Source organism: Peromyscus maniculatus, chromosome 9 (genome assembly GCF_049852395.1).
Source record: "Peromyscus maniculatus bairdii isolate BWxNUB_F1_BW_parent chromosome 9, HU_Pman_BW_mat_3.1, whole genome shotgun sequence".
NCBI lineage: Eukaryota > Metazoa > Chordata > Mammalia > Rodentia > Cricetidae > Peromyscus > Peromyscus maniculatus.
This window is the reverse complement of record NC_134860.1, coordinates 5,083,636-5,328,198: the sequence shown is the minus strand read 5'-3', so window position 1 is coordinate 5,328,198 and position 244,563 is coordinate 5,083,636. Positions and strand designations below refer to the sequence as shown.

General features: G+C 49.6%; 8 protein-coding genes across 13 annotated transcripts in view; 5 read left to right on the top strand and 3 right to left on the bottom strand.

The window, feature by feature from the left end:
• Positions 1-37,931: 37,931 nt before the first annotated feature.
• On the top strand, positions 37,932-44,565 carry LOC102915375 (disks large homolog 5-like). The gene is made up of 6 exons (XM_016000024.3): positions 37,932-38,103; positions 39,081-39,240; positions 40,459-40,602; positions 41,268-41,451; positions 42,589-42,704; positions 43,843-44,565. Exons 1-6 carry the CDS (start codon positions 37,971-37,973, stop codon positions 44,000-44,002), a joined length of 897 nt encoding a protein of 298 aa, XP_015855510.3. The 5' UTR covers positions 37,932-37,970; the 3' UTR covers positions 44,003-44,565.
• Positions 44,566-48,990: 4,425 nt separating this feature from the next.
• Positions 48,991-120,069, top strand: Dnah1 (dynein axonemal heavy chain 1). Its single transcript, XM_042284560.2, has 79 exons — positions 48,991-49,105; positions 52,046-52,142; positions 52,713-53,040; positions 53,742-53,814; positions 55,544-55,718; positions 56,017-56,173; positions 57,018-57,150; positions 60,375-60,536; positions 61,097-61,349; positions 63,231-63,388; positions 64,261-64,472; positions 65,027-65,325; positions 66,158-66,308; positions 67,064-67,257; positions 67,655-67,880; positions 68,421-68,540; positions 68,993-69,075; positions 70,411-70,552; positions 71,045-71,200; positions 71,611-71,809; positions 71,992-72,245; positions 72,851-73,063; positions 74,158-74,322; positions 74,776-74,897; positions 75,037-75,142; positions 75,604-75,783; positions 76,039-76,179; positions 76,652-76,815; positions 77,437-77,550; positions 77,886-78,074; positions 78,294-78,399; positions 78,957-79,070; positions 79,577-79,726; positions 80,054-80,140; positions 80,249-80,435; positions 82,350-82,441; positions 82,616-82,770; positions 84,821-84,998; positions 85,739-85,933; positions 86,014-86,133; positions 86,372-86,530; positions 86,627-86,734; positions 87,800-87,940; positions 88,081-88,241; positions 88,700-88,857; positions 89,438-89,611; positions 90,370-90,408; positions 101,445-101,623; positions 102,657-102,887; positions 103,934-104,130; positions 104,615-104,750; positions 105,586-105,794; positions 105,964-106,135; positions 106,670-106,861; positions 107,412-107,522; positions 108,212-108,397; positions 108,687-108,878; positions 109,764-109,931; positions 110,013-110,204; positions 110,398-110,529; positions 110,977-111,102; positions 111,873-111,992; positions 112,106-112,255; positions 112,357-112,517; positions 113,062-113,287; positions 113,425-113,620; positions 113,932-114,083; positions 114,692-114,888; positions 115,118-115,262; positions 115,491-115,649; positions 115,728-115,859; positions 116,455-116,625; positions 116,920-117,099; positions 117,173-117,349; positions 117,834-118,004; positions 118,143-118,273; positions 118,608-118,959; positions 119,194-119,428; positions 119,907-120,069. The coding sequence occupies exons 3-79, from the start codon at positions 52,747-52,749 to the stop codon at positions 120,026-120,028; spliced, it is 12,759 nt and encodes a 4,252-aa protein (XP_042140494.1). The 5' UTR covers positions 48,991-49,105; positions 52,046-52,142; positions 52,713-52,746; the 3' UTR covers positions 120,029-120,069.
• A 471-nt stretch (positions 120,070-120,540) lies between these two features.
• Positions 120,541-129,980, bottom strand: Bap1 (BRCA1 associated deubiquitinase 1). 2 transcript variants are annotated; one of them, XM_006981525.4, is made up of 17 exons: positions 129,766-129,980; positions 129,642-129,671; positions 129,024-129,078; positions 127,741-127,873; positions 127,230-127,349; positions 126,441-126,502; positions 126,226-126,368; positions 125,934-126,012; positions 125,440-125,563; positions 125,013-125,160; positions 124,565-124,746; positions 123,935-124,065; positions 122,923-123,401; positions 122,647-122,807; positions 122,155-122,247; positions 121,983-122,055; positions 120,541-121,828 (listed from the first exon to the last, which is right to left on the bottom strand). In XM_006981525.4, the coding sequence occupies exons 1-17, from the start codon at positions 129,800-129,802 to the stop codon at positions 121,695-121,697; spliced, it is 2,184 nt and encodes a 727-aa protein (XP_006981587.1). In that variant the 5' UTR covers positions 129,803-129,980; the 3' UTR covers positions 120,541-121,694. The 2 variants fall into 2 exon arrangements, with proteins under 2 accessions (XP_006981587.1, XP_076400334.1); XM_076544219.1 differs by lacking the exons at positions 129,024-129,078; positions 129,642-129,671; positions 129,766-129,980 and adding an exon at positions 128,573-128,591.
• A 145-nt stretch (positions 129,981-130,125) lies between these two features.
• Phf7 (PHD finger protein 7) lies at positions 130,126-145,762 on the top strand. Of its 2 annotated transcripts, XM_006981524.4 has the most exons (11): positions 130,126-130,879; positions 131,827-131,936; positions 132,529-132,581; positions 133,348-133,439; positions 141,523-141,624; positions 142,003-142,127; positions 142,580-142,739; positions 143,273-143,379; positions 143,821-143,937; positions 144,756-144,877; positions 145,250-145,762. In XM_006981524.4, the coding sequence occupies exons 2-11, from the start codon at positions 131,896-131,898 to the stop codon at positions 145,282-145,284; spliced, it is 954 nt and encodes a 317-aa protein (XP_006981586.2). In that variant the 5' UTR covers positions 130,126-130,879; positions 131,827-131,895; the 3' UTR covers positions 145,285-145,762. The 2 variants fall into 2 exon arrangements, with proteins under 2 accessions (XP_006981586.2, XP_076400333.1); XM_076544218.1 differs by lacking the exon at positions 131,827-131,936 and having other exon boundaries at positions 130,136-130,879.
• Positions 145,763-156,102: 10,340 nt separating this feature from the next.
• On the bottom strand, positions 156,103-168,530 carry Sema3g (semaphorin 3G). Of its 2 annotated transcripts, none has more exons than XM_042284559.2 (16): positions 168,354-168,530; positions 166,117-166,277; positions 165,948-166,010; positions 165,579-165,698; positions 165,205-165,295; positions 164,976-165,092; positions 164,665-164,810; positions 164,403-164,517; positions 164,228-164,297; positions 163,867-164,014; positions 163,403-163,634; positions 163,221-163,312; positions 162,262-162,303; positions 160,634-160,868; positions 160,227-160,360; positions 156,103-158,976 (listed from the first exon to the last, which is right to left on the bottom strand). In XM_042284559.2, the coding sequence occupies exons 1-16, from the start codon at positions 168,469-168,471 to the stop codon at positions 158,509-158,511; spliced, it is 2,352 nt and encodes a 783-aa protein (XP_042140493.1). In that variant the 5' UTR covers positions 168,472-168,530; the 3' UTR covers positions 156,103-158,508. The 2 variants fall into 2 exon arrangements, with proteins under 2 accessions (XP_042140493.1, XP_006981585.1); XM_006981523.4 differs by having other exon boundaries at positions 163,867-164,011.
• A 7,664-nt stretch (positions 168,531-176,194) lies between these two features.
• Tnnc1 (troponin C1, slow skeletal and cardiac type) lies at positions 176,195-179,602 on the bottom strand. Its single transcript, XM_006981522.4, has 6 exons — positions 179,473-179,602; positions 177,988-178,018; positions 177,617-177,763; positions 177,198-177,312; positions 176,495-176,631; positions 176,195-176,411 (listed from the first exon to the last, which is right to left on the bottom strand). The coding sequence occupies exons 1-6, from the start codon at positions 179,494-179,496 to the stop codon at positions 176,380-176,382; spliced, it is 486 nt and encodes a 161-aa protein (XP_006981584.1). The 5' UTR covers positions 179,497-179,602; the 3' UTR covers positions 176,195-176,379.
• Positions 179,603-181,186: 1,584 nt separating this feature from the next.
• Positions 181,187-217,539, top strand: Nisch (nischarin). 3 transcript variants are annotated; one of them, XM_042284556.2, is made up of 21 exons: positions 181,187-181,337; positions 183,375-183,458; positions 184,469-184,651; positions 195,340-195,388; positions 196,429-196,592; positions 196,888-196,983; positions 198,239-198,334; positions 199,264-199,416; positions 200,041-200,109; positions 200,522-200,707; positions 201,105-201,233; positions 203,153-203,266; positions 203,553-203,664; positions 207,791-207,915; positions 208,812-208,861; positions 210,509-211,915; positions 213,757-214,255; positions 214,760-214,916; positions 215,265-215,393; positions 215,865-216,026; positions 216,290-217,539. In XM_042284556.2, the coding sequence occupies exons 1-21, from the start codon at positions 181,236-181,238 to the stop codon at positions 216,898-216,900; spliced, it is 4,677 nt and encodes a 1,558-aa protein (XP_042140490.1). In that variant the 5' UTR covers positions 181,187-181,235; the 3' UTR covers positions 216,901-217,539. The 3 variants fall into 3 exon arrangements, with proteins under 3 accessions (XP_042140490.1, XP_042140489.1, XP_015855607.1); XM_042284555.2 differs by having other exon boundaries at positions 213,751-214,255; XM_016000121.3 differs by lacking the exons at positions 207,791-207,915; positions 208,812-208,861; positions 210,509-211,915; ... (3 more) ...; positions 215,865-216,026; positions 216,290-217,539 and adding an exon at positions 204,231-205,306 and having other exon boundaries at positions 181,188-181,337.
• A 7,504-nt stretch (positions 217,540-225,043) lies between these two features.
• Positions 225,044-244,563, top strand: part of Stab1 (stabilin 1) — a 33,584-nt gene continuing 14,064 nt past the window's right edge. The window contains exons 1-24 of the mRNA XM_006981519.4: positions 225,044-225,226; positions 230,179-230,315; positions 230,560-230,675; positions 230,878-230,963; positions 231,029-231,119; positions 231,746-231,942; positions 232,152-232,282; positions 232,533-232,660; positions 232,921-233,018; positions 233,200-233,334; positions 233,461-233,601; positions 233,738-233,800; positions 234,035-234,148; positions 234,246-234,299; positions 234,480-234,560; positions 234,784-234,942; positions 235,285-235,347; positions 235,563-235,658; positions 236,027-236,113; positions 240,845-240,956; positions 241,568-241,754; positions 241,858-241,951; positions 242,075-242,233; positions 244,306-244,401. Coding sequence (XP_006981581.1) covers positions 225,146-225,226; positions 230,179-230,315; positions 230,560-230,675; positions 230,878-230,963; positions 231,029-231,119; positions 231,746-231,942; positions 232,152-232,282; positions 232,533-232,660; positions 232,921-233,018; positions 233,200-233,334; positions 233,461-233,601; positions 233,738-233,800; positions 234,035-234,148; positions 234,246-234,299; positions 234,480-234,560; positions 234,784-234,942; positions 235,285-235,347; positions 235,563-235,658; positions 236,027-236,113; positions 240,845-240,956; positions 241,568-241,754; positions 241,858-241,951; positions 242,075-242,233; positions 244,306-244,401 — 2,706 coding nt within the window. The 5' untranslated portion in view covers positions 225,044-225,145. The remainder of the gene's footprint in view (positions 225,227-230,178; positions 230,316-230,559; positions 230,676-230,877; positions 230,964-231,028; positions 231,120-231,745; positions 231,943-232,151; positions 232,283-232,532; positions 232,661-232,920; positions 233,019-233,199; positions 233,335-233,460; positions 233,602-233,737; positions 233,801-234,034; positions 234,149-234,245; positions 234,300-234,479; positions 234,561-234,783; positions 234,943-235,284; positions 235,348-235,562; positions 235,659-236,026; positions 236,114-240,844; positions 240,957-241,567; positions 241,755-241,857; positions 241,952-242,074; positions 242,234-244,305; positions 244,402-244,563) is intronic.

The window sequence follows — 244,563 nt, the reverse complement described above, 5'->3', positions numbered from 1 at the left end:
TACATTGGGCTAACAAAGACACAAAGATAAGAAAGGGAAGTGAGCCTCTACTGAATGGGCCTCCTCATGGGAGGCCCAGCCATCTTGTGGAAGGGAATGGGTTGGGAGGGGGAGGCTGGGGGGACGGTGGAGGGAAGAGGGGGATCTTTGATTGGTGTGGAAAATGAATGAAAAAATCTTAATTAAAAAGAAAGAAAGAAGTGATGTAGCAGGAGACGGGTGTGGTGTGTGTGTGTGTGTATGTGTAGGGGAGAAAGTTGGAAGGGGAGAAAAGGAAATATATATGATTATATTTTAATTGTATACATACTTGTATGCAATTCTCAAAGATTAAAAAAGAAATAAAGGGAAAGGCAAAACAAACAGTAAGACTAAAGTAATATTTACATAAATTGCAAAAATAATTCATGATGCAAGATCTACAGGTAGATACTCCTCACTTCTCATGGGTGCTTTTGTAAAACCCCTGGATATTTGGCAGAAGCTGAGTCTGATCTGCCTTGAATCTTTGGTAACAAAAGTATTAGTTATAACTGAAATTGTCAAAATATTCTTTTGAACTGTTGAACTGCAGGACATGGCTTTTAGAAAAACTATGTCGGAGCCAAATCACACAACATAATTTAACTTTCCGGATTGATGTGGAGTTGACCTGTACAGCAATGTCAGTGCTCACAGGACCCAAGTCTGTCTATTCAGAAGGGTAAAAGATATCCTATAGAGCTAGGGTTAATTACAAAGTCCTGGGCCAATGATGCGCTTGGAATGACAGTTGCCTAATTCATTCTAAAAAGGTTATAAAGCATAGATATTTTGAAATCTGATGAGGATTATAAAACCCAGAAAGAATTAAATGCACAATGCTGCTGTGAGGACCAGCCTTCAGCAGCTTAGGAATCGAGGGGATCCACAGAGTAGGTAGACTAATTTCTCAATTGACTTTTCTTTCTGAGGGAGTAAAACTTAATTCTCTCAGGCCAGCAAAAAAGGGAAACACACACACACACACACACACACACACACACACACACACACCTCCAACACAGCAGGATCTGACCCCGGGTGATGATGAATGGCAAGCCTTCAGCAGGCCAGAGAAACTCAAGAGGAGATGCAGGGTAGATGAACTACTGGAGAGACAAACAGACACACAAGGATTTTTCTGAGGGTCAAAGCTTAGTGCTTCATTTTATTATTCTTCCTGTTGCTTGTTCTACTCCACTCTTCTTCTGTTCTTTTCTTCTCCTTTGATGTTTCCCCTCTTACCCTTTCCTGATGACTTCCTTCTACACTACTTCCTGATGTCTTCTTTCTCTGTGTCTTTATTTTTTTCCCTTATAACTTATATAACCCAGCAAAATCTTTCAAGCAATATAAAAATTACATTATGGTTACATTCTATTTTTAAGTGAATGATTACAATGTAAAAAACAGGTTTCCCATTTCCTGTACATAATTAAACATTTTACATATTACAGGTAAAAAAAACAAATTATTCCCAAAAATTATGTCCAAGCAACTTGTTATAGATTAACAGGGCATAAGCAAGCAAGGCATTTTTCTCAGCCAGTTCTTTTACTTGCAGACTGCATTTTGTGGTTACAAAGAAAGGACTGCGGGGCGGCGGCGGCGGCAGCGCCAGGCCTTTAATCCCAGCACTCGGGAGGCAGAGCCAGGCAGAACTCTGTGAGTTCAAGGTCAGCCTGGGCTACAGAGTGAGTTCCAGGAAAGGCTCCAAAGCTACACAGAGAAACCCTGTCTCAAAAAAAAAAAAAAAAGGTTCATTTTATTATTTATCTCAAAAGGTAAACTTATAAAATCATAAAGGACTCACAAATCTCAACTTTTATATATGAAAAACAATCACTTAGCTCTACTTTAAATTCTCAGGATACATAACTACTCATCAAAATCTTTTAATGTCAGGAAGCTGAGGCCAGAAATGAGTACAAGGAATTAGTCATCACCTTTGAACACCAACCCATCCTAGCAAGAAAGGTATGTCAGCCGGAAATAGCCGGGCTGCCATTGTTTTTGTTCCCTGACCTCAATGAGTCTTTCAATCAACTATTAAAACTGTGACTTTCTAAACATTAAATTGTTTCCCAAGATTTTCTACCTCAAATCCACTAACAAAAACATAAAAAACCTAACCTGAAGTCATTATTTAAAGCTTTGTTTTAGCTTTGATGGACACCGTGAACACATGACCCATTATTAAGATGAAAAGAATTTGAGCTAGCCTAGTTTCTGGGACTCAGTTTTCCTTAATCATTAACCTAAGCCACAGTCTATACGGTTCCTTGAGAGAAACTCAAAAGTCCCAGCTGTGTGACACTGCCTTGTTCCCATTTTCTACCCTTTGCAGGCACTGCTTTATCAGGGGCAAGGGTAACAACACTATATCCTACCTTTACCTAACACTAATTTTCCCACTAAACAAACCTCTGTCATAATCCCTTACTATGTTTGTTAAAAACCCTTAATCATCAAAATTCTATTTAAACTAACACTATTATTGTATAAAATCATCACTTCAATTAAACAAGGCAGCTTAAGAGGAAATCATCTTCTACAGGTAAAAATAATTCACAGGTAAAAATGCCCATTAGAAGGGGATATTTCCATGAGATAATCACACTACCTTAAAGGCAGTGAGGATCGCCCCAGCACCCATTCACACCATACCAGATACTAGAGAAAAATGGCAGCAGCAAACAGGCAAAGGCACAGCAGTAACAAGAGACATTCTGGAGCCAAAGCCCTAGGGGCCTTGCCTATCCCAGATTCGCCCACTTGCTGGTGGGCTGATCTCCTGAAGCTCAACTGCCCCCTGCTGCTCCTCTGGCATGGTCACTGGCAGCACAATATACGGTGACTATCTCAGTGTTAGTTTTTATCTTTCCAGTTCTCATTACTTCCTGTGTTTTTAAAATATGATTTATTTATTTTTATTTTATGTGCATTATTGTTTGACCTGCCTGTATGTCTGTATGAGGATGATAGATCCTGTGTAACTGGAGTTACAGACAGTTATGAGCTGCCACATGAGTGTTGGGAATTGAACCCAGGTCCTCTGGAGGAGCAGCCAATGTTCTTAACCACTGAACCATCTCTCCAGTACCTACTTACTGTGTTTTAACATCTGTAAAATCTTACCTGGGCAAAGACTTCTGTTCTGTATTGCCATCCATTTCTAAACACAAAGGCAAAATAAGTTGTATAGCAACCATATAGTATACTAATGTGACAAGAGTGATGGTTTTGTTAAATGTATTTCTTGGAGACCATCCTGCAGAGTATTCTGAAATGAATATTCATTTATAGGCTGTTAATAATTGAGAATTCTTATTATATTTCACTTTATATTTGAAATGCAAGGAGAAGAAAGGCATTTATCAAAAGTTAATACCTAAGTGAAACTCTGTGAACAATGACCATGATCCTAACTGAACACTACCAGACTGCCAAAACTGGGATCATGAACTGGCAGTGCTAGGGTGAATTCTAAGAGAATTACTTATTTTGTTAAGAAGGTAAGAATTTTCTACATCAGCTCAGTTGAAACTACTCAGTTTAGGATGAAAACCCCTGACACAAGGGAGCTAGATCTGATTCTGATTGTCCTTTGCATCATGCCCAAACACAGGAGACAAAAACAGACCTGGACCAAGACCTGTGTAGAGAATTTCAATCTGCAAGTGCAACAGAACTCAAGAGAGGGCAGTGTGCATCCTCTCTCTAATCCCCCAATAATAACAACGTCCTCAGTTGTAGCTCTGCCCCAACCTTATGTGCAGCATAAAGGATGCTCAGGACCAGTTTCCCTTGCCTCCCATGACAAGAACTGTCAGGGACAAGGACAGAATCTCTAGTTAGTGGAAAAATACAGGACCCCCCCCCCATAAGACAGGGAACCAGATCATCTTACAGTCAGGTTGCCTAGCAACAGGACATTGAGTCAGAGCCCTTGACTCTTTCATCCTGTAAACATCCTATACAAACATCCTGTTAGCTTGCCCCACCCTATGCAGATAACAGCTTCTTGCTCCCCATACCCTGCAGGAACTATATAAACCCTCATGGAGAAAAATAAAGTTGCACCTTGATCAGAATCTTGTCTTGGTGTATTTCCTTTGTGTCTCCTGTCCCTATCATTCCGTCCTTAGAGTGGTCAAGAACCGGCTGAAGACCTGCTGGCCAGGGCAAAGAACTATAGGAAAGATCCCTTCTTTGGTAGGTCCACACCCTGAACTGTACCTCTGTCGTGAGAAAGCAGCAGAGAAGCAGCCCTGGGTGGAGCAGCAAGCTCCACAGGACTATTAGGACAGGAAATATATTTTAACATGCTTACACACACAAACTATTGATTCATTCAAGCTTTTACTGTATGTCAACAGTGCCCCCATAAAGAGATTAAAAGCAATTCTGATTTTACTTCTTTGAAAGTGTATAAAAACCCAGTGTAACCTCTTGGTATTTTGCATTATTTGGGTTGATCATTTGTCCTAACAAAAAGTGGGCTGGGATTGTGACTCAGTGGTAGACAATATACTTAGCATGTGGGAGGCCCTCAGTCAATCTTGACCATCATAAGTAAAAATACAATAATATTCATACTAATATCATAAGAAGACTAACCCCTGTTATAGTAATATTGAGTCCTCATCTCATGGCTTATGGAAGAGGGTCATCGGGATTCATCTAGAGGATTCACTACCTAGTGTGGTTGTCAATGGCCACTTAGATATGAAAGACTCTGTGATGACAATTGCTGAAAGTACAAACTCTGCAGAATATTCCTTCCACTGTCACAGAGTCTCTCCAGACTCAATGGACCAGGGCCATGAAGTGCTGTGTATAATGGAATGGTGTCATTTTGTTCATGTGACAAATCACTCTGGAAATCACATAGCATATGAACTACATGTCATCATATTCTATGCTAATTAGCAAAACAAAATTTTTTAAAAAGTGCTGGGATGTGGCCAGTAGAGAGAGAGCACTTGCTTAGAATGCTCTCAAAGCCCTACGCTCAGTTCCCAGAACTGCCAACAACAAAAATACATTGAGATTTGATTTTATTCTTCTCTCATACAATACATCTGACTGCAGCTCCCTCTCCCTCCACTCTTCCCAGTTCTCCCCCACCTCCCCTTTTCCCAGGTCCACTCCCTGCACCATTCCCCCACAGCAAAAAGCATGCCCCATGGGCACAAAGCTGAACAAGACACGACAAGATACAAGAGTAGGCACAAAGCCTTGAATCAAGGGTGGGCCAGGCAAGTCAGTAGGAAGAAAAAGGTCCCAAGAGCCAGCAAAAGAGTCAGAGACACCCCCCACTCCCACTGTCAGAGTTCCACAAAAATACCACACCAACAACCATAACATATACGGAGAGGATCTAATGCAGACTCTGGAATTGCTGGTTCAGTCTCTGTGAGGCCCCCAAAACCCTGCTTAGTTGATTCTATGCGTTATGCTCTCCCAGTCTCCTCATTCCCTCTGATTCCCACAATTCCTCCTCTCCCTCTTCTGTGGAGTTCCCCAGAGCTCCAAGGGAAGGGACCCAATGGAGACCTCCAACCTGGGCTCTCTACCTAGTGTTTGGCTTTGGGTCTGCATCTGCTCCCATAAGCTGCCAGAGAAGCCTCTCTGTTGACTACAGAGCTAGGCACTGATCTATGAATATACTCAAACATCATTAGGGATCATTTCATTGATTGTTTTTGAGGGGGTGCGGCAGTTGTGTTTTGTTCTACCCTAATTCTCTGAGCTATCCAGGCCCCAGTTCCTGGTTATCCAGGCAGTGTCAAGTATAGGCTCCCTTTGGTGGTGGGGGTCTTACATTATATTGGCCACTCCCACAAGTCCTGCACTACCATTGCCCCAGCACATCTTACAGGCAGGACAGATTGTAGATGGAAAGTTTTGTGGTTGGGTTGGTGTCCTCGTCCCGCCACGGGAAGCCTTGCATGGTTGCAGAAGATGGACGGTTCAGGCTGCATATCCTCCCTTACTAGGAGACCTTGCTAGGGCCACCCTCGTAGATTCCAGGAAGTTTCCTTGCACTAGTTTTCCACATTGCACCCCCACCCCAATGCCCTTCATTCCAGTCTTCTGTTCCTGTACTCAGCCCCAACCTAATCCCCCCTATTCCCAAACCCCATCCACCCCCAGTCCACCTGTAAAATCTATTCTGTTTCCCCTTCCCAGGGAGATCCATGCATCCCCCCTAGAGCCCTCATTGTTACTTAGCCTCTCTGGCTCTGTGCATTGTAGTATGATTATCATTTACTTAACAGCTAATATCCACTCTTCAGTAAGTATATACCACGCTTGTCTTTCTGGGTCTGGTTACCTCACTCAGGATGCTTTTTTCCTAGTTCCATCTATTTGCCTGCAAGTTTCAGGAAATCATTTTTTAACAGCTGAGTAAATACTCCATTGTGTAATGTACTACATTTTCTTTATCCATAATTAGATCGAGGGGCATCTAGGTTGTTTCTAGTTTCTGGCTATTACAAATAAAACTAATATGAACATAGCTGAGCAAGCCTCCTTGTGGTAAGATGGAACATCCCTTGGGTGTATGCCCAAGAGTAGTATAGCTGGGTCTTGTGGTAGATCAAGTCTCAGTTTTCCGAGGAACCACCATATTGATTTCCATAGTGACTGTACAAGTTTGTACTCTCCCCCCACAGCAATGGAGGAGTGTTCCCCTTGCTCTACATCCTTATCAGCATGAGCTGTCACTTGTGTTATTGATCTTAGTCATTCTGACAAGTATAAAATGGAATTTGAAAGAAGTTTTAATTTTCATTTCCCTGATGATTAAGGATGTTGAAGATTTCTTTAAGCATTTCTCAGCCAATTGAGATTCCTCTACTGAGAATTCTCTGTTTAGATCTGTACCCCCATATTTAAATTGGATTGTTTGGTTTGTTGGTGTCTAAGTTCTTGAGTTGTTTATATATTCTGGGTGTTAATATTCTATCAGATGTGGAGTTGGTGAAAATCTTTTTCCAATTTGTAGACTATCATTTTGTTCTATTGACGATGTCCTTTTCCTTACAAAAGCTTTTCAGTTTCATGAGGCCCTATTTATTAATTGTCAGTTTTAGCGCCTGCAAGATTTATGTTCTGTTAGGAAATGTCCCCTGTGCCAATGTGTTCAAGGCTGTTCCCCACTTTCTCTTCTGTCAGGTTCAGTATATCTAGTTTTATGTTGAGATCTTCAATCCACTTGGACTTGAGTTTTATCCAGGGTGATAAATATGGGTCTATTTGCATTTTTCTACATGTTGACATCCAGAGTGTCCATTAGGATTTATAGCTGGGTCTTTGATTCCACACTATTGATCAGTCTGTCTGTTTTTATGCTAATACCATATGGTTTTTATTACTATAGCTCTTTTGTACAGCTTAAAATCAGGGATGATGATACCTTTGGAAGGTCTTTTATTGCTCAGGGTTGTTTTAAATATCCTGGGGATTTTTTCCCATATGAAGTTAATTATTATCCTTTCAAGGTCTGCAAAGAATTCTGTTGGAATTTTGATGGGTATTGAGTTGAACTATAAATTGTTTTTGGTAGGATGGCTATTTTTATTATATTAATCCCACTGATTCATGAGCATAGGAGATTTTTCCATCTTCTGATATCTTCTTCAAATTCTTCCTTCAAATCCTTAAGTTTTTGTCACAAAGTCTTTCACTTGTTCAGTTAGAGTTACCCCAAGATATTTTATATTATTTATGGATATTGTGAAGGGTATTTTTTCCCTGATTTTTTTCTTAGTCTGTTTGTCATTTGTATTTAGGAGGGCCACTGATTTTTTTTTTAGTTAATCTTGTATTCAGCCACACTACTGAAGGTGTTTATCGGTTGTAGGAGTTCCCTGGTAGAATTTTTGGGGTTACTTATGCCTTTTGTCATATTATCTGCAAATAATACTTTGACTTTTCCTCTCCAATTTGTTTTCCATTGATCTCCCTTAGTTGTCTTATTGCTCCAGCTAGAATTTTAAGTACTGTATAGAATAACTATGGAAAGAGTGGGCACCCTTGTCTTGTTCCTGATTTTAGTGCAATTACTTTGAGTTTCTCTCCATTTAATTTGATGTTGGTTATAGGCTTGCTGTAAATTACATTTGTTATATTGAGGTGAATTCCTTGTATCCCTACTCTCTGCAAGACTTTTATTATGAAGGGGTGTTGGATTTTTGTCAAAGGCATTTTCGGCATCTAATTAGACGATCATGTGGGGTTTTTCTTTCAGTTTCTTTATAAGATTGTGGATTACATTGATTGATTATATTGATGACATGTTGAACCATCCCTGCATCTCTAGAAGTAACCCCACTTGGTCATGGTGGATGACCTTTCTGATGTCTTCTTGAATTCAGTTTTCCAGTATTTATTGAATATTTTTGCATCTTGTTCATAAGGGAAATTGGTCTATAATTCTCTTTATTTGTTGAGTTTTTGTGCGGTTTGGATAGCATGGTGACTGTGGCCTCATAAAATGTATTTGGCAATGTTCCTTCTGTTTCTATTTTGTGAAATAATTTAAGGAGTATTAGCATTAACTCTTGAATGTCTGCTAGAACTCTACATTAAACCATCTGGCCCTGGGCTTTTTTGGTTGGTAGAATTTTAATGGCTGCTTCTATTTCCTTAGGGGCTATAGACCTATTTAAATTGTTTATCTGATCTTGATTTAGCTTTGGTAAGTGGTATCTATTGATAAAATTATCCATTTTGTTTGGATTTTCCTATTTTGTGGAGTACATGTTTTTTAAGTATGACCTAATGATTCTTTGGATTTCCTCAGTTGTCTGTTATTTCCCATTTTTGTTCCTGATTTTGCTAATTTGGATATTCTCTCTCCATCTTTCAGTTAGTTTAAATAAGAGTTTGTCTATCTTGTTGATTTTCTCAAAGAACCAACTCCTTGTTTTATTGGTTCCTTGTGTTGTTCTCTTTGTTTCTATTTTGTCTATTTCAGCCCTGAATTTGGTCATTTCCTGCCATCTATTCCTCTTAGGTGTATCTACTTCTTTTTGTTCTAGAGATTTCAGCTGTGCAGTTAAGTCGCTAGTATGAGAGCTCTCCAATTTTTTTTTCTTTTTTGGTTTTTCGAGACAGGGTTTCTCTGTGTAGCTTTGCACCTTTTCCTGGAACTCACTTGGTAGCCTAGGCTGGCCTCGAACTCACAGAGATCCGCCTGGCTCTGCCTCCTAAGTGCTGGGATTAAAGGCGTGCGCCACCACCGCCTGGCAGACTTGCCAATATTTTATGTAGTCACTTCATCCTATGAACTTGCCTCTTAGCAGCACTTGCATTGTGTCCCGTAAGTTGGGTTTGTTGTGTATTCATTGTCACTGAATTCTAGGAAGTCTAATTTCTTTCTTTACTTCTGTCTTGACCCAGTTTTCATTCAGTATAGAGTTGTTCAGTTTCCATGAGTGTGTAGGCTTTCAGTTGTTTCTGTTGTTGAAATATAGCTTTAATCCATGGTGGTCTGATAAGTTACAGGGGGTTAATTCAATTTTCTTGTATCTGTTGAGACTTGCTTTTCGACGGAGTTTGTGCTCAATTTTGGAGAAAGTTCTGTGAGGTGCTAAAAAGAAGATATATTCTTTTGAGTTTGTGTGAAATGTTCTGTAGATATCTGTTAGCCCATTTGGTTTATAACATCTGTTAGCTCCATTAATTCTCTGTTTAGTTTTTGGCTGGATGACCTGCCCGTTGGTGAGAGTGGGGTATTGAAGTCTCCCACTATCAATGTGTGAGGGTCAGTGTGTGGTTTAAGCTTTAGTAATTTTTCTTTTATAGACATGAGTGCCTTTGAGTTCGATGCATAGATATTAAGACTGAAAGATCATCTTGGTGGATTTTTCCTTTGATAATTATGAAATGTCCTTCCCCATCTCTTTTGATTAATTTTGATTGGAAGTCTATTGTGTTAAATATTATCATGTCTGCACTGGCTTGTTTCTTAGGTCCATTTGCTTGGAAAATCTTTTTCCAACCCTTTAGTCTGAGGTAAGTTTGATGTTGACAAGTGTATCTTGCATCTATTCTGTTAGCGTGTATCTTTTTTATTGGGGAGTAGAGTCCATTTATATTACCCTTTTTATCCATGATCAATAACTGTTAATCCTGGGTTGGTGTTGTTGTGAGTGAGTGAGTGTGTGTGTGTGTGTGTGTGTGTGTGTGTGTGTGTGTGTGTGTGTGCTCGGATATGCTTGCATGCATCCTTCCCTTCTTTTGTTTTTGCTAGTGCTAAGATTATTTTTTTCCTGTGTTTTCATGGGTGTAGTTAGCCTCCTTGGGATGGAGTTTTCCTTCTGGTACCTTCTGTAGGCCTGGATTTGTGGATAGATATTGTTTAAATTTGATTTATCATGGAATATCTTGTTTTCTCAATCTATAGTGATTGAAAGTTTTGCTGGGTTTTGTAGTCTGGGCTGGATCTGTGGTCTCTTAGAGTCTGCAGGACTCTGTTCAGGCCTTTAAGGCTTTTTTGGGGCTCCATTGAGAAATCGGGTATAATTCTAATAGGTATGCCTTTATATGTTACTTGGTCTTTTCCCCTTGCAGCTTTTAATGTTCTTTCTTTATTCTGTATGCTTAGTGTTTTTATTTTTATGTGGTGAGAGGATTTTCCTTTCTGGTCCAATTTATTTGGTGTTCTGTAAGCTTCTTATACCTTAACAAGCAACTCCTCCTTTAGGTTAGGGAAACGTACATGAGTTCTCATGCACATTTCTGTGTGGAGAACCAAGAACACCATCAAGGGTTGTTCCTCCTCAGGGGCTGTTGACCTTGTTTTTAAAGGGAGTCTCTTAGTAGGATCTGGGTGGGATTCAGCAAAATAGCTAGAGTGGTCGCTCAGCTCTACAGATACACTTCTCTGATCCTCCTAGCTCTAGGATTATTAGTGTGCACCATCATGCCTCGCCTTTTACATGGGAATGGAATTGAAGTTAGTGAGATGGTTCCACAGCTAATGGTACTTGGCACACAAGCCTGGTGACCTGGGTACAATGGCTAAGAAAGAATCCATGTGATGGTAGAAGGAAAAAACTGACTTCACAAAGTTGTCTTCCGACATCCACACATGTACTATCGCATGCACATCCTTTCATACATCATATAATAATAATAATAATAACAATAGTAGTAGTAGTAGTAGTAGTACACAGGATTGAAAATGTCAGTATCTAACCTACACCTGCATATGCATCTAAACACATAAATGCACAAGCATGACCATGTATACACACACAGTATCAATATTTTAAGTAATACCTCTCATGATTAACCCATTTCCAAGGATTTTCATTCAGTAAACTTTGGAGTTTCTACGTGTAGACAACAGAGTCATGTGTCATTGTTAGAAGAGCATTGGGAATGTAATTAAGTGATTTTACCTCTGTTTTGGCTACAATATCTGCTTTGTGCTCAAGCAGTTGGTTAGCAAGTGATGTGTGTCCCCTCTACCCAGCATAGTAGAGGGCTATGTTCCCATGGGAATCCACAGCACTTGGATCAGCACCATGCTTTAGTAAAAGAGCCACATATTCCTCACTGTCTTGTTGGGCAGCACTTAGGTATTTTACAAAGAAACACATCACTGATTCAAGAAAGTTGAAACAAACATTCCAAAAATTTCACTGAACAGTTGGCTTTAATTGAGACAAATTTCCGTGCTATGTGCATATTATCTCCCTCCTTTTGAGGCAGAGTCTCTTTATGTAGCTCAAGTATCCTAAATTCAAAATCTCCCTATCTCAGCCTTCCAATACCAGTATCACAAATGTGTGCCACCACACCTAGATATTCTAAGCTTATAAACTGAATCCATCTCAACTGAAACTGTTGTCAATTTACCCTAATAAGAGGTGTGCAGTTGTTATCACAGGCATTAATGTCACACTGCTTCCCTATTAGAAGAGTCACCACATCTGGCTGGTCCTGGGTGCAAGCATAATGCAGAACAGCCCTGAGAAAATAAAAGGACATTTTAGGAATTACAGAATACTGCATCAAAGCACATTCATTCATACAACTGAGTGTGTAATTCATTTTCTTCTGAAGAAGGAGGACCTACTGGAATAATTTCTTTCTCTACTCGTGCGTTTCATTTGCAGTCCTAGAGGTATATCACATGGCCTGCCCCATTTGAGACAAGAGCCCTGTGAGTGAGCTGCATACCAGCTCAGAGCCATGAAGGAACATGGCCTTTAGATTTAACTCACCTTGGATTTGAATCCTACTCTAATGTGTTTGTTACCTGCCAGCTACTTCTTAAGCTTTCTATCAGCTCAGTAACTCAACTTCCTCATCTGTACAACAAGTATTAGAAATAGCAGTTATGGGGCTGGAGAGATGGCTTACTGATCTTGCAAAGGATCTGAGTTCAGTTCCCAGCACCCATATCTGGTGGCTCACAACTGCCTGAAACTATAGCTCCCAGGGATCTGCTGTCTCTCACCTCCACAGTGTAAATACAGCCATCCCTGACACACATGCACAGTAGATCTGACATCCTGATCACTCTAAAGCTATCAGTGAAGTGCTCTAAAAGAGGAAGAGTGGATGGTAGATGTGAAAACCAGGGGAAAGTTGTATTTCTTATAAAGACATCTTGAATGCTAAATGGTATGCAAGTTCAGATGCCTGGGAGATTGAGGAAGGAAGGAAGCCCAACATCCTCTCCCTTCCCACAGAACCAAGCCCTAAAATGAGATGCTTTTCCCATGTTGACCCTGAATGTTCCCAATAGCTTTTCTTCTCATACTCCTCTCTGGCCCCAGACCCATAACCTACCTGTCTCTTTTGTCTGTATCATCAATGTCATATTCCTGAAGTGTGAGGAAGTGCTCCCTGGTGGCCGCAGTACCAACACCAGCAACCTTGTGGAGCAGTCCCACAGCTTTGCAATCGGAGAAGCATCTGGGCACTTGGTGGCTGTCACCACTAGCACACCTGAAGCCCAGGTAGGTGGTTCACAGATGGATGCACTACTTTGAGGGCTCTGAGCCACCTAAAATATGGACATCATAGTCAATGCCTTCTGTTCATGAGGCCATGGGCCTCCCAGGTTCCTCCCTTGCCTCTTTCAACACTAGGTCTTTGAAGGCAAGCCAAGTCTCCCTAGGCTCTTCAAGGACCATCCTACCCCCCAGAAAGCTGGTGATGCCTTACTTGCCAGTGCACTTTGTCACCTAGAAACATGGTTAAACACAAGTAGACTTGTGCACAACTCTAAGTGGTTCAATATCCATCAGTGGCCTATTTCATAGCCAAGCCACACCATTAAAGTGTGCGCCATAGGTGCCCATATGCATGCCTCAGACACTGGTGACAGGAGCCTAGTCAAGTGAGCACAGGATATGTACAAAGCCCACCTGTCAATTGCATCCTGGAGACACACCTGGAGCAGGGTGATGGTTCAGATACTGATCCAAAGATCTGATCACAGTTTCCTGGCGTCCCTGTGGTTGGGTCCTGCAAAGTGCCCTGTTTTTCCTGACTGATGTGATCCACTATTCAGACCGCTTACTTTCTTTTCTTGGCATTTAGTAGGTGTTGCTCATCTCTCAGACCCTCTCTCAGGTCATTCCCACCCCCTTAAGTTAAAGGATGGCAGCCCCCCCCCCTGTTTATTTGATTTACTTGTATTCTTAGGAGCAACACATACATTATGTCTTGGGTATTAAGATAAAACTTCACTGTATCAGGATTATTTTCCCACCAACAAGCTCTCAAATCATGATATGAAGACTTATTATTAGTTTTGAATGCTCGGCTTGGCTCAGGCATGTTTCTGGCTAGATCTTTTTAATTAACCTGTTTCTTTTTATCTACCCTTTGCCTTGGCACTTATTACATTTTTCACTTCCACTGCTTCTTTATCTCCGTCTGTCTGGCATCTGCCTGGCTTCTTGTCCCATGTGTGCCCCTGTTCTCTCCTCCTTCTCTTGTTTTTCTCCTCTCCTTCCTTCTGAGCCTAGATTTCTCCTCCTATTTATCCTTTCTGCCCACAAGCCCTGCCTATCCTTTCTCCTGCCTAGCTATTGGCTGTTCAGCTCTTTATTAGACCAATCAGGTGCCTTAGGCAGGCAAGGTGAAACAAATACAACACGTCTTTTCATCATTAAACAAATTAAGTGCAAACAAATGTAACACATCCTTACATCATTAAACAAATGCAGCATAAACAAATGTAACACACCTTTACACAGTTAGAGTAATATTCTACACCATAAACAAATGTAACACACCTTTACACAGTTAGAGTAATATTCTGCACCATAAACAAATGTAACAACACATCTTTACACAGTTAGAGTAATATTCTGCAGCATAAACAAATGTAACACATCTTTGCCTAGTTAAAGTAATATTCTACAACACTTTACTCTTTTAATTTGTTGTCCTTTTCCTTCATTTTTTTCCTTGCAGGATTTATTTAGCAGAATCCTATAGTACAATGTTGAATACATGTGATAAAAATGAATATTATTCCAAAATTGGGGGAGGGGGGTTCTCTCTATGATGTTTACTGTAGGTTTTCTATTTCCTGTGAAAGTAACAAACAAACAAACAAAAAACAGCCTGCCTCCAAATTGAGATGCTGCCAACAGCCCAAAGAATATCTTGTAGAAGTCCACCTTGGCAAGCAGTGAGTTTATTATCAGACATTTTCAGAGTATTATGTAACTTATCAGTACATGTACGGAAGCTACCATTATCCTCCACCACCCACCCATCAGGCTGTTACTTTATGCGGCTTTAGTTCTGCTCAGGGATGGACACAAACCTGATTTACACCACCACCTAGTGTTCCACAGCAGAAGTGACCACACACTCAGATAACAGAGCAAACAAAACCAAACTCAAAGCCATATGTTTATATGGCCTCTATCTAGCTCTTACCAAAGGTTCTGATGGCCCCAGCAAACACATTCCGACAGTGGAAGGAAGTATTTATCAGGATACAGTCTAGAATACAGACACAACACACAGACAACAGCCAAGCAGGAGTTTGCTGTGGGTGGAACTGCTCCAGCTGGTTACAGAGGCCTTAGATGTACTTCATTAGAGTGTGAAAATTCTCCGTAATTCTTATTCTGCTTAGTTCTTTTTCTTTTCTTTCTTTCTTTTTTTTTAAGAATTAAGATTTAGCCAGACCTCAAGACCCAGCCATCCCACTCTTGGGCATATACCCAAGGAATGCTGATTCATACCATAAAGATACATGCTCAGCTATGTTCATAGCAGCACTATTTGTAATAGCCAGAACCTGGAAACAACCTAGATGCCCATCAACGGAAGAATGGATGAAAAAAATGTGGTACATATACACAATGGAGTACTACTCAGCAGAGAAAAACAATGAAAGCATGAAATTTGCAGGCAAATGGATGGAACTAGAAAAAATCATCCTGAGTGAGGTAACCCAAACCCAGAAAGACAGTTATGGTATGTACTCACTCATTGGTGGATTCTAGATATAAAATAAAGAACAATCAGACCACAACCCATAGAACCATAGAGGCTATATATATATATAGCATGGAGGTCCCTAGGATGACTGTGGCATATAATAAATTTCAGTTTTACTCAATTATTTAAAAAAATAGCCAAATGAATGGAAACACATGAACTATGAACCAAAGGCTGAGGGGCCCCCAGCTGGATCAGGCCCTCTGAATAGGTGAGACAGTTGATTGGCTTGATCAGTTTGGGAGGCAACTAGGCAGTGGGACCAAGTCCTGTGCTCATTGCATGAGTTGGCTGTTTGAAACCTGGAACTTATGCAGGGACACTTGGCTCAGTCTGGGAGGAAGGGACTGGACCTGCCTGGACTGAGTCTACCAAGCTGATCACAGTCCTCGGGGGAGGACTTGTCCTGGAAGAGGTGGGAATGGAGGGTGGGCTGGGGGTAAGGGGAGGGGGTGGGAGGGGAGAGAATAGGGGAACCCATGGCTGATATATAGAACTGAATGGTATTGTAAAATAAAATATATATATATATATATATATATATATTAAAAAAAAAAAAGAATTAAGATTTAGCCAGGCCGTGGCGGCGGCGGCGGCGGTGGCAGTGGTGCACGCCTTTAATCCCAGCACTTGGGAGGCAGAGCCAGGCGGATCTCAGAGTTCGAGGCCAGCCTGGGCTACAGAGTGAGATCCAGGACAGGCACCAAAACTACACAGAGAAACCCTGTCTCAAAAAACCAAAAAAAAAAAAAAAAAAACAATTAAGATTTATTTATTATGTATACAGTGTTCTGTCTGCATGTATACCTGCAGGCCAGAAGAGGGCACCAGATCTTATTACAGATGGTTGTGAGCCACCATGTGGTTGCTGGAAATTGAACTCAGGACCTCTGGAAGGGTAGCCAGTGCTCTTAAGCACTGAGCCATCTCTCCAGACCCTCTTCTTAGTTCTTAATCATAACTAGATTTAGTAAATTGCTGTTGTCTTATCACATCCGTAATTTTCCTTATTTTATTAATATTGCATGATATAACAATTTAATCATTATACAGAAATTATAATTTAATATACAGAAAGCTACATATTTAATAGGCTTGACTTGATAAGTTCTTTATAAAAATATTTACTTGTATTTCATGTATGGATATTTGGCTTGAATATATGTCTGTGCATCATGTGTGTGAGCCTGGTACCACAGGAAGCCAGTAGAGTGTTGGATCCTCTTGGACTATAGACAGTTGTGAGGCGCCATATGAGTTCTTAGAGTGGAAAACAGGTCTTCTGGAAAAGCATCCTGTGATCTTAATCACTAAGCCATTTCCCCAGTCCCTGTAAATTTCTTAATAATACTCATAATTAGTACCACTTAACCAACTATCCAGGTTAAGTGTTTTTACTCGAACACACACACACACACACACACACACACACACACACACACACACACAGGAAATTTGGAAGTACAGATATGATGGACATACCTGTACTATTTTAGATATTAAATCACACATTTGTGGCACATCCACACTCTGTCATGATATATGACATGTTTTATATGTTACTATGTTCAGTTTGATGGTATTACATTGAGTACATCTTTGTCTACATTCAAGAAGACAGTTACTCTTAGTAACTGTCTTAGTTTCTTTTGATGCTTTTTCATAGTTTCATGTAGTGACAATCCAATCTAGAGAAAATGTCATCGTAAAGTCCTTTATTATGTATAGTAATATACGCTAATAATACATAACAATATCTAATTAAGAGTATATATACATTTATTATAAAACTTATTATATCTAGCAACATTATATTATTTCAGTTGGAGCCTTTTTAATATAAGCTACATTATAATTATAAACTACTTTGGGGAATCTTTCCCCATGTGGTAAATTATTCTATTATTTCATCATTACTGAATAATCCCAAGCTATGTTTTAAAACCTATTAAAATAGACTTCAGCAACTGGAGACCCAGGCGAGAGGATTATGAATTCACAGACAGCCTGTGATACATGAGACCCTGTTTCAAAAAATTTACAAGAACATTAAAACAGCAAAACAGAAGATAAGATGCCTACATGGATGAAATAATTATTATTGCCATGTATGGTAGCACACACTTTTAATTCCCAATACTTGGTAGATGGAGGCAGGAGGATGGCCATGAGTTTCAAGGACAGCCTGGGCCTTATACCAAGACCTCATCAGGAAAGAAACAAGGGAAGGAAAGAAGGAAGGAAGAGGGGGAGGGAGGAGTTATTGTTCTCCTGGAGTTATCCTAACCCTTGAGCACTAGCATCTCCAAGCCTCATTCTTCCTCTCCTTGTAAAATGGAGGCATTTGTTGTGGAATAGTACTTGAACTATGTAAAGATGTGTTACATTTGTTTATGCTGTGGAATAGTACTTGAACTATGTAAAGATGTGTTACATTTGTTTATGCTGTGGAATAGTACTTGAACTGTGCAAAGATGTGTCACATTTGTTTATGTTGCATTATTTAATGATGTAAAGAGGTGTTGCTTTGCCTGTCTAGGGCACCTGATTGGTCTAATAAAAAGCTGAAGAGTCGATAGCTACGCAGTAGAGGAATAAGTGGGGCTGGCTGGCAGAAAGAACAAGTGGGAGGAGGAATCTAGGCTCAAGAAGAGAGAAGCAAGAACAAGGAAGAAAGAGAGGAAGGTGCCTGGGGCCAGCCAGGCAGCCATCAGCCAGTCAGACACAGAGTAGGACATACAGAATGAAAGAAAGGCAAAAAGACCTGAAGTAAAATGCAGATGAAGAGAAGCAGCTCAATTTAAGTTATGAGCACTGGTGGGACACGCATAAGCTAAGGCCAAGGATTCATAACTAATAATAAGTCTCCCTGTGTCATGATTTGGGAGGTGGTGGGTGACCCAAAAGAAAGCCTGCCACAGACATTAGTCTTGCCACATAAGGTTTTGTGATCAAGCAAAATAATGCTGGCGAGCCTTTAGCACAGTGCCTGGCACAAGAGACAAGGCTAGATTCTGTAATTCTGTCTTTGCTCTCCTGCTTATTTCAGGGATGACCCATCAGTGCAAATCCAGAAGAAATGCGTGGTGGTCGAGCTTTGTCTCATTGGCTGTGAACTTTGATTCCATGTCCTGGATTCTGATCATCTTGGGAGACACAACCAACCACGATGTCTGAGAGCTGAGTTGAAAGTATGACATGTGAGTACTCATAGACTTCTTTCCCCATAGATTATGTTGTTGAATATTCTTTTACACTATGTGAAGATATTTCACTCTGATTGGTTTACTAAAAAGCTGAACAACCAATAGCTAGGCAGGACTTCCTGGCAGAGAGGACACTGCGAAGAAGAAAGGCGGAGTCGCCAGCCTGATTGGGAAGAAGCAGAATGGGCAAATGAAGATGAGGTAACAAGTGAGTGAATGAACAGAGATAAAAATTCATGGGTTAACTTACGTTATAAGAGCTAGTTAGAAACCAGCCTAAGCTATCGGCCAAGCTTTCATAATTAATTATAAGTCTCTGTGTCATTTTTTTCCATCACAGGCAATTTATTTTGTTCTATTCATTCACAGTTAATACAGAAAATACTTGGAAACATTTCCATATAATGTTTGACACAGAAATCATCAAATAGAAGTATACAATGTTGACAGGAGGCAGTACATTTATAATTTATAACCCCAAATGTATTTATAAATTAGAAATGGAATGATCTACAAATGAAATTATGAAGGTTCACCAAAGTCATTTAATCTGTCAGTTTCTCATTCATTTTTATGTCTTAATAATATTCTATTGTATGAATAAGCCACATTTTATTTCTCTCCAGTATTTGATAGCTATTTGAGTTGTTTTAACTTTTTTACTATTAGCAACACACTGCTGTAAACCTTCATGTACATGTTTCATAGGTGCACATTTTCAGTAGTTTGAGGATATATTCCTAAGGGTAGAATTGTTGAGTAACAGAGAACAATGTTTTGCATTTTGACCAACCACCAAACTGTTTTGCCAAAGTGGCACACCATTTTACAATCTCACCAAATCCTTGTTTTTAAGGCTCTGATTTTTGTACAAAAGCATTCAATCATTCTGTCAGACCAAACCAGGAAAAGTAAGCTATAGTTCAGAGCTGTTCTATTCCATTTACTATGCAAAGCCATTCTTGGCGTTTGCAACTCGCAGCCCTTTTGAGTATTCTTGCAGTGTTCACCTTTTCCTCCACCACTTTTTTTTTCTTCTTTTTTTCTGGTTTATTTCTATCTATTACAAATGTATAAAAAATCCTCCATCAACACTGCTGATAGCAGCAGAACCTTGAGAAATATACCTTTGGTTTGCCTCAGAAAAGGAACACATATTGCACTGTAAAGTTTATAAAATTGGCGCAAAACATTGTGATAATGTTACAATACCAGTTTTAAGAGTTCAGTGACTAATGGGGAGCCGATGGGATACATGCAGAACTGTGAAAGCGATCTCACTTAGCCAGCTGTACACGTAGACTGTAAATCTACATTCAGATCATTTCTGAACTAAGACTATCATCTCAGTTTATCTGTTGAGGTCAACCAGGAAACCCTAGAATATACCTTGATTTTTGCAAAAAACAAAATAGGGGGAGGGGTTTCTTCAGCATTTCAGTCCACGAGTAACAGTATCCTAACAGGCAAAGTGTTCTCTCACTGTCAACATAGAATGAACTGCTGCTGGAGGTCAACTTGGGCTTTAATTTGCATTAGCACTTACATGCATAATAGTCCAAGTTGTTGACCTCATGACTTTAAAAAGTAACTCTAAAAAAGTAAAATGGCCCTTCTTGGAAGACTAAAGAAAGACATCCAGCCACAGTTGTAAAAAGTCTCATCAAAACAATATACCCTTTTATGAATTACGCCTCAATTAAAAAAAAAAGTAGCCCCAAATAAGAAGCAGCTCTGAAAAAGAAAATATAACTTAAGATATTTGAAAAAAAACAAGGTGAATACAGGTTCAAAAATAATTAAGATACATTTTCTTAAGGCTACCTAGAATTAGGCTTTAAAGAATTCTACCATTTCAAGTTTACCACTAGTTACTAGATACCTATTTACAAACAAGATGTTCACCTTTTTTGTTCCTTTATCAAGAGAAAAATCTACCTTCAGACTATGAGGGTGGTGATGGGGAGGGACTAGAAAACAAGATTCAAACAATCCCATGCAAATATCACATTTTTCAAATGGAAGAACTCCAAACTGCACTAGAAGTTCCAATCACTAAGACACTTTCCATTGAAATGATTTAAGTACAACTACATGGCACCAAGGTTTAGGCCTAATATAGGCCTGACAACCAAGTCCTTGTTTTCTGGAAGAAAGGCCTCAAAAGTCCCACTCAATTCCACATAACAATACTTCAAAGATCAATTAAGTTTTCCTTTCCTTAATATTTTTGTTTTTGACTTCTAATCTTAAAGACTAGATTAAAACTTAGCTCATTTCCCAGAAGGCATTGCTTCCCTTTGCTCTATGAAAGAGTCCACCAAGACCTCTTCCTCAAAACCATCTAGCCCCCAGCTTCCAGCCTGTGCTTGTGATGCATCTTTCTCAACATCCTGAAAAGGTAATGTAGGTAAAATATGCTCATAAACATTAAAACTAGTTGTTAGAAAGACGTAACTAGCTTTATAATTTAAGTTTTAAAACATAAATACTTGCAGCTTGATCTGCACTGACAATGATTGTCGAAGCCTAGAATTCAACATTTACAAATTCTCATTCACACACACAAAACACACTATTATCACACAACTTGTGTCTTGAGAGAATCTTCTGCTTTTTAAATCTTTGGCCTCCCAGTCAATCCCAAGTTCAACCAACTTTTCCGAGTTCTGGTAGTTACCTGGACCACTGAGGCATTGCCACAAGACTTCTTCTCTTTTGAAACATCCTTTTTCTCTAGATATTAGGATAGCTACACCAGCTTGTTTCTTCTGTGGTGTATGTTGGTGTGGGATTATCTATTGCTTGATTTTTCATGCATGTGTTTAGCTTCTTGGGTTGAATTTTCCCTTCTAGTGCTTTCTGTAGGGCTGGGTTTGTAGACAGGTATTGATTAAATCTGGTTTTATCCTGGAATATTTTGTTTACTCCGCCTATGGTGATTAAGAGTTTTGCTGGGTATAATAGGCTGGGTTAGCATCCGTGGTCTCTTAGTGTCTGCATGAGATTTGTCCATGATCTTCTAGCTTTCATAGTCTCTATTGAGTAGTCTGGTGTTATTCTGATGGGTTTACCTTTATATGTTACTTGGTCTTTTTCCTTTGCGGCTCTTAATATTTTTTCTTTGTTCTGTGTGTTTAGTGTTTTGATTATTATGTGGCGAGGGGACTTTTTTTTGGATCCAGCCTATTCAGTGTTCTGTAAGCTTCTTGTATCTTCATAGGTATTTCTTTCTTTAGGTTAGGAAAGTTTTCTTCTATGATTTTGTTGAATATATTTTCTGTGCCTTTGAGTTGGTATTCTTCTCCTTCTTCTATCCCTATTATTCTTAGGTTTGGTCTTTTCATGGTGTCCCAGATTTCTTGGACGTTTTGTGTTACAACTTTTTTGTCTTTAGTGTTTTCTTTGACTGACGAATCTATTTTCTCTATCGTGTCTTCAGTGTCAGAGATTCTCTGTTCCATCTCTTGCAATCGGTTGGTTATGCTTGTTTCTGTAGTTCCTGTTTGTTTTGTCAGGATTTCTATTTCCAGCATTCCCTCAGCATGTGTTTTCTTTATTGTCTCAAATTCATTTTTCAGATCTTAGAATGTTTCTTTCATCTGTTTAATTGCTTTTTCTTGGCTTGATTTGATTTCTTCCCATTTTTTGTTCGTTTTTTCTTCCATTTCAAGGGAGTTTTTTATTTCCTCTTTAATGGAGTTTTTCATTTCCTCTTTAAGGGAAGTTTTTATTTCCTCTTTAAGAGAGTTTTTCATTTCCTCTTTAAGGAAAGTTTTTATTTCCTCTTTAAGGTAGTTTTTCATTTCCTCTTTAAGGAAAGTTTTTATTTCCTCATTGAGGGAATGTTTTATTTCTTCTTTAAGGGCCTCTATCATCTTCTTAAAGTCATTTTTAGGGTTGATCTCTTCTGTTTCTTCTGTCATGGTATGTTTAGGTCTTGCAGGTGTAGAATCACTAGGTTCTGATGTTGTCATATAGGTCTTTATGTTGTTGCCTGTATTTTTGCACTGGCATCTACTCATCTTTTCCTCTGTGCGGTACAGGTGGTGTCTGTGTCTGAGAATGCCTCTCTTGTTCTAATTTTCAGTCTTGGTTTAGTAGGGGTTCTTGGTTAAATTGGTGCTATTGGGCTGTTTCTTCAGGGACAGCTGATTTCAGTCGGTGAATTATATACTTATAATTCTGGTGATCTGGTGTAGTGGCTGGGTAGCGCCTTCTTCTGTGTTCCCAGGTCACGTTTTGTTCATTTGTCAACTCCTCAGCTGATCTTGTTTCTTCAGACTTCAAACTGTAGGCATCTGAATCCTCTCCCAGATGGGTTTCAGCTGAGCAGGGTAGTCTCACCAACACCTCCAAGTTGTTGGGTTTCACAGGATCAGCAGTTGGGCCCTGAGTTGTCCCCAGATGGAGTGCCCAGAGTCGCCCTGGTTCCGACCCACGGAGATAGCCTCTTCCCCAGGTGTTGGGGCTAGGGGCGTCCCCGTTCCAAGCTGCGTCCGCCCCTCTCCGTCCCCAGGCCTGTCCACCCCTGTGGCCCGCCACCACAGGCCCACCTGCATCCACTTGTCTCCGCCGCCGGGCCTGTATGTCCCTGTCAGCTGCCGCTGGGTCTGTCTCGTCATTTTTTTTTTTTATGAGCTGGCAGCCCAAAGAAAAATCTGCCTACAAGATTATGAGTGCAAGTTTATAAATCTTTGTCACAACCTAGGAGCAAAATGTGTTTTACAATTTGCATCTCAAAAAGACTGACTCCCCTGTGGTAGGACTATATCCTGATAAGCAACCAGGAGCACTTCCAGATGAAGGGAAGTGATACTAAATTGAATATAGAGACGTATACCCAACCAAATTTCAAATTGTTTATGTGCTATCTCCCATTTCTATCCCCTTTTTGGAGAAAGGTCTCATGTAGCCCAAGTTGGCCTCAAACTCTCTATGTGAAGCTGAGGATGACTTTGAAATCCTGATTCTCTTGCCTTTACCTTCCAAATGCTGGGGTTATAGTTGTGGGCCACCACCCTCTTAATTTTCTTGAGAAGGCTTCATCTGTAGTGATAATTCTATACCTGCCTGTTGGGTGTATTTATGAGCAGATTTCTTAATCCTCTAATACAATCAAAGAGGGCAATTAATGTTCCGAGTTGGATACCCACCGCCCCAAAACATACAGCCAAGTCACCTTATCTCTACCCTGAATCTGATTTATATGACAAGATCCTGGACTTGAATCTGATGCTATCATAGTTTGAGATCCAGGAGTTCTGAGAGTGTATTTGAATCTATTAATGGTTCATAACCAAATTGTAACACCTATCAAAAGGATATACAAATACAAATATTTCCAAAGAGAACTTTGACTACCTCCCCAACAGCAGATATATCAGGGGATTCTGGGAATGGTGGCTAGGTTAATCACATGGGGATTAGAGTATCTTACTAATCTGCCCGGTTGACCAAATGGAAACTAAGAGGACAACTATGTGGCGATTATCCTAAACTTCACGAATTGGAAGAAGTAGAGTTCAGGACATGATGTGATGAAAAGGAAGGGTATATGTCACTGAGAAAGCCGAGAGGAGGGAAGCAGGATTGGTTCAGCTGCCTACTCAAGCCTAAGGAGAAGGCTCCAACAAGCCAGGCTATCAATCACAATGCTGTTCTCATGCTTTTCTATTACCTACAGTAGGGCTCAGTTCCTCTGTTCTTGTCAGATCTCTCTTCTCTGAAAGCACTTGAAGTGAGTATGACCACTTCAAACTGACAGGTGCTAAAAACTGGAATAGTGTGCTAGGTCTTAAAAACTTAGCACAAAAGAAAATGTAAAGTGCTGTGTCTTTTTGTATTAGCAGAGACATACCATTTTCAAGATACAGGATTAAATACAGTGCATTTCAAAACCCAATTTCACTTGTTTTAGTTCCTCTGTGTGTGACTATGCATGTAAGTGTGTATGGTGGCCCACGTCCATGTATGTGATTGTGGGCACACATGATGTAGTACATATGCAGAGATCAGAGGACAACTTTGGGCATTGATCCTCACCTTCCACCTTGTTTGAGACAATGTCTTCTGTTGTTTTCCCAATGCATGTGCCAGGCTAGAGGCCCATGAGCTTTTAGGGATTCTTTTGCATCCATCTCCCATCTCTCCAGTCACATCCAGTTTTTACTGGGGTCCTGGGCAGTGAGCCTTGGGTTCTCACACTTCTGCCACAGTGCATTTACCCACTGAACTGTCTTCTCATCATTTTTTGTTTCCTTTAAAAATGTGTTTATGGGAGACAGAGGCAAGAGGATTGCTGCAAATTCAAAGTCAGCCAGATCTAGGCATTGAGTTCCAGGCCAGACAGTGTGACTCTTGTCTTAAATAAAAAAATAAAAAAATAAGTAAAAAGGAAAATAAAAGACAATAAAAGCTGTTGATTAGGACATTTATTCCTATATTCACATTATATTCACACTGGCAGCATGATTCTTAGATAAACATGATGTGTCCATCTACACAAGAGACTGTAGAATTTGCTCTTTAGTCAAGATCTTTTTTTTAAGATTTATTTATTTATTCATTCATTTATTTATTTATTTATTTATTTATTTATTTATTATGCATACAATGTTCTGTCTGCATGTTTGTCTGCAGGCCAGAAGAGGGCACCAGATCTCATTACAGATGGTTGTGAGCCACCATGTGGTTGCTGGGAATTGAACTCAGGACCTTTGGAAGAGCAATCAGTGTTCTTAACCTCTGAGCCATCTCTCCAGCCTTAGTCAAGATCTATGTGTCACATACTAGGAACTTAGGGAATCATAAGCTGAAATGGAGTCAGGAGCTAAACAGTAGACTGATAAGAATAGCACTTGTGAAATGAAATGGGAGGAAGACAGAAGGGAAGGGAGCTATGGGTCATTAGGCAGACCTGACAATATCTTCCAGACTGATGGGTAACTTGTCCTTTAATGGTGTTCCACTTTGGGCAGAAATGGCTGGCCCACGTAGCTTTGACTTGATCAATGACCAGTGGGGGGTTGGCTTCCTTAGTCTATTTGTGGGGTAATCCCTAAATACTCTCTGGGCTAACGTAGAAATAAAGAGACTTACTTCTCACAGTTCTGGAGGTTGGGGGTTCAAGGCACTGGTGCTGACATGAGGTAAGGTAACTTGTTGCCATTGACTACAAGGCAGAAGAGCATAAGATCAGAAGGGCCATGAAGCCTCTTGTACAAGTCATTTCCAACCTCAGGACTTTACCACCTGGTTCTCCTACTATCACCTTGGTGATTAACTCCCAGTTTGAATTTTGGAGGGACACATTCAGACCATGGCAGGAGTATCTAAGAAGAGAGTGCAGATCTTTCTGCCACCTGAAGGCAGAAAGAGACTAGGAGGAAGCCATCAGCTGGCATATTATTCTCAGCCAGGCAGTGAGTTCTCTCTTGTACAGGGACCTCTGCGGAACATTCCTACAGTGACCACATTATGTCTAAACATACCCACAAACACACATAAAATTAAATTGTAATAAGCATTTAATGATGTATATCTCAAAATAATTAACATTTCTATACACTTATTTAAACATATCCAAATTAAAATATATAACAATAAAGAGTTCCAACACCCCCGATGGCCTCCTCTATCTTCTCGTAGGTAGTATTAACCAGAAATAACCATTAGTCTAACTTCTCTCATTGTAGATTAGTTTTGCCAGATCTAGTTCCATACAAGTGAGATCAGAGTTACATATTCCTTTGGCCTGAATTCTTTTTTAAAAACAAAACAAAACAAAACATAACTCTTTATTGATTCTTTGGGAATTTCACATTATGCACCCCAATTTCACTTACCTTCCAGTCCCTCAATATCTGCCCTAATCCTGCAGCATGCACCCCAAATTAGTTAAAAACAAACAAAAAAAAAAACAAAAAAAAAATCCACCTCGCTTTTCCATCTTTTCAACACTTCTTCATTCATCCTAGTGGCTCTGAGAGCTGCAGTGAGTCAGAAAGTTTACCCTGTTGTCCAATCAGCCCCACCCACAAAATGTTCCTTGCAATGAGTCATTGGTCTGGTTCAAGGTCTGCTGCACCATCATCACAGCACCCTCACCAAAACTCCACCCCGATATCCTGCCGTTGCCCTGAGTCATGGAGATCCTGTGGTTATCATTCAGCAGGCCCAGTCCCGTCTCACACTCCAGCAGGTCATAGATGGGTAGATGTTAGGGTGGGCCAAGCCAAGGCCCAGGATATAGATCTGTCTGGCAAGGGGTGTGGTGAGGGGTGGAGCCATCTCTTTGAGTTCCAGGATGGGGCAGTTCTCCCATGGAGGGTGGGTCCAGCTCTCCTGCTGCAATGTCCAGTGAGGGGCAGGGCCAGCTATCCCAGGTCCAGTGAGGAGCAGGACGGCTCAGCACAGCCCTCGGATTTCAACATGCATGGTTCCTATTAGCCCTGTAGTCACACACGTCTTGGACATCATCACAGACCCCTGCTATAGCAAGAACACAACCCAGACATGGACCACAGCAGCTGCCAAGGTCTGGATGACACCATGGACCCACGTGGCAGCACAGGCCACCCAGACCTGATGGCCACAGGTTTTGGCCCACAACACGGCCATTCATGTGACCTTTGGTGGTACCGTGGACATCCTACATGGACCACGGACATCAACACAGAACCTGGCTGTAGTAAGACCACAGACCCAGACAAGGTCTTTGGTAGCAGTAAAGCTTGGATGTCACCATGGCCCCAGGTGGCAATGCAGGCCACTCAGATTCACATGACCCCCGTGGCAGCATTTGGCCTGAATTCTTGAACTCCTCATGCCTTTGAGATCCGTCCATGTTCTCTTTTTCATTCTAATGTTTCTCTAAAACTTCTTGTAGCCTGGTGGTAGTGCACACGCCTTTAATCCCAGCACCTGGGAGGCAGAGGCAGGTGGATCTCTGTGAGTTCCAAGTCAGCCTGGTCTACATAAATGAGTTCCAGGGCAGCCAAGGCTACACAGAGAAACCTTGTCTCAAAAGAAAAAACAAACAAACAAACAAAAAACAATAGCCAAACAAACCCAAAAACCTTCTTGTATTTTATTCAATTGCATAAACTTTATGGCTTCATTCATCTACCCATTCTACTCTTTTAAAACTCTCTTAGATTTTAATTGAGTTTTATGTGTATGAGTGTTTTGCCCACATGTATGTCTGTGCACCACATGAGTGTCTGGTACCTGAAGAAGCCAGAGAAAGGTGTTGAGTCCCCTTGACCTGCAGTTATAGACAGTTGTGAGTGCGAACCTTAGTCATTTCCAGTTTCGAGAAGAAAGTTGATGAAACCATATCTGTTTATGTCGTACGGTGGACATGCACAGTCATTTCTCTTGCCTGTGGGCCTGGAAACGGAGCTGCTGAGCCAGAAGCTGCGCTTCCTTTAACTTTACAAGCAGCTGTTAAACACTTTCAAAGTAGTTTTTCTAGTCTATACACCATTCACAAGTCAAGATTTCTGGAGGTGGAAGCTACAAAAATTGCATCCGATTCTATAAGGCTGTGGCCAGGGAGTGGTGTGAGCAATAAAAGTCTCTGGGCAGAATGTCTTCCACACAGATAGATCCCAAGAAGCAGAAACCGTCCCTGCTCCAAATGGGCCGGAGTTACCGGGCACTGCAGTGAACTCAGGCAGGCATTCCAGAAGCCTCGGGCCCAGAGGGTCAAAGACTCAGAAGAGATCCTGGATCTCTCAAAGGCATTTGGTTTGGAAGCGGGTGGCTTACTGGGCAAAAGTCAGTCCGGTGTAGCTGAGCGGGGAAGGGAGAGAAAGTGGCTTCCTAGGTCCACGTCATGGTCCAACAATGACTCAACTCACCCTGGCCAATGCACCAGAAGATAAGTATCAATACCACCCAGTAGTGGGTTACTCTACTGATACAATAAATCAGATTAGGCTGAATTAAAGTCCAGGTTTGGATCTGAGAAAAGCATCCCCAGATGGTCTTGGGAAAGAGGGGAAACCATGAGGCAAGTCTATGGGTCAGAACTTAAATGCCCTCCGGGGCTGGAGCTGCTGCTTGGAGGACTTTCTTTGGGTGGGCTGCTCCATGGCAGATCCCCACAACCTGTTATAAAGTGCTGCAAATAGGGGCAATAACAGCCCAGTGAGCAGAAGGAACAGGCAAAGAGTGGGTCATGGAAGAAATGGAGCAGAGCTGGGGAAAGATGAGCAGATCTGACCACACCAGAGATTTCCGCTTCTCATACTTAGCAGTTGTATGGCTTTGGGGAATACTCAATTTCCTCAGCTGTAAAAAAATAACAAAATACCAAGCTGGGTGGTGGTGGCTCACGCCTTTAATCCCAGCACTCGGGAGGCAGAAGCAGGTGGATCTCTGTGAGTTCGAGGCCAGCCTGGACTACCAAGTGAGTCCCAGGAAAGGCGCAAAGCTACACAGAGAAACCCTGTCTCGAAAAATCAAAAAAAAAAAAAAATAACAAAATACCAACATTACATGAGTTCAGAGAGGAATAAATGAGAGAAGTCGAATACAGGAATAGGCTCCAAATATACATCTGTATTCTGGAACTCCTACTATTATTATTATGTTTTTGTCATTGCTGTATTATGATTTGTGATTGACAGGGGTTGCAGGTGAAGCTTGGAAAGCTTGGGTTTGACTACAAAGTGTTTCCCATGGGCAAACTGAGTTCAGGCATGCTTCAGAAGCTAAGAGCCTGGGTTGGGACCCAGGCAGTAGGGAAGTATCAGGTGCATCTCCAATACTCCAAGGCATTTACCTCCTAGAAGATTTATGCTTAAAATTATCCTATGTCACACACAAGACAACAGAACCACCCAGCTATTCGAACAGTAGCGTGTATGACAATGAACTTGAGTTGTATAACTCAAATGACTTGATCACAGGGTTCTTGTACCCATCTTGTTCCAGTAGAGGGGATCACACACTGTCCCTGGCATTGGGTAAAGATGTATGGATATGAGAGCTATTAGGAGAGCTAGGGGGGCCCATCTGTTCCTAATTAAGGGAAGATAGAGGTAGCCCACCTAGACATGGAGCATCCTGTGTGGCTGCATAGAGCAACAGATTGGTTTTTTTCCATTTGGTCCTTCATGGGGCCCTAACTCATTGGAGTCTTACTGATAAAATCCTCCATGGTGCAAATTCAGGCTTGTTATCCCAGAGGACCTGGCCTGATGGTCTGAGCAAAAAATTTGGAAAGCTACTGGAGGCAAAAATGTGCACATCTGTATTTCTTTGTCAATCTTGGACATTCCAGGGAAGTTTTTTTTTCTTAATTTATCACATTTATTTTTAGGGAAGTTTTCTTTGTAGACATCAATTCTAACGCCTTTTCAATACAAAAGCATTTCTGTGCAAAGTCGTATTAATAGAGGGGACAGTGGATGGCTCAGTTCCCAGAACCTACATCCGGTGGCTCACAGAGGCCTCTAGTTCCAGCTCCAGTAGATCTGATGCCCTCCTCTGGCCTCTGCAGGTAAATGTGCCCCCATACACATGTGCAAGAGTGCACATGCACGCATGCGCGCACGCGCACACACACACACATTCACACACACACACACACAAATAAATCTTTTCTTTAAGTAATATTAATGGAAGCTTCAAAATGGAGCTCAGACCTTGGAGCTGGAGAACAGGCAAATCATCCTGTCTTCCCAGTGCCCTGGCCCTGACTGCCTACAGTGTCTTCAACCCAGGAAAACTTTTTTTTTTTTTCTTAAAGATTTATTTATTACGTATACAGTGTACTGATTGCATTACACCTGCAGGCCAGAAGAGGGCACCAGATCTCATTACAGAGGGTTGTGAGCCACCATGTGGTTGCTAGGAATTGAACTCTGGTCCTCTGAAAGAATAGCCAGTGTTCTTAACCTCTGAGCCATCTCTTCAGCCCAGAAAAACTTATTTTCAAGCTAACTAGAGGCTGGATTTGGACTGATAAAACAATAAAACACCACAGGGTCCTGGCTGACTTGAAGACCTAACTCCCAAACACCCTGGGAACACAGAGAATTAATTAGCTGCCGATGCTGGCTGTCCTGTGGGTGGGTTTTCACCACCCCCACACCACCCCGCCTTAGGACCCATCCAACTTACCCCAGCTCTGGGCCTGGACTATACCAGCCCATCGTAGAGGGACAGCGCCTGCACAATGGAGGGATCGGCCTTGGAGCCCCTTCTGGGGAATCTGTGGTTTTATTGTCGGCATGGCGACTGCACCTGAATCTACGCTGTTCATAAGGACTGTGCCTGAATCCACTGCTGTTTCTAAAAGGACCGCCCCTAAATCTACGCTGTTTCCCTAAGGACCGCTCCTGAATCTACGCTGTTTCCATAAGGACCGCGCCTGAATCTACGCTGTTTCTGTAACCTGAATCTACGCTGTTTCCATAAGGACCGCTCCTGAATCTACGCTGTTTCCATAAGGACCGCGCCTGAATCTACGCTGTTTCCATAACCTGTGATAGATTCACAACATGCCCCCAAGGTTGGACCTAGACACTTCCACCTAGCCAGTTCCAGGTCAAAATAGCCATTTCCGGGCCAAGGCAACTAGCGTGACCAGGACCCCGTACTTTGCATGGTTGTGTAAGAGCCTAACAGGACTTCTGGGTCCCTCCAGAACCACCTCTGCCTCTGTAGCCAAATATAGTTTTTAGCTAAGTTTCTTAATTCTTTACCAATAAAGGCTCCGGAGTCAATACTGTGATGAAAACATGCTAGCTCAGAGAGGCTGAGAAGCAGCCAGCTGACCTTCCTCCTTAGCTAGTGACCCAGCAGGAAAGAGACACCCTTCCCTGATGCCAAACCAAAAGAGACCGCCAAGCTCTCAAGGGCAGCTTTGGGGGAGGTGTAGCTTGGCTTCCAAAATGACTGCTTAGACAATGGGTTGACTTTTGAACTGACTGCAGGCTCTTCTCTCTCTCTCTCTCTCTCTCTCTCTCTCTCTCTCTCTCTCTCTCTCTCTCTCTCTCTCTCTCTCATGTGTGTTTTGTTTTGTTATTTTGAGACAAGGATTCTCTGTGGATCATTGGCTGTTCTGAACTAGCTCTGTAGCCCAGGATGTCCCTGAACTCCCAGAAGAAGAACTCCTGCTTCTTCCTCCCTAGTGCTTGGATTAGCCTGGCCTATAAAGGGATTTCCAGGACAGACAGAGCTGTTACACTTAGAAACCCTGTATTCAAAACTAACAAATACATATGTGTGTGTGTGTGCATATAAGCATATATATATATGTTTATATATATATACACAAATATATATTGCATATATGTATTATATATCTATTTCTTAATGTATTTTTGGCCAGGCATGGTAGTGTACACTTTTAACCCAAATGGTCAACGGGTAGATGCAGGTGAGTTCACAGCCAACAAGATCTATATACCAAGTTCCAGGCTAGCCAGAGCCACAAAGTAAGTGAAACTCAGTCTCAAAATAAAAAGTTTTATTTTTATTCATGTGTATGTGTTTGTGACAGCATTAATTTATGTGTACCACATATGTGTCTGGTGGCCAGAGAACACTGGAACTGGAGTCATAGGCAGTAGTAAGGTGCCTGATGTGGGCTGGGAACTGAATCCAAAGTCAAATGGCTAACTGTGGTGCCCATTGGCATACCAGCGCTCACCCTGGCAGACAGGCACACGCAGTACCAGTAGCTCCTCTCTCCTCTTCTTACCCCTAAACCTCACCAGCCCAGGGGCTTCTCTTCCTGTCCCCCAACTTCTCATTCCTAAATCAAAGAATTTCAGCCATGCGTGTCTTGGTTCTTCTCCTTCCCTTGATCCTCTTGGTCCTCTGCTCCTGGCTTGTGGTCCCCCTCTTGACTGTCTCTCTTCTCTTCCTCTCTCACTTCCTCCCCCTCTGCTCTCATGGCCAAGTTCAGCCCACTGGCCATGTTCAGTGCACTATTTCCTCTCCCTGCTCTGGGTTCCTGCCTCTGGCTGTACTCTCCCTCATATCTACAAAACCTTCTTCTCTGCCATACATGGAGCAGGCATATCCTCATTGTATTCACTCAGGTCCTCTGGAAGAACAGTAAGTGCTCCTAACCACTCAGGCATGTTTCTAGCCCTGGGTCATTACTTTTACATACAGCCTGCCATTATTCTGTGTGTAACTGGTCTCTGAGACTTCACAGCCCTACACACAGGTAGCACACAGGGAGTCCTCATTGAGGTGCTCAGCACCTTGTGTGTCTTTGTTTGCCTTCCCTCTGGTGAATACACCATCAGAACTGCATCAGGCTAGACACTCATGGCCACGTCCATCTGGAAGCTGCTTTCCAGTTGTTTGTTCTACACAAAGGATGCTTGCTTACGGGGTGACTTGACAGCTTCCTGAGGAGGGTGATCACATCACTTTCCAGCTTCTCCATGCTGACCAAGCTGACTGGCCTCTCTGAGCCTCCACAGGGGACATGGACAGTTGCTGCTGTCACATGGTCAAGGGAAGGACAAATAAGGGATTGAAAGAAATGTTCTGGGTCCACGTGGGTTCTGCTTTACTCCAACCAGAGTTTCTAAGCTGCACCAATTCTCCCAGCAAGCTATTCTGTCTCCCCGGCACACTAAGGCCTCTGAGAGCCTGACTGGGCTCATGTGACCTCTTGCTCTGCCTTTCATATGTCTCCACCCACAGGACAGGACAGCTCTTGATTTTTAGCTTCTTCCTCAGATACTGGGTTCCATTCTTTTGAAAGCAGGAACTGTTCCAATGGTATTAAAGATCTCTTCTAGACCTCTCAGCTACTCCCTGCAGTAGAGATTGTTCCTGTGGTCTAGGAGGTACAGTCTGCCAGAAGTTCGGAATGCTGAACCTCAGATCACTTATCAGCATAGTGGGGCCTGTCAGGCTATCATACCTGTGGTGTCCCCTGAGAAGGGTCATTGCGGACTGTGGAGAAAGTATCAGAACAGAGTCTGCCATGATCTTAGTGCTCCTAAAAAGAGCACTGTTCTGACTTGCTCATGGCCAGAGCTGTGTTTATTCATGGAATCACTGGGTCTCAGAAATGAGTCCCTTGTCCACACTAGAGAAATGGGGTGGGGAGGACCCCATTGGATTTCTTATCTGTATTTCTTAATATTAACACAGGTCATCTCTCCTTCCCCAGTTCATCCATCCAACAACAAAAAAACAAAAAAAAACACAGAACCTTGATATGCATGAGGCCAGACTAGGGACAGAGGCTGACATGTCACTGTTAAGATAACAAAGTAGTAGTCAATTGAAAAAGGAAGCTACACAATTCCCTCCACTGACGTTTATAACAATGAGAACCCCAAAGGGAGTGCTGGCTTCGATCCCAGCACCCTGGAGGCAGAGGCAAGTACATCTCTGCAATATCAATGCTAGCCTAGTTTACACAGAGAGTTCTAAGATAGCCAGGGCTACTTAGAAAGACCTTCTCTCAAGAAAAAAAGAAAAGAAAGAAGAAAGAAAGAAAATCATCAGAAAGCCTGCTGCTCATCCTAGGAGCTGTTCCTAGAGAAGCCAGGGGCAAGGGCACAGGTGAGGCTATCCAGGCTTCTGTCTCAGGGGCACAAAGTGCCTTTATATTGAGCTGCAGGCAGGACAAGGAGCCAAGGTCAGGTATGGTACACTGAACTATGTGGCCTCAAACTCACAGAGATACCATTGGAACAGTTCCTGCTTTCAAAAGAATGGAACCCAGTATCTGAGGAAGAAGCTAAAAATCAGGAGGCTCCTAGGTTTGGGTGTCTGCAAGAATTGGAGACACTATGCCCTTGATTCTGTTGACAACAGTGATCACCAGGAATATTCTTTTTTTTTTTTTTTTTTTTTTGGTTTTTCGAGACAGGGTTTCTCTGTGTAGCTTTGCGCCTTTCCTGGAACTCGCTCTGTAGACCAGGCTGGCCTTGAACTCACAGAGATTCGCCTGCCTCTGCCTCCCGAGTGCTGGGATTAAAGGTGTGCGCCACCACCGCCCGGCCCAGAAATATTCTTAACCAAAGAGTGCTTATGTGCTCTCTGGATCAGGAGAAAGGCAGCTCAGGGAACCGTAGCCCATTTACAATCAATTTGATGAGAGAACGGAAGGAAACCTAATGGACTTAGTTCTAACGTGAGAGCTGGCAAGGAAACCTGGCCAATCATTTAGTTATCCAGCCCGGGAAGGGGTGCATTCCTTGCTCTCAATAGTGACCCCCTAACCCAGGCCCTATCCCTTGCTGCCTCTACGAAAAGAGGCTTTTCCTCAACTTGGAAACTGCAGGATGTAAAACATGGTTCTCTGGCTGTTGTCCGTGGTGGTTATGCACACCACAGGCTCCCCAAGAACACCACAGCCTCCCTGAGAACAGCCTCATTGACAGGTTTTTGAGGGTAGATGAAGTAGCCCAGCATTTCCGTGTTTACCAGCAAGGCACCACAGACATCATGGACAGAGGTCTGCATCCTCGTGACAACTGTTTTCACCATGGTCTTCTGAGTGATTTTTAAAGCAGTTATGGTGAGTGTGAGCGTGCACACACATGAAGCTCAGAGGACAGTTTTGGGGAAGTTTGTTCTCTCTACCATGTGGGTTCCAGGGAAGAACCTCAGGTGTGTAGTCATGCCAGCAAGTACCTTTACCTGCTGAGCCATCTCACCAGCCAATGCCCTCAACCATGGGATTTCATAAGCTGTGCATCAGTATGTATGTTCTCTGAGTATATCTCTGTGCTTTATTAATAAGTGTTGATTCTTTCCCCCACCGCCCCCAAAATGAATGATTGCCTTAGTGAAAGTCCATGTTCAACAGAGTCCGTGGAGGGAGCCCTGGGGGCCGGACACTGGGGTCTGGAGGACTTAAAGCCTCCGTGGAGCCTCCCCTTTGGTTGTCAACCACACTCTGGATGTCAGTGTTCTTAAATTTCTTTTCCTTCAGCCACTAGAGCTAGGATTGAACCTGGGACATTGTGCATGCCAAGGAACTGCTAGACCACTGAGTCACAGCCCAGGTCTGGAACTCCTTTCAGCTTTCACACCAATTACAGGGCAGGCTGATGAAGACAGTTGTCTGTCAATTTGTCCACCCCAAGACTGGTCCTTGAGAATGGCTGATAGAATGCTCTCCAGACTGGGAATGTAGCTGGGCAGTGGTGGCGCACGCCTTTAATCCCAGCGCTTGGCAGGCAGACAGTTTTGAGTTGCAAAAAGAAAATATGGACCCTGAGCCAGTGGGGACCTTTCAGTCCTTGAAGCTGTACTTGGTCACATAGACTAACAGCCTGCATGTTATCCAGGATTGACAGAAGGTAGACAGTGGAAGAGCCTCCAGGTGAAGCAGTAGGGTAAACTGTGGTCCTGCCTCCTCATGAGGCACTGAACATCATTTTAAAAGCCACATAGCCCAGAAAATGGGGAGATAAAGTTGGGAGATGGAGAGAGAGAGAGAGAGAGAGAGAGAGAGAGAGAGAGAGAGAGAGAGAGAGAGAGAGAGAAGGTAATGGGAAATCCAGGCCTTGTGTTGGATGCCTTTTATCCCAGGATTCAGGAGGTAGAGACAAGCAGATTTCCAGGAGTTCTAGGTCAGCCACTTCTACATAGCAATTTCCTGGCCAGTCAAGGCTACACAGTGAGACCCTGTCTTCAAAACGACATCAAAGTGAAGAGATCTTTCTAATCCCAGTACCTTGCTTTTGCCTTCCTTAGGTCCACATGAAGAGACCAAATGAAAGTGTGTGTGACCATATGAACTACTGAGTAATATCCACTGCTGCAAGGATAGAACTGTGTCTATGACAAACTCTGCCTTTCCCTGAGGGATGCTGCCCCAGAAGGAAGAGTCAGGGTCTGAGGCCTGTGGCTCCCGAGTGAAGACCGTCCAACATCAAAAAACATCCTGAGGAAGAAGAGAGCTGATTCCTCTAAAGTCTCTTATGGTCAGAGGTCCTGGGCAGGACCTCTTAGTGACAGCAGCACATTGCTTATCTACACCCAGTCCTATAACAAATCTGGGCATTGGGCATTATACCAAGGTAACACCAGGAATGTGAGTGCCTGAACTCCACCCTAACTGAACTCTGAAGGGAGTGGGAGTATCATCTGTGGTTCAATAGCCAGCCAGGTTTGGAATGGACCAGCTTGATTTCATCTCTGGTGAAGGAAGTGGAGTGTATCTGATGGCTTCTGTCTAGCCACTTGAAGAGATCAGTAGGGGGTGGCCTTAGACCCTGACTACATTATTTGTTGAGACAGGGTCTCATGACTCTCAAGCTGTCCTCACACTGGCTTTGCAGGTTCACCTTGAACTTAAACCATCCTGTTTCCACTTCACAAGTGCTGAGATTACAGGTGGGGCCACCGGGCCAGCGAGGAGACAGCACTAGGCATCGACCCAGGACTTGCTACATGCTAGGCAGTCACTCTCCCAACTGAGGTGAGTCTCAGGTGTTGTCCTTATTTTCCCACTATCCTTTCTGTTCCCCTAAGAGGCAGAATCTCACTGTAACTCAGAGGCCTGTAACTAATCCTGCTTTGGTGTCTTTGGTGCAGAGTGGAGAGCACCACACTCAGACCAAGAGCTTTTTCTCATGGTCAATCCACTATATCAGTTTCCTCTGCTAATAGATCATCAGATCTTTCCCAGCACCATGATGGCTGCAATCTCTATCTGCTAAGGACTCCTGAAGCAATTTTCTAAAGCTAAGCACATGGCTTCCATGACTCTACCCTTAACCTGAATTCCACACCATAACCAGCCCTGCAGGTTCTTCCTGAATGTGCTTTTAAACACTTGTACTTGAGGAAGGTGATCTTTGTCTACATTCACCCTAACATGGCTTCTCAGTAATATTGAATAGCTCATAATGATGACTAGAGGGATTTTGAGGAAGGAATGAGGCATTCTGGGGCAATGTTTGGAAAGTATAGCTCAGGTCTCAACATGGAAAGTACTATGGGGCTTCTAATCAAGCTAAGGGAACTCTGGCATTGGAAGGAGAAGGTGCTGAATGGCTTCCCATGTATTCTAAGATTGGGTATTGGAAATAGAACCTGGGCTTCTGGTCAGTTCACGGAGAACCAATTAACAGGGTGGCAAAAGCTGTTCCCCAGGACATCAGCAGTCCCTCCTCTGGACATTCTTCTGTATCCTGGAGAGCTGATGGCATCCTCTGTGATGTCACCAGAGTTGTAGTGACACCAAGTGGCCTTAAGGCATTTCTTCAGTGCCTACAGGGTACACCATTAGATATGTTCTCCAGACTGAGGAGTCTCCTTAGGAGAGAGAATGTAGTACATCCAGAGACCAGAGAGAGGCAGAAAGAAGCTGGCATTCAGTCTCAGCGTACAATAGGATTAAGAAAATGGTTCTGTCGGAGGCAAAGTGAGTGCTGGGCAGGACATTGGGAGCTTCCTGAAGGAAGCGGCCTTGAGTTGGGTCTTCCAGTAATGGGGCAGAGGAGCTGGAGCCTCTGAGAAGCAAATGGACTTGCCAGCTTATCATAATTTCTGAAAATCCAGAATTCCATAACATTGGTTTGTCTATACCCAAAGCCTATCTTTTACTTTTATTGGGGTTTGGGGGACAGGAAGAGACCAGCAGGAGGCAGAGGGACTAATGTGTCCCCAGCTGAGGCCAGGCATCACTGCACTTCAGCTTCGGGAGTTTCCTTTAGGTGCAGTGGCTGTCGACACTAGTCACATGGAGAGACAAGTGCTTCTGGCCAAGAGATCATGTCCTCAGGCTGTCCAGCAGACTCTTCTGACCACCTCTCCCTGACAGTGGTCCCTTAGGGTCCGGAATCAGCAGTTAAGGGTGGCAGGCAGTTCTCTAGTGTAGACAAACAACTGTCAGAGGCATGGGACCAGGGCAGAGACTGGCTCCCTTGTGCCAGTTTCCAGCTCTGGGCAGTCAGTGGGGTGACTTGGTGAGTCTTTTGACCATGCTGTGTTTTTGCATGACTTTTCAGTCCACAGTCATGAGCCTGAAGTGACCAGCAGAAGATCTGAGCTCCTAACAACATTTGCCATTTTTCTCCTGGCTTCTGAAACCACAGGCAGCCTTCAGGGCTCTGAACCATATTATATCCTGTGACACTGTAAATAAGTCTGAAGAGGTGGTTTCTGTGTTCACCTGAAGAGTGTGCAGGGCCGCAGAGGAAACTCTTGACTGCTTACATAGGCACAACTCTGTAGAGTGATCTGAGAGCTGAGATCCACGGAAAGGGAATCTCATCTGGCCCAAAATATTTGGGTTGTCACTGGGTTCCAGAAACGATATTTCTGTTGGGCCTCAGGGTGGTCTGTCCATCCTCTATGCCTTGTCACTATGCAAGTTCACTTGTGTCCATCTCCCCTCAGAGACTGCAATGGAGCCATCATCCCACCCAACCCTCCTCACCAAGAAGGAGGTGAAGAAAGAAATAGAGAGGCTGACCACGAAGCTGCAGCTTGCGACAGACCAAAGGAATCAGCTGCGAGATTGTCTGCTCTTCATCACGGAAGGGACCGTAGATAATAGGTATCCATTGTTTCCGACTCCATGGAACTGTTGGTAATGTCACCCTCATCTTCTTCCTTTGAAGGTCTTGGGTTCTGGTAGGCTGTGCTTCCAGAGTGACTCTGCCCAACTTCATGTCCTAAATTCTTCTCAGAGGAGAGGCAGACCTGAAGCTTCAGAGGGAGTGAGAATGGGTTTGCGTTCTCCCAATGAAAACCAGAGCCTGTGGTCTGAGTCCCACAACTCAGTGATTGAGGCAGTAGTGTGTGAGTTCCCAGCATGCATTTGGAAAGGACCTGACAAGTGGTGGCTTGTGTGAGATACTAGCTGCTGTGAGTTTGTGGTGAGTCTTTGAACTTGTGTGGCTGGTGATTGTGTGCTGGAAACTCCTGGTAGCAGCTTGAGGGGCCTGGTCCCACATGGTCCATTCCAGTGAGTGACTGGAAGTCCTGGGGCTCATCACTGTTTCTCTCTAGTCTTGTGCCCTGTACGCTTAGACAATACTTTTCTGTGTATTCTTTTTTAGCATCTCTCTGTGTCTGTATATGACTCCTTCTTTCTCTCTCTCTCTCTCTCCTCTCTCTCTCTCTCTCTAACCCCCCCCCCTGTGTGTGTGTGTGTGTGTGTGTGTGTGCGCGCGTGCGTGCTTTCATGCATTTGCAGATTTGTGTGTCCCTACAGACTCTGGAAGCCAGGGATCTGAGGTGGGGCCTGAGGATTTGCCTGTATCAGTTTCCAGGTGATGCCAGTACTGAGGTCTGGGAGCCCTACTTTAAGCAACACCACTCTTGTCCAATGTGCTCAGCTTGGTGGCACCTAGGAATCCCTTAGGGAGTTTATATAGTCATCTCCTTATTGGGTCTCAATTCCAGAATTATATGCTCTGTCTAACTGTTCAGTAATAGTCACTGAGGACCTAGAATCACTGTTCTGAAATGGGAGCAATGGCCTTGCACTACCTGGTGTGCCAAGACCTGTGGCATAGGCTCCCGGTAACATAGAGAGCTAGACTGACCCTCCAGGCCTACTGAATGAGCTCACGCAGCCAGAGCACCCTGTATCTGAATACCCAGCCTCTGCTGACCTGGGGCCAGGATAACAAGTTTAAAAGCACCAGGAGGTACCAGTATATAGGAGCCCAAATGTGGCATCCACCGTGCGGTGGTAGACCAGGATACAACTTGAGTTCCCGTGATCTTTGAGGTCTGTGTTCATGGGGTTCTTTCCTCCTGTCTCTAGGCCCTACCACCAGCCAAATCCTTTCTATCACAAACTGAGGATGGAGCATAAACGAGTCATGAAGGAACTGAACACCTTGCAGAATGAGAACACCGAGGCTTCAAAGAAGTTCAGTGAGCAGACCAAGGAGACACTCTTCTATCGGTATGTGCCCGTCTTGACATAGACCCCGTGAGTTGTGGAATAGCCATCTCTGAGTTTCTTTTTTTCTCTAGACTGGAGAGTGCCCAACTCTGGTTTTTGCCGTTCTGCTTCTTAGTAAGCAGCCTTAGCTCTTGGACTTGTGTCTCTTGGAGTCAGTTTGGCTAAGTGTGAAAGAGACCGTTAGCCCTGGCCACCATTGTCCTGGAGTCTCAGGAGACTCTAGATAGACAAGGGATTCATACCATGAGGGGGATGTCAGGCAGCTCTGGGTGTCTGGAGCTCAGGCTCTGGCTTTACTGGACTGGATGCTGTGGAGCCTGTAGATAGAATAAACTCCCCTTGGGTCTCCTGTCCTCCCTCAGAGGGTACTTGCCCACTGCTTGCTGATGTTTCCCCATTACCTCGGAGATTAAGAATAACTGGGCGACTCCTCTTTCTATTGAAGGGAAGTAGATCCCTTTTGGTGTTGGGGTTTTCTGTGGTAGATTGATTCTTTCTGCTTTCAGCTGTCCTCATTTTGGCCTTCTGAGTACAGCTGTCACATCTGTATGGAACTCTAGGCTTTTTCTTCCTGGAAACCTGGCACCTTTTGGGCTGCTGGTTCCTGGAGGCTGGGGTGGCAGGAGGAGGCTGGCGGGGCCTTATTATGCCGTGTGTGTCTCCAGTGGTCTGCACAGCCGGCTCCTGATGGAACAAACTCAGCTGGAGAAGAAGGTGGGCATGCTGAGGCAGGAGAAAATGAAACTGCTGGAGGATTGGGTCCTGCTGAAGCACCATTCAAAGGAGTTGAAAATGATCTGTGAGGACCAAGAGGAGAAAACCAGTGACCTCAAGACCCAGCAACGACAGGTAGGTGGGTAAGGCTAAGAGTCTGGCACCATTTGCCCATTTGACTGCCTGTCTGCCCATCCACCCACTCATCACCTTACTCATCCATGCTCCCATCCAGCCACTTCTCATGCCATCCATTTCAGTGTCCATGCACAAGTACTTCTGGGAAGTCAGCCTCTTCTGAGAAACTGAATTATTGGCAAGCAATCCCCTGCTGCTCTGCTTGAAGCTGCAGTCCAGTGTAGGAGATGGGTCAATAACCTATAACACACCTACATGTCATTATTATAGGTAGGGTTCTGTGCCCAGAGCTTTGAGTGAGTGAGTTAGTTCTGCGTCCTGGGGCTCATTTGCTTGGCAAGGCTCATATGAGATCACAGGTGGGAAGTAGTTTGTAAGGAGGAGATCTCTGTGCACATGCCAAATGAGTGCTTCTCATTTCTTGGATTAGGGTGGCATGTGGCCTTCTCCTTTCTTCCTGCATCCCAATGTGTTCTCTTCAGTTTGCCCAGCTCTTGGTTCACAGGGACAGAAGCCTGAGTAGCAGGTTGTCAGCCCTGTTTTCTGTGAGTGGTGCTCACAGTTCTCCCATCCAGGAGAATATAGTCTGGGGTTCATTGGATGATCAGCTGGAGGCTTTTCACAAGATGATGGTGGAAGATGAGAGATTTGGGACTACAGGGGCAAAATTTTGTTAACCAGCTTCCTATTGTCTGACCAAAAAAATCATGTTTCCCACAGCAGTATTAGTCCCCAAGAAGTGATGGCCAAGTGGTGAGACTCTTCTTAAAGGGCTAGTATGGTTAGTGTAAACTCAAGTGCCCATCTGCCATGATGTTTCTTTCTGCTCATCCCCTCTCTATCTTCTCTCTCATTCTGTGTGCGTGCATGTGTGTGTGTGTGTGTGTGTGTGTGTGTGTGTGTGTGTGTGGTGTGTAAACATATGGGTTTTGTGGTGCCAATGTGTGCATTGGCTAGAGGACACCACTGGGTTTCTTCCCAGTCTCTACCTTGAATCAGGATTTCTTTCTTCCCTGGATGTTTACTGTTTTGCCTGCCTGGCTGACCAGCAAGCTATTGGGATCCTTTGTAACTGCTTGCTTATGTATGACTGGGTGTAACCCTCCACTAAGAACATAATCTTCGAATGAACAGGAGCTTCAAAGATTGGAGGAAAGAGTTCAGTTCTGGCTGAAGCAAAAGGATATGGTCACCCAAAAAAAGGACTTGGCAGAAAAGCTGCAGCATCACTTTGAAGGTTCCCAGATGAGGTAGGAGCCCAAGCTGGGAGGAGGAGGTAGAGCCAATTAGGTCCCCTGTACTTAGGATCTCTGTCCTCTATGGGCTTCTGCTCACATGCATGATTCCCAGCTACAACCAGGGAAAGAAGACCTCAGAGAAACATGCTGGTCCAGTCATCAATAACTTCCATCCAGGAAACAATGTGTTTGGTACTCAGTAAGTCTGTAGAATTGAGTCTCCCTTCCTCCCTTCAGAACTCTCTGTTCTGAGAAGGATTTTCTTGAACTGATAAGCCTAACTCATCCTCCCAAGTGATGGGATTTAAAGGTGTGCACCACCACACCTGGTGAAAATACATTTTTATTTAGGAGCATCCCCTGTAGAGAAGAGATTCCCACCTTTGAACACTGCTCTCTGCAACTTTTACCAGTTCCCTATACAAAGTGTTCTCTGGATGGAATAGGTTAAGGTCTTTGCAGGATGAAGCCAGGCTGATGCCTCAGCTGCAGGGAAGATCAAAAACCTTTTCGGATGGTTCTCTAACAGACCCCCAAAGAGCTAGGATGCACATTCCCAGCTCTGGTCCTGAGGAAATCACAAGTTTCTGTTTGGTCCCAGAGCCCAGGCAGGGCCAGTGTTCTCAGGCACACATCTCAGGGAGTGCTGCTCCATGACAGGCTCTCCCTTGCATGTTTCTCATGTTCAAATGCCTCCTGGGCTTGAGGACTGAGCTAGCCTCATGGCCTTGTTCAGGTGTCCAGATGGCAAGGCTGTATTATGGCTATCAAAAAATGATGTGGTTGATCAGTAACTCATCAATAACAAGTTGTATTGTTTATATACTGTTGGCTATGGTATTAACATCCTGTTGCTATATGTTGCTACTTACAAAATAATGTCCCTGAACTGTAGAAGAATGTCCAAATCTTTCTAGTCAAAAGGACATCATACAGTGCTCAGTTTAAGTAATGACATGTGTTTAGGGATGAGAAAAGTTCTTGGCCCAGGTACCCTGTGACCCTTATTCCTTGGACGTTCAAACAATGACATCAATAAAAAGATCAACGCTGACTGTCCAGCACAGCTGAGGCGGTGGGAGGTAGTAGCTAGACAGTTGACATGGCAGGTCCCCTCCTGACCTGTGTCTTAACTGCTTTTCTCTCCCAGGTCCAGAAAGCTCCGGCTGGAACAGGCCACAGCCCAGGGTGGGAGCCCCTTGCAGAGGGAGGCTCTACAGCAAGAGACACCTGCTGAGCCCCATTCCCAGCAACCGCTGAAATCTGGGGATGAAGTTTCTTCTTCAGATTTGGTTTCCACTGTGGAATAGGCCTTGACTGTGCCTAGCCAGTGACCCCACCATGGCTACTTCTGGGTCTCGACTCTCTTTCCTTCTTGACAACACCTTTTGTGAGAACTGAGGAAGACAAAGGAAGCCACAGACAACTAGAGAGCATGGCATTCACCACCCTTGGATCTAGGCCTCCTCAGAAAATGACACCTTTTTGTAGCTGTGAACTCAGAAGGAGCAAAATCCCTTACCCTTGGGGAGAACATGGCATAGAAAGCCCCAAAGAGGAGTGGCTATACTCCTCTTGAAAATGCTGTTATAATTGGTGACTGTCTTCCTAGCATGTCTCCAAGGCCAGCCACAGGTTGTAGATCTGTGCTATTCAATCTGCAGTGAGAGAATGCTGCTTATCTTAATTTTTCTTTGATTTTTGGTTTAGGATTTTGGGTTTTTTTGTTGCTTCGGTTTGGGTTTTATTAATTTGATGTTATTTTTCATAATTTGCTAAGGCTATTTACTGTTTATATTGACTGCCCTTTTAGAGCCCCTTTTGAGAAAAAATGTAATTTTTTGAATAAAAAAAAGCTATTTTCAACTCTTCACACTTAATCTGGACTTATTTAGTCAGGTGTGCTGTTACAGACCTATAACTCCATAATTCACAGACACAATCAGATCTCTGCAATCTCCAGGCATCATGAGCTACATAGTAATAACCCAGCCAGCCAGGGTGACACAGGGGATTGGTGCCTTGCTTGTGGATAGTGTGGCTTACTCAATACATACACACTTTATGATGGAATTTGTATCCATACTGTCATGTATTTAGCTACCCCTAAGTTATGGCACTCTATAGACACAGTTTCATTAATTGGTCATAAGGACCAAAATATTGAGAAACACACCTTTATTGCTTTATAGATTCTCAGTCAATAAAAACATTCATTATGGGAAGTATAAAAGATATCAGGAAACCCAGAGTTATCTCTCTTTTTTTTCTTGCAATAGAGCATCAGTGATAACCACACAACAGAGATAAGGACCTTCCAAGTCACTTTGGGAAATAGCTTTTTAGAGAGGCTGCGACCCTTGATCTTACATTTGCCCCTCATGCATGCAGTTCCCATAGAGGCCAGAAGAGGGAGCTGGATCCCCTGTCCCAGATGGTGGTTAGGGGCCATGAGAGAGCAGTAATGCTCTTAACCTACGAGCCATCTCTCCAGCTCTGCTCTTGACTTTTGACCTCCCAGCCATGTGTGCTGTATTAATTAGACTAGATGACCCCTACCACACAGAGATGTTTCTGAAGATGTCTAGGGACAGGTACATGAAGTAAGCATGCTTATTGTATTAGGCTGCCAGGCTTCTATGCAGGGCTCTGGTGTCCCTGTTGATCTCTGTGGGTTCAGGATTGTACCCCAGCATCACTTACTGTCAGGGTTGGAGCAGATCTGTCACCTCTCATCTAGGATGACAAGGTACATTAGGCACAGCTGATGAAAGGGAGAACTGAGATGACCCTCCTTGGGCCTGGATGTGGGGTAAGGAATCCTTGGTAGCAAGAGAGATCTCCAGCTAAGCAGTGTTGGGAGGAAGCTCCAGAGCAGGCTTGGTGCATGGAGCCTGCAGCAGAGGGCACGGGCTTCTGGTGGAGAGCATGCCTGTGCAAGCCTGGGACAGGACAGGGACAGGTGAACTTGCCCTTGGCCATGGCATGTCTCAGAGCATATTCAGGAAGGGTTTCTTCCAGGCGACTGTTTTATAATTGTAGAGCTCCTGGGAGCAAAATCAACTTCTGAGAGTGGAGGTGAGTCCGAGAGTTCAAGTGTGGAGGAAGTCATCCTGTGGGTCCCCAGACAGGTGCTGACCAACCCTGGCTTTTACAGGCTGAGCAGCCAGAGAAATGTGGTAGAGACTTTGGTTACTCTCTGCCATAGGTCACCTTCCCTTTCTGAGCTGACCCTGACACAGAAAGGGCCATCTATAAACACACTGAAAACAAGGCCAGCCTTGGTTTAGGCCACACTACCAAGTTACTACTATATTGAGTGTGTCTCCCTGTCCATCTTCTCAGTATCTGGAAGGAACCTGGGGCCAGCTAGGCATTACTCAACTCTGGGTACTTAACACAGTGTCTGACTGGTTTGGTAAATGCTACCATATGGTAGATTAATGTGGCTTCTTCTATTACCATTTGTGTAGGTAGATACTAGTTCATATCACCTTTTTCCAGGTAAACTGTCCTTAGTGCCCCCTCCTTCACTCTCCCAGATATCTAAACATCCAAGTTAGAATGTGTGTTTATTTGTTTTGTTTTTCATTTTCCCCGAAAGAAGGTTTCTCTGTGTAACAGTCCTGGCTATCCTGGATGGAACTCTCTTTGTAGCCCAGGCTGGCCTGGAACTCAGAGGCCACCCCTGAAGAACGGCGAAGTGGAGGGCTTCAACAAACAACATGCCCTGTCCCCACCCTTCAGGCCCATCTTCCATCTAGAGGAATGTTCCACAACCATGCCAGGTGAGGCAGTGAGGGCCTCTGTGAGGTGATCTTCTTGAGAACGGGCCTTTTCCATCATGGGCTGGTCATATATCTGACAGCTATGACTTCTGTGATATTCCAAACCCACTGAGATGCTTGGCCACTTTCTAGAATTGGTATTCCTCTCTTATCTTTGAAGTCCTACCATGGGTTGATGTTACCATGGCAACCCAGAGGGGTACTGCACTTATTGGTACAATTGTTTCCAAGTCTGGGACATACCATCCACAGACACAGTGGGGTACACAGTCTAATCTCAGACCCATGAAGAAGCCAGATTCCAAAGAACCATGGCCATCTTTCCTGTCTCTAATTCCCTTCACACTTCTGCTGTTCTCTGAAGCAGACAGTGATTATAGGAATGCCAACAAGTAAAGCAAGTGAAGCCATGGTTTGGACTCAGAAAGGTTGCATCAGCATCCAGGTCTGACGGGTGACGGGAGCTGGCCAGGAGGAGGTGCTGGAAAGAGATTCTCTGAAGGGGAAGCATTCGCCTGTGCAAAGGCAGACTTCTGTCCCCAAGAAAAGCTTCGCTCCGCCTTAAGCTTCCTCCTAGCCTCGTTTCTCTGGCCCATTCGTTAATATCATACAGCCCAGACTGGGATCCATTTAATTCTGTGTCCAGTGCAGGCCTGACAACAAGCCAGAATTACTAATGCAATGAATAAAATCCATGTAATAAACACCAGATCCTGCTACGTCCTTCAACATTAGCATGTCTCAGTGGACTCAATTTCCCTGTCTATGAACCGGGGATCGTTATGGGATGGCTGTGGGCAAGAGTTCCCAAATCGAGATGGGGAACTTTTTTCTTTTCTTTTGGTTTGTAACCCACCCCTTCCTTTTATGGAATAGAAGCCAGAAGGACTGGTACAGTGGAAACCAGCAACCTTCCGGTTCCCGTTGATGGCATTTAGCCACTTTGCATTATCTCTTCCTTCTCTTGGTCTGTATACCTGTCTGCATATCGTTGTTACTGAATCACTTGAAAGGAAACCTCAGCAGAACACTTGATATCACTTTTGAAATCGAGGCCACATTAAGACAAGGACATGGGGCTGGAGAGATGGCTCAGAGCTTGAGTCTTTGCTACTGTTACAGAGGACTGGAGGAGTTCAGTTTCCAGCCCCAACACGGTGGCTGGTAACTGGCTGTAATTCCCAGCCCAATGGTTCTAGCACCCTCTTCTGGCCTCTGTAGGCAATAGGCACCCATGAGGTGCACATACATACATGTAGGCTAAATATGCATACACATAAAATAAAAATACCAAATATTTTTAAATGTCATTAAAAATAAAATAAAAACAAGGACAGTCCCCTATATACCACAATAACTACTATCACATTGAATATAACAAATTACCAGGTGTGAAGGCACATTTTGCCTTTAACTCCAGCAATGGGGAGGCAGAGGCCTAGAGATTACTGTGAGCTCCAAGCCAGGCATAGCCACATAGTGAGACTCACCCTCCAAAAGGGGGCTGGGGGACGGAGGGAGAAAAGAAAAGAAAGAAAGCTGTGAGCATGGTCGTGCATGCCTTTAATCCCAGCACTTGGGAGGCAGAGGCAGGCGGATCCAGCCTGGTCTAGGTAGTGAGTTCCAAGCCAGCCAGAGCTACAAAGTGAGACCCTGTCTGAAACAAACAAAAACTTAAAAGTTATTCAACCTTCAGAACAATCTGAACCCATACCCAGTTTGAAGCAGATGCAGACACTAGTGACACCTATCGGGAAGGGTGATACAAGCGCAGCCACTAGCCAGCCACAGGAGGCAGATGCAACAGCGAGCTGGGACTGGGGACGGGGTCAGGGGAGGGAGAGTGGCCAGTGAGCTGAGACTACAGAGAACCAGAACCAGTGCTGTGTGCACACAGTGCCCTGTGACCATCTGTCTGCAGCTATGGCTTGAACACCAAATTCCGATTCCTAACCTCCTCACATCCTTTTGTTGATGTTTAGTGGTTGGTTACTGTTGATGGCGTTTTGTCGTTGTTGTTTGAGATGGAGTCTCTGGTATCCACAGCTGGGAATGACCTTGCCTCTTGCCTCTACCTCCCACTGCTGGAGTAACAGATGTGCACCACCAGTCTGCAAATAGGCCAACCCTCTACCAACCGAGTAAATCTCCAGCCGCAATAGCCTTGTTTGTGACAAGGTTTCGGGTAGCCTAGGCTATGTATTAAAGCCTTGGTATGTGTTAAAAGATGACCTTGCCTCCCCGCCTGCTATGTGCTGGAACCACGGGTCTGAGACCCCTCTCCCGCCCTTTCACGCCTATTTCCCTACCATTATTCAAAGTTTTCACGCTGCATTTTGGCTGTTTTGTCTCTTACTGTTAGAGGGCCCTACAGGGGGAAATGGGTAACGGAGTCTGAATCTGAGAACTACACGCCCTCCTCCTCCGGAATGGTGTAGTGTAAATGATCTCCGCTCTGACTAGCCTTGAGAAACCAGACATCTGGAGCATGAGCAGTCCCAGGGGAAGTTGGTAGCCGGAAGCTCTCGCCCCGCGGTGCCACATGGCCCCGCCCCCTCGCAACGGGCCCAGCGTCCCTCCCTAGAGACAGGAAGGGTCCGACAACTTTGCTGTTTAGGGAAGCCGGTAGGTCCGTGAGGCGGCGGGATGATTGGGTCGGGGGAAATTCAGAGGCGCACAAGTGAGTGGACACCGAGGGGGCACCCTTGCCTGCTTAAGATCACCATTCCCTCCCAAGTGTGTGGGTCACCTCACCTCTGCGGGGTCGGGGCTTGGGGAGCAGGGCATAGGGGAAGGCACCTTAAGCAGCCTTGCTGGTAAGTCCTGTACTTAGCACACCGTTTGGGGTGCGGACCCTAACCTTTGCAGGGAGTGTGACTCGATGCCCTCCTCCCTAGAGCAGGCTCCCTGCAAGGAAGGAGCCTCACCAGACCCCATTCTCTCTCCTTATCTGACCACAGAGTTGTTACAGAGATGACTCTGTAGCTTCCTTTATAAACCCCAATCAGTTTTTTCGTTGCTTCACACTATAATTCAGCAAGTGCGTTCTGGGGACCTACTGCGTGCCAAGCCAGTGACCGTCCCATGGTAGGCACCCAGTCCAGAGATCAATGTTTCTTAAAAATCCCTGTTGGACTGGCAGGGGAGAGCAAAGTACCATATAATTTCTGGCTATGGCCAATGGCTCAGAGCTCGTTTTCCTCAGCTGAATACATCGGAGGGATGAAGGAAGTCCCAAGCCTGTGCAAGAGATGACCACGTGCCGCATTGTTTGCCCAGTAGTCTCAGCAGAGGCAGAGACTTCCCAGATCCTTTCAAGCTCCCGTCCTTTGTGAAATGAGAGCTGACACAGTACCCTGGGATGTTCACAGCGGTACAGTGCAGGGTTCTTTCTGAGTCAGGGCTTGGGTGACTGGAAGCCCTCCTCCTCAGGTCCTCCGTGGGCTGGATTTTGCACACGTCTCAGGGCTTCTCCGCGCACCTCTTTGGACTTGAGTTTCCGTGTTTGTAACTGTTGGTAGTACTCACAGTGCCTGTTATAAGAACCACACACCTCCTCCCAGCCCAGCCCCCACCTCCATTTATCTGTATGCATTCAGCCGAGTGGTTGAGTGGGTGGGTGCCTCATGCTAGCTGTGAAACATTGGCCAGGTCATGCAACCTTCTGAGGGTCCATTTTCTCATCTCTGAAAAAAGCGAGAATAGTCTCAATTTCCATGTAAGTTTAAATGGGATTAGGTATGTAAGGAGTCTGCGGCCCTAGCAACACTCACCATGCCCAGTTCTGGGCCTGCCAGGACCAAACCTGCCACCTCACTGCCTTGTTTCCGCACACAAAAAGGGGAAGGAAAGGAGTCCCAGGGTGACCAGCAGCAGAGGCCTTGCTGTGAGCCACATGCTCTCTCTTGCTAGCCACATTCGTTCCTGGGGAGAGACTGCTGTGACCCATGGAGCTATGGTAAGAAGGCAGAAGTTTGTCTGTTCCTGCACACACTGGCTTGGTATAGGCTCCCCAGGTTGGGGCAGGACTGGAAAGGATGGGTTGTGATGGGCTGGGAAGTAGAGTGAAATGGGGCTCTGAGTCCACAGCCCGCCTCCCGTCTTTTTTCCTCGGCTGTGCCTTGATGAACTCCCCACACTGTTAACAATGCATTCGCCTGCTGCAACCTCCTCAGAGCAAAAACAGCGTGTGGAACGGGACAAGAAATCCACTCACCCAGACGCCTTTGCTCCAGGCACACTGCGGTTTCCTAGACAGTCATATGTGTGCTCATCCCTAGTAAAGCAGGCTAGACATACTGAATATTTTGGCTGGAAACACCAGAATGCTTTCCTGTGGAGATGGGACCCTGGCCTCTCCAAGCCCAGCTGCCTGTTTGATGATTTTTGTTCAAAGATGATGTCTGTGCATTTGCAGAATGAGGAAGCTGAGCCCCAGGGAGTCTTTTTGTCTGCTATGTTGTCCTGAAAAGGGCAGAGAGTGTCACTCAGGTAGACCAGTCTTGGTGTTATCTTTAGTATCTGCCCCATGAGGCAGTTGGCCACGAGGAGCAGGTTCAGGTAGTTTCTCATAGGGGAGGCCTGTCAGATCTGCCTACTTAGAGGGTGGTGAGCCTTCACTCTGGGTACCTGGGGCTTCTACCAGAGGCCTGCCTGCCTTTGTCCTTCAAACGGCCTTCCAACTCTCTGTCTTCTGCTTAAGAAAGTGCTCAGCTGCTGCCGTTGGCTTCTGAGCTGCTGGGCAACTTTGGTCCATAGAGGCCCACCCCACTCCTCCCGGTACCGTAGATGAGACCGCCTGCCACGGTGTGTAAGGAGATGCCAGCAAGTAAAGACATTTGTCACCAACACTGATGAGCTGAATTCAATCCCCAGAACCTACGTGGTGCAAGGACAGAAAGAACTCCTGAAAGTTGTCCTCTGGCCTCCACACAGGCTGTAGCACATGCACAACACACACACACACACACACACACACACACACACACACACACACGATAAATGTACAAAAATGTGGAAACACCTTGAGGAATATAGATGAATTAAGCCTCTGGCCTCTACACGTGTACACACAGGCGAGCACACCCAGACACATGTGCACATCCATTCATGTAAAACACACATGTGATATTTTTTCATTCATCTTTTTTGAGGTGATTGTAGACTTTCTTTTATTTCTGTACCACCCTTACATGAAAACCTCTTCTTCCCCCACACATTTATCTAACTTACTGTAACATTCTCCTGCTTAAGGATTTCCCCTGGTGATAATGGTTTTGGTTTTTGTTTGTTTGTATGTTGTTGGGTTGTTTTTTTTGTTGTTGTTGTTTGTTTGTTTTTTGGTTTTTCGAGACAGGGTTTCTCTGTGTAGCTTTGCGCCTTTCCTGGAACTCACTTGGTAGCCCAGGCTGGCCTCGAACTCACAGAGATCCACCTGGCTCTGCCTCCTGAGTGCTGGGATTAAAGGCGTGCACCACCACTGCCTGGCTGGTGATAGTGTTTTGAGGTAGCTAAAAGGCAGTTGTGGTATGAGTAGGGCTTGCTAACAATCACCTTGTCCTCAAGGTGGTGGATGTGCCCATAGCCTGGAGACTCCCTGCTACTCCTTTTGTGAAGACAGAAAGGTGACATTCCTTGAGCTGATCTGACACTCTGAGCCAGGGTGAGTGAATATGCCACTTGGTGGCTTCTAGGAGGATCTGTGGGCCCATGGATGGTCAAATTTTTCATCCTATTGGCAAGAACATTGCATCCTCTGACTCCTAGGGTGTGGGGAAATGGATTGGGCAGGCATAGGTGTGAATGGGGTGTGGCAGCCTTGTGACCATGTGGAGGAGGAGAAGGCCAGTCCAGCAGGCCTAAGCTAGGGCACTGGAACTACTTCTGACAGTATGAAAGCCTTTGGGGGAAATTCAGTGAGTGAATGGGCTCTGGGTCTCCCCCTTTCATCCCCTATAACAGGGAAGCCAGGCCTTGCTGTCCAAAAGAAGAGAGAGAGTGGGAAGGTCAGGAGGCACTGAGCTGGAGGTATCTACAGGTTCCTTCCCTCAATCCTTGATTCTCAAGGAAGGCCATTGTCATCTGTGGGACTCCTGGCATTGTCCTCTTCCGTCACCCGTGGATAGTAGACTTAGACTTGATGTAGAGAGCCAATCTGTCCAACCGTGAATTATAGTTACCTGGGCTGAGGCAGAAGTTGTCAAAGTGTGAGTGATGCTATATCTTTTCATAGGAGGTCTGGCTGGGGCAACTCTCTGAAGAGCAACATGGAAGACCGTAGTAGGAGAGGGTCAGGAAAGAGCTCTCAGGGCTCATATTGCTGCCCAGTGCCGGTTCCTGCAAGTGAAGACAGTGGCCTGGAGAAGATACTCACAGAATCCACTTCTCGTATAGAGAGAAAGGCTCCAACTCCTGACACCAAGCCTCCGCCTTTACCCCTCTCAGATCTAGGGCAGCCCCGGAAGTCACCTCTGACAGGTGCTGAGAAGAAGTACCCCCTAATGAAGCAGCGTGGGTTCTACTCTGACATCCTCAGCCCTGGGACCTTAGACCACCTTGGGGTGAGTATGACAGCTGTCCCTTGCCGGCCTTGATCCTTCCATGTGGGTTCCATTCACCCATCTTTCTGTCCTGCTCAATGTCAATTCATTGGTTCACTTAGCTACTCGCCTGTGTCTATCCATCTGTCTATCCACCCATCCATCTGCCCACCCACCTCGATATCCCATTCGTCAGTCCATTCTTTTCCAGTTCATTGCTAAGCCCTTCCTATGTTCCAGAACCAGGGCTGAGCACTGGAGACTAGCAAAGGTAAGACATTCACATCCCTGATGTGATGGCCTTCAGAGTCCCCCAGTACCAGTTCTGGTTAAGAAGGGTGTGTGGATGAGACAGCATTCTGCTGAGATCTTAAAGTTAGGAAGCCTTAGGAAGATTTTAGGCAGGGGAAGGATTGGAGAAGGAAATACACCTAGAGACAACTCCTGACTTTACAGTTTCTGCCTCATGGCTTGGTCCTCGGACATAATTGGAGTGTTCTCTAGAAGGAAGAAAACTATGTTGGACTCAAATAAGGCAGCCAAGGGTCCCAGGTGGCCTCAGTCTGTCATCTACCATGGCCTTTGAACAATGTGTATAAGCTCAACCCTACACTCCTGGGGTGCTCTCTGGGGGAAGTTGGGAAACATCCAGCCTTGGAGTCACCCCTGGGTCCTGACTGTGGGGTGTTTGTACACATTCAAGGTTTTGGGTTTTGTTTCAGAATGTGTGCTGTGGCCCCTACATGTCCCAGAATTTGATTCGTAGAGCTGACCTCGACAAGTTCACCCCAAAAGGTCAGTGCCAGGAGGATTGGGCACAGAGTGCTAATGGACATTCAGACTACCTCAGGCCTTAGGGAAATGGCCTCTTCCTGGCAGAAAGCCTTAGTTTCCTCAAGGGTGAAATGATAGTAGTGAATTATGAGCTTTGCAAGGGCCCAGTTCACAGGAGTGTGTTGTCCTGACTCTCAGCAGAGCTGAGTAAGGGCTTGACTCTGGCCTTGGGCTCCCGGGGACCACAAGTCTCTCTACTGAACTAGGCTCAGTAGGATGTGAGTTTTCTTCATCCTCAGAATATGGGCTGTAGGGAAGGCAAGGTCATGTTTGAGCTGTACCTGGAACAGAGCCTGGTATAGGTAGATGCCTGAAAGATCTTTCCTAAAGGCCAGCGAACTGTCCACGGGTTTCATGGTAAGTCTTGGAACATGCCTGAGAAGGCCAAAGAAGATGGCCTTAGCAGAGTCCAGGTTATAAGAAGGAATTTGACCTCACTGTTTTCCTCCTCCGACAGTGTATCCCTTCCATCAGACCCAGATGCCCCACGGTCCCAGGTCTATCCCAAGAAAGGCCTTGCTCCTTCCTAACTCTGTTCAAAATAGTTCTGTCAGCCCCCAAGTCTGTGAACCCCTTAAAATGGCCCAGGAAACATCACAGCCATGGCCATATGTATGCTTGTACAGGGTCTAGCTTGTTCTCAACAGGCTCACAAAGCACTTAGGGTCAAGAAATGGCAATGAACCACAGGTCTCAGCCTGTGGGGGATGTGAATGATGCTCCTGCCATCCATGACAGGGGTAGACCATGGGGAAGGCCAGTGGCTCAGCAGCCTACCCTCAGAAGGAGGAACATCCCAACAGGCCCAGCGGAGTGCCAGGCAGAGGCCTTGGCAGGCACTGATAGAAGTCTATTCAGCTACCCAAGGCCTCTGCAAAATCTCAGATACTAGCCCAGGCTTCTGTGGGATTCCAAAGGATACCCCTAAAATTAGCTCATGCATATAACTGCTTTTTTACTCCAGAGAGGAGGTGAGGTCCCAGGATGGGATCATCAGGGCCACATAGAACAGAGGGGTGAGTAGTAGCCCATGGCATTCTATAGCATCTTCCCACACCCCCTTTCTTTACCTGTGTGGTATTGATTCATCTGGTACATTTCCCTGAGCATCTTGTGTCTCAGGATACCCCTGTCCTGGCCAGCTGAGATGGTAGGTCAACCTATCTACGACTCTCTTCCCACTGTCTCCCTCTCCCAGAATTAGAATGGACGCCTCTGTCTGCCATTGTCTAAATAGGGCCAGCAACCATGTGATGCCATAAGGGTCCCATGGAGGGCACTCCTACAGTATCCAGAATGCCTCACTCCTGGAGACAAGCCCAAAGAACGTGTGGGACTCTAACATGTAACACACCGTGGGTGTCTGGGATTGAGTAGCGGGAAGGGACCCCACGTTATCTTCCTGTCCAGCTGTGACCTCCACTTGTCTTGCAGCTTGAGCATTGGTTCCCAATATTAAAATAATTGGTAGCTTGAAAGGGAATGGGCAATGCTGGCCTTGGACTGGCATAACAGCCCTTAGTTTCTCATTTCTCCCTGACTCTGCCAAGTCACAGGCAAACCTAAGCATCCCACACCCCAGGACATGTCTACCTGGTTCCTGTCTGAGGAGGTGCCTTATGGGATGGCTCATAACAGAGCTGTTGGCCCTAGCCTGAACCCCAGCTGCTGATGTTTCCTCTACCCATAGTTGGATCCTTCAAGATTCCTGAGGACTTTCAGGAGTGCGTGGATCAGCAGTGCATCGGCGCGACCACACGGCTGCTCACACAGACTGACTTCCCGGTACAGGCCTATGAGCCCAAGGTGCAGGTCCCATTCTACGTCCTGCCCAGCCAGTGCCCTCGTAAGACCGAGATTGAGAGGTACGCCTGGAGGGCTGGAGAGGGAAGCCTGTCCCAGGGAGGCAGCGTCTGCTGGGCTGGAGGGTTGGGGGGCTGTAGACCATGAGGTGACAAGCCCCACAGCAAAGCGTGTGTCAATGTGCGAGCAACTCTTCTTTTAACAGGAACCAATGGCCTTCCTTGCTGTAGGATTTGGGAGGGCAGCCATTAAGTCGATGAGGTGGGGCTGCCGGGGCAGGGTAGAAGGGGCAGTTGGGGCCCTGGGTCTTTCCTGACACCTGAAGCCGCTCCATAAGCTGCCATCCTTGACTCTGGCTAGGAGGAAACAACAGTACTTGCGCCTGGACATTGAGCAGCTGTTGGCCAGTGAGGGCATCGACTCCAACAAGCTCATGCCCAGGCACCCAGACCTGCAGCACCCACAGACTATCGAACAGGGCCACGACCCACTCTTCCCCATATATCTCCCATTGAAGGTGAGTCACACCGCCATGATTGCTGACAGAGGGTGGTCCTGAACCCCAGGCGAAGCTCAAGGAGTCACATAACCAAGGGGACGCCCACTCCGGGCACAGGCACTCGTTTGTCACACAATGGAATCATCAGAACTCACCCTAGGTGTTTGTAGATGCTGTGTTGAAGCAGGAGTGATCCCCAAACCAGTAAGTCGTCAGTTCCCTACTTCTTCCCCGGAATCCGAGACAACCCAGTGTACCTGCTCCGTACTCCAACCCTGGCCACAGCCATCTGTACACAGCCAGGCTGAAATGTGGAGTCCTGGCCCCCTGACTAGAGACCCCCTGATGATGGGAGCTTATGAAATGAGGAGAGTGGGGATGTAGGAGGGAGGAGAAAGAGGGAGCACAGCCCCCCCCGCCCCCGCTCTTGATGTCCCCTCCTCCCTTCCACTGTGGCCCCCACGGGAAGCAGAGCTGAATCCAGATGAGTGTCACTCTACTAAGGTTGCCCGCTGAAAGCACCAAGTCTCTGTTGTTCTGATCAGCATGGACGTCTCAGGAAATCTCTGAGTTACCTGTCCCCTTGGTCCTGAGCTCAGCGTTTCCCACGGTAGTCAAGAGGGCCCACATCCTCCTCTGAGACCCTGGACACCCTCACACTGAGCCTTGGCAGGCTTGGCTGGACATAGATCCGGGGCAGCCCCCTGGTTCAAACACCGTGGGTCAGTGGAAGCAGCAGGGATCGTACGGATCAGTCTAGTCCAGCCCACGGCTAAGGAGGCGGCAGGGGCCTCTGGCATGCTCAGTTTTGCTTGGCCACTAGAGGGACCGTTTCACTGGTCAATTGCCTGCTTTCTCCAAGGTGTTTGATAATGAAGAGTTTGATTGCCGGACTCCCACAGAGTGGATCAACATGGGCTTGGAGCCAGGGTCCCAAAACAGGAAGCCTGTCCCTGGAAAAGCCCTTCTTCCCACCGATGACATCCTGGGCCACGGTGAGCAGGACCGCTCTGGGGTTGGGAAGACGGTCTCATCCCAGCAACCCCTGGCCAAGCCCCTTAGTCTCCCCCAGGACCTGGTTGCCAGGAGAGCTAGGGTATCTGTTGAAGTCCCCCAGCTATGATGCAGTCCCAGAATCTGGTCGCACGGAGTCAGGGACCCAAAGACCAAGGACAGCACTGCCAAGAGGGCTGGGGACAGGACAACCAACCAACAAACAAACTTTGGGGGGTTAGGGAGAGGGCTCAGTGGGTAAGAGCCCCTGCTGCCCAAGCATGAGGACCTGAGTTCAGATCCCCAGCATCCACGTCAAAAGCAAAGCGTGGTGAGCATTCCTATACCCACAGTGCTGGGGATGTGGATAGAGACAGGGAGATCACAGGGACTTGCCAGCTGCCAGCCCAGCCAAGAAATGGTGAGTTCCGGGTTCAGTGAGATATTTGGTATCAGGGGAACAGGCAGAAAGCAATAAAGGAAGACTCCTCTGTCCCTCTTTGGCATCCATGAGCTTGTGCACATCTGTATGCGCTCACACACACACACACACAGAGAGAGAGAGAGAGAGAGAGAGAGAGAGAGAGAGAGAGAGAGAGAGAGAGAGAGAGAGAGAGAGAGAGAGAGCACAAATCTTTATTGGCAGTAAAGTAAAAATATAAGTGCTCATTGGACATGTTTAAGGGCACAGTTACAGACCTTCCATCCATCCACCCTGAAATCACTGCTGTTCCTGCTCTCAGCAACCTCAGCTCCTTCTCTTTTTCTTTCCTGATGGTTTTCAAGACAGGTTTTCTCTGTGTAGCCCTGGCTTCCCTGGAACTCACTCTGTAGACCAGGCTAGCTTCAAACTCATAGATCCGCCTCTCTCTGCCTCCCAAGTGCTGGGATTATTGGTGTGCACCACCACCGCCAAGGGTCGGCTTTTTCTCTTTTGTGGACAGTGCACTGTCACAGAGTTGCTCACAGGAGCACACATACAGTTTGTCACATTCGCAATCACATTCACTACATCACACACCATCCCCCTTCCTGGCATGTTGTTGCATTTAAATACATTTCCACAGCACACACTCGTGTACCTGTTCCACAGTCACACATTTACAACCAATGTCACACCCTTTCCACATATACCCATGGGATGCCACCCAGATTGCCTACATCTGTTTATGGAGTGCTTATGTCCCCTCCATTGGCCTCTGATCTGCCCCGATGGCCACGGAGGTTTTCTTCAATTGCCTGCTGTTAGGAACAGTGACAGAGTGAATATAGATGCCACCCCGGCCCTCATGACTGGGTCCTGTGCAGCCTTCCCTGGAAGATCCCTAAGTATGGTTTGGAGGTTGGTAGTGGAAGAGCTGGAAGCTGCCCCCTGTTCTGGGGTGCATGGCAGTGTGTGGAGTGAGCAGTCCCAGTTTCCCAGCCATCAGGTGGAAGGCAGGACTATATGAGCAAGGACAGGGTTAAAAGTTGTGCGTCCTCTGGGAGGCCCATGACAGTTCTCTGAGCAGGCTACAGATAGGCTTCATTTTAAAAATACATCAATACTGGAATCAGTTTCTCTGAAGCAGACAAGAAGCCTTCACTTTGGGCTTAAACTACAGAAATGTTTAACTAAATTGATTCCAGTTCTCCAGCTCCTGGCAATTAAACCATAAGGAGTGGGGTGTGTTAACCTTAAATGCACCGAATACCCGTTCCTCCTCGATTCACTGGGGCACTGGCCTTGAGCAACAGGAAGCATCTGCCAGGGACCTCTTACTTTTGGCCGGTAGTCTCTTGGGACAGATTTTCCTATAAGTTGAGCCAAGATGAAGCTGGTGTTTTCAAAAAGGAAACATCCCAGGAAAAGCAAAGCAAAGTAAAACCAGAGAGGTGAGGGCACACAGCAGTGGCCTCCTTGACTATCTGATGTCAGAGGCAGGTGCCTCTTCCCAGAATTCCAGCCCTTCCTTCCTTAACCCAAGCTGGAGAACTCACCAAGTTGTTTTAAGTTACTCTGTGTGGTTAAGTTCTGTACTGTATGTGCATCTTACTTCTTCAATGACGTATTTAATACCAGCTATGAACCAATCTCTGTCCTGAGCCCAAGTCTTCAACTGTGCTTACGGTGGGACAAAAATAGCTCCTGCCCTTAGGGAAAGGGCCTGAGGCAGAGTAAGTCACAAGGATAGACAGATACACATTATCTGAGTGGAGTGGCCGTTCCTGACCCTGCCCTGTCCTGTCCTGTCCTGTCACACAGAGTTCAGTGGCCTTATATCCAGAGGTTCCCTGGCTTAAAGAGAGTCATCTAGCTTCACCCATGATGACCACTTGTGATCACCAGTGTTCTCTGTGTTTCTGATCTTTGTTTTGTTTTGTTTATGGATATTTTGCCTGCGTGTATGTCTGTGCACCATGTGTGTGTACCTGGTGCCCTTAGAGGCCTGAAGAGGATGTCAGATCCTCAGAAATCAGAGTTCCAGACAGTTGAGAGCTGTCACGTGGGTGCTGGGAATCAAACCCCGGCCCTCTAGAGGAACAGCCAGTGCTCTTGACTGCTGAGCTGCCTCTCTAGACCCCAACGCCCTTTTTAAAAACTTTTCATGTTGAGACAGGGTGTGACCAAGTTGCCAGACTGTCCTGGGCTCGCTCTGTAGACCAGGCTGGCCTCGAACTCACAGAGGATCCCCTGGCTCTGCCTCCCGAGTGCTGGGATTAAAGGCGTGCGCCACCACCGCCCAGCACGTGGCGAGTTTTTGTTTGGCTGCACTTTTCACGGTTCCCCACTGGCCTGTGTCTCCCTCTGCTCTGGTGGGGGTTGTGCCCTGAGGCCTGGTCTTTTTTTTTTTTTTTTTTAAAGATTTATTTATTACGTATACAGTGCAGAACACCAAAAGAAGGCACCAGATGTCATTACAGACGGTTGTGAGCCACCATGTGGTTGCTGGGAATTGAACTCAGGACCCCTGGAAGAGCAGCCAGTGCTCTTAACCACTGAGCCATCTTGCCAGCCCCGAGGCCTGGTCTTCGTGGGTCCTCTTGCGACTGAGGCTTCCTCAGGGGTCAGCTCATCTGAGGGGACGTGGGACGGCTACTCAGCTGGAGCCAGAAGGGGTGTCCTGGGGAAAGAGATGTCAGTCCAGTCCCCTGCGAGCTCCATTCCCGACGTCAGCTGCCACACTCAGAAACCCCTCTCCACTCTGCGGCAGAGAGTATGGTAGGGTGTCCCCCTCTGTTCTAGAGGACCCCAAGAGTCAGAAGCTGGACTACAGATGGTGTGATGTTGGCGTCCTCGACTACGACGAAGAAAAGAAACTGTACTTGGTGCAGAAAACTGACAAGAGAGGCTTAGTGCGCGACGAGACGGGGATGCCCATTGTGAACGGAGGAGTCACCCCCACAGGTACACGCTCTGTGCCTTCCCCAGGTGAGCCCCAGCGCAAGCTTGGCCCGGCCTGTGACTACAGCCCAATCCCACCAGCTCAGCTCCGAATTCTACCTTACTGGGTTTATTAACCAGGGCCTGTCCCCTGATCAGTTTGAAGCAGAGGACCTGGAGAAGGCAAATTGCCGCTCTTTGGCCTGTCGGCTGGGAGCAGCTGGCCCGGTGGCCTTCAGCGTGGTGTTGTAAAGGAAACCAAGGCCTGTCAGTCACGTTTGCTCCGGAGTGTGGAGGAAGGAAGGGACACCTGAATAGCCACCCCTGTGCTAACCCCGGCCAGAGCAGGCTCTTTACAGTTTGCGAAGTATTTTCACATGCATCCATAATGCCTTATGAAGTGGGCAAAGCAGGAAATGTCCTTTGGTCCATTTCACCTATTTGACTGTAAGGGGCACCACACCCCATGATAACAATGGCAGCTTGCTCAGAGCCACCAGCTGAGGCAGAGCTGACCAGAAGCCACTACTCCAGCCCAGGGAGCCTGACTATGTCTCCCTTTCGCCTTCCCGCCTGACCCCTAGGAAGGCCACCCCTTCTGGTCTCCCAGTACTGGGTGCCTCGGATCCAGCTGCTCTTCTGTGCTGAAGATCCTCGAGTGTTCACACAGCGCGTGGTCGAGGCCAACGCTCTGCGCAAGAACACAGAGGCGCTGTTACTGTACAACCTGTACGTGGACTGCATGCCCACCGAGGGCCGGCGGGTCATCAATGAGCAAAGCCTGAACAAGATAAAACAGTGGGCTTTGAGCACGCCACGCATGCGCAAGGGGCCGCAGTGAGTTGGGTGCTGCAGCCTCCCGGATCTTTCTATGGGGGTAGCGTTGCCAGGGTACAGAGCAACCGCGGGCACATCTCTGTGGGGTGATGTCTTGGTTGAGGCTTCTTTTACTGTAGTAAAACACTACGACCAAAAGCAACTTGGAGAGGAAAGGATTTATTTATTTCATCTTGTGCTTCTGGGTCCATCACTGAGGGAAGTCAGCACAGGAACTCAAGAACAGGAATCTGGAGGCAGGAACTGAAGCAGAGGCCACGGAGGGTGGCTGCGTCCTGGCTTGCTCCTCATTGGCTTGCTCAGCCTGCTTATTTTTTTATATACACAACCTAGGACCACTTGCCCGTGGGTGGCACCAGCCCTGTGTGAGCTAGCTTGTGTCGAGTAGGCACAGGTGACTTGCTGTCTACACTGGGACCCGGACTCCAAGCCATGTCTGGGTGTCTCCAGTTGCCTCCCTGTGGAGCCTTCTGGACTCACGAGTTCTCGCTATGTTGAAAGGGTTAGAGTGCGCTGCTGCTTCTTTCTAATCTCGGTCCTGAAATGTGACCCGTGGCCTCTTCAGGCTAACCTCGTGTCTTTTTACTGTGTCCTATAATGCTTTGAGTATGTTCTTACTTCCTGGCACAGCAGGAAGTCTCAGGGTTAATTTGTATTTCCCCAGAGCCAGCCTTGAAACTAGCTTTTACAAAAGACTTTTAAATCTTGTTTTTATTTTGTGTGTATGAGTGCCTGCTCACATGCAACACGTGTGTTCTGGGGTCTGTGGAGACCGAAAGTGGGGGTCAGAGTCCCTAGAACTGGAGTTACAGATGGTTGTGATGTGCTTTATGAGTGCTGGGAGTTGAACCCGGGTCCTCTGGAAGAGCAGACAGTGCTCTTAACTGCTGAACCATCTCTCCAGCCCTCCAAATAGGCTTTTTCTCCCAGAAGCCCCAGTTGCTTTTAGTGGGGGAATTTAGAAGCCAGGATTTAAGCATTAGATGTATTGCTGCAAGGATCTTAGAGCAACGACATCCAAGGGAAAATGTTTTCCTAGACATAATTAATCTTTTAGATAGCACCTCTATACACCTCCTTATTTTCTCTATGTCTATCTGTTTTGTTTTGTTTTTTCAAGCATGAGCCCCGATGAAACCTTCAAATTGACTCTAACAGCACACGGCTCATTCTCACTTTGACATACTTGTGGCTTTCTTCACCTGAAGAAAATTGGTTCCCGTTGTTCAACACATGTTGGTTTATATGCCGAGTCCTATAATACACCAAAAGTAGCTTCAACTGGCTGGTCCATGTCAGTTAGAAGAAAAACTCTGAACAGTTTTTAAATTTTATTTGTTTTGTTTTGCTTTGTTTTGAGACAGTCCTGAACTCCACATCCTCCTGCTGCGGCCACTCCCGTCCCGGGATTACAGACATGGCCCTCACTCCCAGCTTCTTAGTAGGCTTTCCGGCCCTCTGTCCTTTTTTCCTCTTTAGGATGGGAGAATATAGTCAAAATGTTGTGCTCAAAGCTGATTTGAGTTGATTCTTCCTCACAATTAGGGTATTTATATATTTCATGAGATGTGGTTTGGCTCAATTATTTTAATTTTTTTTTAATTAAGTTTTTAAAATTACGTTTGTTCAGAGAGAGGAAATGTACATGCCACAGTACATATAGAGGCCACAAGATGACTTTTGGGAGTCTGTTCTCTCCTTCCACTCTGTAGATTCTGGGACTCAGATGCGCGCCGTCGGGCTTGGTGACAAGCACCTTTGCCACAGAGCCTCTCGCTGGTCCCCACTTTGTTTCTTTTACATACGCACTACATTGCACTCATGATTTATACTCAGCGGCGTTGGGGACCCCCTGACTCCCTGTACCCCTCTCTGTGGCAGGGTCCTGGAGCACCTGAGCAACCTGGCCAGAGAAGTGAGCCTGGACTATGAGCGAAGCATGAACAAGATCAACTTTGACCAAATTGTCTCTTCTAAGCCAGACACGTTCTCCTATGTGACTCTTCCCCAGAAAGAGGAAGAAAAGGTGCCCAGTCACGGTGAGAGTGGTAGGACTCTGTCTCCCCACCTGGCTGGCCCGCCTTGCCCCTGCCTCTTTCTGTTTAGCTATTCAGGGCCTCATGAACCTGGTACTCCCTTGGGCCCACCCTGTCCCTAGCCTTTATACCTTTCTTTTTCCAGATGCCCAGGAAAATCTTGTCCAAGGAAAATCTCTCTCTCTCTCTCTCTCTCTCTCTCTCTCTCTCTCTCTCTCTCTCTCTCTCTCTCTCTCTCTCTCTGTGTGTGTGTGTGTGTGTGTGTGCATGTTTCCCAGTAATGCAGAAGCCACAAGGTAAATATGTACCAGGAAAGCCATGGTCAAAAGTAGACGTTAGGATCCTGATAGTCAGGCCTCAAAGGTATATCAGCCTTTCTTCCTTCAGTAACAGGAGTAGAGTTGGCATTGCTACAGCACCATGGACATGTGGAAGACCAAGTCTCAGAACAAACCCCAAGAGTTCTCCTTGCTTTGAGCCTACTCATGCATGCAGAGTACATTTCCTGGCCCCAGATTCTTGTGTGGGATATGTGGATATCAAGCATTCTTATAGCCAAATGGTCCTTCTTTGGGGATTCAGGGTAGGCTCCAGACCAGCCTCCAACTTCATGTAGCATGGGTAGTGTTGATAGGGAGGAGCCTACAGGTACCCCCCACTATTCAAAGGGGCCAGTGACCACTAATGAGCCTGGAGGGAATCTCAGAGCAGGTGACTCACTGTGGGCCTAGAGTAGGGAAAGCAGGGTTCTGGGAATGAAGTTGGCTCTCCTGGTAAGGAAACAGGTGTGTCTCATCCGTCAAGCACTCTGTGGACGAGTCCTGGCCCTCAGTGTGCCCCAGGTCCGATGCTGGCCTTTGCCCCCACCTCTGCAGGGCTGGTGAGTGTCCCCAAGTACCCCTTCCGGGAGCAAAAGGAAGATTTCACTTTCGTGTCCCTGCTCACTCGGCCAGAAGTCATCACGGCTCTGAGCAAGGTGCGGGCTGAATGCAACAAGGTGAACGCCATGTCCCTGTTCCACTCAAGTCTCTCCAAGTACAGCCGCCTGGAGGAATTTGAACAGATCCAGTCCCAAACCCTCTCCCAGGTACCCGGGCATCAGAGCATGGAGGATGGGGCCCTCGGGCCCTCACAGCCCACAGTAGAGGCCTCTAGGCCCTGCTGGAGTGGGGCAAGGGTGGGGTTCATCTTGCAGTGCAGGGAGAACCAGGGCAGGCTTCCTTTCCAGTCCCTCTGAGCCAGCTCTGGTGGCCTTAGGGCAGGTTTCTTGTCTTAAGGGGGAACAGGAATCACACCCCTTGAGGACCAGGGTGTGAGGGGCGTGGCTGCAGCCCCCCTCTGCTCAATCCTGTCTTACTTTCACTGGTGTGTTCTCCATCTCTGCCTCCTCCTCTTCTGCGTGCCTGTCTCTTTCCCATGGCTGCTTCTGAGGCCCATGTCCCCTGCCTCTCCTCCAAGCAGCCCTGGACCCCAGACGTCACACTGAGGGCATTGATCCGCAGAGCTTGGCAACAAGTTGTAGGAGATTTCCCTCCATTGTCATAGGAGTCCCAAGAGTCCTGGTATATTGCCCTTGAGCATAGTAGCTGTGGATGGTGGGTCCCTGGAGTGGCTTTTTGATGACATGTGTGCCCACTCCAGGTGCAGATGTTCCTCAAGGATAGCTGGGTCAGCACACTGAAAGTAGCTATGCGAAGTAGCCTTCGAGACATGAGCAAGGGCTGGTACAACCTCTACGAGACCAACTGGGAGGTCTACCTCATGTCCAAGCTGCGCAAGCTGATGGAACTCATCAAGTACATGCTGCAGGACACGCTGCGCTTCCTGGTGCAGGACTCCCTGGCCAGCTTCTCGCAGTTCATTGGTGACGCTTGCTACAGCGTGCTTGACTGCACAGACGACATGGCCTGGGGCGATGAACTTGTCAACAGCCCCTACAGGTGGGTTCAGGTGGGCAGAGGCACCGGGAAACGGCTTGGTTGGGCAACCGATGGCAGGGCGCCCCACACACTAGGTTCTTGACATCGGAGAGAGGTTGGCCATCTCCAGGTGTCCCCTCCAGCTCCGGCTTACCTTCTGGCGATCATCATTCATGCACTCACTCTTTGAGTTGCTTTGCTAATACTGAGCCCTTTACCATGAACCAGATATTGGTCTAAGGGGACTCTGAGATACAGTTTTTACTGTATCTTACTTCAGTGGGAGACAGGCATAGCAAGCCATGTAATAGATACTGTCATTGCCAATTTCATGATGTACTCTGGGAATGGGCCTTTGCTTGGGGTCAGGGAGGAGGTCGTATGAGGATACTAGAGGTAACTGGCAGGATGGGACAGGTCAGAGGTTCCAGTCTAGACCACCAAGCTCTTCCTGGGTTCAGTACTGGGGGCTGGATTTATTTTTAGTAAGTCAGAAGCTATCAACAGAACCCTCCCTGGAATCTATCAGAAAGGCTTTTGATGTGCCTTAAACTTCTGAAGCTGAGAAGAGCTGGTTCCCAGGAAGAGCATGGGGGCTCTAGAAAGCACCTAGGCCTGGCAAACTTGTCCAATGACCTCAGGACCAAGGTAGGATGGTGTTACCTCTGGAGTGCCCCAGGATTTCTGGGGCAAGAGCCAAAGAACCTTTGTGGCTGGCCCCAAGCTTTCTGTCTAGTACATCGGGGGTTTCTGTAGGGAAAGAGAAGGCAGTGTTATGCTTAAAGAAGCTTGAGATAAGAATACTGGTAAGAAGGGGTAGGCATTCTCAGTCAGCCTAGTTATCTGCCTCCAGGCCTCGGAAGAATCCCCTGTTCATCGTAGACTTGGTGCTGGACAGCTCAGGGGTGCACTACAGCACTCCCCTAGAGCAGTTTGAGGTGACTCTGCTCAACCTCTTTGACAAGGGTATCCTGGCCACCCATGCTGTACCCCAACTAGAGAAGGTATGTGCTACAGGCTGAGCAGGGCCCAGCTGCTGAGAGCCACAGAGTAGTTGGTTACCACTGGCCTTCCTCTTCACGGGCAGTACACGTGGCTCTGAAACTCATAAAGATCCCCTTTAATCCTTACCTCACATGGGACTGCTAGTACCACTGCCTCGTAGACCTGGGGAAAATAAACCAGTTGAACCTAGTTTACCAGACAGCTGAGTATCAGGACATCAGCTTGATTCTTAGACTTATTGGAATAACCCTGCCACAGCCACCTCTGCCCTGTGTCCCACTCTCTCTATCTTCTCCAGCTCTGAGCCCCTTTCCCCAGCTCAAGTGTAGACCCAGGTGGAGTTACACGCACAGCTAGCATCCCAGGTCTCAAGTCACCATGGCTGCACATACACCGAGCAGCACACAGCCCGCTCTGCAGGCCCAAGCGCCTCCATATGAGTCCCTCCCTGAATCTCCTGCTCTCGGCTCCCTCAGCAAGCAGCCTGGGCCGCCTCATCTGCTCCTATCCTTGGCAAGCCCGAGTCAGACCAGGCCGAGAGGATGCGGTCCCTCGGTCGGCCTCACCGTAGCTCCCGCATTTGCTTTAGTGCACAGTCATTTCTCAGACATGCCATTGCCAGCCCTTCCCCCACGCCTGTGACATCTTGCCTGTGCTCGCCCACATGGCTGCCTGCTCAGGCTTTAGACCACTCTGCCACCCGCTCTACGGCTCACCCAGCCTTAGACGCCTTCTCTTGTCCTTTTCCGTAAAGCTGGTGATGGAGGACATCTTTATCAGTGGTGACCCTCTGCTGGAGTCCGTGGGCCTCCATGAGCCACTGGTGGAGGAGCTGCGGGCTAGCATCACCAATGCCATCCGCAAGGCCATGGTCCCACTGCAGGCCTATGCTAAGGAGTACAGGAAGTATCTGGAGCTGAACAACAATGACATCGGCACCTTCCTCAAGTGTGTATCTGTCTGTCTGTCTGTCAGTGTGTGTGTGTGTGTGTGTGTGTGTGTGTGTGTGTGCATGTGTCAGTGTGTGTGCATGTGTGTATCTGTCTGTCTGTCAGTGTGTGTGTGTGTGTGTGCTTGTGTCAGTGTGTGTGTGTGCATGTGTCAGTGTGTGTGCATGTGTATATCTGTCTGTCAGTGTGTGTGTGTGTGTGCTTGTGTCAGTGTGTGTGTGCATGTGTCAGTGTGTGTGCATGTGTGTATCTGTCTGTCTGTCTGTGTGTGTGTGTGTGCTTGTGTCAGTGTGTGTGCATGTGTGTATGTGTCTGTCTGTCTGTCTGTCTGTGCATGCATCTCCTCCCATCCTGATAACCACCCCCTGCTCTCTGCACATGCACACTGCCTTTAGGACCTATCAGATTCAGTGCCCGTCAGCAGAGGAGGTTCGAGAAGTGGTACTGACCCACCTGAAGGAGAAAGAGATCCTAGACAACTCGTTGCCTGGCAGCATCGTCATTGGGCCATTCTACATCAATGTCGACAATGTTAAGCAGAGCCTGTCCAAAAAGCGCAAGGCCCTGGCCACTTCTATGCTGGATATCCTAGCCAAGAACTTACACAAGGAGGTAGACAACGTAAGTAACACTGGCCTGGCCCCAGCAACCATGGCAACACACAAGCAGCCTTGCACACATGGTGTACTCCCACTAGTGAGATGCCCTAGGTGAAGTCTGGGGGTGTCTTCAGGTGCCTGGGTCAAAGAAGTCACCCTTGCTTGACCCCTGCCTGCATTCATCATTTCCATATGTTACTAGGTTGGTACCTCCATCCCTAGCCTTTTAGAAACCCAGGAAGCTCTTGTGAAGGACAGCCTGAGCTGGACTGTTCCGTAGCGCTGAGGATGTGTAAGCACAGATGTCAGAAACCCTAAGTGTGTCCCTGGGTCCTGAGGAGACTGTGAGGGTGGCGCACACTGGGCGACGCCTTCGCCTCAGAAGAGATCTCAGCAGCCTAGTGAGCCTGTCAGGAGCCTCTCCCTTGGACAGCACGGCAGAGTATGGCCACCGTAGAACGCTTGACTTCCGGGCGCTGGGGACCCTGAAGAGAAACAGGCCCCAGGGTAGGCAAGGCACATAACCCTCCCTAGAGCCCTCCAACCCTTACCTACCCACCAGATCTGTGAGGAGTTCCGAGGCATTAGCCGCAAGATCTACGAGAAGCCCAACAGCATTGAGGAGCTTGCTGAGCTCCGAGACTGGATGAAGGGCATTCCTGAGAAGCTGGTACTGCTGGAGGTAAGGCAGGCACACTGGTGCTGGGTGTCCAGGAGCCCAGTGGGACCGGAAGCTGGAGTTGGGTGGTGCATTAGGGACCCAGGGGCTGGATACCTAAAACTATTGGTCAGAGCCTGGGGGCTGGGACAGGCAGAGGCTGAGAGAGCAGAGCCAGGTGGTGAGGTAAAGCAGATACCCAGGGACTGGCAGGGACCAAGGGTTATAGGTTGGGGGTGCTGTGGAGATTCAGAGCTGTGCTCCTTGGGCAGACAGGAGGACTGGAGGCATACGTCAGAGGACAGGAACCAGAGATGTGGTGGCCATGGCTCTTGGAGCCCTAGGCCTGGCTTTAAAACCTAGTGAGGCTTCCCCTCTCTGGAAGAAAGCACCTTCACCCTGGCCCCCAGCCACACGGGAGGACTCGTCTAAGTAACCCCCTCTCCAGCATGGCTTCTCATTCCCTGCTCATGCAGGAGCGGATTGTAAAGGTCATGTCTGACTACGATGTCATGGATGAATTCTTATACAACCTTACCACAGACGACTTCAATGACAAGTGAGTGGGAGCATTGTTCTCAACATCAGATAACGGGTGGGCAACAGGAGATGCTGAGCTGCAGTGGTGAGCAAATGTACCAGCTGTCACAAACTATGAAGTCACACCGGAAATGCCAAGATGCTCTAAGCCATGGCTCCTCCCAGGCACCAGGGTCAGGCAAACCAGGAGACCTGTGGACATAAGAAATTGTGGGGGCAAATTATCTTGGCCTAGGGACCACATCTCTGTCCTGTCAACGAGCTTGTATACACTTCTACCCTGGACATGGAGTGGTTGGGAACAGTAAAGGAAAGCAAAATTGGTCTGTTGGTCAGCTCCTGTGCACTAGAAACCTCACCCAGGTTTACAGATGGAGGTCCCACACGTCAGCCTGACATGTTCAGACGGAGCCCTCCCAAGGGTGGACACCTCTAAGCCAGTTGTAGTTAGAACCCTTAAGTTCCACTGAGGCCTTGCGTCAGATGGCAGAGGGAGCCGGTTGATGTGAGAGAAGCTGGCCTGATGGTCCTGGTTGGTCAACAAAGGCATGCATGCAGGCTAGAGACTTGATTTTGCCTCATCTGAGAACCCTAGGATTTAAGAGAAATATATTGTCTTAGCTAAGGTTTCTGTTTCTGTGATGAAACGCCATGGCCAAAAGCAACGTAGGGAGGAACGGGCTTATATCGCTTAGAGTTCTCTATCACACTTCATCAGTGAAGGCAGTTAGGGCAGGAACCGGGAGGGAGGAGCTGATGCGGAGGCCATGGAAGAGTGTGACTTACAGCCTTGCTGCCCACAGCTCACCCAGCCTGCTTTTCTATAGCACTCAGGACCACCAGCCGAGGGGAAGCACCGCCCACAATGGGCTGAGCCCTCTGACCTCAAACACCAATTAAGAAAATGTCGATAGGCTTGTCTACAGCCTGGTCTGATGGAGGCAGGTTCTCAACCGGAGCTTCCTCCTCCCCGATTCCTCTAGCCTGTGTCAAGTTGACATAAAACTAGCCAGCACACTTGTCATCCTCTCCTGTTACTTCCCCTTTGCCCCTCTGCATAGGCACACTGGAGCTGCAACGCACTGGACGCTGACCAAGGCCCCCAGAAGGCAGGGCAGGGGCGTCTCCCCACTGGTGGCAGTGGCAGCCTCCCAGCTTAACTCAGACTTCCCAGTTCCCCAGTTCCAGCCAGATCCAGCTGATAGCCTGTTTCTTTCATCTCACCCGAACCCAGCCCTGCTCACACCCTAGCCCTTAGGTTTGGGGCCTGGGCACCTGGAAGGGTGGCCCTTCCTTTCTATCCTATCATTTCAGCTGTGGCATTTCCCCCAATCCTGGTACTCTTCCCTGCCAGATGGGCTGCCAACAACTGGCCCTCTAAGATCCTCGGGCAGATAGAGATGGTGCGGCAGCAGCACGTGGAGGATGAGGAGAAGTTCCGCAAAATCCAGATCATGGACCAGAACAATTTCCAGGAGAAGCTGGAAGGGCTGCAGGTGGGGCTTGGCTTAGGTCTCTGCTAGGACCTGCTCTCCATCACGCACGCACGCACGCACGCACGCACGCACACACACTTGGCTTAGGGCTCTGCTAGGACCTGCTCTCCATCACACACACACACACACACACACACACACACACACACACACACACGCGCGCGCGCCCTACAGTTTGCATTTAGGAGATGCCAAGTCAGTAGATGACAGATGACTGAATGGACGAATTCACAAAAGGTCTGAGAGAATGAACTGCAAGGCAATAATGGACCCAACCTTCTTGATTAGATGACTGGCATCCCAGTGGGCAGTGAGCACAGTGTTCAAAGATCCACATTCGCTCCCCAGTCCTGTAATAGCCTGCCTGTGATTTCTGGCAAATGGCTCACCACAAAACAGCATTCTTTCAGCCAGGAGTCAATGCCTTGGGTATGTGGAATGCACGTCGTCATAGGACTCAGGTGCACTTAACCCTTGCCCCTTGGCCCACAGCTGGTGGTGGCCGGTTTCTCCACCCATGTGGAGATTGCACGAGCACACGAGATTGCCAACGAGGTGCGGCGGGTCAAGAAGCAGCTAAAGGACTGCCAGCAGCTGGCGATGCTCTACAACAACCGCGAGCGCATCTTTGGCTTGCCCATCACCAACGTAGGCCTGCTGTGCTACTGTGGGAGCCTTGCCCTACCCACTAGGGCTTCAGGAAGCAACTTGGATCTGCAGCCATAGCAGAGCCCAGCTGCTATGGGGGCAGGGCTCGGGCATGCTAGGGTAGAACTGAGCTGGCTACGGGATAAACCTTCCTTGGCTCTCAGGATGAGGAAGCTAGGAGAAACAGGCAGGGGAGGGGGGGGGTTGTGGGTCGGCCTAGACCTTGGAAGCTCAGTATCCAAAGCCCAGACTTGGCAGGAGAAGGGAAGTCTGGAAGTCTGGACTGGGTCCGTGGGGCAAGAGCAGGGCTAGCAGCCAAGAACAAAGGAGGAGAGAGGACCTGGCCAGTGTAGAGGTGGTGTGGGGGAACCCTGTGAGCATCCTGACAGCCCCACTTTCTGCCCCTGTAGTACGACAAGCTCTCAAGAATGGTGAAGGAATTCCAACCCTACCTGGACCTCTGGACCACAGCCTCAGACTGGCTGCGCTGGTCTGAGAGCTGGATGAATGACCCCCTATCAGCCATTGATGCTGAGCAGCTAGAGAAGAATGTCATTGAGTCCTTTAAGACCATGCATAAGTGTGTGAAGCAGTTCAAGGACATCCCAGGTAGCTGAGAATATTTGCCAGTGGGGCCCATGCAAAAGTCAGGGCTTGGCAGGGTTTGTTCTTCCCTGCCCAATACATGGTCAGACAGCAGGATAGGCAGCCCCTTTCCTGGGTACCCCGCCTATCTGTCACCTCTCTTCCCTGGACTGGCTAACCTTCGTGCCCTCCTGCTTACCCCACAGCCTGCCAGGATGTGGCTTTGGACATTCGAGCACGTATAGAAGAGTTTAAGCCTTACATCCCGCTGATCCAAGGCCTGCGCAACCCTGGTATGCGGAACCGGCACTGGGAGATACTGTCCAATGAGATCAACATCAATGTCAGGCCCAAGGCCAACTTGACCTTTGCCCGCTGCCTCGAGATGAACCTTCAGGACCATATTGAGAGCATCAGCAAGGTGGCTGAGGTGGCTGGCAAGGAGTATGCTATTGAACAGGTGAGTACCCAACCACCGGCAGGCCTGATCCTACCTGGCCCCTGCTGGACAGGCTGGTCTCTAGCTCTTGCAGTGACAGCCGCTTGGAAGGATAACAGGCTCCATCCCTGGGGTGAGGGTACATATTACTAAAAGTTAGTGATGTAGCTGAAGTGCTTGGCATCATAGCCACCGTTGCTACAATCCTCAGTTTCCCTCTCAAGACTAGCAAGGAGCCAATAGATAGCATTATCATTTGACAGATGAGTGCAGGAGTTGAGGATGTAGCCAGCCTTGATGCATGAGTTTAACCCTCCGCACTGCTAAAAATTAATTAAATTAATTAATTAGAGACCTTTAAGGCTCAGGGAGGCTCAGCAGTGGCCAAAATAACACATTCTTTAGGAGAGACCGCACTGCTAACTGGCACCCAACTGCCTCTCATATGAGCTTGAGTCAGCTCCGGATTCTGACAGAGGCCCACTGGGAACTTACCGATTAGGCGAGCTGGGAGTATCTGCCAGTGGGGCCTGGCAGAGTCCATGATGTCCCTGCCCAGTGCTGGTCAGATGGCATAACAGCCAGTCCTTTCCAAGCACACAGCTCTTGACGGTTTCCTACCCCAGGCACTAGACAAGATGGAGAAGGAATGGTCATCCATCCTGTTCAACGTGTTGCCCTACAAGGAGACAGACACCTACATCCTCAAGAGCCCAGACGAAGCCTCCCAGCTGCTCGATGACCACATTGTCATGACGCAGAGCATGTCCTTCTCCCCGTACAAGAAGCCCTTTGAGCAGCGCATCAACTCCTGGGAGACCAAACTCAAGCTGACCCAGGTGGGCCTTCTTCCCTTTGTCCCCCACCTGCGAAGGAGCACTGTCCGCCAAGCGGCACTTAACTGTATTTAGGTCTGTCACTTGGCCCCCGTTGCCCCAGCTCCCGGATCTCTGACCAGCCTCCATGTGGAGGAGGGTGCCAGGACGGTGCCCCTCACGTAGGAGGTAGAGCTACTGAAAGAGGAGGTCAAGGCTGCGGAAAGAGTGGCCCTCAATTTAGACAATGTGGCTGCCTGAGCTTGGGACAGTCTAGTCATTGGAACTTTATGGGTTGGACACTATGAGGCCCCCAGGTGCCTCAGTGTTCTTTCCCACCCTGTCCTGAGCCTCCCATTCCCATCCCCTTTGGTGATACTTTGAGGAGAGAGAGGTCAGGGTGCTTAGGACTATAGCTGTCTCCAGCTTTCAAGACCAGAGGCAGGGGCTGCCCGCAGCAGAGCCCTAGAGGGCAGGCCTGAAGGTGTGTCCCACAGCCTTCTCCTTCAGTCCTTCTTGGGTGTTGTACACATACCAGTGAAGGCCAGAAGTCAGGTGAAGGGGAATTATTCACGCAGCATTGATCACAGGCCCCTCTGCTGTGCTCACACCTGTAATCCCAGCCCCACCTCCCATCTCCCCCAAAGCTTAGCACAAGCAACTCACGACTCACCCACACCGGCCTACAGGATATTCCCAGTGAGGCCCTCGCTCAGCACCCCTTAAAGAGGCTTCACACATACGGGGTCCTTAGCGACCCAGGAGCAGAGTGACCACTAGTGTATTCCTCAAGAACGGGAGCCCATGCCCGCTTCCCCTCATCTTCTTGGTGCCCGTTTTAAGCCTGGCATGGGCCTGATACAGAGCTAACCATGGTGCTGATAATCAACCATCTCTCCTGAGCAGAGATGAAGGAATCACTTTGCACTGATGGGTAAAGACGAGGTAAATCCCGGGTGGGGAACTGGGAGACAGAAAGGAAAGTTACCCAGTAGACACTGGCTCTGATCTGGGTGTTCTGCCCGGCACTCTAATGGGGTGACATGTCTCCATCATGGACACGAAACCCTATCTGAGCCCCCAACTCTGACAGTACCTCCCCTGCCCTGCCTCCCCAGGAAGTGCTAGAGGAATGGCTGAACTGCCAGCGCGCCTGGCTCTACCTGGAGCCCATCTTCAGCTCTGAGGACATCACCCGGCAGCTGCCCGTGGAGAGCAAGCGCTACCAAACCATGGAGCGCATCTGGAGGAAGATCATGAAGAACGCCTATGAAAACCGGGAGGTGAACCATGGGGCGGGGTGGGGGGAGACCAGGAGGTGAGCCCCAGGGGCCTGGGAAGGCTGCTAGGACCCCCAAGGGACCCTAATTACATGGCTGGGGATTTCCTGGTCTTTTCCCTCCCTAAATAAGGATGAAGGACCAATCCGAAGGCTTTGGTTGTGGCATGTGTCCTTGGGAGTGGAGTCCTGGTACCGGAGATGCCCCTCAGACACAGTGGTTTTAGCGTTTTAGAGATCCTGCCCAGTCCTGCAGCAAGACAACTCCTTAGCCTTATTACCCTTCTTTTTTGACTACAGAATGGTTTCTCAGGGCTGATGGAGGCACTCCTTAGACCAGGCGTCAATTTCCTGCCCCTCACCCTCCCTGGCGGTGTCTGGCTGGCGTGGGCACTGTCTGCTGACACCACCCTACTCACTCCCACTTTCTCTCCCTGGCTGGGTCTGGTTCCTGCAGGTGATCAATGTGTGTGCTGACCAGAGGCTGCTGGACAGCCTGAGGGACTGCAACAAACTGCTGGACCTGGTACAGAAGGGCCTCAGCGAGTACCTGGAGACCAAGCGGAGTGCCTTCCCCAGGTAGGGACCGCAGCCCAAGACCCCATGGTGGGCTCTCGGCTGCTCTTCCAAGCTAGGAAGCACCATGTCGGTGGTTTGGGGGCTGCCGGGGCCCGGCAGGTCCACCTGACCTTCTTTACCCCCAATGTTCCCTTGGAAGATTCTACTTCCTGTCAGATGATGAACTCCTGGAGATCTTGTCACAAACCAAGGACCCCACGGCTGTGCAGCCCCACCTGCGGAAGTGCTTCGAGAACATCGCCCGGGTGTGTAGCCGGGCCTGAGGCGTGGCCTGAGTACTGGGGTGCTCGCCGGGGGAGACACCTCTCCTCTCGCGCCCATCCCTCTTAGAGATGAGAGGGCAAAAGAGACCCCGGTCCTCAGAGGCATACCCGGGGCTGGCAGGAAGCGGGTGTTAGCTAAAGAACCCACCCCTCCCCTTGAGCCTGGGAGCCCTGGGGTCCTAACTCAGCCAGCAGCTCCCGCCCTCCAGAATACTGAGACCCGTGAGGGGTGGAAGCGCAGAGGGCAAGCTTAGCCTCATTCCCCAGGGGCTTAGACACATCCTGTCAAGCTGCTGTTGCAGAAGGTCCAGGGAAGGCTAACCCTGGGGGGTGGCCCTGCACAGGGCAAGGGGCAGGGGTCTGGCCAGGTCAGCCTGGGGCTGAGGGCAAGCCCTCGGACACCCCAGAGTCGTCTGCTCCTACCCCACCCTGTTCGCCCTTAGCTGCTGTTCCAGGAGGACCTGGAGATCACACACATGTACTCAGCAGAGGGGGAGGAGGTGGAACTGTCTTTCTCCATCTACCCTTCCAACAATGTGGAGGACTGGCTGCTGGAGGTAGAGCGCAGCATGAAGGCCAGTGTGCGTGACATCATCGAGCGGGCCATCAAGGCCTACCCCACAGTGAGTACAGCCTTCCTGCTCGGCCGGCCGCCTCCAGTGCGCTCCCTCCTCAGCGCCCCTCTCCCGGCAGCCCGCCTCCATCCCCAGCCACCTGTCAGCCCTCAAGAGGCTCAGGGCGTCATAGCTGCCATCTTTCTGAGGGAACATTTGAACCCAGAGCTCGAACGGCTGAAGCACAGACAACGTTCGAGCGAGGAAGAGGACAGGGTCAGGGCTGGCAGCACCTGAGTCAGTCTGCTCATGTTGTCTCTCCAGATGCTCAGAACTGAGTGGGTTCTGAACTGGCCGGGCCAGGTGACCATTGCTGGCTGCCAGACGTACTGGACAATGGAAGTAGGCCAGTCTCTTGAGGCTGGCAACACCAGCAGCAAGCTTTTCCCCCAGCTCTCCAAACAGGTAGGGGTGAAGAAGACTGGTGCCCCCTACACCCCAACACCCCACACCCAGTTCTCCTAGGAACATTTGCCTGCATCAAGCCTGGAAGAGGCCAAAGGTGAGGTCCAAGGAGCAGATCAGACTCTGTAGCACCAGAAGAGGGGCCCTAAAGAGAGCTCTGAGACTGGGCAGGTGCCCCTCTCCTAACGGCCAGTGAGGCAGTCCCTAGGATTTTCCTGTACTGTCCCGTGGGCTATCCATGATCCGTGCTTATCGCCACACTCCAGACTCCATTCCCAGCCCTGAGCGTAGCGATGGCGCCGCACACCACCGAGGCGGGTACCATGCATGTGTTCTGTGTGCTCTTCCTTCTTCCCTGGCCCAGTCCTCGCTCTCCTCCCACCTCAGACCAGCAGAAGCCCACCCTCTGTGCGAGGAATGAGGGGCTCCCTCCAGAGCTCAGGTCTCTACAGTGATTTCCCCATGCCCTCAGCTCAGTGACCTGGTGGCCCTGGTTCGAGGGAAACTGTCCCGCATGCAGCGGGCAGTACTTTCGGCACTCATTGTGATTGAGGTCCACGCCAAGGATGTGGTGAGCAAGCTGATCGTCGAGAATGTTGTCAGTGTCCATGACTTCGAGTGGATCTCACAGCTCAGGTGAGGGTCATGGAGAGTGACCCCAGGGCCGGAATGGATGAGGCTAGGGGTGGGGATACTGTCAATCCACACGAGGCTTGTCTGTAGCTAGAGTTTTCCTGCCTTGCCCAGAGTCAGGACAAACCTCTGTCACCCGCCAGTCCCACAGCCGCTCAGACCCAACCAAGTAAACACAGAGACTTACATTGCTTACAAACTGTATGGCCATGGCAGGCTTCTTGCTAACTGTTCTTATAGCTTAAATTAATCCATTTCCATAAATCTATACCTTGCCACGTGGCTCGTGGCTTACCGGCGTCTTCACATGAGGCTTGTCATGGTGGCGGCTGGCAGTGACTCCCTTTCCCTTCCTGTTCCCTCAATTCTCCTTCTCTGTTAGTCCCACCTATACTTCCTGCCTAGCCACTGGCCAATCAGTGTTTTATTTATTGACCAACCACAGCAACAGATTTGACATACAGACCATCCCACAGCACTTGTCCCTGGCCTCAAAGCAGAAAAAAGATGGATAAGGGTATATTTTGTGTCTTTTTTCTCTAAAATGGTCTCCTCTTTTTAACTGTACACCTACCCAGTGGCCTGTGGCCCCATGTCCAGAAACCCGTGTCCCTGCATTGCTAGGTACTACTGGACAAATAATGACCTGTACATCCGTGCTGTGAACGCTGAGTTCATCTATGGCTACGAGTACCTAGGCAACAGTGGGAGGCTGGTGATCACTCCCCTCACTGACAGGTGAAGGCCCTCCCCAGCTGGCTTTTGAGTAAGGGAAATGGGTAGCTTTAGGTCAGCCAGCCCGCCCGGGGGGGGGGGTCTAAACAAAGCTCAGCAAGGCGCAGAAATGGGGCAGGAGAGACTACCCCGGTACCCAGCCCCAGGCTCCCGTCCTGACCCTGGCCGTCGGGCGGGGCTGGCATACCTGGTCCTGAGAGGAGGGGGGAGGAGGAAGAGCTGCTGATCCTCAGGGTCCTGGGGGGGTGGGGGGGAGTGCCTCGAGTCTGTGGAACACCCCAGGAAGAGGAGCGCCCGGGATGGCTGGGGCCCATGCCCACCTCCTTTCTCTCCCACAGGTGCTATCTGACCCTGACTGGAGCCTTGCACCTCAAGTTTGGAGGTGCGCCAGCGGGCCCAGCCGGCACAGGGAAGACCGAGACCACGAAAGACCTGGGAAAGGCCTTGGCCATACAGACAGTTGTGTTCAACTGCTCTGACCAGCTCGACTTCATGGCCATGGGCAAGTTCTTCAAGGGTCTGGCCAGGTGAGAGTGGGTGTGAGCCGGCACAGGGAGAAAGAAGCAGGGGAGAACACTGGCTAAGAGGCGACTCCCGGGGACAGAGAGGAGTGGCAGACGTCAAAGGCCCAGCTCAGTGGGCTAGGGGTGGAGCACTTCCTCCCCAGGGAGGCCAGAGGGTTGTTGGGAGGAGGTACCAAGTGTGCGCTGAGTGCGCGCCCCACCCCAATGCCTTGTTTTGCCTAGCGCCGGGGCCTGGGCCTGCTTCGACGAGTTTAATCGGATTGACATCGAGGTGCTGTCTGTGGTGGCTCAGCAGATCACCACCATCCAGAAGGCACAGCAGCAGCGGGTGAGCCTGGGGCACCCTAGAGGGATGGCACTGCCCCCACCACCCCGAGTGCCATGTCTAAAAGGATGTTATAGTCAATTCCAAACCACACATCCTGCCCTCAGGCCTTACCTCAGGTAAAGGGAGTCCTGTCCTACACCCTAGCTCTTATGGAAAGCCCAGGGCATCGGTCCTCTCACCCGCCTTGTTCAGGGTAGCCAAGGATCTTGACCAAGGGACAAGCGCTGAAAAGCTGATGCACCCCACTTGAAGTAGAGCCCTAGGTTCTCTTCAGGGCTGAGTTTGAGTAAATCTTAAGGGTCCAGTCAGAACTGTGAATAGTGGATGTAGGGAAGCAGCAACTGTGTGGAAACCTCTGAGGAACTGGAGCCAGGTCCTGGTAGCCCATGGGAGATCATTGAGACCTAAGGTGCTTAGGATAGATCCTGGGAGATCTAACCCAGCACCAGGAATCCAGCCTGGCTGACCTCAACGGCATGAAGGAGCCCAGTTAAAGGACAGGAAGGTCTGGGCATCTTTAATCTCTTGGTGGGCCAACCCCTGCCCCTCACATACAGGTGGAGCGCTTCGTGTTTGAGGGTGTTGAAATCCCCCTGGTACCATCCTGTGCCGTGTTTATCACCATGAACCCAGGCTATGCCGGCCGCACCGAGCTGCCTGACAACCTGAAGGTAAGTCGAGGCCCGGGGTGGTCGGAAGGTGAGGGGGCTCTAGCCTGAACTCTAGGATGCTCAGGTTCTGGTTTGAGAATGCACAGCTAGCTGCCGAAGAACTGCGACTCCCTGTGGCAGCACTCCTGTCCAGGGAACCCATCGGACCACACCCAGCTACAGAGCGGAGGCCCTGGACTTGTCTCAGGGCCTGGGAGAAGTCTGGGATTCCTGTGGGTGCAGGGCGCAGGGCATCTGGCAGAAGCTGCTGAGGTGGGTGTGTGAGGAAAATGGGAAGACAGGCAGCGAGAGGGGCCCTCTCCTGGAAGTTACATGGAGAAGGTGTCCATCGACACCAAGCAACTATTTCTAATGGTAAGCGCGGCCCAGCCGCTGCAGGGTGGAAGCCTCAGGGTGCCGGTGTGGCCCAGAGAATCCCAGCTGTGATCAGACGGTCCAGAGGATGGGCTAAGTCCCGGGCTGGGGCTGTGATCTGTCTGCCTTTCACGTGTACGTTGTGTGTCCAGGCCCTCTTCCGACCTGTGGCCATGATGGTCCCCGATTACGCCATGATCGCCGAGATCTCCCTCTACTCCTTTGGCTTCAATGAGGCCAACGTGCTGGCCAAGAAGATCACCACCACCTTCAAGCTGTCTTCTGAGCAGCTCAGCTCCCAGGTAAGGCCCCCGGTTAGTTCCACAGACTCGGACTGAAGTGTGGCCATCTACTTCCACCTCGAGAGCTATTCCAAATTCACCTTCTGTGAGGGAGAGATTCAGAACAGGCATGCCTATAAGCCGGAGAGTTGTAGGGAGGATGAAGTACAAGGTCCCGGAGAAGGGGCACCTAGCCCGGGATACAGTGTGCAGGCCTGTGGGGAAAAGGACATCTCAGCTACAGGATGGGTGATGAGGCACGGCCAGGTTCCACGCCGGAGGCAGTGTTGACAAGACCGAACCAAGAAGGACAGCGCCCACACGAGCTTCTTCCCATGGTGCCAACAGGATCACTATGACTTTGGAATGAGAGCTGTGAAGACTGTCATCTCAGCCGCTGGGAACCTCAAGAGAGAAAACCCCACCATGAATGAGGTGAGCTCTAGCCACAGAGCTCCCACGGAGAGGGCTTCAGGAGGGTCCCCGCCCTGGAGGGGCAGCCCCAGCCCACCACCCTGAAGCCCTTGCCGGCCCCTACTACAGGAGCTGATCTGCCTTCGGGCCATCCGGGACGTGAACGTGCCCAAGTTCCTGCAGGAAGACCTCAAGCTCTTTGCAGGGATTGTGTCCGATCTGTTTCCTACCATCAAGGAGGAGGAGACTGACTATGGCATCCTGGACCACGCCATCCGCAAGGCCTGTGAGAAGAGCAACCTCAAGGACGTGGAGGGTGAGCTCTGGCCCCAGGATTTCTACAGACCTATGGGGTTCCAATCTGAGGAGGTGCTGGCTCCAGCCACCTTGGAATCCAGGGCTGGAGACAGGGACCGGGCAATGCTGTCTCCAGGGTCCCTCGCCACTGACCAAGGTGCCCCTGGACTTGTCCTTACTAGTGCTCTCCAGGTGATGGGCAGCATGTTTCTTTACCAAGACCCACCAGTTAAGGTCTTCTGCCCATGGTAGCAGCCACCCCAACCCAAGGTCCCCTCTCTAGCCTTGCTTCATGCAGCAATGAGTGTTTATTGAGTGTCTTAGTTAGGGTTTCTGTTGCTGTGACAAAACAACCTGACCAAAACAATTTGAGGAGAAAAGGGTTTATTTTGTCACATAACTCTCAGGTCACACTCCATCACTGGAGGAAGTCAAGGCAGGAACCTGAAAGCAGAAACGGAAGCGAAGGCCGTGGAGGAGTGCTGCTTACTGGCTTGCTCCCATGGCTTGCTCCGCCTGCTCCTTGTTCATTTGTTTGGGTTTTTGCTGCTTTTTGTTTGTTTTGTTTTTTTGAGACAGGGTTTCTCTGTGCAGCTCTGACTGTCCTGGAACTCGCTCTGTAGACTAGAGCTGGTCTTGAACTCAGAGATCCACCTGCCTCTACCTCCACAGTGCTGGGATTATAGCCATGCGCCACCACTGCCCACCTGGCCTCGGCCTGCTTTCTTATAGCACCCAGGACCACCAACACAGGGGTGGCACCACCCACAGTCGTGAAGAAAATGCCACACACTTGCGCACAGTCCAATAGGATGGGAACTTTCCTCAGTTGAGGTTCCCTCTTGCCAAATGGCCCAAGCTTGTGCCAAGCTGACATCCACTGGTTGAGACTGTCCTCTCCCCAGTTTGGCTGCTGGTGTAGGGGAACACCACAGCCTGGTCACCACATGTCCATGCAGCTGGCATTCTTTTTTTTTTTTTTGGTTTTTCGAGACAGGGTTTCTCTGTGTAGTTTTGGTGCCTTTCCTGGAACTCACTTGGTAGCCCAGGCTGGCCTCAAACTCACAGAAATCCACCTGCCTCTGCCTCCCGAGTGCTGGGATTAAAGGCGTGCACCACCAACGCCCGGCACAGCTGGCATTCTTGATCCCCACAGGCACAGCCGCTCCGCTTCTCCTCCCAGCACCTCCCAGAAGGTCCTTAGGGGCGGGGACTCTCTAAGGAAGGCATGTCTGACCACACAGGCCTCCACTAGGGCCTGATCAGTTCATTTGCTCATCTCAGCCCTGTGGGGCCCCTTCCTCGGTGCTTCCCATGGCTTTCTGTTCCACGTGTAGCGTAACACTCCCTCCCCTGGCCACCTCCTCCAGCAAGCCTATTAAATCAAGCCCTGGGCTCTTCTCTTGCCCCACAGCCTTGGGTCAGCTTCCTCCTCCCTCACTCTTTGTACCCCATCCCTTTGGCAGGGACCCCTGAGCCTGACAGAGCCACAACTACCCCCAACCCCTAAGGCCAAGGCAATGTGCTCTTTCCCAAAGCTCCTGACTGACTGGGATTCTGACCCTTGAATTCTGCCTCACACTGGAAAGCACTTTCTCGGGCAGCTGCTCTCAGGAGACTGGGCAGTCGCTTCGGGAAAGAAGTTCATTCTGAGGCCCATAATGGCTGCCCCAACCAGACAGTGGTGGGCAGTGGTGGTGACACTAATGTGGACGGGCATCTAGGGAGGTCCTGCTCCGTGCCCTGCAGGCCCTGTGCGAGGGGCGTCCCCCGCCCCTGCCTATGGCACAGGCGTTACTGCCCTTCCCCACTTTGCAAATGAAGACACTGAGGCTCAGGGGTCCATGTGACACACCTGAGGCCACACAAGCTAGCCACAGGGACATGACTCAACCCCACCCTCTGACCCAGGTCCCCCCGCCCTGTCCCCTAGGCTTCCTGATCAAGTGCATCCAGCTTTACGAGACCACGGTGGTACGGCACGGCCTCATGCTTGTCGGGCCCACGGGCTCTGGCAAGAGTAACGTAAGCAGAAGCAAGCGCAGGGCCCTGGGGGGTGGCGGTGGGGGTCGTGCACCTCCAACAAGGGCACCTGCACCCCACTGCTCCCCACTTCCTGTAGCCCCCAGCCCGCTGCATCCACCCCTGCCCTCTGAGAAGCCAGGAGGTTTCACTCTCTGGCGGTGACTCCCTCCGCAGTGTTACAGAGTCCTGGCCACCGCCATGACGATGCTGAAAGGGCAGCCATCCATCAGCGGTGGTGTGTACGAAGCTGTCAACTACTACGTGCTCAACCCCAAGTCCATCACGATGGGCCAGCTCTACGGGGAATTTGACCTGCTCACCCATGAGTGGTGAGTGGCCCCGGAGTTGCTGCAGACTGCACTCTCGGGCTGCCTGCAGCGGCAGTTGGGAATTGGAGCAGAAAGCCTGGGGTTATAATAGCCAGCACTCCACTTCCTCCCGGTGACTTTCCTCTGTTACATCGTTTGCACTGTGATGACAATAATGGCAGTGTGACCGTGGCAAGGAAAGGAACCTAACACATGAACAACAACACAAACAACAGCAACAAAAACAAAACAAAAAACCCTATTCTATTTCTCCAAAGCCACCCCTCTCCTGCTGGAAGTACCTTCTTAGTGGTGGTGCGCCATGAGCCCAGTAAGTGGTGGGCGCTAATGAGAGTCACCTTCCTTTTCCAGTACGGACCTGCTTTGCTTTTCCCATTGCTGTGTAGTGGTCTTTCCATGCCTACTCCAGACTCATGGGAGCGGTGGTGGGGTCCATGGGTGAGCCCAGGAAAATGTCCCATTGAAGAAAAAAGTCATTTAACTATATCTTTCCAAGCATGTTAACGAAGACTTTGTTCAGGAGCATGACCACAAGTATAGGATCTGCTGGGGCAGGTTCTCAGGGTAAGGAGCAGAATGTGCTCAACTCCAAACACAGCACAGGCCAGTGGGGCCGGGTGGACACCAGTGGGTAGAAGGTTTCTAAGAGGGCCAAGTGGTCAGACCTCACCTGGAGGGGAATGGGGAACCCAAACAGGTGTTGAGGTGGGTAAGTGTGTCGGGTGAGGGCATGTCTAAACGGACTTAGCAGGCTGGTTACAATTGCTGACTTTATGGGGAAGTGCGCATGTGGAGCCTAGGAGACTATCGGGAACCAGGCAGAGACTTTCCCTGGCATATGAAACTTCTGGAAGCTGAGCCTTTCTTAGATTCCGAAACAAAACTGGGCCCTTCTCCAGCTCTTCTCACCTTCCAGAACTAAATGTGCCTCTGCCTCTGCTGGTGCCTCTCCCATTGGGACACCACCATTTACTTTCATTTAACGTGACTTCCATGGGAACTCAGCAGAGAGGGATTTAAAATGTTCTCATTATACCATGTTACACTAAAAACCTCCGTTTTTTTCTATTGTGTTTTTTTAATGAGTGCAGATATGGTAGAGTTAAAAAAGATGAGAACCAATGATCTCAATACATTATATGCAAGTAATATACAAAAAAATTAAAGATACCGTTAAAGAAATCAATAGACAGGTCATAAATTTGTAAATACATTTGTATCTATATGTGACCTTAGAGTTTTTTTATTCAAAATATAGGAGAACCCTGGCAGTCCCCACCCCACCCCACCCGACATTTCATTTTCTGTAGATTCATTTACCTGGGGTCAAGCCCAATCTGTAACTATTAAATGCAAAATTCATGCATTTTAAATTGTATACCATTCTGAGTAGTGGGAAGAAATCTTGTACTGAGCCATTCCATCCCACCATGAGAAATGAATTGGTCCTTTGTCCAGTGTGTCCATGCTGTATACACTACTCCCCCAACAGCACCTGTTAGCCATGGAAGTCAGTTACCGCATTGACTCATGGTCTCACTGCTTATATTTAAATAAACCCTGTTTTAACTAACTATGGCCCCATAGTGTAAACTTTTATTACAGTATCCTGTTACAATTGTTCTGTTTGTTAATATACCTAAATTATAAATCAACTTTCTCATATAGATTTACATGTAGGATAAAACAGCTTGTACATAGTATTATGTACTTACTACACACAGTTTCGGATATCCACAGTCGGGGTGGGAGGGTCTCGGAATGTATCTCTTGAAGATAAATTAATGATTTTAAGTAAGAAACCTGTTTTGTTTTGTTTTGTTTCGTTTTTCAAAATTGGCCAATACTTCAGTAACCACTTGGCAAACACAACAAAAACTGCATTATATCAGTGTATGAAGACAATATAATGAAACCTGTTATTAAACGTAATTAATGTATGCTAATAAAAGATAGGAGTCAGCTGGGTAACCAGGTTTCCCTGGGGGCCGTTTGTGCCTACACCCTGTGTTCCTGGCACCTACAGCTCTTTCCTCCCTGGTGGTTACAGGACAGACGGGATTTTCTCCTCCCTCATCCGGGCCGGGGCCATTGCTGCTGACACCAACAAGAAATGGTACATGTTTGACGGGCCAGTGGATGCCGTCTGGATAGAGAACATGAACACAGTGCTGGACGATAACAAAAAGCTGTGCCTCAGCTCCGGGGAGATCATCAAACTCACAGAGGTGTGCTGCATGCCTACCCACCCAGTCTCCTCCGCAGTTACACCATGGTGGCCAGGCCTCATGCCGCTCTACCCCCCACTTCACTGAGGAGCCTGGAAGGCAGGATCGCTGGCCCGGCCCCCAGGGCCCCTCCTCTAAGCCATGTCCTGTGCGGCTACCTTTCAGAAGACCTTCTTCCTATGGTGTTCCAAGCCTAGGGCCGTGACCGCTGCCTCACGCCTCCCAGGTCCACTCCACTTTGGGCCATGTCTGCCCATTCTTGCTCTATGTATTAACTCAGTTCTAGCAATGTGTTAAGGGGATGGGGACTCAGTGGCACAAACCTGGCCACAGGGACCTGCTTGTTCTGTGTAGCTCAGCTCTTGAGAAAGCCAGTTACGGCCTGGGTATGAGAGCATTTCAGAGTGCATACTTCACTAGACTCCTGAGGACCTGTGGCAGTTCATGTGAGCCTGTGTGCGTGGCTGGCGCTCTGAAGCAGAGCTCATGTGTCCTATCAGGTTTCCCAGGCCTCTAGGAGCGCCACACTGGCCAGAAAGTTCAGGACTCCCCAACTTCGGCTCTCCCCCAGGGCTCTGTGGATGGCCACATTCTCGGATGATGATCCAGGCATCACTGCACCTCACCCCAGCCCTGCTCCGCCCCACAACTGCCCACAGAGCCTCCTGGCAGGATGGGCAGACAGCTACCCACTTGGGGGTGGGTAGCTGGCCCACTTACATGTTGTATCTTGGCACCAGGCAATGACCATGATGTTCGAAGTGCAGGACCTGGCAGTGGCCTCACCGGCCACAGTATCCCGTTGTGGAATGGTGTACCTGGAGCCCAGCATCCTAGGGCTCATGCCATTCGTTGAGTGCTGGCTAAAACGTCTCCCTTCCATAATGAAGTCCCATGAGGAACATTTCCATAACCTCTTCGTCAAGTTCCTGGAGGTAGGTGAGGCTACCCAGCCAAAAGGGTCGGGGGGTATCGTCACCACCAGCCATGAGAGCCTGATGCTTCTTCCCAACAGAGTTCCATCTCCTTCATTCGATCCACAGTGAAGGAAGTGATTGCCTCAACCAACAGCAACCTGACCATGAGTCTCCTGAGGCTCCTTGAGTGCTTCTTCCAGCCTTTCCTCCCCAGAGAGGTACAGCCCAAAATGTAGGGCTGCAGGCCTGGTCCCCCTTGCCCTCTGTCCTCCCAGCTTGGCTGCAAAGAGCCTGTGAATCCCACCTCCAGCTTCCTAGAGGAACTGGACTGACTCCCCACAGCTCATGAGCCCACCCCATCCAATGCGCTGTAGGGAAATAAACTACATGATGTGCCCACTTAGGCTTCCCACTACTGCCACCGGCATAGCCTAACGCTGTTCCCTTTGTCCCCAGGGCATCAAAAAGATACCCTCTGAAAAGCTGAGTCATATCCCAGAGCTGATAGAACCCTGGTTCATCTTCTCTCTGGTCTGGAGTGTAGGCGCCACGGGGGACTACACCAGCCGCCTCCACTTCAGCCAGTGGCTAAGGGTGAAGATGGTGTTAGAACAGGTGAGAAGTGGCAGGACCAGGCCAGGCCTCCAGGCCAATGCCAGGCCGGCCGCACGCCGCCGGGGCTCACGAGGCTGCTTCCCTGGGTCCTGACAGGTGAAACTACATTTCCCAGAAGACGGGCTGGTGTTCGATTACAGACTGGATGATGCTGGGATCAGCAGCACTGAGGATGAGGAGGATGAAGAGGAGGAGGGCAAACAGGTGACCATGGGCTTGCCCAGGACTGAGGGAGGGCAGAGCCCCACGCCCTCGATGAATAATGGCCACTTAGAGAAGGCCACATTGACAGCCACCAGGTCTGAGGCTGTTGGCTGTTTCTGTCACCACCCGGAGCTTTACAGTCTACCAGCTGTTTACTGTTGTGTCCACTGTATAGGCATGGGAATTGAAACAGTCACCATCAGCTAGTCAGTGGTAGAGCTGACCTTGGGCATGGAGTTTGGAGGCTTCAGAGTGCCCACTTCCCAGACACATGTTTCTTCTGCATTGATGATGAATCCAAAGACTGGTCCTCTTTTCTAGTCAGCAGTCCCCATGTTCCCCGGAACCAAGCTCCCTAAGGGCCCAGGAGCATGCCTGGTACCCTCTTTAGTGTGTCCATCTTAGCTGTCAGCCAGTAGAGCTTCTGGGTCCACATTTATTCCAGGGCCAGGCCCCCTGAGCCCCAGAGGAGGTGACAGGAAGTCACTATGTAGAGTCTTGCTGTGGAACTTCAGGGTACATTTGGGTCTAAGAGTCAGAACTACCACCATGGGACATGTTGGTTTGGCCAAAGGGAGCCCTTCATCAAAGAAGTTTCGCAAGGGCCCTGGGTAAGGGAACTCGTGGGGCAGGGACAGCAAGGAGACAGTGTGAGGTGGCCTCTCCACATTCCACTGTCGGTGCCCTGGGCTCTGGTGTCCCCACTCCTTGATCAGCCTAAAATAAACAGTGAGCACCTTTGCCTTCCTGGGTTATTCAATTCCCAGAGCACCTTCCTGCCAAGACCTAGGGACTGACTGTGTGTAGGAATGCCACCACTCAGCAGCTGCAGTCAGGGAGCCCCCACCTGCTCAGCTGTGTTCAGAGAACCCCCACTCCTGGTGGTTTGTGTTGGGCGCCTTCCATCCCATGCAAAGAGCAGACCACAGGAGTTCCTGTCTCTGTCAGAAGTAGTCCTTCCCCAAGACGTCCTTGCCAAGACCCAGCAGAACAGTACCCCATCCTCAGGCCAGGAGAGGAATGGGAAGGGATTTCAGACCCACCCTGACCCAGATGTGGTTCCAGGTTGCCTGGGTAAAGTGGATGGACTCCTCGACCCCCTTCACCATGATGCCAGACACCAACTACTGCAACATCATTGTGCCCACCATGGACACCATGCAGATGTCCTACCTGCTGGGCATGCTGATCACCAATAACAAGCCTGTAAGTGCCCTCATCATGCCTGTCCCCGCCCAACCCAAGGCTCGGGTTAGGACATGGCTGGTCTTCCACGCCAACAAGTCGGTAGCTCCCTCTGCACCAGCCCTGCATGTGCCCCGCCTTCCTGATTGCCGTTCTCCCAGGTGCTGTGCATTGGGCCGACAGGCACAGGGAAGACGCTCACCGTCTCCAACAAACTTCTCCGGAACCTGCCGCTGGAATATATCAGCCACTTCCTCACCTTCTCAGCCCGCACTTCAGCCAACCAGACCCAGGACCTCATTGACAGCAAGCTGGACAAGAGGCAGGACACCTTTGGCTCCTTCCTCAGTCACAATGTCCCCAACCTTACCGAACCAGCTGCTCACCTCGCCCCACCAAGTTATGATCCTGGCTTTGCCTGAAATGACGCAGCGGAAGCCAGAAAACCCACTAGGGGACCTAGGTTTCCTTTCAGAGCTCTCCTTGCCTCTTTCAGGATCCTCCTAGTCTTTCTGCGGGGCTTTTACCGGCCGCTAAGGCAGGGCTGTGGGCTGCCTCAGAGATGGCTATTATCCACCTTTCTGAAAAGTAGGGCTCTTCTTAAATACCTCAGATACAGGTCAGCTTGTCCCAAATGTCCCAAGACAGAAGGCTGGGCACGAGGTTTAGCCATTTAGAGAAGGCTAAAATTTAGTGAGGTCCCATTCAGCTGACCCTTAGCTTCTCAGAGGACCAGGTGCCCATGGGTGCTGGGCTAACACAGCCCCCGCCCTCCCACAGGCGAAAGGGCGTATTCGGGCCACCCCTAGGGCGCAACTTCATCTTCTTCATCGACGACCTGAACATGCCAGCCCTGGAGACATACGGGGCACAGCCGCCCATAGAGCTCTTGCGCCAGTGGATGGACCACGGTGGCTGGTACGACCGGAAGATCATCGGTGCGTGCTGCCCTGGGGTGGCAGGGAGTGGCCGCAGGTGCTGGGTGACAAGCGCCGTGGGCACAGGGCAAAGACCGCTTTAGGGGTCCACAAAAAATAGTTTAATTCCTCCGAAAACTGGAGGGAATGAACTTAGGTCAAAGAAAAGTTTCAGTGCCTGTGAAAAACGTTCTCTCTGTATCAGTACTGCTGTAAATCACATTTTTGGATGCAGATATGTACGTGTGTTTGCACGAGCGTGTGTGTGTGTGTGTGTGTGTGTGTGTGTGTGTGTGTGTGTGTGTGTCGTGTTGAGCGTGTTGATCACTGTCGACTTCACTGAGGCAGGGTCTCTCGCCGAACCCAGAACTTGCTGACTCAGCATGCCTAGCTAGCCAGTCTACCCCTGTCTCTACCTCCTGAGTCACTAGGATCGCAGACGCCCTGGCTTTTATGTGGGTACTGGGCATGCAAATCCTCTGAGCCATCTCCCTAGCACCATAAATTCCAGTTTTAACAGACATTCTTATCATGGGCCAGGGGCCCACAGAAGTCATGTCATTCTGAGTGGACCCTTAACTGACTTCCTACTCCCACTCAGGAGCCTTTAAGAACCTGGTGGACATCAACTTTGTCTGTGCCATGGGTCCCCCAGGGGGAGGCAGGAACGCTATCACTCCAAGGCTGACACGCCACTTCAACTACTTGTCTTTCATTGAGATGGATGAAGTCAGCAAGAAACGCATCTTCTCTACAATCCTGGGATGTTGGATGGGTGAGTACAGGGTCGAGGCAGGAGAGGCCACAGACAAAGGCAGAAGAGCCCCAAGCTGGTTGTCACACCAGACAGCTGGACAGCACTGGGCAGGAGGAAGGCCCTGAGCTGCTGACTGCAACCCAAGCCTTACCCCTTTACTCGGTTGTTACAGCCGGCAAGTTCCTGAACCTCTGCAAACCTCTGTTTCTTTAGCCATGGGTGCTAATATTAATACCTACCCTCCAAGTCTTGAGAGTTAGGGTATGGCACCTAGCACCTAAGATTAAAGCCATGCAGCAATTCTGCATACTGCACCTGTGATAGACACATACCTCCGTATATGTATTCACTCACATCAAGACGTGCTAGTGTTTGCCCAGAAGCTCACACAGAATGACTGTAACTTTTGTACAACCGGAAAACACGGGAAAAACCAAAGAGACAAAGTAGCCCTGCTCCATCCTGGGGCTTGGAGAAAGTCCACCCAGGATGCTGTTTCTCCAGTAGCCCACCTCCCACTCAGCACACCCCACCATGGAGTGCCACTTGGCACCATGCTGGGCAAAGAGTGCTAGAAGTCAAGCCTTCCATCGGGCATGGGCCGGATGCTATAGACCAGGGCTCTCCTTCACATACAACTGGGGCAAGGGGCACATTGCTCTGAGAAAGGGTGGGAGGCAGCCGTGTGAGGAGCTCCCAGCAGGACACAGCTGGCCAAGGCGGCCCGCAAAGGACCACCTAACTCTGAACCTTGCATCTGTCCCTCAACCCTGCAGATGGACTCCTTGGAGAGAAAAGTTACCGAGAGCCTGTGCGTAAGTGTGGCCTGGGCCTGGGGAGATGTTGGGGGAAAGGGGATCATCTGGGGGTAACCCCGGACTCTGGCTTTAGCTGCTATGTTAACACTAGGATCGAGGACCATGGCAGGCCCTCCTTGGGCTCACATGGAGCCAGAGCCCAAGTCAGCCCTGGCCCTGGCTGCTCTTCAGGCTCCTGTAACACTCTTTAGCCATCCCATCGATCATGCCTCGGTTAGTGTCACACTGGTAGCAGGAAATGGACAATGAGTGGATAAAGGAAGGAATCCAATGAACTCTGGCTGTCTAAAAGAACCACAGTAACAAGAAAGCCAGCTTCTCCAAGGGGCAGGCATGAGCAGGAAAGCGGGTGATTTGCGGTAGGGAGCAGGCATCCCTCTCTCTTTTTTTTTAATTAACATTTTTTCTTTATTTTGCATACCGACCACAGTTTTCCCTCCTCCTCTCCTCCTGTTCCCCCCAATTCCTTCCTACCCCCCTCTTCCCATCCACCCATTCCTCCTCCATCTCCATTCAGAAATGGACAGGTGTAGATGTAACCAATCGTCTTATTAAAATAAGAAATACAGAGCCAATGTAAAAGAAAGCCGAGAGGTCAGAGCTCAGAGATAAAATCTTACCTCCTGCAGTGCTCCTAACTTCCCCGAGAGAGCTACTTCCTGTTTGTCTGTGTTTAAATAGTCTTTCTGTTCTGCCTTCTCATTGGTTGTAAACCCAACCACATGACTGCCTCATCACTGCCTGTAAGTACCGCCCTCCAGGTCTTAAAGGCGTATGTCTCCAATACTGGCTGTATCCCTGAACACACAGAAATCTACCTAGCTCTTCTAACCACCATGCTCTTGCTATGGCTCTAATAGCTCTGACCCCAGGGCAACTTTATTTATTAACATAAAATTAAAATTACATTTCAGTACAAATAAAATATCACCATATTTCCCCTTTTCTATTTTAATAAAAAGAAAAAAGGCAAAAGGTTATAACTAACAAAAGAAAAACTATATACAAAAGTACAATAATTATATACAATATATACAAGTAACAAATACCTAAACGATGTCTAGTCCATTTGTATTTGACAAATCAGAGAAAATAATTCCCTTATCTATCCTATTTTAGTAAGTCCAAAATGTATCTAACTCACTTTCTATCCTAATTAATCTTCCACTATAACTAACTAATCTTCAACTCCCTCAGAGACCCAAGAAGGAAATAATATTAGCTAACAAAAATAAAAACAGGAAGTGCACAAAAGCAACTTCCAAAAATTTTGTGAGTTGACAGAAACAGCCAGCTGCCTGGACAGTCACCTGAGGTTTCTCAGCAGTGTTGGGGCATCATCTTCAGCCTATAGGCTTATCGTATCTGACAGACTCATTTGTGAAGTAGGTTGTACACAAGGTCAACAGTTCAACCTCACATTGGGTGAGAGCAGTCCATGTACCAGAAACACCTGAATTCCACTAGTGTCATGTCATGATTCAGGATTTTAAATTCTGGAAATTGTTGATGGTTTTTGAATTCAGCTGCCCATTCTTCTTGGCTGTGTATATATGGCTTCATCTCAGCATCCCCTTCTTCTCCACATCCCTCTATTAAATGCCAGTCTACTATTGAGAGGCGTGAGCTTTCAGTTGCTGTTCCATTGCACAACAGAAGCCATCGGCCCACTGCCTGTTCAGCTGCCTTCTATGAAAAGGGTACTGTACCTTTTCCAGATTGTGAAGGCCACTTCAGGGATGGTGCCATATTGTCCTGGCCTCAGAAGATGCCTTCTGATAAAGCCATAACCACACTTGTTTTGACAGGAATCAGTAGTCCTTTGTTTCGTGTTCTGTCTGTCCATTTTTTCCTGTTGATTCGAGGATACTTTGTTGTCCAGTGGCTAACTTTTGCCACAATGAAAATTAACTCCATATGCAGTTTCTTCAATGCCCATATTTTCTCTGAAGTAGATTGGTACTGCCAGGAGCCGACATGTCTCAAAAAAGAAAAATTTCTAAGTTATTAAAACATTTTAAATGCCATATTCTGTAGATCTCTGAAGGGTTTGAAGATGACCTGTCTAAAATACATCTGCTCAATTTTTAAAACATATCTAATATGACTACAATTTCTATTGTAATATCTAACTACTAACTTTCATTTCTTTATATCCTAATAGTTGGTAATAATGTAAAGTATTTAAAACTAGTAATTGTCTTTTTCTTTTCTTTTCTTTCTTTCTTTCTTTCTTTCTTTCTTTTTTTTTTAAACAAGAACCTTAAATCTAATCTCCTTTGCTTAGCCTTTTTCCTAACCCTTGACAACTTGTAACCTACCCCCCTAAATAATGAAAATTATCCCAGACCCAAAACCCATTAAAAGAACCAAAAAACCACCCGCCCCACACCACTTCTTTGGCAATGTGGGTGTCATATTCTTAAAATTGCTTCCTGCTGGGTATGGGCGAAGTTATCTTTATCCTGAAAGAAAATTTTTTAGGTTAATTGTCAAATTCTAGGAAAGATAACTATATCCTTCATTATTATCCAGTCTATGTATAAAGTCAAAGTTCAGGGTTTATCTCAAGTCCTTATTCAAGTAGTCTTTGAGACTGGATCATCTCAGCTAGTCATCTCAAAATTGCTCTGAGCACCTTGTAGTTCAAAGCTGATCTATAGATGATGTTTGTCAGTTCAGTGATATTATTATTGTCCACGTGGAATTGTTGTTGTTGTGGGACCCCATCTTCTTCCTGGAGACTTCAGTTGATGTTAGGCCTGGCCATGATTTCCTGCAGAAAACTGATAAGAGACTCGAACACAAAGACATATATATGCAGCTAATTGAAGCCTTTTTTCTAGAATTAGTTAGTACTCTATATGACCATTCATATCTTAACAAAGTTTAAAATGTATATGTATATATTAATCTTGTAAATTTTGATATAAAATTTATACTTTAAGAAAAGTTTAAAGAATCAGAATAGAATCAAAGAGTTGAGATTAGTAATAGAAGAGTCCCTTAATTAATTTTGCTTTTGTCCTGTCCCATAGCAGAAAATGGCTCTTTCTGGCATGATACAGGGAGTTTGCATTTTCCTTTTAACAACATGCTTGAGTTTAAAGAAGGAGAGAGCCATTCTCCAACTCCAAAGTCAGCTTTAAATATTAATTGAACGGGGACTATTAGAAAACCAATAGTGTTAAATCTTTAGAGAAAAGCAGAAACAAACATTTAAGAAGACATAAATTTTTTTTTTTAGATTATATATACCCATACGCCGTTTCACTTTGTTTCCTGGGATAGATGATTTGTCCCTTTTCTTCAGTTGTCTCATTTGTCTTGTGTTCTTCAGATTCCTTAACCATCATTCTCCTAAAAGACAAAAACAAAAACCTTTCCCCAAGACTAACTTTGGGGATGTTCCCTTTTGGCAAGTTATTATCTGATTAAATGAAAAGGCATGTGTTACTGTACAAGTTAGTTTAAATTGGATGTTCATGCTGGTTGATGAACTATCATCTCCTCTAATTAAGAGGTTTCTCTTGTTCAAATCGAACCTTTATCAATTTTGATGGTACCCACAGCTTATCTTCTCCTGTAGAAACAAAAGCAAAACCTCGTCCCCAACGTAATACATACCCTGGTTTCCATTCTGAGGTCAGCACATCCTTAAAGTATATAGGCTGATTTAATTCTGTAGTTTTTTCTATTACCCAATGTCTCTCTGCAGCTGTTGTTCCTTTCTCATTGGCATTCAGAAAATTCAAAGTTAATAGAGCATTATGCAGTCTATTTCTGGGGGTTTTTGTTACTCCTTTCTGTTTATTTAGCATATCCTTTAGAGTTCTGTTTGATCTCTCTATAACTGCTTGACCTGTAGGATTATGTGGTATACCTGTAATATGCTTTATATTGTAATAAGCAAAACACTGTTTCATTTTAACAGAGACATATGATAGAGCATTGTCAGTTTTGATTTGTGCAGGTATACCCATGATGGCCATAACTTCTAGCAAATGAGTGATTACAGAATCAGCTTTTTCAGAACTCAAAGCAGTTGCCCATTGAAAACCTGAATAAGTATCAATGGTGTGGTGTACATATTTCAATTTTCCAAATTCTGCAAAGTGAAACACATCCATCTGCCAGATTTCATTCCTCTGAGTACCTTTTGGGTTACATCCTGCTGGTAATGGCGTTTGATTATAGAAGGAACAAGTAGGACATTTCTTTACTATTTCTTTGGCTTGTTGCCAGGTTATGGAAAAATCCTTTTTTAAACCTTTACTATTGACATGATGTTTTTTATGAAATTCTGAGGCCTCCAGCACATTTCCTATCAATAATTTATCAATCTCATCATTGCCTTGTGCTAAAGGGCCTGGCAGACCAGTATGAGATCGGATGTGAGTTATATATAAAGGATGACTCCTTTTCCTGATTGTATCTTGTAATTGAATAAATAGTGAAGTTAATTCTGAAGCATCAGGGATAAATTCTGCAGTCTCAATATGTAATACCACTCTTTCAGCATACTGAGAGTCAGTTACTATGTTGAGAGGTTCTGAAAAATCCATTAATACCAACAGAATAGCATACAATTCTGATTTCTGCACTGAATTATAAGGACTTTGTACCACTTTACTTAAATTTTCTGATTTGTAACCTGCCTTTCCTTGTTTGTTGGCATCTGTATAAAATGTACAAACTCCAGATATGGGTTTTTGCCGTACAATTCGAGGCAAGATCCAATCAGCTCTCTTTATAAAATCAATTCTGTTGCTTTTGGGATATTTGCTGTTAATTTCTCCCAAAAAATTACTGCAAGCTCTTTGCCAAGGTTCACTTTCTGTCCATAATTTTTCAATGTCCTCCTTAGTTAAAGGTACGACAATTTCTGCTGGGTCTATTCCTGCTAATTGACAAAGTCTCAATTTTCCTTTCCAAATCAAGTCAGAGATTTTTTCCCCATAAGTTTTTAATTTTTTATTTGGTTTATTTGGTAAAAATATCCATTCCAATATAATATCTTCCCTCTGTATTAATATTCCAGTAGGGGAATGCCTAGAAGGTAAAATAACCAAAATGCAATCCAGCTTTGGATCAATACGATCCACGTGCCCTTCATGTACTTTCTTTTCTACCAAGGCCAATTCTTTCTCAGCTTCAGGTGATAATTCTCTTGGACTATTTAAGTCCTTGTCACCTTTAAGGTTTTGAACAAATTAGTCAGTTCATCATTTTTTACCCCAACAATAGTTCGTAGATGAGAAATATCTCCAAATAATCTTTGAAAGTCATTAAGAGTCTGTAGTCTCTCTCTCCTAATTTGCACCTTTTGGGGTCTAATTTTTTGTAGCTCTATTTTATATCCTAAATAATTAATAGAATCCCCTCTTTGTATTTTTTCAGGAGCAATTTGTAATCCCCAGCAAGGCAAAATTTTCTTTACTTCTTCAAACATTCTTTCTAAAGTATCTGCATTTGAGTCAGCTAGTAAAATATCATCCATATAATGATAAATTATAGATTTAGGAAATTTTTTACGTATCACTTCCAATGGCTGTTGTACAAAATATTGACACAGAGTTGGGCTATTTAACATTCCCTGTGGGAGGACCCTCCATTGAAATCTTTTAACCGGTTGAGAATTATTATAAGTAGGCACTGTGAAAGCAAATCTTTCTTTGTCTTTTTCTTGTAAGGGTATTGAAAAGAAACAGTCTTTTAAATCAATAACTATGAGAGGCCATCCTTTTGGTAACAGAGTAGGCAAAGGAATTCCAGATTGTAGAGAGCCCATTGGCTGAATTACTTTGTTAATTGCTCTAAGGTCTGTTACCATTCTCCATTTACCAGATTTCTTTTTAATAACAAATACAGGAGAATTCCAAGGGCTGGTACTGTTCAATATGCTGAGCATTTAGCTGTTCTTCTACCAGTTCTTCTAAAGCCTGGAGTTTCTCTGTTGTTAAAGGCCATTGCTGAACCCATACAGGCTTGTCTGTTAACCATTTTAAAGGTAGAGCTGTTGGTATTTTTGGAGGATTATCAGTTGTTGTGCCCTGTTCTTGTATAATATGGATGGCTGGTGACCACTCAAAATAATGCCTTCTAATATTTCTCTCAGAAACATGTGCTAGTTTATGATTTGTTTCTGAGATTGGAGGGATTTTAATCTGAGTATTCCATTGTTGCAACAAGTCTCGACCCCACAGGTTCATAGCTATGTTAGCCACATATGGTTTTAATTTTCCTCTCTGTCCTTCTGGACCTATACATTCCAGCCATCTTGCACTCTGTTTTACCTGAGATAATGTCCCAATTCCTAACAGTTGAACGTTTACCTCTTGAAGAGGCCAAGCTGGATGCCAAAATTCTGGTGCAATTATGGTAACGTCCGCACCTGTGTCTACCAGACCAGACAACAAAACACCATTTATTTTTATCGTTAATTTTGGTCTTTGTTCATTAATAGAAGTTTGCCAAAAAATTTTCTTTATGTTTTCTCCTGAATTTTCTATTCTCTCTTTTTCATCATCCTGGCCAGCATGATTTATTCCAATAGTCATTTGGTTATTTAATCACTCAGAGCAGGGATTTCCTCTACAGCTGCAGGAAAGGTTTGAACTGGTTTTGCTATGGGGGCCTGCATGAGGCCCCTCTGGGAGTTTCCCGAAAACTGAGGCAAAGGATTACCCTGTCTGTCCTTTGTTGATCTACATTCGTTGGTCCAGTGTTTTCCCTTACCACACCTTCTGCATACTCCAGAAGGAAGGGGCATTCTGTTGCCATTGTTCCTTGAAGAAACATTGCTTCTAGGAATGACCTGTTTACAGTCCCTTTTAAAATGTCCTTGCTTTCCACACCCAAAACATCTAACACTCCTCAAACCTTTTGAAATTACTTCTCCTACCCACGTATCATCATGCTCATCAGCCTCAACATTAATTGTTTCTCTAATCCAATCTTCCAAAGGTGCAGATCTTGCCCTTAACGGCCTGATTATTCTTTTGCATGCTGCATTCGCATTCTCAAATGCCAAAGCTTCAATTATTGCCTTACTAGCTTCTGATCCTGAGACCATTCTGTTTACTGCTGAAGCCAGTCTTTCTAAAAAATCTGTGAAAGATTCTTTTGGGCCTTGCATCACCTTTGTGAATGACTCAGGTTTTTTTCCTGGTTCCTCAACTCTGTCCCATGCATTCAAGGCTGCCATTCGACATAAAATTAGGGTTTGGACATCATATAAACATTGTGTTTGTATTGAAGCATATTGGCCTTCTCCAATAAGCTGATCCTGACAAACTTGTATTCCTTTATCCCTCCATTGTGTTTCTACGTTTCTAGCTTCCTCCTTAAACCACGTTAGAAATTGAAGTCTCTGGCTGGGTTCCAGAACAGCTTGTGCAAGGTCCCGCCAGTCCTGTGGTATAATCCTATTATATGTTAACCAAGAGTTTAACATTTGCTTTACATATGGGGAATGCATGCCATAAGATACTATTGCCTCCTTAAACCTTTTAAAATCCATCAGTTCAATTGGAGCCCAGATATTTTGTGTAGCCATTTGATCAGGCATCTGCTGTACGGTTACAGGATAAATTAAGGGTGACTGTGTGAAAACAGGCTTTCTTTCTGTAACCTTATGATCCAAACTTGAACCAACTTCACTGTTAAAATTAACAGGTTTTTCTAAAGCTGTTATCCTGGCACTTAAATCGACTATCTTTTTAAATAGTAAAATGAGAATAAGCATGGTGATAAACTGCATAATTCGATCAACATTAATCTTCTCATATAGTTGTTCCATTGTCAGACTGCCTAAAATTTCAAAAACCCAATTTTCTTCCAATGTACACAGAAAACCCATTTTTTTTTAAATGTGGAAAAATTTTGTCGTTTAAATAGTTTCCTTTATGACTTACCAAATCTGCGTAGAACAGTAGAAATCCGAGCGAATTTCAAAAGAGCCACCTAGTGTCCTAGGTGTGAATCCAGAGAGAGAGAGAGAGAGAGAGAGAGAGAGAGAGAGAGAGAGAGACAGAAACAGAGAGACAGAGAGAAAGCAAAAGCGAAAGTGAAAGTGAAAGTGAAAGCGAAGGGGTAGCCGGCTAAAGCTTAAAGCCAGCCACTTGTTCCCTCTTGAGCCAAGTCAAGGCTTGGCTTTACAGGCAGGGGCCCTGTTTAGCAGGGCAGGCCTGAGCTGTTTGTAGCACTGGCTTTAAGCAAGCAGCTCACAGTCCGGCCTGAGGCCAAGCAGACCTTGGGCAGGGGCTAGGGAGCCGGCTGCTCGGGCTAGGGAGCCGGCCCCAAGCAGTTTTTAATGGATTCTTGTCACGTTGGGCGCCAGATGTAGATGTAACCAATCGTCTTATTAAAATAAGAAATACAGAGCCAATGTAAAAGAAAGCCGAGAGGTCAGAGCTCAGAGATAAAATCTTACCACCTGCAGTGCTCCTAACTTCCCCGAGAGAGAGCTACTTCCTGTTTGTCTGTGTTTAAATAGTCTTTCTGTTCTGCCTTCTCATTGGTTGTAAACCCAACCACATGACTGCCTCATCACTGCCTGTAAGTACCACCCTCCAGGTCTTAAAGGCGTATGTCTCCAATACTGGCTGTATCCCTGAACACACAGAAATCTACCTAGCTCTTCTAACCACCATGCTCTTGCTATGGCTCTAATAGCTCTGACCCCAGGGCAACTTTATTTATTAACATAAAATTAAAATTACATTTCAGTACAAATAAAATATCACCATAGACAGGCCTCCCATGGTCTTGAACATAGCGTGGCACATCTAGTTGAGATAGGACCGAGCTCTTCCCCCCTCCCCCCCCCCCCCCGCCTCCCCCATAAAGGCTGGGCAAGGTAATCCCGCACGGGGAACAATTTCCCAAAAGCCAGCTAAGCACCGATGTATACTCTCCAAAGATGCTGCCCAAGCAATCTTCTTCCTCCAGCCCAACCTGCATCCTTCGCATATTCATTATGAATCCCATTCAGTAAGCATTCATCAGTCCATTAGCCTGTTGATGAAGTGAGTGTGCTCGTGATCCAATCATCTCCAAAGGATTGGCTCTACCAGCCGGAGACCCAAGCCTTCAAACCACAAGCTTTTGCAGGGAGGCACTTCAAACACAAACTAGGCACCCCATCTTGGACTGACTAGACTTTGACCTCCAACCCCTTTCCCCTCTTAAATACGCTGTCCTCAGACGGTCTCATCCTGGCTCAAAAGTAAAGTCATCATTATGTCATCAGCATCCAAGTTCACACCCTCAGCTCAGATTTCTCCCCTAAACATCTAATTCCACATTTCTCAGATGTCAACTGTGTATCTCAGACTGAGCCTGTCCAAATCCAAACTCCCAGATGCCCCGTCAGTCCCCTTCTCAGGCCCTCCACCTTTGGTGGTGACAGCTCCATCCTTCTGGATGCTCCTGACAAGAATTTCCCCATCATCCTCTTCCTCTCAAACCACATGACAACTGTCAGAAAATCTCTTGGCTGTCCCTGCAGAGTCTGTCCTGAATCAACTCACCACCCTGTCCTCATTGACCCAATCACCGGGCCAGCCCCTTCCCTGGTCTGCTCGCTCTGTGTTCACTTACCAATGCTCCGTCCTCCTTTTGCAGCTAGAGGGGCCTGTTTAAACACTAGATCAAGCCAGGCAGTGGTGGTGTGTGCTTTTGATCCCAGCACTCAGGTGGCAGAGGCAGGTGGATCTCTGTGAGTCTGAGGTCAGCCTGGTCTACAGAGTGAGTTCCAGGATGACTAGGGCTGTTACAGAGAAACCCTGTCTCAAAAAGAGAAAGAGAAAAAAACATTGATGTAAGATGGGTGTGCTGGTGCCTGTCCATAGTCCCAGCTGCTTAGGAGGCTAATGTAGAAGGATCACGCAGCCCACCAGTTTAAGACTAGCCTGAGCAAGTTCCTGTCTCAAAAATATACAAATCCAAAAATAAAAGGATATGATGTCCTTCTTCTCAACTGTCTTGGCCAAGCAATAGTCCAAGTCACAACCGTGCCAGGAAACACTGACCATGCTTCGCATCCCTCATCTGTCTCCCACTTGGCCTCTCCTCGTTGGTCCTTTACTTCCCGTCTCCTGGGTGGTGTTCTTGCTGGCCCCTCTGCCCAGGACACCTTTTCTCCAGCAGTGTACATGCTTGCAATCTCTCTTCTTGGTCTCAGCTTGACTGTCTCCCTTCTCAGCATGATACCCCACAGCATCTCTGTAATCACTTCAAAACCTAACTTTGAGGTTCCCCAAGCCTTGATTTTGCTGCAGGTCTCCGTGTAGCATTTTTCACCTGGTTGCTGTCTCTCTGTCAATCCATTTCCGAGACAAAGCTTGTTAAGGGTGAGAGGTGTCTGTCTGGATCAACCTCTGTGTTCAACACTGAGAATACGTTTTTTCTCCTGACCCTTTCCTTCTGCCACTTCCGAGTTCTTCCTGCACCCCAAGTTTGCACTCTCGGAGTTTAGTTCCAGGTGGAGTCAGGGGTATTTTTCGTAGAACAAGCACGTGGGTATGGTAGTGATGAAACACAAGACGGAACTTCTGCAACTCCACAGAGGGTGGTGAGGCCCCAGTGCTGGGCCTGAGACCCAGGTCACCCTCGACCCACCATCAAGCACTCCTGAAGCCTGTGTAGACTAAGTGACCCTTGCCCATACGTCGCTCAGCACTGCCATGTTCAGGTCTTTCATAGACTCATTAAGGCAAGGCAGGAAGGGCCAGTACTGAGCCCACTGGTACCCACAATTCTGTGACTACCTCTCAGTGCCCTAATGCACGGGCAGTTATCAGAAATGTGGGCGTAAATTTGGGGCTCACAGAACAAGAGATCTCCAGTCTAAGGTAGGGCTGTGCAAAGCAGGAAACATCTCAGAAAGGGCTGAAGCACAAGGAGCATCCAAGCCTAAGGCCAGGGAACGGGCGCTGGGGAATCATGGGAGCCCCGTTAGGACCTGTAGAACCTGCTGCACTGGGGCACTCCCGTCAGTGTGGCCCCGCCCACTCTCCTGTCCCCCACAGCTGGGGCCCCCAACATCGTGCACTTGACGGAGCCCCTCGTGGAAGCTACCATCAGGATATACGCGACCATCACCTCCCAGCTGCTGCCCACTCCAGCCAAGTCCCACTACACCTTCAATCTGAGGGACCTCTCCAAGGTCTTCCAGGGTATGCTCATGGCCGAGCCATCCAAAGTGGAGGTGAGGATCGCCAGGCCCCTCCCCCATGCCCAGGTCGCGCTTGCCATCCTCCCCAGACCTCTCCCAATTTTCGGCCTTTCTGCCTAAATAGTCCGCAGCCCTAGTCTAACTAGGCCCTGAGGAAACTGGGAAATAAAGGGTCAGGCCCGGCAGAGCCAGACCTTACTTAGCACAGCTAAGCCTATCTTGTTAGTCAGACTCATGTCCCAAATTGTGACCATGGTGAGGCCATACAAAGAACAAGCCAGGAGAAGGCAAGGAGGCAGGATAATTTCTAGTGGAGGTCTTACGTGTGAGAAGTCGTGGGTAGAGGTGAGCAAGGTGCCTTTGAGAGCTAAACATGTGCCGCTGTGAGGAGTGGGCAATGGGATGCACAGGAGCCTGGGAGCTCAGGGCTGTGGGTCCCCCATAGAGCTCAAACGGGGAGCCACGGGGAGCCACTGGCTAAAGAACCGAAGTGTGCTGGCCCCGGGAAGGTGGGGGATAAGACAGAAGTTGGTTCTGGCTTTGCCAATCCCATAGTCAACGTGTTAAGAGAAACGTCCAGAACTTCCTTCGTGTGCCCGGTTACCCCGAGGGAAGGGCATGGAAGCTGGAACAGCAGGCAGTGGGTCCAGACCCAGAGAAGGAGATTGGCGGGGCTTACTGAGCACTTAGATGTGGGGTGTTGGGAAGGGATCGGGAGAATGAGGCGTCTTTCCCAGGTTTGGAGTTTGGAGGTTTCCATAAAGGGAAGTGGTGTCTTTAGGATACCCATGACCAGCTACTAGTGCTGGGTGCCGAGTGGGCACTGGGAGCTAGGAATAAGGAGGCCCAAGCAGTATTCTGCAGTCGGCTTGGTCTCTAGTTCGCCACAGGCACATCTCCCAACAGCTTATGCGTGTGGCTCTGGCTTTGAGTCAAAGGAAGGAGACTAGTCCCAGGAAGCATGTTCCTACCCTCCATCTCCCCCCGCACCCCCCCCCCCGGGAGACTTCAAATGATGACCCAGGGCCCGGGACCAAGGCAGGCATTGACCCTGGGCACTCAACAGGACAAGGTGCAGCTGCTGCGACTGTGGTACCATGAGAACTGCCGTGTGTTCCGTGACCGACTGGTGAATGATGAAGACCGCACCTGGTTTGACCAGCTCCTCGAGACCCAGATGGAGGAACTGGGGGTGGCCTTCATCAAAGTCTGCCCCTTCCAGCCCATTCTTTATGGGGACTTCATGTCTCCAGGCTCAGATGTGAAGTCCTATGAGCTCATTACCAGTGAGAATAAGGTGAGTTGATGCTCTACTCTGTGCACCAAGTGCAGTGCCTAGAGAGTCCAAAAGTCTACACAGGATGAGTGAAAGACCCCAGGCCCTCTCCTATCACCAGTAATGAATCACTGTACTGGACTAGACAGTCAAATAAGCTTTTGGCTTCTCTGGGTCCCCATTCCCCCCTTCCTATGGGTTTATCTAGGCAGCCCATCTGTAAGAACAAGCCTAGAGTTCATCTGGAACAAATCTGCAAACTGTGACATACCATGTCCATTTGAGATGCTACCGTTCTCACTCACAGAGAGGCAGAGGGTTTGGGTGCCATAACTCAGTTAGGACCTTGGGAGACTTGGTTGAGGTTTTCACCAGGACCTCCAAGCTGTGAGGCTGTAGCGGAATACCTGCGGGTTTCCCCTATACGCATCCTCTCCTGCTGCCCAGGTGGCCCCCCAGGGTTGCTTCAGACTGGTGTGCTCATAGCCAGGCAGACCTGACTTCGGGAAGCCAGCATTCCTTCCAGAACTAGCCGTGGGAAGGGTCAGCTCTGTGTCAAAGAGAGCCTGGCACTCATCACTCCAATGTTCCAACCATCGACCCTATCTACAGCCAGAGCTGACAAAAAACAGTGGCGAGAGGTTCCTACAGGGGCTCCCCAAACACTTCCGAGGCAGAATTGACTAGAATCCAAAGAAAGCAGCACTAGGTGATGGGCCAAAGCATTTGTTGGGGACTTTATGAAGAGAGGGAGTTACAGATTCCTCATGAAGCGCATTGAGACAATGTATCCTAGAATGTCCGCAATGAGACCCAGAGCACAAAGACTTGGCATCCGCATAGGGTTCTCTCAGCACGTCAAGTGACAACCTGAGCCAGCTGGTCAGCACCTGAAGATATGCAAGGCACAAGATTGAGTTCTAGCCCTCAGGAGGAGATCTGCCACTGGCCGAGTTACAGAGTGCTCAATCACTCCCATTTCTGGGTCTGAACAGAGAGGAGTAGGGGGTTGGGAGACCCTTCCATGGAGGAGAACCTGCCATTCCCCACCGCCTCCTTGTTCCCAGATGATGCAGGTGATTGAGGAGTACATGGAGGACTACAACCAGATCAACACAGCCAAGCTGAAGCTGGTCCTCTTCGTGGATGCCATGAGTCATATCTGCCGCATCAGCCGGACTCTGCGCCAGGCCCTGGGCAATGCACTCCTGTTGGGTGTGGGTGGCAGTGGCCGTAGCTCCCTCACTCGGCTTGCCTCCCACATGTAAGGGATCACGATGGGCAGTGGGTGGCATGCGGCAGACTGGCTAGAACAGATAGATGCTTTTCCACCATGGCAGAATCAATGGTGCAGCCCCCAACATAAACCTACTCAGCACGCGAGCTTCTGGAAGAACTGCAAATGGGGCCTGGACCCCAAGAAGAGGCAGCAACAGTACCCTTTGCTGCTATGGGAGGGAGGTTGGAGGCAAGCATCCCAGAAGGATGCCTAGGGGAGGGGTATCCATGGGCCTGCTATCAGAATCAGAGCATGGAGGTTGGGGACGGAAGGGACAGGATTCTAGGCTATAGGTATATTAGGCAATGGTCAGGAAATAAGAGAATGGGTGCAGGACCTGAGCGAACCTGTAAGTCCATCCTGGATAGGAGCAGGTAACCAGGTGTCTAGCTGGGGTATGAGCACCCATCATCCATCAGTGCCTGGCCTCAGGCCTCGGGCCCACCTTGACCCAAACTCCTGCCTCCAGGGCTGAGTATGAGTGCTTCCAGATCGAGCTGTCCAAGAACTATGGCATGTCCGAGTGGCGTGAGGACGTCAAGAAGGTCCTGCTCAAGGCTGGCCTGCAGAACCTACCCATCACCTTCCTGTTCTCAGACACCCAGGTGCAACCGCCACGGCGGTGGGCGGGCAGGGCTCGGGGTGGGCCGAACCGAGTGTCCCCAAGTGGGGTCCTGTAAGTGGTCAGTCCTCTATGCCCAACTCCCTACACACCAGCACCAGGTGGGATTATGATTGGATTGGTCAAGAGAGGAAGCAAACCGAGTGTCTTGGGGCCCAGGGGAGGCAGAGGTCACTATCTATGCTCCAAGCATAAAGAAGCACCTTGGTACTACAGCACACCACTCACAGGCCAATGGCTTCCTACCTCAAGGACCACACGTTGGTTCCTGAGGTACAGGGGACCCACAGCTCCAGTTTTGGGGGGGCATAATGCCTCTTTCCAGGTCTCTGAGTAGAGAGCTCACAAGACAAACAGTGCAGCACTTCCACCTGGCTGGCAGTGCAGGCTGTGTCGGGGGACCCGAGGCTCCAAGATCACGCCCCAACTCTAGACAAGTCCCTCCCCTCCTAGACTGTCCAGCCCCTTCGTACAGTCAAGAAAGTGAGGTTTCCTTCTAACACAGGCTGGATGCCTCTGTCAGTTGCCATGGTTTCTTTCTGTAGTAAAATAAGGCCTAGAGGAAAGCTGGAAGGGGATCAGGAAGATGCCACAACCCCACCCAGGACCCAGGGGCCTGCCACAGCCCATAGGTTGTATTCAGAGTTTCCACAATGGGGAAGATCTGAGTACAAGTCCAGGACTTATGTGACCACTTGAGTGACGTCAGCCTAGGTCTATATATGGAGCTGTTACAAAGGTCCAGGAAGACTGTTCATGGAATGTGGTACGCAGGGGCTTCTGTAAAGGCTTAGCTCCTACCCCTTGTCCTTCTCCAGATCAAAAATGAGTCTTTCCTAGAGGATATTAACAACGTCCTGAACTCAGGTGACATCCCCAACCTCTACAGTGCCGATGAGCAAGATCAGATTGTCAACACCATGAGGCCCTACATCCAGGAACAGGGTCTGCAGCCAACCAAAGCCAACCTCATGGCTGCCTACACTGGACGTGTGCGCAACAACATCCACATGGTGCTGTGCATGAGGTACACACAGTTATCACCAGGCCACACAGGGGCCTCATGAAAGGTGGCCCCAGGCCTGGCCACCATGCCATTCAGACCAAACTTCTAGGCTGGTCTGTCAACGACGTACGTACATACATACGTACGTACGTCAGTGTCCATAGGCCTCACGTGGCTCCTTCTCCCTCAGTCCCATTGGAGAGATCTTCCGAGCTCGCCTGAGGCAGTTCCCCTCCCTGGTCAACTGCTGTACCATTGACTGGTTTAACGAGTGGCCGGCAGAGGCGCTGCAATCCGTGGCCACCATGTTCCTGAACGAGATCCCAGAACTGGAATCTTCCCAGGAAGTAATTCAAGGGCTGGTAGGTATCTTGGTGAGAAGCAGGCTCTTGGGGAGGAATGTCTCACTTTAGGTAGAGGCTTAAGGTCACTGAGGTAAAACTTTGGTGAGATGGCATTACCTGTCCATGCCTCATTTTTCCCGCCTGTGAAATGAGGCCACGAATCATATGGTGACCTAGTGTTCTACAAATGGCTAGCATGCCTCTTTCTTCCAAGAGCCCCCTGACCCCTCTTTAGAGACCACAGACAGGCTAAGCCAGAGTTGTCTGCTTCAGTCTCGGAGAGCTAAGATGAACCCAGCATTTCCCTGTCTCAGACCCAGCCTCCGAAGGGACACCTCGACTGTTCTCGACTAACATGGGTCTTGGGCTTTTCATCTGCAGAAAGGATTGCCTTGCCCGGGAGGTTGTGAGGATCTTAGGAAGCAGTGAACATGAGGTGTAGAAGTTCTGCTACAGCCCTTTCCTCAGGACCGAGACGCAGCGGCTTTGTGGGTCCCTGGCGTGGGTCCTTGCTGAAGCGCCCACAAGCACCCACGGTCTCTCCTTCCACAGATTCAGGTCTGCGTACATATCCACCAGTCTGTGGCCGCTAAATGTATCGAGTACCTGGCCGAGCTGGCCCGCCACAACTACGTGACTCCCAAGAGCTATTTGGAGCTGCTCAATATTTTCTCTATCCTCATTGCGCAGAAGAAGATGGAACTGAAGACCGCCAAAAACCGCATGAAGAGTGGCCTTGACAAGGTAAGCCTGAGAAAGGCCCTTCAAGATCATGGCTGGCTCCCAGTGGTTCCGGCTGCCGGGCCTTAGCAGCCTTTGATGCCAAGGGGACCCAGCATTTCAGACTAGAGCCCAAAGTGCCGCAAAGGGTGACTTCCTTCTCAGTGAAAGAATAGAAATTAACACTGAAGGGGAAGGGCAAAAATAGCTTCTCAGGGCTGGAGAGATGGCTCAGAGGTTAAGAGCGTTCGCTGCTCTTCCAGAGGACCCAGGTTCAATTCCCGGCACCCACATGGCAGCTCACAATTGTCTGTAACTCTAGTTCCTTGGCATCTGACACCCTCACACCAATGCACATAAAATAAAGTTAAATGAATTATTTAAAAAAAAATAGCTTCTCAGGGAGTGAGGTATCCTCCTCTAGTGACCACCAAGCAACCTGGGGGCCATGAATGACAGCGGCCGCGATCCAGCAGGGCCAACTCCTCAGACCCCTACAGACGTGGCCTCTCTCTGGGCCCCTTAAGACCTGTGGTTTGGTTTTGTTTGCTTTCCCCACCCTCCCCTAACTCAGCTCTTGCGTACCTCTGAGGATGTGGCCAAGATGCAGGAAGAGCTGGAGATTATGCGCCCCCTGCTGGAAGAGGCTGCCAAGGACACCTTGCTCACTATGGAGCAGATCAAGGTTGGGATGCCCACCTCCTCTCTGATCCCGTCTGAGGATCTAAACATCTCAAAACATCAAATGGCTAGCCCCTGGCCCTCACAAGTCCTTCAGCCTTGGTGTGCTTAGTTTTCCTCGGTCACAGTTGTCCATTTACTTGACAGGTACTTAGGCAGAACTGTTAACACTTTAAGCCAGGCATTCCCCAGGCAGCGGTCCTACAGAGAGCAAGGCAGATGAATCCAAACAGGCCTGGCAGTTCTGATGATCACAACTCAGACTGAGTGGCAGGACCACCACAGGCAGATTCTGCACAGAATCGGGATTTACAGTTAAGGGCCCAGTCCTCCCAGCACACGCCACCATTATTAGCATGACAGCTTTCTGCCAGCATCCAAGTGTCCTGCTCTACAGAGTCAGGGTATTACAGGATGCTCTCTGAAGAAACGGGGAGGTGCATCTCTGCATCATGTACGGATGGCCATGTGGGCCTAGAGGGCTGGAAGGCCCAAACCTAGAGACTCCTAAGCGCTATTCTGTAATATGGAAGGAACTCCTGACCTCCCCAGGTCTCTACAACCTGTTGCAACTAAGAGGGGAAGGTGGACATCTCAGCCCTCAGAGAGGGGAGGTGGACATCTCAGCCCTCAGAGAGGGGAGGATGATGTTCCTCTCCTTGCCACTGGCCACTAACTGCCTCCCATCCCCAGGTGGACACGGCCATAGCTGAGGAAACCCGGAAATCAGTGCAAGCAGAGGAGATTAAGGCCAATGAGAAGGCCAGCAAGGCCCAAGCTATTGCTGATGATGCTCAGAAGGATCTGGATGAGGCACTGCCGGCTCTGGATGCAGCCCTGGCCAGCCTTCGGAATCTCAACAAGAATGACGTGACAGAGGTGGGCAGCCAGACACCTGCCCACACTCACTGTCCTGTCCCTTTCTGGTGTCCGCTTAGGTCCTGATGGTGTCCCCAAGCCCACCCTCTGCACACCTTTCGGTGACTGTGTACCGATAAGTGAGGGTGGAGTGAGGGCCAGATGCTAGCTTCTTGTTCCACTTTCCTCGGGCCGCCCCCGCAAGTCCCACGGCTCTAAGGACCTATGGCAGTAATGGCTTGGTTGGTGGGACCCACCTTGCCCAAGGGTAGGACCCTTCCCCACCTACACCTCTTGGCGTGGCCCGTAGGTGCGCGCCATGCAGCGCCCACCCCCGGGAGTGAAGCTGGTCATAGAAGCCGTCTGCATCATGAAGGGCATCAAGCCCAAGAAGGTACCCGGAGAGAAGCCAGGCTCCAAAGTGGATGACTACTGGGAGCCAGGCAAAGGGCTGCTGCAGGACCCAGGCCGCTTCCTTGAAAGCCTCTTCAAGTTTGACAAGGTGCCTATGCAAAGCGTATGGGTGAGCCAGTGGGTAGGGCACAGCAGGGTGGAACTAGAGACGTACCTGACCCACCAGTGTCTGCAGGTGTTGTGTGTGACCTCTGGTCTACCTCTGCCTGTCCCACCCCACCAGCTGCAGCACACATGCCCCGGGCGGACATAGAGGCACCTGGGACCACGGGACATAGAGCCATGCCCCCACCCCCACCCCAAGAAGCTGTCAGGTGGGGTGACAGCCTCCCCCCACCCCCAACAGATGTCTAGTGAGGAAACTGGGACCAGGGCAGGTTCCTGTGCCTACAGGATGTCAGCCACAGTCACTCCAAGGCTCCATGGCCTGGTTCTAGTCAAGAGGTTCACCTCCTGTTCTGTATTATCTCCTTCCCTGAGCTTCAGCTCCCTCTGGCTGTCTCTAGGTCCTCTGTACATCTATCCAGTTGGGATTTTCAGTGTTCATGGGTATCTGCTCTCTTGGGCTGCGCTATGGTTAGGTCATCCTAGAGCCCACAACCCCTTCAGCGAACCCCTCTCCGGTCCAGAAGTTCACTGAATGCCAGTTGCCTGGCCTACATGGGCTACTCCCTGCCATCACAGTATCACAGCAACTGGATCCCCTCAGGGCTTCCTTAGCCTTCGTCCTGTTCCATTAGATGAGAAACGAGAGATCTGCAGGCCCAGAGACACCCTTCTCGGAGAGGCACCCAATCCAGGAGGGCTCACAGCCTGAGCTCTGACGCCCTTAGCTCTGACCTCTGAGAGCCTGCAGCAGCTCAGTTCCCAGGCCCATCACCAACAAAGGCGGAACAGAGCATGGGCGTGGGAGGCTCTCCGGCACCTGAGATGTGAGGAAGCAGTGTCCTGAGAGCCATGATTTCCACCCCAGGACAACATTGGGGAGGCAGTTATCAAAGCCATCCAGCCGTATATTGACAACGAGGAGTTCCAGCCAGCCGCCATTGCCAAGGTGTCCAAGGCCTGCACGTCGATCTGCCAGTGGGTGCGCGCCATGCACAAGTACCACTTTGTGGCCAAGGCCGTGGAGCCCAAACGGGTGAGGACCATTCAGAGCTAGTGGGGGGCCACTACCAGTACTCAGGCACTGGCTACGAGCAGGCCCTCTTTCCGCCTGCAGCAAGCCTTACGGGAAGCCCAGGATGACCTGGAAGTGACACAGAGGATCCTAGAAGAGGCAAAGCAGCACCTGCGTGAAGTGGAAGACGGCATCGCCACCATGCAGGCCAAGTACCGAGAGTGTGTTGCCAAGAAGGAAGAGCTGGAAATGAAGTGTGAGCAGTGTGAGCAGCGCCTGGGCCGAGCTGACAAGGTACATGCCCCTCTCCCACAGAGCCCACAGGCAGGCCCACCAGGAAGAAAAGGACTAGGTGATGTAGGACAATTATGGGTTGGCTCTCCCCATCCCCTTCTTAGCAACGGATGGACAGGGCCACAGTGGGCGGAGCCAGCCCCAGGCCTCAGCCCAGCCTCCCAGAGTCCACCCCACAAGACTGCTTTTACAGCTCATCAATGGACTATCAGATGAAAAGGTTCGCTGGCAGGAGACTGTGGAGAACCTGGAGAACATGCTTGACAACATCTCTGGTGATGTGCTGGTGGCTGCTGGCTTTGTGGCCTACCTGGGCCCCTTCACGGTAAAGAGCCCCCCACTCTACCCCTGATCAGATTCATGCCACAAAGGGACCCTCCTTTGAGGCCTTACCTCTGTACCATGGAAGTACCTCTCCTTCCCTCCCTCACGTAGCATGCAGATGCTGAGCAGGTCCATAGCTGTGCACACAAGTCAGAAGAGCCCCCCTTGAGAGCATGAAAAGGCTCGCACATGTGCCAGACACTGCTCTAATGCTTCATTGTGTGTCCCATTAATCCTCAGAACCATCTTTTGGGAAGACATTGCAGGCATGACAGCTTTCCTAGACAAGGGTCCATGGCATGTGGATCCAAGCAGGTCTGGAGTGTCTGTAATGTCTAGCTCTACATCTGAGCTCTGACTTCTGCACACCTTTACCGAGCAGTGTTGTGGTTTGAGGTGAGGACACTGTGGGTCTGGTATGGTGGCCGTAACTTTGATGTCTCTCCAGGGCCAGTACCGCACCACACTCTATGACCAGTGGGTCAAGCAGCTCACGATTCACCATGTCCCGCACACCTCCAAGCCCACGCTGATTGCAACGCTGGGAAACCCGGTGAAGATCCGTTCCTGGCAGGTAACTATCAGGAGATGGCAGGGTGTGCTTCCGGCGGGGCCTAGAGCCTCCTGCCTCCTTCCCACTCCCCTTTCCCAAGCCCAACTCGTGGACGCCTCCTCCCAGCCCTCCTAGGTACAGCAAGAAGAGGGTGGTGAGAGAAAAAGAGGAAAGAACCAGGCCAGGTGTGATACAGGTGCTAGCAGCTGTAGGGAGAGTTGTTTGTTTGTTTTGTTTGTTTGTTTTCTTTCTTTTCTTTTCTTTTTTTTTTCTTTTTTTTTTTTGGTGGGGGGTGTTTGGGGGTGAGGTTGGTTCTGGCCATCCTGGAACTTCCTCTGTGACCAGCCCGGCCTCCATCTCACAGAGATCCGCCTGCCTCTGGGTCCCGAGTGCTGGAATTAAAGGTGTGCGCCACCACTGCCTGGCTATGGTAGAGGTTTCTAAAAAAAAAAAAAAAAAAAAGTCATGTCTGAGCTAGGCCCAAAAGGCAAAGAGAGAGGCCAAGCATGGGCAAGTGCAAGAAGGGCCAATGGGACAGGGTACCATGGAGGTGATGTCACTAAGCAAGTATGTAGAGGGCCCGTGGACAGAAAGGCCCAGCAAAGGAGGAGCCAAAGAGAGTCCTGGAGACAGGACCTTACCCACACTGCCACCTCCATCCCCCATGTTCCCCATCCAAAGCACACAACAAAGAGAAGTCCACATCCAGAGCGGAGGTGAGAGTAGCTAGTGTCCCTGCCAGCTGTGCTCAGATGAGAACCCTGACTCAGCATGGCGCCTGCTGCCCACAGATCGCCGGCCTCCCCAATGACACTCTGTCAGTGGAGAATGGGGTCATCAATCAGTTCTCCCAGCGCTGGACCCACTTCATTGACCCTCAGAGTCAGGCTAACAAGTGGATCAAGAACATGGTGAGCAGACCCCCTAAGGCTGCCTCCTCGGGCAGGCCCAGCCACTGCCAGGGAAGCGACGGAGCCTCGGGCCGGCTCTAAGCCCCCATCACCCCCACCTCCGTCCCCTGCAGGAGAAAGACAATGGGCTGGATGTGTTCAAGCTGAATGACCGCGACTTCCTGCGCAGCATGGAGAACGCCATCCGCTTCGGCAAGCCGTGCCTTCTAGAGAACGTGGGTGAGGAGCTGGACCCCGCTCTAGAGCCTGTGCTGCTAAAGCAGGTAGGCCTGTCGAGGGAGGGAGGGGGAGCCAAGGACGAGGGGTCTGCCCAGGGAGCCGTGCTCACGCCACCCGCGGTGCCCGCCCACCCTGCCCACCACAGACTTACAAGCAGCAGGGGAATACGGTGCTGAAGCTGGGGGACACAGTGATCCCCTACCATGAGGACTTCAGGATGTACATCACCACCAAGCTGCCCAACCCTCACTACACGCCAGAGATTTCCACCAAGCTCACGCTCATCAACTTTACCTTGTCACCCAGGTAAGCCTCCACCCAAGAGAACGCAAGCGTCGGCTGTCCCTTGGCCAGCTCTTGGCCATCCCTGAGCTGCAGGGCTCAAGAGGTCCGTCTTTCCTGCTTAGCAGCCCCATCAGCTTCCTCCCAGGTACTCTGGCATCCCAAGGTTTTCCAGACCCTCCACTGGTCCCTCTTCATTTCCACCTAACAGTATTCCTCATTCCCCTTACACACACACACACACACACACACACACACACACACACACACACACACTGGCCTGCTACATACCAAAGCCTCCATTTGAGTAGCTGCAAGCAGTGGGAGGGGAAACAGACACTCGGAAGCCTTCTCTTACTTGATCATTCATAGCCCCCTTTGCCAAAGAAGAACTCAGGATCTAGCTGGCTGACCCCTGCTATCCAAGGACTCACTGATAGCCCTGCACCAGTCCCACAGACTGAGGCTGACAGTGGTGGTGGTGCTGGGCTCTTGATAGCCGAGTGTGGGCTAACGCTGATCCCTGGAGTTCCCCAGGTGTTATAAGCGTGGTCTTCCACCCCGGCAGTGGCCTAGAGGACCAGCTACTGGGCCAGGTAGTGGCCGAGGAACGACCTGATCTAGAAGAAGCCAAGAACCAGCTGATTGTCAGTAATGCCAAGATGCGCCAAGAGCTAAAGGACATTGAAGACCAGATACTGTACCGTCTCAGTTCCTCCGAGGGTAACCCTGTAGATGACATGGAACTCATCAAGGTGCTAGAGGCTTCCAAGATGAAGGCTGCCGAGATCCAGGTTGGGAACTGCCTTCCCACCCACCTGACCCCACACACACACTTGCCCCCCCCCCCAGCCCTGCTTCAATCTACCTTCACCTGCTGCTCACTGCAGCCCCCCTGAACCTAACACCTTGCCTTTGCCCCTCTCTCCAGGCTAAGGTCAGGATTGCAGAGCAGACAGAGAAGGACATTGACCTCACACGCATGGAGTACATCCCTGTGGCTGTCCGCACCCAGATCCTCTTCTTCTGTGTGTCAGACCTGGCTAATGTGGACCCCATGTACCAGTACTCCCTCGAGTGGTTCCTCAACATCTTCCTCTCAGGCATTGCCAACTCAGAGAGGGCAGGTAGCTCTGGCACACTGGCACAACAGGCCCACTCGGAAATGGATGAAACGCTTATGGGCACATTTCTATGGTGGAGCACACCTAGGAGCCCTCGTCTCTGTCCATTCTTACATCATACACTCATGATGCCGAAGAAGACATCACCTCCCACCCCTACCCTACTTAGAGCCGCTTTCCTGGAAACACTAGCTGTCCAGGGAGATGCACAGACTACCCTGGTAGCTGCTGGGAGTCTTTTGGGGCTGGGCTAGACCCGGAGATTATCTCTTCCATTTCCCCATGCTCTGCCACCACTTTCTCCTACCCTGTAGACAACCTGAAGAAGCGCATCAGCAACATCAACCGCTACCTAACCTACAGCCTCTACAGCAATGTCTGCCGCAGCCTCTTCGAGAAGCACAAACTGATGTTCGCCTTCCTGCTCTGCGTCCGTATTATGATGAATGAGGGCAAGATCAACCAGGTGCAGAAGCAGGCAGACGGCTCAGGGGCTGTCTGTCTGGGGGTCACCCCATTGTGGGCCTGAGAGCACAGCATAGGTATTATGGGAAAGCCAGGAATAGGGGCATAGCACAATTAAAGGGGACAGAGGTCTTTGGAAGCACAAGTCCTTGCTTGAACACACCAGGGATCTCTGGGTTATATGGCCTAAATGATGCTATGAACACAGGTCTTCTAAGGGCCTTAAATGTGTTGCTGAGCAGAGAATGTCCCCAGAGACAAACTGCCCTGAGCCTCCCATACTAGTTTAGTCAGGAGCTTCCATGGACCTCATGTCCAAGAAAGGGCAGAAGAGTAGACACTTGGCCGGGCGGTGGTGGCGCACGCCTTTAATCCCAGCACTCGGGAGGCAGAGCCAGGCGGATCTTTGTGAGTTCGAGGCCAGCCTGATCTACAGAGCCAGATCCAGGAAAGGCGCAAAGCTACACAGAGAAACCCTGTCTCATAAAACAAACAAACAACAAAAAAGAGTAGACACTTAGAGTAGCCCAGTTTCTCGGGTGAGGTACCTAGAGACACAAAGGAGCTGTCCACAGGGTGTAGGCACCAACTTGACCTGTACTCTGCTAGGCTGAGTGGCGCTACCTCCTGTCTGGAGGCTCCATCCAAACCATGACTGAAAACCCTGCACCAGACTGGCTATCGGACCGAGCCTGGCGAGACATCTTAGCACTTTCAAACCTGCCGGCCTTTACCCTGTTCCCATCTGGCTTCGTGAAGCACCTCTCAGAATTCCAGGTCATCTTTGACAGCACAGAGCCTCACCGGTGAGCTGAATCCCAGACTCTGCTACTAGGAACACAAGAGAAGACCCCAGGAACAGGCTTGCCCAGAGGCCTTCTCTGAAAGATTACCTAGCACTGCCCTGCATCTATGGCCAAGCCTCCCTGTGCTTCTAGCCCTGTTCTCTTGGGAAACCCCACCCCTTCTGGCAAAGTCCCTGGGCCAGTGGTTTCCCATGGACTGGCTCTCAGGGAGATGTGGGCTTTGTTGCAGGGAACTCTTGCCTGGCATGTGGAACACATACCTGGATGAGTTCCAGAAACTGCTTGTTCTCCGTTGCCTGCGTGGGGACAAGGTTACTAATGCCATGCAGGACTTTGTGGCCAACCACCTGGAACCCCGTTTCATTGAGCCCCAGGCAAGTGCTGGTCTCCAGGCAGAGCTGGTGTCCTGGGTCTCCAGGACATGGCTGCCTTGAGGACTACCTTTCAGCCCTGTCCAGGCTAGAACTCTTGAACGGGGACAGTCTAGGACCTAGAAGGCCCTTCTGGAACTGCTCCAGGAACCTCAGGAGCCCTTGCCCTTGCCCTGAACCCTGTCTCTCATCAGCCCCATCTGGTCTCAGCATCTGCCCCCGTCCTTCCAGACAGCCAACCTGTCTGTGGTGTTCAAAGAGTCCAACTCCACAACACCGCTCATATTCGTACTGTCGCCCGGCACGGACCCTGCCGCTGACCTCTACAAGTTTGCAGAAGAAATGAAGTTCTCCAAGAAGCTCTCTGCCATCTCCCTGGGCCAGGGCCAGGTAAGGGTGAGGCAGGGAAGGGAGGAGGAGGCTGGGGAGGGTGAGCAGCTGTCCCCACTCAATGTTCCCGTCCTCCAGGGCCCTCGGGCAGAAGCCATGATGCGCAGCTCCATAGAGAGGGGCAAGTGGGTCTTCTTTCAGAACTGCCACTTGGCACCGAGCTGGATGCCAGCCCTGGAGCGTCTCATCGAGCACATCAATCCTGACAAGGTGTGCCATGCTGCCTGCCATTGGGTCCTTCTCAGTGGAAGGAGTAATTAAACCACCCACCAAGGACTGAGGGTGCTTAAAAGAAATAGTCCCACAAAGCTTGCAGTCCAAACCCAGATACACAGCCTATGTACCACAATGCAACTACATTATTCTGGTCTGTTGTTGTTTGTTTGTTTGTTTGTTTGTTTTTCAAGACAGGGTTCCTCTGTGTAACAGCCTTGGCTGTCTGTCCTGAAACTCACTCTGTAGCCCAGGCTGGCCTCAAACTCAGAGATCCCCCTGCCTCTGCCTCCCAAGTGCCGGGATTAAAGGCGTGGGCCACCACCACCTGGCTATTCTGGATTATTAACTAGATTATTGGCCCTCCAAACTGCTGAGTCTCAGGAGGTTGGTGACCTCCCTAAGGCTACCCAGCACAGACTGGTGACCCTAGGATTTGCCAAGCTCTGTTCTTAGCCAGTTGTCCTTGTCCACATAGCCGTAGATCCTAACCAGCTCAGGGAAGGAGTAAGTCAGAGGGTGAGTGTGCGTTTCTGGATAAGAAGGAGCCTAAGCCCATGTCTTTGTGCTCATGAGGCGCTGTGGCCACCAGGTACATCGGGACTTCCGCCTGTGGCTCACCAGCCTCCCCAGCAACAAGTTCCCAGTGTCCATCCTGCAGAATGGCTCCAAAATGACTATTGAACCACCACGTGGCGTCAAAGCCAACCTGCTGAAGTCCTACAACAGCCTCAGTGATGACTTCCTCCACTCCTGTCAAAAGGTGAGGCTCCAGCTGGAGAGAAGATGGCTCAGTGGTTAAGACCACTGGTTTCTCTTCCAGAGAACTTAGTTCAATTCCCAGCATCCACATCAGGCAGTTTACAGTGACCTGGGACTCCAGCTTCATGAGGATCTCATACCTCTGGCCTCTGAGCAACAGCACTCGTGCACATAGCCACATACTCATACACATAGTTAAAAATAATTTTTAATGTTTTAAGTGAGGTACATTCTAAGTTCCCACCTACCTATCCCATCCCTTCCTCTTATGATCCTATCCCTTTCTGTCCTGCAGGTAGTGGAGTTCAAGTCCCTGCTGCTCTCTCTGTGCTTGTTCCACGGGAATGCACTTGAACGCCGTAAGTTTGGGCCCCTGGGCTTCAACATCCCCTATGAGTTCACAGATGGAGACCTGCGCATCTGCATCAGCCAGCTCAAGATGTTCCTAGATGAATATGATGACATCCCCTACAAGGTAGGCAGGAGGCAGGCTGGGGGCCACTGACTTGGGCACCTATAATAGGGACCTTTACTCACCTACCACATAGGTTCTCAAGTACACAGCTGGAGAGATCAACTATGGTGGTCGTGTCACTGATGACTGGGACCGCCGCTGTGTCATGAACATCCTAGAAGATTTCTACAACCCTGCTGTGCTCTCTTCTGAGCACAGCTACAGCGACTCTGGCATCTATCACCAGATCCCACCCACCTATGACCTCAATGTGAGTCCACAGAGGGCGCCAGAGGGGGTCCTGGAGTCCCATGGAACCTTGATGCAGATGACAGTAGAAAGTAGGTACAGCCCTGCCCTCCAGAACACCTTTCTAATGAAAATCCCATCCTACAGCAAGGAACAGTCAGTCACATCCCGTGGAGGCCAGCTTCTGTGGGGGGAGGTGAACCCTGCCTCACCCATTCCAAGTATCACTCAGTGTTCTGGTACTACATGTGCGGGTAGGGACACTCTCTGAATGGAGGAAGAGTCCTGAACTGAGGCTAGGTTGGACGAGTGCCAGTACCTGTGGCAAGAGGGAGCATGTTAGGTTTGAGCAGCTGGAGAGAGACGAGGAGAGGGGTGGCAGCAAATGGCTGAGAGGAAAGCAACAGCCACCATCTGCAGCGTCACAGAGACCGGGAAGGGCGGCCTTGACTCGGAAGGCTGGAGAGCAAGCCAAGGCCTTCAATTTCTGCCTTCTTGCTTCCTAGGGCTATCTCTCCTACATCAAGAGCCTCCCGCTCAATGATATGCCTGAGATCTTCGGTCTGCATGACAATGCCAACATCACCTTTGCCCAGAATGAGACTTTCGCCTTATTCAGTGCCATTCTCCAGCTGCAGCCCAAGTCATCCTCTGTGGGCGGCCAGAGCCGGGAGGAGGTGGGTAGAGGGAGAGGGGCAAGGCCTGGGCAAGGCCAGGCTGCCCCATCCTGCCTGCACCTGTGAACAGAACTCTTGAAGTAAAATCCTGCCATGGCTAGGGGTAGCCAGCCTCCTCCCATCTTTTTGTCCCTACAGTTAGTAGAAGATGTGGCTCAGGACATTCTGCTCCAGATCCCTGAGCCTGTTGACTTGCAAGAAGTGATAAACAAATACCCTGTGCTGTATGAGGAGTCAATGAACACAGTGCTGGTACAAGAGGTCATTAGGTAATTTCTTGCCACACTTTTGCCAACCCAGCCAGGGGCCACTGTGCGATAGAGAAATGACAACAGGTGCTATGCACAGCTGTCCTGCTCAGTACTAAACATCTGTCTTCTAATTCAGCTGCTTATTCCCATTTTATAAAGGAATAAACAGAGGCCCCAAGAAGGTTGACTGTCTAAAATCACATAGTTACTAAGGGCCAGAGCTGGGATTGTGCCCAGAATGCCTCACCCAGTTCTGCAGTTAGCTTGTCTGTCATGTCTATGGTCCCAGAGGAAGGGCATAGGTACTGCCACAGATCCCTAGCCCACTAATACCTTGCCACTGCCCCCACAGGTACAACAAGCTCCTAGTGGTGATCACACAGACACTGAGTGACATGCTCAAGGCACTCAAGGGGCTAGTGGTAATGTCCTTAGAGCTGGAGCTGATGTCCACCAGCCTGTACAACAACACCGTGCCCGAACTCTGGAACTCCAAGGCCTACCCATCCCTCAAGCCCCTGGCTTCATGGATCATGGACCTGCTGCAGCGCCTGGACTTTGTGGAGTGCTGGATCAAAGATGGCATTCCACCTGTCTTCTGGATCAGCGGCTTCTTCTTCCCTCAGGCTTTCCTAACGGGCACTCTGCAGAACTTCGCTCGAAAGTTCATCATCTCCATCGACACTATCACTTTTGACTTCAAGGTCTGAACACAGGTCGGGGGAGGGGTGCATTGTGGCCATAATTCCCTAAAAGTTGGAGCAATCCTGAATAGGTGAAAAGACCCAGAGCTTTTCAGAGGGGCAGGGCAGACTACAGGCCACAGATTGAAATGGCAGATAGGTGATGGGCAGGCAGCAGCTTTCAGGAGGGAACTGGTGCCTCCTGATGCAAATCTTAACTTGCTTCCAATGTGGGTGCCCATGTGCCCGACACAGGTGATGTCCAGGACACCATCAGAAATTGAGGAAAGGCCCGAAATAGGGTGCTATATCCATGGACTGTTCCTGGAAGGTGCTCGCTGGGACCCGTTGGATTTCCAGCTGGCCGAGTCACGGCCCAAAGAGCTGTATACAGAGATGGCTGTTATCTGGCTCTTGCCGGTAGCCAATCGAAAGACTGAAAACCAGGACTTCTACCTGTGCCCCATCTACAAGACTCTGACCCGTGCTGGTAAGGCAAATCACACCAAGGCAGGCAATCCACACTACAGGTGGAAGTCAGTTTACATGGATACAGGTTAGCTGCTCAGGAGAGCTGACAGAGGTTTGGGCCAGTCCAGAGGCCACTGCAAGTCCATGTTTATTTAGGGCCTTAATTCTCTGCCTGCTTGCCTGCCTCCTTAGTAATCTACTGTGTATCCTAGGAGCCTACAGGCTGCATCTTCCACCAGGGGCTCAGAGGAAGAATTGAGGCCCAAACCAGGCACAAGTCAGTGCTGGGCTCCACAGGGAAGGAGACGGGGAGTAGCACTTCATCCTCAGGGCCATCACTCTAGGCAGGCCGGAGCCTTGATCACATCAAGTCACCATGGAGCCTCTTGGGCCTTGGTCCCTTCTATTCCCAACTCAAGTCTGCCCCTAATCCAGCCCTTCTCCAGTGGTGACAGGGTAGGTATAACCTAACCGTCCCTCTTTCTTGCCTGCTTCAGGAACATTATCAACCACAGGCCACTCAACCAACTACGTCATTGCTGTGGAGATCCCCACCGACCAGCCTCAGCGACACTGGATAAAGCGTGGTGTGGCCCTCATCTGTGCCCTGGATTACTAGACCCTGTTAGAAGGGCCAAGGTCATTAAAAGTTTTCAGTAAGTCCTGCTGTGCCTTGGCTGTGTACACGGCCCCACCTACAGGACCACTGTGGGGGAAGGGGTAGATATAACAGTCTCAGTAGAGAACAGTCAGTAAGGGAAAGGGGGTCAGAGGCAGCTCTGGCCTGCTGTACCTACCCAAGTGCAGTAAGAGATGAGACACTCAACCTTCTCAGGTCCCAGTGCCCCTCAAAGAAGAATTCACCGGGCAGATCTGTAGGCAGCCTTGCCTTGATCCAGGCTCCAGAACCTTTTCAGGTTCAAAGCCATTAGATCTGGTGAAAGCCAAGCATTCTCACCTCAGTATACCTTGTCCACAGCCCATCTACAACATTCCCCAGGCCTACCATCACAACCAATCATTTCTGGCCCAGGAATACATACTGCCTTGCTATCCACAGGCCTCTGGGCCAGAGTCTAGTCTCATCCCACCACAGCCCAGCCTCTAGACCTCAAGACAGCAAGCAGAGGATCATTTATTAGCACACTTTTATTCACTCACTTATCCAATATTTACAGAACTAACGGGGTAAGACTGCTGTACCCGTCTCCCCCACAGTTACTATGTACAGATTAAGGGCCTGCTTAGATCACCTAGATCTAGCAGAGGGCACAGGGCTGTTTGGGGCTGGAGCTTGAAGCAGCACTGTGCTTACTACTACCCCTTGTCACCAACCCCTCTGGAAACACAGGCGTTCGAACTCATCTTGACCCTGTCCCCTACCCTGAGTACCTTGCAAGAGGCCAAGGAAGCTGGTACAGTAGAAGAATTGAATGGTACCAGCTTCGTTCAAGCAGCCCTGTCTCTGATATCCCTAAAAGGAGGGAGACATGGTAATACTGAGGGGCTGGGTAGAGGCTCCTCTGAGCCCCAGAGACAGAGATTAGGAGCCCAAGGTAGGCCCATAGCCAGGGCCACAACACTGAAGGCAAAGAGCCCCAGAGCCTTGCTTTGACAGCATTAGCAAGTCTGGATGAAGTAGGAGTCTGCATGCCACTGGAACAATTCAACACTTCTCTCCACTATAGCTGTGGGACCCCGGTAGGCTGTGCATCCTACTAGGACACCCCATGCCCATTCCAGCTCAGCAGCCAGGTCCCTGAGTTTGGCGCTCTCCCAAGAGGAATAAAGAGTAGGCCAAGCTTCCTCACAAGGACAGGCTAGCTGGGGCCAGAGCACCAGGGCCAATGCCTTCTCAGTTTCCCAGCTGGAACCCTGGTGTCCTCCCCAGCAGGATGACAGCTGCTGGGAGAGAAAGCAGAGTCAGGAAGCTGGCCATGATAATACAGTGGCAAGAAGGGCAAGAGCCCAAAAAACAGACTTCTCCAATAGGTAAAATGTATATCCTGCTGCCCAGGCAACAAGGCCAGGTCCTGCTGCTCCATAGATGGCTGTGGAGGCCAGAGTACCCTCCATTTCCAACTGCTGCTTCCTGAGCATTATGGGGCTGACTTGCCCCTGCCAGGCCACAGAGTATAATGCAGGACATACAGCTTATGCCCACTCCCAGGGCCTGAGCTCTGGCTCAACTATTCAGTAATACTAGGAAAAGAAGAGTGGGACAGGGAGGGGCCCTGGTGAGGGCCTTGCGGCAAGAGAGGCTGCAGAATCAGGGCCAGAGGTCCTCACTGGCGTTTGGCCTTGTAGGGGCGAGAGCGTTTCCGCCGGTCAGGCTTCCGCTGCTTGTGGAGCCGACCAATGCTGACCCCTTGGCGGCGCCGCACCGAAATGTTCTGTTCCACTAGGTTGGCCAGCATACCTGTGTAAAGCAGAAACTCCTTAGTAGGTGGCTGGCTTCCAGGTTCCTTGTCTGACCAGCCTCAGAAGAATTCTTGGAGGGGTGTGCGTGAGGAGTTTGGGGGACATGACCCTCAGCAGGTAGGACAATGAAGACATTATAGGAACCCCCTCACCTTCCTGAGCCAGCATGGATATGAAGGTACAGATAAATTCATCATAGTTGTGGGTCCTTCGCTGGTCATCAATCTGTGGGAAAGAAGGCACATGAGGACACCAGAGCTCATCTTCTCAGAGAAACTGTCCTTGGGAGAGGGCAGAGGAACAGACAGTAGAGGGATCACCCACCTTGAACTTCTTCCTCTTCTCCACCTCCTCCTTGAGACAAGCCTCATAGTTTGCAATCTCCGCTTCCACACACTTTAGTAGTGCTAGCAGCTCCTGCCAGAACCCAACATTATATATCTTTGGGGTCTAACTAGCCCCAAAGCTCCATTACCAAAAAGCAGCTAGAAGCAAGGGTGAACAGCCACAGTCCATGGGGCTCCTGAGGCCAACCAACCCAGAAAGGCTATCAGGCACCTGGCTCTAGCCCCCAACCTTCACAAGAAAATTCCAATCAAGAACCACCCAATGCCAGCCAGGTGTGGTGGCTCACACCTTTAATCAGGCAACAGATCTCTATGAGTTCAAGGCCAGCCTGGTCTACAAATCAAGTTCCAGGACAGCAAGAGCTCCTACATAGAGAAATTCTGTCTCAAAAAAAGAACCCAATACCCAGGGAGTAAGGCCCTGGGTCTTTCCCTCTGCTAGGAAGAGAAAACTGAAAGAGAGACTCACCTTAGGTGAATACTTCTCTCCACTCAAGGGCTCACTGGACCTGCTCATCCCAGACTTGTCTCTGCTATCTGTGGCTTCCACAAGCTCCTTCTCCTCTAGGCTGCTGGACCCCTGGTTACCTTGGCTTGATCTGGTAGAAGGTGAAGAACCCTTTCCACCCTCTGGGAGAGGACATAAAAAGATGCATCAGAGTCCATGATACTTTGTCGTCACCTGGCCGCCTCCCTCCTTCTCCTCGGGTGCACCAAGTGGTCAGTGAGGCAGCCCAAGGCCCACCTGTGAGTGCCAGGGGACTCAGTACACCATCTTCAGCAAGGTGCAACAGGCCTGTGCTAATGATAGGACCCAGGTCACGGACAGCACGGTTGTAGCGCATGCAGTCAACACGCAGAATGCTGTCATCTTCTCCAAAAAGCACCTTGGAGATGTGAGAGGTGACAGGGCTGGAGGGCCGTGTTGGGTTGGCCGAGCGGATGGGCGAGCGCAAGGGTGAGTTGAAAGCACTGCCGATCTCAGAGGCTGTGTCTGTGCTCTCATTGCTAGGGGTGGGTGAAGGCTGCGAGTGTGTGGGCACGGCCACAGCTGGGCTCCCAGCCCCACTGCTCGTCTTGATGGACAGAGGAATGGACAGGTCTTTCTGGGACTCCTGGAGCTTCTCAGTTAAGACACTGATGGTGTTGGGCTGCAGCACTGACAGCTGCCCATCTGAAGAACTGCTCAGCGGTCCTGGCTTCCCTGTCCCCTTCCGCTTGTACCTGTGGGGTGCAATGAGAGGTAAAGAGGGAATGGCCAGGTGACCACACCCAGCATTATGGCTCAAATATATCCTCTTCTCCCCAAGCCAATCTGGAAGCTCCTTACACTTGGTCCAAGCAATGTGACAGGCGATGGCCCCTAAGTGCCACAGCGTAGACAGGTGGCCTCAGAGGACCCGCTCTATTCCAGCTACCTCACTTCTAATCTTCCCACGCTATCTATATCCTCCAACAAAACTGCCGTCCTATGCAATAAATCACCGCTCCAACCTCTTCTCCTACCTAATTCCTGGAGGTCCAGCTGAAACATCACCTAACAAGACACGTCTTCATTCACAGTAAGATGCTTAACCCCCCCTAAACCCACAAGTTCCTCAAGACTTGGGGTTAGCCCCTCAGGCCAGTCCCCTCCAAAGCCTTGCAGTCTCGAAGTGCCTCATGTTCTCTGTCTGTGGAAATGCCTTCTCAGATTCAGGGTGGAACACTCAGAACAGGACCTGGGGCTCCCAACGCTTTTCAGAGTTGAGACTGACCTGATGGCAGAGCTGGTGTTTTGCACATCCTCCTCCTCATCCTCATAGTCATCCTCATCATCAGAGTACTGTTGGGGTGGTCGGACCGGAACTCGGCTACGGCCCACACCTGCCGCCAGATCTTCTTCTTCCTAGGGAAGAAGACAAGAACAGTAATGAGGAGGCTGCAGAATGGCACTGCAGCAAGGGGGGAAGGAGACCTGGCTCGCAGCTGTGCAAAGTGCTTCTGAAAGAAACAGAATGCGCCGGGTGGTGGCGCACGCCTTTAATCCCAGCACTCGGGAGGCAGAGGCAGGCGGATCTCTGTGAGTTTGAGGCTAGCCTGGGCTACCAAGTGAGATCCAGGACAAGCTCCAAAGCTACACAGAGAAACCCTGTCTCGAAAAACTGGGAAAAAAAAAAACCTGAATGCCCTGCCACATGGTTTTGTGTTACCAGGAGAGACCATCCCATACAGAACCAAGGAGCTCCTTTAAAGCCAAAGGAGCTCTCTTGGCTACCTTAAGGGCATGCTATTGTGCTATGGTGGGGCCTATGGGTACTAGAGGAGACTAGTCATCAATGCCCAAGCAGAGTCAAAGGACCTGAGGACCCAACACTGTGGCCTCTGCCAAGGTGCTTCCATCTTACCTGCATAGGGGATTTGGCATAATTGTGATTGTCTAGAAAGGCTGGCAGCCGCTGGACGATAGGAGCAGGGTTTGGGGGAACCCCATTGAGGCTCCCTGGAGGTTTCACCACCAGCTTGGATTTGCTGGGAGGACTGTGGGTGGGAACTTGTGGGCATGAACCAGCCACCTCCTCTGCACCATCTGAGACAAGACAGGGTTTAGACAGGACACTCAGTTCGATCCTTAGGAAAAGCCTACAGTCTCCTCAGTCCAAGGTCATGGTAGTCCCTCACAGATGTCGTTTAAGAAAAGCTCTCTCTACTGTCCCTTGGTGTTTGGAGAGGAAAGCTTCAGGTTCTGGGATTTCAGACCTCCTGCTCAAGCCCCTACACCACTGCCCAAGTACCTTCTAGAAGTGCTTGGGCCTCCCATGTCATGCTATCCTAGATGGCTGAGGCCTCAAGTACCTGTGTGAGTGCACTCAGAGGCCGCTGGGGCCCTGCCTGCCTCCAGCCCGATGGGGGACTTGCTGCTTGCTGGCTTGGTCTCCTCAGGCAGTTGTGACTCTTGAGATTTGTGGGTCTGAATCAGCTCCGGCTGCGTTACTCTAATCAGCTTAAAACAGAACTCAGAGCTTAGAGGAGAAGGGGTAGAACCAGGTTTCCACGTTAGACAGCTAAGGGCCTTGACCCTACTAATTCATTTATTTACTGGAAAATAAAAAGGCCAAACCACAGCTTCTTTTTTGAAGCTTCCTACCCTAAGTTCTGCCACCCTTACAGAGGAAGCAAAGGAAAGAAATGGTCAGTTAAAACCTGGATCTGTAAGACAGTGATTGGGAATTAGAGAGACGGGGGTCGTTGGGTTGGCATGGCCAGGCAGGGGCCCACTTACCTGCTGCAGGGCCTCCAGGACTGTTTGCCTGTTCACCTTCAACACATGCAGCCTGGCCTCATACTTGATCCTACGGTCAGGCACCACAGCCATCAGGTTGAAGCGGATGTCATGGTATGGTTCCCTGCAGTCACAGTGACAGCCATCAGAGCAATGCCCACCCCAGCCCTCCTGTCAGACTGAGGCCTCACTCCAGCAGGCAGGCAGCAGCCAGCCACACACCCAGACATCTGAGCTGTGCCTCTCCATGAGCGAGGAGGGGCCTGTGCTACCCAGGCCTCCCGCTCCCCAAAGGCTTGTCCCTCCTTGAGCCCAGCCCAGAGCAGGCCACAGGCAACCCAGGCAGGAAGGCAAGCAGTTAGAAGCCCAAGACCCAAGCCTGATCTTACCAGACACACCATGTGGTCCTACAATTTACAGATCATCTGGCTTCTCTCTTTCCCGCCCAAAGGAGACATAGTTCCAGGAGGAAACGGCAAATTGAGGGTCCTTACCCTGCAGTGGCAAGGCCGATTCGTTCCATGATGACCCGTCGAGCTTTATCTGTCCACTCCTCATCCTCTCCCCAGGGCCCTAGGGGAGAACAAGATGAGGAATCAGCAGGTGGGAAACCCTGAGATGGGGTGACCAGGGAGAAGAAGGGAAACAGATTAGTGTGGCTGAGCCAGGTCCAAGCTGGTCACATAACTCGGTGCTACTGAGTCTCAAGAACCTAAGGGCCCTGAGACCCAGATAACTAGAAGGAAGCATGACAAATCCAGCAGGCCCCTTCCACAGGATGCCTACCATGATCAATAGGGTAGACTTTCAAGCCATCCAACTCAAAGAGCCGCCCTGTGATAGGCACATAGCTGACAAAGTGGAATGCCTCCATGGTCCGCACTGCACTGAGACCATTCTGCTTCTCAGGAAGGTGACGTGGTTCTGGCCTGGAAAAGGACAAAGTCAGAGACATCCTCTACCACCCTTCTCCCATATCAGCAACCATAGCTCTCACCTACCTGGCATGGCTATTATGTGCCTTGGCCAGCTCAGGAGCATTGCCAATTGCATATCCTTTGCTCTAAGAAGAAAATAAGACTATATAAGAACAAGTTCTTTTTTCTTTCTTTCTTTCTTTCTTTTTTTTTTTTTTTTTTTGGTTTTCTTTCTTTCTTTCTTTCTTTTTTTTTTTTTTTTTTTTTTTTATTTTTTTTTGGTTTTTCAAGACAGGGTTTCTCTGTGTAGCTTTGTGCCTTTCCTGGATCTCACTCTGTAGACCAGGCTGGCCTCGAACTTACAAAGATCTGCCTGCCTCTGCTCCCGAGTGCTGGGATTAAAGGCTTGTGCCACCACCGCTGGCAAGAACAGATTCTTAGGTGAGCCTCTGGGTAAGAGCAGAGTTCCAGAGAGCAGGCTTAGAGGCATTCCAGGAATCTCAAACTTCCCTACAGGGCTAGTGGTGGCAGATAAGAGCATAGGACCTCATGAAGGGATGGGCCATACTGGCTTTGCACAGTAATCAGTGGCTACTGGGGAGCAACACAGCCTGCTACAAAAAGTCAGGAGAGAAAAGGTTCGGACACAGGTGACTTAAGTCTCTTCCTTCTCTACTTCTATCATCTTTCTTAAAACAGCGAAGCCTCAATCAACCACCTTCCACATTCTTTATGAATCAAATAGATGTTAATTGCTATTTGAAAAAGAGAAGACCAAACAGTACCGAATATCATGTGGTAGCATTAACAATGGCTCTGAGGATCAGATGTGCCCAGCCAGCTTGAGCCGTGATTTAAGGCAATGCAGCATACCTCTGGACTGAAGCCTTTGGTGAAGTCCTTCATTCGACTCAGGGTGGGCCCCAGGTCCACACTGCTGCAATTCAGAAGCACGCTCAGCAAGGCATGAGTGGCACAAGAGTTGGGAATCAGCTGTCAATCAAAAACAGTCACTCATATACCCTTCACACACCTTTACCCCACGCTTCCCCAAGCCCACATTCCTTGAGAAGACAGAAAAAAAGGTCAACAGCCCTCATCAGCTTCCTTGGTCTTGCTCAGTCTTTACTCTTTTAACACAGATCAACTAAGTACCAAGAATCTAGGGACATGGAGACTATCCTGAGATACTACCCTACTCTAAAGGTATTCCCTTTCATGGAAGAGCTAGGTTCCGTCTGCCGTGGGTGCCTGCAACAAGCACTCTTGGTACCAGTCTAGCTCTTCTTTCTGCTTCCCCCAGTCACTTTCCAGGCAAAACCACTAACAACCAAAAACAAAACATAACATCCTGCCCTTCCAACAAGCTCAGAACTCAGCAGACCTGGTGGGCAAAGAACATGTTATTCACAATATCATCATCAATCACAGACGTATCATCCGCCAATGTAGAAACCTTTCGGCGGGACCTGCGTTCTTCGATCCATTTGAACAGGAAGATAAATCCATAAACAGGCCTAGAGAAAGAAGAGGCAGACGATAGTCAGCACCCCGTCTTTCTCCCACTAATCTTCTGCACTCAGTGCTATTGCTCTGAGCCCGTCACTCTTACCAATACTGTACCCGACATGTCTCTGAGACCTCACACCCAGAAGCCTATCACAGGCAATCAGGTGTGAGCTCGATACTCTGAAACCCCACTCAGCCTCATGAAGTCTAGGCAAGAGAAGGAGGAAATCTGGAACTGGTGGCCCAGGACGGAGCAAGGTGAAAACTCAACACAGGGCACAAAAGTTCTGATGAGGAGTAAGTATCAGTTCTCACTGTGGACCTCAGCCTCAAGCCCTAAAGCCTGGGGCACACCGGAACTCCTGAACCAGTCCCTTCACTTCCAGGAAAGGAAAGCAGACTTCTTGGATCATTACTGTTAGCAGGTTCCTCTATTTCACAGATCACCAAAACAAGAACCTGAGTTTAGGTACCTGAAAGGGGCCTTGTCACACCAACCAATCAAAACAGGACAACTCTTGTTTAGTTTTGTTGAGACACAGCCTCACTATTTGGCTCAGGCTGGCCTCAAACTCAGATATGCCTGCCTCTGTCTTCCAAGCCCTGGGATTAAAGGGACATACCACCCCTCCTGGTCAGGACACATTTTGTGTGGTGATGAAAGGCACAGCTCACGTGGTTATGTAATTAACGGATTGTACACTTACAAAAAAGGCACTGTGCAGCCAGAGGCTTCTCACCGCAGAACCAGAAAAGGCCGCTGAACTGTATGTACTCCAAGAGTGGCTAGGGTTAAAAGGTGGACTACTACTCCTAAGGGGAAGGGCCGCGGCGAAGACTGGGAATAAACAAATAACAGTTCAGCCGGGCAGTGGCGGCGCACGCCTTTAATCCCAGCACTCGGGAGGCAGAGCCAGGTGGATCTCTGTGAGTTCGAGGCCAGCCTGGGCTACAGAGCGAGACCCAGGACAGGCACCAAAACTACACAGAGAAACCCTGTCTCGGAAAACAAAAAAGTCCAAGGAGGACACCTACAAAGAGTGAAGCTTTCTTAGGTGACATTTTATACGACGTGGGTCTTCTAACACTGCCTCCCTTGAAGGGGTGCTATCCCCTGCCCCTCCCCAGCCCTCCGGAGGCGAGGGCCCGGCCACTCACCCCTGGCATTTACTCTGAAGATCGTAGATCTCCTCCACTTGCACCCCTTTGACACCTATGATCAGGAAAGAAGCGGTCGGCAGGGCGAGAACTCAGGGGGCACCCTTCACACTCACTCACACACACACACACACACACACACACTCACACACACACCCTTCACACTCACACACACACACACACACAGGCTCTGCAGCGAGAACTCAGGGGGCACCCTTCACACTCACACTCACACACACACTCACACACACACTCACACACCCAGGCTCTGCAGCGAGAACACACACCACACACACCACATACACAGGCTCTGCAGCGAGAACTCCGGGGGCACCCTTCTCTCACACACACACACACACACACACACACACCACACACACACACACACACACACACACACAGGCTCTGCAGCGAGAACTCAGGGGGCACCCTTCACACGCACACTCACACTCACACTCACACACACACACACACACACACACACACCACACACACACACACACACAGGCTCTGCAGCGAGAACTCAGGGGGCACCCTTCACACGCACACTCACACTCACACACACACACACACACACACACCAACAGCCGGGTCCCAATGGTCAGGGGCGGCTCTTACCGAAATCTTCCACCAGGAGGGTGAAGAGGCCTGGGTGGGACAAGAGGAGGAGGGATTGTCAGGCGGGCGCCTCCGGGACCCCTCCGGCCCCCCCAGCCCCCGGCCCGCCGGGGCCCCTCCGTACCCGGGTCACTCTCCAGCTCCAGCCAGCCCTTATTCATCTTCCCACGGGGCGGCCCCTCAGCGCCATGTCCAGGCCCTGCCAACCCCGCGCCGCTCCCCACGGGAGCGCCCACCGCCCTCGGGGCTCCTCAGCCCCACACAGACAACGGGCCGCGTCGCGTCACTAGCCCGCGCCGGGGGTGGGGGGGAGCGACGTCATCGTCCCGCGACGACTCCAGCCCGGGGCCTGACTTCCGCCCGCAGGACCGCGGGGGGGGGGGGCTCGTGCGCGGGGCGCGCTGAGGCGAGCGCGCGCGCGCGGGGAGGAGGCCGGGTCGGGCGCGCGCGGGGAGGGAGGCCGGGTCGGGCGCGCGCGGGGAGGGAGGCCGGGTCGGGCGCGCGCGGGGAGGGAGGCCGGGGTGGGCGCGCGCAGGGAGGGAGGCCGGGTCGGGCGCGCGGCCGTTAGCGGTCCCCGTTTTAACGACCGCCCGGCAACGCTGAGGTCTCCGGGGCCCGAGGAGTCCGCATGACCCAGCCCCCGTTAGCGCGCTCGCCCCCTTCGACGGCGCAGTCACCGCGCGGGGCGGCCGTCCGTGAAGTAGCTACCACGGCTGGGGTCAACGACTAAAGCTCCCCGGACAGCGGCGCCCTCGGCCACAGCTGGGTGGGCAGCCCGGGCTGGGAGCGGTGACTTCCGTGAGCAGCGAGAGGTGGACGCCACCTCCAGCCTGGCCCCGCACCAGCTGCCCGGCGGGCATGACCCGAGCCTGGTCTGGCATGCGCGGAATGCTGCTTGAGCCCCTCTTCTGGCTGTTACCTTCGGGGGACGCTTGTGGCCACACCGACACGTATTTTCCAAATAAATCGTTTATTCTGGCAGCGGCGGAGCCGAACACGTCACTATATTTTTAATTTTCTCAGCAAGCATTTACTCAACACTTTTATACAGTGAAACAACTTGTAAACGTTTTGAGCAAGCATCCGCCTAGTTAGGAAGTCAAGGACTGAGCAACTTGCTTTTGCCACGCCCGTCCTCGACTGTTTTGAAGACTGTCCCATCTTGTAACTACCAGTGTGCACAGACTCCTATTCAAGTAACGTCGTGGTCCAGCGATGCAAAGGACTGAAGTCTCAAGGTTTATCTCTGTTCTAACACGGTTGGGTTTAGCGCCAACAGCTAGGAAGTGGTTAAAGTAGATCCCATAGGGAAATAGCGAGGTTAGAGCCACAACATCTCCCGTCTATCCACGTTTGTTTAGTAAGAAAACAGATGTCACCTCTGTTAACTGCATCTCCTGTTTTGGGGAAACGTAGCCTGAAGTTGCCATGGCTTGTAGCAGCTAGTATTTATGTAGAATAGTTAGACGTTGGTGAAGATATTCATAATCCCCAGCCTTGATCTGAGGCTCTGGGTACTGAAGTGCATGTCGCTGGAGTGACCTCAGTATGTCACTGGACTTTCTTTAAGAAATGTTGCCCTTCCTCCCCTTACTAGACATAGCCCTTTGTAGGGTGACTCGCCCACTTCCCTCATCCCAGTTCACTTCTGGAGACTTTGTAATCTGCTTACATTGGTAACATCTAGACGAGGACGGGACAGGCCAAGCCTCAATGGCCATCTGAGGCCACTAGGAAAGAGCTACCTTATCTAACTGGATAAAAAGGCACCCACACTTGGATACAGAAGGTCCATTTTTTCTTGAGTGTTGTCCCATGCACTTAGCAAAGAACCGTTTAACTAGGCCAGTCAATGGTTCCGACATCTTACACTGCTGGGTGATGACATTCTAGCATGAGAGTTGATGTTAGCCTCTGGGGCTTCAGGTCTCACCTTGGATCACTGGTTCTGACCTGTGCCTCAGTCTCCTCAACTTGAAAATAAGGGTGATAATTGTGTCTCAGTGTGTGGTAAGTGCCTAGAACAGTTCTTGGCACAGTTTGGTTATATTGGCCAGTACTGGCATGACCACTAGATATACCCCTTTTAGCGAATGAGTTGAAAAGTGCACTGCTGCTTTGATCGTGTAGAACTTGATAACCAAATGTAAAATTAATTGCTAATCTACCTTGTTTATATTTATAGCTGGAAAAGCCTGTGCTGTCTTCATAATAGTGCGAAAGAATTCTAGATAGGAAGGAAAGAAGGAAGCAAATGAAGAGAATAAGAGAAAAGAAGGAACGTCCAAGATTGAGGTAGAGTAGGTGACCTGAAAGAGTTGGGGAAGATACAGTGGCCACTGACACATGTTGCATTTTCTGCTCCCTTTGGCTAGGGCTAGACAGTATGGAAGCCAACACCTGTGCGACATGTCCCCAGTGGCACAGTGACAAGTGTGGGACTTGATTAGATAAATCTCTATCACACCTGTACTGCTTGATGACTGCAAGGCCAGAGACAAATCATTTATGCCTCAATTTACTCAAAAATATGCATTATTATAGTATTGCCTTTGTAGAATGTTCTGCAGAGTTTTGACCTGATTCATGATAAAGGAGCAAGTGTAGTGCCTAGCGCTGGGAACCAGTCAACGTCAGTGTCATTTCAGTGGACTCTGGGTAATTGGCAGAAGAAAATAAAAGAAGGGTTACTCTTGAATTCCTTCAGCACAGGCAGCACAGGCACTGAGATGGTACTCTCCTCAATAATTTAGTATATTTTATACTTCAAAAATGAAATAAGAAAAGCCTTTAGAGAATTTGGTCTTTAATCAGATTATTGGTGGCATTTTAAGGGAAATTCAGAAGGCTTGTCAGTGGTGTCCTTACATTTTTTTCTCTTATATAGAAAAACTGCCAGGACTAAGAAGGTAACCCAGAGGAAGCTATCTTCAGGTCCTGGTAAGAGAGATGAGGTGGTATTGAGTTGCTCCTTCCAGCCGTTAGTGGAGAAGGCCACGCCAGTGGGCAGCCAACTTGCTGCTTTCACTGCCAACCCCACTTCTTTCCCAATTCTCTTAGGTTAAGATCCTAAAGACTTCAGTGTCTGTAGTTTTAAAGTTTCATAGCTGATGTTCAAGAAGGAATTTCATTAAAGCCAGATGAGAACAAAACAGTAAAAAAATGTTAGTCGCAGCCTACTCTGTCAATGTGACCAAAATTATATCAAGGCCTGATACCCAACAAGAGTTCACTTTTAGTCTTGCCAGAATTACCCTGTTCCTGATAGATGCTTCCTGACTACAATGTTTTAACTTGTTTCGTTTTTACATTAAGGTGATGCAAAAGTGCCGTGCATCAATAGAAACCCCACTTCATATTTAGGGCTTCGATCTTTTCCCAAGCTAATGATAGCTAGTACCATATGCTCTTGCAGTTCTGGGCATTGGCAGCAAGGCACAGCTCCCAGTAAGTCACACAAGCATAATAGGAAACAGCCAGCTATTTGCGGTATACTGTGCTGCTAAGCTATGGTGTTCCCTAGGCTACGTGTAGGAAATGCACTTCCAACTTAGGAAGTCTCATGTGTGGAGAGTTTATCTCGCTAAAAGACCTTTGTAAGTAAAGGAGCCTCGACTCTTTGCTGTTCTTAGATGCTTAGCTCCACTTTTCTATTCTTAGTGATCACCTTGAGCCAAGCCTTGATTCTTAATGTTCACTCTTCCAGTTTGCCTGCTGTGCCTTCAAGAACCTGGTGATCCTGAAAAACTAGGAGACTTTCTTCAGAAAAACAGTCTTTGTGTGCACTATTTCTGTCTTGTGAGTATAAGGCCCTCGCTGCCCTACGTGTCTTACAGCTTTTGCTAAACAGGCACTTCTGCATCTAGCCTCAAATTTACAGCTGTTTGTTTTTCCTTACAGTTTTTAATCTTCTAAAATCTATATTTTAAATAACAAATGACATAATCCTGACAGTATAAAAGCCTCTTCCTTAAATCATATTCCTTCTTCCTCCCTGCCTCCGAGAAACAAATGTTCATTTAGATTGTCTTCCAGTTAATTTTCCCCAGTATACTTTTTTAATGAATATAACCAGAATACTATAAAATGAACCAATCTTAAGTGTACAGTTGGATGAATTTTTTAAAGATTTATTTATTTATTATGTATTTTACCTGTATATGTGTCTGTGCATCATGTATGTGCAGTGCCTTCAGAGGCCAGAAGAGAGCGTTAGACCCCCTAGGAGTGGAGTTACAGGCAGCTGTGAGCTACATGTGGATAACTAGGACCCAAACCCTGGTCCTGCCCAAGAGCATCCTGTGCTCTCATCTGCTGAGCCATATCTCCAGCCCTTCACTTTTGATAAATTGTATATCCCCATGTAATCACCATCCACATCAAAATAACTTTTTAGTCGCCTCAGAAAATTCACCTCATGCCCTCTTCTAGTCAGTACCACCAGAGTTAGTCACTAGAAGGATTATTTTTGCCTATTATTTTACTTGATATAAATTAAACTGTACAGTTTATATTCTTTCTGTTAGGTCCCAACCCCAAAAGTGACAGTCTGGGCCCAGTTCAGGCTGGACTGTGACCAGGTAAACAGAAGGATTGTTACTTAAAATCAGCATTCCTCAGAAACCTTGTAAAGTGGGTTTCTGTTTGTCAAGAAGCCATTTCTTCCCTTATCTGCTCACCCCCACAACCACCTACCAGCGGAAAGGGCATCTAGTTCCCTATAACCTGGAGCAAGCCTCCAGCAGATCAAAGCCCCATGCTAGTTCACAGGCTCTTCAACTAACTCACCTTCTTCTCTCCAAAACACAACTCCTGTTACTGACTAGTCTCCGTCTATCACACAAGAGATGGCCATGCGGCAGGTTCATGTTTCCAATAAACATTCCTTTGCACCCATCAAGTGGTCTTCCTCGGTCGTTTCACTGCACCCTTCCTTACATCTAGTGCAGACACAAGGGAAGAGATATCGGGCCCCATCCTAAAGGGGCTCTGCCTCTTGTAACCAAACTGTTGATTTGGCCCTCCCGGGTGCAAACCATTTGCTTCTTCTGACTCCTGCCACCTACAAAATTTGACTACAGACCTCTCCAGCATTTTTCTCTCCTCCACCTACTTTATTCACTTATCTTTCAGGTAAGTGTCCTCTCCAAGCTGCCTGCTCTGTCTCTGGCTCACTGGAGCTCAATACAAAAGTCAGGCAAGCCTCCCTACACCCTCCAGTGCTCCCCATCAATGTGGACAAGGAGCGCCTGTCCACTGATGCTGGGCATCTCTCTGACAAGTCTCGATCCCTGAGTGCCTTCGGTCTGAGACTCTGTGGTCCTGTGGCACTGACCCCTCCCTCCCTCTGTCTCCATCCCATGCTATTGGAATCCTCGCTCTGGCGAGATTGCTAAGTCTTAGGTCTTTTTCTCCTGAGTCCCTCCCCTCTCCTCCTCTATTGCCCCTATAAATTCTTTATGCCACGCCTCTAAGGATGTCTCCCTTTCTGCTTGGTTGGTCTCTCCCTGTCTTTAGTTTGCCTGCCAGATCCTGAACTAACCATGGAGGGAGTCTTACTAGATTTATCAGCTCCTCTCTCCTGATTCCTCTAAGCTTTTCCCTCCTCAGACTCAGAGGTTTCATTAAGCCTGGCTTATATCTGGTGCTGAAATGATTGTTTCCCCAACAATGCTTGAACATGTTAAAGTTATCTTTTCAACAGTTGGTGGAAATTTGATTTGTTTTGGTTTTGGTGGACTTTTGTGAATAAAGCTGCTAAGAACATTCATGTGCAAGTTTTTTGTGACATGTGTTCTTTCTCTTGGGTAGATGCCTAGTAGTAGGATTACTGATTACATGTAAGTATGCATGTGTGAAGTTGCCAAGTCATCTTTCCAAAGTTGTTATACCATTTTACTCACCCATTGGCAGCTTAGGAGAGTTGCAGCCGACAGTTTTGTTACCAGAACTTGTTATTGTCAGTCTTTTTCATCTCAGCCTTCCTACTGGATGCTACTGGCATTTTACTGTGCTCTCAATTTGTGCTTCTTTGAGGAATAAAGATGTTGAGCTTTTCATGTGCTTATTCACATATTTTCTTTTGAATCTGTTTGAATATTTTTGTCCAATTAAAAGAAACTGGATTATAAGCCAGGCGTGGTGGTGGCACACACATTTAATCCCAGCACTTGGGTGGCAGAGGCAGATGGATCTCTGTGAGTCTGAGGGCAACCTGGTCTACAGAGTGAGTTCCAAGACAGCCAAATCTACACAGAAAAACCCTATCTCAAAAGAAGAAAGGGGCTGAAGAGATGGCTCAGTGGTTAAGAACACTGGCTGCTATCCCAGAGGACCCAGGTTCAATTCCCAGTGCCCATATGGCTGCTCACAACTGTCTGTAACTCCAGCTCCAGGAGACCTGACACCTTCAAACCAATGCACATAAAATAAAATTAAATAAATTATTTAAAAAAAATAAGGAAGTGGAAGAAGAAAAGAAACTGGATTCTATTGTCTGGATTGTAAGAATTATTTATATGTTCTGGATACAAATTTTCATATATGTATAATTTCTAATAATACCTTTTGAAATTTTTTAAAATTTTGATGTATCAGTTTTTCTTTTATGGCTAGCACTTTTTGTATGTCCTAAGTGGTACTTAAATAACATGCCTTTATCAAAATCAATCGGCCATATATGTATTTGTGGGTCTGGATAATCTATTTATACCATTAGTCTCTATGTGTCTATTCATATACTAGCACTCCACTGTCTTAACTCTTGTGGTTTTATAGTGTCTTAAAACTAAATATGGCCAATTAAACAGTCTTTTGGGTATCAATTCCTTTCTCTTTTGTTGTTTTTGTTTTTGTTTTTTCAAGACAGTGTTTCTCTGTGTAACCCTGACTATTCTGGAACTCTCTATAGACCAGGCTAGTCTCAAACTCAGAGATCCCCCTGCCTCTGTCTCCTGTGTACTGTAATTAAAGGCATGCCTCACCACCAGAGGCTCAATTCCTTTCTGTAGTTTGGGTTTGGTTTTTTCTTTTTCTTTTTCTTTTTTCTTTTTTCTCTTTTTACTCTTTGGGGGCCCACCACCCAGCTCCCAAATTAAATGCACAGAGACTTATTCTTACTTATGAATGCCTGGCCTTAACTTGGCTTGTTTCTAGCCAGCTTTTATAACTTAAATTATCCAGTTTCTCTTTACCTGCATTTTGCCTCTGGGCTTTTTATAAAAACCTGTCTTATTCCATATATCTTTCTTTACTCTTGCTCCATGGGTGGCTGTCTAGCTGGGTGGCTGGCCCCTAGCATCCTCTCCTTTTCTTGATTCTTGCTCTTCGCTCCTGAGCCTAGATTTCTCCTCCTGTCTATTCTCTGCCTGGCAGCCCCACCTGTCCTTTCTCCTGCCTTGCTATTGGCCATTCAGCTTTTTATTAGATCAATCAGGTGTCTTAGACAGGCAAAGTAACACAGCTTTGCAGAGTTAAACAAATACAACCTAAAAGAGTGCAGCACATCTTTGCATCATTAAACAAATGTTCCACAGCATAAATGAATGTAACACATCTTAATCTAATTTCCACAACACCTTTCTTTTCATTTTTTTCCATAGTGTTCTGCAGTCCTAGTGAAAGGTGGTATTGTGAATCTTTTGTTAAATGTTTTTCTAAATATTTTGTTGCTGAATTACAGAAATGCAATTATTTTGTATATGGATTTTGTATTTTATAATTTTGTTAAATTCACATACCAACTCAACAAAATTTATTTGTTTGGGATTCTCTAGTTGTGTATATAGTCAGTATCGTGTGTAACTGAAGACAGTTCTGCTTCTTTTCCAAATGTCCTTTAAAGATAGGGTCTAATGTAGCCCAGGCTGGCCTTAAACTCATCCTGTAGCTTGAGTATGACCTTGAACTTCCTTTCTTCGTGTGTGTATTGGGGGAGGGAGTGTGCGTATGTACAGATTCATGTATGCGTGCTTGTGTGTTCAGTTGTGTGCATACATGTGTGCATGTGGAGATGAGGTTGACATCAGCTGTCCTCTATTTCCATCTTTGCTCAGACAGGATCCTGGAGCTCACCAATCTGGCAAGGATACCTGACCACCCAGCTCCAGGGACCCTCCTGTCTCTGCCTCCTCAGTGCTAGCGGTACAAGCACACATCACCATCCCCAGCATCAGGTCCCCGTGCTGGTGCAGCACGGCTCTGCTGGCGAGGCCATCTCTCCAGGCCTGACGTTGAACTCCTCCCAAGTGTTGAGATTACAGGCATCTGCCACAAGCCCAGTTCGTTTGTTTGAAAAATCACTTTATATGTGTGAGTGTTGTGCCTACATGAGCATGCCTGGTGCCTGAGGAAGTCAGAAGAGTGGGTTGGAGCCCCTAGAACTGGAGTTATAAAAGGTTGTGAGCCGCCGGGAGGTGGTGGCACACACCTTTAATCTCAGCACTCGGGAGGGAGAGGCAGGCGGATCTCTGTGAGTTCGAGGCCAGCCTGGGCTACAGAGTGAGTTCCATGAAAGGCGCAAAGCTACACAGAGAAACCCTGTCTCAAAAAACAACAAAACAAAACAAAAAAAAAAAAAGGGGTGGGGGGCTGTGAGCCATGTGGATTCTTGGGACTGCTCCTTTGGCTTCTGCAAGAGCAGCACGTGTTTTTAACTGCTGAACCATCTCCAGCTCCCCTGCCCAGTATTTTTGTTTTTTTTATTTTTTGAGACAGTGTTTCTCTGTGTAGCTTTGGAACCTGTCCTGGAACTCGAACTCAGAGATCCGCCTGCCTCTGCCTCCCGAGTGCTGGAATTAAAGGCACGTGCCACCATTGCCCAGCCCCCTGCACAGTTTCTAATCTTGTGCCAAAGATTGAACCCAGGACCCCATACCTGCTAGGCAAGTACTCTACCAGCTGAGCTGCATCTCCAGCCCCCAGTTTTTGCCTTTTATTTCTTCTTGCCTTGTTAACTGGCTAGGGCCTTCAACCTAATGTTCTATAGAAGTAGTGTAAATAATCATCAATGCCTTTCTCTTTCTCACAGCATTAGGGGACAGCATCTAGCTTTTCTTCATTATAAATACATTAGCTTTAAACTTTCACAAATAATGTTTTGTCAGATTGAAATTCTCTTATTCCTAGTTTGCTGAGAGTATCACAAATGTGTATTGAGTTTTGGAAATGTTTTTGGCATCTACTGATGTGATCTTGATTTTTCTCTTTTTATGGTTTGTTATACCAACTGGATTATCTAACGTCAAACTAATCTTGCATTCTTGGTACAGGCCCTTCTTGGTCATGCTATATTATTCATTGAATATGGGGCTGGGCTCAACTTACTAATCTTTTCCCTTTTTCATATCTATCATGAGAAAAATTAATTTGTGATTTTTCTTGCTTGTAAGTCCTGCTAGGTATTAGGGCTTGGTTAATTCTGGTGCATTAAGAAGCATATACATTTTAACATAAAATTAAACATATACACTGTTTTGTAGGGTTTTCTTTCTATCTCATGTATTTTGGAGAACTCTTCATATACAACATATAAGCCTAGTTTTTAAGTAGCTGACTGGTGTCTGTCTCATAGTATGGATGTTCCCAAAATATTAAACTCCTGTTAAAGAGTATTTAGAACTGGGCATGACGGTGCACACTTATAATCTCAGCACTTGGGAGGCGGAGGCAGATGATTTTGAGTTCAGAGTCAGCCTGGGTTATATAAGACTGTCTCAAAAAATAAGTAGATATCAAAAAATTGAAAAGGATGAGCTAGAGAGATGGCTCAGCATTTAGGAGCACTAACTGCTCTTCCAGAGGACCTGGATTTGATTCCCAACACCCACGTGGCAGCTCATAACTCCAGTTCCAGAGGACCTGACAGACACATGCAGGCAAAACACCAATGCACATGAAATAAAAAATAAATCATTTTTAAAAAAAGTTGGCGTGGTGGCACATATCTTTAGTCCCAGCACTTGGGAGGCAGAGGCAGGTGGATCTTCATGAGTTTGAGACCAGCCTGGTCTACAAAGCAAATTCCAGGACAGTCAGAGCTACACAGAGAAACCTTGTCTCAAAGAAATTTTAATAACATTTGAATTGTTTCTGTTCTATATTGATTTTTTGTTGTTGTTTGTAGAAATAACACATGCTTGGTGGGGTGGTGGTGGTGCACACCTTTAATCCCAGCACTTAGGAGGCAGAGGCAGGTGGATCTAAGTGAGTTCAAGGCCAGCCTGGTCTACAAAGCGAGTTCCAGGTCAGCCAGGGCTATTACACAGAGAAACCTTGTCTTGAAAAAGAAAGAAAGAAAGAAAGAAAGAAAGAAAGAAAGAAAGAAAGAAAGAAAGAAAGAAAGAAAGAAAGAAAGAAAGAAAGAAAGAAAGAGAAAAGAAGAAAGAAAAAGAAAGAAATAGCACATGCTCATTGTGAAAAACATGACTAATATTTTGAAATATAACTAAAACAAAAATCACTCATGATAAAGCCTTGAGATAGCGATAATGTATGAAATGTTTTAAGCATCATTAGGAACCTATAGCTATAATCCAAGTAAGTCATCTAACATAGGATCATCTCTCTATAATGTTAAAGTAGGATTAAATGATAGACTTGGAAGACTGAGGCAGGAGTATCACAAGTTCAAGACCAGACTGGACTACACAGACTGTCTCAGAAATAAATACTGGGGCTAGAGAAATGGCTGGGGGTAAGAGTATTCACTGCTCTTCCAAAGGGCCAGGGTTTGCTTCCTAGAATCCTCAAGGCATTTCACAAACATCCGGACCTCCAGTTCTAGTGACTCTGACCTCCCCTTCCAATCTCCTTATGGACTGCACACACACATACATAAAGACAAACACTCATACACATTAAAAAATCTTTTAAAAAATAAGTTAAATATATAACCTAAGCTTCCATTACACATTTTATAACCATTGCAAGAAGCCCAATATCCTAATACTTTTGAAATAGTCTTAAGATGAGCAGCATGTCCCAATGAATTTAATAGAACCATATAGCTTTTTTTCTTAATTACCCATAGAATCATCTTTGAACACTTTTAAAGAAACATCTCTTTAAAGTATGTTTTTAAAAGTGCAACTAAGCCAGGCAGTGGTGGTGTATGCCTTTTAATCCCAGCACTTGGGAGGCAGAGCCAGGTGGATCTCCGTGAGTTCAAGGCCAGCCTGGTCTACAGAGTGAGTTCCAGGAAAGGTGCCAAAGCTACACAGAAAAACCCTGTCTCAAAAAAAAAAAAAAAAAAAAAAAAAAAAAAGAGTAAAAGTGCAACTCCTAACCTTTTCTTATTAATGCAGAATGAATGGCATTAAAGGAGACTTTTAAATCCCATTTACCTCCCTATAATACTCTGAGAACTATTCTAAAAAATCCTGTACTAAAGGGAAATACAGCAAAAGGGGTAAGAGCTCGGGTTCCGTAGGCCCAAGTGTGAACGCCAGCTTGGTAGTTCCTTGCCATGTGGTTCCAGTCATGTCACTTGCCACATTTATACTTCAGTGGCCTCTGTGAAACAAAAGCCGCAATAGCTTCTGTTTTTATAAGCATGGAGTGAATCCATCTAGAGAACATGTCCCCAGTGCTCACATAATGCAGGAGCAAATGAGGAGCAGACTAGCACTGCATAAAGGTGCTGGTTCTGCAGCTCAGTGGCCTCTAACAAGTTATGTTTCTCCTTCTTGGGTTGTCCAAAGAGTTAATAGTTAGAAAGTGCTGGAGTGGCCAATACACGCCGTTATGTCAGACTTCATTAACTAGATTGTCCTATGTATATACAGATGTGTCCCACCAAGCTCCATTGCTTAGGCATCGTCACCCCACTGTACTCTTTCACTGACAAACTTCTATTGACAGCCTGGTTCTGCTGCTCCCCTAGATCCTATCTAGCAAGTTGCCTCAGAAGGGCCAACCCAAGAAAGGTCTCCATGGATTTATGCCTGAAGACATCAAAAAGGAGGCAGCCCGGGCTTCTAAGAAGGTTAGAATTTCCTGAAAGGGGGACCTTGGGGTAGGCCTCTGTCATACATGTCTCAGAATTCGTCTGTCTCAGGGAGGCAAACCCAGGGCCGGGGTATGGTAAGCAAGCACTGTACCACTGGGCCACACCCCTGGCCAAGTCCTTATCTTTGGTCCCATTTCTTCTGGAATGTTTCCTCAGCAAAGAGAGGATGCAGCACCCTGAGAAAATAAGAAAATGCAGCACTTCTTGAAGTTCAATTCTAGGGTGCCCTGGATCACTGAGGGAAAGGGAATAGCTGTTGTTTCCCAGAATTTCCAGTCATAGAAAGAAGAACCACAACCTCTGTTTGTCTTTCTCGGGTCACAAAACATTGTCTGGAATCTATCTCATTTGCAGATCTGCTTTGTGTGCAAGCAAAAGGGAGCTGCTATCAAATGCCAGAACGAGCAGTGTGTCAAAAACTTCCATCTTCCCTGTGGCCAGGAAAGGGGTTGCCTTTCACAGTTTTTTGGAGAGTACAAGTGAGTGTGGAAGGAAAGAGCTGGGTTGCCCTTCTGTAACCTACTGTTTAGACACCCCTGAAATCAGGACCCAGTTCTCACGAGACCGTGTGCATTCTCCAACAAATCTGTCCCTCCACTTAATGATGGGAAACAGTGTCTTGACTTGGAAGTTTCACAGGAGTTTCTTCTTGCTTCCTGTCCCCTCCTTAAATTACAAACAGCTGGGGTTCTTAGACAGCTGTTCATAACTAAATAGGGCTTTCAATAATGGAAAGCTGTGGAGACAGTCCTCGAGCTTTGCTTAGTGTGTAAGCAGCCATGAGAAGTCATGTGACAGTTCTTCACCTGCCTTTCTGAGGGGAGAGCTATTCACTGGGCACCAAGCAAATAGCTGATTGCCCTTGCTAGGTCAGGCAGCTGGGAATCTGCATAGTGACAAGCCAGAAACCCAGTCTGTTTACCCACCACAGATCATTTTGTGGAAAACATCGCCCAACACAGGACATCCAGCAGGAAGGTCTCGAGGAGGAAAGCTGCGTCTTGTGTTGCGAAGACTTATCCAGAATAAGTGTTGAGAATATCCAGAGCCCATGTTGTAATCAAGCTATCTACCACAGAAGGTGTATCCAGGTGGGCTTTCTCTGCTCTGGGGAGGGAGCGGGGAGCCTTCCATGATTGCTCTGGCTCTGTGCTTGGAACCAAGGCAACCTGAGAATGCTCAGGCATGTCTAAGCTTCAGAACTGCACACTGCAGGCCTGTAAACAGGAACTGCTTCCAGGTCAGTGAGGGAATAGTCAACCCAGTCTCGGGTTATCCTTGGCCTAGAGCCTCATTCATAGTAAGATTTAGAGTAGGCAAAATCATCAGGATTGCCAAAAACAAATGGGTATTTCCCAGAATGAGTCAGAGCTCAAAATCAGCCTCACTACCAGGATGAAAGAAAAGGGACTGTATCCCGAGTACCTGACCCCTGTTGAGTCAGCACTGCCAAGCCCCACAGCCAGAGATGACAACTGAGGCACTCCTGGGAGCTCTTCAAAAGCATTCTGGGCACAGGCCTGACACCTGGTGGCAGCCCTCATCTGAGTAGGCCCAAACTGCCTTTCCTGAACTCCCCTGCGGGTGGCCTGAGCATTTTCACAAATGCCTTCCTCTCTTACAGAAATATGCCCACACGTCAGCCAAGCACTTCTTCAAGTGCCCCCACTGTAACAACCGAGAAGAGTTTCCCCAGGAGATGCTGAGAATGGGGATTCACATTCCGGACAGGTAGTGCCAAGTCTGCGAGGCAGGAGCTGAGCCAGGGAGTGGGTCGTTTGGATTTCTAGACAGGAGGTGAATGTGAGGATAGTTCAGAGACTGGCAGCAACTGAGGCGCTGATGTACCATGAAGTGAGAAGAGTGCTTTTCAATCATCCAAGAAAAGGGAGGGGGAAGTGGGCAGAAGGCCTTTTCCTGAAAAGGTGCTTTAACACCTAACAGATGTCTGGGGATGGGGAGTTTGTACCCCAGGGTGGAACTAAGGAACCCCCATGTTCCACCCCAGTGCATTGGTCCTCTTCTCGCAGCCAGACTGCTTGCCCAGTCTCGTTGGCAATGCTCAGGCAGCCTTTGAACTCCTGCTGTGTGTGGCTTGGATTCTTCCTCGTAAACAGAAGTTCACCAGCAGATTGGGTATCCCCTAACAACCAGCTTCTTTTCCCCCTGCAGAGATGCTGCCTGGGAACTGGAGCCAGGGGCTTTCTCTGAGCTGTACCAGCGCTATCAACACTGTGATGCCCCCATCTGTCTGTACGAACAAGGCAGGGACAGCTTCGAGGATGAAGGGTAGGAAGAAGCTCCTGGGCAGCGCCATCTTAGAAAGCAGGAAGTCTGCTCCTGTCTACAACCCTCTGGATGAACCCAGTTGCCAAGTCCCACTTTTGACCAGCCCCTGACTTATTCATGCACGAATGGGCAGGTCTCCTCTGCAGGGCCTGCTGTTTGTACCCACTGAAGAGACATTCAGGGTCAGTTCCTTTCCAGATTCATCCTGCTGGGCGATGTGCCTACCTGTCGCCTCTTAGAATCAACTCAGCACCCCAGAGCCACAGGGTGTAGTAAGTGTGTATAGTAAAATTAAATTAAAATGCCCTTGCAGTTGGAGAGATAGCTTAGTGGTTAAGAGCACCAACTGCCCTTCCAAAAGACCCATGCCCTATTCTTAACATCCACATAGCAGCTCCCAACTGTCTACAGCTCCAGTCCCAGGGAATCTGACACCTTCTTTGGCCTCCATAGATATTGTATGCACATGGTACATATACATGCATGCAGGCAAAACACCAATACACGGGGCTGGAGAGATGGCTCAGAGGTTAAGAGCACTGGCTGCTCTTCCAAAGGTCCTGAGTTCAATTCCCAGCAACCATGGATGGTTGTGGCTCACAACCATCTGCAATAATATCTGGTGCCCTCTTCTGGGCTGCAGGGATGCGTGCAGGCAGAACACTGTATACATAATAAATAAATAAATCTTTAAAAAACAAAACAAAACACCAGTACACATAAAAAAAATTCCCAGGAAGTTCTGGATGGTAGGTACCATTCAAAAGTGACAGTTGGTGTCCTGATTGGCCCTACATCTCTCCATGGCTCTTCCATAGGCGGTGGCGCCTCATTCTGTGTGCTACATGTGGATCCCATGGAACCCACCGAGACTGCTCCTCTCTTAGACCTAACAGCAAGAAATGGGAGTGCAATGAGTGTTCACTTGCTTCAACCATGGGTAAGGCTTGAAGAATGGTCTGGTATAAGAAGTGAGATGGGAGCCGGGTGGTAGTGGCAGTGCAGGCCTTTAATCCCAGCACTTGGGAGGCAAAGCGGCCTAGGTAGATCTCTGAGTTCAAGGCCAGCCTGGTCTACAGAGTGAGTTCCAGGACAGCCAGAGCTACACAGAGAAACCCTGTCTCGAGAAACCAAAGAACTGGGATGGGGATGGGGACTTTTCATGCCTGAGAATGGGGAAAGCATGTCACAGAAGGGAGCTTTGACCGGGCACTATAGCTTTGAAAGCTGCTGCTGAGGGTTTAAAGACCTGTCCACGGGAGAAACTGAGGGCTGAGTTTACCTTCCCTTCTCTACCTTTCTTTCACCACAGATTACATATCTGAAGACTTGGGTGACATCCCCTGATGTAGCAGTGCCTTCCATTCCCAGGAGCATCACTGCAGGGCCATCAACCTGGAAGAGAATCCAGACTCTTCCTGGACTGAGTGGCTGCACCCTTCCCTATTAGAAAAGCCTGAGTCCTCTGGCGGCAGGAGAAGGTGCTCCTGGAGATCCAAAGGCGTCAGAATCTCTAAGGGCTGCCAAAAGCCCACGTAACAGCTTCAGAAGAGCTGCTGCTGCTGCCGGGACAGTGTCTGGAGAGGTAGCATTTGGAAAGCGTGAGACAAAAGGGGCCAGCAGTGAGGTTAGCAGCCAAGTGAAGAGGTCGGGGGAGGCCGAGAGGAGACCTGAGTCTACATGCCGACAGCTGAGTGTAGGGACTCCTCTGCTCTTTCTCCTCACCTCTTTTCCTCTCTCACCAAGATTCTTCCCCTCTACATGGTTCTCATGTGCCTCTTCCTGCTTCAGCCATTTGTTATCCACAAATAAAGTTGTCTCTCCAGTGGTGGCTCCTTAGGACTTTTCTCTGGAATCTATCTAGTACACTAAGGAATCTGGAGGGTAGAGTGAAGGTATAAGAGAACTCAGCCTTCTGATCCCCGAAACGAGTCACTAAACTATTGAACATAGAGCATAGATGTGTTCTTTGGGAAGGAATCAGCTTGCAGGGTCACTGGGATTCCAGGGGCATAGAGTGTCACCCTTATGCAAATAAGTGCCTAAGTTCTGGGCAGTGAGCCAGCTTAGCAGTCCACTTTGGTCTGACATCAGGGCCCTGTAGCGAGGCCGAGGGCCCTGGACTCAACCTCATAGGATTGCCATACTTATGTGGGGCAGGCTTCCTCTCTAGCCAGTGTGGTCTTAGCTCTCTAGCTAGAGTGAGCACCGAAAGCCCCAGCGCCTGGTGGCTGGAGCATTTCTGAGTCGTGTAACTTGAACTTGAAGAGCACAACATCCACATTAGGCAAGGCAGCTAGGATGGGAATCTGGCAGAGGGCCTGGGGAGAAACTGAACAGCGCCTATCTTACATTTATATGTTTTTAATGATTTCATGGGGCTTGGGTTAGTGGGGGAAACACGGAGCATTGCCACATACTGAATTCCCTAGGTTTCAGTGAGTCATTGTCACTAACAGTGGAGGCCAGTGTTCTCATTTCAAATATTGCTAAATCCCGCAGACTTAGATCCAAGTTGTAGATGGTGATTGCCTTCAGATTGGACTAGATTCACTTGAAAGCATCAGCACTGTTACAATTAAAACATACAGGAAAGTAATACGTTCTTTTTAATATGTCAAGGTATGTATTTTTAGATCTGTAATACATTCATTTAAAAATCTGCAGCGCCTAGGAGTGGGGCTCAGCGGTAGGACACATGCTTGCCATATGCAAGGTCCTGGCGCCACCACCCTCCAGCACTTACAGACTTATGGAAGTCATTAGACCATTGAGTCCTAAAAGGATAATGATGAAAACCACTCATAACTCACCCTTCTCTAGTTCTAGTCCTAGTTCCTGAAGACAACTACTGCCATTTTTAAGCAGTTTCTTGATTTAGTAATATTAGACATCATTGACTTCTTATGGTAGAACAGGTTTAGCACCTTAGGAAATTCCCATTGTCAGTCTCTCGTGATAATTTAGATATCATGACTATAATAATGTGATTTAGTACTGATCCAGACAATACATTATGTTTTACCTTTCCCTAGATGAGTCATGGCCCTCTTTTGCTTTCTTTGGGTTGGGGTAGGGGTGGAGAGGCACTGTTGTCTTTTGAGACAGTATCTTGATATGTAGTAGCCCTGGCTGGCCCAGCACTTGCTATGTGGGTAGAACAGGGTGGCCTTGAACCCACAGAGATGTGCACGTCTCTGCCTCTCGAGTGCTGGCATTAGCGGCCAGTGCCATCATGGCCTCTTTTATTTGCCGTGCACCTATTGCTAACTCTAGATGGTGCATCACTGTCGGTGGTGCCTCTTTTCTGGGAGGCCGCCTTCTACAGCCTCGCCTAAGCTGCCTGCTCCTGGGTCTGCTGAACAACTGCTCTCCTAGGGTTTCCTGGAACGGGGCCCCTTTTCTTCATTTTCTACTTCATAGGTTTGATGGGCAGGACATGTCTTGTTCTGCAGCCCAGGCTGGCCTGGAACTCACTGCAACCTAGGCTGGCCTCGGCCTCTCAAGTACTAAAATGACAGCTTTGAGCCACAATTGCTTTAGTTAACTTTTTTTTTTCTTTCAGTTTTTTGAGACAGGGTTTCTCTGTGTAGCTTTGCGCCTTTCCTGGATCTCACTCTGTAGACCAGGCTGGCTTCGAACTTACAAAGATCTGCCTGCCTCTGCCTCCCAGTGCTGGGATTAAAAGCGTGCACCACCAACGCCTGGCTGACTTTTTTTTTCAAGACAAGGTTTCACTGTGTAGCCCTGGCTGTGTGCTGCAGGCTGCAGGAATATATCATAAGAACTCAGCTGGTGCCGGGCGGTGGTGGCGCATGCCTTCAATCCCAGCACTCGGGAGGCAAAGGCAGGTGGATCTCTGTGAGTTCAAGGCCAGCCTGGGCTACAGAGTGAGTTCCAGAATAGGCACAAAGCTACACAGAAAAACCCTGTCTGGGGGGGAAAAAAAGAACTCAGCTGGTTATGGCAAAGTCACTACCTGGAGAGATCAGGGATTTCCTCCAGAAGCCAAATTCCAAGGAGCTTTTGGTGTTATTTAGCTTGTTATATATCAGCTGTATTCTGTTATGAAAATCATGTGTGCCTTCTTAGTTTTCCCAATTGACTTTTCCCTAAGAAGGGCTAACAGTGTGGACTGATCACTCTCTGGACATAGACATTCCAGGTATTTGGAGAACAGGCTCTGGAAAGGCTTTCCCTGGAATCAGATATCTCCCTTAGCCACTTTCAAGGACTAACAGTGGTAACAGTCCACTTGCAAGTCTCCTGATTTAAGGTAAATCCCACAAGGAGACACTGCCTAGGTCAGGTGGACGTTAAGTAATAGCTTTACACAATTTAGTTCGGACCCTCCTTTCTTAACTTCCTCCTTTCCCAAACCTTACCTCTAGTTCCAGATCTCCCTTTAACTATCACCAGAGGCATCTAGCTGTACACTAGGGACTGAACACACTTTCCCCCACCCTGCAGATAAACGGCAGATATCTTGGACAGATAGGAGCCACAGGAAAAAAGAAGGCAGTTTTATTTTCTCCCATTGACCTATCAACTATAGATTCTTAACATTTTCTACCAATCATGTTTAAGACTGAGTTGAGCACATAAGATCCCTCTTCTTAGATATTACCTGAATTTAGCCTTTAGTTTATTCATTTCCCCATTGGTCACTTCCCTTTGGGGTTGCAAATGATAATTAACGTTTATTGCCTCCCTATGTGATTCTTATCACCCCTCCGTTTGACCCTGGAAGCCTGGCTTTGCACTGCTAAGGGAATACTGTTTGTAAGTGTATATATATATCAGGACTTCCAGGACACAGGGGGACGGAGAAGACAAAAGAGAATGGAAGAACTAGATGGGTAAGAACTTGAGAGGAACAAACTGAGATGGAGAAGAACTAGATTGAAGGGCTAGAAGAGAATACTAGAGGAACGAGATGGAAGATGAGGAAGAGCCAGATGGGGAAGTACTAGCTGGGTAAGAACAAGGTGAAAAGGACCTAGATGAGGCAGAATTAACATGAGAGAATTAAGATAGAACTTAGAGGGAGCAATAGATAAGTATAGAGAGAAATCAGGCAAGAAAGTAGCTAGGCACGAGAACAGAACTGAAACTGTGTTTAATGGATGTTATGCCAGAGGAATTAAAGCAAGTGGACTATAGAGCTCGGTGTGCTGAGATTCTATTTCCTGAAAATGGTCCTCACCGTTAGTAGTTCTCTCTCCTGAGCCCCTGAGATGTATAATATTAAGGCTGGTCCCTCTAATATTATACAAGAGCTGTGCTGGAACTCACTCTGTAAACAAGGCTGTCCTGGAACTCAGAGATCTGTCTGCCTGCCTCTGCCTCTGCCTCCCAAGTGCGATTAAAGGTGTGTGCTGTCTCTGCCTGGCTGTGCTTTTCTTTCTTAACCTGGAGTTACTATAAGTGTTATGGTCTTAAAGATTGGTGTTGTTAGTACCTTTCCGTTTATAGGAATCAATCTGTATAATACTAAAATGCAAGAAACCATCATCTTGACTGAAAAGAATAGCTCCCCAGCAGTGATCTTGAAACTCTAGCTTTGATGAAAAGGCAGAGTTTATGGTAGAAGTGTGGTGTGGGAGGGTTTTGCACCCAGGCATTCAGCCGTCCTACTTCTGTGTGCATCTGGCCTTATGGGTGCACGTGCACGCGCACGCATGCACACACACAAACATACACACACACACACACACACACACACATCTATCAAACATATCTTACTCTACATTTATACTCTCCACTGATATTAATACCTAATCCCATTCTTATAAGCCAGAAAAATCAATTTTATACTATTCTTCCTCTGGTTCAAGCCAATCATTTTCTATTAGATATCCAGATTCTCTTTAACAAACTTTTTAAAGATTTATTTTATACATATGAATGTTTTGCCTGAATGTATGTATGTGCACCATCTGTGTACCTGCTACCCATGGAAGTCAGAGGTGAGTGGGACCCCTGGAACTAGAGTTACAGATAATTGTGAGCCTCCATGTGGGTGCTGGGTCCTCTAGAAGCCCAACAAATGTTCTTAACACCTGAGCCTTCTCTCTAGCCCCTTAAAATTTTCATTTTAGCACACACCTTTAATCCCAGCACCTGGGAGGCAGAGGCAGGAGGATCTCCGTGAGTTTGAGGCCAGCCTGGTCTACAGAGTGAGTTCCAGGAAAGGCGCAAAAAACTACACAGAGAAACCCTGTCTCGAAAAAAAAAATCATTTTTAAAAAGTTTACAGGGGGAAATGTGAAGATAATGTAAAGAATTCTTACATACCCAAACCTAGAACTTCTTCCCCCCCCCCCCCAGCCAGGGTTTCTCTGCGTAGCTTTGCGCCTTTCCTGGAGCTCACTTGGTAGCCCAGGCTGGCCTTGAACTCACAGAGATCTGCCTGGCTCTGCCTCCCGAGTGCTGGGATTAAAAGGCGTGCGCCACCACCACCCGGCTAATGCCCAAAACTTCTTATTACTGATGTCTTAGATTCATATGGTGAATTTCTCACAACAAATAAACCAATATTGTTACATAATAATCCACTAAAGACCACACATTATTCAGCTTTTCTTGGTTTTCCCCTATATTTTTCTTTTGGTTTGTTTCAGATTTCTACCCAGGACTACATAGTACCAACTCATCTTTTTGTTTTGTTTTTGTTTTTTTGTTTTGTTTTGTTTTTTTGCTTTTTGAGACAAGGTCTCACAATGCTGCCCTAGCTGACCTGGAACTCATCAAGATCCACCTGCCTCTGCCTCCTGAGTTCTGGGATTAAAGACACCATGCTCAGCCACATTGAGTCATTTTCAAGTTCCTCTTGGAGGTGACAGTCAGATTTTTCTGTGACAGTTTTGTAGAGGACTATCAGGTATTTTGTATCGTGTCCCTAAATAGGCTTTATCTAATGTCTTTATCATGAGTAGACTGGGGTTATGAGTTTGGAAGGGCACAGAGGTAAGAGCATTTCAGCATCTGAAGTGCCCGCTGGGGGCGTGGCCGGGGGCGTGGCCGGGGCGTGGCCCAAGGCAGCCGTGCCCCTCTGCATGCAGCCTTGGGGGGGGGGCTTGTGTACCCTCCTCTTTGAGAGCATAAAAAAATGTGGAATAATTCTGCAGAGATTTACCTGTTTTCTCCCACTTAATTATTTACTCAAGCACTTTTATTTTTTATATTTTAATGTATATTTTTCATTTTATCGTTAATGTCAGTAAGTATGGGATTGGAAATGTGCATATTTTACTTTGGGCTTCAACTCAATATGATTTTTTTTGTCTAGATTGTTCCAGCTTTGGCCATTGGGCACTTCTGTGTCCTTTTCAAACATCCTTATCATTGCATTTTGTTTTGTTTTTCAATACATCCTTAATTTCTGGAATTTAATGTGTCCCAACATTATATTGTACCTTTAAATGCTTTTTTTCATAAAAGATGTGTCTATTGGAACAAATTACTAATGGATGTTCAATTAATGACTATTTCACAACCGAGGACCTGAACAAATGCTTCCTTTGTGAAGGACAGAAACAAAAGTTCACTGAAGTCCTCCAATGCGCATGCTCCCCCTAAGCTTCTCTTTACTGGAGCCCTAAGTGAAGGTCAGAAGCCTGGGTTTCGTTCTGCTTTCCTCCCTGATCAACCTGCTTTCTTGTCAGTTCATCTGTTTCTCACATCCCCCCACCTCCTTCTGCTGCTGCCAGTGTTCAACTCAGACCCCCCCTCTTTCTTCGGTTACCATAGAACACGTGATGTGATAACTTTTTGCTTAGGATTGGTGTCCGTGGCCTTTTCTCAAACAGGGCCCTGCCCAGCTGCATTTCCCACAGCACCCCACCCATGGGCATGCTGCCCTCTTCTTTTCTGAACTGCGGGGCCTCGGGTCCCCAGAGTGGAAGGCCCTAACTTTCATCCTTAGCCTGTTGAACGCAATGGCTACCTCTTCGTCGCTGGGTTCTCACTTCTGGTCTCTGCTAGTGCCCTTGTAGCCCATGTCCTCTGTCAGTCCTACAATTGTAGGTCTGCCTCTACTGCTGGATTGGAAGCCCCTTGCAGTCAGAGACCTGTTTCTTTACAGTTTTTCTCGTTTGTGGTACCTTCCGTGGCAGTTTGCCATCTGTCCACACTGGGTTCTTGATCATGTTGTTCTGGTATTAAACACCAGAGGTCAGTGTTAGCACGTTGAGGAATGAGATTATGAAAACCTTGGTTCTGTTTAGGGAATTAGCAGTAATGTGCTCACTTGTTCTAAACACGTTAGTTCAAGTTTATTCATAAAATGTATTTATGTTTAGAGTTAGAGGTGAATATTAAAGCTAACAATGACACTACCACTCAGGTCAAATCCTTAAACAAGACAACCTCTATAGTTCCTCTAGACTCAAAGTGGCCTTCCTAACCCTGGCTTGCCTTCCCCCACCACCAACCAATGACTTCCAGTCCCAAGGGATATTCAGTATGGTTCTATTGCTCTTCTGAATTGCCTTCCCACCACATATACATACACTTATGTGCACACATGCAGACACCCACACACAGCCACCAGTCTGTGGTTGGTGGTCCAAGGGCATGGACAGGACAGTGATGCTGTGAAAAGCAGCATCTCCACAGTGTCACCCCCACCTCCATCCCCACCCCACCCCGTGATCCAGGCTGACGGGAGGTGAATCACAGCATCGTGGAGGCCCTAGATGAAAGAAGACTCCTTTGTGACTAAGCAAGGAAACCCATTTTAAAGGGTCAGACATCATGAGGCCCAGATGGAGGAGTGAAGCCTGGCAGCCCCTCCCCCTTGGCCCCGGCTTCTTGACCCCAGCCTGCATGCAGGCCTGATAAACAGGAAGGCATCCGCGCCATCAGTGTCCATCCGTCTCAGTGCATCTGAAACCCGTCTGGGCCATCAAAGCCATCCCTAGCCATCAGGATCAGACAGAAGAGACACCATCCTCAAGGAAACAGTCCCCCATTGTGTCCCACTCCTTGGAAATGGTGAATTTGTAAACAGGCTCTTACATTTAGACAGATCCTGCCCTGGCTTTGTGTGGGAGTGTTTTTTTTTTTCTTCCCTGAACAATGTCCTTTCCATTTGGGCCAGCCGTTCACACTATTGTCCTAGACCCTTGGACTACAGGAAACAGCGCCAGATTCTTATCAGCTGAGGCGGTGAGGTGGTATGCACAATGAGATCATGCCCACAAAACAAGCTGCTGTTCTGACAAATCATTCTTCTATATCTGTATCTATGAGAGCAGAACTGCCCTGACCTCCCAACAGGCCAATTCAAGTGTCCCCAGTACAGTCCCTTTTATTTGAAGGTAGACGGCTAGATTCTGTTCCAGGACTTTTTTTTTTTTTTTTTTTTTTTTTAATTCACCTTGGATCCTAATCAGGTCACAGCTTTCTGATGGCCCTGATTGTCCTCTCTGTCCAATGGTACACACATGGGAAACAGATACCGTTGTTAGATTAGAGACTGAGCCTGCTCCTCCCTGCATCCTCCATCAGCAGAGCTCCTGGGAACAGGCTGGCTGGAGGCCTCTGGGAAGTAAGCCCAGCATCCCTTACAAGTCTCCCTGGAGACGTTGTAGCAGTTCTTATCCCCCACCTAGAATGATTGAGGAACTAGAAATTTCCTTAATGAAGTTCCATCGAAGAAAGTGAAAGGCTTCCTTATACATAAAGTGGTCTCGGAGGAAAAGGGCCAAGGTGGACAGGCTGGGCAGGGGGAGCGGGCACCAGGCCTTTGCTGTCTTCCTCATCTCCAATATTCCAGAGAGGAAGGTGAGTCCGGAAAAGAAGCCGGGTGGGACCCCAACAATCCCCAAGCTTCTTATCAGATATTGAGTCCAAATCTGGCCCTGCCTACTCCTTTCCAAGTTTGGAGTCTTAGAAAAACATGGGAATTGGTTTTTGTTACGTTCAAGCTTCTCCTCATGGAGTGCCCCAACCCCTGCAGTCCAGGACAGAAATGAGACAAGGCTGGGTCATTATTTCGATGAAAATTGGACCATTTCTGAATACCTCTCTCCTACTTTTAAGAAAATGGTGCTTTGGGCGGTGGTGGCACATGCTTTTAACTCCAGCACTCGGGAGGCAGGTGATCTCTGTGAGTTTGAGGCCAGCCTGGTCTATAGAGCAAGTTCCAGGACAGCCAGAGCTACAGTTTCAAAAAACCAAAGCAAACAAACAAAAAAGGTGCTACACAGAGAAGCATCCATTTCCTGGGCTGACAGAGGTGTGTGAGTTGGTCCTCCAGGGAGCCAGGCTGCTGCCAGCCTCCAGTGAGGACTGTCTTAGAGGAGACAGTCTCCTGGTAGCTGCTATATGTCCATTCCTCAAGATTCTTGGGGCATCTGAGACCTGACCCAAGCTTAACTAAATAAAAGAGATACCCAGAGGCCATTTGAGACAGTAAAGGGGGCTGTTCCCCTTGTTCTGATAAGTTCCCCACCTTTCTGGAGAGATTGCTCTGCTTAATTTCAGGCCAGCCACAGGCTTGAGGTGAAACTTGGCCTCCCCCCCCGACACACACACACACATAACCATACTGGACACTGGAAGAGCCGGAAGAGACTTAGGAGACAGGCTGAGGGTAGGAGAATGGAGCCAGAGCAGGAGAGACCCCAGGCCCACAGTTCCTACGCTAGTCGGTTCACAGCTTCCGCCAGGGTGGAAGGGCCTGTTTTGGTGAAGGAAGAGAAACTGACTGACATCTGGGAGTCAGGGCCTCCAGTGTTTACCAGCTCGGGAGGCAACGATTAACAAATTAACTTCATGTGTAAAGGGGAGGAATTAATCTAATCAGCACTTTTTAAAAATGTGCTCTTCAGAACATAGAAACAAGATGTTAGCAGCCCTGGAAAAATGCAAACAAGAGACAAAAGGCCATGCCACCGTAGGGAGGAGGTGGGTGAGAGACCATCGCAGGAGTCCACAGGGCAGTAGCCTCCAGGCCCGGGACAGCCACGGACCCAGAAATCCTGGAATCTGACAGACCATGGAGACCAGGAGGTCAGGGAGCGTTTCCTGGGATTAGCAGTTCACAGGACACCATTTTGGCAACCCTTGACTAGTCTCTTCATCTACGCCTCTTTTCAGCTTTAAGCCTGTCTGGGAAATCATGAACAAGGGGTCCCGACAGCAGGGGAAGTATGAGACTCAGAGGGAAAAGCTGCAAGAGAAAGACAGAAGGTGAAACTGCTGGGCCGGAAACTGGGCTTGAGCTGGGGGTGGGGGTGGGGGAGGGGAGAAGACTTTGGGAACATGGGTGGCAGCGGCCGCTGGGAGCAGGGGCTGCATAGTGTGGCCAAGGGATTTGTACTCGGGCTGGGCCAGTGCCAGGTCAGTGCAATGCTGATGTTTCCTAGTCAGTGGTGATGACTTGAGGTGGGGCAATGGAGCATCGGGTTCAAGGAAGCCTAGTGTTTGTCGAGGGCGCCCTGGCTCCAGGGCCAGCCTATAAGATGAGACCAAAGCCTGACCTGTTTTGGTGATCTCCAAGGGACCTGTCCAAGCTAGCCGCCACGGCCAGCTTCCTGGGGAGGTAGCCCGCCACGTCCCTCTGTCTTCGAAATGTTCCTTGTAGTTTTTCCCATCTCCCCCAGCATCACTGTAGTCCATACTTTGGGAAGGATGTCACATGTCTGTGGGGCAGTGGGGATCGCCTGAGCGGTCAGAAAGCCTTCTGAGCATGCCCAGTAGCTTACTCTCAAGACTTCCGCGCCTGCCCAGAAGCTGGAGTCTAGCTTGGCCTGGGCGTGATTTTAGTGGCCTTAGTGTACATTAGTTTATGTCTTATGAAGGCAGTACCAGGCTAGAGGCACAGTTACAAACGTCAAGAGTTGTGAGGAAAAAAAAAAAAGGAAGGGAGACGCCTATGTGCCTGCCTGCCCTTGCCTTCTCCTGCACCCTCAAAATCCTTCTGAAGCTCCAAAAAGGTCAGTTTTCTAAGCCTGCAGGACAGGATTTTCCTTGTGTATTGAGCAATCTTTGCTTTATAGGCAAAGCCGTCTGGCTCCTTCCTCTGTCGTACACTGCCCTGTCTGCCAGAAAATGCCATCTAGGCTGACCGTTTCCGGGAACACATAGTGTTCTTCCTTCCTCATTCGTAGCTCATATCCATCAGCTTAGTACAAAAACACACAGATACAGTCATGATGTAATTGGATGACAGAAATATTTTTTCATCCCTTTCTTTACGGGCTCTTTCCTCATCAGAGCTCAAAGGCAACCACAACAATAAAAATATCAATAGTAATTTCAGTAAGTATGCTTGGAGGACTGAGAAGCCAAAAGGCTCATTTCAAAACACTAACACAAACACAATTCACACATGTGGGTGTTCCCAGGGCTCGTACCACAGTACCACGGGAAGGGTGGCTGTCGGCAAGAGCTGTCCTGTTCCCAAGTATAGGGGTACACTGTCCTCCTATTCCCAAGTATAGGGGTACACTGTCCTCCTATTCCCAAGATAGGGGTACACTGTCCTCCTATTCCCAAGACAGGGGTACACTGTCCTCCTATTCCCAAGATAGGGGTACACTGTCCTCCTATTCCCAAGATAGGGGTACACTGTCCTCCTATTCCCAAGATAGGGGTACACTGTCCTCCTATTCCCAAGATAGGGGTACACTGTCCTCCTATTCCCAAGACAGGGGTATACTGTCCTCCTATTCCCAAGATAGGGGTACACTGTCCTCCTATTCCCAAGACAGGGGTACACTGTCCTCCTATTCCCAAGATAGGGGTACACTGTTCAGGATGCCGAGTTCCTTTTCCCTGCGTTTCCCAGGGCCGTTTCCCCAGAGGAGCCACTGAGGACCGGGCTGCCGCTTTCTGTCTTCTCAGGGTCTCCTCTCCCCTTCCATCTCCTCTGTCTCCCCATCCCTTCTTTCCTCTGGCTTCTACCCACTCCTCTTTCCTCTTCTTTCATTCACCAATATCCCAAGGGGCCACACCCACAAGCAGAAGGACCTGGGTTTGGGCAGGTGGATTTCAGGGCTCCTGTTTGCCAGATGAGCAAAGTGGAGAGGGTGTGAGCGTTCAGATCCCAGCACCCTGGTGGTGTCAGGATAGAGAAAATAAACCCAAAGTTTGAACTTCAGTAGAGCAAGAACCTCTATCTTGCTGCTTCATCTTCTGCCCACCCCCTCTCTTCCTTTTTCCTTCTTTTCAAAGGGGGGATCTCAGACTTGCCCTCTTGTGCGTCACTAACTAATTCACCCTCAGGCTGGGAATAACTTCTCATTTAATTGTCCTCCTCCCCCACTCTGCTCCCCAGCTGGAGAGACTGCTGATGGCCAAGTTCCTCCTCTACAGCCTAAGCCAGATGTGCCCTTGACACTCAGCCTCCCCAGAACAGCAGGATCACCGTTCTGCCAGCCTTCTTCTCCACATCCTCCCATGAGAGAGAGAGAGAGAACACGAGCAAGCTGGGACACAACTCAGTGGTAGAGCACTTGTCTGGCATGCATGAGACCCTGGGTCCAATCCTGAGTACCATGAAAAACACAGGAGTCTTAGGAACGAACCATCATGGCCACCCTGTGTATAGCTAATATAGACTCCAGGGCTGGGAATGTCTGGCCTACCCAGAGACTCCTGAACCGATTGATGTCACTTTGGTTCTTGAGGACACCTGTTGCGGACTCATGGGCCCACCCCTCTCTCGTTCCTTGGAGCCCTAGCCAAAGCCCGGGGTACTGATCCTGACCACAGACTGCAGTCCTCAGAGCCCACTCTAACCTCACAGGCCTGAGTGTGCCTGCCTCGCCCTTAGAAAGGTAGCCCATCTTCCGGCTCCCACCCTGGATCTGCCTTCTTCCTCTCTCTGCCCCTCAGACCCTCCTCCTCCTGACCCTCAGGAAGGGACCCTGATGGTGAGGTGTAGGTACCCCACAAATCTGGCCTGACTGTTTGGGACCTGGAAAATAGGTATCATGTTGTGAGACAACTCTTCCTGGTGTCAGAGGGAGCCGGGCCACTTTCAGGTTCTAGCAATTCCTGCCTGAGTCTGAGATGGTGGTGGGCTGAGGCAGGGAAACATCCAGATACCAAAGCACGGAGGCAGATGGACAATGCTCCCCGACCTCCTCGCTCCGCTACCTTCTCTCACACCTCTGGTGGAGCAAGCACTTCCTCACAGGTGCCAGCTTACCAGCTACTGTCCCCTTCTCTGGTGGACGGCCAATATATCCCCTCAGAGCCACCCATACACCCACTCAGAATGGCCATTGTTCTGCAAGCTGAGAAAGAACCACCCAACCCATTTGCCTCTGGGCACAGCCGGAAATGTGCTCCGGAAGCCACACCATCCCTGAGAACAAATAGCAGGCCCCTTGGGACCCCAAGTGGTCAGGGGGTGCCAGCTCCAGCCTGGGACTGAGGACACAGAGAGGGTCAGGGGTAGGCTGAGGGGCACGGCCCTTCCCACCAGCCTCTAGTCTTTCCTGCAGGTGGTAGAGAGGTAACCAGGTGCCCTGGCCTCCTCTGCCCTGGCTGGGTGGGAGGGAGATGTTGTTGAGTCTCCCAGCCCAGCCTGTCCACCCCCTCCTCAGCCATCTTCTATGTGGCGGCTTCTACCTCCCTAGGTGTCCGATTGTGCTCGGCCAGCACCCGGCTCTTCACCTTCTTGCCCAGCTCCAGCCCTGCCCAGCTCTTCCCCTTAGCCTGCTTTCCCCTGCCCCGGAAGGAGCCTGAGCGCTCCCCAGCACCCCTACACCATACACGCTCACAGTACTCATCCACCCGGGGCAGGTTGGCGAAACCGGCGAGCTGAAGGATGTCCTTATACCAAGTCTTGGGTGAAGCGGAGGCCAGGCCTCTCCAGGCTGAGGGCTCCTCTGGCCGTGGCTCCCGGAGGAACAGGCTGTCCAGCTGCACAGCCGCAATCACCTCCAGGGTAAAACGAACTACAGTCTGGGAGAAGCCGTGCTCCAGTGTGGTACAGGTATAGTTTCCTGCGTCACGGCGGCTGAGCCTCCGGAACAGAAGCCCCTGTTCCGTCTGCACAACGCGCTCATCTGTCTTCACCTGCAGGGTGGGCAGGGAGCACAGGAGACCTTAGCAAGGAGTTGGGGAGGACGCTCACCTCGTTCTCTTTGCCCTGCTTTTCCACATTTACCATCCTCGGGGTCCAAGCCTTGGGCCCTCCCTTTAGCCTGTTCCTTCCTCCCCAAGATGGGCCCAGTAGTTAACAGGATCTCAGGGCAGACTATAAGCTCATTGCAGGCAGGCAGGCAGGCCCTCCTCTTCCCACAGCACAGGACAAGGACCTATAAAGGAGGCTTTCCCAGACTGAATGGCTGTGTGTCCCCAGGTCAGAGCCTTAAGACACCAGCTTCATAAACTCTGCGGGATCACCCAGGGAGCAGAGGAGTTAGGTACTATCTAATGAGATTTTACTGAGTTAAGGAAAATTCTGCACACACACACACACACACACACACACAAGCAATCATGTTAGCCTTTCCCTGTCTTGGTGTGTCCTAGTCACACCCCCACAGTGTGAGGCCCACAGCCCAAGCCTGGGGTGGGATAAGTGCCCACTTGAGTGTGGGAGGCAAGAGCTGGCTCTGATCCCAAGCTCTTCTACTAACCCTGTTCTGGGCTTCGGTCTATGCATCTGCGCACTGAGGGTGAACCGCCTGGGTGGTTAGCATTGTGTAACCTCATCTTGTTGTTTCCCCCTACCCTAGGGAGTCTCCTCAGTGCCCAACCCAACAGCTGGTCCCAGGCTTGCCCTCCCTGGCTCCCGAGCTGAGGAAGAGCCCCTCCTGTAATCAAAGCCCTCCTCCTCTTTCCCTCCCCATGGGAAAACCCTTCCCAACTCTGCTCTGCCTCATGCCCCAGACTGAAGCCATCTTGGGGGTTGATAGACCTTCCCAGTCAGGGGGGAGAGGAGGGCTTGGGCAGACAACTGGCTTCTGAGGAAGAAGCACAGAGCTAGGAATAGGAGCTAATAGAGTGGCCGGGACCAGGCTTGAGGCAGAGAACAATTAAGAAACTCCGGGGAAGAGAACCCTTCAAAGCTGAGCCACACGTGTTAGGATGAGAACTTCCAGACCAACATAGACCTCTCTTCAACCTCTGCCACCCCCCTCAGGGGCTAGAGAGACTGTAGCTACCTCCAGCCTAGGTACCTCCAGAAGCAGAAATATGGGCAGGTCCTCATAGGTACCCAGGGTATAATTTTTCTCAGGATGATCTTTGCCAGTTCACCCCAGAGTCCCTTTCCAGAGTTTAGGGAGAAAAGTGGATCTCAAGGCAGTGTCTTCACTCACCTGGTCGGTCCCCTCATCCCCTGGCCTCTGTAAAAACCAGCGTACTGCAGCTTGGGGAGACTTGGGCAGACACTCAAGGAAAGTGCTGTTGTGCTCTGTGCCGAAGACTCTGGTCACCAGTCTTGAAGCTTCCTCTGTAGAGAGGAGCAGGTCACATCAACTTGGGAACTCGGGGAGCCAGGCTCTGAGGCTCACAAACTAACTCCCATAGGATACCTGTGTGATACTTAGACATCCAACAACCCCAAGCCACTCTCAGTGCCAGAAGACACTGTCCTACGACCCCAAGTGAGCTGCACAGATAGGGGAACTGGGGACGTTATTACATTACGACTTTTCTAAGCCCATGCTTCCCAGGGATGGAGCCCAGTCCACAGGCTGACCCACACCCTGAGCCCCCCACTCACTGTCTTGGCTCTGGCCCTGGCCCAGACACTGCAGAGCAGGGTTGCCATGTCGGATGTCCTGCCTTCGGAACCGGCGCTTGCCCAAGCTGGGGCGGTATCGGGTACAGGAAGCACCATCCCAGGCACAGTACGGATCCCTGGCCAGGCAACACTCAGCACAGGCAGTGCCGTAAGTCTCACACTGGTGCAGCCGCAGCCGGGCCACGCCCCGTGGAGAGCCCACATACAGCGTTTGCTGGGGAAGGAACACAAGCAGAGTCATGGTGAGCTGGGCTTCACCAACAGGCTCTCAACGCCCAGGGTTTCCCGAGACTCATCAGTTTCAGGAAGGCTTCCAGAACCCCTCAGATTCATTCACAAGACCGGAGATGCCAAATGTGTTCCAGATCCTGTGCTAGGCTGTGAGTGGAGGGGGGTGGCCTGGTGGCTTTTCTGTAAGAGACTTTTTCAGGCCTTCTTTGCTGTCAACCTTTGCACCCTAGCCTAAGGGACTTCGTGTGATTGGCTTCTCCCTGACTTCAGAACTGTGCCTTGCAGGCATGGCCAACCTTTTGACATTGTGATATGGTGCTGTCATCTGCAAAACTCATGTATGAGCAACTGAGTTATCAAAAACCAACAAGGGGAGGGGAAACCAACTCATGTTTTAAGTAAGTTATGATTTTGTGTTGAACTGCACTCATAGCTGGCCTCTGCCCCATGTAGCCAGTGGGATGCCGACTGGACACATCTACAGTAATCCCAGGATAAAAGCTGAGATTTGGACCAGTGAGATGGGTCTGCAGGGAAAGGTACTGGCCACCCAGCCTGACAATCTGAGTTTGCTCCCCCATGTCGCATGTGGTAAAAGGAAGGAAAGAATCCGCTTCTAGAAACTGCTCTCTGATCTCCACCCTCCATTGGCCACGAGAACTTTTAGGGCCTGTAGACTCAGCCATTTGCTCGTCCCAACTTGAGCCTGGCAGGCTATTTTTTAAAAATGTTAAGAAGTTGGGCTTTACTCCCAGGTGCTCGGGCAATGGCCCAGGTAGTCAGGTGCTTGAGCACAAGTTCTTCAGAAGCTGCATTGTAAAAAGAGCAGGAGGTGGTGGCCCCAACTGCAGTCCCAGCCTGGAGAAGAGAGACCTATGGCTTCGGGGCTCACTGGGCAGCCACTCTAGCCTAATTGGCCAATGAGTCCATCTCATAGGAAGGTGGCAGCACCTGAGGAATGACACCTCTAGTCTATACACAGACAGACAGACATGCATGCCCGCACGTGCTCATAGGTAATATAGAAGATCACACACACACACACACACACACACACACACACACACACACACACACAATGTAAGCTGTGATTTACCTAAAGACAAACTGGGACAGAGTATGTTAAGGGCATACAGCATACCACTAAAAGAAGTAACCTTGTTTGATTAGAAATCTGGATTTTTGTTTCCAAGCCTATTTGTGTCCCATAGAAGGCTACCCCAGGGGTTTTTGTGGCTTTATCTGAACACATGAAGCTCTGCTCCCAGCTGGACTTGGCCTTAGCTGCAAGACCTAATCAAATCTGATAGGCCCAGCTCTCCAACAGAATCCAAGGCAAGTTTAAGGGAGGGGATGTGGGGGAGGGGCAGCCTTACCCTTTTGACAGAGATCTCCATCTGCGTGATGGGTGTTGGCACCTGGAGAAGGGATAGGGGTCTTAGGATGGGTGGGTGAAGGCTGTGCACAGCACCCCTGCTTTCGGCAATCCCCAACCCTGTGTGGGAGCCAGTTGCCCCCTCCCCCCCCATCACTGCCTCCTGGCAGCAAAGGATTGGATGGGGCTGGGGAACGGTGGTGCTTGCCTGTAATCTGAGCACCTGAGCAGTCAAGGCAGGAAGTGGTCAAAGCCAGCCAGCCCGCTCTATATGATAAGTCTCAGTCTACGCTAAGCTTCATAGAGAGACACGGTCTCAAAAATACAAACAAATGCTGGGTATAGTCACGCACGCCTTTAATCCCAGTGCTTGGCAGGCAGAGGCAGGTAGCTTTCTCTGAGTTTGAGTCCAGCCTGTTCTACAAAGTGTGTTCCAGGATATATATATTGTCACAAACAAATAAACAAACAAAAAACGTCTGGCTAGTTTTTTCCTGACATCCAGAAGGGCCCCCTCATCCTGGCTGGCCTCCAGGCCAAGTGGGAGGCTGGGCACAGAGTTCCACTGTCCCCTCCCACAATGTTCCCCAGCTGGCCATGAACTAGCTGCCCTAAATCATTTACTTCATGTCCAGAGTCAAAATAGCCCCCCAAACAGAGACAATCCCTGTCCAGATACATGGGGGGGGGAGAACTCTTGGGGACTTGGAGTCTCAGCCACTTTGTCACTGCAATTGAGCCTGACAAGGCTGTGTCGAAAGCGCTCACCTCGGCTCTCCCTGCCCAGAAAGCATTTGAGTCCACAGACTGCCACCTCGGCTCCCCCAGTAACTCAGAAGCATCCAAGGGCCTCTTCAGCAGTGTGGGCCATATTTTGAGCCTGTCCCCTGGGCTCACTCCCCGGGAACCCACCCCAGGCCCAAGGGTGGGAGTCCGAGCCTCTCCTTAACCCATGCTCACCTTAAACACCTGGAGCTCCTCCAGAACTACCTCTTCAGGCTCAGCCAAGCCGCTGACATGGAGGGCCATGACTTTGAGCACAGACCCTGAATCTGGAGGAGAGGCACAAGGGTTAGAGAGACAAGAAGGAAGGAGCCACCCCCCTCCCCACAAACCTGGCTACCTCTGTTCGGCCCTCCTACCGGTCCCTAGGAAGATGACATCATAGGTCCCATCCTCGGCCTCCACTCGGTCCACCACAATCTGGCGCAGCTGCTGAGCTAAGTTAGTTTTGACCAGGACAGGGCGTCCCCGCCTGGGCCTCACAGGCTGGAACATGAGTGGGTGGTCTCGGACAAACTGCAGCACCTCATCCGGGTAGTCCTTGGTGCTGCCAAAGGGTCTCCCTGGCTGTGCCGTCATCTTGCTAGGGCACTGGGGGCAGAACACAGGGGACACTTGAAGTCCCTAGGATGGCACGGCCAGGCCTCTTTCCACCTCCAGGGGGCCACGCCCATGGCAGAGGCTCTCCTCCCAGGCCCTCTGGAGGTCCAGCCCGCTACTGCCACGGGATGAATGGAAGCCTGAAGCTTTTCCACAGAGGAGCCCTCCCCCACCTGCATCATCTACTTAGGGCTCCTTTGCCGGGTCCCAAGCCGATGCTTACCACACCGGGGCGGGGGAAGGGCACCTTGCCCCCATAAGGTCCCCACTGATGCTGAGGGCCATCTCGGTGGGCAAAGGGCCCGTTGAAGACCTCCCAGATGTCTGCCATGTGGTACACACAGACGGCGAAGCCCCGGAACACAGCACTGCTAAGGACAGACAGGGACAGTCAGGCCAGGCCGAGGTGGTTGGGGGTGAGGCAGACTGGCTCAAAAGGTGAGATAGAAGATGACAGTGTCTGCTGAAAACAGAGCCTGGGACACAGAACACAGAGACAAGGGACGGAACAGAGATAACCTGAGAAGGCAGTCACAGCGTCCCCAGGCCGGGGTGCCCGGGTGCAGGAAGCAAAGTGTGCCCACCTGACGGTGCTGAACAGCGCATACACCTCCAGGTTCTTCCCTGCCTTCGGCCACAGCAGGAACACGTCCTCTGGGACACAGAAAGAGGCATCAGTGTTACAGCGATCTGCCAGTGCTTTGCCTTACCCGCTCTGAGCCCTCCCTGTTCCAACTCCCTGGTTGGCCATTCCCTTACCCAGCTGGTCAAAGTGAGTCTCAGCCCCACCGGGGCCAGGCACAGAGCAGACCAGCCTGGCCTTGAGGAAGGTACTCCACTTGTTCACCAGCACCCGCTGGCCACCAGCATCATTCTGGGGAAGGGGAGGTAAGAGTGAGCTTTATGTCCCACGAGGGTGGGCCCCACCTCCCGCCCCTCCACCCCAACCCTGTGGAGGGACAGTCCAGGAAAGAGGTCCCAACAGGGGGCTTGAACCTCACCACCCCGCCACAGCTCTTACCACACAGACTCGGCCCACACGGCTGACGGTGACATGACCCGGGCCACCATCTGGTGACGGGACAGTCTCAGAGAAGAAGAAATACACCTTGTCGTCATCCCGGTCTGAGTTATCTGGGATCCGAGCAGCCATCACAAACCGGGGGTCTGGGAGAGTGACCGGGTGATTATGGGACAGGGCAAGGCACCGTGCCTCCCCCACCCCAGAAGCTGGAGGTGTGGCCTCTCCATCTTGCGCCACATTCCATCTATCTTCTATCATCCCAGTTAGAGAGATGGGTCCCAGGCAGCCTTGCCCTCAGGGGGCCTCACCATGTAGGAGGCTCTGGTCAGAGTCGGAACGAAGGGCTGGTTTGGGACCCCCACTCCGGAAAATCATGGCCTCACGTCCCAGGAAATCAGCGGTGAGGCCAGTGTACAACTCCCCGCCTAGAAGGGGCCAGAGTCATGGGAGAGGCCAGGCCTAGCGACCAGCCCATCCCTTCCCAGGGCCACAGGCCAACTCTCACCCTCCTGCCCCCCCTGGCTTGGTATCACCCACCTACAAAGGTGCTGGCGAAGGGCCGGCTTGGCTCATGTGGGCACCGCCCCCTTCCACTTTCCACCGTGCTGGGCTCCAGGCGGAGCACGTGCTGGAGGTAGGAAAAGAGCGGCGGAGGCGGGAGGGTGTCACCTGGGAAAGAAGCGGGCCTCGACCCAGGCAGGAACCCTCGCGTGCAACTGAGGCGTGGGGTTGGGGGTAGGGGAAGAAATCCTCATTCAAAGCCTCTCTGATGGGGTCAGGACCCCAGCACAAAGGCGCCTTTCAAGCCCCTACCCCGCTCTGTCCAACCCTGGCTCAATGGGAAGTGTTCAGGCAGCAGGGGGGAAATGTCATTGCTTCCCAATCCCTCCTGGGGCCGGGCCCAGGCTCACCTCCCCTCGATGCCCCACTGCGATGAGGGTACAGATGGGCTGGAAGGCTCCGGTGCCACAGGCCAGCAGGTGGGTCCGGTTGTGGGGCTGCAAGACCCGCACGAAGTTGGCACACTCTGTCTGCAGGAGAAGGGAGGGGCCCAAGGGTGAGGGAGAAGCGCACCATGTCCTTCGCTTCTAAGGCTCAGCCCCGCTTCATATCAGCTCTGGGGGCATGGGTGAAGGTCACATTCTTCCCAGGCCTCCCAAACACTCAGGATCGGCTCCGAATGCTCCAAGCAGAGGCACCAGGGGCGTGGCTGCAGGGCATTTTGAGAACCAAGGCGTGGGACTGAGTGGGCTAGAGAGGTCCTTGTCAACAGTACTCACCAAAGGATCTCTTCCCTTCTGGACACATTCTGCCCTCTGTCCTGGCTGTGGCAGCCACAAGACCTGAAACACAGACAGTGCCTCAGTGCCCTTACACTCAAGGTTTCAAGTTCTCCATCTGGCCCCCCATCTGGGGGTGCCCCACTTTCACCCCACCAGTCCCGCTCACCTCCCGGGGGTCTGGCCATGCCTGATCCAGCCTCAAAGAGTAGAGGGCATCACGGCCTCCCAGGAAGAGGCGATCCCGATACTCATCCAGGAACATGACTTGGAGGTCTAGGGAGCCCCGTGGACCCAGAAAGAGGGCAGAACGGTTGGCAGACAGGAGATCTAGGAGAGATCGAGGGAAGAGGGTTAGGGTCTGCTACTCAGCCTGCTTCCCCAGCCAGGGCCAGGGAATGGAGTTCCAAGCTGTGCACCCACCACACAAGTACATCTGGAAAACGGTGCCATGCACACATGCACAGGATTGCTGGGTGGCTTTTGGGACAAGGTTCTTGGGGCAAGTAGTACAAGTAACTCTCAGCCCCCAGGCAATCTAGCCCAGTTTGCCGTCATTCTTTTTTTTCCCTTAAGTGGTCCTGGAGATTAAACTTAGGGCCACATTGCCACCTTCCATGGTGCTCAGAACCCAAGCTTTCTGGTACCAAGCAAACCTCCCTCCTCTCCTCCCTCCTCCCTCCATCCTTCAGACCCTTGATCTCTCAGCTGACGGCCTCCCGGGATCCTACCTGTACCTTGCTAAGTATCCCAGGGAAGACAGCCCCACCAACAGAAATCACATCAGCAAGCCTGGCAAAGAGCTCGGAGAGCCAGGACGAAGGTGGCCGAGTGTGAACATTTGCGAGACTGGTTCCACTGGGAAGCTGGACAGGTCCAGGCAGCGGGAGCATCATGCCCAGGGCAGATTAGGCACGGCCAGACGGAACTCCAGCCTCAGCGTTGTGGGCAAATGCCATACTCCCTCACAGACACTGCCCTGCCAGCTGGCCCCAGAGATGGAGGGATCAAGGGCCCCAAGGGTTGTAGGTCTTGCCCTAGTTCCTTGGGGAGATGGAAGTGATGTCTCCCCAAAGGACTGGCAGATTTCTCACTCTGGGGAAGGTCTCACCCCCGAGTGACCCTTTGCCTAGAGCTCCTCAGGCACCCCACTCCATCCCCAAACGCACTGGCGGCCTCTTCAGGAAGCCCTCCTTGGCTGATAGAGACTCTGAAACTTCCCTCTTACAGGCCATTTCTAACAGTCCCATCTCCCCTCAAAGCCACGGCTCCGGGAACAGGGACACCTGTCCCCCTTGGCCTCCACAGCAAGCTTGGACTTTGCACCTCGTAAGTGAGGTTCCCAGGGGAAGGTGATTCTTCTCCCCAAGAGAGTCTGCAGGTCTGGTGAAACGGCTCAGTGGGTGAAGACACTTGGCTGCCAAACCTGACCACCTGAGTTTGATCCCTGGGTCCTCACATGGTGGAGAGAAGCAAGTCCTGCCACTAGTCTTCCGACCCCCACACATATACAACATACACTGTAGCACGTGGACTCCTGGACAGCACATCCTCTCTCTCTCTCTCTCAAAATAAATAGATAGATGATTGGATAGATAGATAGATAGATGATAGATAGATAGATAGATAGATAGATAGATAGATAGATAGATAGATAGATAGATGATAGATGATAGATAGATAGATAGATAGATAGATAGATAGATAGATAGATAGATAGATAGATAGATAGATAAATGCAATACTTTTTTGTTGTTGTTGAAGAAGACTCTTAGCCTCAATCATTTTTCCCCATAGACAGTGGCAGGACCACATAGCTAGATAGAATGGAGGGGACCACCTCTGCACGCACACACAAGCACACACACACACACACACACACACTCCCCACGCTGGATGGCAGAGAGAAGCAGAGACTCTCCAGGACAATAGATGGAGAGGAGATGATAAAGAGAGCTTGGATGGTAAACCAGGCTGCGAGAGGTGGGAGAGACTCCTCCCTTCCCTGTGGCTCAGGACTAAGTCAGACTTCTACCCACTCCCTTGACGTCTGCCCAGACTCTCTCTGTACCCTCCCCTCTGCCCAGACCCTTTGCCCCCCTTCTACCTCTGTGCCCATCCCTACGGAGGTCTCTCAGGCTTTCGGTCTCCCTCTCTCCCCTGTAACAGCTTCCTTAGTTTCCACACTGTATCAGTCTCCCCCTTTGGACACGGCTCCCAGGATGTGTCTACCTCTCCCGCCCACAGTCACCCTTAGCACCATCCAGAGGCTGGCCAGGAAGCCTTTCCCAAGGGATGTGCAGGACCTACTACCCCGCTCGATCGCTGCTGGCTGGCTGAGGGATGGATGTCCGAGAGCCACAGGCATCCACAGCATGCACACAAACAGGGCAGCACTGGCAGTACCTCGGTAGGAGAGCCGCAGACGAGGCACACTGGGGCTGGGACCGGGGCTGGGGCTGCCCCCATGGGGCAGGAGGCTCCCCAGGAGACAGCAGCAGATGGCCCAAGCCGAGGGGGCCATGCTGGGAAAAAGGAGCTGCCCTCTGATCCAGCTGCTGGAGTAGTTTGCGCTGCTGCCCCCAGGTCGGCCACTTATAAGGCGGTGGCTCCACCCAACGCTGGCCGGGGAGGCGGGGAGGCGGGGAGGCAGAGGGAAGCCGAGGAGCTCCAAGCCTGCCATCTACCTGCAGTTTCTCCAGCCACCTCAGCTGGCCCACACCATGCCGGTGCAGGCCAGCCTGTCCCCCTTAGGAGATTCCCTCCTAGCTGAGGTGTGGACAGTCAGAATGACGGACACTCACAAAGGCAAGTACCCAGGCTCCAGCAAAGCAGCAAAGCAGCAAAGGGGTAAGACAACCTGGGAAAGAGGTCAGGGATCATCAGGGCGGGGTCTGGCTTTGCTCTCTGCCTCTCCAGAGACGTCCCCATGACTGGCCCTGGGACTCTACCCCCCAGCTGGGGTACAGTGTTCATTTCTAACCCAAGGAACTCATCCTACTAGGGGCTTAAGACCTAGCCACACTTCACAGGTCTGGCACTGGTAAGAAATGAATGTCTAAGGCAGTGGTTCTCAACCTGTGGGTCCTGACCCCTTGCGGTAGAAAGACCCTTTCTCGGAGGTTGCCAAAGACCACCAGAAAACACAGATATTTGCATTACAATGCATAGCAGTAGCAACGTCACGGTTATGAAGTAGCATTGAAAATAATTGTATGGTCGGGGGTCACCACAACATGAGGAACTGTATTAAAGGGTCCCAGCATTAGGAAGGTTGAGAACAACTGACCTATGGGTGGCCTACGCAGACCTCCACAGCCTCCCCCCTGAATCTCCCAGGCTCCATCTCAGCTCAGCAGGCTTTCTCTGAGGTGGGGACAAGGTTTATGCAAAGCCCAGGGGGCCTTCCATTGTCTTGCTTCCCTCAGGCCAGAGCACAATGGGTGGTGGTGAGTTCTTCCCAAGCCCATGGGCCCTACACACTTTAGTGCCACCAGATTTCACTGTTCTGCCCCAAACTCTGGTGAGGAGTGCATGAAAAGGAGCCAAGGCGGAGGCCGGCAAGGAACTGGATCTGGGTAGGCTGGAACCCCCACACCACCACCATTTCAGAGCAGTTTCTGTCTCCACCACCCCCAGCTCCTACCTCACCCCACCCCACCCCACCCCCTCCTTTCAGAATCCGTGACCTTCAAAATTAGAGCTCCCAGAATTCTAGAAATGCCTGTAGGGTGGGCCTCCCAGATGGAGCGGCCTGAGCCCTTGGGAGGGGGTGGCAGGAAATCCATGAGCAGCTGTTGAGAGAGAGACTGGACTCCAATCAGCCCTGGGGCCCTCTTTTGCTCCTGGGCTTCCTGGAGGGTGGGAATCCCAGGACCCTATCTCCCCTCCCTGTCTCATCTCCAGAAAGGAAACAGATTAGCCCTTGGCTCAGCCTGAGAAGGACCCATGGCTCACAATTCCACCTCCCTATTCCCCTGGACCCTAGAGCTTCAATGTGGTGGGGGCTTTTTACCTGGAAGCCGACCAGGGGCCGCTTAGAGACACTAGCAAGGGGCCCCACCCCACCCCTGCCTCGGACTCTGCACAAGAGCCCTAACCAATGCCCTTCACAACCTGGGTCTGCCTTCTCCTGAGGCCAAGGGACCAGCCATCCTGGATATGAACTTACACTGAAGAATGGTGCCTGTCGGGGCACTGATACAGTGGCGTCGACCCTGGAATCTCAGTAGGGAAGCACTGTACCTAGCCCAGGCTGAAATTGAGCTGGACAAGCCCTTCAGCGACCATGTGGCCGCAAGTTGAGAGTGTGAGCAGGGTGCCTCCTCAGGCCACCACCCCGGGGGTCTGCACTCAGCCAGACCCTAGCTGTGGCTGTAGGGAGGCCTGCGTCTATCAGGACAGGCACGTGGGGTGGGCAGAAAAAGCCTGGGACAGAGCCTGGGGACCCATACTCAGCTGTGTGGACTCAGTCAGGTTTCTCCCTCTGTCGCTCTCTCTCCATCCCTCCCTTTCTCCTTCTCCTCTCAGTTCCCCGGTCTAAGCAGCAGGATATGGATCCTTTCCCAAAGGACCCTTCCTCTCAGGGGCCGGACCCAAAGGCACGCTGGAGCCTCGCACAGACCCCTGGTGCCACCTAATGGACAAAGATGGAACTTCATGAGAGATCCAAAATAAACACGTCTGGTTTTGTGCTGGAACCTGCTCCTGAGCAATCAGGCAGTTATGTAGACACCACAATACAGAAGCAGAAGCAGCAAAGATGCTCCGGCGATTTCTTCTAATGAAAAAAAGTCAAGGGAGGCTTCGCGGAGAAGGCCCTATCCAGGCAAAGAACGACAAAACTCCACAGTGGAGAGGCCAGAAATAGGTGATGCATGCGAGTGATGTGGCATTAGCTGGTGGGCACTTGGGGACCTCTGGACTGATCCCTATGGCACATGTGTGTTCTTGTGGCAGGTGCCACCAGGTGGATACATGCAGGGTTGTATAGCCCAGCCATTCCTGGGTACACTTCTGAGGCCATGATGCCTGGAAGGAACAGCTCCCCCTTTTCTGTCCTCAACGGCCATGGAGTTTTCTAGAACTCCCTTCAGTGAATGGGTCATGACCTCCTTCATCTCTCCCAGAACGGCTCCCACCTCTGGCAGCTGATGAAGAGAGCCAGGGATGGCAGGGGCACTCCCTCTTTCCTTAATGCCCCTTTTGGACAGTTTTCGCTTCTAAACAAACAGGTAGCTGTGTAGCAGGCTTAGCCGTCACAGTGGGCTAGACTCTGTCCCCCCCAGTCACTGCCCATCACCCTCTCTCTCCCCACACATACCTCAGGCGCTCTTCAAGTGGTCGCCCAGGACACGCCTTTCCGTGTGCATCTTTGGAACATGTCTCCCTCCCCCTGGGCTCTACCACCACACTCAGTACCCACACACACACCAACACCCGTACCACAATCTTTCACCCACCGAGGCCACCTGCCTGGCCTCTAGTTTAAATCTTGGTCCCAGCACCATGGCCTAGCCTTGTGGACAATGGTGGCTGAGCTGCCCAGCCTCTCCAACGCCCTGGATGGGTTGTTTCCATCAGCACACCGGTCATTCCCCACCCATTCTCAAACATCCTTCTCCCTAGTCCCTGTTCTTCCTGTAGACCCCGCCCATTCCTCTGATTTTTGGTTGTTGTCCACACCATTCCCTGTCTCCCAGACCACTGCTCACTCTCTTCAGGCCCCTCTAATCTGACTTTCATCCTACTGCCCCTGGGGCCCTCCCACCCAGATAGCTAAGGCCTAGAAGGAGGGTTAGAGGGAAGGGGATCGGGGAGGGCTCTGATTCCAAAACCTGGAGCCATTAGCCATCATTCAGGCCTGTTTCTGTCACCCATCAATCTTATCCACGTGTCCTACCCAACTGCTCACGTCAGGTTCAGGCACCCGGTCTCTGCCACTTCCTCTGGGGCCCTCATTCATGGACAAAACTGGAAAGGGTTTCCCGCCCTGCTGACGCCCACATTCCTGGCTCTCACTCGGCCCCTCTGTTAGATCCCATCTGTGCGTCTCCCACCAGCCTGTCCCAGCATCTCGGCTTTGATTCTTCATCCTTCTTGTAATCAAGCCGTCTAAACTGCCCCACCTAAAATTTCTCCTGAGGAAACCCACCCGGGAGAGTCTACAAAGAACCAGCCTGGGAGCCGGAACGAGCGGTGACTCGCTTGATAAAGTGCCTGCTCTGCCAGTGCGAAGACCTGGGTTTGAACCCCAGAACCCACCGAATAAAGCGGATGTGGTGGCAGGTTCTCGTAATCCCAGCACTGGGGAGGGAGAGACAGGGCGGTCCCTGGGGGTGCGCTGCTCGGTCAGCCTCACCAGTGAGTTCTCAGGGTGAGTGAAAGACTGTCTCAGAAAAGATGCTGGACAGCACCTGAGAAATAACACTCTGAGGCTGACCTCTGGCCTACAGAGAGAGAGAGAGAGAGAGAGAGAGAGAGAGAGAGAGAGAGAGAGAGAGAGAGAGAGAGAATGAAAATAGTTAAGAGTGCTTACTGTGCACGCGTGAGGAGGACAGGGCTTGACCCCCGAGACCCCCACAAAAAGTCAGGCATGGCCACGTATGCCCTGCTATCCCAGGGCTGGGGGCAGATAAAGACAGGATTGCTGGGGCCGCCGGCCTAGCTCAGTTTCTGTGAGAGAACCTGTCTCAAAGGAATTAGGTAGAGCAACAGAGCAAGACACCCAGGGTCTTCCTCTGGCTTCTGCATGTACTCGAGGGTGTGGGTACACACACACACACACACACACACACACACACACACACACGCACGCACGCACGCACGCACGCACGCACGCACGCACGCACGCATGCACGCACACGCGCACACACGCACACCAGAATGAGCCTGTACTCCTTCCAAATGAAGGTCTTGAAGGAGGAAGAAAGACTGAGAAACCGTCGCAAATCGACAAGGAGCCAGGATAGCTTGAATACACTGGTGTCATCCTCACCACACGGTGGCTGATCCAGGAACAGAACTCTGGGCAGCTGACAAAACCTCAGTCAGGTCTACAGGTGACAGTGTGATGCTCACGTCGATTCCCTCAGTTTGAGCACCGTCTTGTGGTTAAAATGTTAAAGTTCAAAATCTGGGTGCAGTGGCACAGGCCTTTAATTCCAGCACTCGGGAGGCAGAGGCAGGCGGATCTCTGAGTTCGAGGCTAGCCTGGTCTACAGAGTGAGTTCCAGGGCTACACAGAGAAACCCTGTCTCAAAGAACAAAAACAAAATGAAAGCTCAAGTCCAAGCCAGCGTAATTTTCACATCTGTAGTCCCAGCACTTGGGAGACCTTGGTGGGGGACGGCACCCTTGAGGCTAACCTGAACTACCTTGTGCGACCTTGGTGGGGGACGGCACCCTTGAGGCTAACCTGAACTACCTTGTGCGACCTTGGTGGGGGACGGCACCCTTGAGGCTAACCTGAACTACCTTGTGCGACCTTGGTGGGGGACGGCACCCTTGAGGCTAACCTGAACTACCTTGTGCAACCTTGGTGGGGGACGGCACCCTTGAGGCTAACCTGAACTACCTTGGAGACCTTGCTAAAGCAGGCCAAAGGACAGCTGAGAGCAGTTTGGATATTTTTATGTTTATGTATTTGTGCATGTGCATAGAGGTGGGTCGGATGCAAGTGTGCCACTGTGAATGTGTGAAGGTCGGAGAACAACTTTCATGACTACTCCCAGCATCTCTCCCGGGACAGGCTGGTTCTCTACAAGACAGGAGGGAACAGTAAAGCAGTCCAAGTGTGACAACACTGTGTCCATTGGGTCCCAGGGGTCAATCTCAGGTCATCCAGCTTGGTAGCAGGTGCCTTTACCCACTGAGGCATCACCCTGGCCTGAAAACGGGAGTATTTTGTGCTATTTCTACATGTTTAGAATTTCACAAAAGGATAAATACCAAAACTGGATGCAAAGAAAGTTCCATCCCTAAAACCTCTGATCCAAACCTGTGCCTCCCCAGGCCTTCATATCTCAAGAAATGTCAACGTGGAGCCAGGCGGTGGTGGCGCACGCCTTTAATCCCAGCACTCGGGAGGCAGAGGCAGGCGGATCTCTGTGAGTTCGAGGCCAGCCTGGTCTCCAAAGCGAGTTCCAGGAAAGGCGCAAAGCTACACAGAGAAACCCTGTCTCAGAAAAACCAAAAAAAAAGAAAAAGGAAAGGGGGGAAATTCGGGCAGTGAGGGAGAAGCCACGGGGGAGAAAGCTCAACTGGGAACTGCTGGCTTCTTCAGTTTGTCCTGTCAGCTTGGGCTGATGTTGTCAGAACCTGATTGGACGTTATCTCTCTGCGGCAATGTGTTCTTTTACTCATCACAGAGACTGTCTCCTCCACCCAAGACTCTCTGGGCTGGGAACTCCAGATGGCTGCCCACATAGGGCTTCCCAGCTGATTTGGGCTGGATGGTCATACGTCTCCAGTTTGATGGTCTTGCCTCCTGTTTGCTCTCGGTGAGGCTGAGAGCGCATCTCTGCCAGATGTTTGGATAATGTCCTGCTGGCTACTGCCTCTCTCTATCGGTGGCCATTCTTTCACTTTTGCTTGCTACATACTTAATAAACTCATTTATAAGCCAAAGGCAGACTACGGTAGATCGTTCTCTGAGCCTACAGAACAGGAAGGAGGCCAGGCACTGCCCACCTCTCCCTGAGGTAGCTGGGGCTCAGCTTCTGTCCCAGGGCTGCCTTCCTGTTTGAGACCCATTTCAAGTCTTCCCATTGTGGCCCACAGCTGGTTCATTGGTGTTCTTCGGGGTTCTGCTCAAGACTTCCTCTTCTAGGAAACATCCCAGGACGATTTGTGTCGGGCTACCACACCATGCTGCTTTCCTCACTGAATTCCTTTGCCTTTTCATTTCCCAGAGTTGGCTAGAGATCCTGAGATTAGGAACAAGGCCTCGCTCTGATATACCACAGCATCTAGCTCTATACTGCAGACAGGGTGTGTGTGTGGAGAGGCCCCTGAATGACGCACTGGCAGGCTGTACCACTCACTGTGGCTTCTCCTCCTCTGGGACATCAATCTTACTGGGTCACTCTGGACATCTTCATAGGACCCCAAGTTCTCCAGTTCCCAATCCCAAGGGCAGGCCTGCAGGGACCCCCTCTCCACTCCTCCCGTGGCTCGGCCGGGACTGGGAACGCCTGACAACTCTTGCCCAGCCAGAGGCATGTCTAGAATTCCAAGACTCTCTCTGGAATGTGCAGCCTGTCTGGGGATGCTGAGGCTGGGGCACAGGTGCAGAGGCCTTTTGTACAGCAGCAGGGCGGAGCAAGGCCAGCTGCCGGCATTCTGGCTGGAGCCTGGCTGTCATGATCAGCTGTCTGTCCTGAAAGCATTGCTACCATCACCTCCATTTCCTTGCGAGCCCCCAACATCCTGCCCCCGTCACTGTTCTGGCTGCAGCTCTGACCTGGGCACCCCCACTAAGCTGGGGATATCTCCAGACCTCAGGCCTTCATTTCCTGTCAGGGAAAAAGATCAGACAGGTGACTGGAGGCCAATCTCAGAGGGCCCAAGGAGCTGGACGGTAGGTCTATTTGACCTAGTCTGTCAGAGTCCTTGGCTGGCGGCAAGGTGGCTAAGCCCTCTTGTAGATTTGCCAGGTGACCTTGGCTCTCTGGGCCATTGGGCCCTCATCTGTAAAATGGATGATAGAGTATGGAGTAAACTACACGCTCATCAGAGACCAAGAGTCAGTCAGTATTCCCGGCGAGAAACACAGGGCAGCGGGGAGATGGTGCCATAAGCCTGCTGGATCTCACGAGCTTGAGCTTCATTCCAACCAGGATGGAGAGGCTGCCATGCCAAGGAGCACCCAGGACCCACTGAACTAACTGCTCCCCCTCAGAGGGTATCTGTTGGCTGCCACACTGGCTGACCAGGCAGCTCACTCCCATCCCAGAGCTGGCTAAAGTGGGAGGTGGGAACGGGCAGCTTGCAGTGAAGGTCAGTGTCGGCTCCACACCTTTCATGAACTTGTAACGATGCAGGGTCTGGGGCTGCTGCAGGGCCCAGTTCCCAGCAGGGCCCAGAGCAAGGCATCTCTGGCCTCGTGAGAGTCCTCTGGTAGGAGAGGGTTGAGCAGTCGGAACACAGCTCTGCAGCCAGCCTGACAGGGATGACGTCATCAGGCGGGAGGGAGCCCTGAGAAAAGACTTGTGGCCCCAGGAAAATCAGAGAAAGATACCAGCCTCTAGGGAGCAAGGATTTATTTGCATTCCCCAGGACAGGAAAGGGGAGAGAGTCCAGTTGGGGTGGGGGGTGGGGGTTAAAGGACACAACCAGGTTCAGAGTCTAGAGAACCCAGTTGTACCGGTACCATAGGGTCTGTCTGGAGAGGGAGGACAGGCGTGAGGGCAACTCTGTGCAAAGTCAGTGTCTACTCCACACCCTTCATGAATTCCAGGAACTCTGTGGAAAGAGGACCGTGTACGGGTCAGATAAGAGCTGGGCAGAGGATGAGCAGCCGCAGGGTGGTCCTCCCACCCGCTCACCATCGTAGTCAATCCGGCCATCGTTGTTCTTGTCGCCGTCCTTCATGAGCTCTTCAATGTCATCCTCTGTAATCGTCTCGCCCGTAGCCTGCAGCATCATCTTCAGCTCGTCCAAGTCGATGTAGCCGTCAGCATTTCTACAGGGGGTGGGCGGGCAAGGGGCGCCTCAGAGCTCAGGAAAGGGCAGAGGAGGAGGGAAGAGGCACCCCACACATACCACCCCAGGAGACAGGGCAGGGATACTAGAAGATGTCTGGTGTCTCATCACACAGGATGGGAGACAGACTGCAGGGTATCCAGCATGGGATTGGAGACTACCCTTTCCTTCCTTCCTTCCTTCCTTCCTTCCTTCCTTCCTTCCTTCCTTCCTTCCTTCCTTCCTCCCTCCCTCCCTCCCTCCCTCCCTTCCTTCCTTTTTCTTTCTTTCTTCCTTCCTTCCTTCCTTCCTTCCTTCCTTCCTTCCTTCCTTCCTTCCTTCCTTTCTTTCTTGTTTTTTTTTTTTTTTCCAAGATAGGGTTTCTCTGTGTAGCCCTGGCTGTCCTGGAACTCGCTCTGTAGACCAGGCTAGCCTTGAACTCAGAGACTGGCCTGCCTCTGCCTCCAAGTGCTGGGATTAAAGGCGTGGGCCACCACCACCGCCCAGCTGAGACTACCCCTCTCTAGCTCTGCTTGGGTCAGGGTCCGAAGGCAAGCACGTCCTCACTTGTCAAACATGCGGAAGAGATCCGACAGCTCCTCCTCAGACTTCCCTTTGCTATCGTCCTTCATGCACCGGACCATCATGACCAGGAACTCGTCGAAGTCCACTGTGCCACTGCCTGTGGGTAGACAGCAGGGCCGGAGAGTTAGCACTCAGGCAGTGCCCTCCCCGCACCAGCCCTACAGGGCTAGTGTGCTCATCTGCCCACTCCTCTTATTTGAGGCAGAATCTTGCTTTGCAGTCCAAGCTGGCCTGGAGCTCCCCATGTGACCCAATCAGACCGGCTTCGAACTCATCGCAGCCATACTGCCTCAGCCTTCTTGGGATTACAGGCAGGAGCTATTTGCCGAGTCTCTGGATGAGACGGCTAAGAGCTGGAGGCCAGCGAGCCCGGGGAGACTGGAGTGGGTGAAGGGGCTCACCATCTTCATCCACTTCATCGATCATCTCCTGCAGCTCCTCAGGGGTGGGGTTCTGGCCCAGCATCCTCATCACCTTGCCCAGCTCCTTGGTACTGATGCAGCCATCCTCCGCACCCAGGACAAAGATATCGAAGGCAGCCTTGAACTCTGTGTCCAATGGTAGGGCGAGGGGATGGAATCAGCAGTCAGGACACTAGAAACCCAGGTCCCTGGGGCCGCCAGCAAACCGCCCACCTCCCTCCAAGAGTTCTTTGAAGTCATAACAAGGAGAAACCTCAGACTGTGGCCTCTAATCTGGGGTTCTTTCCTGGAAAGGCATCCCCACATACCCTCCATCCAGCCCCACTGTCCCCTCAATGGGTGACACTTACCATTCTTCTGCTCTTCTGTCAACTGCTCTACCTAGAGAGGAAAAGGGAACTCAGGACCCAGACTCAGGCCTTAGTGGAGACTGCTGTAGAGACCGACCCATTCCACAGGTAGGAAGACCGAGAATTGAAGGAGGCACCCATTCCCAGGTTACAGAGGAAGTCCTCAGTCCTTTCCTGACCCAGCTGATTTTCCAGAGGCTGGGCTGGGAGCCAAGATGACAGGCAGGCACCCCTTCCAGGAGCAAGGTGTCCCGAGTAACAATACTCAATGACCATTCCATGTCCTTTAGATCACCCTAATGAAACCTAAGCTGCATGGCCTAAGAGACAGCTGTCCCTCAGGTTGAGACAATAAAACTAATGTGGGGGTGAGCAAAGCCTCCCACCCACTGTAACCGGACCAGGGTGGCCACCGAGCTATTTTTAAAGGAGGACAAAGTTAAACCTGGTGATTGTTCTGGGGACTTTGGTATGTGGGGGGTGGGGCAGTGTTATCTGCCCCCCTGGCCTACTGGTGCTGCCTGGGGAGCCAAAATTAGTTCCCAGCCCCACCAGGCCTTGTATGGGCACTGGGTGGAGGGCTACCCCCCCTCCAGCTCCACAGACTCCTACAAGATAGGCAAGGATACCATAGGAACCAGCTGCAGCCCTTCCCTGCTCACAAGAGGGGCCATATTCTGGGTGTTGGGGGAGAAGTCTCTGGGAACAGCTGTTTGCCAGGATTTTCTTGTCTCTGGAGCAGGTAGTGGTTGTATCAAAAACCCCTCAAGGTCCCCAGGAGATTGCAGAGTCTTGGGGTGATGTTCTTTAGCCCTGACTCCTATCACCCCCAATGTCCACCTAAGCCCTGAGCCTGCCAGACGTTACAAGGACTAGGTTTCAGCTTTCTGTTCCCTCTCCCCTACCTGTCCCCAGGACCGGACCTTCTAAGAACCTTCCCCATCCCAGAACTCAAGTTCTGCAGTCCTCCTCACAGCTGCCTCCCACCTTCTAAAGCTTCTTCAGCCAGCTCAGGGGCTAGAGGAGGGTGGCAGATCTGAGCACGTAAGAAGCAGATTGTGAGAGGTAGAAATGGGGTGGGGGCTGGAGATACACAGCGAGGCAAGGACTCGGAGAGACAGTGAGGAAGGAACAGAGGTGGAAAGACCCCGAGAAAGACCAAAGGCCTAAAGAACAGACACACAAATACAGAGGTGTGGCCAAGACAGTGACAGACTAGACATCAGAGGGTGACACAGGATGCTAAAGGCTGAGACCACATCCTCCAGCCACCCTGACAGCCCCTCTCCAGATCCCAAGACTCCTACCTTTTCTGCACCCTCCAAATGTCAGCCCCACTCTTCCTTTGAGGGGCTTAGCTACAGCTGTGTGGGGCCTCTTTTGAGTCCTCCATCACTTCCCTGGGGCACCCTCGCCCCCCGTTCTGAGCCGAGTGAACCCCCAGTGGACCTACCCATCCCAACCCTTTAAAGACTTATCTCTCACCGCGGCTTTGTAGATGTCATCCATGTTGGAGGCAGCTCACAGGACAGGCTACCGGGGTTGCCAGCCAGCCAGCCAGCCCTCAGCCTGGGCTTAAATAGCCCTGCCTCCCTCCACCTCCTGTTGCATTCCCAGCCCAGCCCACCACTGCCTGTAATATCCTCCACCCCTCCCCTGGTCCCTGTAATCTCAGGCTGGCCAGAGTCCCTGTATCCTCTGCCTGGGCCGGGAACTATGAAAGACCGTAAGGACCAGGTCCCTTACCACCTGTTCCCTATACCCCACAGTGAAGTCTCAAGAAAACACCTATTATTACATTTATTTATGTGTGCACGTGGAGGTCAGAGGATAACTCGCAGGAGTCATCTATCTCCCTCTACGACCTAGATTCCCAGGACTGAACTCAAGTCTTCAGGCTTTGACAGCAAGCACCTAAATGCATATATATATATATATATATATATATATATATATATATATATGCCATCTCAACAGCCCCAAGGAAAGTTTCTCGAGTGAGGGAAAACATGGAGCCCAGGCCCAGACAGGAAATGTGAAGTAGTGGGCCAGCCAGGTCCCTAAAATGGGTTAATCTTCTCTGCAATCAGAGAGGTGGGTGGTAACACCCCCATTTTCCAGATGAGGAAACAAGCTTTCAAACGGACAGTGACTACCTACAGGAAGCCCCTACCTCGTATTACATCTCTCGGGAGGAGGTCACATGCAAACAGGGGCTAGCAGTGTAAACCCTGCCAAGAAAAGTCTCCCATGTAAGCTTAGTTTGGAGGTATAATATGAAACTGGCCAGGGAAGACGTCACTGGTCCACCTAGGATAGGCTAGCGTGGAGCGCTAGAGCAAGATCTGCCATGCCCCAACCGTCTGTCTCTCAAGGAGAGCAATGTCCACTTTGGACTTGAGTCATCTGTGCTCTCTGATTCAACAAGTATTCCTAAAGAATCCGATCTATATCAGGATTCTCTTCCTTCATCCTCCAACTGGGCCACTTCTTCTCCAGCTAGTCCCCACGGCTAATGTTTGCTCATTCAAGCCCCGAGGCTTTTGTGTCCAGGGCCAGTCTGGGTCCCCCTCAATCTGAGCTCTTGCAGGATGTCATCTGGGGAACCAGATGGGCAGCACATATCCCTTCCCCTCACCTGTACCTCTGCTTCGTATACATTTCCCGTGAACACTGCAGTTTGCAGCCTAGCACCCAACGGGGATGTGCTGGGCAGTGCAGAATCACCACACTCAATTCTCCATCACTACATGTAACAACGGACTCCCCGAGTATCAGAGAAAGTCCCTCTGGTCCTTGCTCCAGATCTAAGTCCGGCTCTTATCTTCTCCATCTTGCTCATGCTACACAGGGACTGAGCCTAGCAGCCAGGCGAGACCCTAGTCACGTCCCCCCTGGAAACGGAGGCCAGGCGAAGCAGACTGACTTCGGAGAGTTCAGAAGGGCCCTGGCCTCTAGCCTCCCGTTGCTGAGGGCCTCACGGACCGACAACCACAACTGCAAGAGAAGAAAGACGCTGCACAGGTACACAAAAGACAGCTGGGCCAGCCCGCGGGAGCGACGCATGCGTGCCACTGGCGAGACCTGTCCATCACGGGCGAGGGGCGGGGCGCGGGCAGGCGGCGGGGCCAAGATGGCGGCGCGGGTGCGGGCGGGGGGCGGCGGGGGCCGGGGGGCGGCGGGACGCTGGCCCCGCCCCCTGCTGCTGCCAGTCTGCGCCGGGCGTCGGCAGCGGCGGAGCCCGCAACATGGCGGCGGCGGCGGCGGCGCTCAGCTTCGGGCCCGAGCGGGAGGCCGAGCCGGCCAAGGAGGCGCGCGTCGTGGGTTCCGAGCTCGTGGACACGTACACGGTGTGCTGTGGCGGGGCACGGACGCGGGCACCCAGAGCGGGCCTAGCGCCTGGAACCAGGCGTCCCGAGTCGGGGGAGGGGGGCTCGAGGAGAGGGGCCTGGGTCCCCCATCCCGACCCGGGGGGCGGAAGGTTCTGCGGTGGCGACGAGGGAGCCCTGGAAGTGGGGCTTTGCAGGGGAAGGGGCCGGGTCGCGGAGGTCCCGGAGGAGGGCCTAGGGCGGGGCGCCCGGAGGGGGTGGGGGAGCAAGGGTGCGCGGTCGGGAAAGGGGACGAGTGTTGCAGGAATCAGAGGGTCAGGGAGGACCTGGGGAGGAAGGGAGGTGTAGGTAAGATGGAGTCCCTCTGGACCCCCCAGGCAAGGAGGGGTGCCAGCCGGAGAGGTCTCGACAGAGGGTCGAGGAGGAAGGGGACTCGAAAGGGGTGGCCTCGGATAGATGGAACCCAAGGAAAGGGCCGGGGATCCTCAGGTGGTGAAGGAGAGGGGGGCGGATCTTGATCTCTACCCCACCCCCACACAAGCCCGTCGCAGTCCAGATTAGACCTGCGAAGTGAGGAAGGGATGTGGGGAAATGGACCCCAGCCGTTGGGAAAAGAGAAGTTACCTTAGGGCTGACGTACAGGACCTGCAAACCTTAGGGGACTTCACGGCTTAGGGGAGAGGGACAGTGCGCTTCTCACGTATCCTTGTAGGCTACCAGGGAGGCCCGACAAAAAAGGACGGTAGTTATGGTGATGGTGTTAGAAGCACTCGAGTCTGGATAGGGTAGAATGCCAGGCCTGCCAGGTGAAAACTTGTTCTGGGGGGGGGGGGGGCTCATAGAGCCTGTCTCCTTGTCCTTTGTTCCCAGGAGGGTGGGCAGTGGTAAGGGCCTTGGCCCTGCCTTGGCCTCACCCCATTGGCTCCCATCCTAATGCCGGATCCTGAGGGCTGTTCCTCTAGCCCTTCTCCCCCCTGTAAGGAAGGGGAACCGTCGCGGTGGAATTAGGACTGGTGGTTCCTGGAGCAACAGGCTGGTGCTGGACAAATGGCTGCCTCTGGGGGTCGGAGGAATCAGCCTAGTTGACTATTCCCACTCACCCTTCCCTGCTACACAGACGGGGGGGGGGGGGGGGGGGGTGCTAGGACCATCGGGTTTGCTCATCTAGTTAAGGGATGAGGTCACTCCACCATGACTAGCTGCAGTCAGTAGAGGTTCATCTCCAAAAAGCTCTTCTGTTCCGGGCTTTGTCCTTCCTCTAAGTGACAGGGTGGTGATGGAAGCTGACCATCATCATTTGTCCCTGGGTGAGCTGCATTACATGTTATTAGCATACCTGTCTTTTGTCAGGTGTTAGGCTGCACAAATCATTTCATAATCATTACTTTACTTGATCCTTAAGCCTACCGGGTTTTAAAATGGAGGAATTGAGGCCCAGAGAGAATTTAGGCTCCTAGTCACTTACATAAGCTGCACATAAGCCACACCCAGGAAATGGGATACCCGGATTTTTGAACCCAGGTTTTCTTAACCACCAAACCCGCATTGTCTTCCGTTAAGGCTGGTTGGACCCCTGCTGTAGGAGTGTGGTGGTGCCTCGACTCCTGGTCCAGCAGCAGAATTCAGAATCAGTCAGTGGAAAATGTTGTTTGAAGACGTATTCTAGGATGGAGTCAGGGTATCTGAAAAGATGTATAGCAGAGACACTGGTCCTGCCGAACAGGGTTCTGCTCTACCTCCCTTAGAAGGGGCAGCCTTGCCTATAACTCTGGTTGAGTTTTTAATTATGTGGAGGCAGGAGGTCAAAATCTAAGGAGGTGTGTTGAGCTAGTCACATTTCCATTCCTTCCCGATGACCAGAGCACAGCTTTTCTCCAGACCTCACAGGGCTGTGGGGGAGGCTGAGGAAGGCTGGTCCACCACTGCTCAGTAGGGTCAGGTGCACAATGGATGTGGAAGGATGCCTGACTCTGGATTTTGGGGGAGTGGGGTCTGAATACTTTGCACCTATTGTGGGGGCAGGGTTCCCTTGCCTCAAGGATTCATTTTTCCCTTTAGGTTTATATCATACAGGTTACTGACGGCAACCACGAGTGGACAATCAAGCATCGTTATAGTGACTTTCATGACCTACACGAAAAGGTAATCTGAGGAGTTGGGAACCTGTATCTCAGGGTTTAGGGGCTTGAGGACCGAGTCTCCATTGTGCCACACATTAATTTTAGGGCAAAACCACCTCCACATCTATTTTTTGCTAATATCTTAAAAATTTATTTGTGGCTGACCCTAGTGGTGCACGCCTTTAATCCCAGCACCTGGGAGGCAGAGGCAGGTAGATTTCTGTGAGTTTGAGGCCAGCCTGAGCTACAGAGTGAGTTCCAAGACAGCCAGGGTTGTTAAACAGAGAAACCCTGACTTTAAATATATATAAATTTTATGTATTTATTTTAGGTGGGAGGGAGATGCACACATATCACATATATAGAGGTCAGAGGACAGTTTGAGAGAGCTGATTCTCCTTCTACCACATAGGCCCCAAGGATTGAACTCAGATTATCAGATTCAGCAGCAAATGCCTTTGCCAGATGAACCATCTCATGGGCTTTGTAGTTGACTTTAGTAGACAGCTCCTTAATGCATTTCACAAAAGAACTGGTTGGTCCTAGGAGTTCAGCCCTAGTATGAGACCTTCTAGAGTAGTATATTTAAATTTTGAGTTTAAAATTGCCATATTCTTGAGGCGAGCACAATTTTGAACTTGGTCCACAAAATATATTTTTACTCTTTAATAATAGATTGAGATTATATTTTTTCCCTTGCTTTTAGAAAGAGCTGCATTTCTGTGGGATGTTTACAGTGAGTGTCTTAAAATATAGCACGGACTCCTTTAGTTTTCAAACTACAGGGGGTCTTAAGCACTACTTTTCTCAATGTTCCCAAGACTGACGATGGAATTTCTCACTTGGAATTATATTAGTATTTCCAGTACTACTTGGATTGGAAGAGGCCAGATCCCAGGTGCATTAGTTGGAGCGCCAATCCTGGTACTGCTACCAAGAATGGCTGTAGAAGATATGATCATTGCCAGCCTGGATCTTACAGAGATACAGAGCTTCTTGGTCTATGGTTGATGTGCTTGTATTTTCTTACAGCTTGTTGCAGAGAGAAAAATTGACAAATCTCTACTTCCACCTAAAAAGATAATCGGAAAGAACTCAAGAAGCTTGGTAGAGAAAAGGGAGAAGGACCTGGAGGTGTACCTCCAGACTCTCCTGGGCACCTTCCCTGATGTGGCTCCCAGAGTGTTGGCCCACTTCTTGCATTTCCACTTCTATGTAAGTTCCCTTTGAGGTTCTCAACTTTGCCTACCCACCCACAGCCACCAAAGTTTAAGGCACAGACCTCAGCTTTGAGGAGAAGCAGACTGGACCCTGACTGAGGATAGAGGATGGAGGAGTGTGGTCAGGTAGAGCACATCATGTTTGTTGGTGGATTTATGTTAAGTCAGACTGGCCACATATTTTCTTCTACTCCAAGGCATTTTGTTTTCAAAAATCTCTCTTGATTTTGAAGGTAGATTTCCCTCCTAATGGGTGAGGATGGACTAGAAAGAAGGAATACCTGGATAGACATACTGTTGCTGTGTTGCCTCAGCACTGAGAGAATTCGTCATTCTTCCATTTTAAGATTCTTTTATTTTTAGTGTTGTGCATTTCTGTGGGGTGTGTACATGTCAGTGTAAACACCATGTAAATCAGAGAGGATGCTTTGTCCCTTGGAGCTCGAGTTGCAGGAGGTTGTGAGTCACCCAGGGAACTGAATTGGGTAACTGTAAGTGCAGTTTGCTCTTTTAACTGCTGAGCCGTCTCTCCAGCCTGGAATTAGTCATTCTTAATCAGTGAATTGCCACCATGGGGCTCGTGGTAGACACCCCGCTCCAGTGTACCGAAGCTGCGTCATAGAGCAGCTCTGCTCTCCCTTCTGGGGAGAGACTGATGTGCTGCTGGTCACACAATCAATCCTGCTGAGCAGAGGAGTCACCAGTTTGTGGCCGCACAGAGCTCTATAGCAAGACTGTGTCTCAAAACCAATAAAAAGTAAACAATAATGAAGTGAGCAGACCTTAAGAAGGTAGTTCAGCAGTGTGAAGCCAAAACATCAGAAGCCACTTGCAGTCTACTTCTGAGAATTTATTCTAAGGAAAGATAAGACAGCCGTGAAAGGATATGTGAACATAGGTAGTCACTTAAAGCTTGGAGCAAGATACTGACGACAGTACAGAGAATGGTGGGAAGAAGTTTCTTTAAAGGAAAAAAAAAATCAAGCCAAGCCAGGAGGTATGATGGCACGCATCTGCATTCCAGCACTTCCTAGTCTGTAGTTCAAAGCCAGCCTAGGCTGTGTGTGCATCAAGACTTGTTTTGAAAATCCAAACAAGGCTGGACATGGTGGCACATGCCTTTTATCCCAGCAGGTAGGAGCAGGCAAATCTCTAAAATTTGAAATTTGCCAGGGCTACATAATGAGACTCCTATCTCCAAACAAATAAACAAAACAACAAAAAAGTGGTCATCCATGCATTTGGACATTATATTTCTGGTATAGCTGTGGACTTACTGTCATGGGAAAATAAATATGTAAGAGGAACAAGTCCTTGCCATTCACACTCACGCCTTTAATCCCCACACTTGAGAGGCAGCAGCAGGTGGATCTTTGTGAGTTCAAGGCCAGCCTGGTCTACAGAGCAAGCTTCAAGCCAGCCAAGGCTACATAGTGAGACTCTGTCTCAAATCCCCTCCCCAAAGAAAAAGCCCCACAAAGAAACAGATCATAAAACAGTGTGTAGACTAGGATTCTAGTTTTACAAGAAAAAGGGTCACATTGATGTAGTTGTCTATGAAGAACTGTGGAACGGTTTTCTTTGAGGGTTTTCCGATAACATATATCTAATATTTAATTATTTTTCCCTTAAGTGATTAAGATGGCCTTGGCCTTTTTAAAATAAATCTTTCTTGAAATTTCAGAGTAAAGACTCCTGAATCTTTCTTGAAGTACTAAATAGAGCCTGGAGATTTGGAATTTGGTGATGTGGCTAGCCTCCTGCCACTAAGCTGGAAGGGACCATACACGTTAGACTGTGTCTGTATACCATTTCCTGTTGTGAATGTCTTTTTACATTTTCTTGCATAAGAAAAAATTCTCATTGCCTATGTGAGTCTGTCAAATAAACATCACAAACCTTCCATTTTTCACTGAAGAATGAAAACTGATAAACGTCTCTTTGAAAATATGCTTTGTTGTTAAGGCTGTCTTTCAGGAGGTTTTCCTGATGCTGCAGGCTTGCACAGCTCGGAGCAGGAAAGGCCTAAAGTGCTCTTTTTAATTAGTTAATTTTTTAAAAAACTGTTTGCCATGGGTGTCAGGTTCCCTGGAACTGGAATTACAGTTGTGAGCTATCATGTGGGTGCGGGGAATTGAACCCAGGTCCTACCAAAGAGCAGTTGGTGCTCTTAACCACTGAGCCATCTCTCCAGCCCCAGGAATGCTCTTTTTAGTTAGACTTTCCTGCAATAGTTCTAGGACCAGCCTAACTCTGTGATTTTGGTTTGAAGCATGGCCTTGGAGCTATTCAGACATATTTGACATTATTGATATCAAATATATACAAAAGTTATATAAATCTGAGGATTTGAAAAGAAATTAACCTGTTGTTAGATTAAGATGGGTTTCTCATCCATGGCACTGCCGTTTTTCTGAATTATGAGGGACACTGCTTAACAGCATCCCTGGCCTTGATCCACATCTATAACACTTTCCTTCCCAGCCCATCCACTAAAATTCTGTTCTCTAAAGGAGACAATGCCCATCTCCTGGTGGGAGGGGCCAGAATCACCCAGCTGAAAATCACTGGGCTAGCTACTCCTTTAAATTTACCTTTGAACACAGTCTAAGAGCATCATCAGCTTTTTTTGCAGGTGGGGGCTCTCAAGGGAATCTGTCTTAGCCAGTATCTGCATGGGGGTTGTTCCAGAGATGTCTGTCTCTTGTGTGCTGTCATTGGATGAGGTGGATAGACCCAGGGAATCCTAGGCTATGGTGTGGACTACTTACATTTTATTTTGTTAAGATAGGCTTTTACTATATAGATGTAGTTAGCATAAGATTTGTCCCATAGCCCAGGGTGGCCTTGAACTTGCAGCGATCCTTCTGCCTCTCCCTCCTGAGTACTGCAATTACAGTAGATGCCAACATACCTGACTTCGTTATGGTTGTTGCTGTTGTTTTCTTTTTGTTTAGGGAGAAATGCTTTTAGGTTGAGATACAATTCACATACTGTAAAATTCACTGTGAGTATACAATTTAGTAGTTTTTAGTAGATCCACAAAGTTGTGAGGTGATGAACACTGCTGTCTTAATTCCAGAACACTTCATTGCCCACAACACAGCCCTCTATTTAGTATAGTAACTGCCTGTCCCTTCCTTTCCCCAGCTCTGGGTACTCACTGCCTCACTCTCTGCCTCTGTGAATTTGCTTGTCCTCAGGGTTTTTGTATAGTGTTTCATATAATATATAGCAACTTAATTCATTCCCAGGGTCCATTCATGTTGTAGCATTAATCATTTAGTCCTTTTATGACTAACATATTCTTTGGATATACATTCAGAAATCTCTTTTTAATCTGATTTTGCATCCCATGGTTTCTGTCCTACTGGCAACCGTGGTTTGAAAATGTTACATGGAGAACTCCAGAAGTAAACAGTTCATGAGTTTTAAATGCACCATTCTGAGTAGTGTGATGAACTCTTTCACAGGATTCAGCTCTTTGTCTGGTGTATCCACATTATACACACGGTCACTTAATAGGCCACTAATCACTTTGTAGCCACCTCAGTTATTAAGTGTTACAATGTCACAGTGCTGTGTCCAGGTAACTGATTTTATGTGGTTCTAGCCCAGAACACCTGAGTCACAATGATGGCAATTCAGATATGCCAAAATATAACCATGAAGTGCTTCCTGTAAGTGGAAAGGTAAAAGTAGAAGATGCTTTAAGAGACCACATTACATAATTTTTACTATAACATTACTTTAATAATTTTATTTTAGAGTATTAGCATTTGGCTCTGTCTTACTTTAGATTAGACTTTATCATGAGTATGTGTTTGTAGGAAAGAACAGAGTATATATGAACTGTATAGTCTTGGGCATCTGTGGGTTTTAGAGTGTGCCCTCCATGGCTAAGGAAGAACTGTCATACCATATTGTGTTTATCCAGTCATTATCCCCTTACCTGAGAAAGTGAATACATTGCGAGGGCCCCAATAGACAGCTAGAACCAAGGCTAACACTGAGCCAGCCCTACCTGACAGATGCACTGTTTTTTCTGTCCTAAGTTCTGTGTATTCTAACCATAACTTTTTCAGTTTGAAGTATTGCAGCAAATGTAGCAGGAATTTCTTCTTCACAATTTCCTGGATAGAAGATTCATTTTTACTGTAGATCTTAACTAATTTATTTTCCTACCAAACTAGAGACTTTATCTTTCTCTTATGGAGCCACTTTAAGACTTGTCTTGGGCATATCCGAATTCCCGCATCTCTACTCCTGCATATTCAGACTATTCTAAATTCAAGTAAGAGTTCCTTAAACGCATGCATCTCAAAACTGTGGTAGCCAAGATGGCTGCCAGTGACTGGCAGACTGCTGAGTGCTGAGTATATTATATAGATATGCTGGACAGAAGGTACAGGGTGTTACAGGAGGTACAGGGTGGGACAGCTGGAGAGTTCATGGTACTCAGAATGCTGAGCAATTTAAAACTTGTGAATCCTTTTTTCTGGTTTTTTTCCATTTCCTAATTCCGGGCTGTCGGTGATCACGAATGACCACAGAAAATGAAATTGGATGAAGGGAATTGGGGGGGCTGCTGCATAAGGTTTTGTACGAACGTGTTTCCTGCCTGTGGGGTACACCCAGAAGAGGAAGGTCAGTCACATCGTAACGACTTTTTGAGGAACCACCAGGTTATCTTCCATTCTTAGTCACAGTGTGCAGGCTGCATCTCCCCACACCCTAACCTGCACTTGCGCTTGTCTGTTTTATCCTGGACGTCAGAATGGGCGTGAAGGAGCTCCATTGTGGTTTTGGCTGGCAGTTGTACCATGATTAATGATGCTGAGATTTTTTTTTAATATACCTGTAGGGCATTTATATCTTGGGGAAAATGGATTTAAATCCCTTGTCCTTGTAACATTAGGTTTTCTTTTTCTTTCTTTTTATAATTTATTTTTATTTTATGTGCATTGATGTTTTGCCTGCATGCATGTCTGTGTGAGGGTAGAAACCCTGGAACTGGCTTTAGAACAGGTTAGAGCTGCCACATGGGTGCTGGGAATTAAATCAGGTCCTGTGGAAGAGCAGCCAGTGTTCATAACAACTGAGACTCTCTCCAGCCTCCCCTCCCACTCTGTCTCCCTCTCTCCCCCTCCCTCCCTCCCTTCCTTTCTTTCTTGTTTTTTTGTTTTTGTTTTCTTTTCTTTTCTTTTTGTTGAGTTGTAAGAGTTCTTTATATATTCTGAATACTAGACCCTTTTCAGAAGTGTGATATGCAAATAACTTACCATGTTCCGTGAAGGTTTTTTTGTTGTTTTTAACCCTGTTTGTTTGTTCATTCGTTTTTCTTTTCTTTTTCTTTTTTCTTTTTTTGTGCTGCAGATCAAATTTAGGGCCTTTTACATACTGAACATGGACTACCATCGAGTTGTACCCACAGCTTTCCACTTTATTTTGTTGTTATTGTTGTTCTTAAGATATGGTCTTGCCGAGCGGTGGTGGCGCATGCCTTTAATCCCAGCACTCGGGAGGCAGAGCCAGGCGGATCTCTGTGAGTTCGAGGCCAGCCTGGGCTACCAAGTGAGTTCCAGGAAAGGCACAAAGCTACACAGAGAAACCCTGTCTCGAAAAAAAAAAAAAAAGATATGGTCTTTATATAGCCAATGCTGGCTTAGAATCATATAGAACAAGCTGGCCTCAAACTCACCATCCTCCTGCCTCAGCCTCCTGAGTACTGTGATTATAGGCGTGTACCACCACATCTGGCTTCCTTTACTTGAAAATATCCTTTAAAAATATTTATTTTTATTTTATGTTTATGGGTGTTTTGCCTGCATGTATGTGTGTGCACCACGTATGAGCAGTGCCTGTGGAGGCCAGAAGACAGGAGTCGGATCCCCTGGCACTGGCATTATTGACAGTTGTTAGCTACCTGGGTGCTGGGAATTAAACCCTGGTCCTCTGCAAGAGCATCAAGTTCTCTTAACCACTGAGTCCTTGATAGTATTCTTTGAAACATACATGTTTTAGATTTTGACAAAGTTCATCTTTGTATATTATGGTCACTTGTATTTTTGGTGCCATATCTGAGAAACGGTTGACTAATTGGTATCACAAAAGTTTTATGATTATATTTTCTCTTACAAGTTTTGTTTTTCCGTTTAGGACTTTGATCCTAAATGAATTTTGAATTCATTTTTTGTGTATGGTATAAAGTAGGGTTCTAGTTCGATTCTTTCATAGTTTGGATTTTAATGACAAGGAAAAAGCATCATTTCTCTCCCCAGCCAACTCAGCACTGGGAATTCAAGGGGTGAGGCAGCCTTTGTTCCCTGCTCCGCTGGATAGCTGCGTTCCTAGCTTCCTAGACTCACGTGATGAGCCCATCCCAGAATATCTAGAGAAGTTTTCAGACTCAGTGGAATGCAGCCCCATGGATTATCATAACCATAATCCTTCTGAGGTAGGACACCTCACAGTGGACTTGGAAATAGCCAAGTCTGTCTCCCAGACCTGCTCGGTTCAATCAGTTAATTCCAAGTCAGTCATTTAACTTTTCTGTGCCCTGTTCTGTTTTGTGAGCTGGGAGGTGATAATCTGGGGACCTTTTGAAGCCTGCATGAAATTGTACAGTGAATATCTGAGGCTTAAAAGGAATGGGTCAGGGCTCACCACATGTCACCACACTAGGCTGTTCTGGGGAGGAAAACGGCTCAGTACTTTTCAAAGGTAATGTTTATGTCATTTCCTTATTTTAAAGCCATTTGGCTGTAACAAAAAAAATTTTTTTAATTTGAAATGAAAGTGTTAAACTATCTTAGTGTTGGTTTTAGATGCGTTTTATTTTTATAGTTTGTTTTAGTTGCACAGGGCTGAGGCTGTGAATGATAACAAGCCTGCCTGGTGTGTTTGTATTTCAACCTCTAGTCTTGAAGCTCTTTAAAGTTTATATGTGAATACCTCAGTGGGGAATTTTTGCTTATAGTTGAATCACATATAAGCCTGACTTCTACTAGCACAAAATAAAAGCTAGACAAGGCCCCTCAGCCGGTAACGTGTGTATCCAGATCACACCTGGGTGATGGTCTTGGCATATAATTAATGCCTGGTTAATGCCCACTGACAGGCACACCTCTTTAGCACCAGCCAAAGAGAGGTATCAGGGACTGGCGAGGGGTTTCTAATTGAGCATCGGCATTGTGTATTTGGGGATACACTGATAGCTGGGCTCTGTGACTAGGCAGGCTAAAATATAAATAGCCTAAGTAGTCCATGTGGCGTTGATGTGAAGCCCAAAGAGGAGATATAACTAAGGTAGACTGCTTATCTAGAATGGGGCAGGCTCTGGGTTCCTTCCCAGCACAACAGAATTTAAAAAGGAGAGAGAGAGCGCGCGCGCGTACGTACCTTTTTCCCAGGAGTGCACACCAACACATGATCCTAGTCAGCAGTGGCATGACTAAGTCGTAGCACATCTAGTGTGGAATGGTATTTTACAGTTGTGTCAGCCCAAAGCACTTCAGGTCCCTCAGCACAAATATAATATGGCATATGGAGAGCTACCAGTCCCCACATTTCCCCTCCCTGGGAGGTAGGAGCTGGGCTCAGGGACCGCTGAGCCCCTGCCCTGTTTCTCCCAGGCCCAGAGGGAGGCCTGGTGCTGCACGTCTTTGCCCACAGGTGCGGCTTGACCAGGGACACTAGTGTTCTAGGTTTGCAGCTGGGAAATTGCTGTGTTCCTCTGGTTCAGGCTCTCTCCTAAGGTGAAGGTCAGCCTGAGGAAGCCAAGTAGGAAGGCCAGCCGTGTGCTCTTCCTGTGCCCAGAGTGGAGAGCAATTGTTACAGTTTGCTTTTGAGCTTCCTCAGGAGTTAAAGCACTGCTCTTGGCCTGATAGCAGCTTTCTCTGTGTCTTCTGGAGAGCACAGCTCTGCCCGTCAGCAGGGCTTTCATCTAGCATGATTCTTCCTCTTTGTTCTGTCGGAATCAATCCCAGCTGTCCGAAGACATGCGCCCTGAAAGGTGAGGACTGCCTGGTGCTGCTGACAGGGCGGGAGGCCTTTCCCTCCAGAGCCTCTCACAGGCTCCTGGTGCCCACACGGTGTCCCCACGGTGCGGGGTTGAAGGAAGTGGACGGCAGCCTCTGGGACCTTAGCACTAGGCCTTCTGGCTAGAGGAAGGAAGGGCATGGTTCTCCAAAGTGCCTGGGAGACTTGTTTGCAGGCCGTTCCAAGCTGTTCCTTCACTTCAGAGCCTCACAGCTGCCAGGGGAAACTAATGGGGTTTAGGAGGATGTAAGAGACTGAAGTTGAGTGTCAGAGAACTCGTAGCCTCTGCTGACTGGAACCCTGTACCTCTGTTGGCCTTTGACATTTTGACCTGTGCCCTGAGCTCTCTAACGCTGAGGTGTAATGGCTTATCTCCTCTCTTTGGCTCTTTGTACACCGAGGGATGAGGTGGGAGAGGAACAGTTCTTACATATAAGAGCAAACTATATAAACACAACTTCTAAAGATCATAGGGTCAAGAGAAAACTGGGATAATATTCTTTTGTTTGTTTTGTTTTTTGAGACAGGGTTTCTCTGTGTAGTTTTGGTGTCTGTCCTGGATCTTGCTTTGTAGACCAGGTTGGCCTTGAACTCACAGAGATCTGCCTGACTCTGCCTCCCGAGTGCTGGTATTAAAGAGAGGCGTGTGCCATCGCCCAGTGGGATAATATTCTTAACATTCCTGGAGTCAAAGGAGAGATTTCACAGTCACAAAGGAAAAGAATTATAAGTTAAACAGAAAAATGAAAAACCTCACTATGTTAAGAAAACCACTTTGAACAAAAGACAAAAGTATATGCAGGCTGGGAGGAAATGCTTACTGCATATTCACAACTATTAAAATTGCTGTCATGAGCTGGGTGAAGGGCTCATATCTATCCCAACTATTTGGGAGGTTGAGGCAGAAGGATTCTGCCCAAGTAACTTAAAGATTATATTCCAAAATAAAACACAAAAAGGCTGGTTGCTATAGTTCAGTGATAGAGGCCCCAGATTCAGTTCCTGGTATTTGAGGGGGGGTTGTAGCTATGATGTATAAAAGATGATAAAGAAGAGACAAACAACTGACGAGAAAAACAGGAAAAGGACACCCTGTCCCCTACAGCCTGGTGCTTTTTAAGTCCCATAAATACGTAAATTGCGTGTCCTAGTGGCAGAGTGTTCCGTGAGTTTCAAGGGTTGTTTGCCGCCTCCATCTGGACTTGTTTACAAAAAGACATGTGGACTGCTATCAGTCCAATTTAATTTCTTACCTCTGGGAGGTGGGGCTAAAGGTTTTGGTGGGGGTCTCCAAACCACATGATTGTTTCATTTTGTTTTTAGATTTTTAGAATTTTATGTGTCTTGAGTGTTTTGCTAACTTGAATGAATGTGTACCCTGCCTGTGCCTGGTACCTGAGGAGGTTAAATTCCCTGAAACTGGAGTGACCAATGGTTGTAAGCCACCATGTGAGTCTAAACCTAAGTCCCCTGGAAGAGTCACAGTGTTCTTAATAACTGAGCCATCTCTCTGGGCCCCCATGATGGTTTTGAGTGCAGAGGCAACTGGTTATGTTCAGAGAGGACCAAGACAAGTGCTTGAGTGTAGCTGTTGGTTTTATAGCCACATGAAATCGGAGTGTGCCTAAAGCTCCCCTGTGTATCATGGCGCAAGGTAACGGCAGTGAGCCAGGACCTATGGCGCACTCGGGCACTGTCTGGTTGACTTCAAGCCAGCACATTAGCTGTTCCTGTGAGGGAGGACTGGTTCTTGCCATGCCTCTTTGTGTCATTTGAAAACCCTTGCTGTGTCTGTCTAGTGACCCTGGGGCTTTGTGGTACTGCTGTGACTCTGGAAGAAATGAGCACTGGAAAAAGACAAGTGTCCACTCTTTCTTTTTTCTGTTTTGGTTTTTCAAGATAAGGTTTCTCTGTGTAACAGCCCTGGCGGTCCTGGAACTTGATTTGTAGCCCAGGCTGGCCTCGAACTCACAGAGATCCGCCTGCCTCTGCCTCCCAAGTGCTGGGATTAAAGGCGTGCTCCATCACAACTGGCTTAGTGTCCACTCTTTAAGAAACATTTGACATGAGACAAGGTGGAAATAGCCATCCCCAGGGAAAGTTGGTATTGCAGAGTCATGTACTCTACGGAGTAATCAGGGGCTCTTTTCCAAAAGAAATGGGATTTCTTCTTTGCCACACCCACTCCTGGGAGTTCCAGAGTCACTTTAGGGAGCTGCTGGCTCCTGGGCCGTGGTACACTCAGCCCGTGCCTGTGCAGACCTAGAGTTGCTTCTGAGGAAACCATTCAGGTGTCCATCTATCTGGAAACACTTAGTTACCTTTCTAAGCTCCTTGCTTCATTCTGGGTTGTCTTCCTGCTTGAGTTGCTCATCATCTGGAAGCCGTGTCCTGCTTGCTGCCTGCAGCCCATGTGGTCTTACGGTAGCCGTGGGTGCAACCCACACAAAACAGTGATTGTTTGTTACTTGACTGTGCAGTTCTCAAGCGGGGATTCTGTAGGTGACGGTCTTACTGCAGTGTCAAAAGACCGGACACCCCTGAGATCTAGAGGTGGCCCTGAGGAGCAAAGTGAGAACACAGCAGGGACTGGACAGTTCCAGGGATGGACAGACGGATTTCTAACTGTCTGTTTCCCCCCAGGAAATAAACGGCATCACTGCAGCACTGGCTGAAGAACTCTTTGAAAAAGGTACATAGCCATTGGCTCTTGAAATGCTGGGGGCCATTTGCCTAGTCTAGTAGGTAGCTGTAGGCCCAGGGTGGCACTAAACTCATCTGTTAGAGCCTAGCCAGGTCCCACCTCCTTGAGGGTGTTAAGTCCCTGGCCTCGGCCCGCAGCCAAGTCTACCCACTTGCTTGCCCTGCCGGTGAGGATCCTCAAGTTAAGATTCTTCGTTATAACTTGACTGTTGTGGGATATGTGGGGGGACACATGTGTCACAGCACACGTGTGGAGATCAGAGGACAACTTGGTAGAGTCAGTTCTTTCCTTCCGCCTTTATGTAGGTTCTGGGGATCAAACTCAGGTAGCCAGGCTTGTGTAAGGTGAGTGCCTGGGACTCACCTCAGTCTCAGGATCTGTTCCCAAGCTACACGGGGTGTCGAAAAGGTGGCTGGCATGCTGCCATCTTGCACCTGACTTGTCCTTGCTTGGAAGTGTTCAGATTGCAAGTAGAAGCCAATCTTGGGTCATGGTGTTATTAACAATTAACACTAGTGGAATGAGCACTCCCTGCCAACAGTCTTACATGTAGCATCTTACTGCCTTCCCTAAGGTAAAGGTAAGGACACTGGGGGTCAGAAGCTCAGGAACCTGGAAGAAGGAGCAAGTTAAGGTTTAAACACTAGCATCCTAGGTCTGTAGTTGACCCCAGTCTCTGCATATTAGAGGATGCAGAGTAGTTGTGACACCAAGAACACTGCCCCTCCCAGCCTTCTCTGGCTCAGTGCCTTAGCCTCTCCTCGGCCTCACTCTTCAGGATGGCTCCCCGGTCCCACAGCCCATGCCTTCTCTCTCATCGTGTGTCTAGGATTGCCCTGTGCCCAGATGAGCTCAGCAGGGCTGCTCCTGTGTACCTAAGACTGTAGCCTTGCATGGTGGGTGGGGTGGGTGCATGTCATGGTGCTTGCTGCATGCTTGTTGACTGTTGGCTTGGTGTGTATATTCCCTGGCTGCACACCAGGCCGGCACTGGGGCTGGACATTCACCCTTGGGTCTGGCTGTTACAGGAGAACAGCTTCTGGGAGCCGGTGAGGTCTTTGCCATCAGACCCTTGCAGCTCTACGCTGTCACGGAGCAGCTGCAGCAAGGAAAGCCTACTTGTGCCAGCGGTGATGCCAAGACTGACCTTGGGCACATCCTAGACTTCACCTGTCGTCTTAGGTACCTTAAGGTAAAGATGCAGCGGCGTAGTTGTGGGTAGTCTCTCAGTTGGCTCTCCTGCCTGACAGCTCACCAGCTGGAGTGTGTGAAGAGACCTAGGCTCAGGCTCTCTGTGGATGAAAGCCGCCTGGTGCTCTTGATGCTGTGCTTCTGCCTGTGAGCACCAGGGGGCATCCTGGCCCATTGTCTGAATACCGTTGAAGGGGTCAGGCTTTGAGTGGACAGCTGCTGCCACATTCCCTCAGGAGTGCAGAAAGGGAGCGGTTACTACAGCATCCCTAACTTCAGTCCGTCTTTGGCCTCAGGTTGCCGGCACAGAAGGACCTTTTGGGACCAGCAACATTCAGGAGCAGCTCCTGCCCTTTGATCTTTCTATATTCAAGTCTCTTCATCAGGTGGAGGTAAGGCCCGAGACTGCTGGTGAGCAGGCAGGACTGAGTCCACACAGCAGCCCCTGCACTGCCGTCCGTCCGTATGTAGGGAACGGTTGGGTAGCAAGTGCTAAGGCCCGCTGCTCTCCTAGTTAGCAGCGTGTTGGCAGATTCTAGCCCAGTAAGTCAGCCAGACAGGAGGGGCCAGAAAGGGAACCTTTCCTGTCCTTAGCTGGTTTGCAGCAGCTCTCCAGCCCTGCTGTAGGCAGCAGGGAAGAAGTATTAGAGAGCAGAGCATCAGAGCTCAGTTCCCTCCAGCCTCTCATGGAGTCAGGAACATGTGTTCTTCAGGTAGAAGTCACGGAATTCATCCTAAAAGCCAGACAGGCAATTCCAGATCTTTGTTTTCCAAGTCAGAACCTTGAAGGCTCTTTGCTTTCTAGGGCACCCACACCTAACAAGACATGCTTTATATTACTTCCTACTGAATTCTGGTTCTTAACACCAATTGTGTTGTCATTTTAAAAAGAAAGGGGAGTCAGTAGTGAACAATAAAAGCTGTCTTTATACGATAAAACCATGTGTTTCCTGAACTTGGCTTCAGCTCTACTAGTGCCCATGATTCTTGATAAGGTCTCCCCAACTTCTCTGTGAAGTGTGGATGCTTTTGTTCTCAGTTTACAATCGAGGAAACTGAGGCTTGCGAGAAGGAGGAAGTTAGACCAGGATATTGAATTTGACTGAATTCCAGAAGTCTGCTCCCTTGACCTGTTCTTGCCTGAGGACAATGGGGCAGGCTGGGTAAGCAGGAGAAGTGCTCAGTGTGCCGTGGAGGAGACCTTCCGTGTTCTCTCGCCCTGATTCCCATATCCTCCTATTCTGTTGACTTGACAAGCTCCAGGGATCCCTTAGCCACAAAAATGGGATTTGTGGCTCATGAGTCTGAGAGTCCATTTTTGAGACAGGGTCTCACTATGTAGCTCCGACAGTCCTGGAACTCACTCTATAAACCAAGCTGGACTCAAACTCACAGAGATCCGCCTGCCTCTGTCTCCTGAGTGCTGGGATTAGAGATATGCTCCACTATGCCTGGCTAGATAGATGCCTTTCTTACTAGATGCTTAAAATGTTTAGCAGCACTGAGTAGCACTGGGGTTAAAGAGGCCGAGTTTTGAGTCATCTCTTGTCTGGGGATTTGAGCTTGCCTGTGGGATGAACATCTAGTTCCTGGGGTTTCTGAGGGGCCAAGACGCCATTTCTGAGACACAGCTGTTGTTTGTTCCAGATAAGTCATTGTGATGCTAAGCACATCCGAGGGCTGGTCACCTCCAAGCCAACTTTAGCCACATTGAGTGTCCGATTCTCAGCAACCTCCATGAAGGTAACTCTGCCTTTGTGTTTCTGCTGGGGCCTGACCTGTGGGGCACAGCCTTTGTAAGTGAAGCTGATAGAACTTCCTCTGAGTCCAGCAAGTGCTGGCTTAGCACTCATTTGTATCTCGTCGTCCATGGCCTTGAAGGTGAGGGGTAGAAGGCTGGACCCTGTTTGGACGTGAGTAACAGAAATAGTGCAGCTGTTGATGTAGGGAGTTTCTTTCACCATATGTGGATGTCATCATAACAATGTAAGCTCCTCCCTTAGCATGGAGACTGTATAATGGTAGCATATTTTGTGACTTCTGATCAAGATTTAGGTTTGTTGAAAATTCTTTCTCTTGAGGCTGCTGACTCGAAGAAGCTTTAGAGAGAGCAGAGTAGCTACCTTTTCCTCTGGGAAGTACCCCTTGCCATGTAGCCAAAGGAACTCAGGTTGATCCCGTGTAAGAAGATGTCTTGTAGGCATCAAAAGTCAAGCCAAGGGGAAGAAGAATGTCAGGCCCAGAAGAGCTGCCTCCCTGTCCTGTGGTGATTGATGCCCTGTGCTGCTGCTCTGTCTCCATGATGATTCTCTCCCTGTGAAGTAATGGTTAAGGGATTTGTTGTCCACGGTGGAGAACATTCTGAAAGCATGGTTGCCTGGCAACATTGTGAATTCAGACCTTCAGCCTCTGAAGGTTAAGCCAGGAAAGATATCACTGTCTAGCAGAGGCCCAGGGGCGCTTGACTAGCATTTGTTCCTGAAGTCACAGGACCAGAACATATTCCAAGCCTTTCAGTTATTTCACAACCGCTTTAAGACACATAAACCAAAGCCCATTTAATGCAAGCTCATTTCCACATGCTAAATATGCTTCAGCTCTTCCTTAAATTTTGCAACGATGGCGCGTTCTACTTAGTGTTGCGTGAGGGTTCAACAGATGTTCTTATGCAGGAAGTCCTTGTTCCTGAGGCCTCCGAATTTGATGAGTGGGAGCCAGAAGGCACAGCCCTTGAAGGCCCTGTGACTGCTGTTATCCCTACATGGCAAGCTCTGACCACTCTAGACCTGAGCCACAACAGCATCTCTGAGATCGACGAGTCTGTGGTATGCTTGCAGCAGCCTCCCAAGGCTTTCAGACCTCCCAGGCCCTAGGGATGGCTATTATACTTTACTTTTTCTGAAGGCACACACACACACACACAAAAAAAAAAAAAAAAAAAAAAAAATTATTCAGTGCTCGGCACATTGTTTTATAGTTTTTAAGTTAAATTTCAAAGTGAAAATGTAAAATGGTGAGTAAATACATAAAACCAAGTGAAGCATATGAACTATGTATGCATTTAATATAACCAAACCATGGTAAATGATAATATTCATTCCTAAGGAATAGCAGAAAATTCATTGCCTAGAATACAGGTATACACCTGTGTTAGAGTAACATCCCAAAGGTCTTAAGAGTGTGATTCTTTTTGTGATCCTATGGGGGTGGGCAGGGTTAAAAAAGAACAGGTTCCCCTGTCTTTTGTGGACGTTACCATTTGTATTACTTCAGCCAGTTGTTCTGTCCAGACAGTAGATTCCTTTGGGTTTCTGCTGAGTGGACAGTGGGAGATGTCAGTGGCCCTGCAAAGACAGACCAGCCTGAAATGTGTGTTTAAGCACTGGGTACATGGACTGTGTAGGGTCCTACCACCTTGAGTAACAATGCACATTCTTTTCTTTCATAAGAAACTGATCCCAAAGATTGAGTACCTGGACCTGAGTCACAACGGAGTACTAGTTGTGGACAACCTACAGGTAACGTCTGCCCACTCGCTCTCTAGGGCCCTGCTCTCCTGGTGGCTCCAGAGGCTGGAGAAGCCTTGCACCCCAGGGGCAGCAAGCATAGGGGCTTTGCCCTCCTCTTGGGCGTCCAGGGATGCACTGATGGCTTTAGTTCCCAAGTGTTGGAAAAGCTGAGTGAGTATGTGCAGAGTGTGATGGTGATAGGCAGGCTGATTTTCAGTGCTCACCTAACCTCTCTGCAGGGGATACACACCACTAGTTAGGGCATGTGAGAGAGGGAAGAGGGACTTCCCTTCCCAACAGTTGTCAGAAAGACTTGCAAAGCTGCCTCCCAGAACTGGTCCCCTTGGTCTGAAAGGGCACAGTGACCTCTCTGGAGGCCTGACCTGTGTGTGTGGCCACTGTGTTTCCCCTGCTACTACAGCACCTGTACAACCTCGTACACCTTGACCTGTCCTACAACAAGCTCTCCTCCCTGGAAGGCGTGCACACAAAACTGGGCAATGTCAAAACCCTCAACCTGGCGGGCAACTTCCTAGAGAGTCTGAGCGGCCTGCACAAACTCTACTCTCTGGTTAATCTGGACCTCAGAAACAACAGGATTGAGCAGGTGAGCACCAGCCCTGAGGGCCTCAGGAATCTGGGATTGCTGGGCCTTGGTGTTTGTTATCTATTTTGTTGTTGTTGTTGTTGTTTTGTTTTGTTTTTTTGTTTTTTGAGACAGGGTTTCTCTGTGTAGCTTTGGAGCCTTTCCTGGATCTCACTCTGTAGCCCAGCCTGCCCTCAAACTCACTGAGATCCCCCTGGCTCTGCCTCCCGAGAGCTGGGATTAAAGGCGTGGGCCACCACCGCCACCGCCGCCGCCACCGCCACCCATCTAGTGTTTGTTATCTTAAAGGAAAGAAAACCAATAGGATTCTGTTCACTTAAAATTAAGCAGCCATCAAGTGTGTAGTCTGTTGCTGAAATGTTCGAAGAAGGGGCCAAATGGCACTTGTGTCTTGCAGTTGGAGGAGGTCAAGAGCATAGGCAGCCTACCATGTCTGGAGCGCGTAGCCTTGCTGAACAACCCTCTGAGCATCATCCCTGACTACCGGACCAAAGTGCTCTCCCAGTTTGGAGAACGAGCCTCTGAGGTAAGCCCCAGAACCACCAGCAGAGCCCAGAGACTAGCAGGGTGAATTCCAGGTCTTCAGGGCTCTTGTCTGCTTCAGAGGGGTGTCTGTTTTTCAGATGTGCAAGTCCACTGCTCTCTGTGGAAAGGCTCCCTGCAGCTGTATATTCCTGAGCAGGCTTCATGTGTGCCAGAACTTCAGGAACACATAAGCGCAGAGGGATTGTCTTCAACTTTTAAAAAAAGCATTGGAAACTGGGTAGTGGTGGTGCAGGCCTTTAGTCCCAGCACTCAGGAGGCGGAGGCAGGGGGATCTGTGAGTTTGAGGCCAGCCTGGTCTACAGAGTGAGTTCCAGGACAGCCAGGGCTGCACAGAGAAACCCTGTCTTGAGGGCTAGGAAGGTGGCTCCAGTAATAAAATGCCAGCTCTGAAATCACAGGGACCTGAGTTTGATCCCTGGGACCCAAGTCAGAAGAAAAACAAACCGAAACAAAACAAATAACAGAAACCCTGTCTTCAAGAGCCAAAAAGAGAAATACGTTGGGTATTTTAGACAAGGGGCATAGAATAAGATGCCTAAAATTATATGTAAGATTTTTATTCAATTTATGTAAGATGCCTAAAATTATCAGTTTCTTGGACAGCTGGTAATCCTGTTGCTTAACTACCAACCTTGAGATTTTTTTTCCTTTACTGGATCAATCCAGCCCTGTGCCCGCTGCCTACAGCAGTACAGGTGCCGCCATGCTAACCAGGACAGTTCCTACTCCGTCCCCTGGGCCTCAGCAGGCTTCGTCCCATCCCACCCTCTCACCAGTCCGTAGAACTTACTTTCTGCAGATCCCAGGCCGGAAGATGTCGGAGGTCTGTTTGCATCTGTCTCCAGCTTTCTCTGCTCCCAGCAAGCCACTTCGTCCACACTGTCCCTAAGATCATTTTCTTCTCTTCTCTTCCTTTTTTTGTTTCTTGTCTTTTTGAGACAGGGTTTCTCTGTGTAGCCTTGGCTGTCCTGGAACTCACTCTATAGACCAGGCTGGCCTTGAACTCACAGAGATCCCCCTGCCTCTGCCTCCTGAGTGCTGGGACTAAAGGCCTGCACCACCACCACCCAGTTTCCAATGCATTTTTAAAAAGTTGAAGAGAACCCCTCTGTGCTTGTTTGTGTGTTCCTGGAGTATTCCTGGCCTGAGTGCCGGGATTAAAGGTGTGCACCACCACTGCCTGGCCCTAAGATAATTTTCATAAGATGTCATCTCTTGCTGGAGATAAGTGATTATACTTGTAATTCCAGAACTCAGGATCTGAGGCAAGAGGGTTATCCAGAGTCCAGGGCCAGCCTGGGTGATGGAGTGAGACCCTGTCTCAAAGAAGAAAAAAAAAAGAAAGAAAGAAAGAAAAAATAATAAACAAATAAACAGACAAAAAAGGTAGCTCCCCCTTTTTTGGCTCCAGAGCTAGAAAGCGTCCTTGATTCCATAGCGTCAGCACCTGTCCAGTGCTTTTGGACTATCCTTCGTGCGGTCTTTCTGCCTGCATGCCAGCCCACAGCTCTGCGGACTAGGACTCCGGCCTTCTCCCGTACACTGTTATCTTCTCCCCACTGCTCCCTTGTCCAGAAGGTTCTCTCCCTGCTCTCTGACAGTCAGGTCTGCCTGTGTTTGCCTGTAAGTAGGCACTCAGTCCATCCACTCCCTTCTCACGAGGCTGCTGCCCCCCTTAGTGGAGAGGGACTCCTGAAGATGGATTAAGCTATGTGGGACCTCCATGGGCCCTCCAAGGTGGTTCCAGGGCACTTACGTTGTGGTGAGGAGCCTCCCTTAGCCTCCAGTATCTTCTCAGAGCCTGTAGGGGTGCTCAGACCCCGTCTTAGCAGGATCCCACCATTTTCCCAATGTGCTTCGCCGGTCTCCATGCTGTGAGCTACTTTCTGGGCTCTGCAGATCTGTCTGGATGATGCAGCAACCACCGAGAAGGAACTGGACACTGTGGAAGTCCTGAAAGCCATTCAGAAAGCCAAGGATGCCAAGTCCAAACTGAGCAGCACAGAAAAGAAGGTAAGCACTCGGGGAGGAGAGCCAGCCAAGGGCGGAACTTTGCTTGGGGAGATGGAGCCATGGAACCCCTCAGGTCTCTGATCATTCCACCCCCTTCTCCCCATGAAACCTCAGGCTGGGTCCTCAAGTGGTATGGTGATGGACCTACTATTTGATTGTATGAGATCGTTTTCCACCTCCTTTGGTTGGGAGAATGCTGAGCTCTTTCCTCCACATCAGTGGCCTTTGCTTTCCTGTTCTTCGTGTCCTTTTCTCTCTCCTGGACTGACTCAGCGTTCTTCCTCAGGGTGGTGAGGACTCCCGACTCCCAGCTGCTCCCTGCGTCAGACCCAGCAGCTCCCCACCCACTGCAGCTCCCACTTCGGCCTCCCTGCCTCAGCCTGTTCTCTCCAACCAAGGTAATCACGGATAGACCTCCCTCCTCGCTGAGCTGCTTGGTGCTGCCTGGACCGCAGGCAGAGCTAGGCTTGAGGGAGGAAGGTCGGCATTGCTTCCTACAGGGTCAGGCACGGGGAGGTGGCACCTTCTGCAGGCTGGCTCCTGGGGCGGCACATGGCAGGGAGGTGCCCGGCCTGGTTTCAGCGCTATTGTTTGCTTAGTGAGGACCCCTGTCCCTTTATATCACATCCATTTCCTGTAGGGCACCACAGGGTGTTGGGCAGAGAACTGAGGCTGCCCTCTGAGTAGGCTTAGGCTGTTGGCTCATGAGGATCCGTTCCCCTGCAGACAGTGTGGGCAGGTCAGCTCCTAGAAAGTCAGGCCTTGTTATGTTCCCGAGTCTGGAACCCTTGATCCCTGTGTAGAGAGAGAGCTTGCTTTTATTGTTGTGATGCCTCTGGCACTCAAGGTCCCCAAAATACTGCATTTATGGGACCAAGATGGGCTGTCTGTCCCCATGGACCCATGGAAGGACAATCTCTTTCATCTGTGAGCATTTTCAAAGGGCTTTCACCTCTGAACCCAGGCATCCTCGGAGATGAGTGAGTGAACCAGGTGCCATGAGCGTGGCTGCCGGCCTGGCCCCGACAGAAGAGGGGCAGGTATGCCGTCCCAAGGGGAGCTGAGGCTCGGGACACACGAAAGAACGCCGCCTGCCAGGCTCCTGGAGATGCAGAACTTGGTGTGAGGTCCTGAGAAACTAGTTTGGCCCTAGATTTTAAGAGCCAGAAATACATTTCTACTCCTTGACCTGGTGACCCCACTGGAGGAAACTTTTCTAGAGAGGGCTGAGATCCTGGGGAAAGGGAGGTTCTCCCCACTAGCAGCACCAAACTGTGACATGCACACCGAGGGGAGCAAGGAAGGCAGCTGTGGCACAGACCCCTCCACAGCAGTCCTGTCAGGGCGAGAAGCTGAGCTACAGGCGAGACGGCACTCACTCCCTTAGGTTAAGGCAGAATCCCTGTGCACAGCAGCCTGAGGTCACAGCTGTGACGTGCAGAAGAGAAGCCATGAAAACGCAGCAGTGGAGCGAGGGCCAGGACACTGGACATTGGCTTTGTCAGACTTTGACAACAATTTTTATTTTTATTTTTCATAAAAGAGGAAGAAAGTTTGAGTCTCTGTGAGGAAGTTTCCCTGACCTCTCTTCAGGTCCCCACAGTAGTCTATGATATAGAAAGCATGCAACCATAGACTTTTGGGGACAGGGCGATACTAAGGTCCCAAGGTCCAGGCTATAACCTGTTCTACCGTTTGTTGAATCAGTGTGTGTGTGTGTGTGTGTGTGTGTGTGTGTGTGTGTGTGTGTGTGTGTGTGTGTGTCTGCACACGCATGGACAGGCAAGTAAAGAACAAGGCCAAAAGCTGCTCCTGGCTAGGCAGGAGGAATGGTTGTCTCCTCCAGGCCGCAGCTGCCAGCAGCCCTGTGCCTTGTGGTGGTGAAGTCTCTGCAGCCCAGGGCAAGCCTCACCTACCCTTTCCTTGGGGCCCTTTCACCCCTGGGTGCTCTGTAGTATGTCCCCCTTTTCCCAGTCACTGGACACTGAGAGATGTTGTCACAGATTTACACCTCTTGTAAATAAAACTACAGTGGATGTCTTTGTGTGCACATCTCTTTCCTTTGGGTGAGAAATGACAAAGGTCAGACCCCTGTCTGAGGACTCCTGATGTCCCCTGTCCCATCTGCTGAGTGGCCCTTTCTGACCACTTGTTTGTACAGGCCATGGTCCAGGAAGGAAGCGGACAGACTGTCCTGTCTGCATTTCCTCATGCCCAAACAAGGCTGGGGGGGGGGGGTAGTGGCAAGAAAATACTTTTTTTTTTTCTTTTTTGTCCTCACAAATGTGAGGCATCCACATCTATGTGTGTTTGGCCATGTGTTATTGGAGCTGGCCTGGGTGGACAGGAATTTTTTCTGTGTGAGAACAGCTTTTCTGACTTACTCTGGTGGCTCCCAGCCTGACCTATAGAAAACCCACTTGTGAAAAAATTGGGCATTTGAGGCCTACCTGAAGGGGGTGCTGTCCAGAAAACACCAGGCCTCTAGTCGTCACAGCTGTTAGAGCAGTGGAAGATTGTGACTGATAGGGGCCAATGTCCAAAATGCCAGAGTTCATTCTCCAGCCCTGTCTGGGACTGAGAGAAGGCTGTGTTGTAGACGTGATTAGCAGCACAGGCAGGCAGCTGAGTTCATGTTCCATCTTCCTGGCCATGAGATCTCAAGCGACGTGCAGCCTCTTGGAACCTCTTGCAGCTTCCTCTGTTTTCCCAACCATTAAGTGGATACATCCTACTTCATGGACTCTAAGATGCACACATTTCCACCCTGTGACTTCTCTGAAATTGAGATGCGTCTTTCAGTCAGTGGCGTCCCCTAGTTGCTGTCAGCCAGCTGGTAATCGTGATGGAGTCGTGGGAAAACCTTCCGTGGACATCTCCTATGACCAAGATGGCACCTCATCCACAGATCTTAGATTTGATGAAATGTGGTAAAGAACAAGAGGTGCGCATGAGCTGATGCTGGGGAGGCGCTGAGCACTGCTAAGGCTCACAGGACTGGTCGGTCGGTCGGTCGGTAGGGGCTCCTTCCTTTGTCCTGAGTTGGGGTTTCAGGACAGTGCCTCTAGGAATACGGAGCCACTTGGGGAGAGACTGTATGCCTATGGAAGAACGAGGTAGAACAGTTTGGGAATACCTTTAGGACTGCAGCAGAGGTGGTAGCAAAGATGACTCTGGAAAGATGGGTTGAGTTAAGACACAGGAGCAGGGGCAACATAAGCCAAGGCTGGGGGCGCTTTGTGCATGGCTGTGTGCTTGCTGCCTTCCTCCCCCGCAGCCTCTGCAGCTTAGCTTCCTGGGGGTACCTGGGCTTGGGCTGCCTGCTTACCCTTTGGGCAGAGAACACGGGCTGTGTGAGCTGTCCTGTTCTAGGCGGCCGTCAAGCTGAACAAGGTACCATGGGCTCTGAGGGTTCAGTCATTTAACTGGGCCATGGTGGCTGTCCAGTAGCAAAGCCAGGCTGTGGAAGCAGGACTCTTCCAGACCAGTTAGCTACAGTCTGAAGCATGGTTTGTTGTTGCTTTGGTTGGTGTTTTTAAGTGGGGAGAAGGGGTTTCCCCTTAACTAAGTAGCAAACTGGAGTGCAGTAATGGATCCAAACAGACTAGTCATAAAATACCTTCAGTGTGGCTTCAGTAACCAGTGCATTTCCAAGTGCAGGAGCAGGGCTGCTACAGCCCGTAGGACCGTCAGCCGGGCACCCTGCTAAGGCAGCCTGTGGCTTCAGACTCCAGCTGTGTTCAGCAAGCCATACAAGAAAGTCTGCAAAGCCTGGCTTCCTGCTAAAGGGTCCTGTGCTTGGAATTTGCAAGCCCTGCGGAGATAGCAGATGAGGACACAGAGTCACTTATAGTCCTTTCCTTAGACAATGTTCCATTGTGCCCAAGGCTATTGATAAGTATATCCCCAAACTGCTTTCCTGACAGGTGGAGCAGCTTGTAGCCCAGTGCCCACCACTTCCTAGTTAGGCTGGGCCAGGCTGCATGCTCTAACCATGTCTTAGTAAGAGAAAAGATAGTCTCCTGTTTCGATTTGTCTTTCTTTGTGTAAGCATTGTTTTGTATGTTATATCTACTGGTCATTCTTCCATGGAATGTCTGTTCATATTCTTTGCATTCTCAGAGTTTTCAAACTGCTCATTCCCCATTTCTGTAATCTATAAGAAGAGCTCCTTAAAAGGTTAAGATATAGGTCTTTGTTTCTATTCCGAGCACTTTTTTCCTCTGTACATTTCTCTGTGCGTTGTTTTATCTCAGTCTGTAGAGTGCACCTCTGGGGTTTGGTCTTCATGACTCCTTCCCCAGCTTGTCTGCTCAGGAAGCCCCGCCCCCGCACCCCACCCCCAGTAGAGACCCACTTGCTCAGTCTTGAGTTGCTGAGGAGTTACTGAGTTACTGCATTTTATTCTGTGACCCATTTAATGACTTGGGGTCTGGCCTGTGCCTGGCCGTGCCACGAGCCCAAGGCCTAGCCTCTTGTTGAACAGCTGCTCTTCCCGCCCACCTGCCTACCCCATCTCTGCAGGAATCATGTTCGTACAGGAAGAGGCCCTGGCCAGCAGCCTCTCATCCACTGACAGTCTACCGCCCGAGGACCGGCCCATTGCCCAAGACTGCTCTGACTCCTTGGAATCTATCCCCGCAGGACAGGTAATACCCTCACCTGCTCCTGGGCACTGTTTCCTCAGCCACGCTGCTGCCGTCTGACATTGTCCGCAGTGGGATGTGGCCTGTGTTCTAGGGCTTCTGGGGGTGCTTTGTATGACATGCAGTCTTTTTGTCTCCAGTTGGGTCATCTTCATAGACCAAGTGGTTAAGGGTCTCAGTTTGGCCTCCACCATCCCATGGGAACAGGCAACACTGGGGCCCTGAGGGACAGAAGGTGGGCATTCTTTGGGCACACTTGAGCTGGCTGCTCAAGGGGAACAGCACCCTGAGGCCACTTTGTCCCTTCCCACATGTCACCTTGGTGGTCTGAACAGTGACTCTAACGTCTTTTTTGTAGCTGTTGTCCAGGCTTCTGGGGCCCATCTCTGTGTCCCTGGAAAAAAGAAGAGGAAAATGAGTGCCTGGTGCTGTGTGCTCCATGCCTGGACCTCCCTGCCCCTTATTCTTGCACAGCAGGGTCATGGTCGTGTGATGTAAGACAGTCTGCAGAGGCTTTGTCTGTCCCGAGTACTCTGTCCTTAAGTGTATAGAAAAGGGACGTAGTGTCAACCTGGTATGCAGAAAGCACTGAGGGACCTTGCCAGAACCACCTTTCATCATGTGCACTGCCTGGGGCCAGGCCAGAACACCTGGACCCTCGGGTAGCACAAAGATCCCCCAGATGCCAGACCTCATGGAAACAGGTCCAGGGCTGGGTGTGTAGACTCAGGTCAGATGGGTGGGAAAGCCAGCCCTGCTGAATATTAGAAAGTAGTCAAATGAGCATTTCCCCAAGTTCCAGAGACACCAGAATGGAGTATGGAAGTGGCCAGGCAGCACCCAGTGAGTGCCAAGGAGCAGCTGCAGCAGGTGAGGCTTACCGTTCTCTCCTCTGTCAGGTGGCGTCGGAAGATTTACGAGATGTGCCAGGAGCGGTTGGTGGTGCAAGGTAGGGAAGAGAGCCTCGGCCTCCGCGGCAGACTGGGCAGCGAGTGGGCTCTGGTCCGTAGCCTGTCCATGGGGTCTGTCTGTCTTTACTCCAGCACAGTTGAGAGGGGCTGTCTGATCGACATCATCCTACAATGGAGGTTGGCAAATCAAAGCCAATGTGGGCCACTGTACAGCGGGTCTGCTGTACGGTGAGCCAAGAACAAGTGTTCTCTCTTGGTTGCTGGTGGAGCTTTTGTGGTTTGTGAGTCAGGGTCTCCCAGCAGCTCAAGCTGACCTCATATTTATGGCGTCACTGCTCCTCAGCCCGAGTGTCGGCATCACAGAACTAAGCCTCTCCACCTTGCGGGGTGGTGGTTGCTGTTGCTTTTGTTTTGTTTTTGTTTTTGGCCTCTGAGACAGGCCTGTCTATAGCCCTGACTGCCCTGGAACTTGTTTTGTAGACCAGGCTGGCCTCGAACTCACAAAATTGGCCTGCCTCTGCCTCCTATTGGCTGGGATTAAAGGTATGTGCTATCATGCCTGACTGCTGCTGCTTTTTGTTGTTATTGTTTTTTAACATTTGTTTATTTTTCTGGGCATAGTGGTGTACCTCTTTAATCTCAGCACTCAAGAAGCAGAAGCAGACAGATACATCTCTATAGGTTCAAGGATAGTCTGGTCTACACAGCAAGTTCCCAAACAGCCAGGGCTACAGAAAGAGAGCCTGTCTCCAAACAAACAAACAGATTGTTTATGTTAATTCTGAGTGTATGAGTATTTGCCTGCATGTATGTATTTGTGCACCACATGTGTGCTTGGTGCCTTTGGAGGCCAAGACAGACAACATCACATCTCCTGCAACTGGAGTCACAGATGGTTGTCAGCCACCGTGTGGGTGCTGAGAAACAAACTTAGATTCGCTACGAGAACTCTGAGTATATTTAACTGTTGAGCCATCTTTCAAGCCCCTGGTTACTACATTCCTAAATTCCTGTTTAAACAAAATTACATGGATAGGACCAGCACACACATCATGAAACATTAGCTCCTTGGCCCTTTACAGAAGTCTGTTTTTATTTATTTATTTTATTTTATTGAGACAGGATCTCTACATAGCCCTGGCTAGCCTGGGATTTGCTACATAGACAAGCTGGCTTCAAAACTCAAAGAGATCCACCTGCCTTTGCCCAGTTCTGGGATTAAAGGCCTGCCCCACCATGCCTGACTACAGAAGCATATTTCTAATTCTTGTTCATGGGAAGGTTGTAGAGTGCAAAGGGGCTGGAATTTAAATGTGATGGTCCTAGGACCCACCCAACTTGATTTACTGCCTAAAAACCAGAATGCCCCTAAAGGCGGTTATTTTTCAACAAAGATTTACCTTGGAATACTTCGTTGCCCCTTTGATGCCTGGCAGCATCCAAATGACAGACACTTCTGTTATGGAAGCCAGATTGGTTTGTGCAGGCTGTGGTGGATAGCTGTGATCAGAGTGTGTAGAAGCCTGGACTCAAGCTGGCTACCCATCCTGATGGCAGCCACTTGAACCGGCTCAGCTGTATGAGAGGCTTAGGAGACCCATGGATTGGCTTCCCAGGGTCAGGGTACTACAGCAGACTAGGAGATGGAATGTTCCTGTGCCCTGATCCAGTCTCTTCTTGCACAGCCCAGAACAGGCAGAGCCAGAGGTTCAGGTGGTGCCTGGGTCAGGCCAGATCATCTTCCTGCCCTTCACTTGCATTGGCTACACAGCCACCAACCAGGACTTCATCCAGCGCCTCAGCACACTGATCCGCCAGGCCATTGAACGGCAACTGCCTGCGTGGATTGAGGCTGCCAACCAGCGAGAGGAAGCCCAGGGTGAACAGGGCGAGGAGGAGGAAGAGGAGGAGGAAGAGGAGGATGTTGCTGAAAACCGCTACTTTGAAATGGGACCCCCAGACGTAGAAGAGGAGGGCAGTGGCCAGGGAGAAGAGGAGGATGAGGAGGATGAGGAAGACGAGGAGGCTGAGGAGGAGCGTCTGGCTCTGGAGTGGGCCCTGGGCGCCGACGAGGACTTTCTGCTGGAGCACATCCGCATCCTCAAGGTGCTGTGGTGCTTCCTGATCCATGTGCAGGGCAGCATCCGCCAGTTTGCAGCCTGCCTTGTGCTCACCGACTTTGGCATCGCTGTCTTCGAGATCCCACACCAAGAGTCCCGAGGCAGCAGCCAACACATCCTCTCATCCCTGCGTTTCGTCTTCTGCTTCCCACATGGCGACCTCACCGAATTTGGCTTCCTCATGCCAGAGCTGTGTCTGGTACTCAAGGTGCGGCACAGTGAGAACACACTCTTCATCATCTCGGATGCTGTCAACCTGCACGAGTTCCATGCTGACCTACGCTCCTGCTTTGCCCCACAGCACATGGCCATGCTGTGCAGCCCCATCCTCTATGGCAGCCACACCAGCCTGCAGGAGTTCTTGCGCCAGCTGCTCACTTTCTACAAGGTGGAGGGCGGCAGTCAGGAGCGCAGCCAGGGATGCTTCCCTGTCTACTTGGTCTACAGTGACAAGCGCATGGTCCAGACCGCTGCCGGGGACTACTCGGGCAACATCGAGTGGGCCAGCTGCACTCTCTGCTCGGCAGTGCGGCGCTCCTGCTGTGCGCCCTCGGAGGCCGTCAAGTCTGCGGCCATCCCCTACTGGCTGCTGCTCACTGCCCAGCATCTCAACGTCATCAAGGCTGACTTCAACCCCATGCCCAGCCGTGGCACCCACACCTGCCGCAACCGCAATAGTTTCAAGCTTAGCCGCGTGCCGCTCTCCACCGTGCTGCTGGACCCCACTCGCAGCTGCACCCAGCCACGGGGCGCCTTTGCCGATGGCCATGTGCTCGAGCTGCTGGTTGGCTACCGCTTTGTTACCGCCATCTTTGTGCTGCCCCACGAGAAATTCCACTTCCTGCGAATCTACAATCAGCTACGGGCCTCACTGCAGGACCTGAAGACTGTTGTCATCTCCAAGACTCCTGCAGCTGGGCCGAGACCCCAAAGCCCCCTCCTGGGTGGCCAGTCTGCCAAGGGCAGGGCCAGGTGAGACTAGTGCAGGCTCTTGGGACCTGGGGCCTCGGGGTGGCTTGGGTGTGCTCTCTGGGCATGTGTGCCTTGTGGGATCTCCCTTTACTTTCCCAGTCCTCCATCGTCTCTCCAACCCTGACCACCCCCAGCCCTTGCTTAATGCTCCAGATCTCCAGAGGCTTAAGAGCAGCCCAGGCAAGCTGTCCCGTGCAGGACAGGTTAAGTAAGGGAGCCAGCCCTGTCTCGCTTTGTCCCTGGGCCTATCACTGCCCTCTCACATGCTCGAGCATGGTTTCTGGGTCTCCTCCTCCTCCTCCTCCTCCTCCTCCTCCTCCTCCTCCTCCTCCTCCTCCTCCTCTTCCTCCTCCTCCTCATCCCGTGGCTGGCGCTGTCAGCTAGTGACTGCTTCTGGTACCCCTTCCTGAGACCAGCTCCCAAACTTATTTTTTAGCACCACACACAAAGCCCTTCTCAGGAAGTACTGAGTTGTATCTAACTTGGGAGCCCCTCCCAAGGGACCTTCTGAAGACCAAAGTGTCTGGGGTAGGTCATCTTTTCTTTGAGGGGAGATTGCAGAGCTTAGCAGGAAGGAGCTGGCAGCTAGAGCCTATCCACACTGGCCCCTCCCCTTGGATTCCTTGTGAGTGTCCTGCTTTCTGTTGAAGAATTTCCCTACCTGGGAGCAGGCCGAGAATCTAATAGCTCGTGTTCTCTATCCTGGCAGAATGCTGAGACCCTATCTTTACCTCTGGTTCTCCTTAGCATCTCTTGGGTCTACCCTCTCCCCCCAGTCAGTCCCTAGCTGATGATCCAAAGGGCTTTCAACTCCTGCAGCTGAATCCAGTGCCCCTCTTACACCTGTACAGAGGTGGCCGTCCTATACCTCCACTTACCATGTGGAGCTTAGTTGGTATGCACCTTGTCCTCCTTCCGCGCTACCACAGCCTGGCTTTCTCCTGGGACTCCTGCAGAAACCAGGCCCCTAAAGATGTATCCGCACACCCATGGCAGCAGAGTAGCCCAGCAGCGTCTTGGGTATTTGGTCAAATGCCAGATCATGGCCCCAGGGACTGCAGCAGTTGGACTGGATCTGATGGATGGAGAGGGTGGCATCCAAAGGGCCCTACCCCTTCACTGGGTGTGGTCCTGTGGGTGATGGAGAGGGCAACTTCCAAAGGAGCCTACCCCCTTCACTGGGTATGGCCCTGTGAGTTGAATGCTGGAGACTGCCACCTCCCATGAACTTTAAGTTTCTGAGCGTTAACAGGTCCTGGACCAGTGACATTCCAGCATGGCCATGTGCAGTGGTGGTTGAGTAGACTACATGCCTGGGTTACCTGAAGACATCCCAAAACAAACTGAAGAGCATTTTGAGTTTTGGTTCTCCCCTCTGCTTGCATACACACCCAGGTTCTAACTTGGGTCCTTCATAAGTACTCTAGGGTGGCATTTCAACACATCTGACACCTTGCAACCAAGTCATAACTCTGAAGTGGCTTTCTGATGCTTCTGTAGTGCTTTTAAAATGAACTTTCAGGGCTGGGGAGGTGGCTCAGTGGTTAAGGGCACTGGTTAAAAGATGAACTTTCAGTCCATGAGCCAAAGCCTTTATTACGTGTGTATGGCTGGCTCTGGGTGGTCTGCTCTGCCCACATCTGTTCACAAAAAGGGCTGACACTTGCCCTCTGCTGTGTGGTCCTCCCATGGAGAGCACAGTGATGAAGTAGGTCACCCCAGGACCCCCAAGCCTAGCATGTGGTATACAGTTGGCCATCACACTCTGATGTGCATGTGATAGGAATCTCCATGGAGTCCACATGTTTATTTGACATTTCTTGGGTCACTGGGAGATGTAGTGATAAGCAGCGACCACAGGAGACCCCAGCAGAAGCTCCGGCTCTAGCTCCAGTTCCGGCTCCAGCTGCAGTCCCAGCAGAGGCCTTGGCTCCAGTTCCAGCTCCAGCAGAGGCTCCAGCTGTAGCAGAGGCTCCAGTTCTAGCTCCAGCAGAGGCTCCAGTTCCAGCTCCAACAGAGGCCCCAGCTCCAGCAGAGGCCCCAGCTCCAGCAGAGGCCCCAGCTCCTGCAGAGGCTCCAGCTGCAGCAGAGGCCCCAGCTCCTGCGGAGGCCCCAGCTCCTGCAGAGGCTCCAGCTGCAGCAGAGGCCCCAGCTCCTGCGGAGGCCCCAGGTCCAGCTCCAGCGGAGGCCCCTGCCCAGTACCCAAGCGAGCGCCTGATCCAGTCCACATCTGAGGAGAATCAGATCCCCTCTTACTTGCCAATCTGCCCGTCACTCCAACACATTGCCAGTCTTCGGGGGAGGGCCATCATTGATCTCTTCCACAGCAGCATTGCCGAGGTATTGGCCTGGTCTTGCTGCCTGGCACTTGTGTGGTGAGAGGTGTGGGCTCTGCTGACTAGTCCTGAGCATAGGACAGGGTTTGTGTGGGGACATCCTCAGGCCCCAGGTCTCTCTGACATCATGTGGGCCTCAGCTTCATCTGCTCACAGGATTGAGAATCTGGGTCAAGAGGTCTGCCACTCAGCTCCCAGCCAGGTGTGCCCTCTGCCCTATCTAAGTCTGTGTGGCCCTGGTGCAGGTATATACCCCCATGTCTACCTCCTGTTTGCACCTCTTTCCTGCTCTGAGTTTATTAGATACATGAGAGGAGCTTCTGTCCCTTCTCGTCCAAGGCCATGAGCAGTTCCTAGGACCCAGGAGTCAGCACAGCAGCAGGGCTGACACAAGTGAGAGGATGTGCTGCCTGGAGTCTGCACTCGAGCTAGCGTGCTCTAGAAGGCAGGGGGTGTGGTCTGGCCTACCCCTCTCCTGCAGGCTCCCACATAAGCCCTCTGTGCCCAGGTTGAGAACGAGGAGCTGCGGCACGTGCTGTGGTCGTCGGTGGTGTTCTACCAGAGCCCGGGGCTGGAGGTGACGGCCTGCCTGCTACTCTCCACCAAGGCCGTCTACCTGGTGCTGCACGACAGCCTCCGCCGCTACTTCTCGGAGCCGCTCCAGGGTAGGTGCTCGGCCCCGGGCCTCGGGCAGGGGCGGCTCTGGGCTGGGAGTCCCTTAGCTGAGGAAGGGGTGACAACGGTACTTCCCTCTAAGACCAAACAGATGGCCCTGCCAGGAGATGCTTGGGAACGGGCTGCCACATGCAGGGATTTGGCAGCCTCTGCCTCTTGGAGCTCGGTGGCAGCCTCATCCAGTGACTTGGTGCCTCTGCTGAGCTAACGTGGTTGAGGCCGATACCCCCACCCAGGCTTCTAGAAGCCTCCCTCCGCCTGTGCAGGTGGTGGTGACTCCTTGCCAGGTGACCTTCCTGCTGGACGTGTTTATCCTCAGCCTCTTCTCTCCATCACAGATTTCTGGAACCAGAAAAACCCGGACTATAACAACAGTCCTTTCCACATCTCTCAGTGCTTTGTGTTCAAGCTCAATGACCTGCAGTCAGTCAACGTTGGCCTTTTTGACCAGTACTTCCGGCTGACGGGTAAGTGACCCAGTGTGTTTTGTCCCAGTTTGGGTGAAGGCCAGTGTCGCCAGTGGCTTCCACCTCGGACATGTGGGTGCCCTATCACTGGACACGTTATCTCTGCTGACAAGCCAGCTCCTCGGGTGGGAGGAAGCCGCTTCAGGAACTGCTGAGATGGCAGCCCTCCCGCCCCAGGGTCCATAGCAGGAGGTGGGTGTGCAGGGCGCAGCCAACCCACACTGCAGCCGAGTGCCCAGGGGCAGGATGTTTCTGACTCACACTTCCTGAAGACAGAAAGCTAAGCTCTTCCCCTAACGCCTCTATCCCCTTCCAGAAAAATGTCTCAGCCCTTCCTGCCTGAGATATGGCCACCTCCCTGGGTCCATGATGCCCTCCCACATGGACCCTCTGGGTCCTGGCTTTCTGGGCAGGGACCTTGCAGGGGATGGAGTGGTGGCCTGTATCTGTGACCAGCGTCTTCTTGTGCAGGCTCCTCCCCATCACAGGTGGTCACGTGCCTGACGCGGGACAGCTACCTGACACACTGCTTCCTCCAGCACCTTATGCTCGTGCTCTCCTCCCTGGAGCGCTCCCCCTCGCCTGAGCCTGTGGATAAGGACTTCTACTCAGAATTTGGGGACAAGAACACAGGTACCCTGACCCCCAGAACCATCACTGCCCGTGTCTCTAACTGTCCCCCTTCTCTGCCAAGCTGGTTATGTGGGCCTCTTCCATGGCAGAGACCCCATCCCAGGAGTCTCATCCAGCAGGTGCAGCTCTCAGCCCAGACCTTGGAGCACCCCCCCCCCCCAACTACCTCCCGTTTATAGTCTAGGGCTGGTGGGGGGCTACTGTTCTTCTAACCCCACACAGGCTAGCCCAGGCTACAACCCTGGTGTCACGTCTTTCTGTAGGAAAAATGGAGAACTATGAGCTGATCCATTCCAGCCGTGTCAAGTTCACCTACCCCAGTGAGGAAGAGGTTGGGGACCTGACCTTTATCGTGGCACAGAAGATGGCTGATCCTGAAAAGGCTCCAGCCCTCAGCATCTTGCTGTATATACAGGCCTTCCAGGTGGCCCCACCACAACCTGGACGGAGCAGGGGTTCACTGCGCCCCAAGACGCTCCTGCTCACCAGTGCGGAGATCTTTCTCCTGGATGAGGACTACATCCACTATCCATTGCCTGAATTTGCCAAAGAGCCACCACAGAGGGACAGATACCGGCTAGACGATGGCCGCCGTGTCCGGGATTTGGACCGGGTGCTTATGGGCTACCAGCCCTACCCCCAGGCCCTTACTCTTGTGTTTGATGACATGCAGGGTCACGATCTCATGGGCAGTGTCACCCTGGACCACTTTGGGGAGATGCCAGGTGGTCCTGGCAGGGCTGGCCAGGGCCGGGAGGTCCAGTGGCAGGTGTTTGTCCCCAGTGCTGAGAGCCGAGAAAAGCTCATCTCACTGCTGGCACGCCAGTGGGAAACGCTCTGTGGCAGGGAGCTGCCTGTGGAGCTCACTGGCTAGTGCAAGCCGTGACAGCCCTGGCCACCTGCCATGTGCAGCCCAGTCTGGTGCCCGAGAGGGCAAGGAAGCAGGCCTTCTGTGTTCTTTTTAAGGTGTTCTCCCCTCCCTGGATTCCTTACATTGATTGCCTACAGCCCCCACACAGCTCCCACAGAGAATGTGAACATGTATGTTGAGTTCCTTCTTCCTAATGCCGGGAAGAAGTATGCCAGCCCCACCCCACCAGAGTGTCCTTGTGATGCCAGCTTCCCTGTGTGCCTGCCTCTGAAGTGGCATGGCCAGGCACACAGCCTTGTTCTGTCCTTGATTGTGATGCTGTTGTTAACACTGGCGCTGTGAACCTGGTGACCTCCACGTCCTTTCCTGAAGTGTTGAGTCCAGTCCTTTGTTGCTGTTGCTGTTGTTGTGGGCATTTTGCTGCTAATTATGAAGCTGGTAGCAGAATATACATTGCAAGCTCCCATTTCGTGGGCTTTTCCAAAATGGAGGCTTCCTTAGGTCCAGAAAAGAGGAAATCCTGTGGGGAGTTCCCAGGCCAGGGGGCCCAGAGCAGCCGGTGCGGGGGACCTAGAGCTGCCAGCACAAGCGTAATTCCTGTTGCCTATTTTCTCTATTCTAATAAAGCCGAGTTTGACAGAGTCTGGGTCTTCTAGGTAAAGACAGCTGGGGTCCCCAAAGGGCTTCAACCAAGGGTATGGTCAGTATGGGGGAGACTAGAGATGAGGGGGTGGGGTGGGGACCTCTGGTTGGGGCCATGCTGGTTTGTGGTCAATCCTGGAGCCTAGGCAAAGAATAGTCCATGCAGCTCTTCAGGACACACCTCCCATAGCAGCCCGCCATCCCTCTTACCTCCTCAGGGTGTCCTGCATCTGGGTCTAGCCCCACTTGAAGCTTCAGCCTAAGGGTGAGGCCTGAAGACTGGGCTTGCTGATACGTATGGGACCAGGGGTCCGATGAAGACGGCCTATGAATGGCAGCAGGAAGTGGACCAGGTGGTGGGTAGTGGCAAAAAAAGAGCCCCTGCCTATCTCTCTGTGCCTGTAGTCATGCCGGAGGGTTGGGGGTTACCTCAGGGACGCTGCCAAGTAGGACCTAAGAGTTCATGGATGGTCATTGATAAGTATTGGATTCCTGGTTATTGGGTATCCTCTGCCTATGGAATAAGCCAATCTATCAGAGTTAATAAGCCTAGGTTTAATAAACAGAACAAAGCAACTCCTGGATGACTCTCAGAAAGGCAGGAGAGAAAAATCACAGAGCTGATCTGGCGACCAGGTCTTGAAATACCCTGTGGGCGTGGTCTGGAGCAGCCCTGGGGGAGGGACTGGCCCTTGGTGGGCTTTCTGAGGGCAGGGTCTGGGGAGCAGCTCCAGGGGAGAGGCCACATTGGGACACTGAGGGTGGGGTTGAGAATGGGGCCCCGAGCTGGAGATTCCCAACATCCCAACCTTTTTGGGTATATTTTGTCAATTCAAAACTGGCTACTTCCTGCTTTCAAGGGATGATGTGAGGAGGCGGGGAGTTGGGATTCGGTGGGCTCACGCTCAGCGGGAGGTGTGGATGAAGAAGAATTTGGTTAACTGCCATCCTGAAGACCTCAACCATCTATTCCTTGAGGTGGAGAAGGAAGGTTGCTAGGGGAAAAAAATGGGTTATTAACACTGTGACCCTATGAACGAGCTAGCTGTGGGAAAAAGGATGGAACAGAGATGTGCCGTGTTTGTACAAAAGAGGCAAGGGTGAATGAGCCAGACAAAAGAGTGGATATGTGCTTGAGTCTGGAGGGGTGGTACCAGCACTGATGTTCCAGGAGCTTGGGATGGCACACCAAATCAAGGGGTGATGTGTTCATGAGTACATGAGCTATTCATCACATCTGCCTTCCTTGGAGGTAGGGAGCACATCCATCCTGTAAAGGTGTTAGTAAGACTTAAGAGATAACAGAGCTTTTTTATGAGTGAGTATGTGGGTGAAGTCAACCTGCCAGTATTTGCCTGGTTGGTATCCTTGGAACTGGTGCAGGGGCTGGCATATCTGAAGGGCCCCCTACAGGTTGGCCTTAGCACAAGTCTGGCAGGAGGGGTGGGCCTGTCCAGGGACTGATCTACCATGCCAAATTCCTTGATACAATGGCAGAACTCTTTCCCAGGGGCATATGCAGGTGTCTGTAAAACAACTGGAACAGATTTACATCTTGGTGTCACAGCAAAAAGCTTCTATGCAGTCCTAAGAGCTGGGACCAGGAAAATCCACAGACATTTGAGGACTCCTGGAAACTGTTTGTGGTCAGTGCTACCACCAAGCCTGTGAATGAGGCACACCTGTCTGTACTTTCAACAGGAAACTGAACTAATGAGCTACCAAGCTGGTTGTAGCCTTGTGGGGTGCCAGGGGAAGAGCTGTTAAACTGATAAGACTATCAGTACCCTAGTCATCAAATGCCATCCGATCTGAGAAGGATAAATATAAGCAGACGTGAGATAGCTTTCCTGCTACCTAGGCAGTCCCAGGTCTCTCCGTGGTCATTGGGGGACAGAAGTCCCAAAGGCAGTACCAGTCTTCGGCTGCCAAGCCCAGAAGATCCAACAGACTTTTCCTGTGGGGTAGGGATTTGGGGAGTGTGACCTACCTTGTCTTGGCAAAGCAGGGCAGTCAGGTCCCCAGGGTCTTGCTCGTTCAGAATCTGGACAGGGTCTTGCCAGCAGTTTAAAGTGCAAAGCAGTTTTTTTAGTTTGTTTGGTTGTTTTTGTTTTTGTTTTGTTTTGCTGCATGGCTGGCCTTGCCACATTTAAAGCAAGCTTCCAGGTGGAAGTTCTTCTGTGGACCTGGAGGAGGTACAGGATGCTGCCAGGAGCTGGCATGTCTCTGTCATGAGAGACTTTTTTTTTTATTAAAATGCCATATTCTCAGGTCTCTGAAGCACTTGAGGAATAGGCGATAATTATCTGTTTAGTATATCTGAAGTAGAAGAATGTTGTTGAGGCTTAATTTTGAGAGCATATAAGTTAAATCTGGACATACAGTTTACCCAAGTAGTTACAGCTTACCAATGTTAGTAAAAGCAAGAAGATTAGAAGGAATATTTCAGTCTCTAGTTTTCAGCTGTGGTCGTAAGATATAATCATAAGACAAAAACAAGTTTTAACATTGCAAACAATTTAATGTTTTTTAAAATCAGTATCAGGGGGGTTATTCTTAGGTTGCAAAATCTGGCTGCCAGCAAGATAAAGCCCTGTACATGAATGCATAAGGTGCAGCTTTAATACCTCAGCAATCAGCATTGTTTTAAATCCTATCTTCCGCAAAGCTTGTTTTTAGGACAGGACAGGAATTATCATACAGAAATCTATCCTAAGCCAAAATAACTTGGAGACCTAATGTCTCCTGGTGGACCCATTTCTACATGGTCACCTCTATCTAAGATGGCAGCGAAGTCACATATGACCTCCCTCTTCTCTGTCCCTAGTCAAAATGACAACTTTGTTTCCAGAGCAGTTCCAATTTGGAGTCACCAGTTTTGTTTATTTGTTTGTTTGTTTGTTTGTTTTGTTTTGTTTGAGATAGGGTTTCTCTGTGTAGTTTTGGTTTTGTAGTTTGTGAAATCCCCTAGGCTGGCCTCGAACTCACAGAGATCTGCCTTCCGAGTGCTGGGATTAAAGGCGTGTGCCACCACTGCCTGGCGGAGTCACCAGTTTTAACTTTTGTTACAGATTTTTAACCATACCCAATTTCTTAGCTGTTTTTCTTTAATAAGGTAGAACAGCATAAAATAACTTTTTCTGTCATCACATCAGATCTGGCAAAACCCAGAGGCAAATCCTGAGCAAAGCAACTAGTTGTTACCAAGACACACAGAAACACGTAAATTCGGGCATTCAAAACCAGTCAAAAACAAGCATACTGTGGCCACATTTCCATCCATACAGGCAAAGTAGGTGGGACTTTTTAACAGGAAGACAAACAAGACTCTAAACCATGTCCGATGAAGCAGCCTGCCACAGGCAGATAGAATTTTAGCATGGTGGGGGTGGGGTGGGGGAGGGTGGGGGAGGGGCAGAGGGACAGAGCATGAGACATTTAAGCAGTTCAGGTTGGGAGAGCAGTCAGGAACGGAGACCGGATCTAGTGCAGGCATAAGGCGGCAAACGGAACTGGGAGCGGAGGAAGGGCAGAGATGCAGACAGACAGGGAGAGGGGAAGGGGGCAGGAGTGCAAGGCTCGCTCGTAAACACGGATGGGGCGCATGGTGTGAGGCAATCCCAATTTGGGTAAATTTCATAGGAGACACCCCAAGGGTGTCTGGGGACCGAACTTGGGCCCAGAAGTATTCATTCACAAGCTGTTAGCCAGAGACCAGAGACTATGGCCAGGCGTCCTCCGAGAGTCTGGGCCGAAACGGTGGGGGGCTGGGGTACCCCGGTGCAGGATGTCTCCCAAACAAAGGAGCCCCAAAGGGCAGGGATTGTCCCCACCCCAGAACAGGCCGGAGTCACCTGGCACTGCAGTAACCGGAAGCCTCTCACCCAGAAGGGGTGAAGCCTCGGAAGGAATCCTGGATCCCTTTATAAGCTTCTGGTTTGGAATGGATGCCAAGCAAAAGTCATTCCGATGTGGAGGAGACAGGGAGGATGGGAGAGAGGCTTTCCACGGCCACGTGGTCGCCAGAAAAACTGCTTGGGTTCGTTCGGCACCAAGCAGATAAGTATTGGATCCCCAGTTACTGGGTATCCTCCGCCTATGGAATAAGCCAATCAAGCCGAATTAATAAGTCCAGGTTTAGTAAACAGAGCAAAGCAACTCGAAAGGCGGAGATAAAATCACACAGCTGATCTGGGAGTCTTAAATACCCTGTGGGCGTGGTCTGGAGCAGCCCCAGGGGAGGGGCTGGCCTTTGGTGGGCTTTCTGACCGTGGGGTCTGGAGAGCAGCTCCAGGGGAGGGCCCACCACTTGGCACGCTGAGGGCGGGGTTTGGAATGCTCCCCCCACCCCATCACCCCAAGCTGAAGATCCCCAACAGTCAACCCCTGTGTCCTACCCTTCACCCAGTTCCCACCACTGGAACCGGGCCTGTTCCCCACTCACCTCATCGGGGCCAGGCATCAGGCAGGGGAGGTAAGCCGGATTCAGCTGACCGACAAGGCCCAGGTTGTACTCTGCTGCTCCCGGTTTGTCTAGTTGCGGGGTTGTTGTTTTTGTTCGTTTTGTGTCATCAGAATGGCATCCTGGCATGGAGAACCTGCTGCCCTTAGAAAGGGTGTGGGTGCAGAAGAAAGAGAAAGTTCCCCCCGGAAAGGGCTCCTCACCCTCAATACCCGCTAGCCAAACCTCCAAGGCCAGCCTAGCCCTCCACACTGACAGGGTGGGATGTGCCAAGGGAGAACAGGGAAGCATGTAGCCCTGGGTTCCATTCCCAGGACCACACAGCATCCACTCACAAACGCAAGGGGATGATGACACACACTACCTTAGAGTTTTATTGCTGTGAAGAGACACCATGACCACAGCAACTCTTAAAACGGAAATCATTTAATTGGGGCTGGCTTATAGTTCAAAGGTTTAGTCCATTATCATCATGGCAGGAAGCATGGTGGCGTGCAGGCAGATGTGGTGCTGGAGAGGTAGCTGTGGGTTCTACATCTGGATCCACAGACAACGGGAAGAAAACTGTGAGACACAGGCCTGGTTTGAGCCTCTGAGACCTCAAAGCCCACTGCCAATGACACACCTCCTCCAACAAGGCCACGCCTCCTCCAACAAGGCCACGCCTCCTAATAGTGCCCCTCCCTATGAGCCTATGGGGCCATTTTCATCCAAACCATCACACACACACCTAGAACCCTAATGTCAGCAAGAGGCTGAGGCACAATGATGATGAGATCCCAGCCAGCCTGGAGTACACAACAAGACCCTTGTCTTTAAAAATAAATAAATAAATAAATAAATAAATGAATAAGCCGGTGGTGGCACACACCTTTAATCCCAGCACTTGGGAGGCAGAGCCAGGCGGATCTCTGAGTTCGAGGCCAGCCTGGGCTATAGCTTGAGTTTCAGGACAGGCTCCAAAGCTACACAGAGAAACCCTGTCTCAAAATAATAATAATAATAATAATAATAAAGATAGGTTTGGTGAGTCAAGCCTATCATCCCAGCACTTGGAAGGCCAAGAGTCCGAGGCCAGACTGAGCTATATTGTAAATTGTAGGAAAGCTTGTTTCAGAGACCCTGTCTCAGAGGAAGGGACTGGGGAGAAATAGAGAAATTGTAACAAGTATAGAGAACAGTAGAGAGCCTCCTACACCCAGACCGGCCGTCTCCTGGTCCTAAGGACACCTCCTGGAGGAGGCTGTATCTGAAGTCTAAATTCCGCTGAACTGCTTGGGGGCTCTGAGCCTACATCCTCAAACAGTAATAGGAACGGGAAACTAACCATCTTCCATGTATCTGTACCAGCCCAGGTGGTAAGCCTGCTCCTTCTCAGCCAACACTCCAGGGTAGACAAAAAATGAACTATTCCATAGGGCAGTGCAAGCAACCTGCCAATGCCGGTGTGTGTGTGTGTGTGTGTGTGTGTGTGTGTGTGTGTGTGTGTGTGTGTGTGAAATCAGGCACTGGGCTGCCCAGAAGCCTGGGATCAGGTCAAAGAAGTGCCCTGAACCCTTGTTTAAAGGAAAACCCGGGCTGGGGGTGGGGCTCCCATAGAAAGCACCTGCAGCAGGTACCAGGCCCAGGCTTAACCCCCGACACACACAGCCTTACACTGACTAAATGTAGCCGAGTTTATCGGAGCAGTCCTTCTCAGGCAGCCTGAGAACAGCGTCTAGAGAGACCAAACCAGGCAAGACTTAGGAGAGACAGAAGGAGCAGAGAATGTTAGTCAGGCTTGGCTGGCAGCTGATAAGACAGACCCTTACACACGACTGAGCCCCCCCCCCCACAGGCTGCTATCGAGATCCCTGTGTCTGGCCTGTCGGGACAGCAAGAGATTTTAGTCCAAACCAATGGCTTCAACCCCAGCCACCACACTTACCGGGAAGGGAAGCAGTATGTACACTGGAGCTTACCTTAAGGAAAAGCTCCAGTTGGCCAAGAAGCAGAATAGAAAGGAAAATGTTATGGGAATGTGGGAAGGAAAATGTCCAGTTAAAGCCCCATACACATCAAAGTTAAAAATAAAGTGTTGGTGACGCACGCCTTTAATCCCACCACTCAGGAGGCAGAGGCAGGTGGATCTCTGAGTTCCGAGACCAGCCTGGTCTACAGAGCGAGTTCCAGGACAGCCAGCGCTACAGACAGAAACCCTGTCTCAGAAAAAAAAACCAAAACACTTAGGTCTTTTAATAAATGGTGACTCTGAGAAGCTCATACACATGCTCACGGATGTGCTCTAATTTTTTTACACTCTTTTTAATAAAGCCTCGGTTCTATTTCACACTAGCCGCTCCTGAATTTCTTTTCTGCTTTGAACCCATGAATCCTGGGTTTGCCTGAGTGGATATCCCTAAAAAGTTAAAGGAACTCCTCAGGCTGTAGAGCTGACTCTGTCCCAGTCACCACTGACATCTCAGCAGAGTTGGGGACGTCACAGGAGCCCACCACAGGTATGGAAAGGACTGAAGTGTGGTAGGCAGTGGGAGGGACCTGGGCTGCGGAGTAGAGGTGGGCTCAGGGAGGCCATGAGGGCCCAGAGTGATGCAGGCTGGTGCGGGAAGAACCACCTGAGAGGCTGCCATGGCGCTAACACTTCCACCTCAAAGATTGAGGCAGCCGGTCCAGGGGCAGCCAGCCCAGCACAGGGGCTGCCCAACTACCTCCTAGCCAGCCACCAGAAGCCCAAAGCCTCTGAATGGAAAACCGGCTTGACAGATGTAGGAAAATTGTTTATTGGTGTTTGAATTTGCTTCAGAATCTCCCCTAGACCCCAGGCAGGTGGCTGAGGGTGGCTTTGGACCTCCAGACTGTGATGCCATGGGGCGGCATCCTGGGCCAGGAAGGCCTGAACTGGGCCCAGGTCGTCCATGCGGGGGTCAGTGGCCAGCGTCTCCCCTTCCGCCTGCAGGCTGCTGATACGCAGGAGGAAATCCTGGTGGGTTCCTGTGGGGGTGAGCTGACGGATAGCTTTTAAAGCGGCTGCTCACCCACCCTGCCCTGCCTTCTTCCTCATGCCTGCCTCTAGGAGCTCACTCACTGCCTGCCACTGCAACCTCCCTCCCCACAGAATTTCTCTGGATAGCGGACCTGCCTACCATGGCAGAGCCCCGGATCCTCCTTTTTCTCTGCATCCTGGTCTTCTGCCTGGCAGGCTCCGGCTTCGTCGGAGGGCAGAAGGTAAGTGGGACTCAGTCTCAGGGAACAGGGAGGGACCATGCATGGCTGGTCTGTGGATGGGTGAGTGGGGGTATCAAAGCTGCTGGTACCTGTCTGACGTCCGTGAGGGCCCAGGCTGCCAGGCTGAAGTCTGAGGCTCTTCTACCTGAAGTTCAAGGCTACAGCAGCTTGAGCTCCTCTGTGTCTGGCTAGCTGGTCGTGTACTCTGTATGGGCAGCCATCCTGGGTTCCCCAGCCTGTGAGTGAGCAGGAACAAAGCCAGCCCCATCCTCCTGGGCTCCCCACCCAGACTGAGGCCATCATCTGTGTGGTCCTCACCTGGGGGATTTTAGATGTGATCACTACCCATCCTCTGGGAACTATAAACGGAGAGACTCGTTCAGAACTTGGCCACAAATGTACCTGTGGCCAGCACTGAGCCCTGTCTTAAATCTCAGACCTGCTCCTAGCCAACCCTGGGCATGACCCCTTCATCCTTTCCAACCTCATGCCAGCTTGTTCTCTTGTCTTATTGGGAATCCAAGGCCCACAGAGGACAGCGACAAGCTATTCCCACTAGAGCCATGGTCTAGACCACAGCCTGGGATTCCTACGCAGGTCCACAATTCCCCATGCAGGTGCACTAAGTGGATGAGAGTCTCTGAGTGGTTTGTAGCATGGCCCCTGAGGCCAAGAGTGCCAGGCTGCCTGTCCCTAAGTCTCCCCAGCCCTTAGTAAGGAGGCTGCAGCTTGGGCTTTGGGAAGAGCTCCACACCCTAAGTGTGGAGACTGAGTTTTGGATCTGTAGCTGGACAAGGAAGGGAGCTTCCCTTGTGAAACCAGGCTCATCTGCTTCTTCAGCAGCTTCTTCACAGCAAAGTTCCTGAGGTAGCCTGGGGATCTGCCACCAGGTAGTCATGGGGCTCTTTGTCTTTACACTCCCTATGGTCCCACGGGGGGAGAAATGATTTCAGGGCCAGGTCAGGGCTGGGTGGGGCAGGTGGAACCCTGGGGTGAGCATGATGGTGGGAAAACCACCAAGTTTCTGGGTTGTGCCGAGCTGGAAATCACCTTGCCACCTGTGTTCAGCTTGGAGGTGTGTTTTGTTTTGTTTTGTTTTGTTTTGTTTTGTTTTGTTTTGTTTTGTTTTGTTTTGTTTTGTTTTGTTTTGTTTTGTTTTGTTTTGTTTTCTGGTCAGAGACCTAGTGTAGTGCTGAACCCTCTGAAGTCTGTAATTCTGGTACTAGGGCCCAGCCAGTCTGTAGCAGGGAAGAGGTTCTGAAATCCTTGTGGGTAGGGATGTAGCAATGCTGTCCTTACTTCCTTCTCATAGTCACTCTTCCCATATGACATGAGACACAAGCCGCAGCTGCTGGGAATGGAGAAAAGGCCCCCCTGAGTCACACAGCCAACCAAGATGGCAGTAGAGCTTGGCACAGCAGGGCTTGGGCCGTGGAGGCCGAGAGCTCCCTGAGGGGGGGTCTTAGCACGTGTCCATCTAGAAGCCCTCTGCCCAGGGACTACTTGATGTGGAGCATAAGCCTGGGATCCACAGCCAAGGTAGAAAAGAAGGGCATCCCCGAGCCCCCCACCCCCCGATCTGTCCACTCCTCTGATGTAGAGGCAGCTCAGGGCCCTTCCTGCCTTATGGGGTTTAGGTTCCAGGTGTCAACCTAGAGACTCCCCAGGATCTTGGTCCCAGCTTGGGGGAGTTTCTGTTACCTCACTACTGGGCTTAATAGTTCCTGTCTCCTCGGCTTCTCCAGCAGTGTCTGCCTAGGAAGCAGACTGCAAACTCAGCCCTGAACTGAGCGCTCAGGCAGGTCCCAGGGAGCCCCCAGAAAGCAGACCTCTGATTGAGCTGAGGTCCAACCTCATCCCACCCAGCTGGATCACCAGCAAGAATGTGGGTTCCGTCTGGTGTCACGGGTGGGCAGACGCGGATTTGAGTGCGTGTCTAGGGCGTGGTTCCTGGAGAGGTGCTGATCTGGCAGCTGGCTTATCCATCCATCACCACTTCACACAGGCTCACAAAGCTCCAGCTTCCTCCCGACCCGGCCCACCCTCACTCTGAGTGACAGCCCTCAGCTCACCCTGAGCATTACCCAAGCCTGGGACAGCATCCTAGGGTCTCCACCGACCGACCGCGGTGGTGACTACACTGCCTGCCTCAGCAGGTGGTTTCCAGGGGAGCCTACTGTCAGCCAGCATATGCCCTGAACCCAAGTTTGAGTCCCTCCGTTTCCCAGACGCACCCTGGCTCCACAAGGACGAGCTTTGGGATGGGGAATCCAAACGTAACATCTGGACACGAACAGCCCGGTCTGAGATTGTGCTGAGTTAACTTCCCTCTCGGTAGACCGCAAGCAGAGGACCAAACCACAGCAGCAGGGCAGCAGGGACAGGCGCCCGGCACTTCGTACTTTCCGGAGGAAGTGGCTTTCCTTTTCTCTGGTTTTGGGAAGCCACTCATCTGTAACTCATTTTCGGGGAGGGGTATTCTGGATGCACCCCTTTGGAGTACTGCGTGGTCAGCATTTTCAAGGACATGTGGCTTCTCCAAGCCATTCCCCCATCGAAACGTATCTCCTCCCAGAGCCTTTGCTCACAACTGGAAGCTCAGTCCGCCCTCCAGGGTACAGCCCTGGAGCTTCTCTTTGAGCCTAAAGGTGGCCCCAGTGGAGCGAAGGTCACTGAGAGTTGTCTCAGGCCACTGCATGGGACTACGGGATGGAGGCAGGCCGCGTGTCTTCAAACCTTACACACACACACACACACACACACACACACACACACACACACACACACACGTCAGCATGCTAATCTGTTTTCCCCAGCCACCCCATGCCCTCATCCCCCCCCATGCCCGCCCTGGCTCAGTTCTCCACACAGTGTCACTTTAAGGCACTAACTGAAGCCATGTGTGGTAGCCCACACTTGTAACCTGTGGAAGTGGAGGCAGGAGGATCAGAAATTCAAAGCCAGCCTGGGGCTACATGAGACATGCAATGTAAACATCTGGGCAGTGGCGGTGCACATCTTTAATCCCAGCAGTCGAGAGACAGAGGCAGGTGGATCTCTGAGTTCAAGGCCAGCCTGGTCTTCAGAGGAAATTCTAGGACAGCCAAGGCTACCCAAAGAAACCCTGTCTCAAAACAAACAAATAAACAAACAAAAAACAAATAAGTAAGTAACAAATAAGTTAATAACTTAACAACAACAAACAACTCATTAACTGAGTCCTGAGGCCAAACCCAGTTCTGCCTCCCCCAAGCTTAACTGCCTGTTGTCAGCCTGGCCTCCGGCCGCTCTCCATCCCTCTTTCGGGCTACCCTGTGTATCGCACAAGGTCATTTGCTCTTTCCCATCCCCAGCCTTGGTTCTGCTACCCCCTTTGCCAGAGCACTGGCCCTGACCGACTCTCGGACAACCTCAGATCCAAGTCCCCGGAATAGTTTCAGTTGTCAACTTGTTACCACCTAGACTCACTTGGGAAGAGAGTCCCCATGAAGGATTGCCTAGATCAGGTCGGCCTGGGCGTATGACTGTGGAAGATGGTGTTGATTATGTCAACTGATGTGTGAAGACCCAACCCACTGTGGGTGGCACCATTCTCTACACAGGAGTTTCTGAGCACTAAAAAGCATGCTTTTACTTCCCTCTGCTTATGAGACTGTGGTATCACTAGCTGTTCTAAGTTCTTGTTGCTCCGACTTCTCTACAATGATGGACTGTAGCCTGGGATTGTGAGCTAAAATACTCCTCTAAGTATTTTGTTATTTTGTCTTTTTTTTTTTTCTTTCCGGAGCTGAGGACCGAACCCAGGGCCTTGTGCTTGCTAGGCAAGCGCTCTACCACTGAGCTAAATTCCCAACCCCTCCTCTAAGTATTTTATCAGGGTATTTCATCACAACAACAGAAATGAAATAAAAACATCCTGTATCCTGTTCTGCTAGCTGCCCTCACTGCCTGTCACCACCTGGGCCCTGGGTCCCTATCTGCAGGTGGGGCCTTGGGCCATGACTGACCCATGGCTGCCCAGTCCAAACACCAGGCCAGACCCTCTGCTCAGGGCACGGCTGGTACTTGGCTGGAAGCTTGTGCCTTGTCCTAATGTGACAGATTGAGAGCGAAGTCACTGTGTTCTCACCCCTCCCCCAAGGCTGTGTGTGTGGCCCTGGCTGTCCTGGAACTCACTCTCACTCTGTAGACCAGGCTGGCCTCGAACTCACAGAGACCCACCTGCCTCTGCCTCCAAGTGCTGGGGCTAAAGGCGTGTGTCACGACGCCCAGCTGAAGTCACTATTTTCTTGCAAACAGTGTGAGGCTTATTGCGAGTCTATTTGGAGTAAAAAGGCAAGAAAGAGCTTTATGCCATGAATCTGGGCTCCAGGACCTGCTTTACATACACCCTGTCCCTGTGCCAGGTTGGAAAAGGGCCACCTGGACTTCAATCTCCTCACCTTAGATGGAAATAATTTAGCCGGGCAGTGGTGGTGCACGCCTTTAATCCCAGCACTCGGGAGGGAGAGCCAGGTGGATCTCTGTGAGTTCGAGGCCAGCCTGGGCTACCAAGTGAGTTCCAGGAAAGGCGCCAAAGCTACACAGAGAAATCCTGTCTTGAAAAACCAAAAAAAGAAAGAAAGGAAGGAAGGAAGGAAGGAAGGAAGGAAGGAAGGAAGGAAGGAAGGAAGGAAGAGAGAAAGAGAGAAAGAGAGAAAGAGAGAAAGAAAGAGAAAGAGAGAAAGAAGAAATAATTCTCCTGTAGGAAGATAAAGTCTTGAAGGCTTCCAGCCATGGACATGGGGACAGGATATGCCGTTAGCAACTTCTCACAGGGAGGTTTCTCAGGACCTTCCCTGGCCTTGCTCATTGGCACTGAACAGAAGGGAAGCTATGGCCTTGCTGCAGCCCGCAAGGACTCAGGGCTGGCCCAGGGTCTGAGCCCTCCCTTTGCATTCTGCCTGGCCCAGGTGCGCTCCAAACGCTGTGACGTAAAGACCAAATTTGTCACTCACTCACCCTGCACCACGTGCGCAGCTGTCAGGAAGCAGTTATGCCCCTCGGGCTGGCTTCGGACTTTCCCGGAGAAGACACTCGTGGACTGTCGGTATGGGCCCACCGGTTTCCGGGAGTGTGGCGGGGGACCCGGAGGAACCTCACTGACCTCCAGCTGGGAGCAGCGTATCATTAACCCACACACCTGGGTCCCAGGGGGTCTCCTGGGCACCTACGGTCTCCTGGGCCGTAGAGGAGAGAGGCGGGCGGGGGATCAGATTCCTGGAATTCAGTGTGAGGAGGGTGGGCAGGAAGGCCACAGGGGCCCACCGCCTCCCCTCCCTCCTCTCTCCTAGCTATGAGGTGCAGCTGGGCGGCTCCCTCCTCTCCTTCAGTGGTTGCAGCCAGGAGTGCTGGAAGGATGTGGTGCAGAAGGCCTGCTGCCCGGGCTATTGGGGTTCCCAGTGCTATGGTACGGAAGAGGGGCTGACCCTGCTCCACTCCCCCAGCCCCAGCCCCTCATCTCAGGGGCGCCTATATTGCCCTCAACCTTGTGACTGCTCACTGAAAGCCTCCAGGGCAGGACTCCCTCGCCCTGGCTGTCCTGGGGGAGGGGCTGGAGCAGCGGTAAGGGGAGCATTCTGGGAGAAAAGCTGAGTTCTTGGGGTCCACAGAGTGCCCTGGAGGTGCTGAGAGGCCTTGTAACGGCCACGGGACCTGCCTGGATGGCGTCGCTGGAAATGGGACCTGTGTGTGTCAGGTAAGGGCTGGGGAGGGGCGAGGTGGCGGTGTTGGGGGAACCCCACTGACTTGGTGCATTCACAGGGAAACTTCAGAGGCTCAGCCTGCCAGGAGTGCCGAGACCCCAACAGATTTGGGCCTGAGTGCCAATCAAGCAAACGTACAGAGCCTCCCGGTAAAGTTAATCCTGCCTGCCTCGAACCTCTCCTAACTCCTCAGCCTTGCCTTTCCCTCCCGGGATGCTGGCCTTGCTTCCTTCTGCCCTGAGGCTCTTGGTAGGCTCAGGAGCCTCCTCCAGGGAGCCCTCCAGGATGCCTCTCTTTTCACCGGGCTTTCCCCTTCCCCTGTGGTCCTGTACCACAGCTCTGGACTCTCAGGGTTATTTCTACATTCTAAATACACAGAAGACAGAAAGGTGATGTCCCCATGTGTGCCTTAGTGCGGCTGGGGTTCTACTTGCTCTTGTATGTCCGGGACTTGTGCAACCATGGATCACGGGGCGGGCATGGGAGCTGCTGGTGTTTTGCTGGCTAGGATGGTCCCTGCTGTGACCAAGGTGAGCAATGCTACCTGGGGCCTCTTCTTTGTGGCCAGAGAAGGGGAAGACCGCTGGATGCCAGATAGGCCCGTGAGGGGCCTGGGAGTATCATCCCAGGCTTTTGTACCAGCAATGCAGTCTGGCCACTCACACACAGAAAACTGCTCCTGAGAGGCAGCGGGCCTGTGGCCACTCCGGTGGAAAGCATGATGGGAAGAGGGTTCCTGGGACTCCGAGCACTCAGGCTCTCTCTGTCCTGGCAGCTCCTGACCCCTGCAAGCCATCTCCTTGCTCCCCCCTGGCCCGATGCTCTGTGACTCCCACGGGGCAGGCTCAGTGTCACTGCCCAGAGAATTACCACGGTGATGGGAAAGTGTGTCTGCCCCAGGACCCGTGCGTCACCAACTTTGGCGGCTGTCCCAGCAACTCGACCTTATGTCTGTACAAGGATCCGGGCAAGGTGAGCTAGGACACCGGCCTCACAAGCCACTCACACACTCCGGCCGTGGAATTCTGGGCAAGTCACCCCGGCTTACACTTATAAGATGCGGGGAGAGCCCTGGTCAGCCCTGGTCATTGAGGATGGGTGGCAGGGCTGTGTGAGGGAGGCATATGCCAGCAGTTTTCCTGGATTCTCACTGGTGGACGTACCGTCCCTTCCCGGCCCAGGCTGTCTGTGTGTGCCAGCCAGGTTTGATCAGCCTTAACAACAATGCTTCTGCGGGATGCTATGCCTTCTGCAAACCACACTCCTGTGACAAGTCGGCCACCTGTCAGGTGACCCCTGATGGAAAAACCAGGTGGGCACGGAGCCAAGGGGAATGGGCACAGAGCAGGGAGGGTGGAGTGGGTAGTGGACTCTGCTGTGTTCCTCCACTCGGGGCCTGGAGGGGAGGGCTGGGGGAGGGGAGGGCTGGGGGAGGGTCAGGGGGAGGGGAGGGCTGGGGGAGGGCTGGGGGAGGGGAGGGCTGGGGGAGGGTCAGGGGGAGGGGAGGGTCAGGGGAGGGCCCGGGCCCACCCTCCCTCTGACCAGTCTCTCTGGATCTCCAGCTGTGTGTGCAAGGATGGTGAGGTGGGGGATGGTCGTGCCTGCTATGGACACCTGCTCCGTGAGGTTCAGAGGGCCAATCAGATGGGCCTGGTGTTCCTGCGCTTAAGAACAGCCATTGCCATGCTGGGTATGTGCCCCCTCAGCCTACCTGTGACAGTGCCCCCTGGACCCACAGAGCTGGGAGGGAGGGAGGGAGGGAGGGAGGGAGGGAGGGAGATCTAGCTAGCCTCAGCACAGACTCTTGTTTCTTTGCCCAAGAACTGGGTGAGGCCAGGATAGAGGTGGGAACTGATCCCAGGACTGGTGTCCCCTTCCCACACTAGACATCTAGCCCCATGCCCTCTGGAGCTCCCCATTTCATTCTGACACTACCTTTCTCCCCTACAGAGCAGGGCTGCCAGGAGATCCTTACCACGTCGGGGCCGTTCACTGTGTTGGTGCCGTCCATCTTCTCCGTCTCCTCTGTCCCCCCCAGTACCATGAATGTGAGCCCTTTCTCCCTGAGAGCAGGCCAAGGTCTCCCCGTACATGATGCTTCCCTTTGAGATAGTCAGACTGAAAAGAGACCTGCGAGGCCCCTTGTCCTCTCCATGACTCAGGCAGGGGGAGGTGCAGAGGGTTGGACTGTCTGGGTTAACCCCACACCCCATCCCTGTGCATTTGCAGATGACCCTTGCCCAGCAGCTCTGCAGACAGCACATTATTGCGGGGGAGCACATCCTGGAGGACGTAGGGCCCTCAAATACACGCAGGTGGTGGACACTTGCTGGCCAGGAGATCACCGTCACCTTCAACCGCCTGGTATGAGAGGGACCCCCAGAGGAACGGCAAGGGGGGTGGAGCAGCTGAGGCAAATGTGTGGCCGTGGGAAGGAACTGCAGGACAGGGCCGGGCACATGGGACATAGCCCCGTGTCTGTCCCTTCAGAGATACACCTATAAGTATAAAGACCAGCCCCAGCAGACGTTCACTGTCCAAAAGGCCAACTATATAGCAGCCAACGGGGTCTTCCATACGGTCACCGCCCTGCGGAGGCAGCTCCCGCCCCCACTCCCAGGGGACCCAAAGGTGAGTGGGCAAGCGGTTCTCCACCTTGTGCAGTAGAGAATGTCCAGGCATGCGGCCTCTCTGGCGTGTGGAAGCCAGGCTCCTCCTCCAGGGGCTGACGCTGCCTCATCCTGCCCTGTGGCACTTATACCTGCAGAAAACCGTCGGCCAGATCCTTGCTTCCACGGAGGCTTTCACGCGCTTTGAAACCATCCTGGAGGTGAGCTTGGGGAACGCAGTTCTACCTAGCTGGGCTCCCAGACCAGAACAGCTCACTGCCCCAGAATCAGCCCACCCACCTTCCTAGAGCCCACCCGTCACAATCCTGGGGCTTTACGGAGGACCAATGCATTGCTCACGGCTCACGCTTACGCAGCGGGAGCTCCCTGCTGGCTGACAGTGGCCGGAACCAGGTAGGCGAGGATCTATGCAATCTTTCATTCTGCTGCCACAGAACTGCGGGATGCCGTCCATCCTGGACGGGCCTGGTCCCTTCACAGTCTTTGCCCCAAGCAATGAAGCTGTGGACAGCCTGCGAGATGGCCGACTGATCTACCTGTTTACATCAGTAAGCTCTATGAAGAGATGGGGGCTGTGGGCTGGGTTTGTCAGACACCCCCACCCCCCACCCCAGTCAACCTCCAGCAACTGACTCCTCCCCTCAGGGCCTTTCCAAACTTCAGGAGCTGGTACGGTACCACATCTACAACCGTGGCCAGGTGAGAGGGTCTCCTCCTTCACGGTGTCCCATGCTTCAGGGACTGCTGCAGGTTTTGATCTTTCTGGGGACCCAGTGTCCTCATCCTCCCTTCTCCATTGCTGGGGACTCAAAGTCACTGTGTGCCACCTGGACAAAGTGTGGCCAGTGACCAGCCTAAAACCACTGTCTCCGGCCCCAGCTGACAGTCGAGAAGCTCATCTCTAAGGGACGTGTCCTCACCATGGCCAACCAGGTCCTGTCTGTGAATATCTCTGAGGAGGTAAGCTCTGTGAGCAGCTGAGCACACGGGCCAGTGCAGGAGCTGCTGGCCTTGTTCATGCCTGCCAGTGTGCCCCGAATACCATGGTGGGCAGGACCCTTGACAAGGCCCCAGCTGGGCTAGGAAAATGGATGTAGGTCCCACAAACATGTGGTAAAGCCACACTGGACAGAAACAGACCAGCAAAGGCCGGCTGGGTTGGCACATGGCGTCTGTGCTGCAGGGCCGCATCCTGCTGGGACCTGAGGGCATCCCCCTGCGGAGAGTGGATGTGCTGGCTGCCAACGGGGTGATCCACATGCTGGAAGGCATCCTGCTGCCCCCCACCATCCTGCCTATCCTACCGAAGCACTGTGATGAAGAGCAGCACAAGATTGTGCCGGTGAGCCCTGCCCTGAACCCAGCCTTCATCCTGTACCCAGACGCCCACCCCTAGCACCTGGGCAGGAGAGGACACTGTTGTCGCTGTCACAGGATATTTGAGACAGGGTAATACATAGAAAGAGGCTTACTTTGTCTCACAGTTCTGCAAGCACAGTATGGCAGCAGTTCAGTTCTTGTTGACGGAGGGTCTTGGGGCACAAGGGCAGTTGGGCATAGGTGGAGAGGCCACAGTGATGAGGTGACGAGTGTCCTCGGCTCATTCCATCAGAACCTCCTGGCCTCTCCTCCCCATATCTTTGCTGAATGTCTCTGACCCTCTGCCCTGCCCCATTCTTCCCAGGGTTCTTGTGTGGATTGCCAAGCCTTGAATGCCAGTATATGCCCCCCAAATAGTGTGAAAATGGTGAGCACCCCTGGCCCTCAGGAATCCTCAGGGATTTTGCCAGCATCCCAGTCATACCCAGGCTGCAGCGGGGAGCAGAGGCAGGGAGGCTGGACCATACCTGGAGGCTCGGCATGTCCTAGCCCCACAGAGAGTGGGAGTCCTGGACCAGGGCTGCCTGGCAAAGGCTAGCCCAGCACCCACTCTGCTGACTGGCCTTGTGTGGCACGTCCTAGGACATCTTCCCCAAGGAGTGTGTTTATACCCACGACCCAGCTGGACTCAACGTGCTGAAGAAGGGCTGTGCCCACTACTGCAACCAGACCATCACAGTGAGCCTGGGCAGGCCTGCACCCCCTGGGGACCCTGGCCACTTCCTCTTTGTCTGGGCTTCCCAAGCTGGGTCGAGGGGGCTCCCCTGGCCAGGCGTTTTTTGTTTTTGTTTGGTTTGGAAGGGTTTTTGTTGGATTGATTTTGTGTCCGTGCTAGGAATAGAACCCAAAGTCTTGCATACTAGGCGAGCATTTTGCGGGGGGACTGCTCCCAGCCCTGCCCCACATCCTGATGGTTAAGGAGGCGCCACTGGAGGGTCCACCCCCCCACCCCCCCGCTGTGCTCTAGAGATGAGACCAGGAAGCCGAAGCATCCTGTGTGGGAGTTGGCATGGCCTGGGTGTTCACGCATGCTCTGTCTCTTGCAGAAACGTGGTTGCTGCAAAGGATTTTTTGGGCCTGACTGCACACAGTGTCCTGGGGGCTTCTCCAACCCCTGCTATGGCAAAGGCAATGTGAGTCCCCACCCTGCTAGGTGTAATGAAGGTTGATACCTTCCCCAGCTGGCGGTGTCAGAACCAGGCCTGCCTCTCTCTTGTCTCAGCTTTCCCACTCTAAGTAATTGACGTTGGACCAAACTGTTTCATTAGAAATTATTACTTTTGGTGAAAAAAAGAAAGAAAGAATTACTTTCAGGTGTAGAGAGGCAGCTCAGTGGTTAAGAACACAAGCTACTCTTGCAGAGGACCTGAGTTTGGTTACCAACACCCATGTTAGGTAGCTCACAACCACCTCTAACTCCAGCTCCAGGGGATCCAGCATATCTGGCCTCTGTGGGTCTCTGCATTCAAGTGCATGCATGCACATGCACGCATGTGCTTGCACACACACACACACACACACACACACACACACACACACACACACACACCTAAAAAGTATTTTTCTGAGGTAGAGTCTCTCTATATAGTCCTGACAGTCCTGGAACTCTCTCTGTAGACCAGGCTGGCCTGGAACTCATAGAACCTGCCTCTGCCTCCTGAGTGCTGGGATTAGAGGCACGTGTCACCATGCTAGTTCCTAAATCTTTTCAAAAAGAATTATTTTGATAGATTATTACATCTGTTTTCCAAAAGATGGTCTGCCAGTATTCTTTAGTGTTTTGCTTTTGACACTTTGGGATGACAGTGCCACTTTAGTGCCTGCACAGAGAGCACAGGACTTAATGTGTGAGCTCCAGGGCCATGTGCCTCTCAGTAGCTAGCTGGCAGCTTAAGTGATTTTGGAGGTCACTTCCAGGGTGAGCCCACCAGGGAGGGAGGTTCAGGGAGGAGGGTATAAACGTACATTTCCTGTCCTGACTACCCAGTCCCAAATAACCGACTCAGAGGCTGAATATGAATTATAAATGCTTGGCCAATAGCTCAGGCTTATTACTTAACTAGCTCTTATATTTAAGTTAGCCCATATTTCTTATTTATGCTTTGCCACATGGCTCATGGCTTGTTACCTCATTTTCTTTATTTTATTTTTTGAAATTTATTTATTTTTATTTTATGTACATTGGTATTTTGCCATGGTGTCAGGTCCCCTGGAATTGGAATTATAGACAGTTGTGAGCTGTCATGTGGATGCTGGGAATTGAACCCTGGTCCTCTGGATGAGCACACAGTGTTCTTAACTGCTGAGCCATCTCTCCAGCCCCAATGTTACATCATTTTTTACATGTCCTGCTTGCTCGGTGGCTGCCTGGCATCTCTTGTGACTCCCCTGACTCCGCCCTTCTTCCTCCCATCATTCTCTTTGTGTCAGGCTGTCTTGCCGAATCTCTTCTTGCTCTGCTATCAGCCAATCAGGTTTTTTTTTTTATTAACAATGAGCATAATCGACAGTATTTCCTCCTTTTTGTCTAATTAAAAAGGAAGATTTTAACCTTAACAGTAAAATTATATATAACAAAAACAGTAATTAAGTAAGGATTATAGTAACAATATTCAATCCATTTGTATTTGGCAAAATTAAAGAAAATATTTTATCTTATTTTTGTGAGTCCAAAGTTTTGTATCTGATTTACCTTTTATCATAACTAAGGAAAACTATAACTCTTTAGTCTTCAGCTCCATCAAAGACCCCAGAAGGGTGAAATGTTACCTAACAACAGGGACATCTTGCTGCTTGGACAATCACCCATAGTTCCTTTGTAATGTTGGAGCATCCAACTCTGGCCTACAGGCCTAGTATATCTGACAGATTTGCTGTGAAGCAGGGAATTTTAAAGGATGGTCCTACCTTGTCTTGGCAAAGTTCAGCAGTCACTTTTCTTATGTCCTGTTGGTCTACTTTGGACAGTAATTGTCAGCAATTGAGGCAAGGGCAGTTTCTTTGCCCACATGACTAGCTTTTACCATAAAGAAAATAAACTCCATACAAATTTTTTTAATGCCCAACATCTTCTCTGAAATAGATTGGTGCTGCCAGGAGCAGATGTGTCTCACTGTCATGAAAAGCCTTAGGTTATTAAACATATTAGATGCCATATTCTGTGTAGGTCTTTGAAGTGTTTAAAGACCATCTATCTAAATATATGTCTATGACCTTGAAAACATACCTAACTTGACTATAAGTTCGACTATTTTTAAAAATTTTTAACTTTATTTTATATGCATTGGTGTGAAGGTGTCAGATCCTGGAGAACTGAACTTACAGACAGTTGTGAGATGCTATGTGGGTGCTGGGAATTGAACCCGGGTCCTCTGGAAGAGCAGCCGTTGAGCCATCTCTCCAGTCCCATATAGTTGACTATTAATCTGTATTTTTAATTATGTATTACATTGTTAAATGAACTGTATAAGCATAATACCCCAAACAAGAGTAGAAACATACATATAGTATAACAAAATTAACTTTAAATTTGCATCAACAAACCAAAATCCATACCAATGTAAAATATTTAAGACTAGGGGTTGCTTTTTTAGTTTAGAAGTAGAGTCAATAATCTATCCTTTTATCCTATTATTTCTATATCTCCCCCTTTTCTTTTTACAATGAGATCCCTGAATCTAATCTCCTTTGTTCAGCTTTTTTTCGTGATCATTACCAATAACAACTTGTAACCAATCCCCTAAACAATGACAACTATCATAATTTATTATTGAGAATGTAGGCATAGTTCTCTGGACTATTTTCTGTTGATTGGTGGTAATCTTTGGGGGACCCTGAGAAAATTTAGGATTATGGTCAAGTCTTGACTGGAGTATTCTGTGTGGCTGGATCATCTCAGCCAGCAGCCTTGAAGTTCTTCTGGATGTAGAACTCAGAGGAAACTGCAACAGAGGTGCTCTGAAATGTTGAATCATCTGGGCCATCTGTTCCCAATGGAGATTTTTTTCAGGGGGGGTCTTCCTCAATCAAACCTGATTTTTCTTAACCCAGAATGAATCCAGAGCCTTTCATTTCCTGTGGAAATAAAAGCAGAACCTCTTTTCCAAAGTAACATATCTTTTGACTTAAAAATTTTGAAGTCAAGATTTTTTTTTTAAATATATAGGTTGGTTTAATCTAGTAGCTTTCATAATCAAATGTCTCTCAGCAGTTATCATTTGTTCATTAGTGGTCAAAAAATTTAAAGACAAAACAATAACACACAGTATCCAGACTCTCTGTGTATTTCCCATCTTTATTTAACTTCTTTTTAATTACTCTATTCCTTTTTTAAGGACTTTATTTTAAAACTATATATATATATATATATATTTTATATATATATATAGTTATATATATATAAAACTATATATATATATATATATTTTAAATTTAAGACTGTATATATTCCTTTTCTTCTCTCTCCCAAGTCTATGCATATTTTTTAAACACACTGTGACCTGTTTAGAGGCTCTTTTTGTCTGAATCTGTCCTTGCTGCTCACCTGTAACCTCTTCTGTCTGCATGAGCCAAAAACCTGCTGTGTACCTTAGACCACGGCATGCTGGTGCTGGCTCCTGCTCCTCAGCTCTCTGAGAGCCTAGTCTCGTGGTGGAGGAGGCAGGGTTCCCTCCAGCTCTGGGAGCCATGTTTACCTCCCCAACTCTGGGAAGTTTCTAGGTCCATGCTGCCACTGAGTAGTGTGCCGCTGGCTGCTCAAAAACACCATATAAGCATTTGGCAGTAGGACTTCTTAAAAGAGCCACTAGCAAGTCCGGAAGCCGTCTCTTAAAGGAGCCGCGCCTCTGCTTACCACCAGCAAACAGAGCCCACCGAAGAAGAGACAGCTACCAAGAAATCATGCTTGACTCCATTCTTGTGTGTCTAGAATTCTTTTTTAAGCTCTGTCAGGTTTTATGTGGAAATTTTGACCCCCACATTGGGCTCCATATGTAAATGGACATTTCCTGTCCCAAGTAACCAGCTTAGAGGCTGAATGTGAATTATAAATGCTCAGCCAATAGCTCAGGTTTATTACCAACTGGCTCTTACATTTAAGTTAATCCACTGTGGTGATATATAATAAACTTGCCTGAGGATCAGAGGACAGAGTCAGCCACTAGATTAGACAGAGGTCAGGCAGTGGTGGCACACACCTTTAATCTTATCACCTGGTAGGCAGAGATCCGTCTGGATCTCTGAGTTCAAGGCCATACTAGGCTACATGAGATTGATCCAGTTTAGGAGGAAACAAAGCTAGGCAGTGGTGGCACACACCTTTAATCCCAGCACTTGAGATTTCATGCCTTTGCTTTGGAAACACACATGCTTTTAATCCCAGGAAGTAATATGGCAGGGCAGAGAAAGGTATATAAAGTGTGAGGAAACAGGAACTCACTCTCTTTAGGCTGAGTCACTCTAAAGCAAGCAGAATTTAAGCATTGGAGACTTTCTGATAGTGGCTGGCTGCTCGCTTCTCTGATCTTTCAGCTTTCACCCTGATATCGGGCTCTGGGTTTTGTTTTTGTTTTTTGTTTTTTGTTTTTTTTAATTAAAAGACCATCTAAGATTCGAACAACAACCCATATTTCTTATGTACACTTTGCCACGTGACTCATGGCTTATCACCTCATTTTCTACACATCCTGCTCCCCTGACTCGGCCCTCCCTCCTCCCATCATTCTCTCTGTGTCTGGCTGTCTCACCCAATCTCATCTTGCCCTGCTATCAGCCAATCAGTTTTTATTAACAATGAGCGTAATCCCCAGCAGGAGGGGATGTGGTGACCATGTCCATGGCTGATCTTTATGCCTGCCATCTTCCAGTGCAGCGATGGCGTCCAGGGCAATGGGGCCTGCCTCTGCTTCCCAGACTACAAGGGTATTGCCTGCCATATCTGCTCCAACCCAAACAAGCATGGCGAGCGGTGCCAGGAAGGTGAGTGGTGGTGGCCTGGGCCACCTCCCAGAGAGAGAGAAGCTCTTGATGTAGAAACTATGACGAGGGCCTCCGGAGAAGGAACAGGGCCCTAAGAGGAATGGTGGCCACAGGGAGTAGAACAGTAACAGGTGTTTTTCACCAGAAGAAAACTGTGCTTCAATCTAAAGCAAGCAAGATTTAAGCAAGACACATTGGAGACTTTCTGATAGTGGGATTAGAGACAGCAGCTAGCATGATGTGACTGAAAATTCAAAGCTAAGCATGGTGGTGCACGCCTTTAATTCCAGCACTCAGGAGGCAGAGGCAGGTAGATCTGTGAGTTCAAGCCTGGTCTACAGAGTGAGTTCTAGGACAGCCAGAGCTACATAGAGAAACCCTGTCTCAAAAAAAATAAAAACAAACAAGTAAACTATGAGGCAGGCCATTTATTTATCTGCTCTTTGAGTTTGAATGATCTGTGATTTAGGGACCCTAATATAGAATCAGATAACATAAATTCAAGTCTATTACAGCCACTCCATTCCCAGCCCCGTACTTTGCAACCCAGTCTTGGCTTCCAACAAGCCCTCCTTGCTGCCCAGTTTCTCTGTTCTCATTTCCCCCCATAGACTGTGGCTGTGTCCATGGTCTGTGTGACAACCGCCCTGGCAGTGGAGGAGTGTGCCAGAGCGGCACTTGTGCCCCTGGCTTCCGAGGGCGTTTCTGCAATGAGTCCATGGGAAGCTGTACATCCAGAGGGTTGGCCCAGCTCTGCCACCAACATGCTCGCTGTGTTAGTCAGGAGGGTGAGGCCAGGTGAGGACTCTGGCTTCCTTTGTGTCCTGCCGTAACTACATGTTGCTTTGCTCATTCTCCAGCCTCTTAGCCAGGCTCACAGGGGCCTCTTTCCCTCCTCTAGGTGTGTCTGCCTTGATGGTTTTGAAGGTGATGGCTTCTCCTGCACACGCAGCAATCCCTGCTCACACCCAGACCGAGGTGGCTGCTCAGAGAATGTTAGTTCCTCTCTCCCCTCACCTTACCTTTTTACTAATGTTCTGACCCAGACACAGGATGGGGCTCCTTGGCCTCCACCCATGGCTCTGTACCCCGGAGTCACTTATCCCTGACCCACACAGGCGGAATGTGTCCCTGGAGACCTGAGCACCCACCGCTGCATTTGCCACAAAGGCTGGAGTGGGGATGGCCGCATCTGTGTGGCCATCGATGAATGTGGGCTGGACACTCGAGGTGGCTGTCACGCGGATGCTCTCTGCAGCTACGTGGGCCCTGGACAGGTAAGGAGCGGAAGGATAGCTGGGGACTTGCCTCCACCCAGTCTAACCTCAGGAACATCCACTCTAAGCTCAGAGTCTGGACCCACAGATGCAGCTGAAGTCAGACACCCTGGGACTCGTGTGCTCCCTGGGTCCCCATGTGTAATGAGCCCCTGTTACAGGGCAAGCTCTCTCCGAGACTAGGGGAGTGTGGTACTAAGCAGGTAAGGGGAAACCCTGCCTCTAGAGGTCCCAAATCTGTAGGTTCACAGTAATCTATCTCTGGAATGTCACAGTCTCCTCTCAAATACTTGTGGGATGTTAAAGCATTTTGAGGTTCATGAACCAGAGTTCTGACAAGTGTCTAAGAATATCTAACATGGACCAGGCATGGTGGCACATGCCTTTAATGCCAGTATTCAGGGGGCAGAGGGAGACAGACTTCTATGAGTTTGAGGCCAGCTTGGTATGCATAGTGAATTCCAGAACAGTTAGAGATACAGAATAGACCCTGTTTCAAAACAAAAGAACATCTAAGGTGTGGCTGAAGAGATGGCTCTGTGGTTAAGAGCACTTGGCGCTCTTGCAGAGGATCTGGGTTAGGTTTAATATCCACGTGGCAGCTCACAACTGTGTAACTCCAGTTCCAGAGGATCTGAAGCCTTCATCTGGCCTCTGGAGGCATTGCATGTATGCAGTGCACAGACATAATGCAGGCAAAATCCCATATATAAAAATTAAGCATAAATAAGTCAAGGCTGGAGAGATGGCTCAATGGTTAAGAGTTCTGGCTGCTCTTACTAAGAACCTAGGTTTGGTTCCTAGCACCCACATGGCAGCTCACAATTATTGGTGAAATTATTAAGGCCACTCCACGTAGTTAAAAGGGAGGTTTATTTTGTGGGGTAACTTACAAGTGAATGGATAGTTTACAGAGTCTGGGAAAGGCGTAGCACAGTCCAGTGGTGTTCTCTGGAGAACTCTGCTCAGTCTACCTCCAGCGTCCAGGGTCCAGGAACCAAGAGAGCCTGCGCATCCAGATCTTGGGTCTTCAGAGTCCTCTCTTGGCCCTGCCTTATAGGCGTAACAGTTACCGAAGCCTCAATGGGGGTTGGAACTTCCAGATCAAAGCTGGAATGGCTACCCACTACACACAATGGTCTGTAACTCTAGTCTCTGGGAATCCAGAGTCCTTTTCAGGCCTCCACAGGAGTTTTAGAAGTAAGAATCTGTAAGATTGAGGGGTTATGTAATTTATGATGGTGATGAGTAATTTATGAATATGATGATTTATGATGGTCAGGAATGCACATGGTATACACACACACGTAGGCAAAACACCCATACACATAAAATAATTTTGTATACATATTTTAGAAGAATACCTATGGTACCAATAGGAGGCTAGGTTGACTGGTTCAGAGTCACCCTCTTCCCGGCCCTGTCCTCTCAATTCTGTGATGGCCTCTGGGCCAGCAGTCTGTGGAGTGTTGTCAATAAATCAGACTGGAATCTGAATCCCATCCAGGAGCTGGGGAGCACTCAGGAGGCAGAAGCAGGGATCTCACATTCACGACCAGCCTGGGCTGTGTAACAAGAGCCTGTGAAAGGAAAGAGAGAGAGAAAGAAAACTCAGAACTGAGGCTTTGAAATCTTAGGTGTAGATGCCCCCAACAATTGAGATGGGGTGAGGGTCCCACTTGTGCTGACTTGCAGGGTAGACAAGCCCAAAGGTATGTCCATTAGGGGAGAGACTGTAACAGATGACTGGATGACCGAGAAGGAGGTGGGATTCCGGTGCCCTTCCTGGGGCTGGCCTTGGCCAACCCCTGCCCATTTGCCATAAGACACTGACCTCAAGCCAAAGGCCTTGACAGGGTTCTGAGTACAGGGTGGTGCTGAGTTTCCACAGAAGCTTCCAGTCAGGGCCATCTCTTGATCAGCCTTACCCTGAGAGCTAGTTTCCCCTTGGGGCTCCAGAGCCCAGATCTCCAAAGGCAAGATCGTAAGAGCTCATCTGAGGTCTGGGCAGATCTCCTGGGGAGCCGAGGAAGAGATGGGGGAAGTCAAACTCTGTTCCCTTGCCTCTCCAGAGTCGATGCACATGTAAGCTGGGCTTCGCTGGAGACGGCTACCAGTGCAGCCCCATTGACCCCTGTCGGGTAGGCAATGGTGGCTGCCATGGCCTGGTAAGAGGGCACAAAGGCTTCGAGGCCCTGGGGAGGCTCTCGGGGGAGGGCCTGCTGCAGCTGGGCATGTCTGTCCTCAGCACTTGTATCTTTCCAAGTCCCAAACCACGTCACCACTCCTTCACTCTACAAGATAAAGCCCTTGTGCTGGTGTATTAAGGC

What these genes read in the sequence shown, in the direction of transcription:
- Bap1 (XM_006981525.4), bottom strand. Translation starts at nt 129,802, where the DNA reads ATGAATAAGGGCTGGCTGGAGCTGGAGAGTGACCCGG. An exon ending in CCAAAGGCTTCAGTCCAGAG is followed by an intron (nt 126,503 to 127,229) that starts GTATGCTGCATT and finishes TTTTCTTCTTAG; the next exon opens with AGCAAAGGATATGCAATTGG. An exon ending in ATGCCAAATCCCCTATGCAG is followed by an intron (nt 124,066 to 124,564) that starts GTAAGATGGAAG and finishes CTTCTTCCCTAG; the next exon opens with GAAGAAGAAGATCTGGCGGC.
- Phf7 (XM_006981524.4), top strand. Translation starts at nt 131,896, where the DNA reads ATGAAGAGAATAAGAGAAAAGAAGGAACGTCCAAGATTGAG. An exon ending in AAGGAACGTCCAAGATTGAG is followed by an intron (nt 131,937 to 132,528) that starts GTAGAGTAGGTG and finishes TCTCTTATATAG; the next exon opens with AAAAACTGCCAGGACTAAGA. An exon ending in ACCACAGAAGGTGTATCCAG is followed by an intron (nt 142,740 to 143,272) that starts GTGGGCTTTCTC and finishes CCTCTCTTACAG; the next exon opens with AAATATGCCCACACGTCAGC.
- Sema3g (XM_042284559.2), bottom strand. Translation starts at nt 168,471, where the DNA reads ATGGCCCCCTCGGCTTGGGCCATCTGCTGCTGTCTCCTGGGGAGCCTC. An exon ending in CATGGCCAGACCCCCGGGAG is followed by an intron (nt 166,011 to 166,116) that starts GTGAGCGGGACT and finishes TCTGTGTTTCAG; the next exon opens with GTCTTGTGGCTGCCACAGCC. An exon ending in CAGTGGGGCATCGAGGGGAG is followed by an intron (nt 165,296 to 165,578) that starts GTGAGCCTGGGC and finishes TCCTACCTCCAG; the next exon opens with CACGTGCTCCGCCTGGAGCC.
- Nisch (XM_042284555.2), top strand. Translation starts at nt 181,236, where the DNA reads ATGGCGGCGGCGGCGGCGGCGCTCAGCTTCGGGCCCGAGCGGGAGGCC. An exon ending in AGTCTCTTCATCAGGTGGAG is followed by an intron (nt 196,984 to 198,238) that starts GTAAGGCCCGAG and finishes TGTTTGTTCCAG; the next exon opens with ATAAGTCATTGTGATGCTAA. An exon ending in GGAGCGGTTGGTGGTGCAAG is followed by an intron (nt 208,862 to 210,508) that starts GTAGGGAAGAGA and finishes CTTCTTGCACAG; the next exon opens with CCCAGAACAGGCAGAGCCAG.
- Tnnc1 (XM_006981522.4), bottom strand. Translation starts at nt 179,496, where the DNA reads ATGGATGACATCTACAAAGCCGCG. An exon ending in GACAGAAGAGCAGAAGAATG is followed by an intron (nt 177,764 to 177,987) that starts GTAAGTGTCACC and finishes CATTGGACACAG; the next exon opens with AGTTCAAGGCTGCCTTCGAT. An exon ending in CGATGAAGTGGATGAAGATG is followed by an intron (nt 177,313 to 177,616) that starts GTGAGCCCCTTC and finishes GTCTACCCACAG; the next exon opens with GCAGTGGCACAGTGGACTTC.
- LOC102915375 (XM_016000024.3), top strand. Translation starts at nt 37,971, where the DNA reads ATGTTCTCCAGACTGAGGAGTCTCCTTAGGAGAGAGAATGTAGTACAT. An exon ending in ATGGTTCTGTCGGAGGCAAA is followed by an intron (nt 38,104 to 39,080) that starts GTGAGTGCTGGG and finishes ATCTCCCCTCAG; the next exon opens with AGACTGCAATGGAGCCATCA. An exon ending in TTTGAAGGTTCCCAGATGAG is followed by an intron (nt 42,705 to 43,842) that starts GTAGGAGCCCAA and finishes TTTCTCTCCCAG; the next exon opens with GTCCAGAAAGCTCCGGCTGG.
- Dnah1 (XM_042284560.2), top strand. Translation starts at nt 52,747, where the DNA reads ATGGAAGACCGTAGTAGGAGAGGGTCAGGAAAGAGCTCTCAGGGCTCA. An exon ending in TCACTATGGAGCAGATCAAG is followed by an intron (nt 107,523 to 108,211) that starts GTTGGGATGCCC and finishes TCCCATCCCCAG; the next exon opens with GTGGACACGGCCATAGCTGA. An exon ending in CACCCACCTATGACCTCAAT is followed by an intron (nt 117,350 to 117,833) that starts GTGAGTCCACAG and finishes CTTGCTTCCTAG; the next exon opens with GGCTATCTCTCCTACATCAA.